The 264,650-nt window shown below is 45.7% G+C and overlaps 6 protein-coding genes, 1 long non-coding RNA gene, 1 other non-coding gene and 2 pseudogenes across 42 annotated transcripts; 3 read left to right on the forward strand and 7 right to left on the reverse strand.

Annotated features, from left to right (window-relative positions):
* Positions 1-9,255: 9,255 nt before the first annotated feature.
* ZDHHC19 (zinc finger DHHC-type palmitoyltransferase 19) lies at positions 9,256-21,701 on the reverse strand. The gene is given in 8 exon segments (XM_054480539.1): positions 9,256-9,328; positions 9,331-9,442; positions 9,780-9,865; positions 17,423-17,528; positions 18,206-18,378; positions 19,194-19,333; positions 20,487-20,608; positions 21,487-21,701. Coding segments are annotated over 8 exon segments (945 nt in total). The 5' UTR covers positions 21,633-21,701; the 3' UTR covers positions 9,256-9,268.
* A 122-nt stretch (positions 21,702-21,823) lies between these two features.
* SLC51A (solute carrier family 51 member A) lies at positions 21,824-45,354 on the forward strand. Its single transcript, XM_054480537.2, has 12 exons — positions 21,824-21,955; positions 24,149-24,236; positions 26,398-26,686; positions 26,974-27,134; positions 28,175-28,269; positions 37,871-38,025; positions 38,562-38,635; positions 39,031-39,189; positions 39,734-39,845; positions 40,857-41,003; positions 43,357-43,462; positions 44,108-45,354. The coding sequence occupies exons 4-12, from the start codon at positions 27,097-27,099 to the stop codon at positions 44,242-44,244; spliced, it is 1,023 nt and encodes a 340-aa protein (XP_054336512.1). The 5' UTR covers positions 21,824-21,955; positions 24,149-24,236; positions 26,398-26,686; positions 26,974-27,096; the 3' UTR covers positions 44,245-45,354.
* Positions 45,355-45,668: 314 nt separating this feature from the next.
* Positions 45,669-98,791, reverse strand: PCYT1A (phosphate cytidylyltransferase 1A, choline). 27 transcript variants are annotated; one of them, XM_063661374.1, is made up of 13 exons: positions 97,811-98,002; positions 97,067-97,407; positions 93,972-94,035; positions 87,604-87,702; positions 86,530-86,743; positions 81,038-81,164; positions 67,878-67,977; positions 57,710-57,826; positions 56,853-57,004; positions 53,860-53,938; positions 53,247-53,389; positions 50,842-51,030; positions 45,669-50,192 (listed from the first exon to the last, which is right to left on the reverse strand). In XM_063661374.1, exons 6-13 carry the CDS (start codon positions 81,152-81,154, stop codon positions 49,986-49,988), a joined length of 1,104 nt encoding a protein of 367 aa, XP_063517444.1. In that variant the 5' UTR covers positions 81,155-81,164; positions 86,530-86,743; positions 87,604-87,702; positions 93,972-94,035; positions 97,067-97,407; positions 97,811-98,002; the 3' UTR covers positions 45,669-49,985. The 27 variants fall into 27 exon arrangements, with proteins under 27 accessions (XP_063517444.1, XP_063517439.1, XP_054336481.1 ...); XM_063661369.1 differs by lacking the exons at positions 97,067-97,407; positions 97,811-98,002 and adding an exon at positions 98,119-98,745 and having other exon boundaries at positions 86,530-86,580; XM_054480506.2 differs by lacking the exon at positions 86,530-86,743 and having other exon boundaries at positions 97,709-98,012.
* Positions 98,792-101,687: 2,896 nt separating this feature from the next.
* DYNLT2B (dynein light chain Tctex-type 2B) lies at positions 101,688-127,052 on the reverse strand. 6 transcript variants are annotated; one of them, XM_063661383.1, is made up of 6 exons: positions 126,886-127,016; positions 125,584-125,717; positions 117,775-117,844; positions 111,896-111,952; positions 106,647-106,710; positions 101,688-101,843 (listed from the first exon to the last, which is right to left on the reverse strand). In XM_063661383.1, exons 1-6 carry the CDS (start codon positions 126,996-126,998, stop codon positions 101,796-101,798), a joined length of 486 nt encoding a protein of 161 aa, XP_063517453.1. In that variant the 5' UTR covers positions 126,999-127,016; the 3' UTR covers positions 101,688-101,795. The 6 variants fall into 6 exon arrangements, with proteins under 6 accessions (XP_063517453.1, XP_063517454.1, XP_054336532.1 ...); XM_063661384.1 differs by lacking the exon at positions 126,886-127,016 and adding an exon at positions 126,454-126,771; XM_054480557.2 differs by lacking the exon at positions 111,896-111,952 and having other exon boundaries at positions 126,886-127,052.
* Positions 127,053-127,134: 82 nt separating this feature from the next.
* Positions 127,135-137,854, forward strand: LOC129032764 (uncharacterized). Of its 3 annotated transcripts, none has more exons than XR_010125611.1 (5): positions 127,135-127,284; positions 133,351-133,927; positions 134,169-134,319; positions 135,430-135,788; positions 136,722-137,854. It is a non-coding gene; the product is annotated as an uncharacterized LOC129032764 (long non-coding RNA). The 3 variants fall into 3 exon arrangements; XR_008501454.2 differs by having other exon boundaries at positions 133,599-133,927; XR_010125610.1 differs by having other exon boundaries at positions 133,599-133,927; positions 135,443-135,788.
* TM4SF19 (transmembrane 4 L six family member 19) lies at positions 133,708-148,803 on the reverse strand. Its single transcript, XM_063661388.1, has 5 exons — positions 148,565-148,803; positions 137,338-137,539; positions 136,900-136,977; positions 134,158-134,327; positions 133,708-133,888 (listed from the first exon to the last, which is right to left on the reverse strand). Exons 2-5 carry the CDS (start codon positions 137,536-137,538, stop codon positions 133,708-133,710), a joined length of 630 nt encoding a protein of 209 aa, XP_063517458.1. The 5' UTR covers position 137,539; positions 148,565-148,803.
* A 3,020-nt stretch (positions 148,804-151,823) lies between these two features.
* LOC129034340 (U6 spliceosomal RNA) lies at positions 151,824-151,930 on the reverse strand. The gene has a single exon (XR_008501843.1). It is a non-coding gene; the product is annotated as a U6 spliceosomal RNA (small nuclear RNA).
* Positions 151,931-157,799: 5,869 nt separating this feature from the next.
* On the reverse strand, positions 157,800-240,928 carry UBXN7 (UBX domain protein 7). The gene is made up of 11 exons (XM_054480498.1): positions 240,756-240,928; positions 215,011-215,158; positions 210,702-210,769; positions 201,352-201,417; positions 199,595-199,707; positions 181,942-182,088; positions 179,449-179,539; positions 178,135-178,262; positions 172,437-172,830; positions 171,975-172,054; positions 157,800-166,972 (listed from the first exon to the last, which is right to left on the reverse strand). The coding sequence occupies exons 1-11, from the start codon at positions 240,913-240,915 to the stop codon at positions 166,811-166,813; spliced, it is 1,557 nt and encodes a 518-aa protein (XP_054336473.1). The 5' UTR covers positions 240,916-240,928; the 3' UTR covers positions 157,800-166,810.
* On the reverse strand, positions 201,510-201,629 carry LOC129034356 (U6 spliceosomal RNA; annotated as a pseudogene).
* Positions 237,893-241,462, forward strand: LOC129032750 (collagen alpha-1(I) chain-like; annotated as a pseudogene). Its single transcript, XR_008501453.2, has one exon. The product of XR_008501453.2 is annotated as a collagen alpha-1(I) chain-like (transcript).
* Positions 241,463-264,650: the final 23,188 nt, after the last annotated feature.

Below are 264,650 nucleotides of genomic sequence, written 5' to 3' on the forward strand. Positions count from 1 at the left end.
CTGAAGCCAAGGGAATGAGTGACTTCTCCAAAAGCAGCTTGAGTCATGCTGAACCTCACTGGTTCCCTAGTAGCAGGAGCTTGAGGACCAAGGACCGGACCTAGAAGATTCACGGTAGGGGGTGAGGGGAAAAGCAGCCAAGAGTCAGGAGGGTCAGAAGTGTGTCTGATCCCTTGGCAGAGTGCAGTGGCTCACGCCTGTAATCCCAGCACTTTGGAAGGCCAAGGCAGGCGGATCACCTGAGGTCGGGAGTTCAAGAGCAGCCTAGCCAACATGGCGAAAACCCGTCTCTACTAAAAATACAAAAATTAGCCGGGTGTGGTGGCAGGCACCTGTAATCCCAGCAACTCAGGAGGCTGAGGTAGGAGAATCACTTGAACCCAGGAGGCGGAGGCTGCAGTGAGCCGAGATCGCACCATTGCACTCCAGCCTGGGTGACAGAGTGAGACTGTCTCAAAAACAGCAACAACAACAACAAAAGAAGTATGTCTGATTCCTGAGGCCAAGAGTAAAAGAGGTTTCAAGAAAGAGGGTGTGGTCAACAGTGCCAGGTGCAGCTGATGTAAAGGAAAAGTGGCCTCCTTTTTCCCTTGACGTGGATGTGTACAAACCCTCCCCTGGGACCAAGCTCAGGGCTGGGCCGCAACCAGGGGCCCTCAGGCTAGATCTGGTGCCAAGGAGACCTGCTGCCAAGGCTGGACGGGTGAGCCTGGAAGGGCGTGGACCCTCCACCCAACCTCAGGGACAAGTGCCCGACACCCCACTGAGCAGAAACAGGGTGGGACGGAAACCAAACAAATTGCTCCTGAAATCCATGTTTTAGGAATGTTTGGTTTTCAGCTTCTCTTTCCTGCAGCAGGATATTTAAAGAAAACAAAACTTTAAAGTCTTCTACTCCAAAGCAAAGAGCACTGTGTGTGCCTACTTCTGGTCTCCACTTCAGGAACAAACCCCCTTCACTTTCTGGCCTGGATTGGGCCCAAGGCAGCCGGAGCCTCCTGGCCAAGCTGGGCCAGCAGCCCAGGCCCCCACCAAACGCTCAGAATGAGCTGGGCACCACCAGGCCTTGAGGCCTTCCAGAGGCTTCTACTCCAGGGCACTCTGAGGCCAGGGGCTGTGGGTGGCTAACAGACTATGCTGCCAGCTGGGAGAAGAGGGGGCCCCATCTCTGCCCCAAATCCAAGTCTGGACAGCTCTTTCCCTTAGGGGTAGATAGTTGGTGGGGAAGAGAGGGAGCTGAGAAGGTCACCCAAGAAAGGTTAGCCGGGCCGTCTGCCTGGGAGTCAGAATGAGGTGGCCCATCCTCAGACTTGACCATTTCCCAATGCCCTATTTTATTTAATTTTTTATTTTATTATATAGTGACAGGGTCTCAATATATTGCCCAGGCTAGTCTCGAGCTCCTGGACTCACATGATCCACTTGCCTCGGCCTCCCAAAGTGCTGGGATTACAGGCATGAGCCACCACACCCAGCCCCCAGATAATCTAAATTCAGAGCCTGCAAAAGGGTCAGGGCCCAAGGAGAGCAAATGGAGACAGAAGAGAAAGTGAATTTCTCCCTCCAGGTTCCCACGCCTGAGTCAGACCCTCTCACCATTTCCTTTACAACCATCGCACACTCGGCTGGCCCTGCCTAAGAAAAGGAATACAAGAGTCCATGAAGGGTCTCCCTTCTTTTTCTTCTTTTTCTTCTTCTTTTTCGTCTTTTCTTCTTCTTCTTTTTCCTCCTCCTCCTCCTCTTCTTCTTCTTCTTCTTTCTTCTTCTGATGCCCAGGCTGGAGTGCAATGACACGATCTCGGCTCACTGCAACCTCTGCTTCCGTATCTCAAGGAATTCTCCTGCCTCAGCCTCTGGGACTACAGGTGTGCGCCACCACACCCGGCTAATTTTTGTATTTTTTGTAGAGACATGGTTTCGCCATGTTGGCCAGGCTGGTCTTGAACTCTTGACCTCAGGTGATCCGCCCACCTCGGCCTCCCAAAGCGCTGGGATTACAGGTGTGAGCCACCATGCCCGGCCCATCATGTACCCTTCTGATCCTACAAGCGCACTGTGAGGTGGGCCGGGCATGGAGTTTAGTTTCAGCTTTGCATTGAGATCAGAGCAGCCGGGTATGGAGTTTAGTTTCAGCTTCGCATTGAGATCAGAGCGGCTCTGAGAGGTCGGGGCCTCATCCAGGGCCACACGTCCAGCTGGCGGCACAGCCACCTGTCCACCCAGCTCTCCGGATGCCCGGCCTGTGCTCCCTACGCAGCCGCTTACTGCCCTGCTAGGAAAAGGCAGGCAGGAGGGATCTTTCCACTCCCATCAGGGGCTGAGGAACAGGCATCTAGGAGCTAAATCTGGCTGGGGGAATCTCCCAGCCCAGACAGCCCAGGGCCCTGCCCAGGGGTCGGCGCTTTCACTTGCTGACCTCATGCCTCCACCACGACTTGGGAAAGATGAGGTTCAGAATGACTCAGCTTCAGCCAAAGGATACTAATGGGTGATGGAATAAATCCTGCCTGGAGCCCTGTTCACCTCAGGACTTGTCCTCAGACCATGGACCTTCCTCCCTGGGCACTCAGTCAAGGAATCGCAGGAGATCAGTGCAAGAGTAGCTCTGAATGGGCCAGGCGCGGTGGCTCACGCCTGTAATCCCAGAACTTTGGAAGGCCAAGGCGGGCGGATCACGAGGTCAGGAGATCGAGACCATCCTGGCTAACACAGTGAAACCCTGTCTCTACTAAAAATACAAAAAATTATCCGGGCGTGGTGGCGGGCACCTGTAGTCCCAGCTACTTGGGAGGCTGAGGCAGGAGAATGGCGTGAACCCGGGAGGCAGAGGCTGCAGTGAGCCGAGATCGCGCCACTGCACTCCAGCCTGGGTGACAGAGTGAGACTCCGTCTCAAAAAAAAAAAAAAAAAAAAAACAGTAGCCCTGAAGCCCCCCAACCCAGCACACTTGGTTTTGGCAGGCCCGAGACACCCACAAGAGTAACAGCCTCATTCAGGAGGCTGAGGACTAAGTGAGCAAACGCAGGCCAAGCGCTTCCCCAGGCCTGGACCTCCGTTAGCATTCAACGGTGTTGTCATTGCCGTCATTGCTGCACTGGAGCCAGATCACTAGGCCTTTAGGAGGAGGACATGCCCTTCCTGTTGACAGGCCGGGCCTCTGACCCAGCCGTCTCCTCTCCGTGGGGTGGCAGGAAGAGCCCAGGGCTCAGGTGGCAGATCAGGGACCCCCTGGCCCGGCCTCTGCTCAGCTGTGTGATCCCTGGGAAGCCCCGCCTTGTGTCCCCCACCGCCTTGGTTTTCTTCTCACTGAGAAGTAAGGGAGGTGGCTGGCTGTTCAGTAGGGCCCCTTCCACTTTGGGAATCCCCAGTTTCAGCAGCAGAACTTCCCCAAGCAGAAAGCCGCTGGGAAAGTGGGTGCCCGGCTGGGAGACGGAAGCCCCAGGGAAAGGCAGATGAAGGTGCCCTGTGCAGGCCCCGCCTCCAGCCTGGCGGACAGTGCCCTGGATTTCCATACCCAGACCAGGGCCTTCCCAGAACCGCAGCCAGGACATGAAAAGCTGTCAGACAGTTGCCTCTGTGTTCCTGGAAGCTGTGGTTCAGGAAAAGTGGGAGGGAGAGAAGGAGGGAGAGAGCAATCGAGGGAGAGCAGAAGAGAGTGTGAAGAGAAAGACAGGAGCAGCAGGAGCGGGGGAAGGGAGGACGCAAGCGTGGAAAGGTGAGAAGAGGTGAGGCAGAGGCCCACGTGGAGAGGCAGAGCCTGGGACACTGCCTGCGGGGAAGTTCAGGTGAGAGCAGGGAGGGCGGAGGCTGTGAGCAGCCACCCTGGAACAGAGCTTGGAACCACCATTGCTTTTGACTTCCTTCAGCCTGAAACACTGCCTGGCCACAGAGCAGAAGAAGCAGTTGCTTTCTTAACAGGCGGCAGAGCCATTGTTGGGTGATCCTCTCCTCATTCCCTCGAAGCATCTCAGCCCATGCCCCCATCCCCTTTGGCCTGGAGACACCAGTGTTGGTGGGTTTTCTGTAAAACAGTAACAAAGACCTCATGTCCGAAGCAGCACCCTTCACCTCTGTTGTCAGGGCCACAGGGGAACCCGCACCCAGCCGGGCAGGAGTCGGAGGCTGTTGTCATGGTAACTGGCATCCCAAGGCCTCGCCTGCCTCCTGCCTCCTTTATCGGGCTATGATGATCACTGCTCCCTCCGAGAAGTACCTGTCATGTGTGGGGGTTTGTGGCGAGCTCTTTTCATGCACTAGGTAAGCCATGTCATAACCACACAATGAGATACGACTTGTGTGTGTGTGTGTGTTTTCTTCTAGAGATACAATTATTAATCTTACATTACAGAGGGAGAAACCAGGCAGCCCACCTTCAGAGCCCTCGTCTTAACTGTGACCCTACGTTGAAATAAAATGTGGAAACCGCCCACAGACACACCTCGTGGTGGCTGCAGGTCATAGGAGCTGTACTTCTGCCTCTTGGAGAGTTGCTTGTTTGCTCCATGCTGGTTTCCTCACCTCAGAAACTAGAATAACAACTCCATAGAGCAATTGTGAGGATTAAAGGAAGTGGCCTGGACACTGAGCACAGGCCCTGGCCCAGGCAGGGCTGATCGAGGGTTTGTTAGTACAGGAGTTCTGGCGAGCCCTCAGCCCCTGGGCTGCTTCCCTCCAGCCATTCCTCTGCATGCTAAGAACTAAAGAGAAGGGATTCAGACTCAGATGGAGCATGGGTGTCAGGCACTGTGCCTGCTGCCCATGAGAGCCAGCAAGGTGCCTGTGTCCTTTGAGGTACTAGGATTCTGGGCCCTGGATCCTGCAGTGTGATGACCGCCCCTTCCCCCATCTGTCCCTGCCCTGCTCCACCCTCAGCCACCTGCAGGATCCCCACCCAAGGGTCAGGGCAGAGCAGGGCAGGGCTGAGCAGGAGGCAGGCGGAGGGGGTCATTATCGCCCGCAACACAGGGCTGAAGAGAGTTAAAGCTTCTTATCAGTTCCCTGGGCCTGTGCTGCCCAGCCCAGCCCAGCCCAGCTCTGAGGCACAGGGGCTGGAGAGCAGAGCCCTGGGGTTGCCAGCCAAGCCTGTCTCCTCTGGAATGGCCCAGGACCAGGGATGGGGCAGCGGCCTGGGAACCCAAGAGTCACCAGACTGGCTGCACCGTGTGATCTGATGCAACCACTTCCCTCTCTGGTCCCCAGAGTCCCTGCTTATGAAACTGGGCGGCTGGGGGAGGGGGGGTCAGCGGGCAGCTGGATGAGGCAGCCTGGGTCCCTTCCTCTCCCAGAGAGTTAGGATCCTGTGATCCCTGGGAGGTGGCTATGACTGTCAGTCCTACAGACCAGGAAGCTGAGGCTGCGCACAGGACAGTGACCTCTTCACAGCACACTAGTTGGGCACAGAGAGGAATGACGGGGCTGAGCCCCACCCCACATGCCCATGAAGCTTGTGAGCCTTCCAGAAGGCCCATGGAGGAAAGGCGTGGAGATGGGAGGGCGCTGCTCTGGGCACCCCATCCCAGGGTCTAACCCCTTTCTTCAGGTCCTAGGGGCAAGCTGGGGACCTCTCAGAGGAGCCCTAGACAGGCAGGCACCTGGCGGCTTTGCAGGCCTGGGGTCACTCCTTGGCTCCAGCCCACAGAAGGCAGAGACGGCAGGGTTTTCTGGGCGTGTGGACAGTAGGCCCCGTAACTGGGCTCTGATAACACCCCTTCCCTTATCAGTGGGTCAAGGACTGGGTGGGGTGCATCTGAGAATCAAGGGTACATTCCGCAGAAACAAGGAAGGGGCAGAAAGGAAAAGTGGGTGCAGCTGAACCGAGGCCTCCCAGCCCGGCTGCAAAGAATCCCGGAGGGGTCCCCTGGCTTAGAGGGGAGAGTGTGGAGTGGTGGGGAGTCAAAGGAAGGGACAATCTAAGTCTCACTTAACCCTCCAGGAGCCAAGGTGCCTGATCCAAGCAACTTTCCTGAAGAAACCTTAGAAATCCTAGGCTGGGACCGGGCGCCATGGCTGACGCCTGTATTCCCAGCCCTTTGGGAGGCTGAGGTGGGCTGATCACTTGAACCCAGGAGTTTGAGACCAGCTTGGCTAACATGGTGAAACTCTGTCTCTACTAAAAATACAAAAATTAGCTGGATATGGTGGTGCACACCTGTAATTCCAGCTACTCAGGAGGCTGAGGCACGAGAATCAATTGAATCCGGGTGGAAGAGGTTGCAGTGAGCCGAGATCGCACCACTGCACTCCAGCCTGGGCGACAGAGCAAGACTCCGTCTCAAAAAACAAACAAAAAAAAGAAATCCCAGGCTGGAAGGGACAGAGAGACCTAGAATCTACATTTAGAGCAGGAGGCCATTGCCCTCAGAGGGGTCATGGCTGTCCTTTGACACTATGAGGAAAATTATGTCTGCCCAGTGGGGAAACTGAGGCCCAGCCTGTGAGGGGAGATGACTCACAGCTGGCTTAGGGCTTGAAAGGCCCTTGCCTGAGGCCAATTGGGTCCCCTGCATACCTGGAGGCGAGGACCAGTAGGTGCCATCCTGAACCAAGGGACAGGGCGGCAGAGGAAGGGCAGGGCCTCCCCAGATACTGGGCCTGGGCTTCTTTGCCCTGTGGGCTGGGACTCCAGGCAGGCACCACTTCTTCAACCAGCCAGTTCCATAATTCACATCCCAGCCTGGGCCCAGGCTCCTGGACCCCCTCCTCCGTAGCCCAGGCAGGTGGCCGAGGCTGGGCCTGCACAGGGAAGGGTCTGAAGCCTCCAGGGTCGGTTGTGGCAGGACCCAGTGGGCTGCAGATCTGGAGGGACGTCCTGCATCACCAGCAGTAGAGAGGACAGGGGCTGGGCCAGCATCCCCCTGAGAATGCGCTCACACCCCAGCACGCAGACACACACACCTCCACGGCACCTAGGGGTGGCTCATCTGAACCCTTGGGTGACAGACATCCTTCCGTCCCCACCTTCCTCCACACCCTGGTTTTACCCAGAAACAAAGGTGGCAGGAAGCAAACAGTGTGGCTTGTGCCCATTTTGACACTCCAGGTGGCAGAATCACTGGGACACTTGATAAAAATTCCCACCCTCCCCTGACATGGAGAGGCTGAGCCAGAGGAGCCTAGCAGAAGGGACTTCCCTGAAGAAAAGGGCCCGGTTCAGTCTCGAAGGTGGTCCTTGGAGAAGCTCTGGGCGGTGTGTCAGCTGTGTGGTGGAGAAAATAATCATGATGATAGCGGCTGCACTCATTGTGTGCCTACTGTGTCCCTGTGTCCCTGGAGAAAATAATCATGATGATACTGGCTGCACTCATTGTGTGCCTACTGTGTCCCTGTGTCCCGATGTTTTGCATGAAACACCTCATTCCAGCCTCTGACAACCTTCCAGAAAGATGACATTATTCCCAGCTCCACGGTCACATTCTGGCCGCTAGCAGAGCCACAGTTAGATGTGCCCCTCTGACCCCAGGGGCCTGAAGACTTGTGGGGCCTGGGACCACCCCAGGGGCAAGACCAGAACCAGCTCCTGACTTCCCACCAGGAAAGAGGGACCAGGGTGAGACACAGCTGCAGGAAAGATGCAAGGCTGGGCTGTGGTGGAGAACGCCCCCGCCCCTCCACTTCCCCAGGACAGGCAGGCAGGAGCGGGCCACTCCCAGCCTCAGGGCCCCAGAAACGATAGGGCCAGGCCTAACCCCACCCCGGAGGCTCCAGCAAGGCAGGGCTGGACCAGGCCAGGCCTGGTGAATCCCTGGGCTGCGAGCACCCCCTGCAGCCAGACAAAGGTGCGGCTGGGCAGAGGCCAGGTCCTCCCCAACCTCGGACACCCCGACATTGGTGAATTTTCCTCTTCCATCATCTCCAGCCCTAGCTGGGAGCTAGGCCAGTCAACTGCTGCAATTATTATTATTATCGTTGCCCTTTTTTTTTTGAGACAGAGTCTCACTCTGTCACCCAGGCTGGAGTGCAATGGTGTGGTCTTGGCTCACTGCATCCTCCATCTGCCGGGTTCAAGAGATTCTCCTGCCTCAGCCTCCCTAGTAGCTGGGACTACAGGTGCGTACCACCAAGCCCAGCTAGTTTCTGTATTTTTTACTAGAGACAGGGTTTCACTATGTTGGCCAGGCTGGTCTCGAACTCCTGACCTCAGGTGGCCTCAGCCTCCCGAAGTGCTGGGATCACAGGCGTGAGCCACCGCGCCCGGCCTATTGTTGCCCAATTTTAAGGAGGAGAGAAATGTTAGGTGTCTTGTCTAAGGTCACAGAGCCAGGTGGTGTCGGGTCCTGAACTCAGGCCTCCACAGATCCTGACTCCTCCATCCCGGAAGGTCTTTGTCCCAGCCCATTAGAGCCTCCTCCAAGTCCTCACCCAGGACGGACATGCGCAGCGTGACAGTTGTAAGAGGCAGGCAAGGGTATTTAATGGGCATTGAGGGTCTTGGCAGTCCCACCAGGGGAGTGGGTAAAGGCAGGGCACAGAAAGGGTTCCACTGAGGGCTCAGGAAGTGGGAGGTAAGGAGGCGGGTTCAGGAGGCGGGTTCAGGAGGCGGGTTCAGGAGGCGGAATCAGGACGCGGGTTCAGGAGGTGGATTCAGGAGGTGAGCTCAGGTGCTGGTGCTGCGGGCATCTCCGGGTGCACAGGGGCGAGAGGAAGGCCGAACCTCGCCTGGGGGCTCCTGCAGCAGCAGGGGCAGCACTGGGCCCGTGTGGAACTAAACACAGAACAGGGGCGTGAGTGCTCTAACAAGACCCCACCCCGCAGCTCGAGCCAGGTCTCCTGCTCCCGGAGGCAAAGGGAGCGGGCTGGCCCCACAGAATGTGCTGCAGAGGCCCCGGGGCACAGGGGTTGCCCAGCCCCACAGCGGCCTCCTGATGCTCCACCTCCATGTCTCATGGGGCTTCAAGTCAATGTTTCTTTTAAATAAAAGAATCTCCCACCACCCCCACCCCCTGGCCAAATTATAAACCACGAGACTCATCTCGGTCCTGCGAGAAGGTGACTGGCCCGAGGCCCATCAGCACATGTAGTGAGGGAGTCATCCTTCATTTGTCTTTGTAACTCCAGGGACTCCTGCGTATATTCTAGAAGCCTGGGTCCTCCTTTCAACTCCCCTCCAGTGTAGAACCCTCCTCCCCCAAGCTCAGAGCGCTCCAGCTTCAGGGTCAGCCAAACCTCAGGGGCCTTCCCCCACACCCTCACAACCTGCAGACACCCCTCTCCCGACACGCACAGACACCCACGCGCACACACACTTCTTACCTCCTGGAGAACTGCAGCCTCACCACGCCCTGGGGGACCCTTCCCTGGTTTGGAGGGACCCAGAGGTTGGGGCTGGGGGCCAGGGCGGGCTGGGGGGTTGAGAGCAGAGGGGGACATTGGAGGGTGCAGGTTCGGCATGGATGTCCAGTCAGGCCCCACCACTCTCTGCAGCTGGACAGCTTCAGCCATGTACCTGGGGAGCAACAGGCCAGATGCAGGGGCCACTGTCCTCCCTGGTCTGGCTCCCCTGCCCCCCTCAGCTCGGGAAGCATGCAGCCCAGGGCTTGGCTCTGCAGGAAGCTGAGGCCAGCCTCATCCAGGATGCAGCACCCCTCTATGCCATAATGGGGCAAGAACACACAGAGCCAACGATGTAGGGAGGCCCCAGAGCTCCCAGTGCCCTGGAGAAAACCCCAGAGGAGCAGGAACGGTGAGTGTAAGGGCCTGGAGCTGTGGTAAGGAGCCAGGGGGAACCCACCTCTGCCCCACCCCCAGGGTTCACCAGTTGGGCCTCTGGTTTGCCAACTCACTTGGGTCCCAGTGGTGCACAAATTGTTAAATACCAGTTGCTGGCACAGCCCTGGTCGAAGGGGTTGTATCCCTGAAGGTGCCTGCACTGGTGGGGGATGGAAACCGGAAGAGGAGCTCAGAACCAGCAGGAATCACTGGGCCATCGCCCAGTGGCCCTCCCTGAGCTGGTCAGCTAGCCAGGGCTCAGCCCAGGGCAGCAGCAAGCTGGAGGCCAGGAGACTGAGAGGACCTCCCCACCACTGCCCCATCTTCCTCCTCTTGGTCTCCACTGGCCACACACATCCTCCTGCTACCTCCTTCCAGATACTGAATGTCACTGTCTGGAAGATCAGCTGAGCGAGGCCCAGTCATATTTCCCTAACCATGATCACATGGCCCAGGAAAATCTGGGCTAAAAGCCTTGAACACACAATGAGGTAAAGGCCAAGTCCTCCCCTGGGCACTCTTGACCTTGATCAGGTTCTCTCCCTCCTCTCTCCCCTTCGCCCACTCACTCTACCCATCCACCTCACCCCCTCCCGAACTCCCCTTCCTCCCCCGGGCCGGCTGGGCCTCACCTGACTTCAAGAGCCTTCGCTGTCACGTTTTGTCACTGAAAGTGGCCCAGCAGCATCTCTGCCCACCACCAACTCCCTGTGTCCCATGCCCCCGCTCCCCGCCGCAAAGGCTGAGATTTTCAACACCATCCTCCACCAAAGGAACCAGGACTCCATGCAAGGACAGCTGGCACTCACTCGAGGCAGGAAAAGTCTGGACAGCTCTATAACAGCTCACTGTCGCCACTCACTGTCGCCATAGGGCAACACGCATCCTTGCACTATTTGAGATTCTGCCTACTTTAAGGTATTTAAAGCATGTAAAAGAAACGTATTGGCCGGGTGAGATGGCTCATGCCTGTAATCCCTGCACTTTGGGAGGCCGAGGCGGGTGGATCGCTTGAGGTCAAGAGTTTGAGACCACCCTGGCCAACATGGTGAAACCCCATCTCTACTAAAAATACAAAAAATTAGCCTGGCGTGGTGGCGGGCGCCTGTAATCCCAGCTACTGGGGAGGCTGAGGCAGGAGAATTGCTTGAACCCAGGAGGCGGAGTTTGCAGTGAGCCAAGATCTTGCTACTGCACTCCAGCCTGGGCGACAGAGCGACACTCCAGCTCAAAAAAAAGAAACTGGTATTGTATTAGTCATTTAGAAGATTTTGATTAAAATTTATGGAATTTGGGCCAGGCATGGTGATTGGCACCTGTAATCCAAGCGTTTTGGGAGGTGGAGAATGGAGGATCTCTTGAGCCCAGGAGTTCAAGACCAGCCTGAGCAACACAGTGAGACTTTCATCTCTAAAAAAAATAAAAATAGTTAGGTGGCTGTGGCATTATGCACCTGTAGTCTCAGCTTCTTGGGAGGCTGGGATGAGAGGATCCCTTGAGCCTAGGAGTTCGAGGTTGCAGTGAGCTGTGATTACACCACTGCACTCCAGCCTGAATGCAGAGTGGGACCCTGTCTCTAGGAAAACTAAAAATATATTGACAGAATTTTAAAATTTAGGGACATATATATATATATATATTTTTTTTTTTTTTTTTTTTGAGACAGAGTCTTGCTCTGTCACCCAGGCTGGAGTGCAGTGGCGCGATCTCGACTCACTGCAAGCTCCGCCTCCCGGGTTCACGCGATTCTCCTGCCTCAGCCTCCCAAATAGCTGGGATTACAGGTGCTCGCCACCATGCCCGGCTAATTTTTTGTATTTTTAGTAGAGACGGGGTTTCACCGTGTTAGCCAGGATGGTCTTGATCTCCCGACCTCGTGATCCACCCACCTCGGCCTCCCAAAGTGCTGGGATTGCATTGCAGGCATGAGCCACCGCGCCCGGCCTTTTTTTTTTTTTGAGACGCAGTTTTGCTCTTGTTGCCCAGGCTGGAGTGCAGTGATCATAGGTCCTCACAAACTCAAACTCCTGGGCTCAGGGATCCTCCCACCTCTGTCTCCCAAGTAGCTGAGACTACAGGCATGCACCATTATGCCCAGCCAATTTTTAATTTTTTTGCAGGAATGGGGTCTGGCTACGTTGCCCAGGCTGGTCTTGAACTCCTGGCCTCAAGCGATCTTCCCACCTCAGCCTTTCAAAGGGCTGGGATTACAGGTGTGAGTCACTGTACCCAGCATTAGAGAAATAAATTTTGATTTATTAGATGTATATAAGGTATAGAAAAATGTTGATTGCATATGAGGCATAGAAAAATGCTTAAAGGAATGATGATCTTTAATAAATTCATAAGACTGACCAATACATTTTTCTTTTTTTTGAGACGGAGTCTCACTGTGTCGCCCAGGCTGGAGTGCAGTGGCACAATCTTGGCTCACTGCAACCTCCGCCTCCCGGGTTCAAGCAATTCTCCTGCCTCAGCCTCCCAAGTAGCTGGGATTACAGGCGCCCACCATCACGCCCAGCTAATTTTTGTATTTTTAGTAGAGACAGGGTATCACTGTGTTGGCCAAGCTTGTCTCGAACTCCTGACCTCGTGATCCGCCCGCCTTGGCCTCCCAAAGTGCTGGGATTACAGGCGTGAGCCACCGCACCCGGCCAAAACTGACCAATACATTTGTACCTGCCTCTCCCACACAAGATGCTTTCAGATATGAATGAAACCAACAGCTCTTGGCCAGTCACCATGGCTCACACCTGTAATCCCAGCACTTTGGGAGGCCAAGGCGGGTGGATCACCTGAGGCCAGGAGTTTGAGACCAGCCTGGCCAACATGGAAGAACCCCGTCTACTAAAAATGCAAAAATTAGTCGGGCATGGTGGCATGTGCCTAAAGTCCCAACTACTCAGGAGGCTGAGGCAGGAGAATCACTTGAACCTAGGAGGTGGAGGTTGCAGTGAGCCGAGATAGCACCACTGCACTCCAGCCTGGATGACAGAGTGAGACTCTGTCTCAAAAAATAAAAAAAGAAAAAGAAACCAACAGCTCTGAAGCACTCAGACTGTCCGCCTCACTGTCTCCAGACCTGGGGCTCCTGCTCGGATTCTGTGTCTGAAACTGCCTGACACTCCACAGGACCAAAGCCAGGGTGGGCTGCTTCTTGCTCCGTCTCCCACCCAACCCCCCTCTCCATTCCCCGCCAGGGATGGGGCAACAGGCTACTCTCTCGTTCTGTCTTTCTGTCCCTCCCAAAGTGTTATGGATTCCTTTGTTGGTTGGTTCACTCACTGTTTCAGAAATATTTTGGGGCCTTAAAAATGTTTCAGAGGCCGGGCATGGTGGCTCATGCCTGTAATCCCAGCACTTTGGGAGGCCAAGATGGGTGGATCATTTGAGGTCACAAGTTCAAGACCAGCCTGGCCAACATAGTGAAATCCCGTCTCTACTAAAAATACAAAAATTTTTAGTAGGGTGTGGTGGTGCACGCCTGTAGTTCCAGCTGCTTGGGAGGCTGAGGCAGGAGAATCACTTGAACCCAGGAGGCGGAGGTTGCGGTCAGCCGAGATGACGCCATTGCACTCCAGCCGGGACAACAGTGTAAGAGACTCCGTCTCAAAAAAGAAAAAAAAAAGTTCCAAGGGCTGGTCTGAAAGCAGTGGTTTATCTCGCCTTTTCAGTAAGTTACAGACCCAATTCCTTGTTCTACTCTTTCCTCGCTGCTCACCACTGTCCTTGTCGTCAAGAAAGAAAAAAATAGGAAAGTTCCAGTCACTGTGCTGGGGGTTGAGGACGCACTGCACATGACATATCCTGGGCCAGCCTCAACCTTCAGGGTGGCGAGCGTAGCACCGAGGGAAGGAGCAGGAACCCAGGCAGAGGCGCCCAGGCACACGCACAGGAGCCGCCCAGGAGGGAGAGGCTGAGCCCTGAGGGGCGGGGACAGGCCGCTTCCCTGCGTGCAGTTTCAGAAGCTGCTGTGTGCGGTCCGGGAAGAGTAGTCTGAGGCCTGACCACTGGCTTTGGCCTCCGGGGAAGGGGGAGAGTGGAGCACGTGAGCACTGCCGGCTCTGTCAGGAGACTTGGCTGCTGGAGAGCTGAGTAGAGCAGGGGGAGTGGAGGCTGGTGATGTTAAGGGAGGGTTTTGCTTTGTTTTTAAGATGAGAGACACAGGAGCATGTGTAAGTGGTGATGAAAATGAATGGTGCCAGGTGCGGTGGCTCACGCCTGTAATCCCAGCACTTTGGGAGGCCGAGGCGAGTGGATCACCTGAGGTCAGGAGTTCGAGACCAGCCTGGCCAACATGGTGAAACCCCGTCTCTACTAAAAATACAAAAAATCAGGCGGGCATGGTGACGTGCACCTGTAATTCCAGCTACTCGGGAGGCTGAGGCAGGAGAATCGCTTGAACCCGGGAGGCCAAGATCACGCCACTGCACTCCAGCCTGAGTGACAGAGAGATACTCTGTCTCAAAAAAGAAGAAAGAAAGAAAGAAAGAAAGAAAGAAAGAAAGAAAGAAAGAAAGAAAGAAAGAGAATGGTAGTAATAGTAGCAACATCTAGAGCACTCACTTGTACCAGCTGCTACTCTATGTCTTAAACTCACCCATGCTGCCCATTTTGCAGATGGGGAAAGTGGACACCTAGGTGGCTAAGTAGTATACCCAGGATCTCTCTGCTGGTATGCTGTGGAGCTGTGATGTGAACATGTGTGAACCGGATCCAGAGACCTTGCTATCAACCACAGGCAGAGTTGCAGCCCGGGGATGGAGGAGGAAGGGAATGAGATTTGGGGCATGTGAAGAAGGCCTGAGGCGGGTGCTGCGGGCCACGGGAAGGAGCCCTGCCTGGTGAATCGCAGGCCACGTTAAGGTCCCTGGAGGCTGGAGATCCTGGATCAGGAGGGCAGCATTCTGGGCAGGGGAGGGAAGGCAGGAAGAACCGCAGGATGTGAGAAGGGCGAAGGCTGCCCAGAAGAGGCTGAAACGATGCACTGAGGCTGGGGAGGGACCACATGCAGACCAGAGCGGGCTGATGAGGAAGGGCGGAGCTGGGGAGTCACAGGTCGGGGAGCCAGATATGGGTGTGGTGGAGTGATTGCAGGGTGACTGGGATGGGAGGTGGTGGGCAGAGAGGGCGCCTCTGTCCTTCCAGCTGTCTGATACCTGCAGCTCCTCCCTCATCAATGCTGCCCATCAGTTTTCCAAGAACAGCCAGTGTCCTGCTGAAGGAGTCTCATGGCGAGGATATCCACCCTCACCACTCCTGCTCCACGTTGCGCTAGAGGTCCAAGACAGTGCAATAAGAAGAGAAAAAAACAAAGCCATACAGATTGGAAAAGAAGAAGTGAAACTGTCCTTTTTCACAGACGACAGGATTTCCTATGTAGAATCAGCAAAAAAGCTATTGGAACTAATAAATGAGTCTAGCAAAATAGCAGGATTCAACACCAATTCACAAAAATCCATTGTATTCCCTTATAATAATGAACAAATGGAAATTGAAATTTTAAAAAACATGCTTACAATAGCACAAAAAAATTAAATACATATAAATCTAACAAAATGGATACAAAATCTATATGCTGAAAAACACAAAATAAGGATGAAAGACATCGAAGAAGATGTAAATAAATGGAGAGGTGTGGCATGTTCATGAATTCACTCAATCTTGTTAGAATGTCAATTCTCCCCAAACTGATCTATAGGCTCAATGAAATTCCATGAAAATCCTAGCAGATTTTTTTGTAACAAATAATAAGGAAACAATACAATTTTTTAAATGGACAAAAGATTGGAACAGATACTTCACCACAGTTACACAGATGGCAAAGAAGAACATGAAAATATGCTTAAACCATTAGTCATTAGGAAAATACAAACTGAAGCCACACTGAGGTGCCACTACACATGTCTTACACCGGCTAAAACAAAAAACAACAAAAACAACTGACAACATCAAACGTTGGTAAGGATGCAGAGCAACTGGAATTCTTATATATTACGGGTAGGAATACAAAATAGTACCACTATTTTGGAAGACAATTTGGCAATTTATTATGAAGTTAAACATTCAGGCCGGACACAGTGGCTCACGCCTATAATCCCAGCCTTTGGGAGGCTGAGGCAGGCAGATCACTTGAGGTCAGGAGTTCCAGACCAGCCTGGCCAACATGGTGAAACCCCATCTCTACTAAAAATGCAAAAATTAGCCCAGTGTGGTGGCTCACACCTGTAGTCTTACCTACTTGGGAGGCTGAGGTGGGAGGATCACTTGAATCTGGGAGGTGGAGGTTGCAGTGGGCCAAGATTGAGCCACTGCAAAATTCTAGGCTGGCTCTCGTACCATGATTTCATCATCAAGCCCAAATTCTCCACCTGACTTTCTGGGGTTGTTTTGTTTTGTTTTGTTTTTGAGACAGAGTCTCGATCTGTCACCCGGGCTGGAGTGCAATGACACAATCTTGGCTCACTGCAACTTCTGCTTCCCAGGTTCAAGCGATTCTTGTGCCTCAGCCTCCCGAGTAGCTGGGAATACAGGCGTGCCCCACCACACCTGGCTAATTTTTGTATTTTTGCTAGAAACAGGGTTTCACCTTGTTGGCCAGGCTGGTCTCGAACTCCCAGTCTCAGGTCATCTGCCCACCTCGGCCTCCCAAAGTGCTGGGATTACAGGTGTGAGCCACTGCACCCAGCCTGGGCATTTTTTTTTAAGACAGGGTCTTGCTCTATTGCCCAGGCTAGAGTGCAGTGGTGCAATCACAGCTCACTGACTGCAGCCTCCATCTCCTGAGCTCAAACAATCCTCCCACCTCAGCCTCTGGAGTAGCTGGGACTAAAGGCACGTGCCACCGTGCCTTGCTAATTTTTTAATTTTTTGTAGAGATGAAGTCTCGTTCTGTTGCCCAGGCTAGTCTCAAACTCCGGGGCTCAAGTGATCCTCCTGCCTCAGCCTCCCAAAGCGCTAGAATTACAGGCATAAGCCACGGGGCCCAGCCTGGACCTTTTTCTTTTCTTTTTTTTTTGGAGGCAGAGTCTCGCTCTGTTGCCCAGGCTGGAGTGCAGTGGCACGATCTGGGCTCACTGCAAGCTCCGCCTCTCCGGTTCACGCCATTCTCCAGCCTGGACCTTTTTAATGTGGCCAACGGAAGCAGTCGACTTGGTTGCCCACACCACCTTCTGCCCCAGTTAGAATTGTTTCCTCTCCATCCTATCAACATTCCACAGACTTTCAGGCTTCCCTGAGTTTTTGCAAAGGTGTCCCCTCACCCCCAATGCCCTCCTCTCTGTCTTCTGTCTCTCCCGAACCCCTAAGCTGCACGTCCTACCCTACCATGTGGTCCTCCCTGAACCCTCAATGCCTGAGTCTGCGCCACACAGCTCAGGACCGGCCCCCTCTCTGAGTGTTCGTGGGTATCTGGTGGGTGTTACTCTGATTTCAGGTTCCTCATCAACACGAGTGTGGAATGTAGCCTTACTCACGTCTATTCCCATGGCTCAAAGAATCCAAATCGCCTAGCACACAGTAGGCCCCCAGGAGGGACAGGGACCACCGAGCTCCCGGAGGAGGCGAGATTGGAGCCTCTTAAGAGCTGGGTCTGGAGGGACCTAACGAGGCACCATCGCGGGTGGGGGTCAGGCTATCAGGGCCAAGGGCAGTGGAGAAAGCGCGGCAAGCGCGGAGGTCCCCGAGGTGCAAGCTGACTACCCACGGCCCCGCGTACCTTGCCCTTGTAGGTGCGGTCGGCGGAGCTCACGGACACGGCCTGGATCAGCAGCAGGAGGGACAGCGGCACCAGGAAGCCCGCGGCGGACACAGCTACCACGATGCTGCGCGGGTTAAGGAACGGGGCTGCGGGACCCCCACGCCTGGCCCCGCCCCTCAGGCCCGACTCCGCCCCCGGACGCCCACCCACCCAGCCCCCCCCCCCCGAGTCCCCTGGCTCCACCGTCATCCCGCCCACCCCCGCGAAAGCCTGACTCCACCCCGCTGTCCCCGCCCGTCCAGATCTGCGGTCCACCTTTAGCACCCGCTCCATGACCCCGCCAGATTCCTTTCTTTTCTTTTCTTTTCTTTTGAGGCACAATCACCGCTCACTGCAGCCTCGACCTCCCTCCCCAGTTCAAGCGATCCTCCCACCTCAGCCTCCCAGGTAGCTGGGACTATAGGCGCGTGCCACCACGCCCGGCTAATTTTTCTATTTTTCTGTAGAGACGGGGTCTATGTTGCCCAGGCTGGTCTGGGAATCGGGCTGAAGCGATCCTCCCGCCTCGGCCTCCCAAAGTGCTGGAATTACAGGCGTGAGCCACCGCGCTGGCCCGCTGGAGGCTTAACGCTCCGCCCCTTCTCCTAGCCCCGCCCATCCCCCGACCCCACCCACCTCACCTCGTCCCAGACTGGTCCTCCCAGGAGGCTTCTCCCTCTAGCCCCGCCCCCATAGCCCCGCCCTCTGCAGCCCCCTCCTCGGCTGTCCCCGCCTCCTCTCCTTCCCCACGTGGGCGGATACGCGATGGCCTTGTCGGTGGAGAAGGGCAGGCGGGTTGTGCGCACCAGGAAGATGAGACAGGTGACCAGCATGGCGCCTGAGTAGAGGCACAGGGACAGGACGAGCAGCATGAAGCAGCGGAAGTTGCGGTGACCGATGCAGTTATTGACCCACTTGCAGTGGTGGTCAAAGTCCTGGGCGACAGGGAGAGGAGCCAGGCTTGAGGACTTCTCCTCTGGCCCAAATTCCATCACCCCAAATCCTGAGACCCTCCCCCTGCCCTCTAGGCCACCTGCCCTTGGCCATGCACTGGCTTCCACCCCCAGGGAGAAACTGAATCCCAGCATGCCTCATGCTGGCATTTCCCTTGTTAGAGCACAGTTAGGACTCTGGTATATACGGTCACCTGTCAGAAGACCTTTAGCGAGAAGGCTGGCCTGGCCTTCTGTGAGACACATCCTACTGTAACTTTGGGCAGAACGTAAACCATCTCTGGGCCTCCACTTTCTCATCCATTCGATGAAGATGACAGTAACAGTAACACCCTTGCCCAGCCAGCCTCCTGCACTTGTAAACCTATGCAAGCCGTGCTCTCGAGAGAGATGGTCACTCAGAGCCAGGAGACCCTCCAACTTGGACACCCAGGCAAGGACAGGCAAGGCCTCCCAGACCAGGCGGGCAGCCAGCCTGAGGGGCTTGGGTGTCTCATGTTAGCAAGCCCAGGGGTGGGACAGAGGACTGCCTCTCCTCCCCTGGCCTGACCCAGCCCAGGACAGATGTGGATGCCCTGTGCATGTCAGCACCCCTGCAGGCAATGGCCAGCCTCCCAGGACAGGTGCAGGTGGAGAACACATGAGTGACCAAGGATGGCTGGGAGTTACTGCCACCCTTGGCCTTTAGCAGTCCTGAAAGACAGCTTCACACCCAGCCCTGGCCCCTGTATGAGGGAGGCTCCTGGTCCCAGCCAGATGTGGGGCGATGGCTGGTGGACAGGTAAAGGGGCACTCACCTCCACACAGATGTTGCACCAGGGGCAGTGGTAGGTCCGGGGTGGGCGGTGGAAGCAGCACTTTGGACACCACTGCAGGCGGAAGGCCCTGTGGTTCACCCACACCACGTGCACCGTCAAGGGGCCCTGCTCAGCGGAGCCTGGCGTGGGAAGAGGATTAGGCACAGCAGAAGGCCCTGCAGTCACCCCGCGGCGGAGGCAGCTCCACAGCATCACAGGGCACGAGGAAGGGTGGGAACAAGGTGAGCAGGGGAACCCCTGTCCCCACTGAGCAAGCTGTCCAAGCTCAGAGAGGATGGCAGTCAGAGGGAAGACGGGTTTCCAGCCAGGAGAGTTTTGTATGAAACTCAGGTGTTTGGAACAGTGAGTGCTGCTTTGAGTGTCATTGTGTAGTGAAGGGAGGAAGTGCATACAGTGGTTTGGAAGAGCCCACTGGCTTCTGGCCCTGGCCTGCCCGGTCCTCCCATCAAGGGAACTGGGAAACCTCAACAATTCTGCTTTTCCACACCTTGGTGGCTTAAGAAATGGGGTAGGGCCAGGCACGGTGGCTCACACCTGTAATCCCAGCCCTTTGGGAGGCTGAGGTGGGCTGATCATGAGGTCAGGAGTTCGAGACCAGTCTGGCCAATATAGTGAAACCCCATCTCTACTAAAAATACAAAAAATTAGCTGGGCGTGGTAGCATGCTCCTGTAGTCCCAGCTACTCAGGCGGCTGAGGCAGAAGAATCGCTTGAACCCAGGAGGCGGAGCTTGCAGTGAGCCGAGATTGCGCCACTGCGCTCCAGCCTGGGCAGCAAAACGAGACTCTGTCTCAGCAAAAAGAAAAGGAAAGAGAGAAAGAAAGAAGAAAGGAAAGAAGGAAAGAAAGAAAGAAAGAAAGAAGGAAAGAAAGAAAGAAAAAGAAAGAAAGAAAGAAAGAGAGAAGGAAGGAAGGAAAGAAAGAGAAAGGAAGGAAGAAAGAGAGAAGAAGGAAGGAAAGAAAGAGGGAGAGAGGAAGGAAGGAAGGAAAGAAAGAAAGAGAAAGGAAGAAAGAAAGAAAGAGAAAGAAAGGAAGAAAGAAAGAAAGAAAGAAAGAAAGAAAGAAAGAAAGAAAGAAAGAAAGAAAGAAAGAGAAAGAAAGAAAAGAAAGAAAGGAAGGAGAAAGAAAGAGCTAGGGCCACAGCAATGAAGACGTGGGGTGAAGGGGTCCAGAGGCTGGAGGAGGGTCAGTAGGAAGAGCACTTTAGGAATCCCCCCTGCAGGTTCCCAGCCCTTGAGTGCTACCTCCTTTTCCCAGGGGGCTGACGCCTCACCTTGATGTAAGATGCCAGGGTCTGAGAAGTTGAGTGAAATGAGACTGAAGAAGGTAAGGACAAAGAGGGAGCCTGTGATGACAGGAAAGGCCCACTCCCCGTTCTGAGCCAGCCACCTGCAACTGAGACCAGAGGCAGGCTCGGTCCTGAGCAGGGGCAGCTCAAAGCCCCCAGCCCAAGGCCTGTGGCTTACTCAGGTCAGGACCCACAGACCTTAAAGCCAGATCTAAAAATACAGGCTCCAAATACCCAGGCAGACTCATAATGGCTCCACCAAATGTCACCAGCATGACCAGCCACCCAAAGCTCCCAAAATGCACAGGCACCCTTGACCTCTGCACCTTTGCACATCGGTTCCCTCGACCAGAATATCCCCCTTTCCCTGACCGCAGCCTTGACCTCTGAGCGTTTTTCGGTTCCCTCAACCAGAATATCCCCTTTCCCTGCCCGCACCCTTGACCTCTGAGCCTTTGCACATCAGTTCCCTTGACCAGAATATCCCCTTTCCCTGCCCGCACCCTTGACCTCTGCGCCTTTGCACGTCAGTTCCCTCAGCCAGAATATCCCCTTTCCCTGACCACACCCTTGACCTCTGAGCCTTTGCACATCAGTTCCCTCAACCAGAATATCCCCTTTCCCTGCCCGCACCCTTGACCTCTGAGCCTTTGCACATCAGTTCCCTCGACCAGAATATCCCCTTTCCCTGCCCGCACCCTTGACCTCTGCGCCTTTGCACGTCTGTTCCCTCGAACAGAATATCCCCTTTCCCTGCCCGCACCCTTGACCTCTGCGCCTTTGCACGTCGGTTCCCTCGACCAGAATATCCCCTTTCCCTGACCGCACCCTTGACCTCTGAGCCTTTTTCGGTTCCCTCGACCAGAATATCCCCTTTCCCTGACCTCTCCCCCAGCCTTCTGCACCCCCTGCCTCCATCCTATCATCTTCCATTTCCCTGGCTGTCTCTTTGTAGGCACCCTAACGGCTTGCCTGGAAAACTCACGGGAATGCGAAGAACAGGCCACTGAAAAAGACCAGCAGCACTACATTGAAGGCAGCAAACAGGCTGGGGAGGACCCAGGGACGTGGGGCCACAGGCAGGGGGTGGGGCTCCTTCACCAGGGGCATGGCATCCACTAAGAGTGTCATGGCTGGGCCTCCTGCGCCTCCAGGGGAGGTCAGAGCCACCAGGCTTCCTCCCCCAACCCAGCTTCCAGAGCAACATGGCCACAGCGGCCTCAGAGCCACAGCCCAGGATGAAAGGAAAGAAGGCCCAGTGTGACATCACAGAGGCTGAGAGTCCTCAGCAGAACTGTCTGCAGCCTGCTCTGGCTGCCTCCAGTGACAGGCACTTCCAAGGGCAAACCCCACCCCCATCCCCACACGTGCTGGGGAACCGAGAGGTCCTGCCCCCAAAAGGCTGATGTTGTTGGAGAAAATATAACCTGGAGAAACACATGGGAAGAAAGTTGGTAATTTTCAGTCGGGCGCTGTAATCCCTGTAATCCCAGCACTGTGGGAGACTGAGGCAGGCGGATCACTCGAGATCAGGAGTTCGAGACCAGCCTGGCCAACATGGTGAAACCCCATCTCTACTAAAAATACAAAACTAGCCAGGAGTGGTGGTGCACGCCTGTAATCCCAGCTACTCAGAAGGCTGAGGCAGGAGAATCACTTGAACCTGGAAGGTGGACGTTGCAGTGAGCCGAGATCACACCATTGCACTCCAACCTGGGTGGCAGAGTAAACTCCACCTCAAAAAAAAAAAAAGAAAGAAAGTTGCTGGGTTTTTTTATTTGTTTGTTTGTTTTGTTTGTTTGTTTGTTTTAAGACAGAGTTTCGCTCTTGTTGCCCAGGCTGGAGTGTAATGACGCAATCTCAGCTCACCGCAACCTCTACCTCCTGGGTTCAAGCCATTCTCCTGCCTCAGCCTCCTGATTAGCTGGGATTACAGGCATGCATAACCATGCCCGGCTCATTTTGTATTTTGTAGTAGAGACGGGGTTTTGTCATGTTGGCCAGGCTGGTCTCGAACTCTTGACCACAGGTGATCCACCCACCTCAGCCTCCTAAAGTGCTGGGATTACAAGCATGAGCCATATTAAACTTCCTTTATAAAAGGCCTCAAAAAGAAGAAACTGAGGCAGAAATTTAAAAATAAATATGTATTCATTCACTCCAAGAAAAGTAACAAGCAAGGCAAAAGTTAAAAAGAAAAGAACAAGTATTCCTCTGCCCAGCAAGCTCACTTCAAGGACATTTTTATAAGATAACGCTGTTTAAGAAGCCAAGGTCAAAAGACTAAGCTCCAGACACCCCTCGCCTCCAGAGCAAAGTTGAAGAAAAAAAAGAAAGACAAATTCTTTTACTGTTACTCCTTTCCCAGGTTTCTTAAGCATGATTATGTTTTACAAATGTCTGTATTTAGCCAGTTCTTGTTTTTCTTTCAATGCAGCTACAAAGTCACCAGCTATGCAAGGTCACAAGTTATGCTATAGATTATGTGACCTGTCATATGATTAACTACTTTTATTTTATTTATTGTAAGTCTGCTTATAAAAACCCCACTCTGTCTTTGTTCAATGCTCAGCTTTTTAGATGCGAATCCACTAAGCCAGCGCGTACCTGAAATAAACAATCCTCTTGTTCTCCGTCTCAGTCTTGCCAGTCCTCAGTTTCCTGCAACATCTCTACTAAAAATACAAAAATTAGCCAGGCGTGGTGGTGCACACCTGTAATCCCAGCTACTCGGGAGGCTGAGGCACGAGAATCGCTTGAACCTGGGAGGCAGAGGTTGCAGTGAGCCGAGATCTCACCATTGCACTCCAGCCTGGGAAACAAGAGTGAAACTATGTCTCAAAAACACAAAAAAAAAAGAAAAGAAAAGATTATGCAAAATGGAAGAAACTAGGCACAAAAAGCCACATATTGTATGGTTCCACTTACATGAAATATCCAGAGTAGCCAAATCCAGAGATCAAAAGCAGATTCATAGTTGCCAGGGTGTGCGAGGAGGGGGAACTGGAAGAGATGAGGTTTGTTGTTGTTGTTGTTGTTTTGAGACTGACTCTCACTCTGTCACCTGGGCTGGAGTGCAATGGCACCATCTCAGCTCACTGCAATCTCTGCCTCCCGGGTTCAAGCAATTCTCTTGCCTCAGCCTCCCAAGTAGCTGGGATTATAGGCACCTGCCACCACGCCCAGCTAATTTTTTTTTTTTTTTTTTTTTTTTGTATTTTTAGTAGAGACGGAGTTTCACCATGTTGGCCAGCCTGGTCTCGAACTCCTGACCTCAGGTGATCCACCCACCTCAGCCTCCCAAAGTACTGGGATTACAGGTGTGAGCCACTGCACTCGGCCTAATTTTTGTATTTTTAAGAGATGGGGTTTCACCATGTTGGTCAGGCTGGTCTCGAATTCCTGACCTCAAGTGAGCCACCTGCCTCGGCCTCACAAAGTGCTGGGATTACAGGTGTGAGCCACCGCGCCCAGCCTCTTTTTTGATTTTTCAAAACTGACCCTCATATTAAGGAAGCCAATACTTAAGTGATAACTGAAGTGATCGTGTTACTGACCACAGGTTCTTTAGGCTCTGATAAAAATTGACACGAGGTCAAGCAAATTTCCCAGACAAGGCTTTATTAGGGGTTTCTGTTCCACCACAGGGAGACAGCACTGCAGGGAGAGTTCTCCGGCTGGCTCCCCATTGTACATTGTGGTGTCTCAAGGAGGGCGACACACATAATTCATGAGGTAGGTGAGCGTTCCTGCAGGAGTGACAGAACGCACAGGGATAGTTAGGAATCATGGTAACACATACATCGCAGGATCAGAACACGACGAGAAAGCCCCTCCCTGGCAGAGGCTTTTATTTTGTTTCTGTCTGTCACCGAGGCTGGAGTGCAGTGACGAGATCTCGGCTCCCTGCAACCTCCGCCTCCCAGGTTCAAGCAATTCTCGTGCCTCAGCCTCCCGAGTAGCTGGGATTACACCACCACACCTGGCTAATTTTTGTATTTTTAGTAGAGACGGGGTTTCACCTTGTTGGCCAGGCTGGTCTCAAACTCCTGACCTCAGGTGATCCGTCCGCTTCGGCCTCCCAAAGTGCTGGGATTACAGGTGAGAGCTCCCGCGCCGAGGCAGAGATTTTGGTCTTGTAATGAGGCCAAGGGTAAAGGGTGGTCGTGCTTCCGGCTTTGTGCACACAGAGGCAATGGAGTTCATTCCCTGAAGTACAAGATTGAAAGTGCGACGCTATCTTCATTTTTTCAAGGTCCTGTGATCAGTGGATATGGCATTTTGTGTAAGATTTATAGTGGAATGCTGCTTATCTTAATTCTTTCACTGTCCTTCAATGAGCAGATAAGAAAAAAAAAGAAAAAGGGTTGGAGGGGAATGCATTAGCGGGGTTGGGAGCTGAGTCCCATCCCTCCTCTGTCTCAATAAGTGTCAGATGATGCTATCATATAATTTTGTGGGAAAAAATAGGCCAAAGAAATGAAATTCAGAAGGACTTATTCTTTTTGGTTCTAAAAATCAGTTTCTGACAGCTGGCAGGCCTCAACTGCCAAGAGAAGACCCTGGCGGCCACAGCTCATCCCCTCTGACGAAGCCTTAGCTGGGGATGGGCCAGCCTCCAGGCAGGGCCTCCCGCTGGCTGGATCCCAGGCCACACTATACAGAAGACAACCCCCTAGAGACCCTGGGTGGGGCAGAAGCCCCCTTCCCTCACTGACACCCTGCTGGTTTCTCCTGGGGTCTCCCAGTCTGTGCTGCCCAGTGGGGAAGCATCAGTCTCAGCCCAACCACAGCCAGCTCCGGCTCCCTCCTGCCCTTCCCCCTTTCCTGCCATTCCCCCTTTCCTGCCATTCCCCACTGTGTCCTGAAGTTTCTAAGAACATCCCCAGGGCCCTGTTGTCAGCTCTGGGAAGTCTAAAGTTCAGGGCTTTGGGTAATTAAACCCAAGGCCTCTCAGTGGGCTGGGGGTGAATGACCTGGCGAACGTGCCTGCGGAGATGCTGGGAGGAAGCTGAGTCAGTCTGCGTCTTTGTCAGGGTGGGGCTGAGGCCAGTGACCCTCTGGGGGTCAGGGCCCTTGCCAGCCTCTTCCTTACCTGACCTCCACCTTAGGAGGCAGCTGGCCCGAGACGCCCGCCTCATGACATTGTCCTGTCCCAGGAACTGGACTTCAGGAGGAGGGGAAACTGGAGGGGGATCCAGCTTGACTCTTGGGAGAGACTTTGAGGTGTCTGGGCACAGGAGTGGGGAGTCCTCCGGGTACCCCATCAGGGACTGCTTCCACTGCTTGTATGGCCTCACCAGCCCAGCGCAGGGAGCCCCCTCTCCCTTCCCAGAATTGACCCTCTGCACCCTTTCCTGGGCCCTCTTCTCACTACCTCCAATCTCCACCATACCCTGACAGAGCCCCTCCCCCAGGCCCCTTTGGCCGCTCTCCACACCCCACACCCCATGGCTTTCTGTCTGACCTGGTTTCTTAACCTCCCCGGACCTCAGCCTCCTTATCTGTAAAATGGGAATAAGGATACTACTTCCCTTGTAACGCGGTGGTAAAGTTTAAATAAGCTAAGGAACACACTGCATGTCCTGCGGCCCCTGGCACACCAGACATGCTGACAGACGCTGGCTGCTGCTGCTCTGAGTTCATGCTTTCATCAACTATGCAACCAAACTCTAAGGGGCCCTTCGTATGTGTCAGGTTGCATGCCAGGAACCTAGAGGTACCACCGTACCACAATACAAGATGCTGTGTCTGGCTTCGAAGAGATTTCAATCTATTTGGAGAGAGAGAAAAGGGAAGCTATCAGCCAATAAAATCGTTTGCAAGCCTATAATTCAGCAGGTTTTCAAGACCTGCCAAATGCCCAGCAATCTCACACTGCAACTCTGACTCTTAGATACAGCATCTTCTGGCCCAGCGTGGGGCTGGCTAAGCCCATCATCCAGATGTGATGAACTGGGGTCTGGGAAACCCACACCGGCCTCATCTGGCTTTTCCAGCCTGTCCTCCCTTCCACACATCAGGCCCACAGCGCCCAACACAGCCGAGGCCTCAGCCCTCAGTCTCCCCGCTGCGGAGTGCCCCAGCCTGAGTTCCAGCAGGTTCTTCAGGGGCTGGGGACCAGGGAGCACTGTGGTGAGGAGCAAGGACTTCGTCCCCACCCCGGCCCAGACAGGGGCTTCGTGGTGAGCCCACCCCACCCCAGAAGGCTCCTGGAAGGGCAGGGTGGACTCGCCACAAAATCCTATAGGATGAGCCGGGCCAGAGGCAAGGGGTGGCCAAAGGCGCCTGTCCAAGAGATGGGAGGGACCACACCTGGGGGCAGGGACGAGTCAGGCACAGGGAACTCTGCCAGCCTAGAGGATCAAATTCCTCCAGGGTGAACTCTGAGATAGAAAGTTGGCCCAGGAAGCTCAAGGAGGGAGAGCGGCGGAGGGGAAGACTCTGCAATTCCGCCTGTCCCCCACCCCAGCCCAGGCAAGGCCAGCAGCACAGCGGTGCAGCAGGAGCCGCCCCCCACCCCGGCCCCACCTGCCCGCCCCGCCTGCCCTTCCTCACCCCGGGTGCCTGCGGGATTGTTGGAGAGAACGTGGTGATGGAGCCGGGCAGGACCCAGATAAAGCTTGACCCCAGGTAAGTGAGGGTGGCGGGCCCTGAGCCAGTTGCTAAGCAGCGGTGGCCCCTATCCCGCGGCCTGTCCTCTCTCCCTCCCAGAGCCCTTTGGCTGCCGCACTCAGAATGAGACAGGACTGAAAATGCTCTGGCTGTTCCTAGGTCCTCAGGGACAACGTGGGTTTGGGCCAGGGTGTGACACTTCAGGGCCTCGGCCTTGCCCCCCAGCGTGAGGAAAGAAAGATCCCAGAGCGGGGCGGTGGAAGGCATTCGCAGAGGAAATGGCAGCATCCCTCAGCAGCAGGGGCCCGTCTGTCTGTAAGGACTCACCCTTCCTCTGGGATCCTGCTCTTCCTCTCTGGTGGGTCCCTGGGCTGCTGCCCGACGAGCATGGAGAGAACTAGAATCCACGGTGGGCTCTTCAGGCACGGCAGCCAGGCACGCCCTGGCTAGGTGGCAGCTTGTCTTAACTCCCCCACCTGGGCCAGTTCTCCACTCCCTCTAAAAAAAGGGCCCTGAGGCCGGGCGCCTGTAATCCCAGCACTTTGGGAGCCTGAGGGGGAGTCCAGGAGTTTGAGCCCAGTTCCAGTTTGAGTCCAGGAGTTCGAGACCAGTGTCTGAGCAACATGGAGAAATCCTGTCTCTACCAAAAATATAAAAAATTAGCCGGGCGTGGTGGCGTGCACCTGTAGTCCCAGCTTACTCGTGGGGATGGGGGTTGAGTAGATCACTTGAGCCCAGAAGGTCAAGGCTGCTTGTGTGAGCCAAGACAGACCACTGCACTCCAGCCTGGACAACAGAGCAAGACCCTGTCTCAAAAAGAAAAAAAAAAGAAAGGAAAAGGAAGGAAGGAAGGAAGGAAGGAGAAGGGGAAGGGGAAGGGAGAGAGAAAGAGAAAGAGAGAGAGTGAAAGGAAGGAAGGAAAGAAAGAAAGAGAGAGAGAGAGGCCCTGAGGGGAAAAGGACAAAGTCCTGCACTCAGGAGTGGTTAAGGGTCCAGTGTGCAACCCTCCCCCTTCCCCCAGCCCCCATGGTTCTGAGCACAGGCTGGTGTCTCTCCAGGTACACAGCAGATCTTCTGGAGTTGCTAAAGACCAATTACGGCATCCCCTCCGCCTGCTTCTCTCAGCCTCCCACAGCAGCCCAACTCCTGAGAGGTGAGTGGGGACCCTCCCCAGAGGGAACTGAGAGGCGGGAGACCAGGATAGCTGAGTGGAGCTGGGGAGAGGCGGCCCTGAGCTGGTGCACCTGGGCAACCGGGGAGAATAACTGGCCCGATGTCTGTCATCGTGGTTAAGGCCTTGGAGAAGGGCAATGCCTCAAGGAGTCAGTAGGTCAAAAGGGTAGCATGAGAGCCTGGCTCCGGAGAGCAACCCTCATGTTGGGCCTCCACAAAACTGGCCTCAAAGCTCATTCAAACTGCAAACACTGCGACCTGGGGCACTTTTTCAGACCCCAGAGCCATCTGGGGACTCAAGATGGTGCTCAAGTGGTCCAAGCCCCACTGGGTCTCCTGGAGGGCTGCAGGGCATCCGCCCTGGATCCATGTCACTCTAGAGGGTGGTTACAGTGAGTGACGTGCTTCACACAGGTGAACCAGTTGTATTTGTTTTACGATCCAGCCTTTCTGAAAAACCTTTGTCCTCACTGGGGCATTCTGTTGTCGGGTTTTTGTGTGTGTTTTTGTGGGTATTTGCCTCATTCCACCCCTGAGCTCTCAGGTGGACAGATGGGATTCAAAAACTGTTCTACAGTGTTTATTGTAGTGGAGTAATTGGTTTGCAATAATAAGTCATAATTTTCCACTGAAGGGGAGGGTGTGGGGATCCCTGAGGCCAGCTCAAGTTCAGCTGTTGGAAGAATTCTTTGACTGGAAATTTTACCTTTGCGTTTTGTCGCTCTGTTTCCTGAAGATAACTTGGGGTGCTCCTGGTCGTCCATCTACTGCTTTGATTGCTTGGATCCCACCCATTCTTTCACCTTAAGAAAAAACAAGTAATTGTTGCAGAGGTCTCTGTTTTGCAGCTTCCCTTTTGCAAGAAGCACTTTTTCCGAATAAAACAGCAATTTAAAAAAAAAAAAAAAAAAAACATAGGTGAACCTGCAAAAGTCCTCGCAGTGTTGGCCAACAAGATTCTATTACTGAATTACTTTTGAAAGTGAAAGGCATTGGCTGGGTGTGGTGGCTCATGCCTGTAATCCCTGCACTTTGGGAGGCCAAGGCGGGCGGATCACTTGAAGCCAGAAGTTGGAGACCAGCCTGGCCAACATGGTGAAACCCCGTCTCTACTAAAAATACAAAAATTAGCCAGGCGTGGTGGCGGGCACCTGTAATCCCAGCTACTCGGGAGGCTGAGGCAGGAGAATCGCTTGAACTCGGGAGGCAGAGGTTGCAGTGAGCCGAGATCACGCCACTGCACTCCAGCCTGGCAACAGAGTGAGTGAGAGTGAAAGGCATAGGATGGGGCTCAACTTATTCCCCGGACACCAAAAACATTGAGAATCACGGCCCGAGCATGCTTAGGGAAAATGTGGCTCACGCCTGCGTTTTATTTTGTTTTCCTGCTGCATATTGACTACCTGTGAAATGTTGGATACAAGTCTGTGTCTCTGTAGCACATTTAATGCGTTTCCCAGGCAACAGGAAGCTCTCAGTATGCATTCCGTCGCAGACATGGGCGTGTCCTTGGGCTGTGTATGGCTTCATTTCAGATGATCTGAACCAGAGCGGTTGCCAACTGCCAGTGTTCGGAGATGCCTGGTGGCCGCTCTGTGGTTAGTGGCAGTAGGTGCCTGCTACATCCAGTTCCAGGAACCTCCTGTTGAGAGAGTGCAGCTGGTGGTACAAGCCTTTCCTTACACAGCAGCTCTCCTCCCAGGGAACACTGGGCAGTGTCGGGAGACTGTTCCGGTTGCCACACTGGAAGGTGCTGCTGGCATCTCATGGTCAGAGGCCAGGAAACCTGCTAAACTTCCTACAGTGCACAGGAAGAGCCCCCACAAAAAAGATTATTCAGGCCAAAGTGTCAGTAGTGCTCAGGTTAAGAAACCTTGCCTTACACAATGAAAACGGTTCTCACATTGCTTTGCTTCAAAACGTGCAAATAGAAACCCCAAGGCTGTTCAAAATAGGCCATTCTAAGTCTCCTAGTCCAGCAAGCCTCACTGCAGGCAGAGTGGGGAGGATTTGGCCAGCGGGCCCTCTTGGGACAGGGAAGCTGAGAGGATGAGTCAGGGGTGCCCCAGGCGCAGGGGAGCAAGGTCTGGCAGGATTCAAGGATCCTGGTGGAAAAGCAGGGGACAATTGAGAGGGCTGGGCAGGTGAGGTAAGGCCTGATGCGTATTGGGCTGGCTGAGGAGCTGTACTTTATCCCACAGAGAGAAGGAGCTGGTGAAGGCTCTGAGACTGGGAATGGCTGGATGAAAGTAGTGATTCATGGCCATTAATTAGTAATCAGGATGGACTGCAGAGGAAGAGCCTTAAGAAGCAAGGATGTGGCCGGACACAGTGGCTCATGCCTGTAATCCCAGCACTTTGGGAGGCTGAGGCAGGTCGCTCATTTGTGGTCAAGAGTTCAAGATCAGCCTGGCCAATGTGGTGAAACCCTGTCTCTACCGAAAATACAAAAATTAGCCGGGTGTGGTGGCATGTGCCTGTAGTCTCAGCTACTCGGGAGGCTGAGGCAAGAGAATCTCTTGAACCCGGGAGGCAGAGGTTGCAGTGAGCCAAGATCGCACCACTGCACTCCAGCCTGGATGACAGAACAAGACTCTGTCTCAACAACAGCAAAAAATAGGCAGGGATGTAAATGACAGGTTGTTGCCCCAGCCTGCTGTGCGGGAAGAGTGTGAGGCGAGGCAGGGAAACAGGAAGCGTTGGGAAACAGGCAGTTCAAAGAAGGAGCAATCTAGGAAAGACCTAGGCGTGTAAGTGCTGGTTCTGGGCAATGGTGATGGCACAGACAGAAGTAGGAGAAGCAGGAAGAAGTGCCTCTGGGAGGATGTGGCAAAACTCCTTCCTCGCTTCATTTGTAAACTCTGTTGTTCCTTAATTTTTTTTTTTTTTTTTTTTGAGACAGGGTCTCGCTGTGTCACCCAGGCTGGAGCGCAGCGGTGTGATCTTGGCTCACCTGCTGGGTTCAGGTGATCCTCCCACCTCAGCTTCCCAAGTAGCTGGGACCACAGGCACATGCCACCAAGCCCGGCTAATTCTTGTATTTTTTTTTTAGAGATGGAGTTTCTCCATGTTGCCCAGGCTGGTCTCAAACTTAAAATTAAATGCTAAGAAAACTATTTCAGGCCAGTCACGGTGGCCCATGCTGCAACCCCAGGAGGTCGAGGTTGCAGTGAGCTATGATTGCACCACCAGCCTCAGCCTGGGCAACAGACCGAAACCCTGTCTCAATTAAAAAATAAAAAAGAAAAAGGAAAAGTAAAAAAAGAGAGAGAGAAGCTATTATTCTAGAAGAATGATTGAATCAATTTTTTTTCTTTTTTTAAATCACAGCTCACAGCAGCTCGAGCTCTGGGCTCAAGTGATCCTCCCACCTCATCCTCTCGAGTAGCTGGGACTGCAGGCACACAGCATCATGCCTGGGCTAACTTTTAATTTTTGTAGAGACAGGGTCTCACTTTGTTGCCCAGGCTAATCTCAAACTCCCCAGCTAAAGTGATCCTCCTGCCTCGGCCTCCTGAAGTGCTGGGATTAGTGGTGTGAACCACCGTGCCCAGCCTTAAAGCTACTTTTTATTGAACAAATACTACATGCCAGGTGCTTTGCTAAGAAGCTTAAGGAGAGGAGAAGTAACCTGTCTATGGTCACAGAGCTATTAGTAAGTGGCATTTTACTTTGTTTTTTGTTTGTTTGTTTGTTTTGGGTTTTTTGTTTTTTGTTTTTTTTTTTAGAGACGGAGTCTTGCTCTGTCGCCCAGGCTGGAGTGCAGTGGTGCGAAATTGGCTCACTGCAAGCTCCGCCTCTTGAGTTCACGCCATTCTCCTGCCTCAGCCTTCCGAACAGCTGGGACCACAGGCACCCGCCACCACGCCCAGCTAACTTTTTGTGTATTTTTTAATAGAGACGGGGTTTCACCATGTTAGTCAGGATGGTCTCGATCTCCTGACCTCGTGATCCGCCCACCTCGGCCTCCCAAAGTGCTGGGATTACAGGCGTGAGCCACTGCGCCCGGCCTGGCATTTTACTTTGAACTCAAGTGTCTGACTCCAATGCTCTATACTGTTCCAGGAGGTTTCCTGGAAGCAATTATGCAATCATGGAAATAATTTTTGGTTAGAAAGCTGGGATTATGGGTGACTACTCTTTTTTCAAATTCTTATTTAATATTTTAAAAAGTAATCTTTGCTATTCCAGAGACAGTGGGAAATTTAATAGTTGCTATAAGTATGATTATATTCAAAATGGTCAACTAGACAAGCATTTCCCAAAGTCTCAGACTCTTAATCCCAAGGAGTCCTTCATGGAAACAGAGTTCTGTAGGAAGTTAAGTTTTGTGACCAGGCGCGGTGGCTCATGCCTATAATCCCAGCACTTTGGAAGGCCGAGGCAGGTGGATCACTTGAGGCCATGAGTTCGAGACCAGCCTGCCCAATATGGTGAAACCCTATACCCTATATCTACTTTTTTTTTTTTTTTTTTTTTTTTTTTGAGATGGAGTCTCGCTCTGTCACCCAGGCTGGAGTGCAGTGGCGCGATCTCCGCTCAATGCAAGCTCCGCCTCTCGGGTTCACGCCATTCTCCTGCCTCAGTGTCCTGAGTAGCTGGGACTACAGGTGCCTGCCACCACGCCCAGCTAATTTTTTGTATTTTTAGTAGAGACGGGGTTTCACTGTGTTAGCCAGGATGGTCTCGATCTCCTGACCTCGTGATCCGCCCACCTTGGCCTCCGAAAGTGCTGGGATTACAGGCGTGAGCCACCGCACCTGGTCTATCTACTTTAAAAAATACAAAAATTAGCTGGACGTGGTGGTGGGTACCTGTAAGCCCAGCTACTTGAGAGGCGGAGGCAGGAGAATCGCTTGAACCCACGAGGCGGAGGTTGCAATGAGTCGAGATCGCGCCACCACACCCCAACCTGGCATCAGAGTGAGACTGCATCTCAAAAAAGAAAGAAAGTTTCGTAAAAGGTGCATTCTAGACCCTCCTTTTGGAAATTTACAATGTAAATTAGCAGATTAAAAATTTCAGTATGCTCTGCAGGAATCATCATATTTAACTTCTTTAGCCGTGGAATACTTTTGTCCCATGGTATCCATTTAGATGTACTTTTGGGGAAATTGAGTTCAACCAGAAAAGAAGAGGCTATCTCCTAAGAAGATAGTTGGATGGACAGCCCCAATATCAGGCTATGGATGCTAAGGAACTTTTCCTTTCCTAATTAGAGTACCAAAGGCAACAGTTAGAAGACACTGCAAAACCATTTGTGTTGAACAGTCAGAATCTGCCCCACCCTCACCTTCATAAATGGAACGGCCCTCCCAGGGTTGCCTTTGATAATCTCTCCCATATCCACAAGTACACACACCTGGAGTCACTGTGTGTAATGGTTAATAAGAGTGTGGGCTTTGTCACGAATACCTGCATTTAAATCTCCGCTCCTTCACTTCCAGGCTGTGTGACGCTGGAAGACGTGCTTCCTTCTCTGAGCCTCGTTTCCTGAAAAAGTCTATAAAATGCAGATGATGATAGGAATTCTCAGGTTATTTCTTGCGTTCAACAAATAGTTACAGAGCCGTTACTCCTCTGGGCGTTTGAGAACAGAGCACAAGCTTGACAAGCTCCCTGCCTCCGTGGAGTGTGCACCACAAGGTGGAGAGCTGACAATAAGCGAGTAAACAGCTATGTAAATACAAATAGCCCTGATGTGGGCGGAAGGAGGACTTAACATCACCCGGAATGGAGATTTTCATGGAGCAGGGAGCAGTTAGGGAAATGAAGACTGGGAAAGACTGGGTTGGTGGCATGTGAAAGGGCAGTTTTTATGCTCTCCAAGGGCTGATGAGGACACAGGGCTGGGGGTAAGAGAGGCTCTAGCAATAGCCCCTGCTTCCCAACCACAGAACATTGGTTTTGGAAAACCACCTGCATTAATGTTGGCTTTTTCCTATCTGGACTTTGCCTATTGTCTGAATTTTTTTAATTAAACATTTCTATTACAAAAATCATTCAGATTTAGTTAAAAAAAAAAAAAAAGAAAGAAGGAAAATACAGAACAGTAAAAAGAGAAAAAAATCATCTACAGTCCCACCCAGAGACAGGCAGGGCAAATATCTTAGTGTAATTTCCTTTTTTTACGCTTTTTTTTTTTCTTTTGAGACAGAGTCTGGCTCTGTCGCCCAGGCTGGAGTGCAGTGGTGTGATCTCAGCTCACTGCAACCTCCACCTCCCAGTTCAAGCAATTCTCCTGCCTCAGCCTCTCAAGTAGCTGGGACTACAGGCACACACCACCATGCCTGCCTAATTTTTGTATTTTTGGTAGAGATGGGGTTTCACCATGCTGGCCAGGCTGGTCTCAAACTCCTGACCTCAAGTGATCCGCCCGCCTTGGCCTCCCAAAGTGCTGGGATTACAGGCATGAGCCACTGCTCCCGGCCCTTTCTCTATGCTTTTATTTAACATTTGTAGAAATCATACTATTCCTATAATTTTATGTTCTGTTTTTGTAAGCATGACACAAAATAAATTTTTCACATCATTGTATATTTGGAAAAATATGTTCTTTTCTAAAAAAAGGTTTATTTTTGTTATAAAATCCATATTCATTATAGAATAATTGGAAAAGAAAGACACTGGGGATTTCCACACACAGAAAAGGCCATGTGAGGACACAGGAGAAACGTGGTTGTCGGCCGGACCCGGGGGCTCACGCCTGTAATCCCAGCAGTTTGGGAGGCCAAGGTGGGCAGATCAGTTGAGGTCAGGAGTTCAAGACCAGCCTGGCCAACATGGCAAAAACCGTCTCTACTAGCTGGGCGTGGTGGCAGGTGCCTGTAGTCCCAGCTACTTGGGAGGCTGAGGCAGGAGAATCGCTTAAACCTGGGAGGTGGAGGCTGCAGTGAGCTAAGATCAGGCCAGTGCACTCTAGCCTGGGAGACAAGAGTGACACTTCATTGAAAGAAGAGAAGGGGAGGGGAGGGGGGAGGGGAGAAGAGGGGAGGGGAGGTGGGAGGAGGAGAGGGGAGGGGAGGGGAGAGGAGGGGAGGGGTGGGGGGAGGGGAGAAGATGGGAGGGGAGGGGAGGGAAGAGGAGTGGAGGGGAGGGGGGGAGGGGAGAAGATGGGAGGGGAGGGGGGGAGGGGAGAAGATGGGAGGGGAGGGGAGGGGAGAGGGGAGAAGATGGGAGGGGAGGGGAGGGGAGAGGAGTGGAGGGGAGGGGAGAGGAGTGGAGGGGAGGGGAGAAGAGTGGAGGGGAGGTGAGGGGTGAGGGGAGAAGATGGGAGGGGAGGGGAGAGGAGGGGAGGGGAGAGGAGGGAAGGGGAGGGGAGAGGAGGGGAGGGGAGAGGAGGGAAGGGGAGGGGAGAGGAGGGGAGGGGAGAGGAGGGAAGGGGAGGGGAGGGGGGAGGGGAAGGAAGGGGAGTTGTCTGCAAGTGGAGGAGAGAGAGGCCTCGGAAGAAATCAAACCTGCTGACACCTTGATCTCGAACTTCTAGCCTCCAAAACTATGAGAAAATAAATTTAAGTTGTTTAATTAAAAAAAAAATGAATACTCAGAAAAGATAGAAAAAAGTAAGAAGATAGAAAAGAAGACACAAATCATCCATAGTCTCATCACCCAAACATAAGCATTGCTAACTTTTTTCAGTATTATAGGCATTTTCCTTTTTTTTTTTTTTTCACCCAGGCTGGAGTGCAGTGGTGTGATCCTGACTCACTACAGCCTTCACCTCTCCCCGAGTGGCTGGGACCACAGGCAGGGACCACCACACCCGACTAATTTCTGTATTTTTAGTAGAGGTGGGGTTTCGCTATGTTGGCCAGGCTGGTCTTCGACTCCTGGCCTCAAGTGATCTGCTCGCCTCGGCTTCCCAAAGTGCTGGGACTACCGGTCTGAGCCACCATGCCAGGCCGAGGGCCAGTGTACTTTTTGACAGATTCACCCATAGTCCTGGTTGGTCCTGTGGTGCCACCAGGTGCGACTGACCAAGACGACAGCTCCAGCTCAAGTCTGTACCGTGGCCACCTTTCTCCCTGTTTTGGTTTCAGCAGTCATACTGCTCCCACTGAGCTGCCCTCATGTTCGTTAGTCACCAAAATACAGAGCAGACTAGCTAATCCCTTCCTTGTGCTCACCCCGCAAGGCAACAGGACAGTGACTGGAGTGTGGCAGTTTTCTCCCTTTCTTCCTCTTATCTAGCCAGGTAGGAGGTGCAAAGGAGGGTCCAATAACTAGAAAAGACACTTAGATAAATGACCACAGGGTCACTAAGGACCTAGAACCCTTTCTTTAAAACTAACGGCTGCATTAATGAATCACGTTTGTTCGGAAACACATGTTGTGACTATATTCATTTTTTTCTGTTAGCAACGGTGGGGCCAGATGAGGTCTATCAGTATTTGTCAAAGTGTTTGCTATCCTCCGACCACTATCAGGTGAGCTTGTTAAAAATGCAGATGACCAGGCCCATCTCAGATCTACGGATGCACACATCTGAAGGCAGGGCCTGGGCAGCTAGCTGCTTTTTAACAACTCCCAAAATGATTGCAATATCCACAAAAGTTTGAGAACCTTGGACTATAGTTCATGTAAGACCAAGCATGAGGCCAGCGTGGCTCAGGTGTCCTTGGGGTTTTTATTTGATCCGTTTCTCTTTTGTTGAAGATCCCCCTGGTCGAGGGTGGTGGCTCACGTCTGTAATCCCAGCACTTTGGGAGACCAGGGTGGGAGGACTGCTTAAGCCTAGGAGTTTGAGACCAGTCTGGGCAACGTAGTGAGACCCCGTCTCCACAGAAAATTTTAAAAATTAGCCGGCCGTGGTGGTGGTGCACGCCTGTAGCCCCAGGCTACTTGGGAGGCTGAGGTTGGAGGATGGTTTGAACCAGGAAGGTCAGGGTTGCAGTGAGTCATGACCGCACCACTGCCCTCCAGCCTGGACGACAGAGTGAGACCCTGTCCTCCTCCCCACAAAAAAGTTCTCTGCTAATGTCCTAGTTTCACCATATAATTTTGGTGAAATCAAGTTAAACAGATCCAGAATGTCCCATAAATTATATTCTGCTTCAATTATGTTAATTGATCTACATTTGCTAGTGCAGCACCTGGCACTGGAGATAGAAAAGTGAATTGGGGTCGGGCACGGGGGCTGAGGCCTATAATCCCAGCACTTTGCAGGGCCAAGGTGAGTGGATCCCTTGAGGTCAGGAGTTTGAGACCATCCTGGCCAACATGGAGAAAATTATCTCTACTAAAAATACAAAAATTAGCCAGGCATAGTGATGGCGTCTGTAATCCCAGCTACTTGGGGGGCTGAGGCAGGAGAATCACTTAAACCCGGGAGGTGGAGGTTGCAGTGAGCCGAGTTCACGCCACTGCACTCCAGCCTGGGCAACAGAGTGAGGCTCCGTCTTAAAAAAAAAAAAAAGCATGACTATTTCTTAGTCAGGTTGAGTACTCTAGGTCTAAAAAATCCTCATTCCTGTGCACGGGTGGGAGCCTAGATCCAGTGAGGCAATTTTGATCTGAGGAATAAGCCCAGGCCTTCTCCTGCTCAGTCCCGGTCATCAGCTCTCTGCCTTCTCCTCCTCTAGCCCTGGGCCCTGTGGAACTTGCCCTCACCAGCATCCTGACCTTGCTGGCGCTGGGCTCCATTGCCATCTTCCTGGAGGATGCCGTCTACCTGTACAAGAACACCCTTTGCCCCATCAAGAGGCGGACTCTGCTCTGGAATAGCTCGGCACCCACGGTGAGGCCCCTGGGGCTGCCCTGTGGGGGGAACTGAAAAGAAGGCAGAGACCAATGTGAGAATTCCTCTAAACTCAGCACGTCACTTCAGCAGAGTGTCCTGCTAGGACCCGCGGAGGGCGGAGGTTTGCAATCCGATCTCCCCTCAGTTAGGATCCTCTGCTTGGAAGGCTGTGGGGTGCAGTGTTTGAATTCTAAGGGCTGCGGAGACAGCTGGAGACCTGCTCAGCCCAGCAGCCGCCTCACTCACTGCTCCCCGCTACAGTGTTGCCATTAAAAGAGCTTTCTTCCCGTAGAGGCAGCCGTGGTTCCTCAGAGTGTGGGGGAAAGTCTCATTCCACAGGGTCACACTCAGCTCCACCCTTACGCTGAGGCTTTTGAAACGCCCTCCCACAGGTCCTTGGTTTGCTTGATTTAATTAGTTCTTTTTCCAGCTGGCAACGTTTAAGGAATGCTGCCTCAAATGTATAGGTTTTGCCTCCTGTGCCCTTGCCACAAAAGGTTTCCGGAGCCTCAGGGTCTCCCTCCCGCCCTCAGGTGGTGTCTGTGCTGTGCTGCTTTGGTCTCTGGATCCCTCGTTCCCTGGTGCTGGTGGAAATGACCATCACCTCGTGAGTGCCCTGCCTCACCCCACCTCCAAGGGGCCCCCTGCTCCCGCTCACCAGGACTCCAGAGTCCGTGTCCTTGATCCCAGCTGACCATGAATCTGGCCCTCCCAGCTTGTGCTAGTTCGGGGCTCCTGGTTCTGCTCAGGGAATGCCTCATTTTGGCATCTGGCACATTCCTCAGCCAGCCCTTTGTTCCCACAGTCTGAAATTCCCCTTCTCCCAGTCCTGTGGGCCTTCTACTGTCCCTCGCTCCTGTTGGGTCACACACCCAGAACGCCCAGCCCTAGCTCTTCCCCTCAGTAAGCCCTGCCTCTCCCTGCCGTCTTTCTCTCTGGCAGCAAAGGTGTGTCCCTGCAGCGTGCCCCGACCTCGTAGGCCCACTTCTCTCCCCATCCCAGGTTTTATGCCGTGTGCTTTTACCTGCTGATGCTGGTCATGGTAGAAGGCTTTGGGGGGAAGGAAGCAGTGCTGAGGACACTGAGGGACACCCCGATGATGGTCCACACAGGCCCCTGCTGCTGCTGCTGCCCCTGCTGTCCGCAGCTGCTGCTCACCAGGTGAGGCGGGGTCAAGGTGCCTCCTCCAGGAGCCGGGGAGCCTCTCCTGGCCCGCAGCCCACTTCAAGGCTCTGGGAATTAGGCGTGAATAGGCCAAAGCCAGTGACGGAAGGGTGGGTGTCCCACAGCCAGGACCCACGGGCACCACCCTCAGGGGACAGGGGAGCAGAGGAAGGAGAGCTCCTAAATTCTCATCACTGAACTTCACTGCACCCTGCAAGCCTTAGCCACACAGAGAAAACTGGACTTGGGGCCATTCGCTTGCCCCTTCTGCCCACTTTGGTGAATGAGGTTGAGGTCACACTCCCAGACCTCGCTCCAAAGACGGAATTCTTGTCTGGAGGTGAGTGGGAGACTAAGAGGGTTCCCGGTACTCCCAACATTCTGGTTTTTTCCTCTGTCCCCAGCCACTTAACCTGGTTGGTGTTTATGACGGCAGCCAAGCCTCAGCCCAGGAGCCCAGTGAGGAGCCGGGTCGGGGCGGGGGGTCTTCCTGGGGCAGGTAGTTTGTGGGCCCATGTTCCTAACCCTCTTCCCCACTCAGGAAGAAGCTTCAGCTGCTGATGTTGGGCCCTTTCCAATACGCCTTCTTGAAGATAACGCTGACCCTGGTGGGCCTGTTTCTCATCCCCGACGGCATCTATGACCCAGCAGACGTAAGCCGGGAGTAAGGGACAGCACAGTCCAAGACTCATTTAGTACCTCTGTGTTCTAAAAGGAATCACCAGAGCCAACACCCCTTGACAGAGGGCCCCAGAACAGGGTGGCTGTGGGAAAACACAGGCTCAGGGACTGCCAGGGAGAGGAAAGAACTGCAATAGGCCCAGGCTCCAGGGCTTTTTCATTACCTTTCCTGCTGTGGGAGAGGAGGGATCAAAGGAAGCACCGGGTGCCATGACGCGTGCCTGTGATCCCCAGTGGCTCACGAGGATGAGGTGGGAGGAGTGCTCAAGAGTGGGAGTTCAATTCCAGCCTGGACAAGATAGCAAGATGCCATTTCTAAAAATGTTTTTAAAATTAGGCTGGGCATGGTGGCTTACACCTGTAATCCCAGCACTTTGGGAGGCTGAGGTGGGAGGATCACTTGAAGCCAGGAGTTTGGGACCAGCTTGGGCAACATAGTGAGATCCCATCTCTTTTTTTTTTTTCGAGACGGGTCTCTCTTTCGTCACCCAGGCTGGAGTGCAATAGCGCGTCTCGGCTCACTGCAACCTCCGCCTCCCAGGTTCAAGTCATTCTCCTACCTCAGCCTCCTGAGTAGCTGGGATTACAGGCATGCGCCACTATGCCCAGCTAATTTTGTATTTTTCATAGAGATGGGGTTTCTCCATGTTGGTCAGGCTGGTTTCGAACTCCTGACCTCAGGTGATCCGCCTGCCTCTGCCTCCCAAAGTGCTGGGATTATAGGCGTGAGCCACCATGCCTGGCCCATCTCTATTATTTCAAAAAAAAAAAAAAAAAGTTAGCTGGGAATGGTGGTGTGCACCTGTAGTCCCAGCTACTCAGGAGCCTGAGGCGAGTAGATCACTGGAGCCAGGAGTATGAGGCTGCAGTGAGCTATGATTGCACCTCTGCACTTTCAGCTGGGTGACAGAGTGACACCATCTCTTAAAAAGAAAGAGAGAGAGAGCTTGCCTGCCTCACTGACTACTTTCTGTTGCCACCAGATTTCTGAGGGGAGCACAGCTCTATGGATCAACACTTTCCTCGGCGTGTCCACACTGTTGGCTCTCTGGACCCTGGGCATCGTTTCCCGTCAAGCCAGGCGACACCTGAGTGAGCAGAGCATGGGAGCCAAATTTGCTCTGTTCCAGGTAACTATACCCTGGGAGAGAAAAGATGTTTCATAACCGAGCTACAAATAGTTGGGGTTAGTAAGTGAGGCCAATAAAGGCTAAAGTGGGCCGGGAATCTTTTTCATAAGCCTCAGGTCTCTCATGAGATTTGGAAAATGATTCCTGTGCTTCCTGCTTTTGTCTTTCTGTGCTGGAATTGTTTCCCAGGGCTGCCATGGCAAAATACTACAAACCAGATGGCTTAAAACAACAGACATGTCTTGTCTCATTGTGCTGGAGGCTAGAAGTCCACAGTGAAGGAGCCAGCAGGGTCATGCTCCCTTTGAGCCCTGCAGGGGGTCCCAGCCTCTCCCTAGTCTCCGGTGGTTGCCAGCAGTCCTGGACCATCCTTGACCAGCATTTGCGTCACTCCAATTTCTGCCTCCATTATCTCATTATATTCTCCCCTTGTGTTTCTGTGTGTCTTCTTTTTTTTTTTTTTTGAGACGGAGTCTTGCTCTGTTGCCCAGGCTGGAGTGCAGTGGTGCCATCTCAGGTTAAGCAATTCTCTTGCCTCAGCCTCCCAAGTAGCTGGGATTACAGGCATGTACCACCACGCCCGGCTAATTTTGCATTTTTAGTAGAGAGGGGGTTTCGCTATGTTGGCCAGGCGGGTCTCAAACTCCTGACCCCAGGTGATCCACCCGCCTCGGCCTCCCAAAGTGTTGGGATTACAGGCATGAGCCACTGTGCCCCTCTGTCTCATCTATTTTTAGGACACCAGTCAAATTGGATTAAGGGCCCACCCTGTTCCATTATGACCTCATCTTAACTAATTACATTTGTAACAAACTGTTCTTAAATAAGGTCATGAGTACTGGGGGGCAGGACTTCAACATAGCTTTTTGGGGACACAATTTAACCTGTAACACGTGTGTTAACAAACCTTACATTTGTCTCCTTGCTTCTTCCTTTCCTTTTCTACCTATGACTTCCTAAAATCCTATAACCCATCAACACCAGCGCAGCATTAGCATTAGCTACAGGACCTACCTACACCATGTACGAGGCACTTTCACACATTACACTTAAATTTTCACAACCCCAGGAGTCATTATTCCCATTTTACAAAGGAAGAAACAGACCCAGAGATGTTCTTGCTCAAAGGCACATAAGGGATGGGGCTAGAATTTATACCCAGGTATGTCTGACTCCTCCACACATCTGTCTTCTCCTTACCCTTCCCTTCATCTTCACAACGCTCCTGAAAATTCTCTCAAAGGCATGTTGGCCCACCTTCTACGGACTGCATTCTCTAACCTCAAAGATGACTTTTCCACCAAATGCAAGGACTTCTAACCCAGTCTTGTTCTCCTTCTCTCTCCATCCTGTGTCCTTGCTGGTCTTCTACTCCCAAAAGGCAGAATGACTGCCCTGCAGTAACAGAGTGAGTGCACGCACATTCTCATCTCATCTACGGACACGCCTCCCAAATGTGAACTTCCAGGCACATAGGAGGTGGAATGGAAGGGGCTATGGGAATAGAGAGAGAAGTCCCTGGAATGAGTCAGGGACTGAAGGGGCAGAAAGGTTCTGGGTCCCAGAAGTACTTGAGACCAGGCCGAAAGATAAAAGCTGTGTGATGGCCGAGCCTGCCCATGGTTAATGTGGGGGAGCCTGGGCGAGCCACGCCAGCCTTGAAGAAGCTGAGGCTTCCACACAGTGTACTCAGGGAGGGCAATACTAAGAAAAATGGTGCTTCCAGGGCTTCTGGACAGTGATCTTCTTCTCCCCTTTCGCCTTCTTTCTTTATTCTGGTGAAATATTGATAAAATTTGCCCTGTTAATAATTTTGAAGTATCAGGTTCTGTGGCATTAAGTACATTCCCATTGTTGCACTACCATCACCACCGTCCATTTCCAAGCACCCATTAAACACATTCCTCGTTGCCCTCTCCCTGTAGTCCCTGGGATGGCAGAGTTTTCAAAGGGCATTTTAATGGTTAATTGTCCATTATTCTAGGAGCAGGGACCTCAGGCACTTGAGCTAGATGGAATGACTCTTCTCTAATCACCTATCTTTTTATCCATTAAGTGCTCATTGGTAGCCATGGCTGAGAAAGGGAATTAAAAATGAACCCTTTAATCAGTTCTTATGTCTTGTCAGAAACTCTAATAAACTATTGGGTAGAAAATGAGAATGTCATTTGCCTAAAGATGAAAATCCCACAGATTTTTAATGAAGTGAGAGCCTCAACCCTCTGTGACTGCACAGATCTGACGGTGGGTGGAATCTGCCCAGCGGAAGGGCAAGGCCCAGCAGTGGGCTGGCTGCACTCTGTGCCGTGAGGGCAGGCCCAGCCCACCCTTGCCTCTCTTTTATGTTCCGCAGGTTCTCCTCATCCTGACTGCCCTACAGCCCTCCATCTTCTCAGTCTTGGCCAACGGCGGGCAGATTGCTTGTTCGCCTCCCTATTCCTCTAAAACCAGGTCTCAAGGTGAGCACGTTAAGCCTGCTGTCCCATCGTGGGATGGATGAGACGGGGAGAGTCAGGAAAGAAGGGGCCCCAGAACAGACATTAGGCCAGCCTGACTTCTGCTCAGAGTGTTCAGAAGGGATCTTTGGGAAATCCCAACAGAGGCTTTAAGGAAACTATGACCTCTCTGATCACACAGAAGAGAAGTGAAACCCCACAGCTTGAGGCCAGCCCTGAGGGCCAACCCAGGAAGCCATGGGTTCAGTCCTCAGCTCCTGGGAGAGGAATGGGAATGGTTAAAAACCAGAAGCCCATGTTGATTGAACACACATAAGAAATGGACTTTAATGCCAGCCTCAGAGCACAGAAGTAGACAGCCAAGTTCCGGTTCTGGCTCTACCATTAACCCGCTGTGTTATTTATGACAATTTTGTATCCCTAAGTCCTGATTTGGGGATAAACTGGAGAAAGTGTTGCTCAACTGCAAGTTCCGGTTCTGGCTCTATCATTAACCCGCTATGTTATTTATGACAATTTTGTATCCCTAAGTCCTAGTTTGGGGATAAGCTGGAGAAAGTGTTGCTCAACTCCTGTGCCAGGGGCTGCTAGTAAAATACCACCTCTGTAACTCAGCATAACCTACGCTGTGTTTCCCCCACACGGCAGTGATGAATTGCCACCTCCTCATACTGGAGACTTTTCTAATGACTGTGCTGACACGAATGTACTACCGAAGGAAAGACCACAAGGTTGGCTATGAAACTTTCTCTTCTCCAGACATGGACTGGAACCTCAAAACCTAAGGTGGATGGCTGGGACAATGAAAGGATGCTGTACTCATTAGAATACAGGATTCCTTTACTGTCCCTCAACGTTGACCAAATGGGAAGCATTCCCCCTTGTCAACACAAGCTGGCAGATACATTTGACTTTACAGATGAAGGTGAACAATGTTAGGATAAAATTGCTTTGGATCTTGCCTGGAAGGTGTTTTAAGTTTTGTAATAAACAAGATGACGTCTGAAAATGTGTAACTGGGCACCTTGCCTCTGTCCATGTCACTATTAACCCTTCAAGGTTGTATATTGCTGGCTGGGTGTGGCAGCTCATGCCTGCTATCCCAGCACCTTGGGAGCCTGAGGCGGGAGGATCACTTGAGCCCAGGAGGTTGAGGCTGCAGTGAGCGATGGTTGTGCCATACACTCCAGCCTGGGTGATACAGCCAGACCCTGTCTCTGGAAAAAAAATAAAAGAAAGCTTACTGAGCTTTCCTAAAGCAGATGAAAAGAAGAGTATATAGTATTGTGTCTGGCATAAGAAAAGGAGAACTTGGTGAAGTGAAATAGCACCAGCCCAGAGTCTTGAAGAAGCCAGGGGCCCTGGAGAACAGATGGAAGGTAATCTTTCCCTGACAGGTGTGCTACTAGGGCACCAACCACACGGGGCCCTGGAGAACAGATGGAAGGTGATCTTTCCCTGACAGGTGTGCTACTAGGACACCAACCACACGGGGCCCTGAAGAACAGACGGAAGGTGATCTTTCCCTGACAGATGTGCTACTAGGACACCAACCACAGGGGGCCCTGGAGAACAGACGGAAGGTGATCTTTCCCTGACAGATGTGCTACTAGGACACCAACCACACGGGGCCCTGGAGAACAGATGGAAGGTGATCTTTCCCTGACAGGTGTGCTACTACGGCACCAACCACATGGGGCCCTGGGGGTCTGGGTCAGCCTCACTTTGTGGGACAATGGCTTTTGCGTCTTCAGTGACAAGCTACAAAAGGAATCTCCTAACGCTGTGGTCATGGAGCTTGATTTCTAAGGAAAGAATCAGCATGTGGAAGCAAAGGCACCGAGAGTCCAAGTAAAAGTCCCAAATCCATAAAATGCACCACACAGGTCAAAACACAGGACACGGCCGGGCGCGGTGGCTCACACCTGTAATCCCAGCACTTTGGGAGGCCGAGGCGGGTGGCTCACCTGAGGTCAGGAATTCGAGACCAGCCTGCTCAACATGGAGAAACCCCATCTCTACTAAAAACACTAATTAGCTGGGCATGGTGGCGCATGCCTGTAATCTCAGCTACTTGGGAGGCTGAGGCAGGAGAATCGCTTGAACCTGGGAGGCAGAGGCTGCAGTGAGCAGAGATCGCGCCTGGGCAAGAAGAGCAAAACTCCGTCTCAAAAAAAATAAAAATAAAAACACCACAGGACACGGAACATCAGGTAAAACCACATTGCCTTTATTTGGCTAAAGAACAAAATCCAAAATAACTCAGAATAAACTAAGGACAGGAAAATTACAGACTGAACCCCACTTGAGGAAGACTTCCCCACAGACTCACACTGGTGATGGGGCGAACATTCACGACGAAGCCAGCAGTCCTTTCCAAGACTCTCTTGTCTTTTAGGGATCCTCAATACAAAACAACCCAACCAATCCAGGATATGTGTTCAAAACAGTCAGTTTTCCCCCTCAAAAGGCGGAAGGCCCACTTCAAACCTCCAGGAACACAACCCAAGTCATCCCAGTGTTAAACCTGGTGCTTCTGTTTTCTGCCTCAATCCGAGCGCTAACATAAAATCTTGGCAGACAACAATCTTTCTTCTTCAAGAAAATTAACATTTAATGGTATAATCCCAAGAACATGTTCTACTTATTTACTTGGAAAAATAGAAGCTAGGGACCACTCTTTATCCCATGGCAGTCTATTCTATGAGAGAAAACAAGAACAATCGTTGTTACGACTTTGAAAAATAGAACCTTTAAAAATACTTATATTGGTAAGCTTAAAAAAATATCATCAGTTAAAAACATTAAGGGGGCTTTCTTTTTCTACCTGTATTGGTTCAACTTCTGGTGAGAATGTGTGCTGATAGAAAATCTAGAAGCTATGGCTTTTAGGGAATTAAAGAAAAGCAGCAAAATATAATTGATTTGGAAAGATTTTGGATAAGTGATCTGGAACAGCATTAAAAAGGCAAAGAGCTCTTGAAAATAAGCTACCCATAGTCAAGATAATCCAGGAAGAGAGAATGACGCCCTGTGAACCACTGTGGAAAGAACATCTAGAGATGGTCTAACCAGCTGTGCAGCCTCCAAAAAAAAATCACTATCGCTCAGGTGCAGCCCCCAGAAAAACCACCATCACTCAGGTGCAGCCCCCCAAAAAACCACCATTACTCAGGTACAGCCTAAGGAGTCATCAGCGATCAGAAAGTGTCTAAGTTTCCTCAGCCTCCCTCATGTTTTTTCTCTTCTTCAGGATTTTCAACCTCCTCACATCCCTAACTTTCTTACCCAAGCCTCAGCAATATAATGGTCTTTGGCTCTAGCTATCAGCAATAGCTGCAACAGCACAAATGATCCCTTCCTAGTCCTCTAAAGTGTCAACCTCCATTCTTCAGTGCTTCTGAATCTAGCATAAGAGCAAGCTTTCTGTCCGGCCCACCGAGAGGCAGTGGCTGCACTGGCGCCTCCCCGGCCCTGGCTGCAGGGCTCTGGCCTTCTGATGTCTCACACACAGAGGCTCTGCTCTAAGGCCAACATTTCTGGCTTTCTCATCTTGGCCACATTTGGCCCATCCATGTTGACTTCCTTCTTGTATGGGATTCAGGGAAATAGCTCCATAGCTTCAAACGTTAATATCTGAAGATTTAGATCCCAGGCATTGTTGTGGTGTGCACACCTCTAACCTCATTTAATTAGGCACAGATGACCACATTATGCAACTTCCCAACAGCTTTCTCCATCTACCCATGCTCTTCCAGCACCTCAGACCACATTTACCCCAAAGTATCTAATAGGCCACACCATAAAAGATTTTAGCTTTCAGTCAAACAAATAGCTTTCAGTCAAAACGATTAGACTGAGGTGGTAGAAGCTCACCAAAAGGGGAAAGGGAGTTTCCCAAGACCATGTACGTTTGCTGGCCCTAGCAGTCTCAGAGGCCTGTCAGCCTGCAGGTCCCGTTCCAAGCACAGGGCATGCCAAGAGCAGCCCACTGAGAGCAGAGGAAGAGGGCTCAAACATTTGGGACCTAGACAATATATTTAGGAGGTGTGGCTCCAATAGGGAAGGAGGAGGAAAACCACGTTCTGGGCATCTCCCTGTCTATCCAAATACACTTGCGTAATATGCACTCGGAGGAACCAAGTAGATGGGCTTCAGCACAGACTTCACTGCCTTTCCACACCAGGGAGAATAAGTCAGACAGAAACAGGCAGAATTCCCAGAGAGAAGGCTGACGCAGAAAAGTTCAAAGATGAGACTATATAACGCTGGGTAACATGGGAAAACACTTCAGCTGTTTCAAAGACAGACAGGATTCCAAGCCAAAGCTTGTATGACTAGATTTGAGTAAGAACTGCGCTTCAGGAGAAGAATTAGAAATGTCATTGTCACAGGCGATTAGGATAGCACGAGGCTTCATTCTCCGTTGCCTCTGTGACGCTCTTTCTGGGTGATCCAAGTTTTGTTTTTCTTTAATTAATTATTTCTCTTTATTTCTGTATGTGTGTGTGGTTTTTGTTTTGTTTTGTTTTGGAGACAGAGTCTCACTCTGTCACCAAGGCTGGAGTGCAGTGGCACTATCTCTGCCCACTGCAACCTCCACCTCCTGGGTTCAAGGGATTCTCCTGCTTCAGCCTCCCAAGTAGCTGGGATTACGGGCGTCCGCCACCAGGCCTGGCTAATTTTTGTATTTTTAGTAGAGACGGGGTTTCACCACATTGGTCAGGCTGGTCTCAAACTCTTGGCCTCAAGTGATCCACCGGCCTCAGCCTCCCAAAGTGCTGAGATGACAGGTGTGAGCCATCACGCCTTGCCTGGGTGATCCAAGTTTTAAGAACCAAGGTAGTCCTGCTGTGCAGGCAATGATTCTAGCCTCTGACCCTCAGGAGGAAAAATAGGTGTTACCAGAAAGTGTTTAGGGAGTGGACTATGAGATGCTCACAGTCCTAGCAGAGAGGCAAGAGAAAATGTGGTTTTCTTAGCTGAAAACACTAAAATTCCACCCCCACAAGGGGTATTTATGAGTGACAGGGGTAGGGCCTGGACATAAGCAATTTTCCCCTGAATCTAGCCACAGGATTACTGATGGCTGATGCTCTGCTAGGCCATGTAGCTAAGTAGCTAAGGAGACAGGAGGCCAGGGCTTTAAAAGTTAGATCATGCTTAACAGCAAGTGTTAAGCATTAGCATTCTTTGATTTGAAATTCAAGTGTTGAATCCCCCTGGGCAAGCTAAGGCGGGAGATGGAACCACAACCACCAGGCGTGTGAGAAGTGGGGAGAAAACCTACCACACCCTTGTCACGTGAGGGTATGCTCTGCGGCTTGCTGGGGGGCGGCGGAGGGAGGTCCCTGCCAGCTGCAGCTCTCAGAGGAAAAGAAAGACATGGAGCACTGGTTCCAGTGAAGAATGTTCTGAAGAGGGACAGAGGTCAACGTGATAAGGCTGTTGCTTTAGAAAGGAAGGTGTTTCCTATGCTTTTGCTTCTATATTCTGTGCAAATCTCTCTAATATGGCTATGACCAAAATGGATTAACATCAAGTTCCAACAGCAGACATTTACAAAGTATCCTTTGTAAAAGGCTAGGTAATATTAATAGCATTCAAATAGGAGTAGCAGGGCCAGGCACTTACTCCCAGTAGGAAACTAATCTCAATTGACTTGGTATAGGATTGAGTATTGTCCTGCTCCTCTCCTCATCATCGTAACCCTAAAAGTGTTCCTTCCTTCAAAGGTAGATGGCAGGAAAGAGACTGACAAAAGCTCCCAAAGAGCTGGGCCACAGAGTTTTCTGGGAAGATGAACAGCAGAAACACTGCAGTTGATGCCATGGGTCTGCTTCCATCCCCATCAGTGTCTTCATGGACCCCATTGGGTCCAACAAGAAACTCCTCAGGGAGTAAGAAAAGTTAGGCTCAGATCTCCTTCCCACAGCCACAATGACACTGGTGACAGCAGTACGTTGAGGGGATTTGTGACTGTAACTCTGCTTTTCGCTTTTCCTTAAGGAAATCAAAATTAAGATATTTCTCCACAAATTACCCATCAGCGTGGCTCATTTCGTGAAGGACTTGGCAAGCCCCTTTGCTTCAGAACGGAAGGCAAATGCTATAGTATACCGGGAAGAAAAGGCCTCTGCGTATTACACTACCTCCTTCCTCTGCCCACTCCTCAGGGGCAAAAAATTAGTTCTCCATTTGAAAGGCTAATTTTTAAAAAAATTAACGAACATGACGATTTCCCTGTTGAGATCACGTGAACATAAACAGTGAAACAAAGCCCTTGGGGGGGTAAATGGATGCAGAGCAGGCTTCTAAGGTGTAGTCCCCCTCCTTCGTGTGGGTGAGTGATGTCACTTGGAGGACAAGCTGTTTGGGTTCCCCCAGTCCTAGGTCCTCTTGCCCCAGTTGTCTTTCCTTTGTAGCTGTCCTTAGGTTTAGTGTTGGGGTCACAATTTGGAATTCAACAGAGAGCTTCTGAAGGTAACGGGACAGAAGGAGAGGACGGGAAAGGAGGGAGGAAACATTAGTCTTCTTCATCCTCACTGATATCATAGGCTGCAGCCTTGTGCCTGGAGAGATTTGCTGGGGAGCAAGGTGGGGAAGTCTTGCCCGAGAAGGGCCATCGGAAAGAGGGGGAGGGGGAGCGCTCGTGAGTAGGGCTGCTGCTGGGGCTTTGCTTCGGGCTGATGGCCTGCAGCATCCGGCCCTTCCCCTCTTTCAGCATATGTTTCTGCAGAAACCAAAAGGAAGAGTCAGAAAAAAACCGTGGATCCTACTAAATCATCACTGAAGCATCTGGGACTGGGATAGTCTATGCTGTACTATTTATTTAAGGGTTCTCACCTGCTGTCATCACCCAGGAAATTCCCCCATTCTTCCTGAATAATCTAGTCTAGGATTATTCTAATCTATCCAAACACCTTCACAGACAGATCCTTCCTGGTGTCTAACCCAGGACTCACTTGCTCAATCTTTTATTTGGTTGAAAAGACTGCTACTCCTCAAAGACAGAATTCCCACCTTACCTGGGGTTCCTGCTGCAGCTACTTGTAGTGGAGGCTGCTTTCTTTTTATTGTTCTTTATTCTTTCCTTTCCTGCTATCTAAAATCATACTACAGATAAAAGCTGGGCAAGGCGACTTGCTTATCTTGTCACCAGATTTCAAGGTTGATAGAGAGCTGGTAAAATTATCTAGGAGAATGTGTAACGTCTTTCTGTAAAGATTTCAAAAACCTTGCTGGGGACAGTTGAAAGATAGTTCTGCCCAGATAAGGGGATAGACTAGATAACTTCTCAATGTCGATGTCCCTGCTCGATGATTCTGTCATTCTTTCCACAACATGGAACTCCCTACATTGTCCAGTGGGAAAGAACATACCAGTGCTCCTTCCGGACCAAACATTTCCAGAAAACTTCCAATGAATTCTCGGGACTTCTCCTCCCACTTCTGAATGAGGTCGATGCTTTTCTCCTCCACCTTCTGAACAAATTCTTTTGACTTTTCCTCCACATCTTTCACTTTCTTCTTTACTTTGTCAACCCTCTCCTGCAAGTGGTATTTCTTCTCCTAGATAAAGAAATAACTCTTCTGAGAAATAATGCTCATCCTAAACTTCTCTACCGTAAGAGAATGAAAAAACATGGCTCAAGCACTCAATTGACACTGTTTTCAGTCTAGAATTTTGCTTTGCTTTAATCTACCCCACTCATCATTAGCATAATAACAGATAAGATATGCTGTGGATGCACACACAAGAAGTGGTAATTCTAATATTGTGGGCATTTGGGAATAAACTAAAAATATAGGCTATACCCAGTAACAGGCATGTAGCCAAATAAAGTCAGAGTTTTAAAGATAAAACACAAACTTGGAACATAAACATGCCCAGCATGACCCAAACCTCATTCTAGACGGAGATACAGAGGCAGCTAAAAGATCACTGCACAATACTGCCAAGAATAAACTAATTACAATAGCTTGAAAGAGAAAATACTAGATCTTTTACTTAATTAATCTGCTTATTGTACTGGATTTTTCCTCTCTACCACTGGCTTATTCTATTATTTTAAATGAGTTGTGTTTTTTGCTTTTTGTTCCTTTAGTATTTTAAGGTCCATTTACTCATTTGCAAAATGATGATACTCGTTGGTCTTACCAACTTTGCTAAAGATAAGGAAAATGGTATAAACCCTCCGGTGGAAGGGAAGGGAGTATTTAGTCAAATGAAAAGTATCCTTGGCCAGGCACAGTGGCTCATGCCTGTAATAACAGCACTTTGGGAAGCCGAGGTGGGAGGACTGCTTGAGGCCAGGAACTCGAGAGCAGCCTAGACAACATAGCAAGACCTCATCTCTACTAAAAATAAAAATATAAAAAATAAGCTGGGTATGGTGGCCTGTGCCTGTAGTCCCAGCTACTCAGGAGGCTGAGATGGGAGGATCACTTGAGCCCGGAGGTCAAGGATGCAGTAAGCCAAGACTGCGCCACTGTACTCTGGCCTGGGTGACTGAGTGTGACTCTATCTCAAAAAAAGAAAAAGAAAAGTACTCTCATAATTTCCAGATCATAAAGAGGAAAGGGATTATGTTTAGAATTTTTAAACACCTGATTTTTATGGGAAAAATAAAGCTATAGTAAGTAAATTAACAAGAGCTAGGGTTTATCTGCCTAGATAAATCATATTTAGATGTAATTATTTTATCCATTCTTATAGCACAATTTACAGAGATGGGAGTAGGTCAGGGAGCATGGTAAACTGGTTATATAGAAGACATTAAAGTTAGCAGCTTTCTTCTTTTTAAATCGATTTTAATTGAGGTCTAATTTACATACAGAATGTATAGTGTTGGCTGGATACGGTGGCTAATGCCTGTAATCCCAGCGCTTTGGGAGGCCAAGTGGGGCCGATCGCTGGAGGCCAGGAGTTTGAGACCAGCCTGGCAAACATGGCAAAACCCCATCTCTGCTAAAAAAAAATACAAAAATTAGCCAGGCCTGGTGGCACATGCCTGTAATCACAGCTATTCAGGAGGCTAAGGCACCAGGAGACAGAGGCCGCAGTGAGCCGAGATCACGCCACTGCACTCCAGCCTGGGCGACAGAGCGAGACCGTGTCTCAAAAAGAAAGAAACACTACATACATATATATATATATATATATATTTGCATGAGTTTTTTTTTGTCTGTTTGTTTAGAGATGGGGTCTCGCTATGTTGCCCCCAGACTGGTCTCAAACTCCTGGCCTCAAGCAGTCCTCCCGCCTCAGCCTCCCAAAGTACCGGGATTACAGGCATGAACCACCATGCCCAGCAAAATATATAGAGTTTCTAAAAGGTAATATTAAGCTAAGATAAACTTAAATTTCATCAATCCAAATTTAAAACTCAGGTCTATGTGGGAAGTGGTGTGTCGGGTGTCACTATCCACACGAGGAGAGGGTTCATAGCCTTTAGCAGGTTTCCAAAAGATCATCCAACCAAAAAAGAAAAAGGAAGTTTAAGAGACACCGTTTTCCATTTATTAACAGAAATACTGTACTATATAAATTACTCATTTATTTAGTTGGCTGTATGGCTTTATACGAATGTGTTGGTACTAGACCGTAACGGCAGAAACTGTCTGTTTCATTCTTTTTGTGAACAGTTAACATAGTGGTAATTCATTCACTGAACTTTTGGGAGTGATCATCAGAGCCAACTGCAAAGCCAGTTCAGCTGAGATGGAGTGGGAGACAATATGTCTCCTACAGAGCCAGGGAACTCTGGGGTGAGGCTGGAACTCACGTTGATAAAGCTGACATTGAGCTCCTTTGCTGTGTAGCCCCTCTGCAGGTTCCGCCTCGCATACACATCATAATCCCGCACAATTCGGGTGATGATGTCTGATGTGGAGATACCTTCTGTCCTCTGTGTTGGAGCAAACATGCCTAACTCAGAAACACATACAAACACTGTGAGGTTCTGGTTAGCTCAGGTATTAAGACTAAATGGAAACTGGGGGCAACATTCCTTTCCTTTCCTCAAAAAGCAGAATCTGTTATTACTAAATGAAACTGAAAGATACTGATATACAGAAGGTAGACTGAATCAAAGATCAGAGGTAAGGCAAAGAAGAGTTACATAGCCCTAATATTAAGAAAAATATGAGAAAGGGTTTCCTGAAATTAAGAGAGATATCCAAAGTAGATGTTTAGACCAAGAATTGATGGATGTCATGAATTGACGACAAAGAATTGGTGGGTGCTATGCTCATCTTTACCTTTTATCCAAAATGTGGCCTGAAAGAGGATGCTGAATTTCTAATGTACACATTTTCCTCTGTAAAGTAGCAACACGGCTGAACATCTGCAGCTGCCCTGAGATCCCCTAAAGTGAGGAAGCACATCAGCTCACTCACCTGCCTCCTTGATGTGCTTATAAACATCATCACTTCCAGCAGATGAATAAGGAATATCATCATGGGCTACAAAATCAATCTGAAAATAAGGAAACATCATTACAACCCATGATAACTGCCATTCAGAAAGACCCAGTCAATGTTCTCAGGCCCAGAAAAAGGACAACAGGCAAAGGCCAGGCCTCAGTGGACTTCATATCTCTCTTTGCTTTGCTCATAAATTCTACAATCTATTCACAAACCACCCAACCTAATGATATATGGAGTATACATATGAAGTTAGCCAGCTGCTTTTGTAGCTATTTCTCCTAGTCTACTAGAACTGTTACCCTCACTCTGTACCAGTCATCTTGCTGTGGTCAATAGGACCAGAGGGTTTGCTGCTGAACCGGTTAGTGGGTGGAGCCTAGGAAAGAAGGAAATCTCCATGTCCTGGGTCTGGAAGGATTTGGTCAAATAAGGGTTTCTAAAAGTATGAGAAAGGCTGGGCGCGGTGGCTCACACCTGTAATCCCAGCACTTTGGGAGGCCAAGGCGGGCGGATCACGAGGTCAGGAGTTCAAGACTAACCTGGCTAACACGGTGAAACCCCATCTCTACTAAAAATACAAAAAAATTAGCCAGGCATGGTGGCGGGCGCCTGTAGTCCCAGCTACTTGGGAGGCTGAGGCAGGAGAATTGCTTGAACCCAGGAGGCAGAGGCTACAGTGAGCCGAAATCGCACCACTGCACTCCAGCCTGGGTGACAAAGCAAGACTCTGCCTCCAAAAAAAAAAAGTATGAGAAAGAGGTTACTTCTTTCTTAACTAGTTTCTCTCAGTCCGTGAGAAAAGAGGGAATATAAAAATAGCAACCACGAGCCCTCTGACTGGAATAGATACATCTATTCTCCTGAGAAATACAAACTCAAGGCCATAAAAGAAGTTTTATCCTCAGGATCTATCATTTTACAATTTTTTTTTTTTTTTTTTTTTGTGAGACCGCGTCTTGCTCTGTCGCCCAGGCTGGAGTGCAGTGGCACAGTCTCGGCTCACTGCAACCTCTGCCTCCTGGATCCAAGCGATTGTCCTGCCTCAGCCTCCCGAGTAGCTGGGACTACAGGCGCATGTCACCCCGCCTGGTTAATCTTTGCATTTTTAGTAAAGACAGGGTTTCACCATGTTGGCCAGGCTGGTCACAAACTCCTGACCTCAAGTGATCCACCTGACTCGGCCTCCCAAAGTGTTGGGATTACAGGCGTGAGCCACAGCCCCCGGCCATTTTACTGCTATGAATATCCTTTGCAAGGGCAAGAAGAGATGAATGATACTGGGGATCAATAATGTTGTTCGGAGACGTGCTAAACTTCACTTACTCCTTCCTGAATGGGCCACCAGCCTTTTGCTGATAATTGCTAAGATCACTATACTATCCCCCAGAGACCACTGTAGTGTGAAGCATGTTCTTTGGGACTATGTCAGAGACTCTCAGCCAGCATCTCAATTACTCATGAACAACTTGTCAGGGATCCATAGGCAGCAAAGTAAAGAACAGTAGGCCGGGCGGATCACCTGAGGTCAGGAGTTCAGGATCAGCCTGGCAAAAATGGCGAAACACTGCCTCTACTAAAAATATAAGAAATTAGCCGGGCATGGTGGTGTGCACCTGTAATCCCAGCTACTCGGGAGGCTGAGGCAGGAGAATCGCTTGAACCCGGGAGGCGGAGGTTGCGGTGATCTGAGATCGCACCATTGCACTCCAGCCTGGGCAACAGAGCGAAACCCTGTCTCAAAAAAAAAAAAAAAAAAAAAAAAGAATGCGACAAGCAAAACTCAAGGTTGAGTATATATTGTTAACAAAGAGAAAAGGGGAGTTAGAAATTCCTCTAACTTCATACTTCTGTCTGGGCCTGTAGGCTGTGATGCTGAGAATAAACTTGCTTACCACCTTTGGTGCCACTGGCTGCTAAGTGTTGATGTAGAAAAGCCAGAGAATTATAAAAGGTCTGTCCTAATCCTCAATAGTTTTAATAAATATCCCCTCTTCAGGCCTACCCATGTATTGCTTCAGAAGCACTTTGGCTGCCTTTATTCTTTCTGCCTCACTGAACAATTTACCTACAACATTCCACGCGCCCCTGCAGAGAACTGACAACATGCTTGCTGTTTCCTTAGGCTTGGGGGCCTCTAACCTGACCTAATCAATCCTTCTCATCTTTTATACCCACCTTTTGCAGGAAACCTGTGGCTTTTTTTTTTTTTTAAAGTAGAGACAGGGTCTCGGTATGTTGCCCAGGCTGGTCTTGAACTCCTGGGCTCAAGCGACCCTCCCACCTTGGCCTCCCAAAGTGCTGGGATTACAGGCGTGAGCCACCGAACCTGGCTGAAATCTGTTACTTTAATGTGGGAAAATTAAAAGGAGGTAAGGGGTTGATAACAACTTACTGAGAAACAGTGAGAAATATCCTTGATTTCTGATTCCACCCAATTTCTAGCCTAAGATCAAAGCCCTGAAATGAAACTTAAGCCAAGAAAAGTCTATGTTAATCCGTCTTATTTCCTGGTAATGTGACCGTCTTCAGAGTTCACCTGGGGCTATGGATATTCTCAGGAGACTGGCACGTTCTAAGGGTAGACGTGCCTATAGTGTGGGGGGAAGGTCTTGTAACTAGTGAGTTCAGTTCCCAGCCCTGCCAATGGTGTAACTTGGAGCAGGTTATTTGGTTTCTCTAGGCCTTGTTACTCATATGTAAAGTGGAAATGACAAACACACCACAGGATTGTTGCAGGCAGAAAATAGAATAGAATGGATGTAAAAGTGCTTGCAAACCATCCAGCCCCATATAAATGTCAGGGATGACTATTATCACTAGTAATATCACTGTCATCTCCTACGAAACTTACATAAGAGGTAGAAGTAAAACAGGGCTAGTGGAAAACCAGCCTACGTGCCAGCAGCCTTGAGAGTTGAGGGGATTCTGGAACAAGGAATGGGAATATGTGTCCGGTTTCTTACCCGGTGTTCGGCCAGGAACTCGGGTGTCAGCGTCCAGGGCGCATTCCTCACCACCTCATCCACGTAGCGGCAGTGCTGGACTGCGTCATAGCGCTCATTCTCGTTCATCACCGTGAAGCCTTTGAAGTTGTGTGTGAGCTCATCACTGCAAACTGAGTTCACCACATCATAAATTGTGGGTCGGAGTCCTCTTTGCTTAGCAACTCCTCAGCCACCGACCTCTCCCATCTTCTCCCACTGCTTAGGACTGCAACCATCTTCCCCAACTGGAGAAAAGTCTTCTAAAGGTAGTTGAACCTGGGTAACAACACTTTTCCTAATGCAGCATATACCTTCAGGAGCAACACTCACTCAATAGTATGTTCATACTTTGGAGAAGGGACGGTACAACAGATGACCAAGATCTTCGACTCTGAAATAAACCTGCTGTGCATGTCTGCATCAGTTAAGTCCTTAAACATGTTTTCCTGTTTTATTCACACTGGACTGGACCACCTAACATTTCCTTGGCAGACTTTTGTACTCCAGTTTATTCAAAATGATAAACTGAAATCTAAAGCAAATGTTTTTAAAGTGGACAACAGAAGTCATTGTTGCTCCTGTGACTGCAGAAACTCAGCTAAAATCAGTGAGATAAATGTCAGACGTCACAGTCAATGAGCTTGAAGCTCCTCTCTCCAGGTTTAGTTTGCTGGTACCCCATATACTTCATGTGTTTTAGAGAGGCTGTACTACATCCTTCATTTAAAAATGGAAACAAGAGCCAGTGTACTCAGGTTATAAAGACAGAAGAGAAAGACAGACTCTACTATCATCTTTTTCTGCATAGCACCTGAAGTCATCGAATGTTTTCTTACCTCCCACAATGAGGTATGTATTAGGGAAAAGGTTCTTTGCTTGCATCAGAGCTCGGGCGTGACCAGAGTGAAATAAGTCAAATATTCCATCAGCATAAACTCTCACAGGTCGCTCACCTAAATCCAAATGAAAGAATTGATCACAAAAATACTTTTTTTTTTTTTTCATTTTTATTTTCATTTTTGAGACCAAGTCTCACTCTGTCGCCCAGGCTGGCGTGCAGTGGCGTGATCTCGGCTCACTGCAACTTCCACCTCCTAGGTTCAAGTGATTCTCCTGCCTCAGCCTCCCAAGCAGCTGGGATTACAGGTGCATGTCATCACGCCTGGCTAATTTTTGTGTTTTTAGTAGAGACGGGGTTTTTCCTTTTTGGCCAGGCTGGTCTCGAATTCCTGGTCTCAAATGATCCGCCAGCCTCAGCCTCCCAAAGTGCTGGGATTACAGCTGTGAGCCACCACGCCAAGCCACAAAAATACATTGATTCGATATCTTGTACTTGGCAAATGGAACTGGCCCTGTGTGACAATTCCATGACTGCATACTCCTTTCTTTAATTTTTTTCTTGAGACGGAGTCTCGCTCCATCACCCAGACTGGAGTGCAGTGGCGCGATCTCAGCTCACTACAACCTCCGCCTCCCAGATTCAAGCGATTCTCCTGCCTCAGCCTCCTGAGTAGCTGGAACTACAGGCGCCCGCCACCAAGCCCAGCTAATTTTTTGTATTTTTTTTTTAGTAGAGATGGGGTTTCACAGTGTTAGACGGGATGGTCTCGATCTCCTGACCTCGTGATCCACCCACCTCAGCCTCCCAAAGTGCTGGGATTACAGGTGTGAGCAACCGCGCCCGGCCCGACTGCATACTCCTTTCTTTAGGTGTTCTCTGGGTATTCACCCTGATTTTAGGGGTAGGTTGGGTTATGAAAAATAACTTGACTATAAAGACCTTTTCATTTTTTTTTTGAGACAGGGTCTCACTCTGTCATCTAGGCTGGAATGCAGTGATGTGATCATAGCTCACGACAGCCTTGATCTCCTGGGCTCAAGTGATCCTCCCATCTCAGCCTCCCAAGCAGATGAGACCACAGATGCACACCACCATGCCCAGCTAATTTTTTTTTAATTTTTTGTAGAGACCATGTTGCCCAGGCTGGTCTCGAACTCCTGGACTCAAGCAATCCCACCTTGGCCTCCTAAAATGCTGGGATTCCAGGTGTGAGCCACCATACTCAGCCTATAAAGAGATTTTTTACATCATCATCTGCACTAACTGCCTCTGTTAGCCTGGTTGTACCAAACCTGTCAGGCACAACAAATAACAAAGAACTGTCAACTCAGAAGCCAGGAAATGATTTCCCGGGGAATAAGACTAATTCCAAAGCCAAATAAACATTAAAAACAAAATCAGCATAATGGTTCACCATGCTTTAAATAACAAATCTAAGGAGTCCATGTAACTTATTCCCTTTATGTGAATAAAGGAAGAGCTATTTTACTGCAGCAGAAAATGACAGGAGCATTTACATCATTTGGGAAAGATAGGTCAAAGTGTCATCAGAGATACTATGCTGAGGCTGAGAACCAGATACACTATGCTGAGGCTGAGGATCAGATACACTATGCTGAGGCTGAGGACCAGATACACTATGCTGAGGCTGAGGATCAGATACACTATGCTGAGGACCAGATACACTATGCTGAGGCTGAGGACCAGATACACTATGCTGAGGACCAGATACACTATGCTGAGGATCAGATACACTATGCTGAGGATCAGATACACTATGCTGAGGACCAGATACACTATGCTGAGGACCAGATACACTATGCTAAGGCTGAGGATCAGACACACTATGCTGAGGCTGAGGATCAGATACACTATGCTGAGGATCAGATACACTATGCTGAGGACCAGATACACTATGCTGAGGCTGAGGATCAGATACACTGTGCTGAGGCTGAGGATCAGATACGCTATGCTGAGGCTGAGGACCAGATACACTATGCTGAGGATCAGATACACTATGCTGAGGACCAGATACACTATGCTGAAGATCAGATACACTATGCTGAGGATCAGATACACTATGCTGAGGACCAGATACACTATGCTGAGGACCAGATACACTATGCTGAGGCTGAGGATCAGATACACTATGCTGAGGCTGAGGATCAGATACGCTATGCTGAGGACCAGATACACTATGCTGAGGCTGAGGACCAGATACACTATGCTGAGGACCAGATACACTATGCTGAGGCTGAGGATCAGATACACTATGCTGAGGACCACATACATTATGCTGAGGACCAGATACACTATGCTGAGGATCAGATACACTATGCTGAGGACCAGATACACTATGCTGAGGCTGAGGATCAGATACACTATGCTGAGGCTGAGGATCAGATACGCTATGCTGAGGACCAGATACACTATGCTGAGGCTGAGGACCAGATACACTATGCTGAGGACCAGATACACTATGCTGAGGCTGAGGATCAGATACACTATGCTGAGGACCAGATACACTATGCTGAGGCTGAGGACCAGATACACTATGCTGAGGACCAGATACACTATGCTGAGGCTGAGGATCAGATACACTATGCTGAGGACCAGATACACTATGCTGAGGATCAGATACACTATGCTGAGGACCAGATACACTATGCTGAGGCTGAGGATCAGATACACTATGCTGAGGACCAGATACACTATGCTGAGGCTGAGGATCAGATACACTATGCTGAGGCTGAGGATCAGATACACTATGCTGAGGACCAGATACACTATGCTGAGGCTGAGGACCAGATACACTATGCTGAGGATCAGATACACTATGCTGAGGCTGAGGATCAGATACACTATGCTGAGGATCAGATACACTATGCTGAGGCTGAGGATCAGATACACTATGCTGAGGCTGAGGACCAGATACACTATGCTGAGGATCAGATACACTATGCTGAGGCTGAGGATCAGATACACTATGCTGAGGCTGAGGATCAGATACACTATGCTGAGGCTGAGGACCAGATACACTATGCTGAGGACCAGATACACTATGCTGAGGCTGAGGATCAGATACACTATGCTGAGGCTGAGGACCAGATACACTATGCTGAGGCTGAGGACCAGATACACTATGCTGAGGATCAGATACACTATGCTGAGGATCAGATACACTATGCTGGGGACCAGATACACTATGCTGAGGATCAGATACACTATGCTGAGGCTGAGGATCAGATACACTATGCTGAGGACCAGATACACTATGCTGAGGCTGAGGACCAGATACACTATGCTGAGGACCAGATACACTATGCTGAGGCTGAGGATCAGATACACTATGCTGAGGCTGAGGATCAGATACACTATGCTGGGGACCAGATACACTATGCTGAGGATCAGATACACTATGCTGAGGCTGAGGATCAGATACACTATGCTGAGGACCAGATACACTATGCTGAGGACCAGATACACTATGCTGAGGCTGAGGATCAGATACACTATGCTGAGGACCAGATACACTATGCTGAGGCTGAGGACCAGATACACTATGCTGAGGATCAGATACACTATGCTGAGGCTGAGGATCAGATACACTATGCTGAGGACCAGATACACTATGCTGAGGCTGAGGACCAGATACACTATGCTGAGGCTGAGGATCAGATACATCTCCTTCCTGTCTTCAGGGCAATGAATCAAGGAGAAGGAAAGTGGTTCTCAGGAGGTTTATGAATTTTTGTTTTCAAAAAGCTTTATTCATAAATAAGTAGATTTTAAACCAAGAAATCATACACTGCTGAAAGGAGTATCAGCAACTTTCAAGAAGGGCAATTAGGTCATATCTATCAAAAGACAAATGACAAATGCTTATAGCTTTGGCCCAGCTATTCTAATTCTGGGAATTAACTCACAGTAAATATAGATGTTATTCATTGCAGTACTGTTGATAATAGCAACAGTCAGGAAATGACCTAAATTTCAATGGAAGATTGAATATAGCATAATACACCCACTAAAAGGTGGGAGGATATATAAACGATTTACTTAGATATTCACAGAAATGGGTAATATTGGTGGCCTGTTATAGGGATACCAGGTGGCTGTGAGACAGGTCTTGAGAGGGAGACATTTTACTTTATGCCCTTTTTGTACTTTATGGATATTAAACTGTGGGAATGTATTGATTTCACTTGATTTGATTTTTTGAGACAGGGTCTGGCTCTGTCGCCCTGGCTGGAGTGCAGTGGCATGGTCTCAGCTCACTGAAACCTCCACCTCCCAGGCTCAAATGATCCTCCCGCCTCAGCCTCCCGAGAAGCTGGGGCTACAGTGCACACCACCACACCGAGCTGATTTTTGTATTTTTTGTACAGATGGGGTTTCACATGTTGCCCAAGCTAGTTGTATTTTTATTTATTTATTTATTTATTTGAGATGGAGTCTTGCTCTGTCACCCAGGCTGGAGTGCGGTGACATGATCTAGGCTCACTGCAACCTCTGCCTCCCGGGTTCAAGTGATTATCCTGCCTCAGCCTCCCAAGTCACTGGGATTACAGGCAAAAGCCACCAAGCCGGGATAATTTTTGTATTTTTATATTCGTATCCCATGTTGGCCAGGCTGGTCTCAATTTCCTGACCTCACGTGATCTGCCTGCCTTGGCCTCCCGAAGTGCTGGGATTACGGGCATGAGCCATCATGCCCGGCCCAGGCTGGTTGCATTGATTTTATAATACAGGAAATAAAAATTTTAAATTAAATATACCAATCCAATGGAAAACTAAGAATTAATTTAATGGATTTAAGAGTCAGAAAGGTCATAGCTCAAGCTTTCCAACCAGCTTTCTTCCTCTGTAACCTTAACTTCCTTATGCCTCAGTTTTCTCATCTATGAGAGGAAGCAGGCCGGGTACAGTATCTCACACCTGTAATTCCAGCACCTTGGGAGACCAGGGCAGGAGGACTGCTTGAGCCCGAGAGTCTGAGACCAGCCTGGGCAACACAGTGAAACCCTATCTCTATTAAAATTATTTTTTACTGCCAGCATGTGTCAACTAAAAAAAAAGAAGAAAAAAAAATTTTTTTTAATAATTTTTAATAAAACAAAGCAAAATAAAACAAAATCTGAGCATATAATCCCCCTTCTGTATCCCAGAAGTCACTGCATTGGCTCTATGCCTATCAAAAAATAATACATTAAAAAGATTTTTGGGCTGGGCACAGTGGCTCACGCCTGTAATCCCAGCACTTTGGGAGGCCAAGGCAGGCGGATCACCTGAGGTCAGCACTTGAGGCCAGCCTGGCCAACATGGTGAAACCCTGGGTCTACTAAAAATACAAAAATTAGCTGGGTGTGGTGGTGGGCGCCTGTAATCCCAGCTACTCAGGAGGCTGAGGCAAGAGAATCTCTTGAACCCAGGAGGCGGAGGTTGCAGTGAGCTGAGATTGCGCCACTGCACTCCAGCCTGGGTGACAAAGCAAGACTCCGTCTCAAAAAAAAAAAAAATCGAAGTATCCCAGAAGTCATGTCCATGAAGTAACTAACATACTTCCATTTTCCCTAAACAAGTCCAGAGGGGCTACGATCTCACACTATTTGATCCTGAAACACAAGGGATAGAATATACAAATGAAGACTATTTTGTTGTTTCTTTGCTACTAGACACCATACAGCAGGGAAATTTTGCTCAAGAAACACATTGCCTGGATGATGGCAATAGCACAGAAGGCTGTTGATCAAGTGGCTGCTTGCAGCACAGCTAATCATCCTATGTTAGGCCAAGTAGATCACCGAACCTTTTCTCAGACCAATCCCAGATGCGCCTCTTGCTCTCTCCAGTGCTTCCCCAGCCTACCAACATCTCAGCTGGCCACCATTCCATCCCAAGTCTTTGGCAAACCCAGGCTGACATATTAACCAAATGGCCAGAAGGGGTCACTGTTGAACTAGTCTGGGACGAAAGCCAGCCTTAGCCATTCTTTTACCAAGTGGCTACTGGCCAGAATAACCTGATTTAATGTATATTATAGTATATATAATGATATTTATATAAACTATATACTTTTAATATAACTTTTAATGTTTCTATTATATAATGTACTATATAATACATATTTAATATCATTTATATATTATGCATATATATGTATATATGTTATATAGTTTTTTTGTTGTTTTTTTTTTTTGAGACGGAATCTCGCTCTGTCGCTCAGGCTAGAGTGCAGTGGCGTGACCTAGGCTCACTGCAACCTCCACCTCCCAGGCTCAAGTGATTCTCCTGTCTCAGCCTCCTGAATAGCTGGGATTACAGGCGTGTGCCACCACGCCTGGCTAATTTTTTGTATTTTTAGTAGAGACGGGGTTTCACCGTGTTAGTGAGGATGGTCTTGATCTCCTGACCTTGTGATCCACCCCCCTTGGCCTCCCAAAGTGCTGGGATTACAGGTGTGAGCCACTGTACCTGGCCCATATATATATACATATATTATATATATATATAAAATATATATATACATATATTATATATATATATAAAATATATATATACATATATTATATATATATAAAATATATACATATATCATATATATACATATATTTTATATATATACACATACATACATATAAAATATATATATTATATATATTATATATATATAATATATATAATATATATATAAAATATATATATATATATAAAATATATTATATATATATATATTTTTTAAGATAGGGTCTCTGCCACCCAGGCTGAAGTGCAGTGGTGCAATCATGGCTTGCCGTGGTCTAGACCTCCTGAGCTCAAACAATCCTCTCACCTCAGCCTCCTGAGTAGCTGGGACTATAGATGCACACCACCACACCTGGCTAATTATTAAAATTATTGTAGAGATGAGATCTCACTGTATTGCCCAGGCTGGTCTTGAATTCCTAGCCTCAAGCAATCCTTCTGCCTTGGCCTCCCAAAGTGCTGGGATTATAGGCATGAGCCACCACACTCAACCTCTGTATATTATTAACAGCAACTCCCTTTCATGCTCAAAACTGTCCTGATTTGGATGATGATATGGTTTATATGGATTATGAATTATACGCTGCACCATTGGTGACCAAGTAACCATATGTCCTCCTTTAGGCAGAAGAAACCTGGGTTTCAATTAATGATCTCTTTTGATATATTTATTCTCCCAAATACCTACCACCGAAACATTCCGTTCCTAACAGATTTCCATTGCCCTTCACACTCTCCCTTTTCCTTCCTTTCTCTGAGTTAAACATATTGCTGATTTTTTTCATCTTCCAGAAGATTCCCAGAGCTGACCTTCTTGTCTCTCAAATCATATTTGTTTGTTTTTCTCTAAGTAGAGAATCTTCTCCTAGATTATACAACCTCCCTCGTAAAAACCTGGGGAGCAGGAGGGAGGTGTTGAAACTTCACTAGAGCATGTGTATTCTTTATTGCTTTATTCCTTGTCCTGCACTGGCATGAATGCAGTTACCTACTTGGTGATTTAACATATAACAGTCAGACAAAATGAGATCTAAGAGAAAAACCAGAGTTCAAATTAAGCTGGCAAATTTATAGGCTAATTTGTGGCTGTTTGTTCCACCAAAAATACAATTATTTTGCTGAAGGCCTTCTATTCTAATGCTTACAATGAGTAGCACCATTCCCGGGTGAGGTCTGAGCTGCAATTCTATCCCACTAATTATCTGTTTTACTATAGGGGAGCCTTCCCTTCTTAGTTACTATGGACCTTAATTGCTTTATGTACATAATGAAGAAACTATAACGTAGATAATCTTGAAAATGACTTATTTGTAAAATCCTATAATTCTAAAATTAAAAACAATTATACCAGTCAGGACTTGTTAATTATAAGCTTTAAAACTTGGAAACAGGCCCGGCACGGTGGCTCACTCCTATAATCCCAGCTACTTGGGAGGCTGAGATTTGAGAACTGCTTGAACCCAGAAGGGAAATGTTGCAGTGAGCTGAGATCACGCCACCGCACTCCAGCCTGGTTGACAAGCGAGACTCTGTCTCAAAAACAAAACAAAACAAAAGACCAACTTGGAAACAGTACACATATTTTCAAATTTTATGTACCACAAATGATATATAGACAAATTAGCAACAAACTGGGTAATGCAACCCATCAGATCAAATCTAAATGAATAGCTGATTGTAAATGTGTATCATTAGAGAGTACATAAAAAGTTCTTGCTTTCAACAGCCTCTACTGTCACATCTGAATGTGAACCCTGAACTATCTTCTGGCGTTTTGAAGTTAGACCTGGCTACCATTACACTGAAACATACAGTCTCTGGTTTTCCTTGTCATTTTACCCTGCCTCCAGGAGCCTACCTATTATCCAAATAAGGGAAACCAAACTCAAAAATCTTATCATGAATCAGAGGGCTGTGATCAATATGAACTATATCTAAACATTTTTCAAAAGGAAAAAGGATTCTCTGGAATTAGCCTCTTTTTTGTTGAGGACCCCAAACCCACAATACATATACCCAAGATAAGGCCAAAGGGTAGGTGTTAAAATTCCCAGTATTGGCCGGGTGCAGTAGCTCACACCTGTAATCCCAGCACTTTGGGAGGCGGAGGTGGGTAGATCACGAGGTCGGGAGTTCGAGACCAGCCTGGCCAACATGATGAAACCCCGTCTCTACTAAAAATACAAAAATTAGCCAGGCATGGTGGTGCACACCCGTAATCCCAGCTACTCAGGAGGCTGAGGCAGAAGAATTGCTTGAACCCGGGAGGAGGAGGTTGCAGTGAGCCAAGATTGTGCCACTGCACGCCAGCCTGGGCAACAGAGTGAGACTCTGCCTCAAAAGAAAAAAACAAAAATTTCCCAGTATGACACTGTACATCACTTCTATTTGTTTTTTGTTTGTTTGTTTTGAGACAGGGTCTCGCTCTGTCACCCAGGCTGGAGTGCAGTGGCATGATCTCAGCTCACTGCAATCTCTGCCTCCAAGGTTCACATAATTCTCGTGCCTTAGCCTCCCAAGTAGCTGGGACTACAGGTGCCTGCCACCACGCCCAGCTAACTTTTGTATTTTTAGTAGAGACAGGGTTTCACCATGTTAACCAGGCTGGTCTTGAACTCCTGACATCAAGTGATGATCTGCCCGCCTTGGTGTCCCAAAGTGCTGGGATTACAGGTGTGAGCCACCGCTCCTGGCCCACTTCTATTTGTATTTCACTGTTCTTCAGTTACTACAGAGAGCAAACATACCAACACAATTAAGAAGTAACCACAAATATACTGTATATGCTGCAAATGCACAGATTTGTGGCTATAACTCCCTCTTATTCCCTGGTGTCTGTCTGAGTCTTAGTTCAGCCCTATATTTACAGGGTAGAGAGAACACTTAGTAATCAGAAGAAGTGAAAAAGGATTGGAAAAAAAGGGAGAATTGGGGAATTTACAGAGAAGAAAGAATATTTGCCTATAGGACTTTGTATTCATAACAAATGCTCTTGGAAGTTTCTTTTTATAGTGATCTCTAAAACCAATTGCCCCAAATAAGAAAAGCATCTCGAATATATATTAGTAATTTACGTGTCAAAAACTGCTAATTAATGATGTAAATTAAGCATACAAATAAAGAGCAAGGGCTTTGAAAATAAAGTATTTTTTAAAACCTGGAAAATTATAATATCAGTAAAAATAAAATTAAGTGACGAGCATCTCCCAACTTGGGATATTTTTGTCCTCTATCAATCGGCAGCATCATAGCCAGCTGACAGAACGTAGAGAGGTGGTGGGGAATTCTGAAGGCTATGAAGAATGTGACACCCTGACATATGATTTGGACTTTATAGAAATAGATAAGATCATAACTCAGCTCAGGCTAATATAATATCGTATTGTTTCTGTTTTACTGTATCTCACAGCTACAACAACATCCCAGGAAACAGGTGCATAATAATAAGAAAATAATGAGTTTATGGAGTGGAGTTACCCTTCTAAATAGAACATCAAGGCAGGCGGGAAGAACCCCTTCGCTGCTGGCCTTTGCAAGTAAACAGAGGGCAGTATATAGAGAGCAGGTGTGTATTTGATAAAGACAATGGAATGCTAAAAACAATAGTCAAACAACAAATTAAGAAGGTATTTACTTACAAGGAGTTCCTCTGCTGGCTTCTTCCATAGTTACCCTGACATAGGGCTTACTAAAGTCAACTTCAATTTCATCAGAAAAAGGAGCTGGTTGCCGTAAGCCCTTAAGAAATGGAAAGTGAAGGAAAAGAAAGTTCAACTCAATGGCATACACTGTAATACTAAAAAAAAAAAGATGAGAGAAAGGAGACTGATCTCTCTATTATAGATGGCTTCATTTAAGAGATTTTGTTATTTCTGCCTGTAATCCCAGCACTTTGGGAGGCCAAGGTGGGTGGATCACGAGGTCAGGAGATTGAGACAATCCTGGCTAACATGGTGAAACCATGTCTCTACTAAAGATACAGAAAATTAGCCGGGTGTGGTGGCGGGCACCTGTAATCCCAGCTACTCAGGAGGCTGAGGCAGGAGAATCGCTTGAACCCGGGAGGCAGAGGTTGCAGTGAGCCAAGATCACGCCATTGCACTCCAGCCTAGCCGACAGGGCAAGACTCCAACTCAAAAAAAAAAAAAAAAATAGAGTTTTTGTTATTCCTAAATATTTTATTCTACTTGATGCTGTTGTGAATGGAATTGTTTTCTTAATTTTATTTTTGGATTGTTCCTTGATATTATGTAACAGTGCAATTGATTTGTATTTGTGTTTGTGTAATTGAAATTTTCTGTATATTGATCTTATGTGCTATAACTTTGCTAAAGTTAATTATCAGTTCTAGTATCAGTTGTTGTTTCATAGATTCCTTAGCATTTTCTACATATAATATCATGTTGTCTGTGCATAAAGATAGTTTTGCTTAGTCTTTTCCAATCTGGACTTTTCTTTTTTTTTTGAGAGGGTCCAGGTCTGTTGCCCAGGCTGGAGTGCACTGGCGCCACTTTGGCTCACTGCAACCTCCAACTCCCCGACTCACGTGATCCTCCCACCTCAGCCTCCCGAGTAGCTGGGACTACAGGCGTGCGCTACCCAACACCCAGCTAATGTTTTATTCTTGTAGAGACAAGGTCTCACTATGTGCCTAGGCTGGTCTCAAACTCCTGGCCTCAAGCAATCATTCCACCTCAGCCTCCCAAAGTGCTGAGGTTACAGGCGTGCGCCACCGCGCCCAGCTAATTTTCTGTATTTTTTTAAACTTCAGTCTCCATAGAGACCGTCAAAAATTGTCAATGCTGACTATACTGCAAGTTGTCATAGGGGGTGATGGGAAAAGTTTTCAAGGAGGAATAACTGCACCTCAGATAAACCTCAGTGGTCCATGCAAAAGCTATTTTATTACTGCCACTGCAAAGCTATTTTTTTTAATTATTATTTTTTTAAAGATGGGGTTTTGCCATGTTGCCCAGGCTGGTCTCAAACTCCTGGACTCAAGTGATCCACCCAGCTCAAGCTCTCAAAGTGCTGGGATTACAGGTGTGAACCATTGTACCTAGCCTGGCATTTTTTTTGAGAGGGAGTTTCACTCGTTGCCCAGGCTGGAGTGCAATGGTGCAATCTCGGCTCACCGCAACCTCTGCCTCTTGGGTTCAAGCAATTCTCCTGACTCAGCCTCCCAAGTAGCTGAGATTACAGGCGCACGCCACCACACCTGGCTAATTTTAACTTTGTATTTTTAGTAGAGACGGGGTTTCTACATGTTGGTCAGGCTGGTCTCGAACTCCCGACCTCAGGTGATCCACCCGCCTCCGCCTCCCAAAGTGCTGGGATTACAGGTGTGAGCAACCGTGCCCAGCCTCTGGCCTGAGATTTTTAACTATAGTTTGTTTCTTGTGATGTTTATGTCTGGCTTTGATATCTCGCCTCACAAAATAAGTTGTGAAGTGTTCTCTTTACCTTATTTTTGTGTAAGATTCATATTATTTATTCCTTAAATGTTTTTGTGGTTTTTGTAAAGACACTCTGTCTCCGATGCTAGAGTGCAGTGGCACGATCATAGCTCTCTGCAGCCTCCAACTCTGGGGCTCAAGCAATTCTCTCATCTCAGCTTCCCTAATAGCTGGGACTACAGGCATGCACCACCACACCCAGCTAATTTTTTAACTTTGGGCCTGGACTTGTCTTTGTGAGAAGATTTTTAATGATTAATTCCTTTTTTCTTCTTTTTTAACTTGATATAGGTCTATTAAGAGTTTCTCCTTTGTCTTGGTTAGTTTTTGCAATTTGTCTCTTTCTAGGAAATTGTCTATTACATTGAAATTGTCAAAATTTTTGGCATGAAATTGTTCCCTTATAATCCTTCTAATTTCTGTATGGCTGTAGTGATGTTCAGTTCTAAAAAGATCATATCATGATTGGGCTGAATCCAGAGACTGGGAAGATACTGTTTGGTTTTCAGGTAAGTGTAGATTTTTAAAATTGTTTTAACATTAAAACATGTTTTTTTTGTTTGTTTGTTTTGTTTTGTTTTGGCCAGGTGCAGCAGCTCATGCCTGTAATCCCAGCACTTTGGGAGGCCCAGGCTGGCAGATTGCTTGAGCCCAGGAGTTCAAGACCAGCCTGGGCAACATGACGAAACCCTGTCTCTACAAAAAAATACAAACATTAGCTGGGCGTGGTGACATATGCCTGTAGTCCCAGTTACTTGATAAACTGAGGTGGGAGGACTGCTTGAGCCAGGCAGGCAGGGGTTACAGTGAGCTGAGATTGCCCCACTGCACTCCAGCCTGGGCAACAGAGAAAGACCCTGTCTCAAAAAAAAAAAAAATCACTTATATAAGTTTAGTTTAAGATATACTTAATGATATAAATGGAAACATTCTTTTTTTTTTTTTTTTTTTGAGGCAAAGTCTTGCTCTGTCGCCCAGACTGGAGTGCAGTGGTGTGAGCTCGGCTCACTGCAACCTCCACCTCTCAGGTTCAAGCGATTCTCATGCCTCAGCCTCCCAACTAGCTGGGATTGCAAGCATGCACCACCATACCTGGCTAATTTTTGTATTTTTAGTAGAGACGGGGTTTCACCATGTCGGCCAGGCTGGTCTTGAACTCCTGGCCTCAAGTGATCCACCTGCTTCAGCCTCCTAAAGTGCTGGAATTACAGGCTGGAGCCACCACGCCCAGCCAAGACATTCATTTTTAGATGTGTGTGTGTTATTCTTCTTTGGAATACTTTTAAAAATAGAACCAAGGACCTAGATGCTAATCAAAAACACAAGGAAATACTACTTCATATCAACCAGGATGGCTATGAGCAAAAAGACAGGCAATAACAGTCTTGGTAAGGACGTGAAGAAGTTAGAACCATCATACATTGCTACTGTGAATATAAAATAATGTGCAGCTTTGGAAAACAGTTCTTCAAAATGTTAAACATAGAATTACCATATGACCCAGAAATTATACTACTAGGTATATACCCAAGATAATTGAAAGCATATATTAAGAAAAAAACAACTATGTCGGGCACGGTAACTCACGCCTGTAATCCCAGCACTTTAGGAGGCCAAGGTGGGTAGATCACCTTAGGTCGGGAGTTCGAGACCAGCCTGGCCAGCATGGTAAAACCCCATCTGTACCAAAAATACAAAACTTAGCCAGGTGGAGTGGTGCATGCCTGCAATCCCAGCTACTTGGGAGGCTGAGGCAGAAGAATCACTTGAACCCGGGAGGTGGAGGTTGCAGTGAGCTGAGACTGTGCCACCGTGCTCATCTGGGAGATAAAGAAAGACTCTGCCTCAAAAAAACAAAACAAAACAAAACAAAAAACTTATACATGAAAAATGTTCACACTTGCATTACTCGTAATAGCCAAAAAGTAGAAACAACCCAAATGTCCATCAGTGAATGGATAAACAAATGGTATGTCCACACAATGGAATATTATTTACCTATAAAAAGGAATAAAGTACTGATACTACCTATAATATTATTTACCTATAAAAAGGAATAAAGTACTGATGCTACCACTTGGATGGATCTTGAAAACATGCCAAACAAAGGAAGTTGGACACAAAAGGCCACAAATTATATGATTTCATTTACATTAGATGTTCAGACTAGGCAAAGCTGTAGAGACAGAAAGCAGATTAGTGGTTGCCAGGAGGTAGCTGGAGGAGCAATAGGGAGTGACTGCTAATGAATACAGGGGGTTTCTTTTTGTGGTGATGAAATGTTCTGGAATTAGATGGTTGTGATGGTTGTACAACAGTATGACTAGACTATCAACTACTGACTTATATACTTTAAAATGGTTAAAATAATGAATTTTATGTTATGTGAATTTTACTCAAATTTTAAAAGATATATTGGCCAGGTGTGGTGGCTCACACCTGTAATCCCAGCACTTTGGGAGGCCGAGGCCGGCACATCACGAGGTCAGGAGTTCGAGACCATCCTGACCAACATGGTGAAACCCCGTCACTACTAAAAATACAAAAATTAGCCAGGTGCAGTGGTGGGCACCTGTAATCCCAGCTACTCAGGAGGCTGAGGCAGGAGAATTGCTTGAACCCGGGACGCGGAGGTTGCAGTGAGCCGCGATCACGCCACTGCACTCCAGCCTGGGCGACAGAGCAAGACTCCATCTCAAAAAAAAAAAAAAAGACATTTTAAGTATCTTATCTCTCACAACTGTTTCTTCAATCTTTCTCACATTCTGTGTACATTCCCAGGTAGAAGACAAATACAGCTGTCCTTCCTGGCTGGGGTTTATGCTGAATCCGTTTCTCCTGAGTATAGGGAGTGAAACCTAACGTTGTGCAGCTATAACAAAGCAGCAAAATCTTTTTTTCTAGAGTTGTTTCCAGCTAGAAAAGGTAGTATTTTTTAAAACACTGTGTTATTCTCAAAGAACGGTGTCTCTAGAAGCTGAGGTTTATAAAAGTAGGACTAAATATGTCTATGTTCTCCTAAAACACATCTCCTTCATTTTAACCTCAAGGGAACCCCACAGTATTGCTTTCAAGTCTTAAGACTATCCGGTAGTGAGGTATAAATGAAAGAACATGGGGTTAGGACTTGGAAAATTTAGATCTAAATCCCAACTCTATCATTTAATAGCTGTGAAATCACAGCAAGTTTCTGAAGCCTTCATTTCATCTTCTACAAAATAGAAAACAATACCTGCCCTACAAGTTTACTATGAGGATTAAACAAAGTAGCATCCGCAAAGTAATTAGCATAATGTTTCACAAAAGTAGGCACTCAACAAATTTGTCGTTAGCTCATTTCCTCTTGTATTCTATAGAACACAGATTTCAGCATGCTAACAAAATTAACCTCTATTAATCTAAGAGGTTAGCTTCTAAAATGCTTATAAACTTTCCAAATGTATGCAGCTAAAAGTTACAATGGCAATCAACAGTCCCCAAATTATGAATTGTCTCCGAATGCAATATTGCTTCCATAACAACTTTTTCCAGACTGTATTCACACACATTATTTCACTATTCTTCAAAATTTCAGTGAAAACGAGAGATTCTGGCATCCATACTAACAGGAAAATGGACATAATTCAAATAATATAGACTAGAACTTTATATTGTCTTCCCAGCACACTTTTTACTTTCTAAGGATTCTTTTTATTTTTTGCTTTTTTTTGTGAGACAGAGTCTCACTCTGTCGCCCAGGCTAGAGTGCAGTGGCGTGATCTCGGCTCACTGCAACCCCTGCTGCCCGGGATCAAGCGATTCTCCTGCCTCAGCCTCCCGAGTAGCTGGGATTACAGGCGCCCGCCACTGCGCCTGCTTAATTTTTGTAGTTTTAGTAGAGACAGGGTTTCGCCATGTTGGCCAGGCTGGTTTTGTACTCCTGACCTCATGATCCACCCGCCTCGGCCTCCCAAAGTGCTGGGATTACAGGCGTGAGTCACCGCATCCAGCTCTAAGGATTCTTAAATATGTTTCAGCAAAAAGTTTCTGAATGCCATAGAAAAACATTTATTTCCCTTTCACCCAAACATTCTGTATTAATGATAACAGGTCCTCCCGAGATCCCAATTGTTTCCATTTTTTTTATTTTTTAAGAGACAGGGTCTCACTCTGTTGCCCAGACTGGAATGCAGTGGTGCGAGCCATACCTCACTGTAACCTTTAACTCCTGGGCTCAAGAGATCCTCCTGCCTCAGCTTCCTGAGCAACTAAGACCACAGGAGCACACCACCATACCCAGTTATTTTTTCAATTTTTTTTGTAGGGACAGTGTCTCTCTATAATGCATTGCCCAGGCTGGTCTCAAATTCCTGGCCTCAAGGGATCCTTCCACCTCCCAAGGTGCTTGGATTTTAGGCATGAGCCACTGTGCTTGGCCCAATTATTTCAATAATGCCAGGGGAAATGCTACAGAGTCAAGAGGAATACCATGTGGTATGAGAAAGAAGGGACAGAGAACAGAGCTGAAAGATTCCACCCCCTGGGGATCTGTTTTTTTGTTTCATTTTGTTTTGTTTTGTTTTGAGACAGAGTCTTGCTCTGTCACCAGGCTGGAGTACAGTGGCGCGACCTCGGCTCACTGCAACCTCCACCTCCAGGGTTCAAGCGATTCTCCTGCCTCGGCCTCCTGAGTAGCTGGGACTATAGGCACCCACCACCACGCCCAGCTAATTTTTGTATTTTTAGTAAAGACGGGGTTTCACCATGTTGGCCAGGATGGTCTCGATCACTTGACCTCGTGATCCACCCTCCTCGGCCTCCCAAAATGTTGGGATTACAGGCATGAGCCACTGCGCCCAGCCAGGATCTGGTTTTAAAAATAAAAGAAAAGCAATCATTCTCCCTGACTCCTATTGCCATTTCAGTGAATGTAAACAATGAGCTCATCTGTCCAATTACTATTTGGATGTTTTATAGGCCCTCTAAATTGAACCTGTACTAAGTTAAACTCCTTGTCTTCCTCCTAAACCTGCTTTTCCTCCTGGTATTTCTTATCTCAATGGGAAGTACCCCATCCATACAACGTACCTAAGACTGAAACCTAGGAGTCACTCTTAACACCTTTTGTCCTCCATATCTCAGTAATCTCCAAGAACTGCCCATTTTACATCTTTTTTTAAAATTACAGTTTTAATTTAAAATAGAGACAGGGTCTCCCTATGTTGCCCCGGCTGGTCTCAAACTCCTGGGCTCAAGGGATCCTCCCAACTTGGCCTCCCGAAGTGCTGGTATTACAGGCGTGAAGCCACCAGGCCCAGCCGATTTTACCTTCTAAAAATGTGTAAGGTTTGTCTCGTACTCTCTGTATCTAATATCATAGTTTAAGCCTATTTCATGATTCTGAACTTGTACCCCATCTCTTGTTCATTTCTTGAATTCCTTGTATCCTTCAAAGTTCAGCTCAGAAATAACCCTTTTGATGACGCTTTTCCCAAACCACTGCCCCTACCTCTTGGTCAAAGTCAGTCTCTTGCTTCTCAAGACTATTTTGGTTGAAATGAGATTGGGAGGCCCATACTTAGCCATAAGCAGAATCATGGCCATCCTGACCCACCAACCCAGGCATCTAATACCTGGTGATCCTTCCTACTCCTTTTTTCTCAAGAGATTGACTTTGTAACTTCCGTCTACTTGGTGCTTTTCATGCGTATCTTAATTTCATACTGTGTCATAATTATTTGTTGCTGTTTCTTTCCCCTTTTTGTCTGTGAGTTTCCGAGAACAAGGTCATCTTTTCATCCTTGCATCTCCCATGCATAGCAACTGGCAAGTAGAAGTTCTCCATACATTTCGGTTGAAATGAGACTGAGAGGCCTGCTTTGCCATAAGCAGAACTATGGCGAATTTTCCCCACAGTTTAGATACTTCATGACTCATTCATACATATGATATTCTTTGTAAATTATTTTATTTTATTTATTATTATTTTTGTTTATTATTATTTTTTTTTTTTGAGACAGAGTCTCGCTTTGTTGCCCAGGCTGGAGTGCAGTGGTGTGATCTCAGCTCACTGCAACCTCTGCCTCCTGGGTTCAAGCCATTCTCCTGCCTCAGTCTCCTGAGTAGCTGGGATTACAGGCGCACACCACCATGCTCAGCTAATTCTTTTTGTATTTTTAGTAGAGACGGGGTTTCGCCGTGTTGGCCAGACTGGTCTCAAACTCCTGTCCTGGTGATCTGCCCTCCTCAGCCTCCCGAAGTGCTAACATTACAGGCATGAGCCACTTGCGCCTAGCCTGATATATATTAAGATAAGCTAAACGTCTTATGTTTTGTAAATACTTTTGTGATCCTTTTGATTGAACCTTTAGAAACATCTGTATCAATAAATGATTTATACTTACCGACAAAATAGCCATAAAGTTTTTCCTTAGTTTTTCCTTCTTAACTCTTTTGTCTCTTTTCTATCCATTTCATCCTGACCCACCAACCCAGTATCTAATACTTGGTGATACTTCCCATTCCTTTCTTTACCTGCAAGGAAAGTACTTTTCTAAAGCTAATGAGCTCCCCCGGGTGAGGTGGCTCACGCCTGTCATCTCAGCACTTAAGGAGGCAGAGGTGGATAGCTTGAGCCCAGGAGTTTAAGACCTGCCTGGGCAACAGAGCAAGTCCCCCCTACCCTTTTATTTCTTTTTTGAGACGGAGTCTCGCTCTGTTGCCCAGGCTGGAGTGCAGTGGCACAATCTCAGCTCACTGCAAACTCCGCCTCCTGGGTTCACGCCATTCTCCTGCTTTAGCCTCCTGAGTAGCTGGGACTACAGGCACCTACCACTGCGCCCAGCTAATTTTTGTATTTTTAGTAGAGACGAGGTTTTGTCATGTTGGCCAGGCTGGTCTCGAACTCCTGACCTCAGGTGATCTGCCCAACTCAGCCTACCAAAGTGCTGGGATTACAGGCGTGAGCCGCCGTGCCTGGCCTGCAAGTCCCCATTAAAAAAATAATAATAATAAGTTAATGAGCTCTAGGCTATAGAATTGTACTCTATGCTCACATCTCATAAAAGGAAGGTCTTGTTTATCTTTACACCTCTACCACCTACTGCCATACTAGCACATTGTAAATATGCAATAAAGGCCAGGTGCAGTGGCTCGCCTGTAATCCCAGCACTTTGGGAGGCCGAGGCGGGCGGATCACGAAGTCAGGAAATCGAGACCCATCCTAGCTAACACGGTGAAACCCTGTCTCTACTAAAAAATACAAAAAATTAGCCAGGCGTGGTGGCGGGTGCCTGTAGTCCCAGCTACCCGGGAGGCTGAGGCAGGAGAATGGCGTGAACCTGGGAGGCGGAGCTTGCAGTGAGCCAAGATCACGCCACTGCACTCCAGCCTGGGCGATAGAGCAAGACTCTATCTCAAAAAAATAAATAAATAAAAATGCAATAAAATCTTGCTTACTCAACCCAAATGTCAACTGGAAAATGAATAACTAAAAAGTAGCATGGGATATATGATGGAATGTTATTTGCCAATAAAAAAAAAATGAAGTACTGGCCGGACGTGGTGGCTCACACCTGTAATCCCAGCACTTTGGGAGGTGAGGTGGGTGGATCACCTGAGGTCAGAAGTTTGAAACCAGCCTGAGCAACATGGTAAAACCCCATCTCTACTAAAAATACAAAAATTAGCCAGGCGTGGTGGCGGTGTATGCCTGTAGTCCCAATTACTCAGGAGGCTAAGGCAGGAGAATCACTTGAACCTGGGAGGCCAAGATCACACCACTGCGTTCCAGCCTGGGCAACAGAGTGAGACTCTGTCTCAAAAAAAAAAATTGCCGGGCGCAGTGGCTCACGCCTGTAATCCCAGCACTTTGGGAAGCCGAGGCAGGCAGACCACGAGGTCAGACTGAGACTATCCTGGCCAACATGGTGAAACCCCGTCTCTACTAAAAATAAAAATAAAAATAAAAATAAATCAGCCGGATGTGGTGGCACACGCCTGTAGTCCCAGCTACTCGGGAGGGCGAGATAGGAGAATCACTTGAACCCAGGAGGTGGAGGTTGCAGTGAGCCGAGATTGCACCACTGCACTCCAGCTTGGGTGACAGAGCGAGACTCAGTCTCACAAAAAAAAAAAAAAAAAAAAAAGAAATTAAGTACTTCTACATGTTGCAGTATGAATGAATCTTCAAAACAAGCTCAGTGAAAGAAGCCAGCCCCAAAGACCACATACTGTATGATGTCATTTGTACGTAATGTCCAGAACAGGCAAATCCACAGAATCAGAAAGCAGATTAGTGGCTTCTAGAGGCTAGAGAGACTGGGGGGGGAAATGGGGAGTGACTGCTAATGAGTACAGGCCTTCTTTCTGGGGTGATAAAAATATCCCAGGCCAGGCATGGTGGCTCACGCCTGTAATCCCACACTGTGGCAGGCTGAGGCAGGAGAATCGCTTGATCCAGGAGACTGAGACCAGCCTGGGTAACATAGTGAGACCCCATCCCTACAAAAACAAATTTAAAAATTAGCCAGGCGTGGTGACGTGCATCTATATTCCCAGCTACTTGGGAGGCTGAGGCGGGAAGACTGTTTGAGCCCAGAAAGTCGAGGCTGCAGTGAACTATGATCACACCACTGCACTCCAACCTGGGTAACAGACCAAGACCCTGTCTCAAAAAAAAAAGAGAAAAAAATTCTAAAATTGGTCATGGTGATGGTTGCACAACTCTGTGAATAAACTAAAAACCACTGAATTGTATACTGTAAATGACATGTCAATTATAACTCAATAAAGCTGTTAAAAAAAAAAAAGTCTTGCTTGCTTTTGTTATAGCGTTCAAAGGAGATTCAGAGCTAGAAAGTACAGGTGTACAGTGAGATGGCAGAAAGCTTACTAGCAGACATTCCTCCTCACTAAGGTTGGTCCAGGCTGTTGGGTGGATCTCTGACCATTCGCCTATGCCAAATAGCCTGTGTGATTCAGGGAGGAATGTGGAATAGGTAGCAAGTCACTGAACTGATTTCACATGAATATATGAAGCAAAGTAATTTAAAGCATTAAGACTCTCCAGAAGAATTTAAAAAAAAAGACTCCCCAGAGTCTAAAGACCAAGAAATTTCAGTTTTCTCAGAGCTCATTCCACTGAAAAGACTGGCTTCCTTTGCTCTATTCCTAGCTACAGTGATTGGCTGATTAGCTGACAGTATCACCTATTTGGTTATAACTTGTTCCTACTCCAAGTGATGCTGCTGAATTGGTACACACCACCATTTCTTTAATCTGAATTCTCTAAGAAATATTCAGAAACTAAAAATGCCCTGTTTTGTTGATTGCTGAGTCACTTTCTGAGCTTATTTGCTGTAGCATGCAGAACAATGCCCCCCTGCAGATGGCCACACCCATTCCCTGGAGCCTGTGACTATTCTACCATACATGGCAAAAGAGACTGCAGACCAGGCACAGTGGCTCATGCCTGGTAACCCTAGCGCTCTGGGAGGCCGAGGTAGGAAGACTGCCTGAGCTCAGGAGTTCAAGACCAGCCTGGGCAACACAGCAAGACCCTTACTCTAAAAATAAAAATAAAAACAGTAAGCCAGGCATGGTGGTGGGCATCTGTAATCCCAGCCACTTGGGAGGCTGAGGCAGGGAAATCACTTGAACCCAAGAGGCAGAAGTTGCAGTAAACCGGGATCGCGCCACTGCACTCCAGCCTGGGTGACAGAGCGAGACTCTGTCTCAAAAATACAAATAAAAATAAATAAAAATAAAAATAGTAAAGAGGCTTTGCAGATATGATTAAATAAAGGAAGATCATTCTGGTTTATCTGGGTATACCGAACTTAATCACAAGAGTCCTTGTAAGTGAAAAGGGGAAGCAGGAGATTCAGAATCAGAGCAGGAGATATGGCAGAAGCAATCGTCAGAGTGATGTGAGCACTGGCTGGTGCCAAGCGCTAAGCAATGTGGGAACCCTCTAGAAGCTGGAAAAGGCAAGAAGATGGACTTTCCCCTGGACCCTCCAGCTCTGCCAACACCCTGATTTTAGCCCTCTGAGACCCATTTCAGATTTCTGATATCCAGAACTGTAAGATAATTCATTTGTATATTTGTATTATGGTAATTTGTTACAAATGCAACAGGAAACAAATACGTATACTTGCCCTTATGATCAATATCAGCCCTGCAGGCACTTGTCTATTTGTAGGGTATTATTTGCTTTTATTGCTCAAGATAGAGCATTCATTTGAAATAACTATTAATTGTTTCAGAATAGATTTTTCCCTTTGGGCTGGGAAGCTCTAGAACTAAGCAGTGGAAACTGAGTTTGATCAATGGCTAATGGTCAATATAGGTAAAGAAACATGCAATTCTGTCACTGGGATTTTGAAACACAGATTTCATAATAATATTAGCAACAGTAGCTTCAATTGTGTGTAAGTGTTCTCTGACATGTTTTTATTATGGAAAGTTTTAGGGAAGGTAGCAAGCTGAGACAGGATAGGCAGTGTGGAGGAAAGCTTTAGGAAGGGTAGCAAGCTGAGATGGGATAGGCAGTGTGGAATGGGGGTCTTTCATCTAAGGTTTGGCAATAATTAGGAAATACAAAGATAATTTTCCAGAGATAAAGGAGCATAAGGTAGGCATAAACAGAAAAAGGTTCTCATCTAAGATACACCTAGTAATAGAATGGAGGAATGATAGAGGGAGAAAAACAGTAGAAAAGATGCACTAGACACCACGAGATGATACGAAGATCAAATCACTGCCTAGAGCCCCAATTTTTCTATTTCATTAGTTTTATTTATTTGTTTATTTACTTTTTATTTTTATTTTTATTTTTGAGATAGGGTCTGTCTCTGTTGCCCAGGCTGGAATGCAATGGCGTGATCTTGGCTCAATGCATCCTCCGCCTCCTGAGTTCAAGCAATTATCATGCCTCAGCCTCCCAAGTAGCTGAGATTACAGGCATGCGCCACCACGCCTGGCTAATTTTGTATTTTTAGTAGAGACGGGGTTTCACCATGTTGGCCAGGCTGGTCTCGAACTCCTGACCTCAGGTGATCTGCCCACCTCAGCCTCCCAAAATGCTGGTATGAGTCACCGCACCTGGCCATATTTCAATAGTTTCAGCCTAATACACACGCAACTTCCATATTTTCTAACATTTCTTTTTCTAAATCCAATGTAAAGCTTCTACAACTGAGCTGTAAGTCATAATCTAGTAAAAAGGCAGAAGATTTCCAGTGACTGTGAAAATACACTTACTATTCCTTCTTTTCATTATTTCAGAAGACGTGTAACACTGATATCATCAATGTCATATCGGTTTCTCCCCTCCCCCTGCCAGGTTAATCTCCACTCACCACTGCACAGCGCTGCACTTTGGAAGGAACCCCATCTTCCTCTGTTGCCCCGTTGGGTCCGGGCGCCTCTTTTCTCCTCTTCCTTGCATTGACCTTGGCTGAACACTGTGCATCCATCTTCTTTTAACTGGTCATAGAAAGTGAAAACAAAAATTTTCTCATTGGGGTGGGAAAAAGTTTGTCACCAGTATTTCAGAGATGTTGACATGGATACACTCAGCAAAATATCAATTCTATAGCTGTACTTCACCAAGATGAGCCAATGGCATCTGGCAAAAACAGCGAAGCTTCAGAAAACACAGGCTCTAGTAGAAATACTGAAATGCCTCTCTGTGGAACAATGGCCACAGTGAATTGCCTGAAGTTGGAAGTCATTCCCCCTCACACTGCAGCCTACATACCAACTGCTAATTTCAAATCCTGATTGCATGCAAAAGATTGGAATTATTTGGCTGAGAAAGATAGTTACACAGACTCTCCCACTACCCTCCATATCATTGATATGACAGATATAAGGCAATGTGAAGGTATGACTGGTACAGATAGAGAAGAGAGCCTTTTGTAAAGGGATGGCTCTCACCAAGTCCTGGATTAACAAAACACAGATTTCTTAACTCTTTTTTTTTTTAAGACAGGGTCTCACTCTGTTGTCCAGGCTGGGATGCAGTGGTATGATCTTGGCTCACTGCAGCTTCAACCTGGTTAGCTCAAGCAATCCTCTTGCCCCAGCCTCCCAAGTAGTTGGGAGTACAGGCACATGCCACCACACCTAGTTATTTTTTTTTTCAGAGACAGGCCTTGCTATGTTGCCTAGGCTGGTCTTGAATTCCTGGCCTCAAGTGATCCTCCCATCTCAAACTCCCAAAGACTTGGGATTACAGGCATGAACCACAGCACTGAGTTAATTTCTTAACTCTAAATGCTCTATAGATTTCAGTGACCACTTCACCAGGGTTACTTGTATGAAAATTGTGGAGTAGCATAATGGTTTTTATTTACTTTTTTATTATTTTAATTTTTTTAGGGGTCTTGCTAGGTTGTCCAGGCTGGAGTGCAGTGGCTATTCACAGCCATAATCATAGCACACTGTAGCCTCAAACTCCTGAGCTTAAGCAATCCTCCCACCTGAGCCTCCAGAATAGCTAGGACCAGCATAATGTATTTTTTAAATGTCCTTCTCCTTCTTTCCTTTTTTTTTTTTTTGAGAAAGAGTCTCACTCTGTCACCCTGGCTGGAGTGCAGTGGCACGAACTCGGCTCACTACAACCTCTACCTCCCATGTTCAAGCAATTCTCCTGCCTCAGCTTCCTGAGTAGGTGGGATTACAGGCACCCACCACCACGCCCGGCTAATTTTTTGTATTTTTAGTAGAGACAGGGTTTCACTATGTTGGCCAGGCTGGTCTCGAACACCTGACCTCGTGATCCACCTGCCTCATCCTCCAAAAGTGCTGAAATTACAGGCATGAGCCATGGCGCCCAGCCAATTTTTGTATTTTTAGTAGAGACAGTGTTTTGTCATGTTGGCCAGCCTGGTCTTGAACTCCTGACCTCAGGTGATCCATCCACCTCGACCTCCCAAAGTGCTGGAATTACAGGTGTGAACCACTGCACCTGGCCCTTCCCCTTCTTTTCTCAGTACTCATTTCCCTCTCCTCTTTCAGGGTCTTAACACCTCAAGCTTGTTCACAGTTTCCAGCTATTAAAATCCCCTCAGGGATTCTCCTTCCCCGAAAGGAAAACTTATTTATTATTGTCGCATTTAGCAGAGAGTTTCTAGCAACTAGCTATTACAGCAAAGTTCTGAATATTCTGTATTTCATGTTTATGTCACAGAACACTTGGGGTGTCACTTCGCTAGCCAGAAACCTCTGTGGCCAGTGGCACCTTTGCCTGAGTTTTGCTCAGGCCCGCTAGGCTCGTTCTGTCCACTGAGCCTGGTAGGCTGTGCTCAGCTTGTGTTACCAGCGCAGATTCCACGCATGCCAAGGACAAGCCAGGCACGGAGCGGCAAGGGGTGCACAGGCGAGCGAGCACAGGGCATGGCCACTGCGCACAGCCAGGCACGGAGCGGCAAGGGGTGCACAGGCGAGCGAGCACAGGGCATGGCCACTGCGCACAGCCAGGCACGGAGCGGCAAGGGGTGCACAGGCGAGCGAGCACAGGGCCCGGCCACTGCACACAGCCAGGCACGCCAGCTGCCAGGGGGTGAGCAGCTCGAGGCGCCAGCCCCCTGAGAGGCTGCAGCTGAACCAGGCGTACTACTAGCAGCTTCCACTGCAGGCACTGGGGAACATGGTGGTGCCCAGAAGCTTGGAGAGGCCAGGAACCACAGAGCTCCAAAGAGGGTGTCACAGCCCTGGCTCAAGGAGCTCCTAGGTCTGGGCTTCCCAAAGGGCTACAGCTCTTCTCTCTCTCTCTCTCTCTCCTCTCTTCTCTCTTTCTCTTGCTCACAGCGTGGCAAGCAGTGGGGGAGGGGAGGACGTGTTTCAGCTCTTCAGTCCCGCCATTTGGTGGATCCCGAGTTCTTGTCCCACGTCCAGGAAGAATGAGGTATATGGACAACTGGAGGATGAGCAAGGTGAAGAGGTGCTTTATTGAGCAACACAACAGCTCTCAGGAGACCCCAAGTGGGTAGCTCCTTTCCGCAGCAGGTCGTCCCAGCATCTGTGCAGCCCTCAGCGGAGAGGAGACCCAGAGTGGATAGCTCCTATCAGCAGGCAGATCATCCTGATGCCTCTGCAGCCCTCAGTGGAGAGGAGACCTGGAGTGGGAAGCTCCTATCCGCAGGCAGGTCATCCCATCAAGTATGGCTGAGTCCAGGGTTTCTACGGGCTTCAGCGGGGAGGAAGTGCATGCTGATTGGTCCATGGGCAGCCACAGGCAGCCCGGAAAAAGCATCATAAGTTCTCATTCCAGTCCACAGAACTGGCAGCCTGGGCCCCAGGCTTCAAGCCATCCCTGGCTTGAAGGTGGGGCTTCACCAGGGACCCGCCCATTTCCGCCTAGGAGGCTGTCTGCCTCCTGCTGCCATCAACCTGCTGTCCACGGCGCCCAGGCTATTCATGCCAAGGGGTGCCTGCAGGCCTGCATGGAGCTGCCCTCAGCTCCGCCTTGGCCTCCCCCTCCTGTGCTCCTGGACACCCAAAATCCGGAGGGGGCCAAGGCAGAAGGGGGCTGGCATGTCAGCACTGCCCCTAGCACACGCACACCCAGCCAGGTCATGACAGTGCCCAGGCTTGGCCTCAACTTTGCTCCAAAATCAGAGCAGGCACCAGAAGCAAGGAGAGGCCAGGCAGTGGGAGCAGGCACTTCAAGCCTGCAGGGGCAGGGGAGGTTCCTGGGCCCCCAAAAGCACAAGGAAGCCCGGGTATGTAGCCACGGCTGCTCCCGCCCTACCAACTTGGAAGCGGGCAGGGCTTCCACCTACTCCCAGCTCCCAGTGGCTCCATGGAGCGTGCAGCACAGACCAAGCCTCTCCAACTGCAGCCGGCAACATGGCAGTAGCCCATCCAGACAGGCCACCGCTGCCATCATTTAGATGTTGGCTTTTCAGCCCCCTGCAGGGATAGTTGCGTTTTTGTTGAGTAACACAATTTGTACAAATAAATTACTTTCTTGATACTGATGAAATTTTAGGAATCAGCCAGAAATTGGGAGTAGGGGAAACTCTGTGAACAACTGTCATCTCTGCACAAGATACGGTTCAGAGAAAAATCTTCAGAACAGGTGGAAAACCAATGCCAGACAGAATGAGGACAGTCTGCTCTGCCCTACAGCCTCTCATAAGCCTGACTGAGATGTTCATCTAAACAACTGCAATTGTGCCTTACTTTCTTTCCTCCGGCTAAATTCCAAGTGGCAATATGACAAGATCTACAAGAAACTGGCCTAATTCTTAGAGACTGAAGGTGACACCCCATGAGTCATGGCCAACATGAAAAAATGTCAGAGTCCAAAGTGAAAGATGAGCACCACCTAGAAACTTCCTTTCATCGCAAATGCAAATTAAAATGGAAGAAGGGTTCTATACATTTAACTCTGAGTTCTTTCAGTGATGATGATCAAAGCTTGTCTTTACTATTGTTATTAATGATTCCTTCATAATATTCAGAGGTCAGTACTCTCATCTCAATGGTCTGAGTGAACTACTCAAAATGCCTAATCCATCCAATTAATGATAGTTTTCTAATTTGCACAGTACTCTTCTGTAAGTATCTGCTCAATTCTTCTAAGTGTAGAGAGACAAAATCCACTATGAGAAATATAATCAGCAATTTGGCATCTGGCAAGTCAATAATATCAGGCAGATAAAAATATAAGTACTTACTGTTTACAAAGTACTGTATCATAATTTTTAAGTACAAACTGAACCTGGAGGACATTATGCTAAGTGAAATAAGCCAGACAAGAAAGACAAATACCACAATGACCTCACTTATTTGTGGAATCTAAAAGAGTGGAACTCACAGACGTACAGAATAGAATGGTGGTTATGAGAGATGGACAGAAGAAGGTGATGTTGAGTACAAAAATTCAGTTTTGAAAGGAGAAATAGGCCGGGCACGGTGGCTCACACCTGTAATCCCAGCACTTTGGGAGGCTGAGGCGGGTGGATCACGAGGTCAAGAGATCGAGACCATCCTGGCCAACATGGTGAAACCTCATCTCTACTAAAAGTACAAAAAATTACCTGGGCGTGGTGGCACATATCTGTAATCCCAGCTACTCAGGAGGCTGAGGCAGGAGAATCGCTTGAACCCAGGAGACAGAGGTTGCAGTGAGCCGAGATCGCACCACTGCACTCCAGCCAGGCAACAGAGCGAGACTCCGTCTCAACAAAAAAAAAAAAAAAAAAAAGAATGGAGAAATAAGCTTTAGTGATCTATTGCACAGAATGGTGACTATAATAAATAATAATGCAGCCGGGCACGGTGGCTCACACCTGTAATCCCAGCACTTTGGAAGGCCAAGGCAGGCGGATCACAGGGTCAGGAGATTGAGACCATCCTCGCTAACACACTGAAACCCTGTCTCTACTAAAAATACAAAAAATTAGCCAGGTGTGGTGGCGGGCACCTGTAGTCCCAGCTGCTGGGGAGGCTGAGGCAGGAGAATGGTGTGAACCCGGGAGGCAGAGCTTGCAGTGAGCCGAGATCGTGCCACTGCACTCCAGTCTGGGCGACAGAGTGAGACTCCGTCTCCAAAAAAAAACAAAACAAAACAAAATAAATAATAATGCATTTTATATTTCAAAATTGCTAAAAGAGTAGATTTTAACTGTTTTCACCACAAAAAAATAAGTATACAAGGCAAGGAATTTGTTAATTAGCTTGATTTAATCATTCCACAATGTAAACATATATCGAAGTATCACATTATATCCCATAAATATAAACAATTATTATTTATCAATTTAAAAAATTAAAGGCCAGGCACAATGGCTCAAGCCTGCAATCCCAGCACTTTGGGAGGCGGAGGTGGGCAGCTCACCTCAGGTCAGGAGTTCGAGACCAGCCTGTGCAACATGGTGAAACTCCATCTCTACAAAAATACAAAAATTAGCCAGACTTGGTGGTGCATTCCTGTAATCCCAGCTACTCAGGAGACTGAGGCGGAAGGATCACTTGAATCCGGGAGGCAAAGGTTGCAGTCAGCCGAGATCGCACCGCTGCACTCCAGCCTGGGCAGCAGAGCGAGACTCCGTCTCAAAAAATGAAAAAAAAAAAAAAAATTAAGTACAAACTATTTTCTCAAGGAGTCTTCAATTAAGGCATGGAAAACACACACAGAGCTCCACCTCAAAAATGTTTATGATATTGGTATCCAAGAAGATGTTAAAAAAATGTTTATGATATAAAAATGCTCTTCAGGATTCTAAAACCATGGGGTGAAAGTTTACTGAGGAATAGGATATTTGCAGTTACAAAAAACTGACCAGGTGTAGTGGCACATGCCTGTAGTCCCAGGTACTCGGGAGGCTGAGGTGGGAGGACTACTTGAGAACAGGAAGTCAAGGCTGCACTGAGCCATGATCGTGCCACTACACTCCAGCCTGGATAGCAAAGTGAGACCCTTTCTCAAAAAAAAAAAAAAAAAAAAAAAAAGGCCATATGCAGTGGCTCATGCCTGTAATCCTGCCACTTTGAGAGGCCAACGCAGGCGAATCACCTGAGATCTGGAGTTCAAGACCAGCCTGACCAACATGGTGAAACCCCGCTTCTACTAAAAATATAAAAATTAGCCAGGTGTGGTGGCGGGCACCTGTAATCCCAGCTACTTGGGAGGCTGAGGCAGGAGAATCGCTTAAACCCAGGAGGCGGAGGTTGCAGTGAGCCGAGATCACGCTGTTGCACTCCAGCCTGGGTGACAAGAGTGAGACTCCATTTCAAAAAAAAAAAAAGTATTTTTCTTTACCTGCTTACACTATTATGTGTTTATACTATTCCTTATCTGCTTACATACAGTTCTTCTATTTTCTGAAGATGACTTTTGGGTTTTACATTATATTCTACACTGTTCTTTAAACTGAAATATTTAGATCCTTCGGATTTAAAATAAACATACCCACTGCTTTTTGGGTTTTAGTTTAAGACACTTCTTTATCTCATCCACTTCTCAGGAGACGGAAAACATCTGGGTCACAGATATTCCATAATGATAACCCTAAAAGAATTTAGAAATTATGGAAAGATTACTCCTCATGACTTTCCTCTAGAACTACTGCTGTTTAAACTTTTACTCTGGGCTGGGCGCGGTGGCTCATGCCTGTAATCCCAGCACTTTGGGAGGCCAAAGTGGGTGGATCACATGAGGTCAGGAGTTCGCAATCAGCCTGGCCAACGTGGTGAAACCCCATCTCTACTAAAAATACAAAAATTAGCTGAGCGTGGTGGCATGCACCTGTAATCCCAGCTACTTGGGAGGCTAAGGCAGGAGGATCACTTGATCCCTGGAGGTGGAGGTTGCAGTGAGCCTAAATCACACGCCACTGCACTCCAGCCTGGGCGACACAGAGAGACTTTGTCTCAAAATAATAACAACAATAATAAACTTTTACTCTGTAGGTCTCACAAGTTTTTTTCATTTTTCACGGGCCTTCCTACGCCATCCCAATGTTCTCTCACATCTACTAACTTATAACCACAGCACCAAAGCATATAGAATAATAACTGATGTTTAAAATCATGGAAAAAGTTACCCCCATCTCCCTCATGTTCCAATAGATGCTTGCCCGGACACATCACCTTTGCTACTGAGAAAGTATAGACAAAAAGGTATGTGGGAGGATGAGGGTGTACTGAAGAGAGTAAATACACCCTAACATCGTGTTGGCTTCTTAATTTGTTACACTGAAACTCAGGTGTACCTAAAGCCACACCACCATTACAACATTGATAACTGCCCAGTAACCATTTTGAATACCTCCAACAATGAGGAACAATATTTCTTGGACTCTCAGTTTATGATAAGTGCACCTCTGTCATCAACCAACACCATTCAAGTAAGGTACAGTGATGGCTCTGGAAAAGGAGGTGGCTTTAAATATCTACAAAGGGGAAAAAATTACACGCACACACACAGGCTGCCTTAATATTCCTGTTTGTCCAGCGGGCAATGGGACTGGGAAATTATCGCGCCTCCTCAGAGCCAATCAGTAGGAGGCGAACATGGGGCAGTACATTACCTAATGCCCTGCAGACTGACCCTTAGGAATGAGACAGAAAGAAAAGTATTTGGAGATAGAATAGAGAACCTCCCTCAAGAGCCCTACTAGGATGAGCCAACACTTCCTGTTTGTTTAGTGGTTCATCCTCCAGAACACTTTCTTTGTCAAAAAGGCTATAACAGCCCGGTACAGTGGCTCATGCCTATAATCCCAGCACTTTGGGAGACCAAGGCAGATGGACTGCTTGAGCCCAGGAGTTCAAGACCAGCCTGGCCAACATGGCAAAACCCCATCTCTACTAAAAAGACAAATAATTAGCCAGGAGTGGTGGCACATGCTTGTAGTCCCAGCTACTTGGGAGTCTGTGGTGGGAGAATCGCTTGAACCTAGGATGCAGAGGTTGCAGTGAGCCAAGATCATGCCACTGTACTCCAGCCTGGGTGACAGAGCACGACCTCATCTCAAAAAAAAAAAAAAAAAAAGCTAGGCCAGGTGTGGTGGCTCACACTTGTAATCCCAACACTTTGAGAGGCTGAGGCGGGAGGATCACCTGAGGTCAGGAGTTCAAGACCAGCCTGGCCAACATGATGAAGCCCAGTCTCTACTAAAACTACAAAAATTAGCTGGGCGTGGTGGCAGGTGCCTGTAATCCCAGCTACTTGGGAGGCTGAGGCAGGAGAATCGTTTGAACCCAGGAGACGGAGGTTGCAGTGAGCCATGATCATACCACTGCACTCCAACCTGGGTGACAAGAGTGAAACTCTATCTCAAAAAAAAAAAAAGGGCTGACAGCCAGAATACAGCATTTGTAAGACCTGATCTTTCCAACTGCTGCCTATTCACTCGCTAGATAAGTCACCTTATCTTAATCACTGAAATTTGAGCATAGACTCTAAATATGGACATAAAAACCCATCCCTCAACACCCTGCCTGCTAAGTACATGAGTGTCTCCAAAGTGCCCTCAAAATACACAATGCAGTATCTGTGCCTGTGATTTTTACTCCGACTCACAAAGATCTGGCTTGGTTTCTGCTGACTCACCTACCAGTACACACTGCTTGCCTTGTTCCTCCACGTTCCAATAGATGCCTGCTGGGACACACCAACTTTGCTAGACAAGTGGAAGATGTGTTTGTGGAGGGTGGGGTGGCACTGAGGAGATACTAAGGATACATCTAGTCGTATTTTTCCAATGTGAATGTCCTGAAGGAGACAGAATCTAGGTGCTGGCATGTCTATGCTTGAGTCTGAAAGATGAAAGGCTCCTACAAGTAGTTTTAGGGACTTCTATCCAGTCCTTTCTTTTTTTTTTTTTTGAGACAGAGTTTCACTCTTGTTGCCCAGGCTGGAGTGCAATGGCACGATCTCAGCTCACCGCAACCTCCACCTCCCGGGTTCAAGCAATTCTCCTGCCTCAGCCTCCCGAGTAGCTGGGATTACAGGCATGCACCACCATGCCTGGCTAATTTTGTATTTTTAGTAGAGACGGGGTTTCTCCACGTTGAGGCTGGTCTTGAACTCCTGACCTCAGGTGATCTGCCCGCCTCCGCCTCCCAAAGTGCTGGGATTACAGGCAGGAGCCACTGCACCCAGCCTATCCAATCCTTTCTATTCAACTTCCTTATTGCAAACAGACCTACCAAGCGAAAGAGGAGCTGGACTTTGCTTCCTGAACTATGTAACAATCTAAATATAGGAGAGTCCTGTCTTATCCACAGGGGAAATGTTTCAAGATGCCAGCAGATGCCTGAACCCCTAGAGAGTATGAACCCTATATGGACAGTTGTCCCTCGGAATCTGCAGGGCATTGGAACCCCTAGACAGTATGGACCCTATACGGGACAGTTGTCCCTCGGAATCTACAGGGCATTGGTTCCAGGATCTCCTGCAGATGCCAAAATCCACAGATGCTCAAAAGTCCCTTATATATATAAAACGGTGTTGAATTTGCATATAATCTATACCCCCTATATACTTTCAATCTTCTCTAGATTACTTACAACACCTAACACAATGTAAATACTATGTAACCAGTTATTATACAATATTGGTTTTTTATTTGTACTATTTTTTATTGTTGTATTGGTATTTTTATTGGTTTTTTTTCTGAATATTTTCAATCCAAGTTTGGCTGAATCTGCGGATGTAGAGCTCGTGGCCACGGAGGGCTGACTCTACTTTGTTTTCTCCCTATATACACACAGCTATGATAAAGTTTTATGTATAAATTAAGCACAGTAAGAGATTAACAGCAATAACTAATAATAAACCAATTGTAACAATATACTGTAATAAATGTTATGTGAATGTGGCTGTTCTCTCTCGCTCTCGAAATATCTTACTACATCATATTCAACTATTTTCTGACCGTGGCTGACTGTGGGTAACTGAAACCACGGAAAGTAAAACTGCGACTAAGGGTGAGCTCTTTTAGTAGCAAGTTGCAATTACATATGCTGTTCCACATTTCAAAAATCTAACTCAAACTTGACCGATTACTGCAAGGAAGTATTTGCAAAAAATGAGGCATAATTTTTCCTTTGCATTCTATTCCTGCCTTCCCCATCTCTAGGCTACACTATCTTCCCACTAAAACCCAGTGCCCAGCATTTTTCTATCAGCACACCAATGCCCAGTTCCAAAGCCGAGTGCGCAAGCAGACTTCACATTTGGGATGTTTATCTGCTTCTACCGTGGTGGTGCTTGATAAGCTGGTGCTCTAAGAGGCAAGCTCTGGAAACTCAAGGGTTAAAGCGCATCTACTATTCCTGGCATTCATTAATCATATCATCTTGCTGTACACTCAGGTCTTTCTGGAGATAACAGTGTAAGGACATTGCCCCCTATGAAAAGGCCTTTGAAGCTTGAGGGAGTATATGGCTAAGCGAAAGTAGGGAAAAGAGCTGGACTCAAGAACCAGAAAATCTAGATCAGGGGTCAGCAAACTACAGCTAGCTGGCCAAAGATGGCCCACTACCTGTTTTTATAATTAAAATTCGATCGGAACACAGCCATGTTCACTCACTGATGTATTTATTGTCCATGGCTGCTTTTGTGCAACAACAGCAGAGCTGAGTAGTCACAGATACTGTGTGACCTGCAAACCTTAAACTATTTACAATCTGGCCCGTTACTGAAAAAGTTTGCTAGCTCTCATCCTAGATGAAATCAGGACCACCTTTATTAATAATTTGGTGGCAAATTCTACCTAAATTTACCCAATCTAAAGTGAAAAACAGTGTTAGAATTATTTCGAGTGCAGTGGTGCAATCATGGCTCACTGCAGCCTCGAACTGCTGGGCTTAAGTGATCCTCCTGCCTCACCCTCCCAAGTAGCTAGGACTACAGGTGCATGCCACCACACCCAGCTAATTTTTTGTAGAGATGGGGGTCTCACTTTGCTGCCCAGGTTGGTCTCAAACTCCTGGCCTCAAGCAATCCTCCTACGTCAGCCTCCCAAAGTGCTGGGATTACAGGTATGAACTATCACACCAGGCTGAGAACTTATCAATGTAAAAGTGAATTTCAAAACATGAGCTTCTCTGACAGATGAGTTCTAAACTAAAGTTCAACGTTACTTGTCATGAGCCCTATAAACTGTCACATTTAAGACCTTAGCTTTGAACTAGATCTCTTCCCTCTAATTTCATCAGAGAAACCCCTTATTCAACAAACACGGAGCGGCGCGCGCCCCGTGCCGGAAACCCTTATTCAACAAACACGGAGCGGCACTTACTCTGTGCCAGACCTGGGGTTAGCCACCGGCACACATAATAAAGCTTATACTTCTTCAGCCTGGGTTAGCCACCGGCACACATAATAAAGCTTATACTTCTTCAGCCTGGGTTAGCCACCGGCACACATAATAAAGCTTATACTTCTTCAGCCTGGGTTAGCCACCGGCACACATAATAAAGCTTATACTTCTTCGGCCTGGGGTTAGCCACCGGCACACATAATAAAGCTTATACTTCTTCAGCCTGGGTTAGCCACCGGCACACATAATAAAGCTTATACTTCTTCGGCCTGGACACGTAGTAGCGTATTTCAGGAAAGAAAAAACCATGAGGGACACATGTAATAGTTCTTACAGTTACAATTTTACTCTGCCACTATTCTACTAGAATATTTGGTGAGTAAACTCTTGTGTTTAGAATGTGATCTTCCTAGAGTGGGTTATGGAACTCATATCTCTAAGGCAGGGTCTATGATAGAATTCAGGAAGTCTGTGAATTTGGATGAAAAAGACTGTATCTTTATTTTCACTTCAGTTATGAACATAAGCTACAGCAGTAATAGCAGACTTATTAGACAAATGGATTTGTTACCAGTAGAAATCATGGATATTTTCATATCATATCATACTTGTTATATTTTGATAACTATATATCAATATAATTCAATATAACTGGTTTTCTTTATAGTTCTATGTATTTTATTTTTGCATATAAAAACATATTCCAAAAAGGAACTCTAAAAGCTTTCACCACACTGCCAAAGGAGTCCATAACACAAAAAAGATTAAGATTCCTGTTCTACGGTCAAAAAATAAAGAAACACAAATCACATTTAGGGTAATTTTCCGTATATAAAAAAACTACCTGTTTTTTATTAAGGGTCATATGCTCATTTTCTATAGAGTAGGGACCATATGTCATTATTTTTGGCAGCCCTCACTTTAGAACTGGTTTGCAAGTAGTTGTGAATGTGATATAACAGCCTAGCAGATTCATGGGTTCCCCTGGCTCATTGGCAGTCATCCTAGTCCAAACATAGAAAGCCTCCAACTAACATAACTTTCAACTTGTGGTACAAGAGAATTCCCAAAAGAAAGCGAGGGGCAAGGCACAGTGGCTCACACCTGTAATCCCAACACTTTGGGAGGCCGAGGTGGATGGATCACTTGAGGTCTGGAGTTTGAGACCAGCCTGGCCAACATGATGAAACCCCATCTCTACTAAAATACAAAAATTAGTTGGGTGTGGTGGTGGGCACCTGTAATCCCAGCTGAGGCAGGAGATCGCTTGAACCCAGGAGGCAGAGTTTGCAGTGAGCTAAGATTGCACCACTGCATTCTAGCCTGAGCAACAAGGCAAGACTTGGTCTCAAAAAAAATAAATAAATAAATAAATAAAAAGAAAGAAAGGAGGGAAAAGACACACACAGAAAGCCTGCTATTAATATATATCTATTAACCTGGTTTACGAATGGTAAAATACAGGTAATTCAATTATTTATATTAATGAATAAGGTAGGTAACAAACCTAAAAGAATGCCAAATATGAGACTCATTTCTTTTTATCTTCTGAGGTGGCGCTTCGGCACATGCTGCAAACGTAAAAAGATACATTCCTTGAATTTACCGGCTAAATTGTAGAAAGGAATTAGGATTTAAATTCTGCCACAAATAATCCACAAAGCAATTAACAAAACAAATCACAGATGAAACACGTGTCTAAGTACTCATTTGACAGGAATACTGTGAAAAGAGAAGTTTAGGACTAAAAACAGAAAGATTTACGCTTAGGAAAGAGGTTCAAGGACTTAGGAAAAAGGAAATGCCAGAAGCTGCCAAGCAGATAAGCAGGAGGCTTGACAAGGCCTAAAGTACTGATCCCCTCACTCTCCTAAGTCACCCCTTTTTCTAATATGCTTGATGTGTGATAATGTCAAAGATGTACAAGCTGCCAGCCACAATCTCGAGCAAAAAAGGGACTCTCACAGTCCTGTGATAATTGGCAAGTACCCTGACTTTAGGGTTTCTCTAACTGGAAAAAAATCCAAGAAAAAAATGACTTTTACAAAAATGTATCTTTCCAATCTATTTCAAGGTAACACAAACTTTGATGTAAGGGAGACCTATTTCTGCTTGATTTGGAAAGGGAAATTTCTATTAGTAGAAAAGTCAGAAGGTCTGCTTCAGATCAGTTATGTAAATACTTAGAAAAGCATGATGCTTGAGTAAGAACTCTACTATTATTAGCAGATATTTTGCTATTATCCATCATTAATAACAATGGAAAATTATGCTTGCTTTTTATTTGAGCATTTCAAAAACTAAATCTCATCAGCACTTATAACATCTCTAGGAGAGGTTATTCAGATCCCTAGGGAAATACTGTTTAACTTAAAGGCTAGACAGCTCTGAATTATAAATGGAGTCAGATGATTTACAAACTCTATGAAATTATATATAAAATTTGGTAAGTTCACATATATTTCAGATTATTAAAGGGCTATTTAATCATAAGAGTTACCTCTGGCCATGGTTAGAAAATCTAAAACAAGAGAAAGCAATAATGCTTTCCATACATAGTCACAGGGCGAGTAAATGTTAACATCAGAGAAAGTCACCAGGGACAGCTAAATCCAGGCTCTATCTAACTAGATCATTCTTCTTAAGGGATCACATATCCAAAAAGCAGGTCCCCAAGGAAAATAAAACCCCACTGCTTATGGGAGGAGAATCATAGACTGAGGGGGAATGAAGCTCATTCTTTATCAACCAGGCCATCATGCTAGTTTTCAAAGGGAATTTGCAAAGCAAATCTTTTGTCCTACAAAACGATTCATTTCATTCAGCAAAGAAAAAAGACCCTAGAGGGAGTACTGCTGAATCCCAAGCCTCTTCCACAGTCTGTTACCTTGAAGCATAGATGCTGTTCTAGAAGAAACCCTTGGGTTCCTTTTAGCTACGCAGAATGTAAGTCAAGTAAACATCTAATGTGCTAGAAAAAGTTGTAACTAGCCAATTTATTTAGCCAAGAAAAGGCTATCTCCCACCATTCTCAACTCATTCCCATTCAAGAACCTATCTGAACTCTATTCCCCTATTACAGAGTGTAGGGGGCAGGAGTGGTTATCAGATTAATACAGTGTACGATAAATTAAATGACCTCATACTTCTCCTATTATAAAAAGCACTGGTGGCACAATCAGTAGCACCTTCTAAAAAGAGCTGTAAGGCCAGGTGTGGTGGTCACGCCTGTAATCCCAGCACTTTGGGAGACTGAGGCTAGTAGATCACCTAAGGTCGGAAGTTTGAGACCAGCCTGGCCAACATGGTGAAACCCTGTCTCTACTAAAAATACAAAAATTAGCCAGGCATGGTGGCACATGCCTGTAGTCCCAGCTATTCAGGAGGCTGAGGTAGGAGAATCGCTTTGAACCAGGAGGCAGAGGTTGCAGCGAGCTGGGATCGTGCCAGCGCACTGCAGCCTGGGCAACAGAGTGAGACTCTGTCTCAAAAATAAATAAATAAATAAATAAATAAATAAATAAATAAATAAAATAAAAAGGGCTGTAAGAGAGAAGGAAGTAGTAACATTCACTTTAATTTCATCTACATCACTCACAGCCCTAAAGAAAGGGAATGTGTAGGAAATAAAGTCAGCAGCTAAAGCTTCATTTACATTACCCATAGTGTGGTATCACTCCTAGTATGCCAGGCTTGGCCTCCAGTGTACAAATCATTGAATTAGAGAGTTAAGGACATTGAAGTCTCTCCCATGTGGCACTCCAATCACCATTATTGACACTGCGAGTGTCATCATTTTGTCCCCCTTTCTTTCTCATCATGGTCATAGTTTACTGCTATTACTGCACCAAATCCCATTCTCAATGTCTTTTTACTAGCAATTCTCTGTGCTTGCCAAATCACTAAATATCAAGATAAACAGGCTCTGGAGGTCATATCTTCCTTCCTACTTCCATTTTATTGTTGGCAGATTATTTTCTGTCCCTATCTTGAGTTTCCTTCCCAACCCTTGTTCCTACGCTCAAAGCTTCCCGTTCCTCATTAGCAGTTTCTCATACCACAAACCCCTAAATCCTCACTGCCTCTATAAATATCACTGTCCCCTTTTTTTTTTTGAGACAGAGTCTCCCTCTGTCACCCAGGCTGGAGGGCAGTCGCGCAATCTCAGCTCACTGCAACCACCGCCTCCTGGGTTCAAGCAATCCTCCCACCTCAGCCTCCCCGGTAGCTGGGATTTCAGGCATGCGCCACCACACCCGCCCAGTGTCCCTATTTCAGTATAATTTCTGGTTCTCCCAACTGAGATGCCGAGTTTCAGCTCTCACAGCTAGTCACCTCAATTACATTCAGGAAGCCTCCTCCAGTTAGGCCAGGCTAATACAGCCTGTTCCCAATTGCATCTTTGTACTTCCAAACAGTTCCCTATTCATAGAATCATTACATTTTAGAACCAAAAGAAAACTCAGAAATCATCCGGTCCAATGTTTTTCAAACTTTTAAAGTACATTTTGCTTCTTACACACTTTGAGATGTACAAAATCTATTTTACATCATAATCTCATACACACGTAACTCAAACAAATCACATGAAACAATACTTACCCTTACTATGTAAACACACTGAAAGTTTCTATTCTATTCCACTTTTTAAAAGAAAGGTACAGGTTCAGGCCAGGCGCGGTTGCTCACACTTGTAATCCTAGCATTTTGGGAGGCCTAGGCGGGTGGATCATCTGAGGTCAGCAGTTCAAGACCAGCCTGGCCAACATGGAGAAACCCCGTCTCTACTAAAAATACCAAAATTAGCCGGGCGTGGTGGTGGATGCCTGTAATCCCAGCTACTAGGGAGGCTGAGACAGGAGAATCGCTTGAACCAGGGAGGCGGAGGTTGCGGTGAGCTGAGATGGCGCCACTGCGCTCCAGCCTGGGCAACAAGAGCGAAACTGTCTCAAAAAAAGAAAAAGAAAAAAAGTACAGGTTCCATCCACTAAACTGGTTTCACAGCTCAATACTAGGAAGAAACCCATAATGTGGGAGGCATTAAACTAGTCCAAACTTCCCATTCACTGATGAAGAAACTGTAACTCAGTGGTGAGGTTTGTCCGTAAAAATTAAACTCAGGCCTGTCTGTTAAGTTCCAGACCAGTGTTCTCTCCACTAAAGACCTTCTCTGCCCAGTCACAGCCAATCACACCCCGTCCCCAAACACAACCCTACAGCACCACCGCCCATCACGGATCCCACCCTCTTCTCCAAGTCAGCCCCTCGAAGTCACTGTTCTGGGTCGGAGTCCCCTCGCGGCCGCTGCTCGTGTTCCCTTAGGTCAGGGTCCCCCACAGTCACTACCAATCGATCAGAGTCTCCTTGGAGTCCTTGCCCCTTGCTCACAGTCCCTTGCGGTCACTGCCTCATACTTCCTGGGTCCGAGTGCCGTCGCAGCCGCGGCCTCGCGCCCTCCGAGGTCACCGTGTTTCCCATTCACTGCTCCTGGGTCACAGTCCCCTCGCTGTCACTGGCCCTCGGTCACAGTAGCCTCGCTGCCCGTCTCCCACTGCCCTCGCTGTCGCTTACCACTCTTCCTCAGTCACAGTCGCCTCGCGGTCCCAGCCCCACAGTTCGTCCTCTCAAACAGAGACCCAAAGATAGGCGCACACCTGCAGCTCACGCTCCCCCGAGCCCGGTCCGGTCGGATTTCTGGCCGGCGCCTCGTCACTGACTAGGGAAGTTGAGGAGGTTGCGGGGAGACGCCCGGGGAAGGCAGCTGATGGAAGAGCCAGCCGGAAGTCCCGCCTACTTCCCCCACCTCTGTCAATCCGACTGCGACTTCTCCTTGAAAACCACGACTCCTGACATAGTAGTTCCGCCTCCTCAGAGGCCCCGTGGTTGAAGTGACCCAGCAGAAATACCAGAGACCGGAGACGGAATGGCCCAGGCTCAGTCTCCACCCGGAACCGGGGGATGCAGCGAAGACGTCTCCTTGAAGTGGGATACGGATGTGAACCGGCCCAAGGGCTCGCCGGTCCGTCAAGACGCGCTGCCCAGCTGCTCCCGTGTCCCAGCTCGGGCAGTGTCCGCGCAGGCGGGCCTGTGCGCGGAGGTCCTCCCGCTGCACCTCCGCGCCTAGCGCAGCCCGCACCCCCGCACCCGGGCAGCCACCGTGCAGGAGGCCCGGGCGCCTTCAGCGGAGACGCCCCGACCGCGGCTGCCTCTCCGCAGCGTCAGCTTTTACCTACGTGGGGATGGAAGGGGAATTTGCGACCGCCAGCCCAGTCCGCTGAAAACCTGTGGCTGACCCACCCTCTTCCTTTTTCTGACCCACGTTGGCTCAAAAAAAAAAAAAAAAATCCCTAGGGATCCACTGGGAGCCAGTTGAGCAGGAGTGGATTAAGACACGTGTCGCAGGGTGTATGGTGGAAAGAAACGTTTTCCTTTGCTAGAATGAACCTTGGAAAGGTTCCCTTTTGATTCCGTAGATGTAAGAGGCTACACAATATTATGGAAGAAGGATGTAAAAAAAAATTTATTATTATTTTTTAGTTACCAACTGGACTGAAGTAAAAGACCTTTTTAACTTATTTACTTATTCTTTTATTTTTTTAAAGACGGAGCCTCGCTCTGTCGCCCGGGCTGGAGTGCAGTGGCGCGATCTCGGCTCACTGCAGCCCCCGCCTCCAGGCTTTAAGGGATTCTCGTGCCTCATCCCGAGTAGCTGGGATTACAGGCAGGCGCCACCACGCCCGGCTAATTTTTGTATTTTTAGTAGAGTCGGAGTTTCACCATGATGGTCAGGCTGGTCTCGAACTCCTGACCTCAAGTGACCTGCCCACCTCGGCTTCCCAAAGTGTTGGGATCACAGGCCACCACACCCAGTCAACTTTTTGTTGTTGTTGTTGTTGCTTTGCTTTTTAAATTTTATTTTGCTTTTTTTGTCTACATCAAGGGTATCCAATCTTTTGGCTTCCCTGGGGCACATTGGTAGAAGGGGAATTGTCTTGGGCCACATATAAAGTACACTAACAGTAACAATAGCTGATGAGCTTAAAAAAAAAATCGCAAAAAAAAAACCCTCATGTGTTTTAGAAGTTTACAAATGTGTGTTGGGCCGCATGCAAAGCTGTTCTGGGCCGCGGCTTGGACAAGCTTGGTCTACATGCTTAACTTGAAAGTGGCTGAGAAGAAAGAGGATGGGTATAACTGTGCATCTGCTGAGGAGCCTCCAGGGGGAAAAAGGATTTAAATCTGAATTTCAAATATGTCTTTGAACATGGCGGATAGACTAAGGTACCCCAAATAAGGACAGTTAGCTGGAGAAGACACCGAGGCCTCTAGAGGGATCATCACTACAAAAATAGAGTTTAGATAGTAACCAACATCAGAATCTCAGAAAGTCTTAAGGGAGGATCAATTTCATACGACCCCGACAGTGTGGACAAAGAAAATGGATGGGTGTTTAGGCCAATAAGCTATGTAAGACATAGGATGGCAAGAGCTGAGCAAAAACAGTGTGTGAGAAAGATGAAGGCAACAATTCAAAATGTAGGAAAAAGCAGCCAGGCATGCTGGTTCATGCCTGTACTCCCAGCATATTGGGAGGCCAAAGCAGGAGGATCACTTGAGGCCAGGAGTTCAAGACTAGCCTGGGCAACATAGCAAGGCCTCATCTCTATAAAAAATAAAATTACTGTTGGGAGGGTGACGTGGGTGGATCACAAGGTCAGGAGTTCGAGACCAGCCTGGCCAACATGGTGAAACCCTGCCTCTACTAAAAATACAAAAATTAGCCAGGCATGGGGGCGCATGCCTGTAATCCCAGCTCCTCGGGAGGCTGAGGCAGGAGAATCTCTTGAACCTGGGAGGCTGAGGTTGCAGTGAGCCAAGATGGCGCCACTGCACTCCAGCCTGGGTGAAAAAGCGAGACTCTGTCTCAAAAAATAAATAAATAAAATTACTGGCCAGGTGTGGTGGCTCACACCTGTAATCCCAGCACTTTGGGAGGCCAAGGCAGGCAGATCACTTGAGGCCACAAGTTTGAGACCAGCCTGGCCAATGTGGCAAAACCCCATCTGTACAAAAAAAAATACAAAAATTAGGTGGGCATGGTGGTGCCTGCCTGTAATCCCAGCTACTCGGGAGGCAGGAGAATCTCTTGAACCCAGAAGGCAGAGGTTCCAGTGAGCCGAGATCGTACCACTGCACTCCAGCCTGGGCAACAGAGCAACACTCTGTCTCAATAAATAAAAAAATAAACATTTTTTAAAAATAGCCACGTGTGTTGGCATGCCTGTAGTCCCAGCTACTCAGGAGGCTGAGGTGGCAGGATCACTTGAGCCTAACGGTTCAAGGCTGCAGCAAGTTACAGTCCCGCCACTGTGCCCCAGCCTGGGCAACAGAACAAGGCCCATTCTCTGAAAATAAAAATAAATAAATTCAAAAGTTATTTTAAAGATGTAGGAAAAAGCTTTATGCACAAATAAAGCCATGTCTTTATTTTTTATAATAGTGAAAAATCAGAAATAAGCAGACCCTCAATAAGGAACTGGCAAAAATAACAATATGGTATAACCTATTGAAATAAATGCCACTATTAAGTCATGCATCTTAAAATCATAATGCAAATAAAATGACATAAAAACTGTTCATAACATCATGAGAAATGAAAAATGAGGGTACAAAATTAAATGTTTTTTAAACCTTGGAAATAAAAAACATTGGTAGAAAATATACCAAAATTTTTACCATTGGTTATGTTTGAACAATTGAAACGGATTTTCTCCTACTTTTTTCTCTGTGTTCCAAGTGTAACAAGAATATAGTAGGGCCGGGCGCAGTAGTTCACACCTGTAATCCCAACACTTTGGGAGACTGAAATGGACGGATCATGAGGTCAGGAGTTTGAGACCAGCCTGGCCAATACGGTGAAACCCCGTCTCTAGTAAAAATACAAAAATTAGCCGAGCATGGTGGCACTTGCCTGTAGTCCCAGTTACTTGGGAGGCTGAGGCAGAAGAATCGCTTGAACCCAAGAGGCGGAGGTTGCAGTGGGCCGAGATCGTGCCACTGCACTCCAGCCTGGGCGACAGAGAGAGACTCTGTCTCAAAAAAAAGAAAGAAAGAAAAGAGAGAGAGAGAGAGACAGAGAGAAAGAGAGAGGAAGAAAGAAAGAAAGAGAACATAGTGTAACAAAATCAAAACATTAAAAATATAAGGCCTAAAACACAACAGATTCAGTTGTCAAACTACTAACATCTTTATTTTGTCAAGATATTTAACAATATTAAAAAGTTCAGATTTCTTCACGGTCATGTCTTTTCCCAGCTTTTCAAAGATTCATTCAGTAGTAGAAACAGCCAAATGCTGCTACAACGCAGAATAAACTGTCCTAAAAAACAAATACAACACACACACACACATCCAGAATGTTAGTACTAAAGAGGGAATGAGAGCAGCACAGGCAATTGAAACTGACAGCATCTCAGATCTTTCCCATTTTTTTTTTCTTTTTTGAGACAGGGTGTCACTCTATCACCCAGGCTGGAGTGCAGTGGTGTGATCTCAGCTCACTGCAGCCTCGACCTCCTGGACTCAGGCAATCCTTCTACCTCAGCCTCCAGAGTAGCTAGGACCACAGGTGCATGCCACCATACCGGGCTAATTTTGTTTATTTTTTGTAAAGATGAGGTCTCACTATGTTGCCCGGGCTGTTCTTGAACTCCTGAGATCAAGCAATCCACCCACGTTGGTCTCCCAAAGTGCTGGGATCACAGGCGTGAGCCACCTCGCCCAGCCACCAATTTTCAATCAGGAAGACTTTTTCCTTCTTCAAGTGAAGGGTTTCCAGAGTATAGCTACACTATTGCTTGCCTGAGGGTGACTACAAAATTGCTTGCTAAAAGGTTAGGATGGGTAAAGAATTAGATTTTCTGAATGTAAAAATAAAATGTGAACTAATGAACTTTAAGTAATACATATTCATAAAATAATCATCACATATTTCCTGATTTATCACAGAAATAATATACGAAATGCTTTGAATTTCTTGGAGTAAACTGCATTACTCATCCCAAGAAACCATATTATAAGTATCACTGATAATAAGAACAACAGGACCTTGTCATAAATTCTGGATAAGACAAATAGTCTCTGGGTGTTTGTTCTGAATTGATAAAATTTACTTGTCCATCGTTTAGTTCAGAATCACAAAATGCTTTCCGGAGCCCAGTCAAATTGCTTAAAACACTTTTTAGGCATTTATTCCAAGATTTCCACCTGCCTCAGCAACTCCTGAACCACTAACCTCACCTCCAGCCTGGTAATGATGGGATTAAAACAATTTCAACTCAAGTACCTGATGATTAACCAAAAGCAAAATTCTTTGGTTTAGCCCAGCTCCCTGGCTCCTTGGGTGGATAACTCTGAACTGTGTTCTACAACAGTGCTGTGATAAAGGACCTGCTTTGTTTTTAACTTCCGGTCCTTCATGGAAGGATGCTTTTGTAAAATGCAATAAAAATAGATAACTCAGAACATGAAATGAAAAAAAGGAACATACAAAATACAGCCCCTATTTTTTTTCTTAGATTCATTGCACAAAAGATTACTTTGTCAAATTGCTGTAAGAGTTTCTAAACCAACACTTATACTCAGTGTATTGCTTACCTCATCATGGACCTGTAACAAACAGGTCACAGAGTGGTGCTTGCTGGTCTGTGCACCCCACTGTGAGTGGCCCTGTTCTACAGCACCACCCAGAGTTCTCCAACAGACTGAGCCCTGTCATCCAGCAGTTTTCCGCTCAATACCACATGATTTTCCCTCCTCTCTTATTTACTCTGCCTCTACTAATGTTTCCTGGAATCTCCCAAATAAAGTGCTTTTTTTTTTTTTTTTGAGACAGAGTCTTGCCCTCTTGCCCAGGCTGGAGTGCAGTGGCGCAATCTTGGCTCACTGCAACCTCCGCCCTCTGGGTTCAAGCAATTCTCCTGCCTCAGCCTCCCAAGTAGCTGGGATTACAGGCGCCCGCCACCTTGCCCGGCTAGTTTTTGTATTTTTAGTAGAGACGGGTTGTCACCATGTTGGCCAGGCTGGTCTTGAACTCCTGACCTCAGGTGATTCGCCTGCCTTGGCCTCCCAGAGTGCTGGGATTACAGGCATGAGCCACCACACCCGGCCTAAAGTTTTTTATTACATATTTGTTCATTTGAGTATTGAGTGGCTCCCACTGGATGTTAATAGGCAGAAACCATGCCTGTCTTATTCATCATTTTGTCCCTAGCCCCTCAAGTGCAGAAGCTGACACATAATAGGAGCTCAGAACTATTTGTTGTATGAATGAACTGTATCATCTAAACATGCATTTTTTGGCCAGGCCCAGTGGCTCATGCCTGTAATCCCAGCACTTTGGGAGGCCAAAGCAGGCAGATCACCTGAGGTCAGGAGTTGGAGACCAGCCTGACCAAATAGTGAAACTTTGTCTCTACTAAAAAATACAAAAACTAGCTGAGCATGGTGGCATGCACCTGTAGTCCCAGCTACTTGGGAGGCTGGGGCAGGAGAATTGCTTGAATCTGGGAGGCAGAGGTTGCAGTGAGCTGTGATGGCACCACCACTCTCCAGCCTAGGTGACAGAGTTAGACTCCGTCTCAAAACAAACAAACAAACAAGATGCTTTTTTTTTTTTTTTTTTGAGACGGAGTCTCGCTCTGTCTCCAGGCTGGAGTACAGTGGCACAATCTCGCCTCACTGCAACCTCTGCCTCCCAGGTTCAAGCAATTCTCCTGCCTCAGCCTCCCCAGTAGCTAGGATTACAGGCACCCACTACCACACCTGGCTAATTTTTGTATTTTTAGTAGAGACGGGGTTTCAGCATGTTGGCCAGGATGGTCTCAATCTCTTGACCTCATGATCCGCCCGCCTCGGCCTCCCAGAGTGCTGGGATTACGGCGTGAGCCACTGCACCCAGCAAAAAAAACCATCTTCTTAGCTTGACTTTTCCCCCAAAGATAGCTGATAAATTAAGATTTACATAGTACTTCCCACTGTCCAGCCCCTGATCCCTAGGGTAGTTAAGCATAAAATAAAACTTTGGTGGGGCTGGGCGCAGTGGCTCACGCCTATAATCCCAGAACTTTGGGAGGCCGAGGCGGGCAGATCACCTGAGGTCGGGAGCTCCAGACCAACCTAACCAACATGGAGAAACCCTGTCTCTACTAAAAATACAAAATTAGCCAGGTGTGGTGGCGCATGCCTGTAATCCCAGCTTCTCGGAAGGCTGAGGCAGGACGCTTCAACCCGGGAGGTGGAGGTTGTGGTGAGCTGAGATTGCGCCACTGCACTCCATCCTGGGCAACAAGAGCAAAACTGTCTCAAAAAATAATAAAAATAAAACCTTGGTGACGCCATAGAATTTTAGAGCTAAAAGCTACCTTAAAATCATCTACATAAGCAGTGTCCATATCTGGCAGTCAGCAGAATCGTGGGGAACTTTTTAAATATTCTGATTCACTGATCTAACCCCTGCCCTATTTGATCAGAATCTATTTGAACAGGGACCCAGCGTCTATATTTTAAACAACTTCCCAAATGATCCTAAGGCAGTCACAGCCAGTCTTTGGGAAAATGTACTTCAGCTTCCTAATGTCACTGATACAATGTGAGAAAAATCCAGTGACTTACCTGAAGTCATTCAATTAGAAAGTGACAGAGCTGGAGATGGAATCCCCCTCTTATTTCTTTTTCTTTTTTCTTTTTTTTTAATTTTTGAGACAGAGTCTTGCTCTGCTGCCCAGGCTGGAATGCAGTGGTGCGATCTCGGCTCACTGGAACCTCCGCCACCAGGTTCAAGCAATTCTCCTGCCTCAGCCTCCCAAGTAGCTGGGATTACAGGCGTGCACCACCACACCTGGCTAATTTTGTGTGTGTGTGTTTTTAGCAGAGAAGAGGTTTCACCATGTTGGCCAGGCTGCTCTCAAACTCTTGATCTCAAGTGATCCACATGCCTCGGCCTCCCAAAGTGCTGGGATTACAAGCGTGAGCCACCCTGCCTGGCCTCACTCTCTTAATTTACTCAATCTAGTTTCTGTTCCACTCTAACTCTGACTCTATGTATTCACAACCTGGGAGTAGATGAATAGAGGATGCGATCATTTCTGGAGTAAATATAAAATAATAACTTTAATGAAACCGTGTATGTGTGTGTGTGTGTGTGTGTGTGTGTGTGTGTGTGTGTCACCCAGGCTGGAATACAGTGACACAATCTCAGCTCACTGCAACCTCCGCCTCCGGGGTTCAAGCGATTCTTCTACAGTGTGTGTGTGTGTGTGTGTGTGATTCTTCTAGTGTGTGTGTGTGTGTGTGTGTGTGTGTGTGTGTGTGTCACCCAGGCTGCAATACAGTGGCACAATCTCAGCTCACTGCAACCTCCGCCTCTGGGGTTCAAGCGATTCTTCTACCTCAGCCTCCTGAGTAGCTGGGATTACAGGTGCCCGCTACCATGCTTGGCTAATTTTTATATTTTTAGTAGAGACAGGCTTTCACCATGTTGGCCAGGCTGGTCTTGAACTCCTGACTTCAGGTGATCCGCCCTCCTTGGCCTCCCAAAGTGCTGGGATTATAGGCATGAGCCACCACGCCTGGCCTGAAACCTCTTTTTAAAGATTCCTCTTTATTTTTGCTTAATTTTAATAAATGGCTTTAAGATAAAGTAATAAGTTTTATTACTAAAAGAAAAATGACCTTTGCTCATGGAATCCCTGCCATCCACATTTGTTTGCAACTTAGCAAAGTGTGATTGGTTCAAATGAACAAATAAGTGATTTTAAAATTTTAGTTATAAATTATTACTTTAATAAGGATTATCAGGATTGAGTTTTAGAACACAGTGATTTATGGAGGAAGTGGCTAAAAATAATGTTTAAATAATATGCTAACTAAATAATATGCTATTCGGAAATTCAAACCCATGAAAAATTATGTCATATGTAAACATGTAAGTTTCCTTGCCTATAAGCAGCACTCTAGGTTTCTGCTTTAGTAACACAAAAACTAACAGTAAAATCATTTCATTCACAAGTCAAAGATGAATGACTAAGACAGCAGTGTCTTTCCATCCCAATCAATAGTAAGTAGTTTGATTTGCAGTGCCCACGTCCTTAGAAAGGGAAAAGAGGTTTCCAAATACACTTACATTCATGAAAACATCATGAGTATAGCTGTCAGTGTCAGCATCCCAGAAACAGCGAGAAGCCATGCTAAAAAATCCAAGAATGAAGAATTATCAACAATATAACAAGGACCTAAACGACACACACCTGCCATGAGAAAAAGTGTTCCTTAATACATTCTCATAGATCTGTACTTGCAAACCTTTCACAGGTACGTACCCACAGAGTATTGCATTTGTACCAGAGAGTATACTGGGTAAACCGGAGAAACTAGAGTCAGATGAAGCTGCTTGCAACTAGAGGTAACCAGCCAGGGACTCTGACAGCCTCAGAACCTACCTGATGGCTACAGGGATCAATACTAGAGATTTGTGTGTGACTTTGAATGAGCTCAGCTCCTGCACAATAACAGGACAAGGAAGGCACAGAAAGAGCCCAACAGATTTAGTCCAACCTGATCATTTTATAGTCCCAGAAAAAGGAGCAAACTCTGAACTAGAATTCAGTCTTCTAACTAATTATAACTCCAGAAATATCTCTACAGAATGCTAAACTACCTTGAAATTGGCTATTCTCCTCTCTGCAATTCTTGGATAAGAAAAAAATATTAGTCAAAATAAAGGCCAATTAAAAATGGAAACAACTTAAATGCCCAATAAGACTGGATTGGTAAATGAAATTATGGTATTTCTCAGCTGGGAGAATTTTTTTAAAAAAGAAAAAAGAAATAATGATGTTTTCTGGCAATTAAATTCTATGTAGACCTTAAAGAAAAGTTTTGCAAGACACAGTGACGTGTCCCTGTAGTCCCAGCAACTCAGGAGGCTGAGACAGGGAGTATCATTTGAGTCCAGGAGTTCAGGGCTGTAGTATGTGATGATCACACCTGTGAACAGCCACTGCACTCCAGCCTGGGAGACACAGCAGGACCCTGGCTCTTAAAAAAAAAAATTCTGCACTTTGGGAGGCCAAGGTGGGCAGATCACGAGGTTGGGAGATCGAGACCATCTTGGCTAACACGGTGAAACCCCATCTCTACTAAAAATACAAAAAATTAGCCAGGCGTGGTGGCAGGCGCCAGTAGTCCCAGCTACTCAGGAGGCTGAAGCAGGAGAATGGCATGAACCTGGGAGGCAGAGCTTGCAGTGACCTGAGATCGCACCACTGCACTCCAGCCTGGGAGACACAGCAAGACCCTGGCTCTTAAAAAAAAAATTCCAAGAACATGAAAAGCTATTCACAATATAATGTTGAGTAAAAAAAATAGGCCGGGCATGGTGGCTCACACCTGTAATCCCAGCACTTTGGGAGGCTGAGGCGGGCGAATCACCTGAGGTCAGGAGTTTGAGACCAGCCTGCCCAACATGGTGAAACCCCATCCCTACTAAAAATACAAAAATTGGCTGGGCATCGTGGCACACGCCTGTAATCCCAGCTACTCGGGAGGCTGAGGCAGGAGAATCACTTGAACCCAGGAGGTGGAGGCTGCAGTGAGCCAAGATTGTGCCACTGCACTCCAGCCTTGGCGACAGAGTGAGACTCTGTCTCACAAAATAATACTAAATGATAATAATAACTGAAAAAAATAATTACAAATGTTTTACATTTGTGTTAAACATATGTGTATGATTTATCATGCAAACACTTATTGAGCACTTACTTTGTGCCATTCACTAGTCTAAGTGTTTTATGTGTATTAACTCACTGAATCCTATGAGGTACTATAATTATACCCATTTAGTGAATGTGACAACTGAGGATTAGAGAAATTAAGTGTACAAGGTCATACAACTAGGTAACAAAGCTTGGCTTTGAACCCAGGCAGTTCACAACCCATACCCACAGAGAAACATATACATATACCTTATATTATATTGGTTCTTTTTTTCCTGAAACAAAAGGTCTCACATATTTATTACTGAATCCAGCCTACTATCGCAGGGCATATAAACAAAGAGAAAAAATATATTCCCAATAAAACACATCCAACTGTTCAGACAGTGGTGACGTTTTCAGCTTGCTATGGTAAGATGGCCGGGACCTTGATACAGAGTGAATATGTGCGCCAGCTCATGTGCAGTTCCTTATAGACCCAGCTTGGCTGTTCTGCAGTGTCTCCTTTCCAGTTGTGCCTGATTTTATTACCAGTTTTCAACCAGATCCACTGGAGAATGGGACGATTTGGCTTTTGTTTCTTGGCCAGGAATCGCTTACTCTTAAAAGACTTGTGAGAAGACATGACAAGAAGCAGAATCAAGCACACACCACAAGAGAAAGAGAGTTGTTTTTTTGTTTTTTGAGACAAAAATACAAAATAGTGAGACCCCAATTCTTTTATTTATTTATATTTTATTTTATTTTTTGAGAGGGAGTCTCACTCTGTCAACCAGGCTGGAGTGCAGTGGCACAATCTCAGCTCACTACAACCTCCACCTCCCGGGTTCAAGTGATTCTCCTGCCTCAGCCTTCCGAGTAGCTGGGACTACACACGTGTACTACCACGCCTGGCTAATTTTTGTATTTTCTGTAGAGACAGGGTTTCACCATGTGGGCCAGGCTGGTCTCAAACTCCTGAACTCAAGCAATCGGCCCACCTTAGCCTCCCAAAGTGCTGGGATTACAGGTGTGACTTGGAAGAGGTGTAATGGTACAGTTTGTAGCAGGCTAATAATGTTCCCACCAAGAACAGTAAGAAAAGCTGGATAAAATGAATCAGGGAGCTGCCAAAGCAAACAGGCCTAGAGGAGCCAAAATTCCAGAAAGAGGTGAACTCTAGGAGGTAAGCTGATATTCTGCAGCAGATTTTTTTTCCTGGAGGATTTGCCAATTCAGGGCACAGGACTAGATGCTGAGAATCTGGGCCTTGCCCAGGTAAAGAACAAATTACTGAGGGAAAATTTAACTAGTAAGAGAGTTGGCAGTCTTTACTTTTTAAAAATTTTTTATTTATTAATTTTATTTTGAGAAAGAGTCTTGCTCTGTCACCCAGGCTGGAGTGCAGTGGCACAATCTCAGCTCACTGCAACCTCTGCCTCTCCAGTCCAAGCACTTCTCATGTCTCAGTCTCCCAAGTAGCTGGGATGACAGGCATGCACCACCATGCCTGGCTAATTTTTTTTTTCTTTTTTTTTTTTGAGATGGAGTTTCACTCTGTTGCCCAGGCTGGAGTGCAGTGGCACAATCTTGGCTCACTGCAACCACAACCTCCCGGGTTGAAGCGATTATCCTACCTCAGCCTCCCAAGTAGCTGGAATTACAGGTGCCCGCCACCACACCTGGCTAATTTTTGTATTTTTAGTAGAGACGGGGTTTCACCATGTTGGGCAGGCTGGTCTCAAATTCTTGACCTCAAGTGATCCGCCCGCCTCGGCCTCCCAAAGTGCTGGGATTACAGGCATGAGCCACCATGCCTGGCCCTAATTTTTTGTATTTTTGGTAGAGATGGGGTTTCATCATATTGCCCAGGTTGGTCTCGAACTCAGCTCAGGCAATCTGCCCACCTTGGCCTTCGAAAGTGGTAGGATTACAGGAGTGAGCCACTGTGCCCAGCAGAGTCGGCAGTCTTAACACAGCTAAGGAGGTAAAATCAGATTCTGGAGGGAAGAAGATCCCATAAAAAAGGAGAAAGTAGAACTGAGCATATCACATGGTAGGTTTTCTTTTCAAGATATGCTGAATTCAGGCTGGAGGCGGTGGCTCACGCCTGTAATCCCAGCACTTTGGGAGGCTGAGGCAGGCGGATCACGAGGTCAGGAGATCGAGACCATCCTGGCTAACATGGTGAAACTCCGTCTCTACTAAAAATACAAAAAATTAGCCGGGCGTGGTGGTGGGCGCCTGTAGTCCCAGCTATTCGGGAGGCTGAGGCAGGAGAATGGTGTGAACCCGGGAGGTGGAGCTTGCAGTGAGCCGAGATCACACCACTGCGCTCCAGCCTGGGCAACAGAGTGAGACTCTGTCTCAAAAACAGAATAAAATAAAATAAAATAACTAGTATGACTAAATCACAAGGGTGCTTACAAAAGAAAGAGGGAGTAGGTGGGTCAGAGTCAGAGAGTTGAAGATGCTGTGCTGCTGGCTTTGAAATTGGAGGAAACGGCTTACGGGCTATGGAGTTCAGGGGCCTCTAACTGGAACAGACAAGGAAACGGCTTATGGGCTATAAGGAGTTTAGGGGTCTCTAACTGGAACAGACGAGGAAACAGATTCTCTCTTAGAGCCTCCAGAAGGAATGCAGCCCTGCTGACATCTTCATTTTAGTTCAATGAAACCCATTTTGGATTTCTGATCTCCAGAACTGTGAAGTAATATATTTGTGCCATTTTAAGCACTGGGTTTGTGATAATTTGTTACAGCAGCAACAGGAAACTAGTACACTAAGGAAAAAGCCTCTGACATGAAGAGCAAAGTTTTATGCTGAGGAGACAAGATCTGAAAGTCAGTACCTGTTGGAGGTAGAGGCCTGTAGAGGCCTAATGAACACTCGAGGTTCTTGGTTGAAAGACTTGGAGGGTTACAATTCAGAAACAAGGGGGCCAGGCACAGTGGCTCACGCCTGTAATCCCAGCACTTTGGGAGGCCGAAGCGGGTGGATTACCTGAGGTCAGGAGTTCGAAACCAGCCTGGCCAACATGGTGAAACCCCATCTCTACTGAAATACAGAAATTAGCCCGGCGTGGTGGCGTGCGTCTGTAATCCCAGTTACTCGGGAGGCTGAGGCAGGAGAATCACTTGAACCCGGGAGGCTGAGGTTGTGGTGAGCCAAAATCATGCCATTGCACTCCAGCCTGGGCAACAAGAACGAAACTGTCTCCAAAAAAAAAAAAAAAAAAGATAGAAAGAAACAAGGGTGAGGCTGGGTGCAATGGCTCACACCTATAATCCTAGCACTTGGGGAGGCCGAGGCAGGAGAATCACTTGAGCCAAGGACTTCAAGACCAGCCTGGGCAACATGGTGAAACCCCATCTCAACAAAAACATACAAAAATTAGTTGGGCATGGTGGCTCATGCCTACAGTCCCACCTACTTGGGAGGCTGAAGCAGGAGGATCACTTGAGCCCAGGAGCCAGAGGTTGCAGTGAGCTGAGATCGCACCACTGCACTCCAGCCTGGGCAACAGAGTTGAGACTCTGTCTCAAAAAAGAAAAAAAAAAAAGAGATGAATTGAAGATACGGCCTTTTTAAAACTGCAACTCTCAGATGAGTTGGCACAAGAAAAGAAAATTTTTTAAAAAGATAAAACTGTAACCCAACCTCAGTTCAGCTCAGTACCTGAAGGTAAGCAGCCAATACTCTTCCTGCACAGCAGAAGAGAGTGTTAAGTCCTTTCTGGAAGAAAATAATATCATCTGGAGGTCTACAATTCTTTTAAACAATATCTAAGATTCAAACTAGGCATGCCAAGAGACAAAGCCATATACATGATTATCAAGAAAAATACAATGGAAACAAACTCACACATGACCCAGATACCAGAGTAAGCATATAATGACATGAAAATAACTACTGTGGCTGGGCGCAGTGGCTCACGCCTGTAATCCCAACACTCTGGGAGGCTGAGGGGGGCGGATCACTTGAGATCAGGAGTTCCAGATAAACCTGGTCAGCATGGTGATATCCTGTCACTACTAAAAATACAAAAATTAGGCGGGTGTGGTGGTGGGCACCAGTAATCCCAATTACTCAGGAGGCTGAGGCAGGAGAATTGCTTGAACCCGGAAGGTGGAGGTTGCAGTGAGCCAAGATGGCACCACTGCACTCCAGCCTGGGCGACAGAGTGAGACTCTGTCTCAAAAATAGAACAAAATAAAATAAAATAACTAGTATGACTAAAATGTAAAAATAGAGTGGGGAGGGCTAAAAAAGATTGAAGGATAAAGCCTTTTACTAGATAACTGAAATCTATAAAAACTAAATGTAAATTCCAAAACTGAAAAATACAATAACTGAAATTAAGAACTCAGTTTATGGGTTTAACTGCAGATCAGATGCAACAGAAAAGAGGATTATTGACCTAAAAGGTCAATAGAAAAATACACAAATTAGCCGGGCACAGTGGCTCACGCCTGTAATTCCAACACTTTGGGAGGCCAAGCCTGGCCAACACGGTGAAACCCCATCTCTACTAAAAGTACAAAAATTAGCTGGGCATGGTGTCACACGCCTGTAGTCTCTGCTACTTGGGAGGCTGAAGCACGAGAATAGCTTAAACCCAGGAGGTGGAGGTTGCGATGAGTCGAGCTCATGCCACTGCACTCCAGCCTGGGCGACAGAGCGAGACTCCGTCTGAAAAAAGAAAAATATATAAACTGAAGCACAGAGAGGAAATAGAAAAATCAGAAAAAAGCATAAGAGACATGTAGAATACTGAGAAAAGACCAAACATACATGTAACCTAGGTCCTATAAAGAGAGCAGAGTGGATGGAGCAGCAGCAGTGTTTTAAAAGAGAACGGCCACCTCTAGGGCCCCGAGCTTAGTTTCTAATGCCATTCTCCAACACATTGAACAGGGGCTCTTTGGAGAAATGGCTGAATTCTAGGGCTGGGGCAGGGAATGAACACAATGGAGCTTCTGATAGTGCCAGAAAGTAAGGAAGTGCTCAAAGAAACCCACAATAGTAGAGTCAGTGGGACACAGGATCAACTGAAAGCTCTCAGTGGCCAAGCTGGAACAATTAGAACTACAAAATAAATAAAGTAGTATTGAATAATCATCCAAAGTATAAAATATCCATGAGTCCACATTGAAATAAATGACAGAATACAAAAATAAATGGGAGAGGAGAGACAAATTTCCTGTGCTGAAAATTCCAAAGAATTTATGCAGATACGATGCCCTCGAGGAGGTGAGTCCTAACTCTCTGCTCTTTCAGTGTGGGCTGCACACAATGATTTCCTCCTAATGAGTACAGGATGAACACGGAGGAAATGAAACCGCCTTTGCAAAATGATGACTGAGACAGTGAAAGATACAACTTAACCGACTCCATCTTGCGTCTAACCTCCAAGCTGTCCTTGTTCATTCCTGGGCGTAGGCTGAACTAACTTGGGGGGAAACTTAGTTTATAGTTTAAAACAAAGACGGTAACAGCCCTTTCCCAAAGCAGACCTCCTTCTTGTCTGAGGACTAGACTACCTTTGTAGGACAAACAAATTAGCCACAGGATTAGAAATTATGGTTTAGGAGCCATGCAGCTGGAGGCTACGAGATTCTGACCTTCCCTACACTGCTCCTAAGATCAGCGCTTGGGATATTTTGTAGACTCCGCACTTGATGGATCAGCTGGCACCACTCTGATCGATAAACTGGCTCATCTGATCTTGCGGCCCCAACCCAGGAACTGACTCAGCGCAAGAAGACAGCTCCGAGTCCCTGTGATTTCAGCCCTGACCAATCAGCACTCCCGGCTCACTGGCTCCCCACACCCACCAAGCTGTCCTTAAAAACTCTGCTCCTCGAATGCTCAGGGAGGCTGATTTGAATGATAATAAAACTCCGGTCTCCCGCACAGCCTCCTCTGCGTGAATTACTCTTTCTCTACGGCAATTCCCCTGTCACGATGAATCCGCTCTGTCTAGGCAGGCGGCAAGGTGAACCCACTGAGCAGTTATAGAAAGAGTAACTTTATAGCGGAGAAACCTGAGAAGCATTAGCTCAGGCAGGGAGTCAAAGTTCACACGAACAGTAACATGTCATGTTGATGGTATGTACCATTGATGAGATATGGCGAGAATGGCGTCTCACCTCTGTGATCTTCCTTCCAAAAACCTGTAACCCCAGACTAATTATTAGCAGAAAAGTCCCAGTGAAGGGACATTCTACAGAACACCTAACCAGTACTCCTCAAAAACGTCAAGGTGATGAAAAACAAGGAAGTCTGAGAAACTGTTACCGCCAAGAAGAGCCTAAAGAGACATTTAATGTGGCATCCTAGATAGAATCCTAAAGCAGAAAAAGGACATTAGGAACAAACTAAAGAAATCAGAACAAAGCTTTATTTGATAACACTGTATCAATATTGGTTCATTAATTATAATAAATGTTCCATACTATGTAGATGTTAACAACAGGGAGTCCAGGTGCGGTAGATCATGCCTGTAACCCCAGTGTTTTGGGAAGCCGAGGCAGGAGGACTGGTTAAGCCCAAGAGGTCAAAGCTGCAGTGAGCCACGGTTGCACCACTGCACTCCAGCGTGGGCAACAGAGCAAGAACTGTCTCAATAGCATAATTACTGTTCTTATAGTAACAGGGAAACTGGGTGTGGAGTATATGCTAACTCTGCAACTTTTCTATAAATCTAAAACTATTTTAAAATAAAAACTTTATTTTTTTATTTTTTTATTTTTTCAGATAGAGTTTCACTCTGTTCCCCAGGCTGGAGTGCAGTGGCATGATCTCAGCTCACTGCAACCTCCACCTCCCAGGTTCAAGCAATTCTCCTGCCTCAGCCTCCCAAGTGGCTGGGGTTACAGGTGTGCACCACCATGCCCGGCTAATTTTTTGTAATTTTAGTAGAGACAGGGTTTCGCCAGGTTGGCCAGGCTGGTCTCGAACTCCTGACCTCAAGTGATCCACCCACCTCAGTCTCCCAAAGGGCTGGGATTACAGGTGTGAGCCACTGCGCCTGGCCAAAAACTATTTTTTTTAAACAGGTAATGGCTAAGAATTTTCCCAAACTGATAAAAAAAATCAACCTGGCTGGGTGCAGTGGCTCACACTTGTAATCCCACGACTTTAGAAGGCCGAGCATGGTGTTGGGCACCTATACTCCCAGCTACTCGGGAGGCTGAGGCAGGAGAATCTCTTGAACCTGGGAGGCAGAGCTTGCAGTGAGCCAAGATCGCACCATTGCACTACAGCCTGGGCGACAAGAGCGAAACTCCATCTCAAAAAAAAAACAACAAAAAAATCAACCCATAGATTCAAGAGACTCTGAGTGCTCTGAGCAGAATAAATATAAAGAAAGTAACAGTGGCTAGAGAGGACATATCATCTTAAATTGAATAATAAAACTTACAGCTGACTTCTCAACAGAAACAATGGAAACTAGAAGACAATGTAATCACTTATCTACCTACCTACCTACCTACCTATCTGAGGCAGGGTCTCACTCTGTCACCCAGGCTGGAGTACAGTGGCACAATCACGGCTCACTGCAGTCTCAACCTTCCTGGGCTCAAGAGGTCCTCCCACCTCAGCCTCTCAAGTAGCTGGGACCACAGGCATGTGCCACCATGCCTGGCTAATTTTTGTATTTTTTTGTAGAGACAAAGTTTTGCTGTGTTGCCCAGGCTGGTCTGGAACTCCTGGGCTCAAGTGATCCTCCTGCCTCAGCTTCCCAAAGTGCTGGGATTACAGGTGTAAGCCACCACGCCCGGCCCTGATGGGAAAGTTTATAATAGATGGATCCATCTGACAATATCTGAACTCCATGATCAACCTTAACAAAGCAAAAAGAGATGACCAGCTATTTTGTACCTTCTGAGAAGATGCAATAGGATGTACAGAAAACAGTCTTTCCCCAACCTCAAACCTATGGCTAATTAAGACTAGATCTAACTACTTATTTTCAAGAAGTACAGGAAATAGAAGACATATTAAACAATACCATAGGTATATAATCAGCAACTGCCAGAATATAGGAAACTCTACAGGACAAACAAACCAATTTCTTCAACAAACAAATGGCAGGAAAAAATAAATAAATACATAACTGACTGGGCACAGTGGCTCACACCTGCAATCCCAGCACTTTGGGAGGCCAAGGTAGGTGGATTACCTGAGGTCAGGAGTTCGAGACCAACCTGGCCAACATGGTGAAACCCCATCTCTACTAAAAATACAAAATTACCTGGGCGTGGTGGTGAGCACCTGTAATCCCAGCTACTCAGGAGGCTGAGGCAGGAGAATCACTTGAACCCGGCAGGCAGAGGTTGCAGTGAGCCGAGATCATGCCACTGCACTCCAGCCTGGGTGAGGAAGCAAGACTGTCATAAAAATAAAATCAAATGGCAGGATTAAAAGAGGAAAGAGAGAAATAAGGCAGCAAAAATGACAGATTAAAATAAATTTAAAGCCAGATGCCATGGTGTGCACCTATAGTCCCAGCTACCTGGCAGGCTGAGGTGGGAGGATCACTTGAGCCAAGGAGTTCTAGTCTGTAGTGTGTTATGATCACATCTGTGAATAGCCACTGCACTCCAGCCTGGGCAATATAGCAAGATCCTATGTCTTAAAAAAAGAAATCCTAATTTACATATTAACCAAATGCAATGTGTGGACCTTGTTTGAATCTGAATTTGAAAAAATCGTAAAAAAGAAAATAATAGGTCTGGCATGGTGGTTCAAATCTGTAAGTCCACCACTTCAGGAGGCCAAGGCTGGTGGATTGCCTGAGCCCAGGAGTTTAAGACCAGACTGGCCAACAGAGTGTCACCCATCTCCGCAAAAAAAAAAAAAAAAAGAAAGAAAAAAAAGAAAATTAGCCAGGTGTGGTGGTGCACACCTGCAGTCCCAGCTACTCAGGAGGCTGAGTCAGGAGGATCACCTGAGCACAGGAGGCCAAGGCTGCAGTGAGTTGTGATAGTGCCATTGCACACCAGCCTGGGTGACAAAATGAGACCCTGTCCCTTTAAACAAAAAACAGAAAAGAAAGAAAACACATACATACATATATGAGGCAATCTAGGATATCTGAACAATAACAGCATATTTTATGATATTAAGGACTGACAATATTTTAGAGATAATAAAGATATTTTATTTATTTATTTTTGAGACAGAGTCTTGCTCTGTCACCCAGTCTGGAGTGCAATGGCATGATCTCGGCTCACTGCAACCTCCGCCTCCTGGGTTCAAGCGATTCTCCTGCCTCAGCCTCCTGAGTAGCTGGGACTACAGGCATGCGCCACCATGCTCAGCTAATTTTTGTATTTTTAGTAGAGACATTTTGGCCAGGCTGGTCTTGAACTCCTGACCTCAGGTGATCTGCCAGCCTCAGCCTCCCAAAGTGCTGGGATTACAGGTGTGACCCATCCCACCCGGCCCCCCTCACTCTTGTAAAGACACTCTTACTGAATTGTCCAAAGGACAGATACCTCATAAGAAATATAGATGAATAAAACAAGAAGGAAAATCCAGCTACTCACAATACTCCTTCACCTCTTTGTTCTCCAATCACTACTTGCACCACCATTTTGTATCGGTCAAATCCCATTTCTAGAAAGAAAAAATAAGAAGGTTATTTATCAGCAAATGTGTAGTTAAATTACTTACTGAAGACAAATTTGCCCAGAAATGGACATAAACATTCAATCCACAAGTACTTAACGAATATGATGGTAAGCCTGGGGGTCACGAAGACGTGAAGACAGATCCTAACAACTCACCAAGTGTATAACCTTAGAAAGTAATTTAACTTTTCAGTTTAAGTCTCCCTTATTAAACAGCAATATCAGTACCTACCTCCCAAAGTTGTTATAAGGTTAGATAAGATACAGTAGTATCTTTTTTTTGTTCTGTTTTTGAGATGGATTCTCACTCTGTTGCCCAGGCTGGAGTGCAGTGGCACTATCTCAGCTCACCGCAACCTCTGCCTCCAGGGTTCAAGTGATTCTCCTACCTCAGCCTCCTCAGTAGCTGGGACTACAGGTATGCACCACCACACCCGGCTAATTTTTGTATTTTTAGTAGAAAAAGTGTTTCACCATGTTGCCCAGGCTGGTCTCGAACTCCTGACCTCAGGTGATCCACTTACCTTGGCCTCCCAAAGTGCTGGGATTACAGGCATGAGCCACCGTGCCTGGTCAGATATAGTAATATCTAAAGCATCTAAACAGTGCTGTTAAATACTAGTCCTTCAATAAACCTTAGCTTCCTTCCTTTTTCCCCTACTGTAAGTCAGCTACTGAGCTGAACCTTCAAGACAGAGAGATAAATAAGACATTTTTCTTGCCTTAAAGAACTCACAGTAATAAAGAACTCAAAGGAAAATAGAAAAATAGGCCGGGCACGGTGGCTCACACCTGTAATCCCAGCACTCTCGGAGGCTGAGGCCGGTGGATCACCTGAGGTCAGGAGTTTGAGACAAGCCTGGCCAACATGGTTAAGCCCCGTCTCTACTAAAAAACATAAAAATTAGCCAGGCATGGTGGCAGGTCCCTGTAACCCCAGCTACTCGGGAGGCTGAGGCAGGAGAATTGCTTGAACCTGGGAGGCAGAGGTTGCAGTGAGCTGAGATCGCACCATTGCACACTAGCCTGGGTGACAAGAGCAAAACTCCATTTCAAAAAAAAAGAAAATAGAAAAATAAATTGAGTATGCTTATAATTCAAGGAGTGGCATGTATGATGTACATCAGGAACACAGAGCCAGCGGGGGCAGTTCCTCTGTTTGTCTGGGCAGTGGCAAGAAATCACTGGAAAAGACTTCTTGGAAGATGTGGCCGGCCAATAAGCTGAGTCTTGAGGGCTGAGTGAGAGGGGAGGGACCAGGTCAGCCCCATCTCCCCTACGCCCGAGACGGAGGGGCATGTGCACAGCCGGAGAGCATGGGATCTCCAAGAAACTGTAAGCTGTTCAGTAAGACAGACAAGAAAAAAAATGAAGATTCCAGAGCAAAACGAGGTGATCCAGCACCATTTAGCTGTTTACCCCAGAAACTACGTTGCTAAAGCAGCAAAATCCTGAAAATTCTCACTAACACCAAGTCTGAAGAGAAAAAAATGGAATGGGCATTTTAAAATCTTTCTACTTTTTTGACCAAGGAATAGTGGAAAGAGTTTAAAAAAAAAAAAAAAGAAGTGAAATAAGCGAAGCTGAAACAGAGCCAGCTCTCTCTGATGAACGTGCAGTTTCCAAGATTACATTGTAAACTGGACAATCTGAAGACTACAGGTAATCTCCCATGTGGGGCATGAACCTGATTCAGAGTGTGTAAAGACAGAGTCCAAGTTATTTTTAAAAAACACTGCACACAACTCAGCTGAGCTTCCTCCTTTCTCTAACCAATCCCGAATCCTACAGAAATGTGTCCAGAATAATAAATACTCAGCCCTTAAATCACAGTTCTGAGGGGAAAATAAAATAGTCTCAGATATGGTGGGGAGGGGACCTTAAAAAAAAAACCCACACCATATCAGAGCAATTAAAAATCCCCCACATCATATCAGAGCAATTAAAAATCCCCCACATATCACAGCAATTAAAAATCCCCCACATCATATCAGAGCAATTAAAAATCCCCCACGTCATATCAGAGCAATTAAAAATCCCCCACATCATATCAGAGCAATTAAAAATCCCCCACATCATATCAGAGCAATTATGATGTATGGACACAACAAAATGAAATGTAGCCAAATGGCAATAAACAAAGATGCAATAGCAAAAACAAAAGAGTAACAAAGAAGAACAAAGCTACTGCTGGGTGCCGTGGCTCATGCCTGTAATCCCAGCACTTTTAGAGGCTGAGGCGGGAGGATCTCTTAAGGCCAGGAGTTCAAGACCAGCCTAGGCAGCATGACAAGACCACCATCTCCACAAAACAATTTTTCTTTTTTTTTTTTTTTTTTTTTTTGAGATGGAGTTACACTCTTGTTGCCCAGGCTGAAGTGCAATCAAGACCACCATCTCCACAAAACAATTTTTCTTTTTTTTCTTTTTTTTTTTTTGAGATGGAGTTTCACTCGTTGCCCAGGCTGAAGTGCAATGGCGTGATCTCAGCTCACCACAAACTCCGCCTCCTGGGTTCACGCAATTTTCCTGCCTCAGACTCCCGAGTAGCTGGGATTACAGGCATGAACCACCACACTTGGCTACTTTTGTATTTTTACTAGAGATGGGGTTTCTCCATGTTGGTCAGGTTGGTCTTAACTCCCGACCTCAGGTGATCCATCTGCCTCGGCCTCCCAAAGTGCTGGAATTACAGGCGTGAGCCATTGCACCTGGTCCACAAAACAATTTTTCAAAAAATATCGAAGAAAAGAAAGAAACTTCAAGTGGAAAGAAGGAAGAAAGAAAGGAAGAAAGGAAGGAAGGAGCTGTGTAAGAGAAAAAATTTGGCTGGGCACGGTGGCCCACATCTGTAATCCCACCACTTTGGGAGGCTGAGGCGGGTGGATCACTTGAGGTCAGGAGTTTGAGACCAGCCTGACCAACGTGGAGAAACCCCATCTCTACTAAAAACACAACATTAGCGGGGCGTGGTGGTGCACGCCTGTAATCCCAGCTACTTGGGAGGCTTAGGCAGGAGAATCACTTGAACCTGGGAGGTGGAGGTTAAGGTGAGCCAAGATCGCGCCATTGCACTCCAGCTTGTACAACAAGACCGAAACTCCGTCAAAAAAAAAAGAAAAGAAAAGAAAGAAAAAAATCAACCTAGGAAGTAATACAAATCAAGGAACGAAGAGTTATTCCTCACAATCAATTCACAATACTAGAACAATGTAAGCTTACAAACTCAATGAAATAAGTACTCAATCAGGTTATGAAACTTTTTAATTTTTTTTTTGGAGATAGAGTTTCACTCTTGCTGCCTAGGCTGGAGTGCAATGGCAAGATCTAGGCTCACTGCAACCTCCACCTCCCAGATTCAAGCGATTCTCATGCCTCCCAAGTAGTTGGGATTATAGGCATGCGCCATCACGCTCGGCTAATTTTTTTTTTTTTTTGCATTTTTAGTAGAGATGGGATTTCACCATCTTGGTCAGGCTGGTCTCGAACTCCTGACGTCAGGTGATCCACCTACCTCGGCCTCCCAAAGTGCTGGGATTACAGGCGTGAGCCACCACACCTGGCCAGGTTTTGATTTTGTTTGGTTTTTTGAGAGGGAATCTCGCTCTGTCGCTCAGGCTGGAGTGCAGTGGCATGATCTCAGCTCACTGCAACATCCGCCTCCTGGGTTCAAGTGATTCTCCCACCTGAGCCTTCCGAGTAGCTGGGATTACAGGCGCGCACCACCATGCCTGGCTAAATTTTATATTTTAGTAGAGACACGGTTTCACCATGTTGCCCAGGCTGGTCTGGAACTCCTGACCTCAAGTGATCCACCTGCCTCTGCCTCCCAAAGTGCTGGGATTACAGGCGTGAGCCACCACTCCCAGCCAAAGGTGAGGATTCCTTAAGCAGAGAACATCAAGCTGGGCTCAGATTTCTTGACAGACAAGTTACCATTGAATGTCAGAGGGCAATGAAGCACAAGAGTCAAGAAAATAAATTATTACCTCAAAAAATGTATATTCTACTTTTTTGGGGGGAGAGGCGGGGGATGGAGTCTCGTTCTGTCGCCCAGGCTGGAGTGCAGTGGCACTATCTTGGCTCACTGCAGACTCTGCCTCCCGGGTTCAAGTGATTCTCCTGCCTCAGCCTCCCAAGTAGCTGGGATTACAGATGCCCACTACCACGCCCGGCTAATTTTTGTATTTTTCGTAGAGATGGGGTTTCGCCATGTTGGCAAGGCTGGTCTCAAACTCCTGACCTCAGGTGATCCACCTGGCTCCGCCTCCCAAATTGCTGGGATTACAGGCATGAGCCACCGCGCCTGGCCCATAGTATACTCTACTTTAAAGGCAAAAGGCAGGCATTCTCAAACACAAAAGAACCCAGGGAATATGGCATTTCTGAGTCCTTTCTGAAAACAACTTACAACAAAATCTCATCATCTAAGAGTTGAAATAAAGAACTCTTCCCAGCTAATTGAGAGGCTGAGGCAGGAGAATCGCTTGAGCCCGGGAGGTTGAGGCTGCAGTGATCTGAAATCACACCACTGCACTCCAGCCTGGGTGACAGAGAAAGACCCTGTCTCAAAAAAAGAAAAGAAATAAAGAACTCAACAATGAAAATGACATGGTCAAGGAACTAAACAGGAGGCAACTGATCCAGTTACAGAATGAATATGACATGACTATGGGAAACAGGTCTACAATATCCCATTGTCATTTGTTCATGTATATATATATATATATATATACACACACACACACACATATATGTATATATATATACGATACATATATATGTATATATACACACATATATGTGTATATATATGTAGAAAAGAAGTCTGTTGTAATGTTTGGCTAGTATTAATGATTTTTTTTTTTTTTTTTTGAGACAGAGTCTCACTCTGTTGCCCAGGTTGCAGCACAGTGGCATAATCTTGGCTCACTGCAATCTCCGTCCCTGGGCTCAGGTGATCCTCCCGCCTCAGCCACCCGAGTAGCTGGGACTACAGATGCACACCACCAGCCCGGCTAATTTTTGTATTTTTTTAAGAGACAGGGTTTTGCCATGTTGGCCAGGATGGTCTCAAACTCCTGGGCTCAAGAGATCTGCCCGCCTCGGCCTCCAAAAGTGCTGGAATTACAGGCGTGAGCCACTGTGCCCGGCCAATATTAATGATTGTTTATTGGTGGTGGCATTCAGGTGATTTTTCTCATTTTATTTTTCTAGTGTTTAAATTTTGTATAATGAATGCGTACCATTTTTTACAAAAAATCTTAACAATGAAACTTCATTAAAAAGTCTAAAAACAAAAATGCTAATATACTAATGATGGAAATACACAGGATTGCTATTCTTTGTACTTTTCTGTATTTTTTAATTTCTAAAACTAAAATTCAGAAAAAAACAATAAACACAAATATTAAATAGTAACTGCCTTTGGTTAATATTTTAAAACTTTAACGGGCCAGGCACAGTGGCTCACGCCTGTAATCCCACAACTTTGGGAGGCTGAGGCGGACGGATCACCTGAGGTCAGGAGTTCGAGATCAGCCTGACCAACATGGAGAAACCCCGTCTCTACTAAAAACACAAAAATTAGCCGGGCATGGTGGCACATGCCTGTAATCCCAGCTACTCGGGAGGCTGAGGCAGGAGAATCGCTTGAACCCAGAAGGCAGAGGTTGCCGTGAGCCAAGATCATGCCATTGCACTCCAGCCTGGGCAACAAGAGCAAAACTCCATCTCAAAAAAAAACCTTATGGATACTTTTTTGTATTGTCTAGGTTTATTACAATGAGCATGTATTACTTTTATGAAGATATTCCTTCTCTTCAAAAAATGGTGTCTTCTAAGGAGAGCAGATGGAAATAGGCCAGGCGCGGTGGCTCATGCCTGTAATCCCAGCACGTTGGGAGGCCAAGGCGTGCAGATCTCTTGACGGTCAGGAGTTCAAGACAAAATTAGTCACGTGCGGTGGCGCATGCTTGAAATTCCAGCTGCTTGGGAGGCTGAGGTGGGAGGATCACTTGAGCCCAGGAGGAGGAGGTTGCAGTGAGCTGAGATCACACCACTGCACTCCAGCCTGGGCAACAGAGCGAGACTCTGTCTCAAAAAGAAAAAAAAAAAAAAGAACTTTTCAGATCAGATGGTATAACATTATTAACAAAAGAGAGAGACCAGGCGCAGTGGCTCACACCTACAATCCCAGCACTTTGGGAGGCCTAGGTGGGAAAATCACTTGAGGCCAGGAGCTCAAGATCAGCCAGGGCAACATGGCAAGACACCATCTTTACAGAAAAATTTAAAAATTAAAAAATTAGCCAAGCACGGTAGCACAAGCCTGTAGACCCAGCTACTTGGGAGGCTGAGATGGGAGGATCGCTTGAGCCAGGAGGTCAAGGCTGCAGTGAGCCATGTTTACACCACTGCATTCCACCCTGGACAAAAGAGCAAGACCCTATTTCAAAAAAAAAACAAAACAGACAGAGAGACAAAGAGAACAGGGTAGGAAAAGCACAAAATATGCTCTACAGATGTAGTTTGGTAGGGGTCGAGGGTTGAGTAAGGGAAGTAGCTAAGGATTAGGGAGGAGAGATGGACTGCAGGTACTAAATGCCAGGCTGAGGAATTGACAGCTTGGGGGAAGAAACAACCAAGAAATACAGGGGAAAGGAGTCCCTGTACTTTCTGGCCTTTCTGAATACTAAGACTTTTTGGACAGTGTTTTATTTCACATCTTCACTCTTTCCCACCATCTGCAAAAACTTACATGAGTAAAAGTCACCAAATAATTAGAGAAGACAAGACACTGAAGAAAAAGTTATCTTTAATAGAATCCACAGCTAACATTCTATTTACGTTTTTATCTTTTAATAGAGATGTTTTATTTTTTTATATTGCTTTTTTTTTTTTTTTTTTGAGACAGAGTCTCGCTCTGTCACCCAGGCTGGAATCCAGTGGCGCGACCTCAGCTCACTGCAACCTCCACCTCCTGGGTTCAAGTGATTCTCCTGCCTCAGCCTCCCAAGTACCTGGAATTACAGGCGCCCGCCACCATACCCAGCTATTTTTTGTATTTTTAGTAGAGACGGGGTTTCATTGTGTTAGCCAGGATGGTCTCGATCTCCTGACCTCGTGATCCACCCGCCTCAGCCTCCCAAAGTGCTGGGATTACAGAAGTGAGCCACCGCGCCCGGCCTTTATTTTGTTTTTTAATAGACATGAGGTCGGCCGGGCACGGTGGCTCACGTCTGTAATCTCAGCACCTTGGGAGGCCGAGGCGGGTGGATCACCTGAGGTCGGGAGTTTGAGACCAGCCTGACCAACATGGAGATACCCCGTCTCTACTAAAAATACAAAATTAGTCAGGCGTGGTGGTGCATGCCTGTAATTCCAGCTACTCAGGAGGCTGAGGCAGAAGAATCACTTGAACCCGGGAGGTGGAGGTTGCAGTGAGCCAAGATCATGCCATTGCACTCCAGCCTGGGCAACAAGAGTGAAACTCCATCTCAAAAAAAAAAAAATAGACATGAGGCCTCACCATGTTGCCCAGGCTGGTACTGAACTCGAGAGCTCAAGCAATCTTCCTGCCTTGGCATGCTAAAGTGTTGGGATTATAGGCGTGAGCCACCATACCTGGCCCCAATGTCCTTTGTTTAAAGATGGAGAGGGGGCAAATGGGTAATACTGAGTCTCTGAAGAGAATGAGTCATTTCCAGTTATCACCATGATTACCTTTTAATTTATCTTTAATGTTTTCTGATAAATGTTTTGTAAGCTGAGGCATTTCTTCTGGAGAATATTCAGCATTTGCCAGTTCCTCCTTGAGCACAGCATGGATACAGTCTTTAACCACGGAGGGCCTGAACCTGAATGGAACAATTTGTGAACATCTAGTCGGTGACTCCACAACCCCAGCTTACCTTCATACTGCAGCTTCTCCCATCTTTTTGTCATTAGTACCACTTAATCCTTCTTTTCATATTTTTTATTATAAAATATAAACAGATTAAGAAAAATCATAGGCCACATGTATATCTTCAACCTGGACCTGCACTGAACTTCAACACATTCCAACTCATGCTCCATATGGATGCTTATTAGGCAACTCAATACATCCAATAATGAGCTTCTCATACTCCCTCTCCCCCAAAACAAAATATATATTTGTTGTTAATTTTGTTCTGCACGCTTTCACAAAATAAAATAAAATCAATAAAAATACAGCTGAATGGCATTCTGGGCATTCAGAACCTTTTACCAAGATAACTGAGGGTATCTTTCTCTGCGTTCATTCTACCCAAGGGAAAAATCCTGTATGAAATTTGTATCACTTTTTCTGTGAGTTACCAAGAGAATAAAAATAAACAAAGACATTTGTATCACATTATAATCAAAATTCTTGTTTTCCATATTTGCCAAGCATCAGATTCAGCAATCCGGTTTCAAACAACAGAGGAGACTAGGACATCTTTTTCAATCTGTGTGTGTGTGTAGATAAAGTTAGTGATCTTACAAACCTAGCGGAGTACCCTCTGCTCTAGCCCGTCAGCCTTAATCCTGGCAAGGGCTCGGTGCGGGGGTCTAAGGGCCTCCGGATCCTACCTGGGTAGGACTTTGCACACACGCAGCTCCCGCGCCGGGAGTGAGCCCATCCTGGCACCCGTGTGCACACGGTCACCCTCGAATCACGGCTGAACGGCATCCGACGCGAGTGGCTTCCGGCCTCTATTCTACCTCTCCTCACTCAGGACGCCATCGCGGGCTTCCCAGGGCCAACACTCCCGCGGCGCCCGCCTAAGACGCGCCCGGCGCCCAAACACGGAGGAAGCGGGTGGGGTCCCCCGCGGCCCCCGCGGCGGGAGCGGCGTCCGGATGTCAGAGCAGGGCCGCCCTCGCGCCTCCCGCCTCGCGGCCTCCCGCCCCGCGGACCCCGCGCGTCCCCCGCGCCCCTTCCGTGGCCCAAGTCCCAGGCGAGCTCCGCCCCTCAGCCCAGCGCGCTTGAGGTCGCCCCGCCACACCCCGTCCTCTACCCGCCTCTGCTGGAAAACGGGCCGCAGAATATAGGTGTTCTCGGGCTCCCCTGAGTTCTTCTCAGACTCAGGCACCCCGTCGCCCACCGAGAAGGACACTCCGAGGGACGTGGCCATGGCCGGGGCTTCTCGGTCCGGGCGTAGCTCGCGATGAAGGCCTGGCGGGTCGCGGTCGCGGCCGGCAGCTGGGAAAGCGTCTCCAGGGCAACAGGGCCGCCCTCCCGCCTCGCTGAAGCCCGCGAGCGCCCCGCCCAGCCGCCCTCCCTGCCCGCGCCTGCGCACCGGCTGCTGGGCGGGAACTGGTCGCGTCCGGACCCGCGACGGCTCCCACCCGCCTTAGGCGGAATCAGCCGCGCCGCAGTCGGAGGAAATAGACGCGGGGCCTGAGGCTCATGGACTTGAGGTATTAGGCTGGTGCAGAAGTAATTGCGGCGGCCGGGCGCGGGGGCTCACGCCTGGAATCCCAGCACTTTGGGAGGCCGAGGCGGGCGGATCACCTGAGTCAGGAGGAGTTCAAGACCATCCTGGCCAACATGGTGAAACCCCATCTCTACTGAAAATACAAAAATTAGACGGGCGTGGTGGCGCGTGCCTGTAACCCCAGCTGCTCTGGAGGCTGAGGCAGAATAATCTATTGAACCCGGGAGGCGGAGGTTGCAGTGAGCCGAGATGGCGCCACTGCACTCCAGCCTGGCGACAGGGCGAGACTGCGTCTCAAAACAATAAAAAAAAAAAAAAGGAAGGAAGGAAAGAGACTTAGGGTGCACTCCCTGCTTTTAAAAATATATATTTTTTTATTTTTATTTTTTTAAACGAAGTCTCGCTGTATCACTCAGGCTGGAGTGCAGTGGCGCGATCTCGGCTCACTGCAACCTCCACCTCCCAGGTTCAAGCAATTCTCCTGCCTCAGCCTCCCGAGCAGCTGGGATTACAGGCGCGCCCCACCACAACCGGCTAATTTTTTTGTATTTTTATTAGAGACAGGGTTTCACCATATTGGCCAGGCTGGTCTCCAACTCCTGACCTCAGCTGATCCGCCCACCTTGGTCTCCCGAAGTGCTGGGATGACAGGCATGAGCCATCGCACTCTGCCGCATTCCCTGCTTATAAGCACCAGTCCCTGGTTCTGTTTTAGAAGCCTGTTGTATCTTGGCCTCTGCTAGCTTCAAAAACTAAGGCCCGATGAGGTAGCTCGTGCCTGTAATCCCTGTTTACTGGAGAGGCTGAAAGGGCAAGGATTCCTTTTTTTTTTTTCTTACTTGAGACAGGGTCTTGCTCTGTTGCTCAGGCTGGAGTGCAGTGGCACACTCACCGCTCACTTCAGCCTCGACCTCTTGGACTCAAGCAGTCCTCCCACCTCAGCCTCTGGAGTACCTGGGACTACAGGCGAATGCCACCGCGCGTGGCTAATCGTTTTAATTTTTGCAGAGACGGGATCTCGCTATGCTGCCCAGACTGGCATTGAACTGTTGGTCTTGGGCTCAAGCGATTATCCCACCTCAGCCTTCCAAAGTGCTGGGATTACAGGCATGAGCCATCATGGCCAGCTGAGATATTGTTTTTCGAATCGCTGTCATGTTCTGTAATATAACTATGCAGTTCCTGAAAGAATGGAGGCAAGAAGGAGTCAGCTAACCACTGTGAACTGTCTTAGTGCCAAGGACCGACCTTTCTCTCCTTGGGGTTCTGCTGACCCATCAGAATAGGGCTGAGCCAGTTTGGGGCTTGTGGAGATGATGTGTATGAGTGTGCATGCACTTGTGTGCGCATGCCTAGCATCCAAAACTAGATATAAATTATCTTTAAACTCTTCATTAGTTGGCGGGGCAAGGTGACTCGCACCTGTGATCTCAGCACTTTGGGAGGCCGAGGCGGGCGGATCATGAGGTCAGGAGATCAAGACCATCCTGGCTAACATTGTGAAACCTGGTCTCTACTAAAAATACAAAAATTAGCAGGGTGTGGTGGCATGTGCCTGTAATCCCAGCCACTTGGGAGGCTGAGGCAGGAGAATTGCTTGAACCAGGCAGTCGGAGCTTGCAGTGAGCCGAGATCACACCACTGCACTCCAGCATGAGACTCTATCAAAAAAAAAAAAAAATTCTCTGTGAGTTGTGTGGAGGTGTCAGTACCTTTCCCCAGCAAGAGAAGCTTCTCCATATCAGGCATATCCTAGCCATGACCCTGAAACTAACCAGCCAAGAGGGAAATGTGAGACAAGCCCAGGCAAGCTTCCTGGATGTTGCATGCAGGAATAGGATGTGCTGTCTGGACTTGGAGACTTCCTGCCTGTTCAAGAGGCTGTGCCTCCTTGTGTCTCCCACAGGCCTGTGTGTCCACCTTCCCCATCCTGGCAGGCCTGCTAGGCCAGCAGCCCTGGAGAGGAAAGGGTGAGGTGGTGTTTGAAGGGACCTGCCTCCTATGAGCTCTGCTGGTTGGACTGTCGGATGACAGAACCGTGCCTCTGAGCCTGGGAGAGGGAGGCACCCCTCTGTTCTGGAAGCCCCCAGTGCTTCAGCAACTCCTCACTGAAGCAGACTAGTGGAGGAATCAAGCTGGGATCCAGGGGACTCAGGAGGGGATAGAGCAGCACCTGGGCCCCACATTCCCTTCCAACAGAGCCTGGGGTGCTCTGTTTCCGGGAGGTTGTTTTTTGTTTTTTGTTTTCTCGAGACAGAATCTCGCTCTGACCCCCAGCCTGGAGTGCAGTGGCATGATCTCGGCTCACTGCAACCTCCGCCTCTTGGGTTCAAGCAATTCTGCCTCAGCCTCCCGAGTAGCTGGGATTACAGGTGCACACCACCACACCTGGCTAATTTTTGTATTTTTTATAGAGACAGGGTTTCACCATGTTGGCCAGGCTGGTCTTGAACTTCTGACCTCACAATCTGCCTGCCTCGTGTGGGGAAAAGAAAGAGAGATCAGATTGTTACTGTGTCTGTGTAGAAAGAAGTAGACATAGGAGACTCCATTTTGTTCTGTTAATCTATAACCTTACCCCCAACCCCGTGCTCTCTGAAACATGTGCTGTGTCAACTCAGGGTTAAATGGATTAAGGGCTGTGCAAGATGTGCTTTGTTAAACAGATGCTTGAAGGCAGCATGCTCGTTAAGAGTCATCACCACTCCTTAATCTCAAGTACCCAGGGACACAAACACTGCGGAAGGCCCGCAGGGACCTCTGCCTAGGAAGGCCAGGTATTGTCCAAGGTTTCTCCCCATATGATAGTCTGAAATATGGCCTCGTGGGAAGGGAAAGACCTGACCATCCCGCAGCCCGACACCCGTAAAGGGTCTGTGCTGAGGAGGATTAGTATAAGAGGAAGGCATGCCTCTTTGCAGTTGAGACAAGAGGAAGGCATCTGTCTCCTGCCCGTCCCTGGGCAATGGAATGTCTCTGTGTAAAACCCGATTGTACGTTCCATCTACTGAGATAGGGAAAAACCACCTTAGGGCTGGAGGTGGGACATGTGGGCAACAATACTGCTCTGTAAGGCACTGAGATGTTTATGTGTATACATATCTAAAGCACAGCACTTAATTCTTTACCTTGTCTATGATGCAGAGAGACCTTTGTTCACGTGTTTATCTGCTGACCTTCTCTCCACTATTATCCTATGACCCTGCCACGTCCCCCTCTCTGAGAAACACCCAAGAATGATCAATAAATACTAAGGGAACTCAGAGGCTGGCGGGATCCTCCGTATGCTGAACGCTGGTCCCCTGGGTCCCCTTATTTCTTTCTCTATACTTTGTCTCTGTGTCTTTTTCTTTTCCAAGTCTCTCGTTCCACCTAATGAGAAACACCCACAGGTGTGGAGGGGCAACCCACCCCTTCACCTTGGACTCCTAAAGTGCTGGGATTACAGGCGTGAGCCACCGCACCCGGCCTTTTTTTTTTTTTTTTTTTGTGAGACAGAGTCTCTGTCCCCCAGGCTGGAGTGCAGTGGTGCAATCTCGGCTCACTGCAACCTCTGTCTCCTGGTTTCAAGCAATTCTCCTGCTTCAGCCTCCGAATAGCTGGGATTACCGACATGCTCCACTACGCCCATATAATTTTTGTATTTTTTGTGGAGCTGAAGTTTCACTATGTTGGCCAGGCTAGTCTCAAACTCCTGACCTCTGGTGATCCACCCACCGTGGCCTCCCAAAGTGCTGGGATTACAGGTGTGAGCCACCGCGCCTGGCCAGAGCCTGGGGTTCTCAAACTCGTTTCTGGGGCCCGCCCACCACTTTTCTTGCCAGTGCCCATCTTCCAGGTTCCTCCCAGGCTGCTTCTGCCTGCCTTGTTCTCTTCCTATCCGTCATACCACACTCTCCCACCAGCATCTTCTTCATTCCGCTCTGACTCTTCTTACCACCCAGCCCGACCTGACTGAAAACCCCGCAGTGGGAGAGCAGGAGGCCCCTGCTTCTAGGTGCCATGTGAGAAGCGGCTGTGAGGTCGGGTTGGATGGCTCACGCCTGTAATCCCAGCCCTTTGGGAGGCCGAGGTGGGCGGATCACAAGGTCAGGAGTTCGAGACCAGCCTGGCCAATATGGTGAAACCCCGTCTCTACTAAAAGTACAAAAAAAAAAAAGCCAGGTGTGGTGGCAGGTGCCTGTAATCCCAGCCACTCAGGAGGCTGAGGCAGGAGAATCGAACTCGGGAGGCAGAGGTTGCAGTGAGCCAAGATCGTGCCACTGCACTCCAGCCTGGGCAACAGAGCGAGACTCCATAAAAAAGAAAAAGATTTAATTGGCTCACAGTTCTGCAGGTGTTACAGGAAGCATAGCACCCACATCACTCAGCTTCTGGGGAGGCCTCAGAGAGCTTTTACTCATGGCAGCAGGTGAAGAGGGGGCAGGCGAGAGAGGCCAGGGGTGCCACACGCTTCTAAATGACCAGATCTCGCGGGAACCCACTATCACAAAGACAGCTCTGAGCCGTGAGGGATCCGCCTCATGATCCACACACCTTCTGCCAGGCCCCACTTCTAGCACTGGGGATCACAATTCAACATGAGATTCGGGTGGGGACAGATATCCAAACTGTGTGGACAGAGGTGATGCTCCTCTGCTTGTTGAACTCTTGAACACTAGTGAAGAGAACGCTGGTGTATTAGTCTGCCAGGCTGCTCCTCAGGCTCTAGTTGTTGAACTCTTGAACACTAGCGAAGAGAACGCTGGTGTATTAGTCTGCCAGGCTGCTCCTCAGGCTCTAGTTGTTGAACTCTTGAACACTAGCGAAGAGAACGCTGGTGTATTAGTCTGCCAGGCTGCTGTTACAGAATACCATGAACTGGGCCACTTAAGCAACAGAAATAGATTTTCTCACAGTGCTGGAGGCTAGAAGTCCAAGATCCAGGTGCCAGCAGATTTGGTGTCTCCTGAGGCCTCGCCCCTGCGCTTGCAGACAGCCGCCTTCTCACTGGGTCCTCACAGGGCCTTTTTCTTTGAGCCAGTGTAGAGAGCTCTGTTCTTTCTTCCTCTTTTTATAAGCACACCAGTCCTATTTAATTAGGGTCCCACCCTATGGCCTCATTTAATCGTTTGTTGTTTTTATTTTTTTTTTAAGACGAGGTCTCACTGTGTTGCCCAGGTTAGTCTCAAACCCCTGATCACAAGTGATCTTCCCACATTGGCCTCCCAAAGTGCTCAGATTACAGGTGTGAGCCATTGCGCTCAGTCTCATTTAACCTTAATTACTAATTTAAAGGTGCCATCATGGCCAGGCATGGTGGCTCACACCTGTAATCTCAGCACTTTCGGATGCCGAGGTGGATGGATCACTTGCAGCCAGGGGTTCAAAACCAGCCTGGCCCACATGGTGAAACCCCCGTCTCTACTAAAAATACAAAAATTAGCTGGGTGTGGTGGCACATGCCTGTAATCCCAGCTACTCAGGAGGCTGAGGCAGGAGAATCACTTGAACCTGGGAGGTGGAGGTTGCAGTGAGCCGAGATCGCGCCACTGCACTCCAGCCTGGGTGACAGAGCGAGACTGTCTCAAAAAAAAAAAAAAGTGCCACCACCAAAGACTCACATTGGGGGTTAGGGCTTCAACCTACAGATTTGAAGGAAACATTATTTAGTCCACAATAACTGGAGAAGTTGAATTTAGAAGATGGGGGTTGGGGCCAGGCACATTGACTCATGCCTGTAATCCAGCGCTTTGGGAGACCAAGGTGGGAGGATCACTTGAGGTCAGGAGTTCAAGACCAGACTGGGCAATGTAGCGAGACTCCATCTCTACAGAAAATTAAAAAATTAGCCAGGTGTAGTGGTGTGTGCCTGTAGTCCCAGCTACTTGGAGGCTGAGGCAGGAGGATCGCTTAAGTGCATGGGTTGTAGGTTACAGTAAGCTATGATTGTGCCGCTGTACTCCAGACAGGGGACCAGAGCAAGACCCTGTCTCAGCAACAACAAAAAAACAGGAAGATAGGGGGTCAGGTGCTGACTTCACCTTAACTTCACTGTGTGCTTTTACAGCAAGCCTGTTACCCTCTGCGAGCCTCAACTTCCCTATGTGTAACAAATGGCCAATTTTATGGGATTGTCAAGAAGCTGAAATGAGACCCTGGCTGGAGGATATTTTATGGACTATAAGTTCCTACACAATTATAATGACTTAGTTATTTATCCTATCCATGGATCACCTGGAAGTTTACAGTGTGATTTAAAATGCATTCTGTCATTCCACCGACCTGCAGTGAATTTTGTTGTCGTTATTACTCCAGGGATACCTAAAGGGGAAGTTTGCTCATAATTCGTACCCACTCCGTGTAGAAAGGATTCAAGGCAGCCGATGATGAAAACCCCCATGCTTGCAAGTGAAGGTTCTGCCTGTCACTCCTCGCAGAGGCTGCAGAAAAGGCCCAGGAGGCTGTTGATGACATGAACGACCACCAGGAGAAGCTGGAGCAGGCTGATGCACAGAAGGGCGGAGAAGAGGGACACGTGCCAGACAACAGCTGCAGAGGGCTCCAGGCAGATGGAGTTCCAGAGCCAACGGTCATACAGATAATTCCTATCCCAAAAAATAAGGAGACCACGAATCAGGCGATAAGTAAGGAAAGCCAAACAGGCAACCCCAGTAGAAAACTGGGGTCTCCCCTGACCGGGTCATGGGACTGGGCTCGTGAGGGTGACCATTACTGCTCCATTTGCAATTTTCTGAGTATCAGAGGAGCAAGATGCTAGGATGTGTGACCCAAAGGAGTTTGTAGTTCATCTGTGTGTCTTTTTGTCTCTCTCTCTCTGTCTGAAAAGACCAAGCCCAAGCCTCCACCCATTTACCTATTATGCAGGTCTTTGAATGGGTAACCATATTTCCAAGCCTGTGTCTGATTGAAGGACGAAACATCAAACATGCAAAAAGGACCATCTTTCAGAGCAACTCCAGAAGTGACAAAGCAAATCAGGGCTCCAAGTAAAGCCAGGCCACTTGACAACAGAGCAGTAAGCACCTGCGGAGGGAGGGAGAAACGCTGAGCTAAGACGGGGTCGCGGCTGGGGAGCCTGTGGGGCGGTCTGCACAGGTCTGACTTCTCTGGTCTCAGGTGTTCTTCCGTCCTGTCACAGGGGAGAATTCTGTCCATGGCACGCCCTTTGAAGCATAATCCAAGGTGGGGAGGCCAGTGAGGGGTTTCCAGGAGAGAAAGGACCAAGAAGCAGAATCGCAGGCCCTGGATCTCCCTAACTCCATGAGTTCGCCTGAGCTGCTTAGCAGCTTGGCATCACAAACCTTTTGCAGATTATGGCCATTCAGCCTCTGAGCTAAAGAGGCAGGTTATCACAGGCCCACCTCTGACTCTTATAGGAAAAGCTGCATTTTCAAAAGTTCCAGGTTCCCAACTCTGATTCTTCTCTATTTCAAATCAAGGATAAAAAAAAAGGAAGGGAGGGAAGGAAGGAAAGAAAGAAAGGAGGAAAGAAGGGAAGGAGAGAAGTGGAAAGAAAGGAGGGAAAGAAGGGAGAGAAACAGCGAGAGAGAAGCTGCAGCCAAACTCTGAAATGACCCCACTTGTGTCGCTGCGTTTCTCCAGCCAAGAGCTTTCTTGGCCATCAGTCTGTGCTCTCACTGCCCTCCCAGAAAATAACTGGGTTTCCTTCCTTGACAGGTTTCTAGCCTGCTTTTGTATTGGCTTCTTTCTCGTTCCTTCCTTCCCTTCCTTCCTTCCTTCTCTCTCTTTCTTTCTTTTTGAGACAGAGTCTCGCTCTGTCACCCAGGCTGGAGTGCAGTGGCACGATCTCAGCTCACTGCAACCTCCGCCTCTGAGTTCAAGCGATTCTCCTGCCTCGGCCTCCCAAGTAGCTGGGACTACAAGCGTGCGCCACCACACCTAGCTAATTTTTGTATTTTTAGTAGAAATGGGGTTCCACTGTGTTGGTCAGACTGGTCTCAATCTCCTGACCTTGTGATCCACCTGCTTCATTCTCCCAAAGTGCTAGGATTACAGGCGTGAGCCACCGTGCCCGGCCCATATTGGATTCTTTCTTAGGGTTCTAGATTTTTTTCTCCCTCCCCCAAAAATGCCGATTTTAAAAATGCGAATAACACCTACATAGTGTTTTTCTGCAGAGTCATGGAGTCAGTCTCCCACTGAGGTCAAGCTGGTTTGGAGTTGGGAAGGGATCGGAGAAAGCTGCATAAGTTTTGACTCTGAGTTAAAAGATTCAAGATGAATCAGTAAGCCTAGAGCAGTGGTTCCCAAAACGGGGCCCCTGCCCAGCTGCATCACATCACCTGAGAACCTGTTAGAAATGCAAAACTTCCCCCCAATCCTGAATCAGAAACTCTGGGGAGGGAGCCCAGCAATCTGTGTTCCGGCAAAAGCCCTCCAGGTGATTCTGATGCACATTCAAGCGTCAGAACTACGTGCCTCGGGGAAAACCAGATGGGACTGAGAACAGACAGTGAATGAAATGTAAGTGTTTATTTATTTATCTATTTACTTATTTATTTATTTATTTTGAAACAGACTCTCGCTCTGTCACCCAAGCTGTAGTGCAGTGGCGCCATCTCGGCTCACTACAACCTCTGCCTCCCGGGTTCAAGAGATTTTCCTGCCTCAGCCTCCTGAGTTGCTGGGATTACAGGCGCCCGCCACCACGCCCAGCTAATTTTTGTATTTTTGGTAGAGATGGGGTTTCACCATGTTGGCCAGGCTGGTCTCAAACTCCTGACTTCAGGTGATCTACCCATCTCGGCCTCCCAAAGTGCTGGGATTACAGGTGTGAGCCACCGCGCCCAGCCTATATTTAATTTTTTAACATGTAACTGAGTCAGTGGGCTTCCCAACATGTGGGCTGCAGATATCAGAGCAGGCTGTGGAGTTACCGTAAGGCCACAGATTCATGTCTGAGAACAAGTGTGTGTGTGTGTGTGTGTGTGTTTGTTACACACACATATACTAAGATCTTTTAAGTTTATACAGTTGCTGCTGTAATTAATAAGGTAGAAATTTATTCTGGGCCTCAGTTTATCTGTAACATGGAGGGGTTAGATTAGAATCTAGTGATTAGATGATATCTGGAAAACTTTCCTGTTCTAAGAAAATATTAGTTAAAATAACTAGGAAAATTTCCATCAATGACACATGATTACAGCGTCATAACTCATGTCCATATTGTCCAACACACTAAGAGAATAACAGTTCCTCACACTGGTACAGATGCCTGGGTCCTCACACTGGTACAGATGTCTGGGTCCTCACACTGGTACAGACGCCTGGGTCCTCACACTGGTACAGACGCCTGGGTCCTCACACTAGTACAGACGTCTGGGTCCTCACACTGGTACAGACGTCTGGGCTTCACTAAGCACTACTCCCTTGACTTGATCAGCTCCCATTTTACAGATGAAAGCCTGAAACTGGAAAGATGAAGCAACTTGCCCAAGAACTTAGCGTTATTGAGGGTCACAGTGAGGACCTGACTTCAGGCCCCAAGACCAAAATTGCCTCTTTACCACCCTGCATCTAGAGTAATAGAGGTGGAGACATTCTCGGTGTTAGAAGAGTGGAATCTGGTGCTTACGCTTCGACAGAGCCCACTCGTACTGAAGCAGCCGTATCTCCAGCCCATCAAGGAGATGAGGATAGCTGCAGTGAGTACCTGCAGGGGAGAGAAGAATGTTGAGATGGGGAAATTGACTTTGCCAGCTGTTTCCAGGTGCTGCCCACAGCTGTTAGAGTGGCTGGCACCTCACATGAACTCGATCGTCCCGTTGACTCTGACTCTGGGGACCCACATTGGTATGACTAGCCTGATCTAACGCTGTGGATGTTAACTTTCACATCCGACCTGCATGGTCCCAAGCCAGTCTTCCTGTCTCTTAGAGCTTCTGCAGACCCAAGACCAGCTTGTTAGAATAAACTTTTCTGCAAGGAATCAAAACACTCTTCCCATGCCACCTTCCTGCTCCCTGCCAGGGTCTCTTTGAGCGTTCACATTCAGGGAACCCCAGACACTTACCATGAGGCCTCCTCCCCAGAGCCCAGTTCCCAGCATGGCATGCCTGCCAATGAGGCCCCTCAACAGGTAGGTCACATCCCAGTTAGGAAAGAGGAGTGCCATGTTGGCCCCAGCAGCAAACAGGGCTGCAGTCCCAAGGCTCAGTCCCAGGATACGGGAGCAAGTCCGTGAGCTTGCCGGCGTGCAGGGAGAGGACACCATCCTGGAACAGATAGAAAGGGAGTTGCAGCAGCTCTGCTGTGGGGGGATGGGGAAGGGAACTCCAGCAGCATATGATGGGTGGGGGAAACAGACTACAGAAACCACCACCTTCCAGGGTCAGACCAATGAGAGCCAAGCAACCTGCTTAAAAACTTTGCTCGTTATGAATCTTCCCCAGTGACTAGGATTTAATTGTTTCCTTTTCTGCTAACCCCTGTTCACACATACATAGTTTGCATTCCATCATATTTTGTCTATGCCTCTATTACAGCCAGTGATTATTTCTGACAAAAAGAAATGTTGAAAGGTGTCTTCATGATGTCCATTGTCTCCACTTCTGTTCAACGTTGTCCTGGTCCTAGCCAGTGCAATACGAAAATAAAAGGAAGCAAAAGCCATACAGATAGGAAAGAAAGAAGTAATATTATCGGCCGGACATGGTGGCTCACGCCTGTAATCCCAGCACTTTGGGAGGCTGAGGCGGGCGGATCACAAAGTCAGGAGTTCAAGACCAGCCTGGCCAACATGGTGAAACCCCGTCTCTACTAAAAATACAAAAATTAGCTGGGCACAGTGGTGGGCGCCTGTAATCCCAGCTACTGGGGAGACTGAGGCAGAAGAATTGCTTGAACCCGGGAGGCAGAGGTTGCAGTGAGCTGAGATCATGCCACTGCACTCCAGCCTGGGTGACACAGCAAGACTCCATCTTAAAAAAAAAAATAACATTGTTATTATTCACAAATAATGTGATCACATTATGTAGAAAATCCTAGATTATTAGAATTAACAGCTGAGTGTAGCAAGGTCATAGAATAAAAGATTAATATACAAAAATTCTATTGTATTTCTATATACAAGCAATGACAAATTGAGGATTGAAATTAAAATATATCATTTACAATAGCATAAAAATATAATATGTATGGATGAATTTAACAAAATATTTGCAAGACCTATATAGTAAGAATTGCAAAGCATTGCTGAGAAAATTAATGGAGACCTAAATAAATGGAGACAGATACCATGTTCCTGAACCAGAAGACTCAAAATAGTTAACATGTTCTCCCTAAATTAATGCAAAGATTTAAAGCAATATCAGTCAAAATCCTAGGAGAGTTTTGTTATAGAAATTGACAAACTGAATCTAAATTTATATGGAAATGCAAAGCAATTGTGAAGATTAGCCAAAGCAATTCTGAAAAACAAACAAAGCTGGAGAACTTAGGCCATGTGATTTCAAGACTTACAAAGCTATAGTAATTGAAGACACTGAAGCCACGTGTAAGGAAACACATGGACTACTGGAACAGGCTGGAGCTCAGAAACAGACCCGGTCCAGGAAAAATGATTTTTTTTTTTTCTTGAGACTGGGTCTCGCTCTGTCGCTCAGGCTGGAGTGTAGTGGCACGATCTCAGCTCACTGCAACCTCTGCCTCCCAGGTTCAAGCGATTCTCCTGCCTCAGCCTCCCAAGTAGCTGGGATTACAGGTGCCCGCCACCATGCCCGGCTAATTTTTTTTGTATTTTTAGTAGAGACGGGGTTTCACCGTGTTAGCCAGGACGGTCTTGATCTCCTGACCTCGTGATCCGCCTGCCTCGGGCTCCCAAAGTGCTGGGATTACAGGCATGAGCCACCGCGCCCTGGCCGATAAACGATTTTTTAAGAAGATGACAATTCAGCGGGAAAAAGTCTCTTCCACAAATGGTGCCGGAACAATGCATATGCAAAACACAACTGCCTTCACTATTACTTCACAACATATTCAAAAATTCACTTGAAATGGAGCATGAGTCTAAAAGATTTATAAAATTTCTAGAATAAAACAAAGGAGAAAAACACTGGGACCTTGGGTTAGATAAAGGTTTCTTACTAAAATGCAAAAAGTGCAATCCACAAAACATGATTAATCAGACGGCTTAAAAATTTAAATGTCAGCTGAGTGCTTGCCTATAATCCCAGCTACTCGGAGGCTGAGGCAGGAAAATCGCTTGAACCCAGGAGGCAGAGGCTGCAGTGAGCTGAGATCATGCCACTGCACTCCAGCCTGGGCGACAAGAGCAAGCGACTCCATCAAAAAAAAAAAAAATCATGCTAAAAGAAATAAGCCAGACACTAAAGGACAAATATTGTATGATTCCATTTATATGAAATATTCAAAATAACAACTTTATAGAGAAAGAAAGTAGACTGGAGGTTATCAGGGACTGTGGGGAAGAGAGAATGGGGAGTTATTATTTAATGGTTACAGAGATTTTCGGGTTTTGTTTTGTTTTGTTTTGTTTGAGACAGTCTTGCTCTGTCAGCCAGGCTGGAGTGCAGTGGCGCAATCTCAGCTCACTGCAACCTCTGCCTCCTGGGCTCAAGCAATTCTCCTGCCTCAGCCTCCCAAGTAGCTGGGACTACAGGCATGTGCCACCACGCCTGGCTAATTTTTGTATTTTTAGTAGAGACGGGGTTTCACCATGTTGGCCAGGCTGGTCTTGAACTCCTGACCTCAGGTGATCTGCCCGCCTCGGCCTCCCGAAGTGCTGGGATGACAGGCGTGAGCCCCCGCGCACGGCGGTTTTGGGGGTTTTTTAGAGATGCACTCTCACTATGTTACCCCAGCTGGTCTTCAGCTCCTGGACTCAAATGATCCTCCAGCCTGAGCCTCCAGAGTAGCTATGACCAGATCTGGGCCACTGCCCACAGTTTAAGGGTTACAGACTTTCTGTCTGGGGTGAAGAAAAGTTTTGGAAATAGATAATGGTAATGGTTACACATCATTGCAAATGTAATTAATGTCACTGAATTGTACACTTTAAAATGGTTAAAATGACAAATCTGATGTTACATACTTTACCACAATAAAAAATCAGTTAAAAAATTTGTAATTACCCAAATACTTATCAGTAATCAATAGGTGAATCAAGACAAATTGTGTTACCCATACAAATGAGTTCTATTAGGTAATAAAATGAGTAAATTTCTGCTACATATAACATGGATGAATCTCAAAAGCATTGTGTTAAGTGAAAGAAGTCAGAAACAAAAGACTACTCACATGTTTCTATATATACGAAATTCTAGAAAAGGCGAAACTTTTAACAGAGAGCAGATGAGTGGTTGCCACGGGCTGAGAATGGGAAAGAGGATTAGTATGGGGCATGGGAAGCTTTCTGAAGGGGTGGAAGCGTTCTGTGTCTAGATTCTGGTGGTGAATACATAACTGTACGTATTGACAAAACTCATTAAACTTTGCACTTAAAATAGGTGAATTTTATTGAATTTTAACTATATATCAATAAAGCTGATTACAATTAAAATGTCATATCTAGATAAATTATCAAATGCCTCTTCCACTCCTTTTCTTATATTCCTCTGTCCCTTTCTCTCTTTTATATTTTCATTGATATGTGAACTTCTTGTTTTTTAGAAAAATATGAATTAAGGCCGAGCACGGTGACTTACACCTGTAATCCCAGCACTTTGGGAGGCCAAGGCAGGTGGATCGCCTGATGTCAGGAGTTTGAGATGAGCCTGGTCAACATGGTGAAACCGTGTCTCTATTAAAAAATACAAAAAATTTGCTGAACGTGGTGGCAGGCACCTGTAATCCCAGCTACTCGGGAGGCTGAGGCAGGAGAATCGCTTGAGCCCAGGAGGCAGAGGTTGCAGTGAGCTGAGATTGTGCCATTGCACTCCAGCCCAGGAAACGACTGAAGCTCTATCTCAAAAAAAAAAAAAATATATATATATATATATGAATATATGAATTAAAATAGGACTAGTAATATTTGGGCAGACTCCTGTCAGTGTGGATGTGAAAAACGTCGGCATCATGACACCCCCAGGAAGTAGCCTGTCCCCACCGTGCAGTTCAGTTACATGTCTGTCTCCCCTTAAGGCTCTTTATTTATTTTTTATTGAAAAAAAATTATTTTTAGCCAGGTGCAGTGGCTCACGCCTGTAATCCCAGCACTTTGGGAGGCCAAGGCGGGCAGATCACCTGAGGTCAGGAGTTCAAGACCAGCCTGGCCATCGTGGCGAAACCCCATCTCTACTAAAAATACAAAACTAGCCGGGCGTGGTGGCGCATGCCTGTAATCCCAGCTACTCGGAAGGCTGAGGCGGGAGAATCACTTGAACCCAGGAGGTGGAGGTTGCAGTGAGCCGAGATCACGCCACTGCACTCCAGCCTGGACAACAAGAGTGAAACTCCGTCTCAGAAGAAAAAAAAAAGTAATACAGGTGAGGTCTCCTTACGTGGCCCAGGCTGGTCTCAAACTCCTTGGCTCAAGGGCCCTCCCACCTCAGCCTCCCAAAGTGCTGGGATGACAGGCGTGAGCCACTGCACTTGGCCCCTTGAGGCTCTTGACACTCCTATAACACATTGCTTTGCACCTAATCAGAAAATATGTGTATAGAGGCCGGGCACGGTGGCTCATGCCTGTAACCCCAGCACTTTGGGAGGCTGAGGTGGGTGGATCACGAGGTCAGGAGTTTCTGACCAGCCTGGCCAACATGGTGAAACCCTGTCTCTACTAAAAATACAAAAAAGTTAGCTGCACATGGTGGCGGGTGCCTGTGGTCCCAGCTACTTGGGAGGCTGAGGCAGTAGAATGGCGTGAACCTGGGGGGGCCGAGATCACGCCAGTGCACTCCAGCCTGGGCAAGAGAGTGAGACTCGGTCTCAAAAAAAAAAAAAAAAAAAAAAATTAACGGCGTGGTGGTGTGCGCCTGTAATCCAAGCTACTCAGGAGCTTGAGGCAAGAGAATCACTTGAGCCCGAGAGGCAGAGGTGGCAGTGAGCCCAGATCACGCCACTGCACTCCAGCCTGGTTGACAGAGCAAAAGAGAGACAGAGAGAGAGAGAGAGGAGGAGAGAGGGAGGGAGGAAGGAAGGAAGGAAGGAAAGGAAAGGAAGGAAAGGAAGGAAGGAAAGAGGAAGGGGAAGGGAAGAAAAAAATATATATATATAAAGATATGGATCAGAGGCTCAATATATATATGCACACACACATATATATCATACACATATAATGTATAATGTGTGTATATATGTGTGTACATACACACACAGTAGTCCCCCATATCTGCAGGGGATATGTTCCAAGAGCTTCAGCGGATATCTGAAACCACAGATCATACCAAACTCTATATTCAGATGCTTCTCCACTTATGATGGGGTTGTACTCCTATAAACCCATTGTAAGTCAAAATATCCTAAGTCCAAAAGGCATTTAATGCTGGCAACACAGTAGACAGTCCCTGACTCAACAATGGTTCAACTTACAATTTTTTTTTTTTTTTTTGAGACAGGGTCTTGCTCTGTCACCCAGGCTGGAGTGCAGTAGCACAATCATGGTTCACTGCAGCCCTGATCTGGGCTCAAGTGATCCTCCCACCTCAGTCTCTCGGATAGCTGAGACCGCACGCATGTGCCACCATACCTGGCTAATGTTTTAGTTCTATAGAGACAGGGTCTCACTATGTTGCCCAAGCTGATCTCAAACTCCTGGCCTCAAGTGATCCTCTCACCTCCACCTCCCAAAATGTTGGGATTACAGGCGTGAGCCACCACGCCCGGCCCCAACTTACTTTTGACTTTGTGATGGTGCAAAAGCAATGAGTATTCAGTAGAAACCGTAATCCCATCACAAAGTGTAAGGAGTTAACTTATGATGGAGTTAGGTCCCTAGAAACCTGTCGTAAAGTTGGAAACTTAGAAGTCAAACCACCATAAGTAGACGACTGTCTGTACTATGCTTTTTCCTATACATACATATCCGTAATAAAGTTTAATTTATAAATCAGGCATAGTAAGAAGTTCACAACAATAATAATAAAATAGAACAGTTATAACAACATACTGTAATGCAAGTTATGTGAATGTGGCCTTTCTCACTGAAAATATTTTATGTAAGTTCTTTGAACTGCAGTTGACCACAGATAGCTAAAACTTCGGAAAGCAAAGCTTCAGTTAAGGGGGGATTACTTTACATCACACATAAATAATGAAATATTTCACAGCATAAAGAATTAAACATTGGGAGAGGGCCAGGACTGAAAAACTATCTGTAGGTACTGTGCTCACTACCTGAGTGACGGGAATCACTCATACCCTAACCTCAACATCACACAATAGACACCTGGAACAAACCTGCATATGTATCCCCGGATCTAAAATAAAAGTTGAAATTACATTTTTAAAATTTGCATTAAAGGCCAGGCACGGTGGCTCACGCCTGTAATCCCAGCACTGTGGGAGGCCGAGGCGGGCGGATCACTTGAGGTCAGGAGTTCAAAACAGCCTGGCCAACACGGCGAAACTCCATCTCTACTAAAAATACAAAACTTAGCTGGGAATGGTGGTGTGTTGCCTGTAATCCCAGCTACTCAGGAGGCTGAGGCAGGAGAATCACCTGAACCCAGGAGGCAGAGGTTGCAGTGAGCCAAGATCACGCCACTGCACTCCAGCCTGGACCACAGATCGAGACTCCGTCTCAAAAAAAAAAAAAAAATTGCATTAAAAAAGAATTAAACATAATGTGTAAAATATATTTGTAACTTGTGTGGGATAATTAACACCCATGTAAACACAACCAATGTAAAACATATGTCGTTACCCATCACATCATTGACACTCCAGGTGTGCCCTCTCCAATCCTGCCTTCTTTCTGGATTCCTTCCTAGGAACTACTATCCTATATTTCATCTTCATCATATTCTTTTAAAAACAGTTTTACAACTTAGGAACTCAAAATTTTTTTAGAAACTTGGTTAGTCGGGTGTTTTCTATTTTTTAAGACTGTAGCTTTTCTTTTCTTTTCTTTTTCTTTTTTTTTTTTTGAGACGGAGTCTTGCTCTGTCTCCCAGGCTGGAGCTCAGAAACAGACCCGGTCCAGGATAAATGATTTTTTTTTTTTTTGAGACGGAGTCTCGCTCTGTCGCTCAGGCTGGAGTGCAGTGGCACGATCTCAGCTCACTGCAACCTCCGCCTCCCGGGTTCAAGCAATTGTTCTGCCTCAGCCTCCCCAGTAGCTGGGATTACAGCTGCCCACCACCACACCCGGCTAATTTTTGTATTTTTAGTAGAGACGGGGTTTCACCATGTTGGCCAGGCTGGTCTTGAACTCCTGGTCTCAAGTGATCCTCCTGCCTCGGTTTCCCAAAGTGCTGGAATTACAGGCATGAGCCACCGAGCCCGGCCAGACTGTAGCTTATGGTAAAGAAGACAAGGGGAGGGGTGCACTGGGAGGGTAGGGTTAGGAGAGGGGAAGGGTGCCCTGGGAGGGTGGGTGTAGGAGAGGGGAGGGATGCCCTGAGAAGGTGGGGGTTAGAGAGGGGAGGGGTGCTCTGGGAGGGTGGGGGTAGGAGGAGAGGTGCCCTGGGAGGGTGGCCGGAGGAGAGGGGAGGGGTGCAAGGGGAGGGTTGGGGCAAGAGAGGGCAGGGGTGCTTGGGGAGGGGTTGTAGGAAAAAGGAGGGGTGCACTGGGAGGGTGGGGGTAGGAGAGAGGAGAAGTGCCCTGGGAGGTTGGGGGTAGGAGAGGGGAGGGGTACACTAGGAGGGTGGGGTTAGGAGAAGGGAGGGGTGCACTAGGAGGGTGGGGGTAGGAGGGGGGGTGCCCTGGTAGGGTGGGGGTAGGAGAGGGGAGGGGTACACTAGGAGGGTGGGGGTAGGAGAGGGGAGGGGTGCACTAGGAGGGTGGGGTTAGGAGAAGGGACGGATGCACTGGGAGGGTGGGGGTAGGAGAGGGGAGGGGTGCACTAGGAGGGTGGGGTTAGGAGAGGGGAGGGGTGCCCTGGGAGGGTGGGGTTAGGAGAAGGGAGGGGTGCCCTGGGAGGGTGGGGTTAGGAGAGGGGAGGGGTGCACTAGGAGGGTGGGGTTAGGAGAGGGGAGGGGTGCACTAGGAGGGTGGGGTTAGGAGAGGGGAGGGGTGCCCTGGGAGGGTGGGGTTAGGAGAAGGGAGGGGTGCCCTGGGAGGGTGGGGGTAGGAGAGGGGAGGGGTGCACGGGGAGGGTGTGGGTAGGAGAGGGGAGGTGGGCACTGGGAAGGTGTGTGTGGGTAGGAGAGGGGAGGGGTGCACTAGGAGGGTGGGGTTAGGAGAGGGGAGGGGTGCACTAGGAGGGTGGGGTTAGGAGAGGGGAGGGGTGCCCTGGGAGGGTGGGGTTAGGAGAAGGGAGGGGTGCCCTGGGAGGGTGGGGGTAGGAGAGGGGAGGGGTGAACTAGGAGGGTGGGGGTAGGAGAGGGGAGCGGTGCACGGGGAGGGTGGGGGCAGGATATGAAGCAACAGTGTCCCTTACCCCGGGGGCCCAAGGGTCCTGGGGCAGGGTGGGGTCAGGAATCGGGAGGGATGGGGTGTCTCTTCCCCCATCAGCCCTCTGGCTGACAGGCCACTGGACTCCTCAGTCACAGCCTCCTGGGAGCAGGCGCCTGTGGAGAACGGCCCCTCACAGCCTGCCCACACTGCTGCGATGCCCCCGCATGTCTGCACATCCTCCCTCCGAGACGGTCCCATCGTGCAGTGCGGGGCTTGCAGTGTGTAATTCTGTGTTGAGGCAAATTAACCACTCAGGGTGTTAACAACTCACAACTTTAATCCACTGCCCACCCAGATGTCTGACGGGGGCCCAAGGAAAGATGGGTGTGTGGTTGGCCTTTCAAGCGGGTGCTCTAGATCATGGGGCCAGGAGACGCCCTTGTGCAGGAATGCATTTAGTGCCTTCAAATCACACCACCTCGGAGAAAGCACTGTCTACACACTTCAACAACATCAACCCCCCTGACAATCTCTTCTACAGAAAATGTTCCCATCAGAAAAGTCTTTTTTTTTTTTTTTTTTTTTTTTTTTTTTTGAGACAGAATTTCACTCTTGTTGCCCAGGCTGGAATGCAATGGCACGGCCTCAGCTCACTGCAACCTCCGCCTCCTGGGTTCAAGTGATTCTCCTGCCTCAGACTCCTGAGTAGCTGGGATTACAGGTGCACACCACTACGCCCGGCTAATTTTGTATTTTTAGTAGAGACGGGGTTTCTCCAGGTTAGCCACGCTGGTCTTGAACTCCTGACTTCAGGTGATTCACCTGCCTCAGCCTCCCAAAGTGCTGGGATTATAGGCGTGAGCCACCGCGCCCAGCCCAGAAAACTCTTAAAGGGGAAACTAAAAATGATGGACAGTGAGGGAAAACTACCAGCTGGAGCATGGCTTTTGGATGAGTGGAATTCAGAGCCCTGGCTGTCCGCCAATCAAACACTAAAAGCAATTGCCGCACTGCGGCTTCGTGTGAATTTCACCTCCTCCTCCTGACTTTATTCCCCTAGAAATTATAACATTTGGAGAAACGCTTCCAAAAATGTGAACCAGGAGGTTAGCAAAGAGGTGGGCTAATTTGATATCTGAAGAGACAAGCAAGATCAGAAGGTAAAACCTTAAAACCAGGCTGTTGGGGAGTTCCTTGTTCTGTCCTGAGGTCCTGGCTAGGTGAGCACATCATCGGCTAGATGTCCGGGCAACAACAGAAGTGATCGGCTCAATTCCATGGAGGAAGAGACCGCACATTCTCTAAATCTGTCTCTCCCTCGCCACCCAGCAAGCCTTTTCTTTCATTCTTTCTTCAGTCGGATATTTATTAAGTGATCATTACCTGACAGGCACTTGCGGGGGCTAGGGATATAATGATGAAAAAGATGTAATCTCTTTCCTTGAGGAGCTTAAAGTCTAGTGGGGACACTGCTGACGCAAAAAGCAATTTTTTTTTTTTTTTTTTTTTTGAGACACAGTTTCGCTCTTGTTGCCCAGGCTGGAGTGCAGTGGCATGCTCTTGGCTCACTGCAACCTCCGCCTCTGCGGTTCAAGTTATTCTCCTGCCTCAGCCTCCCAAGTAGCTGGAATTACAGGCATGCACCACGCCAGGCTAATTTTGTATTTTTAGTAGTGACGGGTTTTTGCCATGTGGGTCAGGCTGGCCAAAAAGCAATTCTAATGAAGTGTGGTAAGAAATAGAGCAGACATGAGCAGGGCGGGAGAGGGCCCCTATCCCAGTAATGTCAGGTGACTATCAGGTGATGGTCAGGCGGTTGTTACACTGTCTTTCTAAAATAATACTGGTCACAGCCAGCGTTGGGAAAGACAGTCTCCCAATAGATAGAAAATACCTGAACCTGGTGATCAGCAGCTTCCTGATAAAAAAGCTCAGGAACTGGGCGAGTGGGCTCAAGCATATACACTAAGAAGCAAAACGGCAGAGTTTAGCTGGTGTGTGACCTTCCTCTGGTGCTGCTCCGCTGGTAAGGGAAAAACGCCTCAAGTGAGCATGCGCACGACTTCAGTAAACACACTGCGCATGCGGCCCCTCCCAAGTGCCTGTGCGGCAGGCAGGCACCCGGCCTTGCAACCACGTGCAGACAGCCCATCCCAAGGGAAGATCGGGGGGAAGAGACGGAGACCCCGGAACTATCCCAATGTTGAAAACCCAAGTCAGGGGCCGAACAGCACACTTGGGTGTCCCAAGTCACGCACTTGGCCCTTTTCCAAGTGTACTTTACTTCCTTTCATTCCTGCTCAAAAACTTTTTAATAAACCTTCACTCCTGCTCTAAAACTTGCTTCGGCCTCTCCCTCTGCCTTAAACCCCCTTCTGCCCCTCAGCTGAATCTCTCCCCCGAGAAGGCAAGGATTGAGTCTGCTGCAGACTCGCTGGCTTCACAGCTAGTAACAGTAAGTACCAGGCAGGGGCATCCAACTTAAGGTGTCACGGAAGCACATGGAGGAACCTAATCCTATCTGGCAGAAGCAAAACGAAGCCTCCCGGAGGAAGGGCTGCCCATGCCCAAACTTGATGGACAATGAGATACTAGGCAGGAAGAGTATCCTAGGTGCAAAGGCCAGAAGTTGAAGACTGAGGCAACAGGAGAAGGTAAGGGAATTGCGCAGTCACACAGCCGCCAAGCTGCAGAGCCGGGGTCGCTGGAGTGGAAGCGTGCACTCTCATCTGTGAGGCTGGGCTGTTCCCTGGCCGTCACCTCACCCGCTCATCTCTGCTTACCTGCATCTGGTGTCAAGAATCAGAATGGGAGAGACAGAACCTGGAGAAAGGCTGCGTCTTCAGAGTGGGGCTCCACTCCTGCAGCCCCAGGGCTGGACCTGAAGGTTGTCTTTCCAGGACTCTTTCCAGGAGGGCCAGGGAGGCTCCGTATATACGTAGAGGTCACCCAGGCGTGTGTCTGTGTGCGCCCCCACGCCCCTGCCCACAGGCCTGCATTGAAGGCGCTTCCGCTCCCCGGAGAGCCCTGTCCTGATGACCCACCCTCTGCTCATTTTCATGTGATTCTAAGGCAGGAAACGGGAGGCATGGCCTCATGAGCTCCGCTGTCCTGATGAGTCACTGGATGCACCCGTGAGAAACACCTCACCCTTCGCTCTCCCCAGGCAGCAACACTTGCCACACCCCAGCTGTTGCTGTCCTCATCTGCCACCCCGCGAAGAATTTCGGCTGTTTGGCAGAACAGCACCGAGCAGGGCAGCCACCCCTTTTTCCTCATCACTCTCCTTACCTTGCCGTTGGCTGACTCGATGTGTTGCATGGTTCCTGTACTAGACCTCTAACTTTTTTTTTTTTTTTTTGAGACAGGGTCTCACTCTGTCACCCAGGCTGGAGTGCAGTGGCGTGATCTCGGCTCACTGCAACCTCCGCCTCCCACACTCAAGCAATCCTCCCACCTCAGCCTCCTGAGTAGCTGGGATTACAGGCACCTGCCACCACGCCCGGCTAATCTTTGTATTTTTAATAGAGACGGGGTTTTGCCATTTTGGCCAGGCTGGTCTTGAACTCCTGACCTCAGGTGTTCGCCTCAGCCTCCCAAAGTGCTGAGATTACAGGTGTGAGCCACCGCACTCAGCCTCCTGTTTTGTTCAAGCCCCAGGCCACCATCATCTTGTACCATACTCTCACCAAATTGCTGAGGATTTTGTGGTGCTCTCTGCCTGGGAGATCCATGACCCTCTATGGACGAGCTCCTATTCAAGATTCAGTTCAAACATTCCCAGTGAAGTCTGCCAGGATTTCTTTACTCCAAGTTAGGTACTTCTTTCTCTATGCTCCCATTGCATTTTAAACATCTAGATATTATATACAGTAAAGTGCACAAATCTTTTCCTTTTTTTTGAGACAGTTTCACTCTTGTTCCCAGGCTGGAGTGCAGTGTCACAATCTCAGCTTACTGCAACCTCTGCCTCCCGGGTTCAAGCAATTCTCCTGCCTCAGCCTCCCGAGTAGCTGGGATTACAGGCACGCGCCACCATGCCTGGCTAATTTTGTATTTTTAGTAGAGACAGGGTTTCTCCATGTTGGTCAGGCTGGTCTCGAACTCCTGACCTCAGGCGATCCACCCGCCTCGGCCTCCCAAAGTGCTGGGATTACAGGTGTGAGCCAGCGTGCCCAGCCTAAAGTGCACAAATCTTAATGATAAAATCTGATGAATTTTTACATGTGTACCCTGGTGAACCAGCACAGAAATCAAGATACAGGACATTCCAAATCCCCAGAGGTTTCATTGTGTCTCCTGTCATTCGTATCCCTTGTCCCCAGTGTTAACTTTCATTTTGGCTCTTCTAATAATTGATTAGGTTTTAGTTCTTGAATTTCACATAAACGGAATTAAACAGTTTTGTTTTTTTTTTTTTTTTTTTAAAAAAAAAAAAAGGGTTTTGCTGTGTCATCCAGGCGGGAGTGCAGTGGCACAATCATGGCTCACTGCAGCCTTTTGCCTTCACAGGCTCAAGTGATCCTCACACTTCAGCCTCCTGAGTAGCTGGGACCACAGGCAAACGCTGATTTTTTTGTTTCGTGTAGAGATGGGGCCTCGCCATGTAGCTCAGTCTGGTCTCGAACTCCTAGGCTCAAGTGATCCTTCTGCCTCAGCCTCCCAAAGTGCTGGATTACAGGCGTGCGCCACCGCGCCCAGCCCAGCATGGCTTTTGTGTGTGGCTTTCTTCACTCAATATTCTATATGTAAGATTCATCCATCATGTAATTTATTCTTCTTTTATTGCTGAGTATTATTACATTGGATATTACAACTTTTTCTACTCTTAATGGACATTTATATTTTCAACTTTTGCTTGTTATAAATAATGCTGCTATGAATATTCTTCTGCATGTCTTTTGAAGGAACTATGTACTAATTTTTCCAGGGAATATTCTTAGGAGTAGGATTGCTATCATAGGGCAGGTGAATATTTAATTTTGGCAGATATTGCCAAACAGATTCCCAAAGTACTCCTACTAATTTACACACCCACTAGCAGTGTGTGACAGTTCCAGTTTCTACACATTCTCACAAACATTTTTAATTTTAGGCATTGTGGTAGGTGTTTAGTGTAATCTCCTTGTGTTTGAATTTGCATCTCCTTGATGAGTAAGCACCTTTTCATATACGTATTAGCCTTTCGAAGATCCTCTTTGAGAAGTTCCCGTCCATGGTTTTTGCCCATTTGTTATGCGTTATCTTTTTTTCTTACTGTTTTCTGGATCATTATAATTCCAGGTATGAGACCTTTATCAGGTAAATTTATTGTGAATGTTTTCCCCCAGTTTGTGGTTTGAATTTTTACTCTCTGTATTATGTCTTATTTTATTTTATTTTATTTTTTGAGACAGATTCTAGCTCTGTTGCCAGGCTAGAGTGCAGTGCCATGACGATCTTGGCTCACTGCAACCGCCATCTCCCGAGTAGCTGGGATTACAGGCATGAGCTGCCATGCCCAGCTAATTTTTGTATTTTTCGTAGAGACGGAGTTTCACCATGTTGGCCAGGATGGTCTCAATTTCCTGACCTCGTGATCCACCTGCCTCGGCTTCCCAAAGTGCTGGGATTACAGGCATGAGCCACCGCGCCCGGCCTTACTTACGTCTTTTCATGAAGGGAAAGTACTGATTTTAAGCTCCATTTATCTATCTTCTTTTACGGTCAATATTTTTGTGTCTGTTTAGGAAATCTTTGCCCACTTCCCACTGGAGTGTGACTCACTTCTTACTCCACAGCTGTGAGGTCCTTGCAGGCAGGGACTAACTCTTATGCTGCTCTGTATATTCTGAGCCTCACACAGAGCTTGAAACATGGTAGAAGCTCAAGAATGACTTGATGAATGAATTAATTCATGCAATGCATAATTCGTGCAACACAGTCTCTGCACGGAGATTTTACTTCCAATGACGAAAACAAACAATTACTGAGGAAACCCCTGATGCACATACATAAGACGCTATCGTTATGACTCTGGCTATCACAGTTCAATTTTTTAAAATAAAATTGGAACACTTCATTAATTTTCGTGTCATCCTTGCACAGGAACCACGTTAAACTTATCTGTATGGTCCCAATTTTAGTATATGTGTTGCCAAAGCAAGCACAGTTTAAGTCTTCTAAACTGTTTATGAGCTGCTTTCTATATAAGAATTTCTTTTTTTTTTTTGAGACGGAATCTTGCTCTGTTGCCCAGGCTGGAGTGCGGTGGTGCAATCTTGGCTCACTGCAACCTCCACCTCCCAGGTTCTAAGCAATTCTCCTGCCTCAGCCTCCTGAGTAGCTGGGATTACAGGTGCCCACCACCATGCCTGGCTAATTTTTGTATTTTTAGTAGAGACAGGGTTTTGCCATGTTGGCCAGGCTGGTCTTGAACTCCTGACCTCAAGTGATCCACCCGCCTCGGCCTCCCAAAGTGCTGGGATTACAGGCGTGAGCCACTGCACCTGGCCAGCAAAAGAGATTTCACATGCAGTGTCTGTTAGAACATCTCATATTTAGGCAATCAGAATAACTGAATGGCCGATTGCTGTATATCACTCAGATTTGTTTTTTTTTCTCTTGATACGGAGTCTTGTACTGTCACCCGAGCTGGAGTGCAATGGCACAGTCTTGGCTCACTGAAACCTCTGCCTCCTGGGTTCACTCGATTCTCCTGCCTCAGCCTCCCCAGTAGCTGGGATTACAGGCACACTGCCACACCCATCTAATTTAATTTTTTAATTTTTAAATTTTTAGTAGAGACAGGGTTTCACTATGTTGGTCAGGCTGCTCTCGAACTCCTGACCTTGTGTTCTGCCTACCTCGGCCTCCCAAAGTGCTAGGATTACAGGCGTGAGCCACCGCGCCTGGCCTAGCACTCAGATTTTTAGATGGTATCTCCGTGTCCAACCCAATGGCTTATGTAGATGTCATTAAAATGTTGCTTGTGGGACAAAGGAAAGTGCTGGAATTTGTTTTTAATCCCTTAAAGTGTCAAACTTAGTGTGGGGCTGGTGATGGCAGCTGTGGGTTTTTGCTCCTTAGGGTAAACTTGTGATGATTAATTCAATGATTATCTTATGAACAAGACACTTTTTTTTTTTTTTTTTTTGACACGGAGTCTCGCTCTGTCGCCCAGGCTGGAGTGCAGTGGCGCGATCTCGGCTCACTGCAAGCTCCGCCTCCCGGGTTCACACCATTCTCCTCCCTCAGCCTTTGGAGCAGCTGGGATTACAGGCACGTGCCACCATGACTGGCTAATTTTGGATTTTTAGTAGAGACAGGGTTTCTCCATGTTGGTCAGGCTGGTCTCGAACTCCTGACCTCAGGCGATCCACCCGCCTCGGCCTCCCAAAGTGCTGGGATTACAGGCGTGAGCCACCGCGCCCGGCTGAACGAGACACTTCTTTAAGAAATCATGTACTTGAGATAAACAGGTCTACTAAGGCTAGCGTTAGGACTATTTCTTCATTTCTCTGTGGTGAGCCTCCTAGGGCAACAGAGGCATGGTCGCTGCCATGAAAGAACTAAAGCATCACCTTTTTGCAGACGTGTTAATAATCGTGGATTGTGGCTCTGCTGGAGATGCAGCTACCTGCTGTTACTTTGTCGGTGATACTCCTAGGGAGGAGCAAATGGGAGTCTGAGGACATAAAAGACAAACAGGGCCTGGGCTGAGAAAATCAGTCATGCCACAAAAGGCTTCCTGAGGCTGAAAGATTTGGGAGACGGCCAGGTGCCGGTGACCCGCACCTGTAATCCCAGCACTTCGGGAGGCAGAGGCCGGTGGATCACTCTCACCGCCCAAGGGGTTCACTTGCCGGCTGCCTAGACAGAGCCGATTCATCATGACAGGGGAACTGCAGTAGAGAAAGAGTAATTCACGCAGAGCTGGCTGTGTGGGAGACTGGAGTTTTATTATTACTCAAGTCAGTCTCTCCCAGCATTGGGGGAGCAGAGTTTTTAAGGAGAACTTGGTGGGTGTGGGGAGCCAGTGAGCCGGGAGTGCTGATTGGTCAGGGCTGAAATCACAGGGACTCGGAGCTGTCTTCTTGCGCTGAGTCAGTTCCTGGGTCGGGGCCACAAGATCAGACCAGCCAGTTTATCGATCCGAGTGGTGCCAGCTGATCCATCAAGTGCGGAGTCTACAAAATATCCCAAGCGCTGATCTTAGGAGCAGTGTACGGAAGGTCAAAATCTTGTAGCCTCCAGCTGCATGGCTCCTAAACCATAATTTCTAATCCTGTGGCTAATGTTAGTCTAGTCCCCAGGCAAGAAGGAGGTCTGCTTTGGGAAAGGGCTGTTACTGTCTTTGCTTAAACTATAAATTATAAACAAAGTTTCTCCCCAAGTTAGTTCAGCCTACGCCCAGGAATGAACAGCTTGGAGGTTAGACGCAAGATGGAGTCGGTTAAGTTGTATCTTTCACTGTCTCAGTCATCATTTTGCAAAGCCGGTTTCAAAGCCAGGAATTTGAGACCAGCATGACCAATATGGTGAAACCGTCTTTTCTAAAGATACAAAAATTAACTGGGCCTGGTGTGCACACCTGTAGTCCCAGCTAGTGGGGAGGCTGGGGAGGTGGCAGTACGAGAGGCGGAGGTTGCAGTGAGCCGAGATCGCGCCACCGCACTCCAGTCTCGGCAACAGAGCGAGACTCTCTTTAAAAAAAAAAAAAAAAAAGTCCTGGCACGGTGGCTCACGCCTGTAATCCCAGCACTTGGGGAGGCCGAGGCAGGCGGATCACGAGGTCAGGAGATCGAGACCATCCTGGCTAACACGGTGAAACCCCGTCTCTACTAAAAATACAAAGAATTAGCCGGGCGTGGTGGTGGGCGCCTGTAGTCGCAGCTACTGGGGAGGCTGAGGCAGGAGAATCACTTGAACCCGGGAGGTGGAGCTTGTAGTGAGCCGAGATCGCGCCACTGCACTCCAGCCTGGGCGACAGAGTGAGACTCCGTCTCAAAAAAAAAAAAAAAAAAAAGAGACTTGGGAGAACAGGCTAGACAGATGTTCCATTCTGGGGTATATGGTGGGATCTGGAGGTGGGATTTGAGCAAGAAATAGAGGAAGTTGATAAAATAGAATTCACTGGCAGAAGAAAAAGAGAGAAGATGATACAGCTAGACAACCAGGCCAGCTGTTTTCTAGTGTTCCCCGGGTAAGAGCGATAGGACTAATCAGCCTCCTGTGGGTGGGCTCCAAACTCAACTGAAAGCTGACGAGAGCACATTCCCTTAATTGGAGAGAGGAAAAAGGAGAAGATATGTTGAAAGAGCTGCCTTTTATACCAGACCACTGAAGAGGAAGTTAGGGTTTTCTCATTAGTATATAAATATCGTAAACGTCTACCCCCCCCAAACTAGATTTCTGCCTCCAACATTGCACTGACACTGTCCTTGGTCTGCAGTGGTTTCGCGTCTCTGATGATCGCTACACTGTCCTCTTGACTTGACTCTAGACATAGCTGGCCACAGGATCCTTCTTGAACATTCTTACTCTTGGCTCCCTTGACACCCCACTCTGGTGTTTTTTTTTTTTTTTTTTTTTTGAGACAGAGTTTTGCTCTTGTCCCTCAGGCTGGCATGTGGAGTGCAGTGGTGCGATCTCAGCTCACTGCAAGCTCCACCTCCCGGGTTCAAGCAATTCTCCTGCCTCAGCCTCCCGAGTAGCTGGAATTACAGACACCCGCCACCACACCCAGCTAATTTTTGTGTTTTTAGTAGAGACGGGGTTTCACCATGTTGGCCGGGCTGGTCTAGAACTCCTGAGCTCAAGTGATCTGCCCACCTTGGCCTCCCAAAGTGTTGGGATTACAGGCGTGAGCCACTGCGCCCGGCTGAGAATTCTCCTTTAAATAGAATGTTGGGGAATTTACTTTTAGGCTGAGACCTAAAAGATAAAAGAAAGCGATCCATGCTAAGACGAGGAGAACTCAAGCAGAAGAAACGCCTCGGCTATGGAGCAGGAAGGTGTTTGATGTTGGGGTTTGAGAGAAGGCCAGTGAGCTGGCAGGCAGGGGGCAAAGGGGGTGGCATGAAGCAAGGAGCTTGGACATTCTGAGTGGCAGAAGCCAGTATGCGGAGAATGGGTAGGAAGAGAGTAAGGGCAGAGACTACTGCAGTGGCCAAGATTAAAAGCAGGTCACTTGGACCAGAGTAATGGCAATAGACTGAAAAGGAGGGTTATATTTTATGCATTTTGGAATCAGAAGTTAAAGGACTTGCTGTTGGATTGGAGATGGGGGAATAAGCAAAATAAAATGACTTAAGTTTCTGGCAGGTTCGTACATAGTGGTGTCACTGCAGGTCTGGGTGGGGAGGCGTCATTTTAGATGTTAAGTGGGATACTTACAACTGTAGGCGTAGTGTAAGAAGTCGGACATGTGAGTCTGAAGCTTGGAGGAGAGACAGGCTGGAGTTGCAGATCTGAGAAATCATTGGCATTATACATGGCAGTTCGTACTATCAGAATGAGATCACGGAGGGAGAATCAGAGGGCCAGGTCCTGGGGATCACCACCATAAAGACCCAATCAAGGAGCTGCGGGCAGTGAGAAGAACACCAAGCCGGGCGCAGTGGCTCACACCTGTAATCCCAGCACTTTGGGAGGCCGAGGCAGGTGAATCACTTGAGGTAAGGAGTTCGAGACCAGAAACCCCGTCTCTACTAAAGACACAAAAATTAGCTGGGCGTGGTGGCGGGCACCTGTAGTCCCAGCTACTCGGGAGGCTGAGTCAGGAGAATTGCTTGAACCTGGGAGGCGGAGCTTCCAGTGAGCTGGGATCAAACCACTGCACTCCAGCCTGGGTGACAGAGCAAGACTCCGTCTCAAAATTAAAAAAATAAAGAATTCTCTACTGGCTCCTTTTCTATTTTTTTTTTCATTCTATTAGAATCAAATCTGTTTTTCCATGTATGTTTATCGTCTGTGTTCCCAACTAGAAAATAAGTTCCTTGAGGGCAGAGGCTGTATCTGTTTTGCTCCCCATCACATACATTCCTATTATTTGGCACATGAGGCTGCAGCATGGGGATGAGAAATGGTTCCACAAGAAAAGGGGGGGCACAAACCCATCACTGTAGAACTGTGAGCTAAGCAGCAATCCCTTTTTTTTTTTTTTTTTGAGATGGAGTCACTCTGTCACCCAGGCTGGATGCTATCTCGGCTCACTGCAACCTCCACTTCCCAGGTTCAAGCAAGTCTCCTGCCTCCCGAGTAGATGGGATTATAGGCACCACCACCACGCCCCGCTTTTTTTTTTTTTTTTTTTTTGAGACAGAGTTTCGCTCTTGTCGCCCAGGCTGGACTGCAGTGGCATGATCTTGGCTCACTGAAACCTCTGCCTCCTGGGTTCAAGTGATTCTCCTGTCTCAGCCTCCCAAGTAGCTGGGATTACAGGCGGCCACCACCACACCCAGCTAATATTTGTATTTTTAGTAGAGACGGCCATGTTGGCCAGGCTGGTCTCGAACTCCTGACCTCAGGTGATCCACCCGTCTCAGCCTCCCAAAGGGCTGGGATTACATGCATGAGCCACTGCATCCAGCAGCAATACCAGTTTCTATCATACCATATAATCGTATCTGCTTTTTGCCCATTAATTTAGTAATTATCTTTCCTTCACTTAAGCTAAGTCCTTAATTCACCATTAGTAATTACTGCTGGTCTGAAAGATGAGACACTTGAATATTCGCCCAAGTATGTCAAACACAGAATCATACTTACCTAACAAGCCTAGCTTACCCAATGTTTCTGTAACAACTGGACTAATATTTACAAGCGTTTACCAGAAATGTATGACATATCACGAAGAGCAGAAAAAAGGCTAGCAAACGTTACACGTGACAATGGGACTACAAAGTAACCTTTGTCAATCAATTGTAACTGACCTACATGAGAACGTGAGGGGGCAAGCTTTTGGAATCTAAACTGTATTACTTAAAATAATATCCAGAGTCTTATCTTGCAAAAACAGCAACACAAAAAAACTAATACTGAAAAGTTTTTGTTTTTATTTCCAAGATCAAATATTACAACAGGACATTTACATGTATTTATAAAAAAATGCAGCAGTTGAATGTATAGATCAGAGGTTTCCTTGAGTTTGGTCCCTCTCTCAGCACAGTGAGCTGATGTCTTCAAAAGACTTATCGTCCCACTCCCTCCCCCACCCCGTTGTCCCCCCCACCCTCCCCATTTCAAGTTGCAGTATTAATATAAAGCAACTGGGTACAACACAGCAAGAGTATTCACAATTTGGTACAGCCCAAACCAGAGGATCCCCAACTGACAGCAAGATCCTCCTTCTAGAAATTATCACCTATAGACTATGTAGATCTATAGGTAGATCCCACCCAGTTATCTAAGATTTCCTGGTTTTAGAGCAAGTGGAGGTTCCATTGAGTCTTAGCCAGCAGTTACAGCTCTGCATTACCTAATAGCATGTTTTTCTCCTCTTAGAAGTTTAATTTCCTACCGCCTCCATGTGTCTTCAAATTTAAGGCTTTCCCAAGCACCTTTATTATGACTTAACTAGATATACAGGAGGGTCTCTAATGTGTCTTGAACAAAAAAATTTAGTTGATGGTCCAGCTGCCCCTTGCTCAACAATCCCAAAGACTTCTTCCCACCACTGAGAAGAGCTGCAGAAATCAACGGTATCTCCTAGCACCATGGGAGAAAAGGCCCAGAAAACAGAATTTGATGTGCATTTTAGGGAGCACTTGCCAGAAACATTATAGTAGGAGCACTGTCTGTTATCTTCTTGGATTCAATCACAAATTTAGAGTACAGATGAAATTTAGAGCCTGTCCTGCATTAAGAATGCAAATCTCAGTAAGACCACCCCCACACACATTTTGTCCAGAATAAGCTGAGCACACAAACATCCCAGGGAATCTCTAAATACTGTTAGGAACTGCTTTAGAAAACACTTTAAAGCAAATACCCCGAGTTGACTTCACTCAAGCCCCCAACCCACCCTCATCATCCCTATCCCCCTAGAAATTTCATTCCTTGATTAACTTCTCTGAGTAAGATGTAAAGTGAGGTTTGGAAAATGACATGAAACATGTTTAAAAACACAATCAATGAACATGCCAGAATTGGACATCCCAGGTGATTTCAAATGCATCGTTCAAACTGAACTCATACAAAGCATGCACAGAGCCCACACAGACACTGCTGGGAGTTTCCATGGAACAACCAATACCTACTCGAAAAAGGACTTTCCTGAAGGGCAAACAAAACAAAATAACACTGGATGTTTAGAATTTGTTAACAACAACAACAACAAAAAACCATTCTGGAAAAAAAGATTATCAGAGGAGTAAAGAAAACTGTGTCTAACAGATTCATGCCAAAGCTTGGATGGAAGCCCCTCAAAGTCTAAGTATCGTGTTAGCATCAACTGGTACTGATTTCTCTATATCTAAGACTAGAAGATTCTCTCACAGCTTTACTGTTCCCTGGCAAGTGTTTTCAACAGCTTTCCAGCTGAAGGGACAAACCCAGGAAAGTAACAAGGCCCAAGACCCCAAATGGGTCAGATAAGCAGCCCCTACTAGAAGCTTGCTACTCGTTAACTGAAAAGTGGAGGCCACGTACTACTTTCACTCTCACTAGCAGGTGAAAGGGGATTTTCTGATGGCAACAGTCACTCTGTGTAAGGTTTAACTTACAGGGCAATAAGTTATCAAAAAGTTATTGTTAAAAGCAATGATTAGTGTCATAAACATATTTATATTTGGAATTACACCATTTGATATCTCCATTAAGAATGCAAAGCTTTGAGAAAAGCATACTGTAAAATCATGTTGCTGCAAACAGCAAGGTATCCAACTGAGTGTAAACGGTCTAATGTCATCAACCTGAAATGGACCCTGGTGACAGGCACTATGGAACCAGCTAACCTGATAGAGAGAAAAAAGCAGAATGGCAGGGAATAGTTCCAGATCAAGAATCTCTCTCTTATCAGTAAAGAGTTCCATACTGAGTCTATGAGAAAAGGAAATTAAAAAGATTTTAAGAAAGGGAGAATTCAATTCCAGGTCAGAATTTATCTGATGATTTGAAATGTTTCCCACTTATCATGTCTAAAAAATGAATGACTCATGCTAACCCAGTTAGATTAATAACTACTTCTGATGAGATAAAATATTACTTAGGTTTAGTCCAGCTTAGCTTGACTATTCTTCCCATTTGGAAACCCAAATGACCTTTAGAAGGGATATAAAATACCCAGAGTACTGTGATCTCTAGAGAGGAAATACAATTAAACAATAAAAACTTGCTGTTTGTTGCCAAAGAATTAAGTACAATAATGCGACTTCTCATATTTATAGATTAATACGTGATTGCTCTTGGGAAAAATATTACCATTGGTATTTGCCATCTCTAATCCTAGAAGTCAATCTGGTTATCTTTTGAAAATACTTTCTCATTACAGAAATGCTAAATTATGTTTATTAAAGTAGTTCAAATTGGACTGCCCAACTTTATTTTGAAATCAATATGGCAAAGAAAGGCCTGTGCCAAGAATCATCATGTTTATGAGAATATCTGCAATTTTAAGCAACACAACAGCAACTGGTAGGCCACAAAGAGGGTGCGGTATCACAGAGCTAGCCATTCTCTATTTGAAACCAGAGAATTCTCCTTAACTAGAGAGAAAAAGAGCTATAAAAGTAAGTTTGCCTTAAAAATGTCCTTCAATTTTATAAAAAATGAAGATTGTTACGTATTAAGACTTTGAAATGGAATTTCTTAAACATAGCCAATTACATTAAAAATCATAACTATTTTCAGAGAATGAATGTTAAAAATAAATGGTGGAGAAGTAAAATAGAAAGCAGGATTAAAAGATTTTCTAATTAAGGGTCTGTCACATTCAATAATCCAGCCATGTAAGTTCACTTCACAGGAAAACTAGCAAGGCCATCATAATCTCTATTTTTAAAAAGACATCAAGAAATTATTCATTCTATACTGTCTCTCTAGCAGGACTGACACATAGGTGAGTCAAAAACCATAATAACCAACACTGAAATACCAAATCTCTATGTAACAGGAGAAACTGATATATTGGTATGGTATTCTCTGTTGGGTTATCTGCAGTTCTAAAGAACATTCTTGCCACTATTCTAAAATGTGTACAGTGCAACACCATGTTTCACGGCAAGACAATAACTGAAACGCTAAGCCAGGCAATCCAGTGAAGTTGAATGTCCATAGTACACAGCTGTCTTTAGCCTATTCATCAAGGCTGGTATTACTGGAAAACTGCCATGTTCACCAGAAGAGCTGCTTCTTCCTATGCTCATTACATTTTAGTTTTACAAAGACTACTAATTCATCAGCCTGCACCCCATGATTTACTACTGAGTAGTTACATGATGGTCAAAAAAGGCAGAGAGATGGTAAGAATGACATAATAAAGATACATTCTGTGGGATAAAAAACATTTTTAAAAGTCAGCCTAATTGTATCTTTAAAAAGTTGTTTCTGCCAAAACCAGGTGTGAATCTTACAACTTATACAAATCAATTTCCCAACAGGCCAGTAAAATACTTTAAGTACACAAGTAAAAATAAAATTTAGTGCCAGCATTAGTGTCATATTTGGTTCTCATTTACATTTGAGTCATACTCAGCACTGATTAGGCACACAGTATTAAGTTTTAAAAAATAATGGTTTAAAAGATTATTATTACTAGACCTATAACTATTATACTCTCCTCTTTGGAGATTTCAGTCATCACAGTAAGATTAAGAGCAAGTTATTGGTCAAATGATACCTGAACACAGAAAAAAAAAGAAAAGAAACTGATTAACCAGCACACTTTTAATTAGCCTAGGGATAATATGCAATAAAGGGGAGAGACTGGAAGCATAAAATTTTGGAGTGGAAAAGGACTTCAGAGATAATCTAATTTGTTGTTCTAGAAAAGGCTGAGAACTATTAATCTAGTCCAATTATCTCATTTTTCAGATGAGAAACCAGAGATTAAGAAGAAAGAGAAGTGTGGCGGTAACAACTAGCAGAGCGGTTACCCAAAGGGCTCTCACACCTCCAGTGCCCTTTCTGCATATAACATATACTATACTATGCACTGGATTTGTACCTGGGTAGAGACACTTACACCTCCAGTGCCCTTTCTGCATATAATAGATACTATACTATGCATTAGATTTGTACCTGGGTAGAGAAATCTTTCCTTCATTTTTCAGTTGCTAGTGGCTCCCTCTGGTATTTTCCCTAAGTGTGCAAGTGAGATTCCTGTGAGCTAGGAATCTTTACTCCGGGGGATCAACAGTGAGATCCCCGCGAGCTAGGAATCTTTACTCCGGGGATCAATAATCCTTTCATACTTGGGTACTGGTTATGCCTTACGGGCAGAACTTCATGCCCCAAATCTAGAAGTTACAAAAGGTGGAGCTAAAGAAAAAGATGAGTCAAAAGAAAATGTGAGCTACAGTGCCTGCCACTTTTCAGTCTTGTTTAAGACTTTGCTAACTAAAACATATTCTTCCCTTTTTCTAAGCTTGATCTAATAGGTAAACATTTATATGCTCTCCAATTATTTCATGTGTAGTGTGTCTAACTGGATAAAACAGGCAGGAATCATATCTTATTTATTATTTTTTGAGACAGAGTCTCGCTCCATTGCCCAGGATGGAGTGCAGTGGTGTGATCTCGGCTCACTGCAACCTCCGCCTCCCAGGTTCAAGAGATTCTTGTGCCTCAGCCTCCCCAGCAGCTGGGATTACAGACATGAGCCACCACGCCTGGCTACTGTTTGTATTTTTTTAGTAGAGACAGGGTTTCACCATGTTGGCCAGGCTGATCTCGAACTCCCAACCTCAGGTGATCCACCCACCTCGGCCTCCCAAAATATTGGGATTACAGGCATGAGCCACCATACCTCGCCCGGAATTAGATCTCAGATTTCAACATATTTCCAACTCCTATAAAGAACTCAATAGCTAGTCAAGGAAGTGGAATTATATACAAGATTTAAAAACATACACACAGAGGGTTCAATAATCTGGTATGGACAGGACACAGAAAACAGAATTGTAGATCGGGCGCGGTGGCTCACACCTGTAATCCCAGCACTTTAGGAGGCCGAGGCAGGCGGAACACGAGATCAAGAGATCGAGACCATCCTGGCTAACATGGTGAAACCCTGTCTCCACTAAAAATACAAAAATTAGCCGGGCGTGGTGGCGCTCGCCTATTAAAAAAGATAATTGTATCTTTTCTGAAAAATGTTTAAAAAAAGAAAAAAATTGTTTTTTTACCCTTTTCATTTATTCTTGGCAAATAATGCCACATGGCAATTTTACTTTCATATCTTCACCAGTGCATCATTTTAAAAAAGCAATAATCTCAAAATAATGGCATAAGTAAAAATTTATAGGCATAGTGCAAATCCCACAACTTTAACCCAACTACTTCCTCTATATTTATGGGAACAAAACTAAGTGACACTTTACAAAGCCAAACAACAAGAAGAGAATCATCTGGGTAGCTTGATTCTCTTGCTGAAGGAGAACACAGCATGGACTCTGGATTCCAATTCTGATTTGCCACTCACTAGCTATGACATCCTGAATAAGTTCTCTATACCTGTCTTCTTAACATGGGAAGAAAATACACATTTTGTACGACTCTTAGGGAGACCGAAGAGGAAAATGTACACAAAAGTACCTGGCGCGTGCCAGTTAGTATTAAGTTTCCTGTTCTTTCTCTTCTCCAGTTCCTTCCGATACCAATTTCCAAAAAGTATTCCTCTCACTTTTTTCCCACTAGTTTTCTTTTTTTTTTTTTTTTAATTTGAGATGGAGTGTCGCTTTGTTGCCCAGGCTGGAGTGTAATGGCGCGATCTCGGCTCACTGCAACCTCTGCCTCCCAGGTTCAAGCCATTCCCCTGCCTCAGCCTCTGAGTAGCTGGGACTACAGGTGCACGCCACCACACCCAGGTAATTTTTGTATTTTTAGTAGAGACGGGGTTTCACCATGTTGCTCAGGCTGGTCTCGATCTCCTGACCTCAGGTGATCTGCCCACCTCGGCCTCCCAAAGTATTGGGATTACAGGTGTGAGCCACTGTGCCCGGCCTTCCCGGTAGTTTCCATTCCATCTTCCTGTATTTTTCTCTTACCACTCTCGAAGTCTATCTTTCTTGTTCTTTTCCTCCCTAGCTTTTTTTTTTTAACACTCCTTTCAAGCTGTGTCCAACACCCACAAGGAATGACTATTTTTAACTAACCTTACTGACCTCATTTAATCTATTCAATAAAACCTATGCCCTAAGGAGCAAAGAAACTTGCAAAGGAAGTCAGGCAAACTGGAAGAAGCATAGTGTCAGTGGATTAAATTCTTGAGCAAGGCAATACTCCTTATGGACTCTTCTCATGTACAATCTATAACTCTTCCCATGGGCTTCTATATCAACCCTACGATAATTACACTCCTGCCTCAAAATAAAATAAAATAAAACCCACCACATCTTGTATTGTAGACATCCCAGCTGCATGTTAAGCTGGGTGAAAGTACCATGCTGTCTTTTAAATCACTTTATATCTACTTAATCATCCCACAGTAACCCAAGTTGAAGAAGTTACTTTGGTTTCTCATAAATGAATATGCACGTGCTGAACATATCGGAAAGAACTGCACCCTCTCACTGATGAACATATTGGCAGTTCTCCCAACTGTTTTATCAAGAGAAGCTAAAGGTAAAGAGAATGAAACAGAGCCCTATAGGAAAAATGGTTGACTTCACATGTTTGAGCGATTTGGGCTTCAGCTATGACTTTGCTGGAGTACAGATGGGTGCCATCGGAGCACAAAGCTGAGCAAACCTCTTCTTACCCTGTGCCCTCCCTGAATTTTTGGATTTCTGACCTTGTCTACTACCAACAAATGTTTTACCCTCCAGTGCACCTTTGATAGTATACAGCTCCATTCTTCAAATGGCAAGTATGTTATCCAAGTTCAGAGATACAACTGAGGAATTAACATGAAAACCATCTTTCACTCAAATCAGAAGCTGCTAGTTAAGCCTCAAGAGCCTAAGAAAAACACCAAAGTGTAAGTATTACTCAGTCACCAATCTAAAGAGAGAACTTTCACTCAAGGTAGAAATGAAACCGTAATTATATAAATATATTTATAAATATTTATACAATTATATACTTATACATAAGCACTTACACAGACTTAGAGAAAAATGTAAGAACATTAATTCAAAAGGACTCACTGAAGAATAAACAGAATTTTCCATGATTTCCTTGAGGAGATACACAACTCATTCTTTAGGGAGAGTTCCTCAAAATTCAACCATTAGAAACCATATCCTATAACTGTGTACTAGCAACACATAGCATCTTTTTTTCTTCTTTTCCCAAATCTCCTAATTGCCAAGAGAGCGATCTTAAAGTAGATGAAAATCTAAAGGTCTCTACGCAACATCTGAGGAACATACGTTCCTCAGATAAAAGAATCAATCTAAATCCTCAACTGACAAAAAGGTCCATTTAATATTTTTCATTTTACAAGTTAAAAGTTCTAGTTTTGCCACCAGAATCACAACTACCCCTTCAGAGGACTCCATTTAAGCTCAAAATACGAAATGAGCGTAGGGTGAAGTTGATGTGTAAATGGTACTCTACAGATTCAAGATGGCCTCTTCTAAAAATACTGAAGAAAGCTTTCACCAACTCTAATTTGATTTTGGGTTTTGTTGGCAGAAAAAACCCACGACATCTGAAAATTACTAGTAACCTCCGCCATCCTCCTTACTAAATGTTGTCTTCTGAATGGAGTTTAAAGGTCTTCCCCTTAGAGAGGCTTTCCGTTTTGATACCTTTTGAAAGAAAACAGCATGCGGACTCGTGTTCAATTCAGTCACCAGAGCCTTTTAGAGACTATTCCAACCAGGGGCAAAAAATGAACCATTATTTCTAACCAAAAGAACATGGTTAGCAACTCTCAGCTGAATGGTTTTCTTTTTCCCCAGGGACATACCTAAGTATGCCTGAAACAACACAGGACAATCAATAACCATAGTGGTTACAATTCCAAGCCATTGTACTACATGATTATTGACCAGCTGCCTTCCTACAGATCACTGCAGACTCAGACAATGGAGGGCTCCAAAGGAACTAATATGCTGTGCTGGCAAAAATAGCAAGCACCTTCCTATCCCAGTCACCACGACAGGTTCACTTAATGTCCATTCTTGGACTAGCAGGATCAATACAGAGTAATAAAGAAAACTGTCTCAGGCTAGGACAATGAAAGTCACCCCACGGTATATGCTCCATATTTAACACTCATTCCGCCAATAACACATGTCATGGAAATAGTCCTTATAGCTGGGAACATGAAAATCCTTTGAAAAAGGTTTTTAAGTATGATGAGCAATCATTACACGGGATGCTTTTTCCACGTAAACAAAAGCCTGGATATTTTGTTAAGTGATATTTCCACATGAAGAACACAACAAAACCAAACCCATGTTAGAGAATTTCTTCTCCCTACTAAACATGGGGGCTTACAAAAAAGGGAGAGTTGTTCTTACTCTGAATCTAGCCATTCCTTTGCCCGAACAGTCTGGGGAGTAACGTTAACATTTGATCCCAAAAAAGTGCCGTGCAAGAGACCACTTACTGGAACACACAATTCCTGCTGCTAGTACTAGGAGAGGTCTTATCCTTACACTTCAGTTTGGTCACCAGATTAGGTAAGAAAGAAAAGTGTGGGGGGAGGGGGAGGAGGAAGGCTACGGAGTGGGGAGAGAGAAAACAGAAGAGGAGAAAGAAACAAAGGGGGAGAAAGAGACTGATTACAGGAGAGACCAAGAAATAAGAGAAGGAAGGTGACTTGCTTGCCCAACTTTGGCTCTGTGGTCCTAGGAGCCAAAATGCATACTTAGTGACATGGTATCTCACAGGAAAAGGGAAAAAAGGGGTAAGCTGAGAGAGGTCAAGCCATGGTGTTAATTTCTTTCCTGTACAAAGACAGTCTCTTGAGGACAAAGGCCTGCCTCTTGCAATGTAATATCATAGTCCAGATGAGATAATTTCCTTCGAGGAAAGTTGGTGAGAAGTTCAAAACGTTCATTTGGGTATCCTTTAGACTGGACGTGCTTCACCAAAGCCTATAAAAACAAGAGAAAGACAAAGCCATTAGACGGAAAAAAAAGGAAAGAGCATATTAGTGAATTAAATATAAAACTTTTTTTAATCATATTAGATCAGCTATTAAGTGTAAGTTCTTCTTTCATATAACCAAAGCTTGCCCTTGGGGAAGGGCCAATATAAACCTGTGGACAGGGAGATAAATCTGAACCCAATTACTTACAGCCATTAAGTGATACTGAAATACACAGTTATTATTTGTCTCCCCAATAAATATACCCAGTCACTATTTATAAAATTAAATTATTGTTCTCATTTTAAAACATTTTATCCATTTTCCTTTCTTCCTTTTATCAAGGAAGATATGTTCTTCATTCTACCTACACCCCATCTTGCCACCTGTGCACTGAATCTCTTCTTGCCTTCTCAGAAACTGGACCATTCCCATCTTTTGCAGGTTTCTTCAACATCTCCCTCTCTGCTTCCCATCAAACTTCAACACTGCTTTGCATTTCGATAACACAGTCTTCAAGAATCAGCCTAATTATCTCCAGCCACAGCAAACGGCCAGCAATGCCTGACCCAAGGGATTCATTCACAGGCTAAGCTAAGCTAAGCTAGTCAGACTCAAGATTCTGTTTCCGGCAGTTAAAAACAGAGGGTGTCGGGGCACAGTTGCTCACACCTGTAATCCCCACACTTTGGGAGGCCAAGGAGGGGGACAGCTTGAGCACAGGAGTTGGAGACCAGCTGGGGCAACATGGCAAAATCCCATCTCATCAAAAAATATGGGCCAGGCATGGTGGCTCACCTGAGGTCAGAAGTTCGAGACCAGTTTGGCCAACATGGTGAAATCCCGTCTCTACTAAAAATACAAAAAAATTAGCTGGGCATGGTGGTGCGCACCTGTAATCCCAACTACTTGGGAGGCTGAGGCAGAATTGCTTGAACTCGGGAGGCCGAGGTTGCAGTGAGCCAAGATCATGCCACTGCACTCCAGCCTGAGTAACACAGCCAGACTTTGTCTCAAAAAAAGTAAAAAGAAAAAGAAAAACTAGCCGGGCGTGGTGGTGGCGCTGGAGTCCCAGCTACTGGGAAGGCCAAGGAGGGAGGAGTACGGCTTAAGCCTGGGAGGCAGAGGTTGCAGTGAGCCGAGGTCGTGCCCCACAGCACTCCAGCCTGGGCAGAGTCAGATCCTGTCTCCAACAAAAGGAAGAAAAAAACAAAAACAAAACAAAACAAAACAAAAACCACAGAAAGCTCATCAGCTGTGTTAGATGGAAATGCCCGCAGCATCACCATGATGAAACATGTGCGAGCTGAGGAATAAACAAAAGGCCACCAGTATGCAGAGAATGGTGTGAGGCAGAGAATCCCAAGAGAAAACCTACGGGACCCAGAAGAGAAACACAGAGAAAAACAGACACGGTTCTTAAACACTTTGCAGTTCCAGCTGCTGGAAAACCACTATCCTCTTCAAATAACCCCAGTCGTCCTTTTCCAGAAGTAATCATTTCAGTTGGGTTTCTATTCCATGCAGGCATGAAACAGAAAAATCTTCACTGGAACATACCTTATGTGGCTTACCTAATTTAATCTGGGAAGGAAATAAACTAATTAGAATTAACATTCACGATCGGGTGCTCCCACCTGTAATCCCTGCACTTTGGGAGGCTGGGGCAGGAGGATGACTTGAGCTCAGGAGTTCAAGACCAGCCTGGGTAACATAGTGAGAACCCTTCTCTACAAAAAAGAATTTTAAAAAATTAGCTGGGTGTGGTGGCACACACCTGTAGTCCCAGCTACCTGGGAGGTTGAGGTGGGAGGCTCGCTTGAGCCCAGGAGGCAGAGGTTGCAGTGAGCTGAGATTGGGCCACTGCACTCCAGCCTGAGCGACAGAGCGACCCTGTCTCAAAACAACCAACCAACCAACAACAACAAGATAACTCACCACAGTTTGCAGTTAGTGATCAGACTAAACATCTAACACCTTTTTCTTTCTTTTTTTTTTTTTTGAAATAGAGACAGGGTCTCACTTTGTTGCCCAGGCTAGTCTCAAACTCCTGGACTCAAGTGATCCTCCCATCTTGGCCTCCCAAAGTGCTGGGATTACAGGAGTGAGCCACTGCACCTGGCCTCCCACACCTATTTCAAACAATTATCAAGCAAAGCTCACTGAACTTACTCCAATTAATTAGCTTCTCTGCTTCGAGAAAATGCTTCCAACGCCCCGTTTCATTGTGCTTCAAGTTACTGAAGGTCTGCGGCAACCTTGTGTCAAGTGCCTCTGTTGGCTCCATTTTTCAAACAGCATGTGCTCACTGCATGTCTCTGTGTCACCTTTTGGTGATGCTTGCAGTATTTCTCTTTTTCATTATTTTATCTATTATAATGATCGGTGAGCAGCTATCTTTGATGTTACTATTCTGCTTTTGGGCACCACAAACCACGCCCACACAAGACTGCAAACTTAATAAAGAAGTATGTTCTGACTGCTCCACCTACTGGGAGTTTTCCCATCTTTCTCCCTCTATTCAGGCCTCCTTATTCCCTGAGACATGACAGTATTGAAATTAGGCCAATTAATAACCTACCATTGTAGGCCTCTAAGTACCCAAGTGAAAGGAAGTGTTGTCCATCCTCAAAATCAATCAATTGCTAAAAACAATTAAGCTTAGTGAGAAAGGCATGTGGAAAGCTGAGAAAGACACAAAGGTAGGCCTCTCGCACCAAACAGCCAAGCTGTGAATGCAAGGAAAAGTTCCTGAAGGAAATTAGAAGTGCTACTCCAGTGAACACACAAATGATAACAAAGCAAAACAGGACGGGAGAACTGGCTCACACCAGCACTTTCGGAGGCTGAGGCGGGCAGATCACCTGAGGTCGGGAGTTCGAGACCAGCCCGGCCAACATGGTGAAACCCCATCTCTACTAAAAATATAAAAATTAGCTGGGCGTGGTGGTAGGCACCTGTAATCCCCGCTACTCGGGAGGCTGAGGCAAGGAGAACTGCTTGAACCCGGGAGGCGGAGGTTGCAGTGAGCTGAGATCGCACCATTATAGAGCGAGATTCTGTCTCCAAAAAAAAAAAAAAAAAAAAAAAAAAAGGAAAGAAAGCAAAACAGCCTTACTGGCTGTGCTGCTGAAAAGGAGAAAGTTTTAGTGGTCTGTATAGAAAAATCAAACCAGTCACAACATTCCCTTAAGCCAAAGCCTAATCCAAAGCAAGGTTCTAACTCTCTTCAATCCTATGAAAGCTAAGTGAGTTAAGGAGGCTACAGAAGAAAAGCTGGAAGCTAGCAGAGGTTGGTTCATGAGGTTGAAGGAAAGAAGCCATCTCCATAACATCAAAGTGCAAGGTGAAGTAGCAAGTGCTGATGCAGAAGGTGCAGAAACTTATCTAAAAGATATAGTGAAGATAATTCATGAAGGTAACGACACTAAATAACAGATTTGTTTGACATAACAGCCTTCTATTGGAAGAAGATGCCATTAAGGACTTTCACAGCTAGAGAGAAGTCACTGCCTGCACTCAAAGGTTCAAACAGGCTGACTTTCTTGTTAGGGGGTAATGCAGCTGGTGACTTCCAGTTGAAGCCAATGCTCATTTAACATTCCAAAATCCCAGGTCCCCTAAAAATTATGTTAAATCTACTCTGTCTGTGTTCTGTAACTGCAATAACAAAACCTGGAAAGACAGCACATCAATTTACAGCATAGCTTACTAAATATTTTAAGCTCACTGTTCAGACCTACTGCTCAGAAAAAAGATTCAACATATTACTGCTCATTGACAATGCACCTAGTCATGTAAGAGCTCTGATGAAAATGTAAATAAAAATGAATGTTGTTTCCAGTCTGCTAACCCAACATCCATTCTGCAGCCCATGGATCAAGGAGTCATCTTATTTAAGAAATACATTTTGGCCAGGCATGGAGCCAAATCTCAACACTTTGGGAGGCTGAGGTTGAGAGGATTACTTGAGTCCAAGAGTTTGAGACGAGCCCTGGCAACACAGCAAGAAACCACCTCTACAAAAAAGAAAATTAATTGGGTGTGGTAATCTACTCTGGAGGGTGAGGCAGGAGGATCACTTGAGCCTGGGCGGGGAGTCAAGGTTACAGTGAGCTATGACCACTGCACACTAGCCTGGGCATAAATACAGATTCCTTTGATGAATCTGGGCAAAGTAAACTGAAAACCTTCTGGAAAGGATTCACCAGTCTGAACACCATTAAGAACATTCACGACTCATAGGAAGTCAAAATATCAACATGAACAGGGGGCTTTGGAAGAGGTTGATTCCAACCCTCATGAATGACTTTGAGGGGTTTAAGAATTCACTGGAGGAAGTCACTGCAAGTGGGGTAAAAACTGCAAGAGAACTAGAATTAGAAGTGGAGGATGGCGATATGACTGAATTGCTGCAATCTCATGATCAAACATTAAAGGGAGGGAGGTTGCTTCTTATGGATGAGCAAAGAAAGTGATTTCTTGAGACGGAATCTACTTCTGCTGAAGATGCTTTTAACACTGTTGAAATGACAACAAAGGATTTAGAATACTGCATAAACTTGGTGGATAAAGCTGCAGCAAATTCTGAGAAGACTGACTCCAGTTTTGAAAGAAGTTCTACTGTGGGTAGAATACTATCAAACGGCAACACATGCTACAGAGAAATTTTCTGTCGAAGGAAGCAATTGATGCAGCAACTTCATTGCTGTCACATTTTCAGAAATTGCCACAGTACCCATCACCCTGATTAGTCAGTAGCCATCAATATCAAGACCCTCCACCAACAAAAAGATGACTCACTGAAGATTCAGGGGATCATTAGTACTTTTTAGCAAAAGCTTTTTTTAATTAAGTTATGTGCTTTTTTTTAAGATATAAAGCTACTGCACACTTAATAGACTATGGAATAATGTAAACGTAACTTTTATATGCACCAGGAAACCAAACAATTTGGGACTCGTCTTATTGCAGTGGTCGGAACGGAACCAAAGCAAGCCTGTACTTACTAGCAGTTTAGCTTGCTCTGGAAGAGTGATCTGTTCCCTTTTTCCATCTGGATACCGCAACATCAGCTGTGCTTTTGGTCCTAAAGGAAGGGTTTTAAAAAAAAAAAAAAAAAAAAAAAAAAAAAAAAAAAAAAACAGGATACAGGAGTTTAAGACAGAATATTAGTTTAAATAAATACAGCCATTCAGCAAGTATTCAAGTGTTTTGCTGGAGTGCAGTGGCGTGATCTCAGCTCACTGCAACCTCTGCCTCCCTGGTTCAAGCCACTCTCCTGCCTCAGCCTCCCAAGTAGCTGGGACTATAGGCACGTGCCACCATACCTGGCTAAGTTTTGTATTTTTAGTAGAGACAGGGTTTTGCCATGTTGGCAAGGCTGGTCTTGGAACTCCTAACCTCAGTGATCCACCACGCCCGGCCCCAATATCTAAGTTTGAAGTAAAGTATGTCTAAATGTAACTTACCATTTACATCTATCCCCTCCACTACTCCATCTGCTTTTTCAGGTGGCATCTCCAGTATCTCTGAATCCACGGCTGGCAATCCTTGGTGGTTTGTGGCTGTTCCAGGATCAGTTCTGACTGGTGGCTCAGTCAGCGGCCTTCTATTCTCCTCTTTTCTATGCCCCAAATCTTTGTGGGGAGACTTTCTGGACTTGGCAAGATTCTCTACCTCTTCTTCTTCATCAGAGCCACAAACGGATATGAACTCCTCACTGCCAGAAAAAAGTTCAGATTCAGATTCTTCATCTGAGCGGCTATCCTGTTTTGTCTGTGTTGAATCAAAATGTGTTTCTTGTAAGGAGGCTCTGATGGCAGCTTCTAGCTGGCTGTCTTCACTTGCATCTATAAGGCTCTCCTGTGAGATGGAGTCATAAAACACAGGAAAAAGAACAAGTTAAACCAAAAAACAAGTCAAACAGTGTAAGAAATATAATAGCTTGCCATTCACGATTATGTTCTGCTGACTATATCCCTTCTACTTTAAGAGCAAGGACTGTGTCTTACACAGCCAAATTGGAATGGAGATATATATATGTGTGTGTATACACACACACACACACACATTTTTGTTGTTTTGTTTTGTTTTTGAGATGGAGTCTCACTCTTGTTGCCAGGCTGGAGTGCAGTGGCGCGATCTCAGCTCACTGCAACCTCAGCCTTCCCAGGTTCAAGCGATTCTCCTGCCTCAGCCTCCTGAGTAGCTGGGATTACAAGCGCCCGCCACCACACCCAGCTAATTTTTATTTATTTATTTTTTTGTATTTTTAATAGAGATGGGGTTTCACCACGTTGGCCAGGCTGGTCTCAAACTCCTGACCTCGGCCTCCCAAAGTGCTGGGATTACAGGCGTGAGCCACCGCACCTGGCATATATATATATATATATATATATATATATATATATATATATATTTTTTTTTTTTTTTTTTTTTTTTAAGAGACAGGGTCTCACTACGTTCCCCAGGCTGGTCTTGCACTTCTGGATTCAAGTGAGCATAGGCATTTTTTTAAATATCAAAATGAAGGCCAGGCGCGGTGGCTCACGCCTGTAATCCCAGCACTTTGGGAGGCCAAGGTGGGTGGATCAAGAGGTCAAAAGATCGAGACCATCCTGGCCAACATGGTGAAACCCTGTCTCTACTAAAAATGATTAAGCTTAGTGAGAAAGGCATGTGGAAAGCTGAGACAGACACAAAGCTAGGCCTCTTGCACCAAACAGCCAAGCTATGAATGCAAGGAAAAGTTCTTGAAGGAAATTCAAAGTGCTACTCCAGTGAACACACAAATGATAACAAAGCAAAACAGGCCAGGCACAGTGGCTCACACCTGCACTTTGGGAGGCTTGAGGCGGGCAGATCACCTGAGATCAGGAGTTCGAGACCAGCCTGGCCAACATGGCGAAACCCCATCTCCACTAAAAATGCAAACATTAGCTGGGCATGGTGGTGTGCGCCTGTAGTCCCAGCTACTCAGGAGGCTGATGCAGGAAAATCACTTGAACCCGGGAGGCAGAAGTTGCCATGAGATTGCGCCATTGCACCCCAGTCTGGTGACAGAGCGAGACTCCATCTCAAAAAAAAAAAAAAAAAATCAAAATGAACAAAATCAAGAAAAGTTTATCTATTACCTGCCTAGAGAAAGACAAGAATTAAAAGTTTTAACTATAAAGTCAAAACACCATTCTTTAAAATGACTAAAACATAGAGACAAATGTTTACTTTGTTCACCACTGCATTCTTCAACTAGTAATTCCATTAATTACAATGAAGGTTTTCATTATGATAACGAGAAATGCAAACTTCTACAGTTTTTCCCTTGGTAAAGTTCTAATGCCACAGATTTTACTAAACTTAATGAATCACAAAATACGTTGTTTGAGTGGAACTTACTTAGCTCCTGACTCAAACATACTATAGAGGAAAAAAATTGTAAGATAATCTAAAATTGAACACTGGATATTTCATGATATTACAGAATTACTGCTCATTTTTAAGGGTATAATAACGACATTGTGATAGTATTTTTAAAAATAAAAAAAGCCTTTATCTTTTAAATATATATGCCAGAGTATTAATTAATGAAACAATCAATTCTGAGATTTGCTTCAAAATAATTCAGATGTGATGGGATACAGAGGAAAGAAGACTGGCCATCTGTTGATAATTACCGAAATTAGCTAACAAAGAGGCTCAATAAACTACTTCAACTTTTGAATATGCTTAAAATTTTCCACAATAAATAGGTAAAAAAAAAAATGTGGGTTGCTAATAAAAAACTAAAGAAACCACATTTTGGCTTTTACTATCAGGCAATCATGTAGCAAAAAATTAAAGGGAAAAACATTTTTTTGCTGGTTGTTGGTTTTTTTTTTTTTAGACAGGTTCTACTCTGTCACCCAGGCTGAAGTGCAGTTGCACAATCTCGGCTCACTACTACCTCCGCCTGCCAGGCTCGAGCAATCCTCCCACCTCAGCCTCCCAAGTAGCTGGGACTACAGGCTTACACCACCACACCCGGCCAAAGGAAAATTTCAAAGTAAACTCCAGGCTAACTTACCACCCCTAAAAAGCAAGTAGAGGTGTCTACATGACATGCAATGGCTTAGGTGAATTGTAAATTTATAGCAATGACATTGCACATATAGCATGTAGCTTGATTTTAAAAATTGTGGCCATGGCAGACACTGTCAGGCTCCTATTGAATTTCATTCTCCTCTGATTTCCTTACTTATATAACCCTAATTAAGTTTATAAAACATGTTCAACTAAAAAATTCATTTTACTAATTTCTCTTGTAGCTAGAAAATAGTACTGAGCAATAGCAGTACTTATCGAAAAATCATAGAATTAAATGCTTATATTAGAAGAGAGAAAGGTATCAAATTAATGACCTAAGCTTCCGCACCTTAAAAAAAAAAAAAGAGTATACATTCAGGAAAAGAAAATAAAATTAAGCCCAAAGAAAACATAAATTAATAAATGACCTAGAAAGCAAATACAATAGAGAAAAACAAACAACAACAACAACAACAAACACCAAAATCCCAAAAGCAGTTTTTTGCTTTTTGTTTTGTTTTGTTTTTTGTTTTTTAAGAGACAGAGTCTTACTGTTGCCCAAAGACTGGAGTGCAGTGGCTACTCACAGGCATGAACATAGCACACTACATTCCTGAACTCCTGGGCTCAAGCAATATTCCTGCCAAACAGATGGGACTACAGGCACATGCCACACCCCAGCTGGTTCCGTAAGATCAATAAAACGACTAAGCCTCTAGCCAGACTGTCAGGGGGAAAAAAGGGAAGCCACAAATTACCAAAAACAGAATTAAGAGAGGGAACAACTACAATCTCTACAGTCATTAATGGCATCACAAGGGACTATAATGAACTCTGTCAATATAGTAAAATGAACAAATCCCTAGAGAGGTACAACTTGCTAAAGCTTATCTAAGAAGAAACAGATAACCAAGTAGTCATGTATCTACCGATAAGACTGAATTTGTAGTTTAAAATTTTCCACCAAAAAAACCTCTAGGCCCATGTAGCTTCACTGGTAAATGTCATCAAACATTAAGGAAGAAATAATAACAATTCTACAGACACTACTGCAGAAAACAGAAAAGGAAGAAATACTTCTCAATTCATTGTGAGGTCAGCATTAAACATGCTACCAAAAGCAGAAAACGACATTATAAAGCATTACATAGAAGAAAGGAAACAACAACAACAAAAAGCTCTCAAAGAAACTATAAAACAAGCAGGAGAACTGCTTGAGGCCAGGAGTTCGAGACCATCCTGGCCAACAAGATTTCTATTACTATCCCTTAGGGCTTTTCCTTAAATAGGCACTTTACTATAGGTGATAACTGAAGGAAGTGTTCCTCACAGCTTCTAAAACTTATAATCCCAGCACTTTGGGAGGCCAAGGGAGGAGAACTGCTTGAGCTTAGGAGTTTGAGATCAGGCTGAGTAACATATTGAGACCCTGCCTCCACAAAAAATAAAAAATTAGCCAGGCATGATGGTGCACACCTGTAGTCCTAGCTACTCAGGAAGCTGAGGCAAGAAGACTGACTGAACCCAGAAGTTCAAGGCTAGCAAGTTTTCTTTTTTTTTTTTTTTCATGTTCTCTCAAGACTGCAAGGACTACAGTGAGTTAATATCATGCCACTGTAGTCCAGCCTGGGCAACAGTGTGAGACCACATCTCAAAAAATACAATACAATACAATAAATACAATACAATACAATAAAAATTTTGCTGGGTGTGGTGCTCACACCCAGAATCCCAACATTTTGGGAGGCTGAGGTGGGAGGATTGCTTGAGGCCAGTTTGAGACCAGCCTAGACAACATATGGAGACCTCTGTCTCTACAAAACTTTAACAACTTAGCTGGCATGGTGATGCACATCTGTGGTCCCAGCTACTTAGGAGGCTGAGGTGGAAGGATCGCTTGAGGCCAAGAGGTGGAGGCTGTAGCGAGCCATGATCACACCACTGCACTGCAGCCTGAGAAATGGAACAAGATCCTGTCTAAAGAAAAAAACCAGGATGGGCGCGTTAGCTCACGCCTGTAATCCCAGCACTTTGGGAGGCCGAGGAGGGCGGATCACTTGAAGTCAGGAGTTTGAGACCAGCCTGCCCAACAAGGCGAAACCCCATCTCTACTAAAACTACAAAAATTAGCCAGATGCGGTGGTGCACGTCTGTAATCCCAGCTACTTGGGAGGCCAAGGCAGGAGAATCACTTGAACTTGGGAGGCGAAGGTTGCAGTGAGCCAAGATCACACCACTGCCCTCTAGCCCTAGCGACAGAACAAGACTCTGGCTCAAAAAAAGGAAAAAAAAAAAAAAAAAAAACCAACAAAACAAAACTATTTTTATCCCTACTGCTATCAAAGCCAAACAGCCATGAAAACCAATGTGAGACTGCTGTATCTTTGCAAGTTCAGTCTCTTATTTGCAACCAATCTTAATACCAATTATCAAACATGTCTATCTAGTAATAGTATATTCTAGAAATTAAGTATAGAAGTAAATTCTAGGAGGGCCAGAGAGCCAGGCCCTATGGCTATATTAACCAATAAAAATGCTCAACTATACCACGACAGTTGTTCCAGCAAAAACAAAAAACACCACTTCCAGCCGGCTGTGGTGGCATGTACCTGTAGTCCTACCTACTCGGGCAGTTGAGGTGAGAAGACTGCTTCAGCCCAGGAGTTCTAGGACAGCCTGGGCAAAACAGCAAGATCCCACTCCAAAACAAAAAACAAAACACACAAAAAACCCGATCACTTTCACTGCTATTTAGACCTGGATATCAGAAGCCCTCCCAGAGCTGTCCCTAAGGAAGTAGACACCTCTGTCACTAGGCTTGCCAGGTCAGTCCTCCTGCCCAACCTATTCACATTGCTTCCTTCTAAATCCAGATCCTGGGGCCTCTGCCTGCACTCAAGCTGCAAGGCAGACTGGGAGGAGTATGAGTATCATGATTTCACCAAGAAGATGGAACTCTCATGTGGGAAATTATCAAAATATAAGATGCTATAGCCACAAGTGATAGTTGTCCACTAGTTACCATCTTAACATCAAACATTTTATATAAGATGCTTATGACCAATTACATTTATTTTCCCATCACCACCTCCTAATTATACTTACTGAACGGGCACATTTTTTGGGGGGACTGCTAGAAAGTCCATCCAGTTGTCCATGTTCACCCAGAAATCCCGTCACTTGGTCCAAGAAAGAAGATACATCTAACTGGTGCCATTCTACTAGCTTCTGACCTAAGGATTAAAAACCAAGATCTATAAATATAATATCTAGAATCCTTCTGAACATTCTCCAGGATCTATAAATACAATATCTAGAGTCCTTCTGAACATTCTCCAGGATCTATAAATATAAAATCTAGAATCCTTCTGAACATTCTCCAGGATTTATAAATATAATACCTAGAATCCTTCTGAACATTCTCATTAAGTATCTCTTTCAGCATATGCACAGATTAAAAACCAGGATCTATAAAGGTAATATCTAGAATCTTTCTGAACATTCTCATTATCTCTTTCAGCATATGCATAATTAAAGTGTACTGTAAAGACACATCCTCTCCACCAGCTTATGCTATATAGTGTCTTCATAACCTAGAAGTCACATCAGTTATACTCACCTAACAGATTCCCACCCATAATGATAGGGCAACTATCTTATCTGCTGCTATCACTTACTGCCATTTAGGAAGAAGAGATTCAGACAAAGCAATATCTATATAAAACACAATCAATTAATAAAACCAGCTCCACCCTCTGCTTCTCGGGTGGGATCACAACTAGTATCTGGGCAATCTTAATATTTTAATGATAAAAAAAACTTTTGTTTTGTTTTTTTTGAGACGGAGTCTCACTCTGTTGCCCAGGCTGGAGTGCAGTGACGCGATCTCGGCTCACTGCAACCTCCACCTCCCAGGTTCAGGCCATTCTCCTGCCTCAGCCTCCCAAGCAGCTGGGACTACAGGCGCCTGCCACCACGCCCGGCTAATTTTTTTTGTATTTTTAGTAGAGATGGGGTTTCACCATGTTAGCCAGGATGGTCTGGATCGCCTGACCTCGTGATCTGCCCACCTCGGCCTCCCAAAGTGCTGGGATTACAGGCATGAGCCACCACGCCCAGCTGATAAAAAAACTTTTAAAAATCCCTTAAAAAAGGTAAGATGAACATATCAGTTATTCTCCAAAACAACAGAACTGCACAAACATAAAACACTACCATCTCCCAATGTTGCCAGAAAAAGATGTTCTAAATACATACATCAATAGATGTTTAAATAATTATAAAGGGAAAAAAACAGGAAACCTTCACCTAAATTACTACAATTCTGAAAACAGATCCAGTCAAATATTAAAGATCAATCATTTAGGTAACTGAAAGACAAGTAATAGGTTAAAAGCTGTGTGCTGATATAAATCTTACCTGTCCGTGGGTCCAATATGGAAACATAGGGGAAATCCCCTAACTTATAAAACTGTATGTATCTCTGACCTTCCTCACTGTCATGATAAACCTGTTAAATCATTGATATAAAAAAAAAAGTCAGCCTCTAAGAAAAGAACCAACTATAACCTTGTTATATACCAACATCAATTAGCTCTCCAAATGTACCTCTGCCATATGTACCTCTGCCATATGTATTAAGATCTCACTCCTACACTAAAAAGAAAATGAAGGTCATCTGGTTTGAACTCCTTCAACTTCCCACTTTCAGCACTCTCTGGAAATTTACCATAAACATATTGACCCATTCCTCCTCCTTTCCCAGTTCAGATGAGGTATTATTCTTCCTGCTCAAGTTATCTGTCAACCTATGTCATTTGTAACTCTCAACCATATACATCTTAATAAATTACAATATATTAAGATTATGGGCCGGGCATGGTGACTCACGCCTGTAATCCCAGTACTTTGGGAGGCCGAGGCGAGTGGATCACAAGGTCAGGAGATTGAGACCATCCTGGCCAACATGGTGAAACCCTGTCTCTACTAAAATACAAAAAATTAGCTGGGCATGGTGGTGCGCACCTGTAGTCCCAGCTACTCGGGAGACTGAGGCAAGGGAATCGCTTGAACCCAGGAGGCAGAGACTGCAGTGAGCTGATGAGATCGTGCCACTGCACTCCTGCCCAGCAACAATGCAAGACTTGTCTCCAACCAAAAAAAAAAAAAAAAAAAAAGATTATGGCTCCGCATGGTGGCTCGCACCTATAACCCTAGCACTTTGTGGGGCAGAGGCAGAGGACAGCGGACAGCTTGAGGCCAGGAGTTTGAGACCAGCCTGGGCATCTCTACGAGAAGTTTTTTTTGTTTGTTTGCTTTTAAATTAGCCAGGTTTAATGGTGTGCACCTATAGTCCCAGCAACTCAGGAGACTGAGGCGGGAAGATCCCTTGAGCCTATAGGGGTTAGAGCCTGCACTGAGCTATGACTGCACCACTGTGTTCCAGCCTGGGTGACAGAGCAAGATCCTGTCTATTTATTAAAAAAAAAAAAAAAAAAAGAAAAAAAGAAAAGAAAGAAAGAAAAAAAGATTATAAGCTCAAGAGTCCAGCACAGTGCTAAGCAAAGAGCTGCTCGATCAATATTTGTTGAATAAAATACGAGGAATTTTACCATTAAAGTTACATTAAATTTAGGGGCCTGTAACATATAAACAGGCAAATTAATAACATTAATAGCATATCTTACAGTAGGGGAAAAATTAAGCTCCTTCATAAGTTTTTATTTTCTATAACTTTCCACAAAATAAAAAATAAAAAAATCGAGCCGGCATGGTGATTCATGCCTGTAATCCCAGCACTTTGGGAAGCCAAGGGAAGCAGATGGCTTGGGCCCAGGAGTTCGAGACGAGCCTGGGCAATATGGCAGGACCCCATCTCTACAAAAAATAAAAAATAAAAATTATATGGGCATGGTGGTGCATGTTTGTGGTCCCAACTACTCAAGAAACTGAGGTGGAAGGATCATTTGAGCCCAGGAGGTCAAGGCTGAGCCATGTTCATGCCACTGCACTGCAGCCTGGGTGACAGAGCAAAACCCTGTCTCACAGTGGGGGAAAAATGATACAACGTCTGTAACCTTATCTTATTAGCTAGGAAGACTGAAGTTACATGTCTAAGAACACAGAGTTAAAAAGTATCAAACTCAAGCTAAAACCTAAGTCTTAGCCAAATGCTTCCAATTACCTCAAGATCTTCTATACCTGCACTGTCTAATACAGCAACCACTACCCACAAGTGGCTACTGAAGCACCTGAAATCTGGCTACTCCAGATGGAGAAGGGTCAGTATAAAATACAAATCATATCTTGAAGACTCAACACCAAATAAATGCAGATCATCTCATTATTTTTGTATTAGTTATACAGATATATTGATTTAACCAAATACGTTATTAAAGTTAATTTCATCTATTTTGATTAATCTTTTTTAATGTGGCTACTGGAAAAATTTAAATTATGTGTATAGCTTACAATATATTTCTACTGAACAGTACAGTTTGTTTGTTTTGTTTTGTTTGAGACGGAGTCTCGCTCTGTTGCTCAGGGTGGAGTGTAATGGTGCAATCTTGGCTCACTGCAATCTCCGCTACCCGGGTTCAAGTGATTCTCCTGCCTCAGCCTCCCGAGTAGCTGGGATTACAGATGCCCACTGCCACACCTGGCTAATTTTTTGTATTTTTAGGAGAGACAGGGTTTCACCATGTTGGCCAGGCTGGTCTCAAACTCCTGACCTCAGGTGATCCGCCGGCCTCAGCCTCCCAAAGTGCTGGGCCATAGGCGTGAGCTACTGCCCCCAGCCGGTTTTACCTTTTTTTAAATGTCTTAATTCATTATAACCCAATTCCTTTCCCTCAACATCTCACACTACAAAAGTAAAATTCTACAAAACTTCTGATTAACTCTCCTTCTCACCTGCCAGAAAATGAAATGTTCCCGGATAATATTCTTCACAGCTTCGTTGCTCCACACATCGCGGTTGAGGCACTGACATGCAAAGTCTTGAACATTTTGAATGTTTATCATCAGCCACTTATTTTGCATCTGGCCACACTCTTTGGCCTGCAAGAGTAAAGTTACACATTTGTTAGAAATAATTTCTACTTGGGGACAGATGTTTCTGTAGTTGTTCAGAGGTTGTTGTCTTTCACTAAAAATACTAAGTTTTTGCCAGATATGACATCTAGAGTTTTCAGCATTTATACCTTCTATGTGCATGTATAGCTATACTGTCCATTTCAAGCACTTCTCAAATTTAAATGAACTCATTTCTCTTTTATCCAGTTATTTGTTATAATGGCTGATTTTTTCTTTCTTTCTTTCTTTTTTTTTTTTTTTTTTGAGACAGAGTCTAACTCTATTGCCCAGGCTAGAGTGCAGTGGGGCAGTCTTGGCTCACTGCAACCTCCACCTCCTGAGTTCAAGTGATTCTCCTGCCGCAGCCTCCCAAGTAGTTGGGATTAAAGGCGCGCCCCAACACACCTGGCTAATTTTTGTATTTTTAGTAGAGATGGGGTATCAACATGTTGGCCAGGCTGGTCTCGAACTTCTGACCTCAAATGACCCGTCCACCTTGGCCTCCCAAAGTGCTGGAATTAGAGGTGTGACTCATCATGACCGGTAATGGCTGAATTTTTAATGTATGTTTAAACATCTTTACCTGAAAAGGATTCAACAAACTTAAGATCAACAAGTCACATAATTTTATTCTCTTGCAACCTCCATCAACAATTTTTTTTTTGAGACGAGTTTCGCTCTTGTTGCCTAAGTTGGAGCACAATGGCACAATGGCACGATCTCGGCTCACTACAACCTCCACCTACTAAGTTCAAGTGATTCTTCTGCCTTAGCCTACCGAGTAGCTGGGATTACAGGTATGTGCCACCATGCCTGACTAATTTTTTATACATTTTTAGTAGACAGACGGGGTTTCACCATGTTGGCCAGGCTGGTCTCGAACTCCTGACCTCAGGTGAGGCACCCATCTCAGCCTTCCAAAGTGCTGGGATTATAGGCATACGGCACCGCACCCAGCCAATTATACTTCTTTTTAATGAATGCAATTGGTGTGTATATTTTACTTTGTTTTCTTCAACATCATTTCTGGAACATTTGTAAACATCATATTAATCTCAGTTATTAGGCATATATACTATTTTGGAGAATCACCCTAAACATTTTAGTAAAAACTGCTGAGTTTTTTCTCTTAAGAGTTGTCTTCCTAGGAGTAGATTTCAAAAATTGGGATTACAAGGTCAAAGTATGTTTGAGAATGATCCCCAAACAACTCTACGATTCATACAACAGATACCAATATATCAGTCGTTAGTGCGTACTTTTTGCCTGTCAGTCCCTTGTCAGCATAAAGACCCATGAAATGCTGCTGAGTGGAAAATAATGGCAGAAAAGCAAATGAGCAAATGCTGCCTCAAATCTTTGCCTAGGAAAGAACAGTGACACAAAACCATAGTTTTGGAATAAATTTATCCGAGAACAATATTCTTTTCCAAATCAGTGTGACATAGGAAAATCTTAAGAATCAATGAATTTGGTGTAATAACAATCCAAGAACATACTGGACATCATTTTGTGGGTACTGAAAAATGTGAGACTGAGAATCTCTTCTGTTTTAAGAAGGTTTACATCATCTCACAAATAGCTTTTTTTGTATGAATCCCCCAGAATAAATTATTTTCTTTTTTTGTTGTTTATATTTTTTGTAGAGACAGGGGTTTCACTATGTTGGCCAGGCTGGTTTGGAACACCTAGCCTCAAATGATCCTCCTGCCCTGGCCTCCAAAAGTCCTGGATTACAGGTGTCAGTCACCCCACTCAGCCCCAGAATAAATTATCTTCTAATATTTGCTTACTGATTCCATGGGTGAAAACCCAAGGTCTAAAAAGAAATATCCTTATATTGAGCCAGGAAGCTGCATTTAACTGGTCAAAGGCTTATTTTAAAATATACAAATATAATAATTCCTTGCTTATAGGAAGTAATATTTCCATTTACTTCCTTACAGGACAAAGATTTAAAAAATGAATGATAAATGAATAATTAAGCTGCTTTAACTACAGAAACAGTATTTGAAAACAAACGGAAAAATGACTATACATTCTAGAGATAGACTAGAGAGCACATATTCCCACAACAGGGTAAATTTACATAAGTCTGCCCCAAAAACAATGACAAGAAAAAAATGTACAAAACTGATAATGAATAAAAGTCCAGAGTTTAAAATGGAAGAGTCACTTTTTTTTTTTGCTTTTAAAAATTTGTTTACTCACATTCATTATCTCAGATTTATTCATTCAACAAATACTGAGAACCCATCATGTTTCACGTACAGTTATAGATATTAAAGTTATAGCAGTTCTAAAATATAAAAATCCTTGCCTTCATGAAGCTTCCAATGGAGGAGAAACCTGATACTAGCAAAAGAAACTTGGAAATGATACTAACCACATTGAAGATACTGTTAAAAAATTGTTACTGCTAAAAGGAAGGGTCCAAAGACAAAATTTTCAAACAAAACAACAATATTGGGAGGGAATAAGAAAGTCTTGAATAGGCCGGGTGCGGTGGCTCACACCTGTAATCCCAGCACTTTGGGAGGCCGAGGTGGGTGGATCACCTGAGGTCAGGAGTTCAAGACCAGCCTGGTCAACATGGTGAAACGCCATCTCTACTAAAAACACAAAATTAGCCAGGCATGGTGGTGGACGCCTGTAATCCCAGCTACTCAGGAGGCTGAGGCAGGAGAATTGCTTGAACCTGGGCGGCAGAGGTTGCAGTGAGCCAAGATCGTGCCATTGCACTCCAGCCTGTGCAACAGAGTGAGACTCTGCCAGAAAGAAAGAAAGAAGAAAAGAAAGAAAGGAAGGAAAGAAGGGAGGGAAGAAGGAAAGAAGGAAGGAAAGGAAGAAAAGGAAAGGAAAGGAAGAAAGAAGAGTCTTGAATAAGTCTAGAGATCTCATGTACAACATGAGGACTATACTTAATAATATCATATTATACATTGAAAATGTGCTGAGAGCAGATTATTAGGTGCTCTTACCACACACACACATACACACACACACATACATAAAAAGACAATCATGGAAGGTAAGGACAGGTTAATTTGCTTGACTGTAGTAATCATTTTACTATGTATATCCAATCTTCATTTTATACATCTTAAATATGTACTAGTCTGGAGCAGTGGCTCACACCTATAATCCCACTGCCTTGGGAGGCCAAGACAGGAGGATTGCTTAAGGCAAGGAGTTCAAGACCACCCTGGGCAACACAGCAAGACCCCATCTCTAAAAAGATTTAAAATAATTAAATCTGTGCAATTTAAAAAGAGAGAGTCTTAAAAATAATCTAAGTATACCAATTATGTGAGTCAAAGACTGGAGGTGAGAGTGGGCCATGAGAAAAATAATCTCCTCATGAAAGAAGATTATCATGGAAGAAGATTATTGGAATCCTTGGAACCTATTAGGTTGTTCTGAATCAACATTTCAAAGCCATTATAATGGAGACCCCAGAGTAAAACAGCGGGAGACTCACGTCTCTCCCAGTACCAGCCAGATCAGGAAGGCATGATAAAAAAGGATTTAGGCCTGGCATTGTGGCTCATGCCTGTAATCCCAGCACTTTGGGAAGCCGAGGTGGGCTGATCATTTGAGCTCAAGAGTTCAAGACCAGCCTGGCCAACACGGCGAAACCCCATCTCTACTGACAATACTAAAATTAGACGAGCGTGGTGGCGCATGCCTGTAATCCCATCTACTTGCGTAGCTGAGGTACAAGTATTGCTTGAATCTAGGAGGCAGAGGTTGCAGTGAGCTGGGATCATGCCACTGCACTCCAGCCTGGGCAACAGGGCAAGACTGCCTCAAAAAGAGAAAGAAAAAGAAAATGAAGGATTTGAACAAATTTAATATGTTTCAGTAAGTATATATGCATAAAGTCAAGAAGAAAATATATTAAAATACACACAGTACTTTTTTATGGAAATGGAAATTACAATTTTATTTTTCCTTGTTCGTTTTCTAAATTTCAATGATTTGTCTAATTTGAATAAAAGTAAATGTAAACAATATACAGTTTAATCAGAAAAATATTATATATTGCCAGGGGCAGTGGCTCTCGCCTGTAATCACAGCACTTTGGGAGGCCGAGGTGGGTGGATCACCTGAGGTCAGAAGTTCGAGACCAGCTTGACCAATATGGTGAAACCTCGTCTCTACTAAAATTAAAAAAATTAGCCAGGCGTGGTGGTGTGTGCCTATAGTCCCAGCTACTCCGGAGGGTGAGACAGGAGAATCACTTGAACCCAGGAGGCGGAGGTTGCAGTGAGCCGAGATCGTGCCACTGCACTCTGGCCTGGGCGACAGAGTGAGACTCTTGTCTCAAAAAAAAAAAAAAAAAAGAAAAGAAAAGGAGAAAAAATTAGTTACTAAGTAGGCTCTTCTTCACATTTTCGGCTACATATTTTCACTTGCATGTATACTAAATACTTTTGAAATTAACAAAATATTCTTAGTAATTAGAGCTAGGTGCATGTGTAATGGGATACCAATTTAAAATGTGGGTTTTTTTCCCCATGAAATAAGAAATATTGGCCGGGTCCAGTGGCTCACACTGGTAATCTCAGAACTCTGGGAGGCCAAGGCTGGTTGATCACTGGAGCTCAGGAGTTCAAGACCAACCTGGGCAACGTGGCAAAACCTCATCTCTACAAAAAATACAAAATTTAGCCAGGCATGGTGGCACATGCCCGTAATTCCAGCTACCTGGGGGACTAAGGTGGGCAGATCACTTGAACCCAGGAAGTTGGGGCTGCAGTGAGCCGAGATCGTGCCACTGCACTCCAGCCTGGGTAACAGAGTGAGACTGTCTCAAAAAAAAAGAAAGAAATATTACTGAAATTGTTCTGATTCTTCCTGCATAATATTCCTTCTGGCATAATCATGATTTCATGAAGGCTAATTAAACTGTTTTAGGCCCTGTGGACACACAACAGTCAAGAAAACGAAGTCCCTGTGTTCATACAGCTTACAGGATGGTGGGGAAAGAAGAAAACGTAGGAAACATTCCCTTGCCCAGGTCAGACCATTTGGCCTAAGTGCTTTGCTCACTCAGCTGGTTTTCTTGATTGTACCAGCTCTTTCCAACATCAGTATGCTCACACTGTATTTTCCCTCAGACCTCCCCATCGTTCGCATTCCCTCGCTTCACTAAGGTTTCTATTCATATCTCGTCCTTTCAGCAATCTTCCCTAATCTTCCTAATACAGTCCCTTCTCCTCACAATTATAAACATATGTGGAACCTACGAAATCAACCTGGCTTTCAATTTGGCTGTAAGAAGACACTGAATTTGGCAACATGGACACATCTACTTGCAAAGGACACTAGAAATTGCCAGATGCTTAACTCAATTCAGACCACACACATCAAATGGCCCTGAACAAAAAACAGCCCCCCTCTCTCCTTCCCTTATTGTATTTTATTCTCCCTTTTTTTTTCTTTTGAGACAGGGTCTCACTGTGTTGCTCAGGGTGGAGGGCAATGGCACCACCACAGCTCACTGCAGCCTCAACCTCCTGGGCTCAAGGAGCCCAGCCTCCTGAGTAGCTGGGACCACAGGTGTGCACCACCACGTCCAGCTAATGTTTTCGACTTTTTGTAGAGACAGGGTTCCACCATATTGCCCAGGCTGATCTCGAACTCCTGGGCTCAAGTGATCTACTCCCTTCAGCCTCCCACCAAAGTGCTGGGATTACAGGCATGAGCCACTGCGTCCAGCCACATTTTATTCTTTCTCCAAGCAACTACTGTAACTTGAAATGAATGTCACACTCTCTCTCCATCAAAGACAAATATATATATTATATTCACTGTTATTATATATATGTGTTTGTGGGTGTTTGTTTTACGTTATTTGTTTACAGTCTGTTTCTCCTACTAGATTATAAACGCTACAACGGCAAGGATTTTATAAAATTTACCACTATCTCCCTGTGGCAGAAACTGCTTATAGGTACCAAATAACCCATTCTCCCCTTGTCCCTCTTACTTATAGAACCTCCAATTTTTAACTAAGCATCTGGATTTCCTAGTGTCCCTTGCAAATGGATGTAGCCATGCTGCCAAGTTTTAGTAGATGGAATGTAGACACAAGTGCTGTATACAACTTCTAGGTTGTTCCTTTAATGGGAAATGTGTACCCTTATCAGCTCTTCCCTCTTCCATGCTGTTTATTTATTTTTTTTAAGTGAAAGCAAGTTTATTAAGAAAGTAAAGGAATAAAGTATGGCTATTCCATAGGCAGAGCAGCCCAAGGGCTGCTGGTTGCCAATTTTTATGTTTATTTCTTGCTTATATGCTAATCAAGGAGTGGATTACTTATGAGTTTTCCAGGAAAAGGTTGGGCAGTTCTGGGAACTGAGGGCTCCTCCTCCTTTTTAGACGATACAGGGCAACTTCCTGATGTTGCCATGGCATTTGTCAACTGCCATAGCGCTGGTGGGAGTGGAGCAGTGAGGACGACCCGGTCACTCTCATTGCCATGTTGGTTTTGGTGGATTTTAGCTGGCTGCTTTACTGCAACATGTTTCATCAGCAAGGTCTTCCTGACCAGCTTCTTGTGCTGACCTCCTATCTCATCCATGACTTAGAACGTCTAACCTTCTGGGAACGCAGCCCACTAGGTCTCAGCCTTATTTTACCGAGCCCCTATTCAAAATGGAGTTGCTCTGTTTTAAATGCTTCTGACATTTCCTCCCTCCCTTAATCCTAAGGGTCGTAGAGGAAGAAAGATTCAACTTCCGTAACTTCTTCATGCTTAATGGGGACGATGATATTCCTGCCTATTAGATCTCTTGCATTCAGAATAGACAGGACCTCAGTCTGAAAGCATCTGTATGGCAAGCGCCATTCCGAACTCTTGAGTCCCAACAGAAGGTGGTACCCTTCAGCCAACTGGTGCTCACAGATGATTTTCCTTTCGGTCGGGGGTATCTTCAGTATCATCCCTTCCGTGATTCGCCAGAAAGATGTTACTGGGCCCCACCACTTAACCAAAGTTAGCCTTTGGGTTGGGGGTTTCCTCAGTATTGTCCCTTCTGTGGTCGCCAGAATGTTACCAGAAAGGGTCCGGATCCAGATCCCAAGAGAGGGTTCTTGGATCTAGTGCAGGAAAGAATTCAGGGCGAGTCTATAGAGTAAAGTGAAAGCAGGTTTATTAAGAATGTGAAGGTCACGCCTGTAATCCCAGCACCTTGGGAGGCCAAGGCGGGCGGATCACGAGGTCAGGAGATCGAGACCATCCCGGCTAACACGGTGAAACCACGTCTATATTAAAAAATACAAAAAATCAGCCAGGCGTGGTGGTGGGCACCTGTGGTCCCAGCTACTCAGGAGGCTGAGGCAGGAGAATGGAGTGAACCTGGGAGGTGAAGCATGCAGTGAGCCTAGATAGCGCCACTGCAGTCCAGCCTGGGCGAAAGAGCGAGATTCCATCTCAAAAAAAAAGAATGTGAAGGAATGAAGAACAGCCACTCCATAGGCAGAGGAGCCTTCCATGCTGTTTAGTAAGCAAACATGGTGGTAAGCCAAGTTGACTCATGTAGACAAGGGCAAGCAAGACCTAGGGGATGGCAGAACAAGACAGAAAAAAATTCTCCAACTCTAATAACTTTACAGAGGTAATCATTCTAACAGCCTGGACTTCCATCTTGCTTAAGCTACTGTTTGTTTGTGGTGGGGTGTTCCAAGATGGCCAAATAGGAGCAGCTCCAGTCTGCAGCTCCCAGCATGATCAACGCAGAAGACGGATGATTTCTGCATTTGCAACTGAGGTACCTGGTTCATCTCACTGGGACTGGTTGGACAGCGGGTGCAGCCCACAGAGGGCGAGCTGAAGCAGGGCAGCGCGCCGCCTCACCTGGGAAGCGCAAGGGGTCAGGGAAATCATTTCCCTTTCCTAGCCAAGGGAAGCCGTGACAGACTACCTGGAAAAACGGGGCACTCCCACCCAAATACTGCACTTTTCCCAAGGTCTTAGCAACTGGCAGGCAAGGTGATTCTCTCTCGTGCCTGGCTTGGCAGGTCCCACACCCGTGGAGCCCTGCTCACTGCTAGCGCAGCACTCAGAGATTGATCTGTGAGGCGGCAGCCTGGCTGGGGGAGGAGCATCCACCATTGCTGAGGCTTGAATAGGTAAACAAAGCGACTGGGAAGCTTGAACTGGGCAGAGCCCACCACAGCTCAACAAGGCCTACTGCCCCTAAACTCCATCTCTGTGGGCAGGACATAGCTGAACAAAAGGCAGCAGACAACTTCTGCAGACTTAAACGTCCCTGTCTAACAGCTCTGAAGAGAGCAGTGGTTCTCCCAGCATGGTGTTTGAGCTCTGAGAACGGACAGATGGCCTCCTCAAGTGTGTCTCTGACTCCCATGTAGCCTAACTGGGAGACACCTCCCAGTAGTGGCCAACAGACACCTCATACAGGCGGCTGCCCCTCTGGGACGAAGCTTCCAGAGGAAGGCTCAGGCAGCAATATTTGCTGTTCTGCAGCTTCTGCTGGTGACACCCAAGCAAACAGGGTCTGGAGTGGAACTCCTGCAAACTCCAACAGACCTACAGCTGAGGGACCTGACTGTTAGAAGGAAAACTAACAAACAAAAAGGAATAGCATCTACATCAACAAAAAGGTCATCTACACCAAAATCCCAACTGTAGGTCACCAACATCAAAGACCAAAGGTAGATAAAACCACAAAGATGAGAAGCCAGAGCAGAAAAGATGAAAATTCTAAAAATCAGAGCGCCTATCTCCTCCAAAGGATCGCAGCTCCTTGCCAGCAATGGAACAAAGCTGGATGGAGAATGACTTTGAGAAGCTGACAGAAGTAGGCTTCAGAAGGTTGGTTATAAGTTCTCCGAGCTAAAGGAGGATGTTCGAACCCATCGCAAGGAAGCTAAACACCTTGAAAAAAGATTAGACGAATGGCTAACTAGAATAAACAGTGTAGAGAAGAACTTAAATGACCTGATGGAGTTGAAAACCATAGCACAAGAACTTCATGATGCTTGCATAAGCTTCAATAGCTGATTTGATCAAGTGGAAGAAAGGGTATCAGTGATTGAAGACCAAATTAATGAAATAAAGTGAGAAGACAAGGTTAGAGAAAAAAGAGTAAAAAGAAACAAACAAAGCCTCCAAGAAATATGAGACTATGTGAAAAGACCAAATCTACGTTTGATTGGTGTACCTGAAAGTGATAGGGAGAATGGAACAAAGTTGGAAAACACTCTTCAGGCCATTATCCAGGAGAACTTCCCCAACCTAGCAAGGCAGGCCAACATTCAAATTCAGGAAATACAGAGAACACCACAAAGATACGCCTCAAGAAAAGCAACCCCAAGACACATAACTGTCAGATTCACCAAGGTTAAAATGAAGGGAAAAGTGTTAAGGGCAGCCAGAGAGAAAGGTCGAGTTACCCACAAAGGGAAGCCCATCGGACTAACAGCAGATATCTCTGCAGAAACCCTACAAGCCAGAAGACTGGGGGCCAATATTCAACATTCTTAAAGAAAAGAATTTTCAACCCAGAATTTCATATCCAGCCAAACTAAGCTTCATAAGTGAAGGAGAAATAAAATCCTTTATAGACAAACAAATGCTGAGACATTTTGTCACCACCAGGCCTGCCTTACAAGAGCTCCTGAAGGAAGCACTAAACATGGAAAAAAACAAGTGGTGCCAGCTGCTGCAAAAACATGCCAAACTGTAAAGACTATCGATGCTAGGAAGAAACTGCATCAACTAACGGGCAAAATAACTAGCTAACATCATAATGACAGGATCAAATTCACACACAATATTAACCTTAAATGTAAATGGGCTAAATGCCCCAATTAAAAGACACAGACTGGCAAATTGGATAAAGAGTTAAGACCCATCGGTGTGCTGTATTCAGGAGACCCATCTCACATGCAAAGACGCACATAGGCTCAAAATAAAGGGATGGAGGAAGATCTACCAAGCAAATGGAAAGCAAAAAAAAAACGCAGGGGTTGGCCGGGCGCGGTGGCTCACGCCTGTAATCCCAGCACTTTGGGAGGCCAAGGCAGGTGGATCATGAGGTCAGGAGATGGAGACCATCCTGGCTAACACGGTGAAACCCCGTCTCTACTAAAAATACAAAAAATTAGCCGGGTGTGGTGGCTGGCACCTATAGTCCCAGCTACTCGGGAGGCTGAGGAGGGAGAATGGCATGAACCCAGGAGGCAGAGCTTGCAGTGAGTCCAGATCGCGCCACTGCACTCCAGCCTAGGCCATAAAGCGAGACTCCATCTCCAAAAAGAAAAAAACACAGGGGTTGCAATCCTAGTCTCTGATAAAACAGACTTTAAACCAACAAAAATCAAAAGAGACAAAGAAGGCCATTACATATTGGTAAAGGAGTCAATTCAACAAGAGGAGCTAACTATCCTAAATATATATGCACCCAATACAGGAGCACCCAGATTCAGAAAGCAAGTCCTTAGAGACCTACAAAGAAAAGACTTAGACTCCCACACAATAATAATGGGAGAATTTAACACCCCACTGTCAATATTAGACAGACCAATGAGACAGAAGGTTAACAAGGATATTCAGGACCTGAACTCAGCTCTGCAACAAGCAGACCTAATAGACATCTACAGAACTCTCCACCCCAGATCAACAGAATATACATTTCTTCTCAGCACCACATCACACTTATTCCAAAATTGACCACATAGTTGGAAGTAAAGCACTCCTCAGCAAATGTAAAAGAACAGAAATTATAACAAACTGTCTCTCAGACCACAGTGCAATCAAATTAGAACTCAGGATTAAGAAACTCATTCAAAACTGCACAACTACATGGAAACTGAACAACCTGCTCCTGAATGACTACTGGGCACATAACGAAATGAAGGCAGAACAATGATGTTCTTTGAAACCAGTGAGAACAAAGACACAACGTAACAGAATCTCTGGGACACACTTAAAGCAGTGTGTACAGGGAAATTCATAGCACTAAATGCCCACAAGATAAAGCAGGAAAGATCTAAAATTGACACCCTAACATTACAATTAAAAGAACTAGAGAAGCAAGAGCAAACACATTCAAAAGCTAGCAGAAGGCAAGAAATAACTAAGATCAGAGCAGAACTGAAGGAGATAGAGACATAAAAAACCCTTCAAAAAATCAATGAATCCAAGAGCTGGTTTTTTGAAAAGATCAACAAAATGGATAGACCACTACCAAGACTTAATAAAGAAGAAAAGAGAGAAGAATCAAATAGACGCAATAAAAAATGATCAAGGTGATATCACCACTGATCCCACAGAAATACAAACTACCATCAGAGAATACTATAAACACCTCTATGCAAATAAACTAGAAAATCTAGAAGAAATGGGTAAATTCCTGGACACTTACACCCTCCCAAGACTAAACCAGGAAGAAGGTGAATCTCTGAATAGACCAATAACAGGCTCTGAAATTGAGGCAATAATTAACAGCCTACAAACCAAAAAAAGTCCAGGACCAGACGGATTCACAGCCAAATTCTACCAGAGGTACAAAGAGGAGCTGGTACCATTCCTTCTGAAACTATTCCAATCAATAGAAAAAAAGGGAATCCTCCCTAACTCATTTTATGAGGCCAACATCATCCTGATACCAAAGCCTGGCAGAGACACAACAAAAAAGAAGAATTTTAGACCAATATCCCTGATGAACATCAATGCGAAAATCCTCAATAAAATACTGGCAAACCGAATCCAGCAGCACATCAAAAAGCTTATCCACCATGATCAAGTCGGCTTCATCCCTGGGATGCAAGGCTGGTTCAACATATGCAAATCAATAAACATAATCCATCATATAAACAGAACCAAAGACAAAAACCACATGATTATCTCAATAGATGCAGAAAAGACCTTCGACAAAATTGAACAGCCCTTCACGCTAAAAATTCTCAATAAACTAGGTATTGATGGAGCATATCTCAAAATAATGAGATTTTTATGGCAAACCCACAGCCAATATCATACTGAATGGGCAAAAACTGGAAGCACTCCCTTTGAAAACCGGCACAAGACAAGGATGCCCTCTCTCACCATTCCTATTCAACATAGTGTTGGAAGTTCTGGCCAGGGCAATCAGGCAAGAGAAATAAATAAAGGGTATTCAATTAGGAAATGAGGAAGTCAAATTGTCCCTGTTTGCAGATGACATGATTGTATATTTAGAAAACCCCATCATCTTAGCACAAAATCTCCTTAAGCTGATAAGCAACTTCAGCAAAGTCTTAGGATACAAAATCAATGTGCAAAAATCACAAGCATTCCTATACACCATTAACAGACAAAGAGCCAAATCATGAGTGAATTCCCATTCACAATTGCTACAAAGAGAATAAAATACCTAGAAATCCAACTTACAAGGGATATGAAGGACCTCTTTAAGGAGAACTACAAACCGCTGCTCAACGAAATAAAAGAGGACACAAACAAATGAAAGAATATTCCATGCTCATGGATAGGAAGAATCAATACCTGAAAATGGCCATATTGCCCAAAGTAATTTATAGATTCAATGCCAACCCCATCAAGCTACCAACGACTTTCTTCACAGAATTGGAAAAAACTACTTTAAAGTTCAAATGGAACCTAAAAAGAGCCCACGTCGCCAAGACAATCCTAAGCAAAAAGAACAAAGCTGGAGGCATCACGCTACCTGACTTCAAACTATACTACAAGGCTACAGTAACCAAAACAGCATTGTACTGGTACCAAAACAGATATACAGACCAATGGAACAGAACAGAGGCCTCAGAAATAACACCACACATCTACAACCATCTGATCTTTGACAAACCTGACAAAAACAAGAAATGGGGAAAGGATTCCCTATTTAATAAACGGTGCTGGGAAAACTGGCTAGCCATAGGTAGAAAGCTGAAACTGGATCCCTACCTTACACCTTATACAAAAATTAATTCAAGATGGATTAAAGACTTAAATGTTAGACCTAAAACCATAAAAACCCTAGAAGAAAACCTAGGCAATACCATTCAGGACACAGGCATGGGCAAAGACTTCCCAACTAAAACACCAATAGCAATGGCAACAAAAGCCAAAATTGACAAATGGGATCTAATTAAACTAAAGAGCTTCTGCATGGCAAAAGAAACTACCATCAGAGTGAACAGGCAACCTATAGAATGGGAAGAAATTTTTGCAATCTACCCATCTGACAAGAGGCTAATATCCAGAATCTACAAAGAACTCAAACAAATTTACAAGGAAAAAACAAACAACTCCATCACAAAGTGGGCAAAGGATATGAACAGACACTTCTCAAAAGAAGACATCTATGCAGCCAACAGACACATGAAAAAATGCTCATCATCACTGGTCATCAGAGAAATGCAAATCAAAACCACAATGAGATACCATCTCATGCCAGTTAGAATGGCAATCATTAAAAAGTCAGGAAACAACAGATGCTGGAGAGGATGTAGAGAAATAGGAACGCTTTTACACTGTTGGTGGGAGTGTAAATTAGTTCAACCATTGTGGAAGACAGTGTGGCGATTCCTCAAGGATCTAGAACTAGAATTACCATTTGACCCAGCAATCCTATTACTGGGTATATACCCAAAGGATTATAAATCATGCTACTATAAAGATACATGCACACGTATGTTTATTGCAGCACTATTCACAATAGCAAAGACTTGGAACCAACCCAAATGTCCATCAATGATAGACTGCATTAAGAAAATGTGGCACATATACACCATGGAATACTATGCAGCCATAAAAAAGGATGAGTTCATGTCCTTTGCAGGGACACGGATGAAGCTGGAAACCATCATTCTCAGCAAACTATCACAAGGACAGAAAATCAAACACCGCATGATCTCACTCATAGGTGGGTATTGAACAATGAGATCACTTGGATACAGGGCAGGGAACATCACACACTGGGGCCTGTCGGGGGCTGGGGGGCTAGAGGAGGGATAGCATTAGGAGAAATACCTAATGTAAATGAGTTGATGGGTGCAGCAAACCAACATGGCACATGTATACCTATGTATCAAACCTGCACGTTGTGCACATGTACCCTAGAACTTAAAGTATAATAAAATAAATAAATAAATAAATAAATAAGCTACTGTTTGTTTTTTTCCCAGTCTCTCTCACATGCAGTCTTGATCACCTAGAACTACGTCCTGCAACACAAGGCCTCAATGAATACGTACTGAGTGAACAAGTGAATTAATCAGTCTCTCTCATCTGGTTAGCGTGAGCCAGAAGGAATCCTTGAACATGACCTACCTCTAGCCTCTAACCTGCAAAACTGCGGCTCACATCTACATCTAACACGAGGAACAAACCTATGGGCCCTCCTTGGCCAGCCAAAGAGTATCCCTCTAAGTTTTAACATTTATCTTTCTAAACTTCAATGACTTAATTTTGCATGTTATCTCCCTTATTTTTATAAAACTAATACATGTATCATTAACCATAATGAAATACCTGCTTTTGGAAGGGAATGTTTATTTCATTTAAAGTCTTGCAGATGGTTAAGTATAATATTATCCGTGAAAAAAAAAATGGACTGCTGTAAACACAGGCCATGAAATACAAGGCAAAAAAGGTGCTATAACTTTAAATTTCAGGGGACAACATCAAAAGAGATTCGTATTTTCCCTTAATGAGCAAGCAGAAGAGTAACTGCTTTTTCACTCCAAAGTGACCAAACTAAATCAAGCTTAGTTACTGCATTACGTCCTAGAGCAACTCATAAGCTAATAAAAATAGAAAACACACCAAAACAAACTAAGATCCTTTTCTGCCTTTCATATTGCTGCTATTCTCTCTCTCAATGGCTGTAGTATCACCAGAATACTAGAAAGGATAGGCAGCTGCCATGTTGAGACCATGAGGGAAAGATGAAGAAAACTGAGGAGACATCTAACCTGACATCTTTGAGCTTATGAATGAACACTAATAATCTCTTCAACTCTAGGCTTATTACCGACAAAAATAAAGCATTGTTTGGTCAACTTATCATCATTTGGGTTTTCTGTTACATGCAGCCAAACCATTTTCAAGGTTTTCTGATTCAGAAAATTGAAACCGGAGAGCACGCTGATATGGTTTGGAAATTTGTCCCCTCCAAATCTCACACTGAAATGCAATCCCCAGTGTTGAGGGTGGGGCCTTGTAGGTGGTGTTTGGGTCATGGGGGCAGACCCCTGGTGAATGGCTTGACCCCTTGCTCCTCGCACCATGTGCTACACCGGCTTCCCCTTTGCCTTCTGCCATGACTGCAAGCTTCCTGAGGCCTCACCAGAAGCAGATGTCAGCATCATGCTTTCTATACAGCCTGTAGAAACAAGTCAAAACATATCTTTTTCTTTATAAATTGCCCAGTCTCGGGGATTCCTTTCTAGCAATGCAAGCAAACTAACACACAAGCTTACATTGAAATTCCTTCTCCTAAATATTTCATGTATGACAGTGTAAAAGTATATCAAAGGACACATTTTAAAAAAAATAATCATAACACGTTCAAATATGCAGCTGATATACATTGGTTGTTTATTTTAAGAAATGGGGTCTCAGCTCATGACTGTAATCCTAGCACTTTGGGAACCAAGGCAGAAGGATCACTTGACACCAGGAATTTGAGACCAGCCTGGGGAACACAGCAAGACCCCCTCTCCACAAAATATTTTTAAAATTGGCCAGGTGTGGTAGTGGGTGTCTGTAGCCCTACTTATTTGGGAGGTTGAGACCAGGGGATCAATTGAGACCATGAGTTGGAGGCTGCAGTGAGCCATGATTTTGCCACTGCACTCCATCCCAGGTGACAGAATGAGAACCTGTCTCAAAAAAAAAGAGAAAGAAAATGGAAAGATAGGGTCTCACTATGTTGCCCAGGCTGGAGTGCAGTGGTTTTCATAGGCATGATCATCACACACTACAGCCTCAAACTCCTGAACTCAAGGGATCCTCCCACCTCAGCCTCCCAAGTAGTAGTTAGTTTGGGGCACCTGTCGGGTTTGATACACATCATTCTTGCAGTTATTCTTTGGCCTACAGGGTCCTAACAGGTAAGACTTAACTGAAGGCCAGGTGCGGTGGTTCACGCCTGTAATCCCAGCACTGTGGGAGGCTGAGATGGGCGGATCACGAGGTCAGGAGCTTGAGACCAGCCTGGCCAATATGGTGAAACCCCGTCTCTACTAAAAATACAAAAAATTAGCCAGGCGTGCTGGTGTGCACCTGTTTTCCCAGCTACTCAGGAGGCTGAGGCAGGAGAATTACTTGAACCTGGGAGGCGGAGGTTGCAGTGAGCTGAGATTGTGCCACTGCACTCCAGCGAGACTCCATCTCAAGGAAAAAAAAAAAAGACTCAACTGAAATGTAACTGATTTACATCTATGGAAATGCTATTGTAATTCAAAAGAGCATTAACATGTTAATCAACACGAAAAGGCAAGCTGTTTGAACACCTCAACAGAAGAGTATCTAAAATCTTTACTAAACTCCTTCATTTAACATATAATGTGTTCCTCCTAATGCAAGAGAATGGGTCCCAAGGATTATTAAAAAGAATGATCTTTCCTCTGCCCTAAGTAAGTCTACAAGTTAGCAGACAACCAAGTAAACATACTCTGCAAAGTTTTTGTTTGGGTTTAGTCATGATAAAACCAAGAAGAACTGAGGGTGAATGTGTTCTCCAATTAGAGATATTCTTTTCAAACACACTAGGATCCGCACAGAAATATAGACAAAAGACACCTATCAACAATTTACAAATGGCTAACAAACCACACACACTATTCTCAGTAGTAGTCAAAGATATATGAACAAGTGAGATATTTTAAAAAGCTATCAAAATGGCAAAGATTCTAAAATGACACCGCACAAGGCTAATAAAAGGATTTCATCAAACAATCTCATATACTGCTGGTAGAAATATATTTCATATATTGCTGGTAGGAATGTATTTCATATATTGCTGGTAGAAATATAAATCAATGTAACCTTTAAGCATATCATGTAGATATACTTATTATAATGCCAATTCCCTATACACTGACAATGGTTTTTTGTTCTTATAAAAATAAAAAATGTCACTGAAGGCCAGGTGCAGTGGCTCACACCTATAATCCAAGCAGTATGGGAGGCCGAGGCAAGAGGATTGCTTGAAGCTAGGCATTCGAGACCAGCCTGGGCAACACAGTGAGACCCTGTCTCTACCAAAAAAAAATGTTTAATTAGCTGAGTCTGGTGGCACATGCCTGTAGCCCTAGCTACTCAGGAGGCTGAGGTGGGAGGATCCCTTGAGCCCAAGAGTTCAAGGCTGCAGTGAGCTATGATTGTGTCACTGCAGTCCAGCCTGGATGACAGAGTGAGACCCTGCCTCTAAAACAAGTAATTTTTTTAAAAAGGCATTGAAAATGCAAAAGCATTCATAGTTAAGGCACTGACTCTCCAACAACTTACTGTTTCAAAGCTGCCTTTATGCATCAAATCAATGGGTGGCCGGAATAGATCTGCAAGGGTAGTTAATTTCTTATCGATAGCTCCTCCATTTCTTAATTCTTGTTCTTGCCGAACTATAATACAGAAGGATGAAAAAGTTTCAGTTAGCCATAATTGTGAATCACACTAAAAAAAAAAAAAAAAAAAAAACAACTTCTGTCAATTGAAGGAATTGCTGTCAATATGCTTGACCTCAAATACAAAGATCTAATGTTGACTCTGAAAAAAAAAATGCAAAGGGAGATAACAGGAATCTTAAGACTTGGTGGTATTCCCTATCCCAAGGATACAAAGAAAATTAACTGAAAATATTCACATAATCAAAGTAACTTCTTCACATATTCAGAAACTAACTGTAACATGGGAGAGGTTGAGTGTGGTGGCTCATGTCTGTAATTCTAGCACTTTGGATGGCCGAGGTCAGCAGATCACCTGAGGTCAGGAGTTTGAGATCAGCCTGGCCAAGATGGTGAAACCCCGTTTCAACTAAAAATACAAAAAAAAAAAAAAAAAAAGCCGGGCATGGGCATGGTGGAGCATGCCTGTAATCCCAGCTACTCAGGAGGCTGAGGCAGGAGAATAGCCTGAACCCTGAAGGCAGAGGTTGCAGTGAGCAGAGATCGCACCACTGCACTCCAGCCTGGGCAACAGAGTGAGACTCCATCTCAAAAAAAAAAAAAAAATTAGCCAGGTGTAGTGGCGCATGCCTGTAGTCCCAGCACTATGGGAGGCTGAGATGTGCGGATCACCTGAGGTCAGGAGTTCAACGCCAGCCTGGGCAACATGGTGAAACCTCATCTCTACTAAAAATACAAAAATTAGCCGGGTGTGGTGGCACAAGCCTGTAGTCCCAGCGATACTCGGGAGGCTGAGGCAGGAGAATCGTTTGAACCTGGGAGGTGAAGGTTGCAGTAAGCTGAGATCACGCCACTGCACTCCAGCCTGGGTGACAGAGCAAGACTCCATCTCAAAAATAAATAGTAATAATAAAAAAAGATTATGACAGTAGAGATGATGACCCTGTTGTCACCTTCCACTGGAAGGACACAAGATTCCCTAGATGACTTGAGTCAGTTTAGGTTCCCCATCAATTCTCTCCAAAGTTACAAGACCTATCTGTGCCTCAATGAACTCATTATAAATAAACTACAAAATCAAGCATGGTCCAAAGGTTTCTCATATATCCTCTTAACATAACTGTCCTTTCTTTAGGATTCCATTGCTACATCAATACTAAATCCTCTAAAAGTATAAGACCAAGATTCTCATTCTAACTTATTACACAAAAATATTTCAAATAACTGTAGCCAAACTATTAATAGTGGCTGCTTTGGGTGGCGTGGTTTTTCCTATTTTTCAATCTCTTACAATAACCATTTTCATTATGTATTCCTTTCATTGACAGAAATCAGGATCCTGAGGGACATCAGTTTATTTTATTATAGTAAGCATTTTAAGTGTGTATTCACAAGCGAATTAAGTTTATCAATTACCATATTTCCTACATTATCTCCATCTCCTTTACTATTTTTCTATAACCAAATAGGTTAGAATTTGGAACAATTTAGCTCAGGGGAGAATTAATCACATTCTGGATCCATAATTTCACTTTTTAAAGAAGGTGAAAACTTAAAAGTAATTGGGCCTAATAGTAATCATCTTTGTCTTTTTAATAGGAAGAGAAGAGGGAGATGATAAACTGGTCCATAGATACCTACTAGTTTCAGTCTGAAAATCCCGGAAACCATCAAAAATTGAACGTGCAGGCCGTCGTCTTTTAGGAGCTTTGGGGAGAAAAAACAGAATTGAAAAATTTTTAAATTAATTTTGAAACTTAATTCTAAAAATGTCCTTATCTAAAAGTATTTTTTTAATAAAACATATGAAACCCTTCACGAACTACACGTCACCCTTGCGCAGGGGCTGTGCTAATCTCTGTATCATGCTAATCTCTGTCTCGTTCCAATTTTAGTAAATGTGCTGCCGAAGCGAGCACAGTATTTCTTGTTTTAAAACACTCAAGATTCATAATGGTGCCTTCCCTCAAAAAATAAAAAAGTTTAAAAACTTTCAAATCATTCATGTATAATTAATCCAAACATCTTCCATCCAGTCATCTTGTATTACAAATGAGAAAATTCAGGCCCAGTTAAAACAGACTTAATCAAACTTGTGTAAAAAGTTTACTATCGGCTGGGCATGGTGGCTCATGCCTGTAATCCCAGCACTTTGGGAGGCCGAGGCAGGTGGATCACCTGAGGTCAGGAGTTTGAGACCAGCCTGACCAACATGGTGAGCCCGTCTCTACTAAATACAAAAAATTAGCCAGGTGTGGTGGTGCATGCCTGTAATCCCAGCGACTTGGGAGGCTGAGGCAGGAGAATCACTTGAACCTGGGACACAGAGGTTGCAGTAAGCCAAGACTGCCATTGCGCTCCAGCCTGGGCAACAAGAGCGAAACTCCATCTCAAAAAAAAAAAAGTTTACTATCCTGGCCAGGCGCTGTAGCTCATGCCTCCTGTAATCCCAGCACTTTGGGAAGCCAAGGCAGGTGGATCACCTGAAGTCGAGTTCGAGACCAGCCTGATTAACATGATGAAACCCTGTCTCTAATAAAAATACAAAAAAACTAGCCAGGTGTGGTGGCATGCACCTGTAATCCTAACTACTTGGGAGGCTGAGGCAGGAGAATCACTTGAACCTGGGAGGCGGAGGTTGCAGTGAGCCAAGATCACGCCACTGCACTCCAGCCTGGGCAAGAAGAGTGAAACTCCGTCTCAAAAAAAAAAAAAAAAGTTACTATCTTAATATCCAAGTGGTGATTATCAGGAAGAAAGATTTTGAGGATGATGCCACGTAGAGATGAAGCCACACACATGCTGCAGATATCCAATTCAGGTTAGTCTTCGGGATCTGACTGCCCTGTTGTATAGAGTAACTCTACATTCTAAACCGTAAGACTTAACGACTATTTCTTAGGGATTGGATTGGACCCACGTGCACAACCATAAAGACAAAAAACATCTTTAATTTTGGAAATTTTTTTCACAGTTACACAATGGTTTAATGACAGAAAAGTAAACAGATCCACCTAAGGTATTCCACTACCCCTGTAGAGTGTCTATTACCCTGTCTTTAAGTATTTTACAGATAAGGTGTAGAATGCTAGAATCAAAATGTTATCTTCCTATATCTATGTGTTCTTAAACCTAAACAAATTACCAGATCATTTATGTACATTACAATAAATAAAGGCTTTTCATGATTCCCTCAACATGGGTAAGTTACTAAGTTGGCTTATGGCAAGGCTGGCCAGCATGTAACCAGAATAATTATCTGTTAATAAATGATTAGTATCAAGATTAGACAGAGACTACAGAATCTCCTTAACCCGTGTCAAAACATCTTTCCCAATAACTCGTGTTTGTGATTACACAGGATAATTATTTGTATCCAGAACTACCGAGTAAAAGGCAAAACAAAGCAACAAAAAAAATGCAGAACATATTAAAAACTTCATTTTTGTTTAAAACATATTCATATGCATATCATTCCTGTGTATATGTATGTGTTTTTATGTTAAACAATCACATTATCATCTCTGGGAAAAGGGATTTTGTAATACACTGTCATGTTTTTATTTTTTGAGACAGCGTCTCACCCTGTTGCCCAGCTGGAGTGCAGTGGTGTGGTCATGGCTCACTGCAGACTCCATCCTCCTAGGCTCAAGCCATCCTCCTGCCTTAGCCTCCCAAGCAGCTGGGACTACACGTGTGCAGCACCACGTTCAGTTTTTTGTTTGTCTGTTTGTTTTTAAGAGACAGGCATGTCACTATATTGCCCTCCTGGGCTCAAGGAACCCTCCCACCTCATCCTGCCAAAGTGCTGGGATTACAGGCACCAGCCACCACGCGCAGCCTGAATTAATTCACTTATTTATTTACTGCGACAGAGTCTCACTCTGTTGCCCAGGCTGGAGTGCAGTGGCATGATCTCAGCTCACTGGGACCTCTGCCTCCCAGGTTCAAGGCATTCCCCTGCCTCAGCCTCCCTAGTACCTGGGACAACAGGCGTGTGCCACCACGCCCAGCTAATTATTGTATTTTTAGTAGGGAGGGGGTTTCACCATGTTGGCCAGGCTGGTCTCAAACTCCTGACCTCAAGTGATCCACCCGCCTCGGCTACCAAAAGTGCTGGAATTACAGGATTGAGCCACTGAGCCTGGCATGAATTTTATTTTTAATTTAAATATTGCACCCTGTGTCCCTCTCTACCTTCCTCCCTCCCTCCTTTCTTCATTTCTATTCAAGAAAAAGCAAGAAATGTCACACTTTTCAATCTTGGAACTATTTTTGATCAAGAGCTCCTATTTCAAATGTACATGGCTTCTAGCAGGAATAACACAGCCTGCCAAAGAACGCCTCTAAAACTAGTTATCTGGCCCTGGTGCAGTGACATGCGCCTATAGTCCCAGCTGCCCAGGTGGCTGATGTGAGAGGATCGCTTGAGCCAAGGAGTTCGAGCACAATCTATGCAACATACTGAGACCCTGTCTCTTAAAAAAAAATAAATAAATAAATTTTTAAAAATAACTAGATATCTGATACTTTTTAACTGTAACAATTAAGAAACTGGCTGGAGGCTGGGCATGGTGGCTCACGCCTGTAATCCCAGCACTTTGGGAGACTGAGGCAGGCGGATCACGAGGTCGGGAGATTGAGACCATCCTGGCTAACACGGTGAAATCCCATCTCTACTAAAAAATAGAAAAAATTAGCCAGCCGTGGTGGCGGGCGCCTGTAGTCCCGGCTACTCGGGAGGCTGAGGCAGGAGAATGGCGTGAACCCAGGAGGCGGAGCTTGCAGTGAGCCAAGATCGCACCACTGCACTGCAGCCTGGGCCACAGAGCGAGACTCCATCTCAAAAAAAAAAAAAGAAACCAAGAATGTCTTAGAATAAGAATAGCTGCCTAAAAAGTATATTAGGAAGGTAGCACATAAAAGGTAATTTTCTTCTACTTTTAAACTGCCAAAGGTAGGTTAGTCAATATTCCACATCACCTTTCCAACCTCCCCCTTCTCTATAAGGCACCGATCTGGATATACTCACTAGTTCCTCTTATTACTATCCTTCTACCCAATTCCTTTTACTTCTTGGGCTAATAACCCTCTTCCCATTTGTCTTCCCTTCATTTACCCTATTTCTAAGCAAAAACCTCTCCTCAAACCACACCACCTCTAGCCCTAGGACTATTACTGCTACCTGCCTTTTCAATGTGGTCTCCTGGCTCTTCCAAGCCATCTGCTACAAGCAAACATCAGTCCTCTGTCCTCACTCTACTGCCCACATAATAGAAGTACTGGTCACTGAAGCCAAAGAGACTAAGCTATAAAGAGCTAAAAGAGATTCAGGAGCTTCAAAGTCAGCATAGGGGAGGGACAGGTGGAGAAAAAATATAGTGAGAAGAGTGGCACTGTTTTACATGTCCACATATCTGTTTGTATTTGGCTTCAGAGAAGACATCTGGATCTTCAGATCTGCTTCTGCATTGCTTTAGATCTGCTGCTATTCTTTTAGTTCACGTATAGAAAGACAATTAAAATTTACTCTCACGCAGACACACAGTTGTAAAAGGGAGGAGTGGGCTTTTTGTTTTAAAAGATGGGGGTCTCACCATGTTGCCCAGGCTGAAGGGCAGTGGCTATTCACAGGCACAATCCCACCACTGATCTGCACCTGCTCCGTTTCCTCTTCCTTAGGTCATCTGGTGGTCCTCCACTGCTGGCAGGTCACCATATTGATTCCGAACTTAGTGCAGACACCCAATCAGCATAGGGCCCTACAGCCAAGAACTCCTGGGGCTCAAGCCATACTCCCGCCTCAGCCTCCAGAGTAGCTAAGACGACATGCCTGTGCCACCATACCCATCAGGGAGGAGTGTTTTAAAGTCTTAGATGATTGTGGATATTCTTCTTTAATAAGTACACCAATACTTAATCAATGGTAGTTTCTTAGAGGACAGCTGCAAAGTGGAATCTGAAATCTTATCAATGAGTTTTTCATACTGTTTCATTAAAACCCACTGTACTATGTGGTAGGCAGTGTCTAAGACAGCCCCCAATTTTCCCTGTCTCCCAGTATTGATAACCTGTGTGTGAATACCTTGAGTACAGGCAGGATTGAACAGACTGTGGTAGACGTGATGGGATTTCACTTCCAGATTAAATTACAAAAAGACAGCGTCTTCCATTTTGGGCTGCCCTCTCTGGTTCTCTCATTTGCTCTGTGTTAAGAATGGATGCCCCCAGGCAATAGCCACATGAATGAGTTTAGGAGATCCTCCTCCATTCAGGCTTTGAGATGAATGGTAGCCTACCTGACATGTTGACCACATCCTTGTAGGAGATCCTAACCAAAGGCCACACCCAGATTGCTGACCCAAAGAAACTGAGATAACAAACATTTGTTTTTTTCAGGCAGTTTAATTTTGGAACAATTTTTCACTCAGCAATAAATATCTAATACAATTCATCTCGCAGTCTGAATGGATCTTTTACCTATGCACATTTTTGTAGTATCATGCATTGGTTATTCAAAAATATTTGTTTACTGAGTAATGCAAACATTTCAAATATTAATGGTTTCATTACACAGTATTTTAAAAATCATCTGTTTCATGTCACCACTGATCTTATCAGAAAGCCTTCAAGTACTGGGAAAGTATCAAGCTCACAAAGGTGGGTACAAAAAATTTTCTAAAATCCTGTTTTTTGCCTGAAAGCTCTTTTTTAATTTATCATTTTTTTTGAGATGAGGTCTGTCATCAGCAGGCTGGAGTGCAGTGGTGCAATCACGGCTCCTGCCTTGACCTCCCAGGCTCAATCCATCTTCTCACCCCTCGGCCTCCTCAGTAGCTGGGACTACAGGCATGTGCCACCACACCCAGCTCATTTTTTTCTTAATTTTTTTGTAGAGATGGGGGTCTCCCTATGTAGCCCAGGCTGGTGTGGAACTCCCAGGCTCCAGCAATCCTCCCGCCTCAGCCTCCCAAAGTAATCCCAAAGTGTTGGGATTACAGGTGTGAGTCACCACGTTCGGCCAAACCTCTTTTTAAAAATCACTGATAACAAACACTCTCAGTTGTATTGAAGTAACAAGCTCACATTTTCAAGAAAATGCCAACTGTCAAAGTGTAAACTGATTGTCAGTAATTTTTCAAGTAAAAAGAATGTTCCATGAAAAAAGCTACCTAGTTCAGCTCGCTACTCTAACAATCACACAAGTGCTTTTCCTTAAGGTAATCATAGTACTTCATTATGCCAAAGTGCTTTGTGCATACATCCTATTTCAAACAATATTTTAAAACTGTGTACTCAAGGGTCAAGATTTAATGAAATTAATCATTTTTATTGCTTCATCAAGAACATTATTAAAGAAAACTGCTTTTAAATTAATTAATTTTTTTTTTTGAGTTGGGGTCTCAATATGTTGCCCAGGCTGGTCTCAAACTCCTGGGCTCAAGCAATCCTCCCGCCTCAGCCTCCCAAAGTGTTGAGATTATAGGTGTAAGCCACTGCAACTGTCCTATTTATTTTTCTTTTATAGACAGGGCCTCACTCTGTTACACAGGCTGCAGTGCAGTGGCATGATCATAGTTCACTGCAGCCTAGAACTTCTAAGCTCAAGCAACCCTCCCACCTCAGACTCCCAAGTAACTAGGACTACAGGCACGTGCCACCACGCCTAACGAATTTATTTTTATTTTTTGTAGAGATAAGAGTCTTCCTATGTTGTCTGGGCTACTCTCCAACTCCTGGTTTCAAGTGATCTTTTCAACTGTGGCCTCCCAAAGGACTGGGATTACAGGAATGAGCCACTGCACCTGGCCCTGCCTTTTAAATTTTTTTGTAAACTTCAAGTACGCAGCAGTGAAGAATTCACTATCTAGTGATACAGTCTGAAGCCACTGCATGAATTCAACCAAGATGCCAGCAGTCTGACTCATCATTGTTTCTGAACTATCAGTCTAAATGTCACCACAATGAAAATAATTTGATGTCCAGTATAATGGTGCATGCCTATAATCCCAGCTACTCAGGAGGCTGAGATAAGATCACCTGAGCCTAAGAGTTCTGGCCTGTAGTGTGCTATGCCAGTCAGGTGTCTACACCAAGTTTGGCATCAATATAATTACCTCCCGGGAGTAGGGGGACCACCAGGTTGCCTAAGGAGGGGTGAACTGGCCCAGGTTGGAAACAAGAGGTCAAAACTCCCATGCTGATCACTAGTGGGATCACGCCTGTGAGCAACCACTGCACTCCATCCTGGGGCAACACAGCAAGACCCCATCTCGGGAAAAAAAAACAAACCCTTAGTATTATTACGTAAGTTGTTTTAACTTTACAGACAACCTGAAAGGGACTATTAGGGACCTGAGCCCACACCTGAACTGTGATTTAAATCAATACTGTCTTAAGAAAATAGTATCTAAAGACCCATTTCAAGTTATAACGTCTAATAATGAAAAGTAAGAATGAATGACTTCCTAACTGTAAAAAGTCATTCTCCGTGTTCTCCTTACTGTACATCAATTCAGAGATAAGATAAGCGGCCAGGTGTGGTGGCTCATGCCCATAACTCCACGCCCATAACTCCACGCCCATAACTCCAATACTCTGGGAGGCCAAGGCCAAGGGCCAAGGCGGGAGGATTGCTTGAATCAGTTCCATAGCACCCAGGGCAACATAGCAATGCCCTGTCTCCACAAAACAAAACAAAACAATTAGCCAGGCGTGGTGGCATGCACCTATAGAAGGCTGAGGTGGGAGGAATCCTTGAGCCCAGGAGTTTGAGACTGCAGTAAGCAAGGATTGTGTCACTGCACTCCAGCCTGGGCAACAGACTCCATCTCTGTAAAACAAAAGAAAAAAAAAAAAAGAGTAAAGTGGGGCTTTCAAATGGAATTCTTTTGCCTCTGTTCAAAAGCAATACAGCACAGAATTTACTTCCTATAGTCCTACGAAGACCCTGTATTATTCCTTGCAATAAAGAGAAGATAAAGCTTCCAAGGGCATTACTCTTTTGCTCCAAATCTATTCCTAGCATTTATATTTTTAAAATCATGAGCAATATGGTATATTAACAGCATAATGACTATCTGCAGTGAGCAGTCCAGAAAGCACTTCATTACACTACAGTATTCAGACTTTACAGCTTTCCTCTCGCCTTTTAATTCTGAATCTAGACAGTATATTCTTTTGTTTCTTGCTATAATAAACACCAAAGCTGCCAAATTAAAAACGTTTATCTCGGCCGGGCACGGTGGCTCATGCCTGTAATCCCAGCACTTTGGGAGGCCGAGGCGGGCGGATCACCTGAGGTCGGGAGTTCAAGACCAGTCTGACCAAATGGAGAAACCCCGTCTCTACTATATATATATATATATATATATATATATAAAAATAAATAAAAATATATATATAAACTAAAAATTTAAAAAATGAATAAATGAATAAAAACATTTATCTCATAAAAACTCTCAACTAAAGTACTTTATCAAATCAAAAGACATACATATAATTTTATTCATCCTTTTGTTACAACGTATATTTCCTCCTCTTAGTTTACCGATGAAGGCTATATATGTATTATCCTGAATTAATGCAGGAACAGAAAGCCAAATACCGCACGTTCTCATAAGAGAGAGCTAAACACTCAGTACAAACCGACACAAAGAAGGGAACAGACACCAGGGCCTGCTTGAGGGTGGAGGGCGAGGATTGGAAAAAATACCTATAAGCCAGGCGTGGTGGCTCACTCCCATAATCCCAGCACTTTGGGAGGTTGAGGCCAGAGGATCGCTTGAGCCCAGGAGTTTGGGACCAGCCTAGGCAACATAGCAAGACTCCATCTCTATTTAAAAAAAAAAAAAAAAAAGGTAAAGAAAGGAAAGAAAGAAGAGAGAAGAGAAGAAGAAAAACTACCTACTGGGTACTATGCTCATTACCTGGGTGATAATATGTACACCAAACCCACGCAACATACAATTTACCCATGTAACAAAACTGCACATGTACCCCAAACCTAAAATAAAAGTTTGAGGGAAAAAAATTTGTATGTCTCTTGTACTCAACTGTATTTATTTATTTATTTTGAGACAGAGTCTTACTCTGCTGCCCAGACTGGAGTGCAGTGGCACGATCTCAACTCACTGCAACCTCAGCCTCCCGGTTTAAGTGATTCTCACGCCTCAGCCTCCTAAGTAGCTGGGATTACAGGCATGTGCTGCCATGCCTAGCTAATTTTTGTACTTTTAGTAGAGATGGAATTTTGACACGTTGGCTAGGCTGGTCTTGAACTCCTGGCCTCGAGTGATCTGCCCACCTCAGCCTCCCAAAGTGCTGGGACTACAGGTGTGAGCCACCTCAACACAAAGTATTTCTCTGCATTAACTGTTCTCAATATATACTATATACAGTTTTCTGTCTTGGTCTGCCCAAGCAGATTATAATTCCATCTTGTATTTTTTCTATATAAACTCATGATTAACACAAACTCTTTGGCTTACAAAAGGGAAATAAATGCTTATTTAACAATAAATTAATCTGATTAAATGTCCCATTCTCTATCACCAGTCTCTATCCAGATTCATATCACAATTTTTCACGTGAATGAGAGGTTACTGGGCCCTTCCTTCACATGAGGAACAGCACTTCTAGAAATTAAGAGAGAAGGTAAGGCATATCTAGAGAGTAAGGATATGGCAGTCAAGTAGGTATCCAGAAAATAAAAATAATCAGAATCTTTTCATTATTCATTCCCATTACAAGGCAGCAATTCTTTTTGCTAACGTCCCTCCTTTTGGCATTTTCCAACAAATATCAATTTTTAACATCTGCTTCACTCTTTGTGAGTCAACCGTGCAACTTTCTTGACAGGACTACAGAAAAAATAAGAAATGACACTACACTTCTAACAGTCTCCTAGCAAGCCTTCACATCTTTTGATGGTTTCATTAAAACCCTAAAGAACAAAATCAAATAAGGCTAAGGGAAAAAAGTCAACTTACCACCAAATAATGGTTCTGGTTCCACCAGTATTTCCTGCTTTTGAGGAATTGGGGCACGAACTTCTTCTCTATTAAAAAAAATGGGAAAATAAAAAATGAAAACTGTTTTCTGCCAGCTGTTTGCTTTCTGTAAATACTATGAATATATTCAAATTAACTTAGTGACTTTTAGAAGCACAGTAATAATAAGTTCTTTTGTTGCTATTTTTTTTTGGGGGGGGTGGAGACAGTGTCTCACTCTGTCGCCCAGGCTGGAGTGGACCGACACGATCTTGGCTCACTGCAACCTCCACCTCCCGAGTTAAAGTGAATCTCGTGCCTCAGCCTCCCTAGCAGCTGGGCCTACAGGCATACACCATCACACCTGGCTAATTTTTTTTCATATTTTTAGTAGTGACAGGGTCGCGCCATGTTGGCCAGGCTGGTCTTGAACTCTTGAGCTCAAGCAATCCACCCACCTCAGCCTCCCAAAGTGCTAGGATTACAGGCGTGAGCTACTGCATCCAGCTGATAAATGAGTTTTAGATAGTTTCCACATAAAGCTCAAGTGGAAAAGAGTACCTGGCATATATAGCTCAAATGGTTTGGAAAAAAAACAATTTCCCCTTCCCTTTCAAGTTTCCTACCTTAAATTCTGTCAGAAAAAAAGAAAAAAATTTTCCCCCAAAAAATCAGGCAGAAATGAACAGAAAAATATAGGCTTAATAGAAGCAACATCACATTACTACTACATCAAAGAATAATTAAATCACAAGGACATATTAAAATAAACTTAAAAAGGCAGTGAATTTCATGCTAATTATGAAAGAGGCTAACCCGTATGATCTTGGATTATTTACTAAAAAGATCCTAATATACAGAACAAAAAAAGTAATTACTCATCTTTTAAAAGCCTATTTTATTCAAAGTTTACATTCATAGGGTTTATTGATAATCCATCTCTTCCAGTAAGAAAAAACTTATTTAGATATACTGTAAAAATGGTGTGTGCCTTTAAAGATTAGTTTATTTTAGGTTGGGCATGGTGGCTCATGCCTGTAATCCCAGTACTTTGGGAGAGGAGGCGGGAGGCTCACTTGAGACCAGGAGTTGGAAACCAACCTTGGCAACATAGTAAGACTCCATCTCTAAAAAAAAAGGAAAAGAAAAAGAAAAAAAAAATTACTTTGTTTTACAGTTGTAACTCAACTATTGAACTTTGCTGATTAATGTTCACAGCAAATAGTAACTTCCTAATTCATTATCTTCCTGCTTGTAAGTATTATTATATAAGCACGTAAATTCCGTATAAATTTATGTTAGCCCTAATGGTTTTTTTTTTTTTTGAGACGGAGTCTCACTCTGTCGCCCAGGCTGGAGTGCAGTGGCGTGATCTCGGCTCACTGCAAGCTCCGCCTCCCAGGTTCATGCCATTCTCCTGCCTCAGCCTCCCAAGGAGCTGGGACTACATGCACCCACCACCACGCCCGGCTAATTTTTTGTATTTTTAGTGGAGACGGGGTTTCACCGTGTTAGCCAGGATGGTCTCCATCTCCTGACCTCGTGATCCGCCCGCCTCGGCCTCCCAAAGTGCTGGGATTACAGGCGTGAGCCACCGCGTCCGGCCAATGGTTTTCATTCAGGTGTTCTGAATAGTATTAACTAAAGATCTTGTTTTTAAGTGTTGGAACTCCAAAACATTCTTTATGAAATGAAGTAGGAATACTCATTTGTCAGCAATTACATCCTGTAATCAAAGAACAACCAACTAAAGAAATTTCCAATAAACCAAGAGACAAAAGGATAATTCAAAACTATGTTAAGTACTCTTTCCTACTGCTCACACACAAAATTTCGATAATCTGAAGAAACAGATGATACATCTATAAGAGGAAGCTCTGTCAATCCTTTCATCAAAAGGAAATAGGCCAGCCAGGCATGGTGGCTCACACTTGCAATCCTAGCATTTTGAGAGGCCAAGGCAGGTGGATCACTTGAGCTCAGGAGTTCAAGACCAGCCTGGGCAACAAGGCAAAACCCTATCTTTACAAAAAATACAAAAATTAGTCAACTGTGGTGGCATGCGCCTATAGTCCCAGCTATTTGAGGCACTGAGGTTGCTTGAAGCCGAGAGGCGGAGGTTGCAGTGAGTTGAAAGCAGTAAGCAGAGATCACACCCCTACATTCCAGTCTGAGTTACAGAGCAAGACTGTGTTTTAAAAAAAAGAGTTAATTATCTTAAGAAAACTGGCCGCACACAGTGGCTCACGCCTGTAATCCCAGCACTTTGGGAGGCCGAGGCGGGCGGATCACGAGGTCAGGAGATCGGGACCATCCTGGTCAACGTGGTGCAACCCCGTGTCTACTAAAAAAATTAAAAAATTAGCTGGGCGTGGTGGCGTGTGCTGACAGTCCCAGCTACTTAGGAGGCTGAGGCAGGAGAATCCGCTTGAACCCAGGAGGCGGAGGTTGCAGCAAGCCGAGATCACGCCTCTGCACTCCAGTCTGGGGACACAGAGAGACTCCGTCTCAAAAAAAAAAAAAACAAAGAAAAAAAAAGAAAGAAAGAAAACTTTTACCTCAACAAAACTTTCCATTATTGTTATACCTCGCTTTACAGTGTGTGTGTGTGTGTGTGTGTGTGTGTGTGTGTGTGTGTGTGTATATATATAATTGTCTCAATCTCAGACAACTCAGTTGTTCTATAAACAAACTTTAATCTGATGAAATGCATCAATTAGAGGGGTGGATTAAGCAGTACAGTTGTCCTTACATGAAAAGACTTGATTACTACATTATCTGAGGGTATCTGTACCAAGACTGTCAGCTACCAAGAATGGAAGGATGGAACAGAAAAAAGTGAATAAAGAAAACCATACTTTAGGAATTAGGAGCCATTATCAAATGTTAATCAATTAGCAATACAAACTATCTAAGCCAAGTTATATATAGGGGAATTCATTAGGAAAAGATATTCATTTATCAAAACTATTTCTCAACACAATTGAGAAAACATGTTTTATACAATGAGGATAAATATGCTCTCCCAAAACAACTATGAATATTTGCTATTCAAGTTTCTGTATTAGGTGGTTTTTTGTTTTTCTTTTTTTTTGTTTTTCTTTTTTTTTTTTTGAGACAGGAGGCCTCACTCTGTGTCATCCAGGTTGGAGTGCAGTGGCACAATTATGGCTCACTGCAACCTCAACCTCCCAGGCTCATGTGATCCTCCCATCTCAGCCTCCCAAGTAGCTGGGACTACAGTCGCGTACCACCACACCCGGCTAATTTTTGTATTTTTTGTAGAGACAGGGTTTTGCTATATTGCCCAAGCTGGTCTCAAACTCTTGGGCTCAAGCCATCCTCCTGCCTTGGCCTCCCAAAGTACTAGAATTACAGGCATGAGCCACCATGCCTGGACTTTTTAAAAAAATATTAGGTTTTCATACTGATTTCTGTTAAAAGTTTGAGCTATATTGGGAGCGAAATACATGGCCAACATTGACAGAAAAAAAAACTCTACACAATATTATTTTTATTATTTTTTTTGAGACAGTCTTGCTCTGTCACCCAGGCTGGAGTGTAGTGGCACAATCTCTGGTCACTGCAACCTCTGCCTCCTGGGCTCAAGCAATTCTTGTGCCTCAGCCTCCCAAGTAGCTGGGATTACAGGCGCATGCCACCATGCCTGGCTAATATTTGTATTTTTTAGTAGAGACAGGGTTTCACCATGTTGGTCAAGCTGGTCTCGACCTCCTGACGTCATGATCAGCCCACTTCGGCCTCCCAAAATGCCGGGATTACAGGCATGAGCCACCGCGCCCAGCCTAGCTTCAAGCATTTTTCATAGCAACTCAAAACATTTCTGTGACAATGTAGAAAAATCTAAAATTGGGAAATCTGAGCTTTAGTGGGCTCTACTGCTACTTAATTGCTGTGTAGCTTGGGGAAATGGCTATGCCTCTGCTTCCTTATTGGTAAAATGTTGATAATGCCATCCAATAAGGTTTTTGTTTGTTTGTTGCTGCCATGAGGCACACAGGCCCTGCTGGCCACGGGCCAATCGTAGCAGAGCAGCACCACACACTCCAACCAACCCCATCTCCCCGACTTCACAGAGCCTACATGGTTCCTTTGAGGATTAAATAAGTAAGACAGTACTCTAAAGAATTTAAAGTATGTAACTACAAAAATTTCCACTTCATACTTTTTCAGAGGCTTTCAGCCTTTCATTTATTTCAAAACCAGAGAATCGACCTAGCTTTGATAAAAATGCAACTACTTAATTTAGGCAATGGATAGCTCCTGACAACACATAATAAATTCATACTCTGTGTGTGGTCTGACAGTAGAGACACTTGCTGAACTGGTACTGGGCTCTTCAGCGATTCCTCCACCATCCAAAAACATAGTGACTGCCATTTCCAGATTATTGTTGCACGCTTCAAGCATATGTTTTCCTACACTTTCACTTGCACCTGAAACAGTAAAAAGACAGGAAAAACGTTAAAAAAAAAAAAAAAGACAGCCTCTTTTTTCAGCTCATATTAGAATTCCCAAGTAAATTAACAGTATTTTTCCCTTTTAGAATGAATGACTTTCTTGTGAAATACACAGAGCTAGAAAAAAATGTACACATTCTTGAAGTGAAATACACAGAGCTAGAAAAGAATTTAGCAGCATTAAAGAGTAATCATCCTTCATAACAAAACAAAAACTAAATAAACCATTTTTTGGCCATTTCTTTGGCCATTTATTTAAATGGCCAAAGTATATATTTGGGAATAAGCTGAAAAAAGATAAAGAAAAATGAAAGACTACATTCTAGAAAGTTAGAAATGCTTTGTTAGAAAGAATACATTTCAGTTAGCATTTCTGTTTCTGTTAAAAAGAAAGCATCAGGCTGGGCACAGTGGCTCACACCTGTAATCCCAACACCCTGGGAGGCTGAGGCGGGCAGATCACGAGGTCAGGAGTTGGAGACCAGCCTAACCAACACAGTGAAACCCCATCTCTACTAAAAACACAAAAATTTGCCAGGCATAGTGGTACACACCTGTAATACCAGCTACTCGGGAGGCTGAGGTAGGAGAATCGCTTGAACCCAGGAGGCAGAGGTTGCAATGAGCCGAGGTCACGCCACTGCACTCCAGCCTGGGCAACAGAGCGAGACTCTGTCTCAAAAAAAAAAAAAGCATCTTTAATACCAACGGCAAAGAAGTGAGATGGAACATTTTTTGTCTAAGACATAACTAAGTCAAAAATCTGGTAAGAAATGTCAATCTTCATCATTTAAAAATGTCCCTATTACAAATGTACTCATTTGTAAATAAAGAAAAGCTAACGGAGTCTGCTAAATGAAATGTAAATTGGTAAGGTCCTTTAAGAAAACAATTTTACAACATGTATTCCAGAAACAAAAATACTCATTCCTTTTTTGACTCAGTAATTTGGGCTTCTAGTCAAAAGAAAATAAAATCTACATAAAATACTATATGCATAAACATGTTCATACACATGTCCAGCATAGCTTCAGTTTATATTGAAAAGTTGGAAACAACATAAATGTCTAGTGACAGAATGTAAATTGAACATTTTCTGGCCACTAAAAAGCACCTCAAGCTTTCCATTTGGGATGATTTTTCTTCTATCTGAATTATGTCCCTTAGAATCTCCTTCTCTTGGTGGTAAATGCTCTTAAGTTTTTGTCTGCAAATGTCTTTATTTCGCTGTCATTCCTGACAGTTTTACTGGGTATTCCATTTCAAAGCTGACAGCTATTTTCTCTCAGAATACTGAAGACAGCATTCCAATGTCCTCTGGCTTCTGTTGTTGCTGCTGGGAAATCAGTTGCCAGACTAAAGAAAAATGTTTTTATAGCTATCTGTTGTTTCTAGTTGCTTTTAAGACCCTCTGTCTTTAGCCTTCTGCAATTTCACTCTGATTTGTCAGGGCTGATTTCATTTATCCTCTTTGGGATTCAATGGACTTCTACCACTTGAAGATTATCTTTTATCAATTCTGAAAAATTCCCAGTGATTTATATTTGATCATTGTCTCGCCCCTCCATTCACACTTATTTCCTCTGTCACTCCAATTAGATGTATGTTACAACTCTTCACTCTAACCTTTATGTCTCAAAACCTTTCTTTCATATGCATATTGTCTCTTTGAGCTCTCTATGGTGTATTGTAGGTAATCTCTTCAATGCTATCTTCCAGTTCACACATTCTCCCTTTAGCTGTGCCAATGTTTCTTCACTTGCTCATTGAGCTTTTGATTTCAGCTAATTTTTTATAACTAGAAGTTCTGTTTTTGTTTACTTCCTCATCTGCTTGATCATGTTTTGGAGATCCTTAATTCCTACTATTTCAATCTTTCATTTCTTCAAACATATTAACCCAACTTATTGGAATCACTAAGGGAAAAAATAAATTTTCTACAGTTTCTACAGATCACTGTCTCTTGTTTCTGCTGGATCTTGCTCACTGTGCCACAGTTTTTGTGTGATTTGTGATTTTTTTTTACTGTGATGTCATGTGCCTTGAAATTTTAATCTACAGAATTCTGAAGCCTGGGTTGAAGGTACATTTCCTCCTAAGAGGATGTGATTTGACAGACTTTGCAAGGCACCCACAGGCACTACCAAACGGAGACCACTTTAAATACATTTCTGACTTGGAAGTTTTTCAAGACCACATGGGAAATGTGACTGTAACAATCTTTGTTATAAATTCTCTGTGAAGATGTTCATCTCCATACATCCCCTCCCCACTGCCAAGGTAGAAGCGTCCTACTCTCTGCTTCATGAAGGGGAGGAGCCTTCTTTCAGGCCCCTTTCCTTGCCAAGGCCCCAAGCTTTCTTTCCTGTGACCCATGAGTCTACCAAAAGGGAAGTTCAAAGCCATCCAGTGTGGACAGATTCCACCAGACCTGCTTTAAAGGTAGCTAACTTCTGCATTCTTCATTTTTAGCATGGTGCTAACCAATAATGTATTTTAAAAGAAACTTTTTTTTTTTTTTTTTTTTTGAGATGGAGTTTCACTCTCATCACCCAGGCTGGAGTGCAATGGTGCGATCTTGGCTCACTACAACCTCCACTTCAGGGTTCAAGCGATTCTCCTGTCTCAGCCTCCCAAGTGGCTGGGATTACAGGTGCCTGCCAGCACACCAGGCTAATTTTTGTATTTTTAGTAAAGACAGGGTTTCACCATGTTGGCCAGGCTGGTCTTGACCTCCTGACCTCAGGTAATCCACCCGCCTCGGCCTCCCAAAGTGCAGGGATTACAGAAGTGAGCCACCACACTAGGCCTAAAAAAAGTTTTTTAAATACATACATTCTTCAGCACTTTTTTTCTCAGCAGTAGGGTTATTCATGGTATCACTCTACATTATCCTTACTGCAAGAAATGGAAGTGCTAACTCTACTCTTAATGTCTCTCATTTGTCTTCTCTTCTGCATTACTGCCTCTAAGGCAGATCCTTAATACTTACCTCAATTACTTCAACAGGCTTCTAACTGATCACTATTCCATTTTCCACCTTGCTGCAGAGGGTATGTTTCAAAATGTAAGTCTCATTATATCATCCCTCTGTTTAAAATCCCTTCATGGCAGCCGGGCACGGAGGCTCACACCTGTAATCCCAGCACTTTGAGAGGCCAAGGTGGGCGGATCACGAGGTTAGGAGTTCAAGACCAGCCTGGCCAAGATGGTGAAACCCCATCTCTACTAAAAATACAAAAATTAGCCAGGCCTGTTGGCACACACCCGTAATCCCAGCTACTCAGGAGGCTGAAGCAGGAGAATCGCTTGAACCTAGGAGACACAGGTTGCAGTGAGCTGAGATTGCACCACTGCACTCCAGCCTGGGCAATGGAGCAAGACTCCGTCTCAAAAAAAAAAAAAATCCCTTAATGGCTTTCTTCTGATGCCTGCAGTATAAATTCAAGTCTCTCAGCTTATTTCTCTGGCTTTGCCTTTCTTCTTCCTCATCCTACACAGTTTACTATAGTCAAACTAAATTACATGCTTAGAATGCCCTTATCCTCCCCATCCTCCCCTCATCTAGTTCATGCATGCTGAAATCAACAGAAATGTTACTTCGTTGATTTGTGCACTAGCCTACCTGCCCATTCCCATCCCTGTGATAATGTTCTATTATATCCACGGATATACTACTAGTAAATGCTAGTTCATTTTCTGGCTCCCCCAAAAGAATAGAAGGTTCTTGAACAGAGGAACTGATTTCCTTGCCTTGGTATCTCCCAGCACCTGGCATCAGGCTTGCTTGCATGTGGTCAATGTCTGATAAACTTAGTGATATCTCATAGTACTTTAGCTCATTAGCTATATACTAGAGAGAGAGGGAGTAGGCCTTAGTCAAAAACACTGGCAACCCTTTTATAACAATTTAATTTTGTACTTTGTGCATATACTTATGTTTTAAAATTAATAAAGCAGTACGGTTATGCTGTGGAAATAAATAGCAAATGGATACGCTGGATTCATGGATTTAAGATAAATTTAAAGAGAAGTGAAAATAACAGGCTTCAAAAAACTAGCAGATGGCCGAGCACGGTGGCTTCACATCTGTAATCCCAGCACTTTGAGAGACCGAGGCAGGCAGATCACCTGAGGTCAGGAGTTCGAGACCACCTGACCAACATGGTGAAACCCCTTCTCTACTAAAAATACAAAAATTAGCCGGACGTGGTGGCAGGCGCCTGTAATCCCAGCTACTCGGGAGGCTGAGACAGGAGAATCGCTTAACCTGGGAGGTGGAGGTTGCAGTGAGCCAAGATCGTGCCATTGCACTCCAGCCTGGGGCACAAGAGCGAGACTTCGTCTCAAAAAACAAACAAACAAACTAGCAGATGACATGGAGTAGCTATAGCCTTTTCTGATAAAGATATATATTTAAGGTACAAATGAAAACAACTGAATAAACTCATTTCATAAAATATGACTGAAAAAAGGCGGCCGGCCAGGTGCGGTGGCTCATGCCTGTAAACCTGGCACTTTGGGAGGCTGAGGTAGGTGGATCATTTGAGCTCAGGAGTTCGAGACCAGCCTGGCCAACAGGGTGAAACCCTGTCTTCTACTAAAAATACAAAATCAGCCAGGCATGGTGGCGGGTGCCTAATAGCTCCCAGCTATTAGGGACGCTGAGGCAGGAAAATTGCTTGAATCCAGGAGGCGGAGGTTACAGGGAGCTGAGATCACACCGCTGCACTCCAGTTTGGGTGACAGAGCGAGACTTTGTCTCAAAAGAAAAAAAGCATGAATATACAATGTGTGTAATAATGTTAAATCAATAAATATTACCAAACAAAGCACCTGATCATTTCACTTAAATCTCTAGAAACGCACATAGTTGACAGTCAACTGTTTTTTTTAGTACCAGCTTATATCCATTAAAAAGGCTACTATTAAAAAACAAAATATAATAAGTGTGGGTGAGGATGTGGAGATACTGGAACCACTATGCACTCCTGATGGGAATATAAAATGGTACAACTAGGGTGGAAAACTATGGCGATTCCTCAAAAAGCTAACAACAGAATTACCATATGATCCAGTAATTTCTCTTCTGGAGATATACCCAGAGAACTGAAAGCAGGGTCTCAAAAAGATATTTATATGCCCACTTTCATAATAGCATTATTCACAGTAGGTAAAACATGGAAGCCACCCAAGTATACATCAACACATGAATGGATAAACAAAAGCAGTATATTCATACAATGGAATCTCATGGAGCCTTAAAAAAGAAAGAAATTCTGACATGAATGAACCTTGTGGACATTATGCTAAGTGAAATAAGCCAGTCACAAAATTACAAATGCCATATGATTCCACTTATGTGAGACATTTGGATCACTAAAAATCAGAGTCAGAAAGTAGAATGATGGTTGCCAGGGGCTGAAGGAAGGTAGAATGAGGAACAGGGAGTTCTTGTTTAATGGGTATAGAGTTTCAGTTTTACAAAACAAAGAGTTATAGAGAGGGATGGTGGTCATGGTTATGCATTATTAATGTATTTAATACCACTGAACTGTACCCTTAAAAATGGTTAAAATGGGCCAAGCACGGTGGCTCACGGCTGTAATTGAGCACTTTGGGAGGCCGATGTGGGCGGATCACTTGAGGTCAGGAGTTTGAGACCAGCCTGGTCAAACATGGTGAAACCCTGTCTCTACTAAAAATACAAAAATTAGCCAGGTGTGGTGGTGGGCACCCGTAATCCCAGCTACTGGGGAGGCTGAGGGAGGAGAACCGCTTGAACCCAGGAGGCAGAGGTTGCAGTGAGCCGAGGTGGCTCCATTGCACTTCAGCCTGGGCAACAAGAGCGAAACTCTGTCTCAAAAAAAAGGTTAAAATGATAAATTTTGTTATATACATGTTAATACAATTTAAAAAATTGAAAAAGCAAACACCCTTTTTGGGAAATTTAGAGAAAATCGCCTTTGATTTGGGGTCTGCCTTTTATCTAGGTATATATGGTAATTTAAGTTACACAGGACCAGGGAGGTTTTTCCTTTAAAAGAGCTTCATACATTACTCAAATGTGAGAAACATTCTTAGACCCTTCGTTCTCCCCAGAGTGAACATCCCATCAGTTAACCAAAGAGAGCTATAGTTCCTTCTAGTTAATACCACTCCTATCCAACCTTTTCTATGTCCACTGCTACAGTCTTAGTTCAAGCCCTCAACATCTCTTCCATGAATTACTGTATCTCACATCTCATGGCCCCCTTTGATATAGTCATCCCTCCGGTATCCATGGGGCACTGGTTCCATGACTGTCCAAGGACACCAAAATTTGAGAATGCTCAAGTTCTTCATATAAAATGGTACAGTATTTGCAAACAATCTATACTTTAAATCATCTCTAGATTACTTATAGCACCTAATACAATGTAAATGCTATTACACTGTACCTAATACAATGTAAATGCTATTACATTGTACCTAATACAATGTAAACAGTTGTTATACTGTACAGAATAATGACAAACAGAAAAGTCTCTACGTGTTCAGTAGAGATGCAACAATGTTTTCTTTTTCCCTGAATATTTTGTTTCTTTGTTGCTGGAGTGCAGTGGTACGATCTCTGCTCACTGCAACCTCTGCCTCCCAGGTAGCTGTTCTGTTGCTGCCACCACACCTGGCTAATTTTTGTATGTTTAGTAGAGACAGGGTTTCGCCATGTTGGCCAGGCTGGTCTTGAACTCCTGACCTCAGGTGATCCGCCTGCCTTGGCCTCCCAAAGTGCTGAGATTACTTACAGGCATACGCCACTGCACCCGGCCTTTTCCCTGAATATTTTCAATACGCAGGCTAAATTCACCAATACGGAACCCACAGATATGGAGGGCCGGGTGTACCTTCAACACAGCAAAATAATGTAAGTTCAATTGTCTGTCTTCCTATTTCAACAGTTCTGTATTTCTGATTGAAAAAGTTTTAATCCCTCTCAAGCTGCATACAAGATTTGTTCCTTACCCCTCCCATTTTATATCCCTCTACTCTCATCTCACCTCTGTACCATCCCCTTCAACCACATGGACCTACCGGCATCATCTAGGCAGTTCCCTTGGTAGGACTTTATAAAGCCCTATCTTTGCATGATTTGGATAGTGGTTGGGACAACAAACCAAACACCCAACTTTCTGTTACGTTCTGAACATTTCCCCTCCCTCCTCACTCTGAAGCAGGAACAAATATATACTTTTCCATTGAGTCATAATCTTTACCCTTGTCTCTGCTAGCTGCTCTGTCTCTCAGACTTTAAAAGCTCACTCAACTAGCGCAAATCTCACTTTCCTCATCCCAGTTATTTCTTCCTAAGTTCTCAGTGGAGCTGAACCAAAAGTTAAGTTGTAGTATATACAAATTTAACATTCTAACCATCAGAAAACACTTTTAAAAAATGAAATATCAAAACAAAAACACAAATGCAACTTTTTGAAGGAAAGGAAAAGTTCTAATATCCCCACAGCCAACCTTATGTAACTAAATACAAATTCTTGGGGCAAAAACAGCACAAATTTGATAAACAATTTCAAGACACATATGCTACCATATTCTTACTCATAAAACCTGAGGCTTTGTTTCAGTGTTTCCCTAATATTTGTACACTGCCTTCCAGTTACACTCTGTTGTATTATCATACTTTTTTTTTTTGAGACAGAGTCTCGTTCTGTTGCCAGGCTGAAAAGCAGTGATGCGAATCTTGGCTCCCTGCAAACTCCACCTCCTGGGTTCAAGTGATTCTCCTGCCTCAGCCTCCCGAGTAGCTGGGACTATAGGCGCACGCCACCACTCCCAGCTAATTTTTGTATTTTTAGTAGAGACGGGGTTTCACCATGTTGGCCAGGATGGTCTCGATCTCCTGACCTTGTGATCCGCCTGCCTCAGCCTCTCAAAATGCTGGGATTACAGGTGTGAGCCACCGCACCCAGCCATATTATCATACTTCCTAAATGCTAGTCTATACAAGTTCAGCAGGCTGGGCGCGGTGGCTCACACCTGTAATTCCAGCACTCTGGGAGGCCGAGACGGGTGGATCACGAGGTCAGGAGCTCAAGACCATCCTGGCCAATATGGTGAAATTCCATCTCTACTAAAAAAATAAAAAATAAAAAAATTAGCTGGGCATGGTGGCACGTGCCTGTAATCCCAGCTACTCGGGAGGCTGAGGCAGGAAAATCGCTTGAACCAGGGAGTCGAAGGTTGCAGGGAGCCAAGATTGTGCCACTGCACTCCAGCCTGGTGACAGAGCGAGACTTCATCTCCAAAAAAAAAAAAAAAAAAGTTCGGGAACTACTGTGCTCTACCATTTTAATTTAGACAGCAGCTGAAAATTAAAGGTTTCTTACAGGAAGACTACTTTCGGCTGTTTGTCCTAGCAGAGATGCACAATCTGTTAACATTTGCCTCCCAATGAACCCTAAAACTAGCTTCTCAATGTATGGAGCAAACTTTCTTTTCAGAGAATTAAGTGGTCAAGTTCACATTATTTTGGCTCTTCTCTAAGTGCTCACACCACATCACAGTACCACAAAAAAGCAGAAAGAACATGTTGATGGTGAAGTGAAGCTCACTTCTGCCATAACAGCAACCAAGGCTGGCTACTTTCATTCACAAACTTATCTGGTCATAGGAAATTCAACTTACACCGGGCACGGTGGCTCACGCCTGTAATCCCAGCACTTTGGGAGGCTGAGCGGGGGGCGGATCACCTGAGGTCAGGAGTTGAAGACCAGCCTGGCCAACATGGTGGAAATCCATCTCTACAAAAATTACCCGGGCACGATGGCGGATGTGTGTAATCCCAGCTACTCGGGAGGCTGAGGCGGGAGAATTACTTGAACCCAGGAGGCAGAGGTTGCAGTGAGCTGAAATCGCGCCACTGCACCCCAGACTAGGCAACTGAGCAAGACTCTGTCTCAAAAAAAAAAGAAAAGAAAAAGGAAATTCAACTTAAAAATGCCACTGCATACAAATATTGTTGCCACCCTTTCTACCACCCTTCATCTACCAGAACTCCAATGCCACTGCCAGGGGAACCATTTAGAGAATCTGTGGGTTCTGATGAGAATCAGAACTTGTGAAGTCAATCCTCAAGCAAGCAGGCCTGTCAACATTTTAGTCTGCCTAGCCCAAAAGTCTTTTCCTAAGTGCATATTTTTTTTCCACGTTATTATGCTACCTAAAATACTTCCAATTCAGAGATTAATTTGGGTAAACAAACATTCTATTTAAAAATATGAAGACTTACTAGAGTTAAGGATGTATCAATCATTTCATAACATAAATTAATTCAATCATATTGCCTTCTCTTAAAAGCTATTAACAATACAATTAGAGTTGATATACAGAGGAAAAGGGTGTTGATTTAGAAGAAGAGGGATGTAAGTAGCCTTAGTGTCACAAGTGCCTTTTGGGGGAGAGGTAAGAAAGGCCTGCAGTACCACGTAAGGGCAACTTAGGGCATGAAAAGACACTGAACACCTGGAGCCATAGACACAGCAGGAAGTTAAAATAAATGTACAGACAGGTGCGGCGGCTCACGCCTGTAATCCCAGAACTTTGGGGGGCCGAGGCGGGCGGATCACAAGGTCAGGAGATCGAGACCATCTTTGCTAACACGGTGAAACCCCGTCTCTACTAAAAATACAAAAAATTAGCTGGGCGTGGTGGCGGGCACCTGTAGTCCCAGCTGCTGGAGAGGCTGAGGCAGGAGAATGGCGGGAACCCGGCAGCGGAGCTTTGTGAGCCGAGAACGCGCCACTGCACTCCGGCCTGGGTGACAGAGCGAGACTCCATCTCAAAAACTAACTAACTAACTAACTAACTAACTAACTAACTAAATAAATGAATGTATAAAAACCTTTGCCTCTGCCCTGTCTTATGCCCAGTAACAAAGAGAAAATATTCTTCAAATTCCCTTCTGTACTCATGCTAAGGAGTACAGAAGATATGATTTAATAAGAGCCTGGAAACTACTCAGCTAAACCTGGGTTTGACTTCTACTTCTATCATTCACTAGTGTGACTCTGAGTAAGATACTAATTTCTCTAGGCATCAGTTTCCTCAGTTATAAAATGGGGATTTATCAACTTCATGAAGTGCTACCGTGAATTAAGAGAATTCAGCTGGGCGTGGTGGCTCACACTGTAATCCCAACGCTATGGAAGGCCGAGGCAGACAGATTGCTTGAGCTCACAAGTTTGAGACCAGTCTGGGCAAAATGGTAAAAAAAAAAAAAAAAAAAACCATCTCTACAAAAAAGATTAGCCAGGCATGGTGGCACACGCCTGTAGTCCCAGCTACTTGGGAGGCTGAGGTGGAAGGATTGCTTAAGTCCAGGAGTTTTGAGGCTGCTGTGAGCTATGATCATACCACTCCAACCTGGGTGACAGAGCAAAATCCTGTCTCTAAAAAAAAAAAAAGAAAAGAAAATTCACATTAAAGAACTTGGGATACCTCTTAATTAGCAGTCTGCTATTAATAAAGACTGGCTAGGCACAGTGGTTCACTTGAAGTCAGGAGTTCAAGACCAGCCTGACCAACATGTGAAACCCTGTCTCTGCTGAAAATACAAAATTAGCTGGGGGTGATGGTGGGAGCCTGTAATCCCAGCTACTCGGGAGGCTGGGGTGGAAGAATCGCTGGAACCCAGGAGGCAGAGGTTGCTGTGGGCCGAGATCACGCCACTGCACTCCATCCAGCCTGGGCAACAGCAAGACTCCGTTGAAAGAAGGAAAGGAAGAAAAGAAGGAAGGAGGGAGGGAGGGAAGGAGGGAGGGAGGGAAGGAGGGAGGGAGGGAAGGAGGGAGGGAGGGAAGGAGGGAGGGAGGGAAGGAGGGAAGGAGAGAAGGAAAGAATGACGGAAGGACGGACAGACAGTCCCAAGTTTACAGTACTCTATACATAAATGACATGGAAGTATAAAGTGTGAATATATACAGCTTATGGAGAAATACATTTTTGACAGTAAACAGGCGGAGAAAGACATCTCAGTTTTCTTTATCTCATTCATCTGATGCTATGAACATGTGTCTCACTCAAGTTAAACACTCATTTTTTTAAAAGCAGTACAATGAAGACAGCAAAAAACTATTACACTAGAAAAAAGTGAATGGTATGCATAGAGAACAAAATGATACATGAAAGGGATCTGCTTCAAAGAAATCTGTAACAGCACTCCAGTGTGACTGAGAAGCATTGAGAGCTGATATAGAGGCAGTAGAAAACTAAATAGAAGTACAGTACGTATTCTAGAATTTCTAAAGATTCATAGGTCTATAGAGCTAAACATTAAAACAGAAAGGATTCTACGGAGAATGACATTACGACACAACAAATAAAACTATAGTAAAGGAAATAACAACTGTAATATTTTGGGGCAGATGATGTCAACATTCAGGGTCCAGAGTTAGAGGACAGGGAAAGACTATTTTGCCATCCTATCTACAATCTTCACACAATCATTTAATGCGAGAACCTAACCTTTAGGGAGCATATTCCTGAGATGGTGCTACCATACCACATCTGAGGTCAAGCGCGGTGGCTCACGCCTGTAATCCCAGCACTTTGGGAGGCCAATGTGGGTGGATCACTTGAGGCCAGGAGTTGGAGACCAGCCTGGCCCACATGGCGAAATCCCATCTCTACTAAAAATAACCAAAATTAGCTAGGCCCGGTGGCGGGCGTCCACCTACTAGGGACGTCCCAGCTACTAGGGAGGCCGAGGTGGAAGAATCACTTGAACCCAGAAGGCGTAGGTTGCAGTGAGCCAAGATCACGCCACTGCACTTCACTCTGTTGCCTGGCAACAGAGCAAGACCCTGTCTCTAAATAAATTAAATAAATAAATAAACAATGTGACAGGATGACTTCCATCTTTGGAGTCTGTCAGGATAGTGACCTGCAAGAGCTTTCCAAAGAAAGTACCACTACACATGCAGATTTTTTAAAAGGAAGCACATGCTAAATCTTGGTTAAGTCTGAACAAAGGCAGTGCTAGAAAGAAGCCCATGAAGCAAAGTATACCATCCACTTTCTTAAACAAAGCCAAACTGAGCCATCTGTTCCCGTATCATCAGTTGTTCTTAGCGTATCACTTAGTGAATCATTTTAGAAACAGGAGCTAACTGAAAGATAATTAAAGGTTCCAGTGGTTCTTAGTGTCAAAGCACTGGAGGCATTCAGTAACATGAGAGACCATTTCTGGGGTTTCATGCCTGGGGAGTCGGGGACACTCTACCGGCATTTCGTGGAGAGAGGCCAGGGGTGATGTGGTGGACTGAAAAATGTCCCCCAAAAGACTACTCGAACCTTCATTTCAGACTTCCAGCCTCCAGAACCATGACAGAATGAATGTGTGTTAAACCACTCAATTTGCGGTAATTTGTCAGCAGTCAAAGCAACTAAAAGTGTTAAACTTCTGGAACAGATAGAACAGTCCTACTGTAATTGCCAATAACACTACCACTGAGCTACACAGAGGAATATGAAGAAGTGAAGGTTAACTGAAAGGGAAGAGGAAAAGTAAGGAGGGCTAAATGATGTAAGCAAAGGAACACTGATAAACAAGTTTAGTGAAGTTACACATTTTACCCACATTTTACCTATACACCCAAGAGGTACTTAACAATTTCTGATGATCAGCTGTAAAGAATTTGGACTTCTGTCTTACTACAGTTAGAAGAATATACCTATTTTTTTAAGGGGGGGGCTAATAAAACAAGTTTGACAAGTTTACGATTTAAACTATTTGCAAACTTGTTTAAAATGGGCTTTTTGGGACTGGGTGTGGTGTCTCACATCTGTAATCCCAGCACTTTGGGAGGCCAAGGTGGGTGGATCACCTGAAGTAAGAAGTTCGAGACCAGCTAACACTGCGAAACCCCGTCTCTACTGTAAGTACAAAAAAAATTAGCCAGGCGTGGTGATGTGTGCCTGTAATCCCAGCTACTCAGGAGTCTGAGGCAGGAGAATCATTTGACCCCAGGAGGTGGAGGTTGCAGTGAGCCAAGATTGCGCCATTGCACTCCAGCCTGGATGACAGAGCAAGACTCCGTCTCAAAAAAAAATTAAATTAAAAAACGGGCTTATTTTGAGGGTCCAATATTGTAGGCAGCAGCAGGGTGGCTTAATCTAATCCAGTCATCTATACTCCACAACAGGAGTCCTACTTTGTTTCTCACCACATGAACCCCCTTCTAAAACATCCTTTATCTGTCCTTCTCTCCATCTGTTTTACACTTGCTACTGAATGGCACCAAAGGGCCTTACTTAACCCAGCTGTGGCACACAACTTATGATGGCCATTCTCATGCTGCTATCTCCTAGTTTATACTCTTATGCATATTGTCTACACTACTCGCAGTGCCAAAAGACGGACAGAGATCATCTCTTCACTACCATCCAGAAACCAAAGTATAGCAGTCACAGAGACTTTTAAAAACAATCATCATCATCCCTCCACAGAAGTGACAGGGACAAGAGGTTACTTTTCGGTTCCACATTTTCCCCAGCAATGATACCAAAGTAAGCTAAACTATTTGCCAAGGGTATGGGAGTGGATGACAGTTGTGAGAAATAAGCTGAAATTTTAACCTCAGTCTCTAATCCTGGAGTTTTTAAGCTTCAAATATTGAAAACATTTTTAAATGCACACCAGAAAAAAACTGAGTACAGAGAAATCAAATTACTAAGTTAGGGGATAGATAAGGCAAACATTCATTAGTTCACAAAAGGAGCCAATGGTGCCAGAAGTAGTGCTAATGGTGGGAAATGCATGCACCCAGGAGCCAAGATGCCAGAGTTCCAGGCCCTGTTCTGCCATCACCTAGGCCAGTACTACCCAAATGGTAGTCCTTAGACCAGCTATCTCTTACTAGTCTGTGACAAGATAAAAATACAAATTCCAGTGGAAGCATTCAGAAACGTTTACAGCAATTTGAGAGAGTAATTTTATGTCTGTTGAATCTCATAATTAAAAGTTGGGGCTTGAAAGATTTATGGATGGTGGCCGGGTGCGGTGGTTCATGCCCATAATCCCAGCTGAGGCAGGGGGATTACAAGGTCAGGAGATTGAGACCATCCTGGCCAACATGGTGAAACCCCTGTCTCTACTAAAAATACAAAAAATTAGCTGGGCGTGGTGGCAGGTGCCTGTAGTCCCAGCTACTTGGGAGGCTGAGGCAAGAGAACAGCTTGAACCTGGGAGTGGAGGTTGCAGTGAGCCGAGATAGCACCACTGCACTCCAGTCTGGCAACAGAGCGAGACTCCATCTCAAACAAACAAACAAAAAAAGATTTATAGATGGTAAGTTACTACATGAAAAATGCCCCAAATCATTAGTCACCTGAGAAATGCAAATTAAGACCACAATGACATACCATTACACACTTATTGAAATTGCTTTAAAAAAAAAAAAAAATGGCCAGGTGCGGTAGCTCACGCCTGTAATCCCAACACTTTGAGAGGTTGAGGCAGGCAGATCACTTGAGGCCAGGAGTTGAAGACCAGACTGGCCAACGTGGTGAAACCCTAGTCTCTAGTAAAAATACAAAAATTATCCAGGCATGGTGGTGCACGCCTGTAGTCCCAGCTACTTGGGAGGGTGAGGCAGGAGAATCGCTTGAACCCAGGAGACAGAGGTTGCAATAAATCAAGATCACACCACTGCACTCCAGCCTGGGTGACAGGGTGAGACTCCATCTCAAAAACAAAAGACAAACAAAAAAGCCCAGGTGTGGAGGCTCACACCTGTAATCCCAGCACTGTGGGAGACCAAGGCAGGAGTTTGAGACCAGCATGGGCAACACATGGTGGTGTGTGCCTGTAGTCCCAGCTACTCAGGAGGATCACTGACCCCAGAAGCTTGAGGCTGCAGTGAGCTATGATAACACGGCTGAACTCCACCAGGGGCAAGAGAATGAGATCTTGTCTCAAAAGAAAAAAAAAAGACAACTAAAAATACCAAATGATGGCAAGAATGCAGAACAACTGGAACTCTCTTTTATTACTATTTTTTAATAGAGATGGGGGGGTCTCTCTTTGTTGTCCAGGTTGGCGTCAAATTCCTGGCCTAGAGCAATCCTCCCGCATCAGCCTCTCAAAGCCACTAAACTTTCCAAAGTGACTTTGGAAAGTCACTAGACCAGAAAGTCACAAATTATTTGTCAGCTTCTTAGAAAGTTAACATAACTATTATTACATGATCCAATAAACACACTCCTAGGTATTTATCAAAAGATATTCACACACTTGTACAATACTGTTTTTGGCAGCTTTATTTATAATGTCCCCAAACTGGAAAGTGTCCTTCATTTGATAAATGCATAAACAAACCACAGTATAACCATACAATGGTATACTATTCCCCAATAAATAGGAAGGAACTACTAACCACGACAACATGAATGAATCTCAAACACAATAGTTTAAGAGCAAGAAGCCAGACTCAAAAGGCTACATATTGTGATTACACTTACATGACATTCTGGAAAACAGGAGACTAAAAACAGATTAGGCTATGGGCAGCCCAGCCCGCCAAGTCCTCGCCTGGCTGCACGCCAGCCTGATCAAGCCATAGCCAGAGGACACACAACAGCCCAACGTAGCGGGGCCAGTCACCACCTGGTCTGGGGATCATCTCTACCACAAGGGGCTAAGGTACAGCTGCCCTGGGGAGCACGGAAGGCCAGGCATGTGGGCTAAACTGGCAGGCCACCGCAACACGTAAACGTTTCCACGCCAGCAAACATTTACTGAGTATCTACCATGTATAAGAACATTGGCAACAAGCCCTCCAACAGGCCGGTCCCTGAGAGGAGCATGTGGACAGTGCCTGTGTGGGCCAATGGACCCTCTCTGGAGCTGCAGGGCCAGCCATCCCACTGGGATGGGTGGAGCTGGCCCCCTCATCCGCTCCAGATTGTGGCCGGGCCACTGTGCCTCCTTTCTTGGCTGTGATGGGCCTTGGGGTACTTGTTCCCCTCCTGCCTGACCATCAGGTGCCAGCTGGTTTCACTGTATCCTTGGGAAACTGTGGAGCTGGGGCATGGAAGAGTGGGGACATGGCAGAGGCCTGAAACTCAGCTCAGAGCCTCAAGGAGCACAAGGTGGGGCACAGCAGGACAATACCAGTCTTGGAGACCAGCTGCTTACCTGCCTGGCCTCCAACCCCCATCTGACTTATCCACCTGACAGGGTGAGTGGATAAACCCAAAGTACCTTGGAGCACTTAAAGTCCTGCATGGATGTGAATTTTATCAACTCTAAGATTCTGAAGCACCACGGGGACAGAAGAGAGCCATCTTGAAGCTAATTGTGTTAGCTAAACAAAGGACTAATTAGAGACTAATTATTCCATTTACAAAATAATTTTTCACCTTTTTTTTTTTTTTTTTTGAGACAGAGTCACACTCTATTGCCCAGGCTGGAGTGCAGTGGCACGATCTTGGCTTACTGCAACCTCTGACCCCCAGGTTCCAGCAATTCTCCTGCCTCAGCCTCCCGAGTATCTGGGATTACAGGTGCCCACCACCATGCCCGGCTCATTTTTTGTGTTTTTAGTGGAGACGGGGTTTCACCATATTGGCCAGGCTGGTCTCAAACTCCTGATCTCGTGTGATCCACCTGCCTCAGCCTCCCAAAGTGCTGGGATTACAGGCGTGAGCCGCCGCACGTGGCCACTCCTGACTTAAGTGCCATGGTGCTCTCCTGGTTTTCCCCCTACATCTTTGGTTTCTCCTGAGTCTTCTCTGCACTTTCTTCTTTGCAGTCCCCCGGATGCTGGTGTTCCTTCAGCACTGTGTCCTGGAGTCTACGATTTCCCACACTACACTCTCTCCTGCAAGATGCCAGCCTTTCTCTTTTCCTAATTTTTTTTTTTTTTTAGAGACAAGGTCTCTCTCTGTCACCCAAGCTGGAGTATAGCAGCAGGAGCATAGCTCACTGCAGCCTCAAAGTTCTGGGCTCAAGCAATCTTCCCAAGTCAACCAGGATTACAGGCACATACCACCAGGCCCAGTTAATTTTTTTTTACTTTTTGTAGAGACAGGCTCTTTGCTATGTTGCCCAAGCTGGTCTTGAATTTCTGGCCTCAAGCAATCCTTCCACCTTGGCATTCCAAAGTGCTGGGATTACCGGTGTGAGCCACTAGGCCTCGCCTCATCCATTTTTATAATCTTTTTTTTTTTTTTGAGACAGAATCTCGCTGTCACCCAGGCTGGAGGGCAATGGCGCGATCTCAGCTCACTGTAACCTCCGCCTTCCAGGTTCAAGCAATTCTCCTGCCTCAGCCTCCTGAGTAGCTGGGATTACAGGCACGCGCCACCATGCCTGGCTAGTTTTGTATTTTTAGTAGAGACAGGGTTTCACCATGTTGGTCAGGCTGGTCTCAAACTCCTGACTTCAGGTGATCCACCCGCCTCGGCCTCCCAAAGTGCTCGGATTCCAGGTGTGAGCCACCGCACCTAGCCCCATTTTTATAACTTTAACTGCCATGAATATGACAGATTTCTCACTCTTCTTTCTAGACCCAAATATTCATCTGCTTGAACAGCTCCATCTGGAAGTCCTATTAGCAGCACCTTAACTTATCCAAAACTGAGCTAACCATCTTCTCCCCACACCTTTCCGCTATTCCATACCTTCATAAATAGCACTGTTACATACCTAGGTGTCCAAAACAGAATCCTAAACTTCATTTTGACTCTGATTTCTTCCCATACCTTTCAGAGTCCACTTCTCCGCCACTAACTTTTTTCAGGACTATCTTTCTTGGGTTAATATAACAGCCTTCTACTGATCTCTGTGCCTATCTCATCTCCATTATAGCCAAGTAACTCTTTCTTTAAAAAAAAAAAAAAAAAGCCAAATCAGATGTGACTCCTTTTTTAATAAATAAAATTTTAATACATTTTGTAGAGTTGGGGTCTCACTATGTTGCCTAGGCTGATCTCAAGCTCCAGGCCTCCCACCTCAGCCTCCCAAAGTGCAGGAATTATAGGTGTGAGCCACAGTGCCCAGTCTCCCTCCTCTAATTAAAACTCTTGACTCCCCACTATTCTCAGAATAAAGCCAAGATTTTTTTTAACATGCCTTACAAGGCCCAACCCAATCTCCCATTTATCTCTTGAGGCCCATGTATTGCACTAGCTGTGCTTTACTCATTTGGAATTATCAATTCCCTAAACCGATTGTCTCCCCTCTCTCATCTCTGTCTGTATACATGTCTGCCCAATTCTCCTCCAAGTCTCTGCATGTTTCTCCTGCGAGAACATCTTCCAGATTTTAGATAAAGAATTATTTATTCTGGGAAGGCTTTCTTGATCTCCCTCTTTTGTGCTCCAGCATTAGCTCCTTACCATTCTCTCACTGTATTCTAATACCTATTCATGTGTCTCTATTCCTGTTAACCTTTAAGCTTTCTGAGGACAGACACCATGCCTTGCTCACAGTTGTATCCTTAAGATGTGAACCACACCTGGCACGTAGCAGTCTATCAATAAATGAATCTACTAGTAAGATTCCATTCACAACTCAAAATTACCTCCCTTAAATTTCTGAAACTTCAGCCAGGCATGGTGGCTCAAGCCTGTAATCCCAGCGCTTTGGGAGGCCAAGGTGGGTGGATCACCTGAGGTCAAGAGTTTGAGACCAGCCTCGCCAACAAGATGAAACCCCATCTCCATTAAAAATACAAAAAATTTAGTTGAGTGTGGTGACGTGCATCTGTGGTCCCAGCTGCTTGGGAGGCTGAGGCAGGAGAATCACTTGAGCCGGGGAGGCAGAGGTTGCAATGAGCCAAGATCGCACCACTGCACTCCAGCCTGGGTGACAGGGTAAGACTTCGTCTCAAAAAAAAAAAAGAAACTCTGAAACGTATCCCTTATTGAAACTATTCTTAAAATTCCTGAAGTTTTCTCTTAACATCTATAATACTGTGACCACCTTTCCAGAGAACTTAATCATATTTTAATATTAACCCAAGAGAAAGGAAATGTTCTCTTGGGCCTCTGCCCGGCCGCCCCATCTGGGAAGTGAGGAGCGCCTCTGCCCGGCGGCCCCATCTGGGATGTGAGGAGCGCCTCTGCCCGGCCGCCCCGTCTGGGAAGTGAGGAGCACCTCTGCCCGGCCGCCCCACCTGGGAAGTGAGGAGCGCCTCTGCCCGGCCGCCCTGTCTGGGAGGTGTACCCAACAGCTCCAAAGAGACAGCGACCATCGGGAGCGGGCCATGAGGACGATGACGGTTTTGTTGAAAAGAAGAGGGGGAAGTGTGGGGAAAGGAAGGAGAGATCAGATTGTTGCTGTGTCTGTGTAGAAAGAGGTGGGCATAGGAGACTCCATTTTGTTCTGTACTAGGAGAAATTCTTCTGCCTTGGGATGCTGTTGATCTATGGCCTTTCCCCCAGCCCCGTGCTCTCTGAAACATGTGCTGTGTCAACTCAGGGTTAAATGGACTAAGGGCGGTGCAAGATGTGCTTTGTTAAACAGATGCTTGAAGGCAGCATCCTCTTTAAGAGTCATCACCACTCCCTAATCTCAAGTACCCAGGGGCACAAACACTGCAGAAGGCCGCAGGGTCCTCTGCCTAGGAAACCCAGAGACCTTTGTTCATGTGTTTATCTGCTGACCTTCTCTCCACTATTATCCTATGACCCTGCCATATCCCCCTCTCCGAGAAACACCCAAGAATGATCAATAAATACTTAAAAAAAAAAAAAAAAAAAAAAAAGAATTTGAATGAGGCCAGGCGTGGTGGTTCACACCGGTAATCCCAGCACTTTGGGAGGTCGAGGCAGGAGGATCACCTGAGGTCGGGAGTTTGAGACCAGCCCGACCAAAATGGACAAACCCCGTCTCTACTAAAAATACAAAATGAGCTGGGTGTGGTGGCACATGCCTGTAACCCGGGAGGCGGAGGCTGCAGTGAGCCGAGATCATGCCTTGCACTCCAGCCTGGGCCACAGAGTGAGACTCCATCTCAAAAAAAAAAAAAAAAAAAAAAGAATATGAATGGAAATTGGCCATAAAGCTAAATACTACAAACGTGACAGTTCCTAATTTTTATAATAAATATGCACTCATTCGACAATTTGAAAGATTAAGGTCTCTTCTACAACTGAGGTTCTATAATTTTCTGAAGTATGTGATTGCCACTATGCACAAAGCTCTATGAATTTCTGTACCAGTAACCTCTTGTACTCTTCTTAGCCTCCACTTTCTATGCCCTCACATTTGTCCTTAGACTGCTAGTTTTTCACCTGTTCTATAGTGTCTATGTATCCCTCACCTTCACTCCATGAATTATTCTGATTACACATGTGCACTAGTGTGTATGTGTGGTGGATGTCAGCCCAAAGTTGGTGCTAATGGAATACTGCCATGGCTCAAAACATTTTTACTTTTATTTACTTTTTTTTTTTTTTTTTTTTTTGAGACAGGGTCTCGCTCTGTGCTCGCTTCAGCAGCACATACACTAAAACTGGAGACAGAGTCTCACTCTGTCGCCCAGGATGGAGTGCAGTGGCTTGATCTCGGCTCACTGCAACCTCCATCTCCTGGGTTCACGAGATTCTCCTGCCTCAGCCTCCTGAGTAGCTGGGACTACAGGCGTGCGCCACCACGCCCAGCTAATTTTTGTATTTTTAGTAGAGACAGGGTTTCACCATGTTGGCCAGACTGGTCTCAAGCTCCCGACCTCCGGTGATCCACCCGCCTTGGCCTCCCAAAGTGCCTGGGACTACAGGCGTGAGCCACCGCACCCGGCTTCAAAACATTTTTAAAAATTGCTCTTTCAGAATAGATCCAGCTGCATATTTTTCCTTCATGTTTTGAGAACTGATATGACTTCTGAAAGTTTTCAACAGTAATTCAAAGCCATGTATGATAAATATCAGAGGAGATCAAACAGTAGTATTGTAAAATGTGGAATGACTATAAAAGCAACAAGATTGGTTTTCTTATGCAGCTTTAAATGACACTGAAAGCATCAGTGGGGCCGGCTGCAGTGGCTCACACCCATAATACCAGCACTCTGGGAGGCTGAGGTGGGCAGATCACTCGACGTCAGTTTGAGACCAGCTTGCCCAACATGGTGAAACTCCATCTCTACTAAAAACACAAAAATCAGGCGGGCATGGTGGCTTGAGCCTGTAATCCCAGCTACTGGGGAGGCTGAAGCAGGAGAACTGCTTGAACCCAGGAGGCGGAGACAGCAGTGAGCCGAAATCACGCCACTGCACTCCAGCCTGGGTGACGAAGTGAAATTCTGTTGAAAAACAAAAAAAAAAAAACAAAAACAAAAAACCCAAAAAGCAAGCATCAATGGTAAACCATACTGTATACAGCTTCTCAGTGTGGTTACTTCAAAAGTCATCACCTCTCTTGGCCACCTGCTAATCGGTGTGACCATGCAAAAAAGGTTTGTGGCATAATGTTAAGTGAAAATTTCAGAACTGTGTATTTTAGCTGGGCATGGTGGCACACGCCTGTAGTCCTAACTGCTCTGGAGGCTGAGGCAGGAGAATCACTTGAGCCCAGGCGGTAAAGGATGCAGCAAGCAATAATTGTGCCACTGTACTCCAGCCTGGGTGACAGAACAAGACCATCTTTAAAAAAAAAAAAGGAAAAAAAAGAAAAAGAAATCTCAGAAATTGTATATACTATGATCCACAATGTAAAAATAAGTATACAAACAAGAAGTGGAAGATAATATGTAAAATAAATATTGCTGTTGTGAGAAGGAGAATTAGTTCTTTTCCCTTTTATCAAAATTATTTCGGCCAGGTGCAGTGTCCCACGCCTGTAATCCCAGCACTTTGGGAGGCCAAGGTGGGTGGATTGCTTGAGCCCAGGAGCTCAAGACCAGCCTGCGCAACAAAGTGAGACCCCATCTCTACAAAAAATATAGAAAGTTACCCTGGAGGCTGCAGTGAGCCGTGATCACACCACTGCACTCTAGTCTGGGTGGCAGTGTGAGACCCAGTCCGTCTCAAAAAAAAAAAAAAAAAAAAAAAAGTTGTTATGATATTGTCTTTTTTAATCAGCCATTACTGAACCAGGCACAGTGATGTGCAGCTGTAGCCCCAGTTACTGGGAGGGCTGAGGCAAGAGGATGGCTGAGCCCAGAAACTGGAGAACAGCCTGGGCAACAAAGAGAGGAGACCTCCATCTCTTAAAAATAAAATAAAATAAAATAAAAAATCAGTCATTAGGCCGGGTGCGGTGGCTCACGCCTGTAATCCCAGCACTTTGGGAGACTGAGGCAGGCAGATCCCAAGGTCAGGAGATCGAGACCATCCTGGGTAACACGGTGAAGCCCCGTCTCTACTAAAAATACAAAAAATTAGCCAGGCGTGGTGGCGGGCACCTGTAGTCCCAGCTACTCGGGAGACTGAGGCAAGAGAATAGTGTGAACCTAGGAGGCAGAGCTTGCAGTGAGCCAACATCACGCCACTGCGCTCCAGCCTGGGTGACAGCGAGACTCCATCTCAAAAAAAAAAAAGAAAAAAAAAAAGTCATTATTTCATACTCACTGAATCAGAGAGAGATCTGTTCTATTCAGTAAGAATTAAGACTTTTCTAAAATCTTTCAATTTTCCGTTCTATTTCTAAATGCCAAAGAAAAGATAAGACTCACATTTATTTTTATTTTTTTCTTTTTCATTTTTTTTGCTCCTGCCTAAGGACTCACATTTTTGATGATGCATTTGTTTTTACAAGAATATTGAGCTTCCAAGTAAAATCTTTGTGAAATCAGAGCATAAGCTATTAAGGTCACTAAAATAAATATAAAATACCTTTTAATTATAAACACTACGATTAAAACGTATGTGGAGAGAACCCCAAAAAATTTTTTAAAACATGTAAAAAAGGCAAAAAGAAATCAATCATGTGTTTCTAATGGTTAATCACTATTTTGTAAAAAGAATCCCAAAAATTATCAATAGAAATTCACAATATTTCAAGAACACTCAAAGGTATTTTCCCTCTGTAGATTTTCAGATACCACTGTCTACTGATTGAGGGACTCCAACTTGATCCAGCAATCAAGCTATGTAGACTAACAGAAACAGAATTAAAGCAATTAAGTGAGTCAATTCATCTCATCACACTTTGGTTTTTGTGTGTACCTAATAAAAATGTTGCAACAGAAGAAGTAATGCGGCGTTAAACCAATCAGAGTTTGGGAAGAGTAGTAATTAGCATAAGAAACTGAAAATTAATTAAGTGGCTTTTAGGGCCAGGCGCGGTGGCTCACGCCTGTAATCCTAGCACTTTAGGAGGCTGAGGTGAGTGGATCATTTGAGGACAGGAGTTCAAGACCAGCCAGGCCAACATGATGAAACACCGCCTCTACTAAAAATACAAAAATTAGCCGGGCCTGGTGGCAGGCGCCTGTAGTCCCAGCTACTCGGGAGGCTGAGACAGGAGAATCGCTTGAACCCGGGAGGTGGAGGTTGCAGTGAGCCAAGATCGTGCCTAGGCGATCTGCACTCCAACCTGGGCGACAGAGCGAGACTCTGTCTCAAAATAATAATAATAATAAGAAGAAGAAGAAGAAGAAGAAGAAGAAGTGGCTTTTTTTTCTTTTTTTTTCTTTTTTTTTTTTTTTGAGAAATGGTCTTGCTCTGTTGCCAGGGATGGAGTGCAGTCGTATGATCTATTCACTGCAGCCTTGAACTCCTAGGCTCAAGCAATCCTCCCACCTCAGCCTCCCCAGTAGCTGGGACTACATGCCGGTGCCACTACATCCAGCTCATTTTCTTTTTTCTGTAGAGATGGGGCCTCACTATGTTTTGCCCAGGCTGGTCTCCAACTCCTCGCCCCATGTTAATCTCCAGCCTCCGTCTCCCAAACTGCTAGGATTACAGGCGTGAGACACCACGCCAGGCCCAAGTGGCATCATAAACCACCTCTAGGAAATCTAAAGTATTAATAATGATATTCACTTCTCTATCAGATTGACTGCAAAGATTTTTCTATATAAGCATAATGCAGCAACACTAACTTATATACACAATAATCTTCTCCATAGCAATGATTTGTTAGACATTAGGAAATCCTTTACATATTTAATATAATAATCCAATCCTTTATATCTTCAATAATCCAATCACAAAGTTTAAAAATATTAAGAGAAGCTATCATGCAACTCCTCACCCCAATTTTATTACAAATTTTACTTTACTTAACTTTGACCTGATGTTCCATGCCCACAAGCTAGATAACAATGCGTCAAATATCTCGTTATCATTGCAAAGCAAAAAAATAAAACTAGCTTTAATATAAAACGGTAACTAGTATACAACCTGTAGTAGTTAAAACAATATAAAATTTTACTTAACCAGATATTACACGTTAAACTCTAGGAACATTAACAGTGGAAACATTCTCCGCATCTAACAAATTACGAGATAAAGTATAGATCCGTTGAGAGAGGGAACTAACATTCTGACCTCCTTCCAAAATGACAAACTAGAACGGCAAAATTACACTCAGGCACATTGGAGTACTCTTCTCTCAAATCACTCCACAGAGAACTTCATCATTTGCTCCGCCCTCTAATAACTCATGCAAGAAAAGTTCAGCACCATCAGAGAGAAACAAGACAGAGAGAATTCATAGAATAGCTTTAGGGCCTTTCCTCCAGGCGGTAAGAGGATCTGCGTGTGCCCTTCGCAGGGGTCCAAAGGGAGAGAACAACCTAGGCCTAGGGTTTCGGGGATACTGACACCCAGAAACAGATTTTCTCTCAAAGAAGTTTCTGCCGCCATCCCTATCTTATCAGCAGGAGGCCTCGGCGCCATCGTCTCCGTCTTTATGATTTTATTATGGGGAGGTGGGAAACGCCACCCTGGATTCCTCCAGGCCTCCCCTATTCAGCTTGGGGGTTCCCCCTCATTCTTCCCTCAAAGCGTCAGTCCCTGAGGTCCTCCTCAGCACCCCCCGCTGCTGGCGGCCTGTCCCCCGTGAAGTGTAAAGGCACTGCCGAACCCACCGGCCTCGCCGTGAAGGCGGGAGGGCCCGAACCCGCCAGGGCCACGGCAATGGCTCCGAGGGGCCCAGAAAGGGGAAGGGCAGGCCGGGGACCGGGGCAGAATGACCTGGCCGGGGAAGAAAGGAAAAAAGGAGGTGAGGAGATGCACCGCACCGCAGGGCTGCACAGAGAAGGGAAGATGATGAAGGAGGAGGAGGAGGGCGGTGGCCCGGGTGCGGCCCCCCACTCCTCCCGCCCCCGGGTCCCCGGGCCGGCGGGGGCGGACGGACTCGGCCCATTCCCAGGTCTGGGCTGGCGGGGGGTTGGGGGATCTCCCTCCACACTACTAGGAGACAGAGAACGAGGGTATCGGGAGCGGCGGGGGCTGTCTCCCGCCTGAACCCGGAGACCCCGACGCCGTCGTCGCCTCTTCCTCAGGAGGGAGGACGGGAGCTGTGGGTAAAGCCCGAAGGAGGAATGCCTGAAGGTAAGGGGAAGCCCGGAGCAGACCCGCCGCCCGCTCCGGACCCCACTCTCCACCTTCCGGTAACCGCGTCTCTTACCGGTGATGGTGGTGAACTGTTGAATTAACCCCTTCAGCGCCGAAGACGCCGCGGAGCCCCCGTGGGCAGCCATCTTACCGCCGCCGCCGCCGCCGAACAACAACACAGACACACACGGACTGCCCTCCCCCACCTCGCCGTGCGGTGTGCGCAGGCGCATTGACCGCCCCTCAAGCCCCGCCCCTCCCGCCCCCAGCGGTCTGCGCAGGCGCATTTTCCCACCGGGCCGGCGCGCTCCCCGCTCTCCGGTTGGCTGCTCGGTTGCTGCCTGCTCAGTGCATCCTTTTTGCCATTGCTGGTGCCTTCCTCCCCGGGCTCCCAGGCTAGCCTTGCAGGCGCGGTGTCGATTCCTAGATTCCGAAAGAAGCTTCGGTCTCGGCAGATAGTTCTTCGCATTTCAGCTTCGCAAGCTTTATTGACAGAGCCAGCTGCCGATGACAGCATTTTTTCTGTTTTGCGGTTCCACCGCACTCTTAGGTTTCCTGCAGGTCACATCAAAATGCAAACCCTACCTCCTCGCTTTGAAGCGACTCTCCCCGTACTCGCCCCCCAGCCTCTAAACTAATGGCTTAGCTAACCGATTGTGGCGAGTGAAATACCAGAACCGTTCATGCCAAAGAAAGCACTTAGCGCGGGGTTGCCACCCAGTAGGTTTTCATAAACGATTGTTTAGTCTGCTTTTCTTAAATAAATTGGCCATCACGTCTCCCGTTAGGGTCTTAATGAGACCCCAAGAGGTGTCATTTGTATAAAAAGAAACTCTGTATATGCAGTAGAGGAAAGAAAACATATAGAAAGGAGACTGGAAAAGTGTGCTCAAAACGCTGGTAATGGTCACCTCCAGAGAAGAGAACGATCGGGACGATGGTCAAAGCGGACTTTACTTCGAGTTTCTTATTTATCTTTTTATTTTTAAACAGACATTATTGGCCGGGTGCGGTGTCTCATGACTGTAATCCCAGCACTTTGGAAGGCCGAGGTGGGAGAATCGCTTGAGGCAAGGAGTTCGAGACCAGACTCGGAAATATATCAAGAATCCATCTCAAAAAAAAAAAAAAAAAAAGATATTCATGTGTTACTTGAATAATTTTAAGTATTTTGTTAAACAGTTACATGAGCGGGGTGCGCTCAAATCTAATAATCCCCCACCTTGCCCATAAAGTTAAAAGAGATTCTGTGTGATTCCGTTTGTTTTAGCCTCCCACCTTCCAACCTCCACCCACATATTTTGCATCTTCATAGGAAAATGGCCCAATAAAAGATGGGATGAGCTGTCTGAAGAATTGACACATCCTAAGAGTAAACATGCTATTGGGGAGAATTAAGAAAGAGCCATGTCAAATCAAGGGGTATAGTTTTTTGTTTTGTTTTGTTTTGTTTTGTTTGACAGGGAGTCTCGCTCTGCCGCCCAGGCTGGAGTGCGGTGGTGCAATCTCAGCTTACTGAAAGCTCCGCCTCCCGGGTTCAAGCGATTCTCCTGCCTCAGCCTCCCAAGTAGCTGGGATTACAGGCACGCGCCACCACGCCCGGCTAATTTTTGCATTTTTAGTAGAGACGAGGTTTCACCATGTTGAGCAGGCTAGTCTCAAACTACTGACCAAGTGATCCGCCCGCCTCGGCCTCCCAAAGTGTTGGGATTACAGGCGTGAGCCACCACGCCCAGTCGGGCTGTAGTTTCAAGAAGATATGATTGATGTAAAAGAAAGCAGACTCCAGTAATCCCAGCACTTTGGGAGGCCGAGGCGGGCGGATCACCTGAGGTCAGGAGTTCCAGACCAGCCTGGTCAACGTGGCGAAACCCCATCTCTACTAAAAATACAAAAATTAGCCGCCGCTGTGGTGGGGCGGGCACCTGTAATCCCAGCTACTTGGGAAGCTGAGGTAGGAGAATCACTTGAACCCAGGAGGCAGAGGTTGCAGTGAGCTGAGATCATGCCACTGCACTCCAGCCTGGGTGACAGAGCAAGACTCCGTCTCAAAAAAAAAAAAAAAAAAAAGTATTTTAAGTTTAATGACAGATTTGTCCTGGTGGCACTGCCTTCCAGGTTGCTGCAGTTCTCTAGATGGGCCGAGGAAGGGCGGGGATCAGTCATAAATTTCGGAAGCTGATTCCTTCACATTTGATGCAGAGGTGCAAAAACAGGCAAGGGAAGAAAGCCAAATCAAGAAAGTGTTACCTCTGTCTCCCTAACCCTTCATCCTAAAGGCTGAGTCACTAGCCAGCCATGCAAAATCAAGCTCCACGTAAAATGGTATAACACCATTAACTACAAAAACTAAACACAGTGATTACTGTACCTCCATCAGATGGAGAGGCCAGCAATGAGCTCTGCAGGTTTATCAGGTTTATTTCCAAAATCTTATAATTCAGATTTAATGATATGATTTAGATTAACAGTGCAGGAAAAGGTGATAAAGTCTGTGGCATCCACAACTCCAGAAGGCATTTTCTTAGAAATTAAAAAATAAGATAAAAGCAAATTAGACAGGTGGCCAAAAAGATTCCATGGGGGGGTGGGAGAGAGGAGGGAAAGAAGGGAAGAAAATGAGACAGTTTCCATGGATAACCAGGGAACTGGGAAAAATAAATAAAGAATTAATGAATAATACAACCTTGAAAAGCTTTTTTGGATTATTAAAGAGTATGAAGGACTGACCGGGTGCGGTGGCTCATACCTGTAATCCCAGCACTTTGGGAGGCCGAGGCTGGGGATCACCTGAGGTCAGGAGCTCCAAAGCGGCCTGACCAACATGGTGAAACACCGTCTTTACCAAAAATACAAAATTAGCTGGGCGTGATGGTGCGCGCCTATAATCCCAGCTACTTGTGTGGCTGAAGCGGGAGAATCGCTTGAGCCCAGGAGGTGAAGGTTGCAGTGAGCCAAGACTGAGCTACTGCACTCTAGCCTGGGCAACAGAATGAGACTCCACCTCAAAAAAAAAAAAAAAAGAATATGAATATGAAGGATGGGTGTCATGGCTCATGCCTGTAATCCCAGCACTTTGGGAGGCCAAGGCAGGAGGATCACTTGAGCCCAGGAGCTTGAGACCAGCCTAGGCAACATAGGGAGACCCTATCTCTGAAAAAAGAAAAAAAAAAGTTTAATTAGCCAGGTGTGGTGGTGCAAGCTTGGAGTCCCACCTACTCTGGAGGCTGAGGCGGGAGGTTCACTTGGGCCCAGGTGGTTGAGGCTGCAGTGAGCCGTGATGATACCACTGCACTCCAGCCTGGGTAAGATACGTGGAAATCACAAGGAACAGTGGAGGATCTCATACTAGTAACAGTAGAACTGTCACAACCCATACGTCCAAAGAGATGAGAACAGAGAGAAGTTAGAGAAATCCCAAGTGAGATTTTTTTGTAAAGCAAACCACCATGCAAGAAGCAATGACCTTCTGTCAAGGGACATAAGCAGCTTGAGGCAATCTCAGAGAGGAGCTCAGGGACATAGATACCCTGACCTCGATCTCCTCTTCCGTCTCCTGCGAGGAATCCCCAATGGCTGAACTCAAATGGAAGACAGAGGGCACAGCAAGCAGCTCCTTGTAATTCCCACAGGCAGCCCTGGGGCAGAGAGCAGGATGGAAAAGAGGAAATTGATGGACACAAATGTAAAATGGAATGGTCATGGAAATACATTCCAAAACTTGAGGAGCTTTTTGGTTGGTTTGGGTCTTTTTTGTTTCGTCTTGTTTTGTTTTTTGAGACAGAGTCTCTCTCTGTCGCCCAGGCTGGAGTGCAGTGGCACGATCTTGGCTCACTGCAGCCTCTGCCTCCTGGGTTCAAGTGATTCTCCTGCCTCAGCCTCCCAAGTAGCTGGGATTACAGGAGCAGGCCACCATGCCCAGCTAATTTTTGTATTTTTAGTAGAGACAAGGTTTCACCATGTTGGCCAGGCTGGTCTTGAACTCCTGACATCAAGTGATCCACCTGTCTCGGCCTCCCAAAGTGCTGGGATTACAGGGATGAGCCACAGAGCCTGGACCAAAACTTGTGGAGTTTTAACAGAAGCTAAAGGAGAATATATAAGCTTAACTGGTTATATTAGAGAAGAAGACTGGAAAATAAGTAGCTCAGCATTTAATCAAGAAGTTAATAAAGCAACAACAACTCAGAAAACAAGGAAATATGACAGGAAAAATATGAAGAAAAAATGATAAAGAGCAGAAATTGATAAAATAGAATACAAAATACAGAAGAGAGGATTCATAAAACCAAAAGCTGGTTCTCTGAAATAACAATATTTAAAACCTTTGACAGGCCAGGTGTGGTAGCTCACACCTGTAGGCCCAGCACTTTGGGAGGCCGAAGTGGGCGGATCACCTGAGGTCAGGAGTTCCAGACCAGCCTGGCCAACATGGTGAAACCCCATCTCTACTAAAAATACAAAAATTAGCTGGGCGTGGTGGCAGGCGCCTGTAATCCCAGATACTTGGGAGGCTGAGGCAGTAGAATCACTTGAACCCAGGAGGCAGAGGTTGCAGTGAGCCGAGATTGCGCCATTGCACTCCAGCCTGGGTGACAGAGTGAGACTCCATCTCAAAAAATAAAAAAAAAATAATAATAAAACCTTTGACAGATTAAGAACAAAGAGAAAGACACAAACAATATTATGAAAAAAAGACATAGCAGACACAGCCATGGCTTGAAAAAGAAGAGAATATTATGAATAATTTTATGCTGATGAATTAGAAAATGGATAAATGACAGTTTCCTAGAAGAAATAATTAACAAAATGGGACTCAACTATGCATAGACTTATGACCATTAACAAAATGAAATCTGCCACACAAATAACCACACCCCAGTGATTTTACAGGAGATTGCTACCAAAAAAGTTAAGAAACAGATTATCCCAAACTTATACAAATGTTCCAGATAAAGAACAATGGGAACAAAAAGCTTATTCTATAAGGGTAGGATAACCTTGATATCAAATCAAACAAAATAATAAATGAGAACTCATCCTCACTCATGGCTACTGAAACAGATATCTTAAATTAAACCAGAATTTAGAAATCCACATATTCACACATACATGTACATATTTTTTTATTGGGTTTACTTCAGGAATGCAAGCATAATTTTACAGTAAAAATCTCTTACAAACGGCACAATTGCTCACCCCTGTAATCCCAGCTACCCAGGAGGCTGAGGTAGGAGGACCACTGGAGCCCAATTGTCTAGGAGTTTGAAGCTGAATGAGCTATAATTGCACCCTGCACACTCCAGCCTGGACACCAGAAACTCCAGAAAAAAAAAAAAAAAAAACACCTCTGTCAATGTAATTCACCATAGTAAAACAAATTAAATAAGAGAAATTATTTGATTCATTTGATCAGACACAGGAAAACCATTGATATAAATGCATATCCATTCACAAAATGTTTTAAAAACGTTAACAAACTAGATAAAGAAACTTCTTTAATCTAATAAAATGTATCTACCAAAAATGCAGAGTAAACAGCATCATAGTTAATAATTAGACATTTAAAGTCAGTAACAATAATGTGTTCTATCATTACGTCTACTCAATATTATTCTAGAGGTTCTAACCATGGCAGTGAGACAAGAATAGGCAGTAAATTAAAAACCTATATTCAGGGGCCAGGCGCCTTGGTTCACACCTATAATCCCAACACTTTGGGAGGCCTAAGTGGAAGCATCCCCTGGAGCCAGGCGTTTGAGACCAGCCCGGACAACATAGGAGACCTCATTGCTACAAAAAAAAAATTTTTTTTTTAATTATTCAGGCATGGTGGCACATGCCTGTGGTCCCAGCTACCTGGGAGGCTAAGATGGGAGGATCACTTGAGCCCAGGAGGTTGAAGCTGCAGTGAGCCATGACTGCACTACTGCACTCCAGCCTGGGAGATGGAGTGGGACTCTATCTCAAAAAAAAAAAAAAAAAACTATATTAATGTATGGAAAGACTCCATATTATAAAGATGCCAGTTTTCCGTATATTAGTCAGCAAATTCAATGTAATTTTTTTTTTTTTTTTGAGCCGGAGTCTCGCTCTGTCGCCCAGGCTGGAGCGCAATGGTGCGATCTCGGCTCACTGCAAGCTGCGCCTCCTGGGTTCACACCATTCTCCTGCCTCCCGAGTAGCTGGGACTACAGGTGCCCACCAGCACGCCCGGCTAATTTTTTGTACTTTTAGTAGAGACAGGGTTTCACCGTGTTAGCCAGGATGGTCTCGATCTCCTGACCTCGTGATCTGCCTGCCTCGGCCTCCCAAAGTTCTGGGGTCACTGGCGTGACCCACCGCGCCCAGCCAATTCAATGTAATTTCAATCAAAATCCCACAGAGTTTCTAAGCATTTTTGTAAGGCTATTTTTAAATTCACGAGTAAAGAGTCAACAGTAATCAAAACACTTTTGAAGTAAAAGGACTTGTGGAAGTCTTGCCCTATCTCATATCAAGAATTTTTAGGCCGGGCACAGTGGCTCACGCCTATAATCCCAGCACTTTGGGAGGCCGAGGCGGGCGGATCACAAGGTCAGGAGATCGAGACCATCCTGGGTAACACGGTGAAACCCCGTCTGTACTAAAAATACAAAAAATTAGCCGGGCATGGTGGCAGGCGCCTGTAGTCCCAGCTACTGGGGAGGCTGAGGCAGGAGAATGTCGTGAACCCGGGAGGTGGAGCTTGCAGTGAGCCCAGATCGTGCCACTGCACTGCAGCCTGGGCGACAGAGCGAGACTCCGTCTCAAGGAAAAAAAGAAAAAGAATTTTTATAGGCCGGGCACAGTGGCTCACGCCTGTAATCCCAGCACTTTGGGAGGCCAAGGCAGGCGGATTACTTGAGGTCAGGAACTCAAGACCAGCCTGGCCAACATGGTGAAACCCTGTCTCTACTAAAAATACAAAAGGTAGCTGGGGGTGGTGGCACGTGCCTGTAATGCCAGCTCCTTGGGAGGCGGAGGCAGGAGAATCGCTTGAGCCCAGGGGCCACAAGTTATAATGAGCCAAGATTCGCTACTGTACTCTAGCCTAGGTGACAGGAACAAGACTCTGTCTCAAAAAAAAATTATTATAAAGGTGTGGTAACTAAGACTGCTCACACTGTGTGGTACTGATAGGGAGTGAACAAATCGAGTACAGAATAGAGAGTCCAAAAACAGACACAAATACATACAGACAGTGTGGCAGGAGTGGCATTACTAACCAGAGGACGAAAGGATGCACTGTGACCCTGGGACCAGGTAAAATAGGGTTCCAATCCCAAATCAGATACAAAAATACATTATATGTTTCTGAAAGATTTAAATGAGAATAACAAAACTTGACAACTTTCTTTTTTTTGGTGGGGGGATTGGGGGGACGGAATTTCGCTCTCATCGCCGAGGCTGGCGTGCAGCGGCGCAATCTTGGCTCACCACAACCTCCGCCTACTGGGTTCAAGTGATTCTCCCGCCTCAGCCTCCTGAGTAGCTGGGATTACAGACACACACCACTATGCCTGGCTAATTTTGTATTTTTAGTAGAGACAGGTTTCTCCATGTTGGCCAGGCTGGTCTTGAACTCCCAACCTCAGGTGATCCGCCCATCTTGACCTCCCAAAGTGCTGGGATTACAGGCGTGAGCCACTGCACCTGGCCGAAACTTGACAACTTTCACAAGAAAATATAGGGGCTTATTCTAGTGATTTCAAATAGAACTGCTTTGCACAACTTAAAGGGGATGCCGTCCACTCTGCATCCCAGGAAATGCCATCCACATAACACGACATAACTGGACAGCCTTGAAGTTGTGGATCATGAAAGTCCAGCTTGAGGAAGGGGAAGATTTTATAAAGAAGACACAAAATCAGAAACCATAATGGCCATGACTAATAAAGTTGACTTCATTAAAATTAGAAACATCTGTTGGCCAGGCACAGTGGTTCACTCCTGTTATCACAGCACTTTGGAAGGCTGAGGCAGGTGGGTCCCTTGAGGCCCAGAGTTTGAGACCAGCCTGGCCAACATGGTGAAACCCCGTCTCTACTAAAAATACAAAAACTAGCTGGGCATGGTAGCACACACCTGTAATCCCAGCTACTCAGGAGGCTGAGGCATGAGAATCACTAGAATCTGGGAGGCAGAGGTTGCAGTGAACTGAGATCTCGCCGCTGCACTCCAGCCTGGGCAATAGAGTGAGACTGTCTCAAAAAAAAAAAAAAAATTTAAAAAAGAAACATCTGTAATGTAAGAAGTGAAACTGGGATTTGCACCCAGACAAAATGAATTGACAGAAAGTTTGGGGAGGTGATGTGCATAGTAATTAGTATATAAAAAGAAAGTTCAAAGAATAAAAATATTTCAGTTATTTTTTCAGCACCTCTCAGGTGGGCCAATATCACTACCATCAAAAAGACATATTATATTGTGGGACAGGCATTAAGTTGTTTAGGGTATTGGGTATTATGTTGGGAAAACGCAATTTAGCTAGCTTAAATAGCGAGGTAAGCTAGGGTAGGTCCTGTGTCCGGTACCACAGGGCTCCAGCTCTGCCTCTGATTCTCTTGACTTTCCCAGGTCTGTGTGAGCTTTGTTCTAGGCTGGTAGCAAGACAGCTGCAGTAGTTTGACGCATCACATTCAGGTACAGAAATATGCAAAGGAAGAAGCATCATCTCATCTCTTCTGTGAGAAGGGACACATTTCCTAGAAGTCTCTTGGGAGAGACATTCCTTCAAAATTCGTCTGAATGGAGTCACAATTCTGTTCCTAAACCAGTCTCTGCCAAGGGATGTGAGATAAACATAACTGGTGTAGTAAAGCATATGGCTTTGTGGAGGAAGGTGGATACCTCCCCAAAGTTGGTGCTTTTAAGGAGAAAGAAGGAGGGGAATGAATGTTAATTAGGCAATTAACAAAATCTGCTCCATTCATGAAGCTTCACTCTGAGCACCGTGAAACATTCCTACACTTCCCTTCGTTCTGATTCCACCTTTACCTAGAATCTTTCTGATTGACACTTCACTTTTCCAGATTTCTTGATACTAGGAAAGTACTGAATGAGTATGTCAGTCACTGAAAACATCTATCTCTCACTATTAAATTTAAAAATTGATATTTTGGCTTAGGATTAGGGTTTTCTGTTCCTATGATTTTTGCTATTTCTAGAATGTTACGTAAGTGGAGTCAAACAGAATGCAGTAGACTTTTGAGTCTGGCTTCTTACACTTAGCCTAATGCATCTGAAGCTCATCATGGTGCTGTCTGCGTCTGTATCTTTTTCCTTTTCATTGCTGAGTATCATTCCATCATAAGGATGCATCCCAGTCTGTTTATCCATTCCCCAGTTGAAGGGCATTTGGGTTATCTCCAGTTAGGGGCAATTATGAATAAAGCTACTATAAACTCATGTACAAGTTTCTGTATGAACATAAGTTTTCATTTCTCTTCTAAAAACACCTACATGAGGAATTGCTGGCTCATATAGTGAGTGTATTTTTTTTTTGTTTTTTTGAGACGGAGTCTTGCTCTGTCGCCCAGGCTGCAGTGGTGTGGTGCAATTTCAACTCACACAACCTCCGCTTCCCGGGTTCGAGCGATTCTCCTGCCTCAGCCTCCCGAGTAGCTGGGATTGGAGTCAGCCACCACCATGCCTGGCTAATTTTTGTATTTTTAGTAGAGACAGGGTTTTACCATGTTGGCCAGGCTGGTCTTGAAGTCCTGACCTCAGGTGATCTGCCCACTTCAGCTTCCCAAAGTGCTGGGATTACAGGCGTGAGCCATCCCACCAGGCTGTGAGTGTATATTTGATATTATAAGAAGCTGAAAAACTGTCCTGTGATTCCTTATTTTTTATTTAATTTTTTTTTTTTTAGATGGAGTCTCGCTGTGTTGCCCAGGCTTGAGTGCAATGGCACAATCTCGGCTCATTGCAACCTCCATCTCCCAGGTTCAAGCATATTCTTCTGCCTCAGCCTCCCAAGTAGCTGAGATTACAGGCATGTGCCACCACTCCTGGCTAATTTTTGTATTTTTAGTACAGATGGGGTTTCTCCATGTTAATCAGGCTGGTCTCGAACTTCTGACCTCAAGTGATCCACCCACCTCGGCCTCCCAAAGTGCTGAGATTACAGGCATGAACCACCATGCCGGGCCTGGCCTGTGATTCTTAAATGTCAATTTGGGGAAGATATCTGGCAACCATCACTTTAACCAAGTGATCCAACTTAACATTAATGAGTGGGACAACCTGATAATTTTGATGTGATGTGTTAGGAAATGTTCAGTATTACCTATGACATATTCTTGGCAAAACTGTACCAATCAAGCTTGTAGGACTAATTTCCAGACTACAAAAAGTATAGGAAGATCAAGATACAAGTTAAAGGAGGCCATGAGGAAGCACTCAGGCAAATCTAGACTATGGGCATTCATAAGATAACTGTCCTGGTCTCTTCAAAAAGTGAACGTCAGCCGGGCTCGGTGGCTTACGCCTGTCCATCCAGCACTTTGGGAGGCCAAGGCAAGAGGATCACCTGAGGTCAGGAGTTCGAGACCAGCCTGACCAACATGGCGAAACCCCATCATTACCAAAAATACAAAAATTAGCCTGGCATGGAGGGGGGGGCGCCTGTAATCCCAACCACTGGGGAGGCTGAGGCAGGAGAATCGCTTGAACCCAGGAGGCAGAGGTTGCAGTGAGCCAAGATCATGCCACTGCACTCCAGCCTAGGCCACAGACCAAGACTCCGTCTCAAAAAAAAAAAATTAATTTAATTTAATTTAAAAGGCCAGGCACAGTGGCTCACGCCTGTAATCCCAGCACCTTGGGAGGCCAACGTGGGAGGATCACTGGAGGTCAGGAGTTGGAGACCAGCCTGGCCAAGAGAGGGAAACGGGAACTGTTATGAATGAAAAGAGAGTAAAGACATTACAAGCAGATGCAAAGCTTTGATTGATTCCTGGTCATTAAAAGCAATCTTCCTGCCTCGGCCTCCCAAAGTGCTGGAATTATGGGCATGAGCCACAGCTCAACTGAATTTCCCCCAAGGGCCAGGCGCCGTGGCTCATACTTGTAATAGCGCTTTGGGAGGCTGAGGTGGAAGGATCGCTTAAACCCAGGAGTTTGAGAGCAGCAACATAACAAGACTCTATCTCTACAAAATTATTTAATTAATTAATTAAAAATTAGCTGGGCATGGTGGCACAGGCAGCTTGCTCGGAGGGCTTAGATGGGAGGACTGTAACCACCCAGCAGGTTCACCTTGCCCACTGCCTAGATAGAGCTGATTTACCAAGACACGAAAATTTAAATAAAGAAACAGCGATTCACAGCCGGCTGCATGGGAGACCAGAGTGTTGTGTTGTGTTTTGTTTTGTTTTGCTTTGTTTTGTTTGAGACAGAGTCTTACTCTGTTGCCCAGGCTGGAGTGCAGGGATGCAATCTCGGCTCACTGCAACCTCCGCCTCCAGAGTTCAAGCGATCATCCTGCCTCAGCCGCCCGCGTAGCTGGAATTACAGGCAAGCGCCACCATGCCCAGGTAATTTTTTATATTTTTGGTAGAGACGGGGTTTCACCGTATTAGCCAGGATGGTCTGAATCTCCTGACCTCATGATCCGCCCACCTTGGCCTCCCAAAGTGCTGGGATTACAGGCGTGAGCCACCATGCCCAGCCTGGGACCGGAGATTTATTACTACTCAAATCAGTTTGCCCTAGCATTTAGAGATTTTAAGGATTTAAGGATAATTTGGTTGGGGGTTGGGGGTTGGGGGGCAGTGAGTCAGGAGTGCTGATTGATTGGTTCGGAGATGAAGATATAAGAAGTGGGAGCTGTCTTCTTGCGCTGAGTCAGTTCCTGGGTCGGGGTCACAAGATCAGATGAGCCAGTTTATCCATCTGGGTGGTGCCAGCTGATCCATCAAGTGCAGGGTCTGCAAAATATCTCAAGCGCTGATCTTAGGTTTTACAATAGTAATGTTATCTCCAGGAGAAATTTAGAGAGGGTCAGAATCTTACAGCCTCCTCGGAGGTTGCAGTGAACCAAGATCAAACTACTGCACTCCAGCCTGGGTGACAGAGCAAGACTCCGTCTCAGGAAACAAAAAAAAAAAAGAAAGAAAAAGAAAAAAAAAAACCCAGAATCTTAAAGCTTCCAGCTTCATGGCTCCTAAACTATAATTTCTATCTTTTGGCTAATTTGTTGGTCCTACAAAGGCAGTCTATTCCCCAGGCAAGAAGAGGGTTTGTGGCCAGGCGTAGTGGCCTCATGCCTGTAATCCCAGCACTTTGGGAGGCCAAGGCGGGCAGATCACAAGGTCAGGAGATCGAGACTATCCTGGGTAACATGGTGAAACCCCGTCTCTACTAAACAAAAAATTAGCCAGGCGAGGTGGCGGGCGCCTGTAGTCCCAGCTACTCGGGAGGCTGAGGCAGGAGAATCGCGTGAACCCGGGAGGCGGAGCGTGCAGTGAGCCGAGATTGTGCCACTGCACTCCAGCCTGGGGGACAGAGCGAGACTCCGTCTCAAAAAAAAAAAAAGAGGGTTTGTTTTGGGAAAGGGCTGCTATTGTTTTGGTTTCAAACTATAAACTAAGTTTCTCCCAAAGTTAGTTTGGCCCAGGAATGAACAAGGACAGCTTGCAAAAGTTTTGACAAAGGAAGGAAGGAAAAAAGGGAGGGAGGGAGGGAAGGAGGAAGGAAGGAAAGAAGGGAGCGAGGGAGGGAGGGAAGGAAGGAAGGAAGGAAGATGGAGTTGGTTAGGTCAGATCTCTTTTACTGTCTCAGTTATAATTTTGCAATGGTAGTTTCATGATTACTTGAGCCCAGAAGGTCCAGCCTGCAGTGAGCTGTGATTGAGCCACTACACTCAGCCTGGGCTGTACAGAGTGAGACCCTGTGTCACTAGTAATAATAATGATAATAATAACTTTTAAAAGTTTAAAAAGAAATAAATTTAGTTTACCCTTAAACTTGAAAGCAAGGATGATAACAGTCCCTCCCTAAAACTAATCCCCTCCTTGCTTGAGGACCAAAAACCGCCTTCGTAGAACTCATAAAAGGCCACAAGATTAGGACTATGGGACGGGCCTGAACTCTGTGAAAATGTAAGCATAGTTTATTTTTCTTTTCTTTCTTCTTTTTTGAGACTGAGTTTTGCTCTTGTTGCCCAGGCTGGAGTGCAGTGGTGCAATCTCAACTTACCGCAACCTCCGCCTCCCGGGTTCAAGCAATTCTCCTGCCTCAGCCTCCGAAGTAGATGGGATTACAGACGCCTGCCACCACGCCCAGATAATTTTTGTATTTTTAGTAGAGACAGGGTTTCACTGTATTGGCCAGGCTGTTCTCAAACTCCTGAACTCAGGTAATCTACCTGCCTCAGCCTCCCAAAGTGCTAGGATTACAGGCATGAGCCACCACGCCCAGCCTGTAAATTTAGTTTCTATAATCCCTTACTACTCAGGAATCATGTGGCCAGAAGCCACAAAACAGGTGTAGTTTCTCCATCCCCAGTTGCTTCTATAGATATTGTCACTATTGCAGAACCTACGATTACTTTTTTGAGATTTTTCTTTGGACTGCCCACCTGGGCTTGGGACTCATCACTGTGGCCCCACCTAGAGGTGAACTCAGCACACATGGACTGTTTTCCACACCCCTTTTTTTTTTTTTTTTTTTTGAGATGGAGTTTTGTTCTTGTTGCCCAGGCTAGAGTGCAATGACGTGATCTCGGCTTATTGCAACCTCTGCCTCCCGGGTTCAAGCAATTCTCCTGCCTCAGCCTCCCAAGCAGCTGAGATTACAGGCATGTGCCACCACGCTCGGCTAATTTTGTATTTGTAGTAGAGACGGTGTTTCACCAAGTTGGCCAGGCTGGTCTCAAACTCCTGACCTCAGGTGATCCGCCCGCCGCGGCCTCCCAAAGTGCTGGGATTACAGGCGGGAGCCACCATGCCCTGCCACACCCCTATAATTTTATATCCAACCAATCAGCAGCACTCATTTTCTAGCCCCTTGCCCACCAAATTGTCCACAAAAACCCTAACCTTCAAGCCTTGGGAGAGACTAATTTGAGTAGTAACTCCATCTCAAATGTGGTTGGCGTCATATTAATTAAACACTTTTTTTATGGCAATACCACGGTCTCAGTGAACTAGTTTCGTCTGTGCCGTGGGCAGGGAGAATCCATCAGGCAATTACAATTTCTACTTTTTTTTTTTTTTTGAGACAGAGTCTTGCTCCATCACCCAGACTGGAATGCAATGGCGAGATCTCAGCTCACTGCAACCTCCGCCTCCCGGGGTCAAGCAATTCTCTTGCCTCAGCCTCCTGAGTAGCTGGGATTACAGGCACGCACCACTACGCCCAGCTAATTTTTGTATTTTTAGTAGAGACGGGGCTTCACCATGTTGGGCAGGCTGGTCTCAAACTCCTGACCTCAGGTGATCGCCCGCCTCCGCCTCCCAAAGTACTAGGATTACAGGCTGAGCCACCACACCTGGCCCACATAATTTTGTAAAAAAAATATAATAATAATAAGCAGCTCACGGTAAAAAAGAAAATGCCTAAGTATACACACACAAAAACCAAGTACCATGTATTAGAAGCAGTATGAACAACAGATAGAGCTAACAGACTTGCAAATAGTTCAATACTGGAATTTCAGACATGGATTTATATAATAAGTATGTGGCCAGGTGAGGTAGCTCATGCCTGTAATCCCAGCGCTTTGGGAGGCCGAGGCGGGAAAATCACCTGACGTCGGGAGATGGAGACCAGCCTGGCCAACATGGTGAAACCCCGGCTCTACTAAAAACACAAAAATTAACCGGGTATGGTGGTGCATACCTGTAATCCCAGCTACTTGGGAGGCTGAGGCAGGAGAATTGCTTGAACCCGGGAGGCAGAGGTTGCAGTGAGCCAAGATCATGCCACTGCACTCCAGCCTGGGCGACAGAGTGAGACTCCATCTCAATAAAATAAAATAAAATAATAAAATAAAATAAAATATGTCTTTTTTTTTTTTTTTTTTTTTTAAGACAAGAGTCTCGCTCTGTCACCCAGACTGGAGTGCAGTGGCGTGATCTTGGCTCACTGCAAGCTCCATCTCCCAGGTTCACGCCATTCTCCTGCCTCAGCCTCCCAAGTAGCTGGGACTACAGGTGCCCGCCACCATGCCTGGCTAATTTTTTGTATTTTTGTAGTAAAGACGGGGTTTCACCGTGTTACCCAGGATGGTCTCGATCTCCCGACCTCATGATCCACCCACCTCGGCCTCCCAAAGTGCTGGGATTACAGGGGTGAGCCACCGCGCCCAGCCATATGTTTATTATGGGTAAAGAAATTGTAATCCCAGCCTGGACAATATAGCAAAATCCTGTCTGTACAAAAAAATAAAATAAAATCAGCTGGGTGTGGTAGCATATGTCTGTAGTCCCAACTACTAGACAGGCTGAGATGGGAGGATTGCTTGAGGCCAGTTTGAGGCTGCAGTGAACTCTGATCGCATCACTGCACTCCAGCCTGGGTGGCAGTGAGACCCTAGGAAAAGAAAAAAAAAAGCACTATTGCATTCCAGTCTGGGTGACAGAGCGAGATGCGAGACTCAAAAAAAAAAAAAAGTGTAGGAATTTGTTGTTGAGGTCTAAGATGGGACATTTCTCCAGAGGGAATTTACATTTGCTCCTGCCTGGCATTGATGGGCACTACCACACCAGTACCAACCTAACTCAACTCATCATTTGAAGCTTTCTGAACCACACACACAATATGAATTTGGGCTGCAAATCAACATGTAAGAACTGGCTTCTCAGGGCAGCCCCCTCTTCTCACCTCCATCACCAAGGTAACCTTCCTTGCAGCCTCACGATGCGAGGAGTAGAAGGGCTGTTTTTTTCTGGTTCTCGTTACCAGAGAGGTCCTAGTGTTTTGTGGAGCATTTCCTATTAGATCTCTTTTGGCAGATAAACTGTGTGCCCCCTTCCTCCCAACAGATTCCTATGTTGAAGCTCTCACTCCCCAGTACCTCAGAATGGTACTGTATCCCTTTAAGGAGGGGATTAAGTTAAAATGAAGCCTTAGGGTGGGCCATGATCCAATCTGACTGTGTCCTTATATGAAGGGAAATGGGCCAGGCACGGTGGTTCACGCCTGTAATCCCAGCACCTTGGAAGGCCAAGGTGGGTGGATCACCCAAGGTCAGGAGATCGAGACCATCCTGACCAACATGGTGAAAACCCGTCTCTACTAAAAATACAAAAATTAGCTGGGCGTGGTAGTCGGTGCCTGGTAATCCCAGCTACTTGGGAGCCTGAGGCAGGAGAATCGCATGAACCCAGGAGGCAGAGGTTGCAGTGAGCCGAGATCATGCCATTGCACTCTAGCCTGGGCAACAGGAGGGAAACTCCGTCTCAAAAAAAAAAAAAGAGGAAATTAGGAAACACAGACAGACACCATGGGCGAGGGAGCACGCACAGAGGAGACAGCACAGGAACACATAGCAAGAAGTCATCCCTCTGCAAGCCAAGCACAGGCTCCTTCAGATGAAACCAAACCTGCCAGCCTTGATCTTGGACTTCCAGCCTCTAGGACTGTGGGAAAATAAATTTCTGTTATTTGAGCCCCCAGTCTGTGGTATTTTATTATGGCAGCCCTAGCAAACTAATGCGATTCCCCACCTTTGGTGGTCTTGGCCTTTGACTTTTTTATTTCACAGCCCCTTGGGGTTTCACTCTTGTCGCCCAGGCTGGAGTGCAATGGCGCATTCTCGGCTCACTGAAACCTCCACCTGTCAAGTTCAAGCAATTCTTCTGCCTCAGCCTCCAGAGTAGCTGGGATTACAGGCACCCATCACCATGCCCAGCTAATTTTTTTGTATTTTTAGTAGAGATGGGGTTTCACCATGTTGGCCGGCTGATCTCGAACTCCTGACCTCATGTGATCCACCTGCCTCGGCCTCCCAAAGTGCTGGGATTACAGGCATGAGCCACCGCACCCGGCCACCACTTCCTTTTCTTTTCTTACATATATATATATATTTTTTTGAGATGGAGTCTTGCTCAGCTGCCCAGGCTGGAGTGCAATGGCATGATCTCAGCTCACTGCAACCTCCACCTCCCGAGTTCAAGCGATTCTCCCACCTCAGCCTCCCGAGTAGCTGGGATTTGAGACGTAAGCCAGCACGCCCAGCTAATTTTTGTAGAGACAGGGTTTCACCATGTTGGCCAGGCTGGTCTCAAACTCCTGACCTCAGGTGATCCACCCGCCTTGGCCTCCCAAAGTGCTGGGATGACAGGTGTGAGCCACCATGCCCAGACTTCCTTTTCTTTTCTAAGATTTGACTTGTCCCACTAATTCCTTACTATCTTGCCACCTCTGTTATGACTTTAAGAGGGATATTTGTTTGTTTTAAAACAATATCCAGCTTTTCAGTTATTCTCATTGTCTATCCAAATACCTTCCCTCACAGATCAGCTAAAAGGTAGAGAAGTCAAGAAACGACAGCAGAGGGACCGAGGAGCTGAGGAAGAGGAAAAAGTGAAGGGTAACTTCAAGGTTTTCAGCCTGGGAGGAGATTTAAAAAAAGGTTTCAAAAAAATAAATAAATAAATAAAACAAACAAACAGAAACAAAACAAAAACATGATAAAAAGTTGGTTTCTAGCAAGAAAAGAAAGAAAAGCAAAGGTCACAAAGAAAAGCAAATTTTCAGAGAACAACCAATTTTGGTTTGTATCTGTACTGGACATGTATAAGGTTTTTTTTTTTTTTTTTTGGTCATTATTCACTAAACAATACAGTATAACAACTATTGCATAGCATATGTGTTTTTTGTTTTGTTTTGTTTTGTTTTTTTGAGACGGAGTCTCATTCTGTTGCCCAGGCTGGAGTGCAGTGGTGTGATCTTGGCTCCCTGCAACCTCCAGCTGGGTTCACGCCATTCTCCTGCCTCAGCCTCCTGAGTAGCTGGGACTACAGGCATGAGCCACCACACTCAGTTAATTTTTGTATTTTTAGTAGAGACGGGGTTTCACCATGTTGCCCAGGCTGGTCTCGAACTCCTGACCTCAGGTGATCTGCCCACCTTGGCCTCCCACAGTGTTGGGATTACAGGCGTGAGCCACTGCGCCTGGTCTAATTTTTGTATTTTTTGTAGAGACAGGGTTTTGCCAGGTTGCCCAGGCTGGTCTCGAATTTCTAACCTCAAGTGATCCGCCTACCTCAGCCTCCGAAAGTGCTGGGATTACAGGTGTGAGCCACCACACCTGGCCACCATTTATGTTGTTATTAGGTATCCTAAGTAACCTAGACATGATTTAAAGTATACAGGAAGATGTATGTAGGTTATATGCAAATACTACACATTTTATATCAGGGGTTTGAGCATCGTCAGATTTTGGTGTGTGTGTGTGTGTGTGTGTGTGTGTGTGTGTGTGTGTGTGTGTGTGTGTGTGTGTGTGTGTGTGTGTGTGTGTGTGTGTGTGTGTGTGTGTGTGTGTGTGTGTGTGTGTTTTGTAAGATGCATTCTCACTCTGTCTCCCAGGCTTGAATATCCTCAGATTTTGGGCGGGGGGGTTGTGTGTGTGTGTGTGTGTGTGTGTGTGTGTGTGTGTTTTGTAAGATGGATTCTCACTCTATCTCCCAGGCTGGAGTGCCGTGGCGCAATCTCTGTTCACTGCAACCTCTGCCTCCCGGGTTCAAGCGATTCTCCTGCCTCAGCCTCCTGAGTAGCTGGGATTATAGGTGACTGCCACCAAGCCTGGCTTTTTTTTTTTTTTCAGATGGAGTCTTGCCCTGTTTCCCAGGCTGGAGTGCAGTGCCACGATCTCAGCTCACTGCAACCTCCACCTCCAGGTTCAAGCGATTCTTCTGCCTCAGCCTCCCGAGTAGCTGGGATTACAGGCACCCGCCACCACACCCGGCTAATTTTTGTATTTTTAGTAGAGATTGAGTTTCACCATGTTGGCCAGGCTGGTGGCCTCAAACTCCTGACCTCAGGTAATCCGCCCACCTCAGCCTCCCAAAGTGCTGGGATTACAGACGTGAGCCACCGCACCCAGCCCCAGATATTTTTTTTTTTATTTTTAGTAGAGATGGGTTTTCACCATGTTGATCAGGCTGGTCTTGAACTCCTGACGTCAAGTGATCCACCCCCCTCAGCTTCCCAAAGTGCTGGGATTACAAGCGTGAGCCACCATGCCTGGCTAATCCTCAAATTTTGATATCCAAGGGACGTCCTGGAACCAATTCCCCATGGACATGCAGGGAAAATTGTAATAGTAAGACATCAAAAGGTAAGAAAGGAATAACATTTTCAGTCAAATGAGAATTGCTATATTGTAAGTGTGTATCTTCATACACAAACTCATGTAACAGGAAATATAATTTTATTTTTCTATAACTCAGTTTAGCAATTTAACTTTTATTATTCCCATCAGCACCATAGGAAAAGTAACAACGAAAAAAAACTGTTATTATTCCCAGACCAGGGAATCTTTACATAGTCTAAGGATGTGGTGGCCTGTTTACTTGTCATCAGTTCTACCAAATCTATTGGCCATAGCCTTTTTTTTTTTTTTTTTTTGAGACGAGGGTCTCACTCTGTCGCCTGGACTGGAGTGCGGTAGCATGATCATAGCTCACTGCAGCCTCAAGCTCCTGGCCTCAAGAGATTCTCCCACCTCAGCCTCCCAAAGCACTGGGATACACATGAGACATGAGGCCTGGCTATAGCTCGAGTTTTGTTTGACCCATCTGCAGGTTTTAAAATTCAAAAGCTGGCCAGGCATGGTGGCTCAAGCCAGTAATCCCTGCACCTGGGAGGCTGAGGTGAGTGGACTGCCTGAACTCAGGAGTCTGAGACCAGCCTGGCCAACATGGCAAAACCCCGTTTCTACTAAAAATACAAAAATTAGCTCAGTATGGTGGTGCGCGCCTGTTGTCCCAGCTACTCAGGGGGCTGAGGCAGGAGGATCACTTGAGCCTGGGAGGTTGAGGTTGCAGTGAGCCATGATCTCCAGCCTCAGTAACAGAGGGAGACCCTGTTTCCAAAAAAAAAAAAAAAAAAAAAAAGCAAAGGCTGTGGCTGCAGCTCACACCTCTAATCTCACCACTCTGGGAGGCCAAGGCAGGAGGATGCCTTGAGGCCAAGAGTTCAAGACTAGCCTGGACAACATAGGAGACCTTGTCTCTCCAAAAAGTTTAAAAAATGACCAGGTGGGGTGGTACACACATGTAGTCCTAGCTACTCAGGAGGCTGAGGTGGAAGGATCACTTGAGCTCAGGAGTTGGAGGTTACAGCGAACTATGATCACGCCACCAGACTCCAGCCTGGACAAGACAGCAAGACTTTGTCTCTCTCTCTCTTTTTTTTTTTTTTTTTAACATTTTCATTTATTTATTTATTTATTTCAGAAGAGAACTAGAGTGAAGACCTTGTCTCTTAAAAAAAAAATCAAAAGCTGACAATTGATTCCTTTCTTCCTCCTTCCCCTAACCTGCTACCATGTCAACGGCATTAGTTAGGAGTGGTTTTGGCTGCAAATAACAGAACATTTGAATACCAGAGGCTTTAGTAATTGAAGATTGTTTTTCTGTTTTGTTTTGTTTTGTTTTGTTTTTTGTTTTTGAGATGGAGCCTCACTCTGTCGCCAGGCTGGAGTGCAGTGGCGCATCTTGGCTCACTGTAACCTCTGCCTCCTCCCAGGTTCAAGCGATTCTCCTGTCTCAGCCTCCCAAGTAGCTGGGACTACAGGTGCCCGCCACCACACCCAGCTAATTTTGTATTTTTAGTAGAGACCATCTTGGCCAGGCTGGTCTTCATCTCTTGACCTAGTGATCCACCCACCTCGGCCTCCCAAAGTGCTGGGATTATAGGTGTGAGCCACCGCGTCCGGCCTGTTTCTCTTACGTTAACAAGAAGGCAAGGGGTAGGCAGGCTGGTACTGGTTCAGTGACATCAGAGCGGATAACTCCTGGCCTTTTGCTCGTGTCTGTGGGAAAGCTTTTGCAGCTCCAGCCATCGTACCAGTGCTTAAGTCACGAACGTGGAAGGACAAAGCAAGAGCTTTCCCAGAGCCCCCAGCGGATTCCTGCATTTTTCTCTTTGGCCCTGATTGTGTTATAGGGCATATTTACAAAGGAAATTACTTCTTATCCAAGTCCCTCACCTTATGATAACGGGATCCAGGTATTTGTCTAGATTTAATTCCACGGAAAAGGAACTCCCTCTCTTTTTTTTTTTTTTTTTTTTGAGACGGAGTCTCGCTCTGTCGCCCAGGCTGGAGTGCAGTGGCAGGATCTCGGCTCACTGCAAGCTCCGCCTCCCGGGTTCACGCCATTCTCCTGCCTCAGCCTCTGGAGTAGCTGGGACTACAGGCGCCCGCCACCACGCCCCGCTAATTTTTTTGTATTTTTAGTAGAGATGGGGTTTCACCATGTTAGCCAGGATGGTCTCGATCTCCTGACCTCGTGATCTGCCTGCCTCGGCCTCCCAAAGTGCTGGGATTACAGGCGTGAGCCACCGCGCCCGGTCCCAGGAACTCCCTCTTACAAAGCAGTTCAGGGCTATGGTGGTTTAAAAATATTATCGACCAGGCATGGTGGCTCACGCCTAGGAGGCTGAGGTGAGAGGATTACTTGAGGCCAAGAGTTCAAGACCAGCCTGGGCATATATAGTGACACCTCATCTCTACTGAAAAAAAACAGCTGGGCATGGTGGCAAGCGCCTGTAGTCCCAGCTCCTGGGGAGGTGGAGGAGGGAGTGTTGCAGGGTCCTTGGGGTGTTGGTTTTCTGGTCAGAAAACTCTGTGGCTGGTGGCACCTTTGCCCGAGTTTTACTCAGGGCCTCTGGGGTCATTTTGCCCACTCAGCCTGGCAGGCTGTGCTCAGCTCATGCTACCAGCCTGGATCTCATGCTTGCCAAGGGCGAGCCAGGCGTGGAGCAGCGAGGGATGTGTGAGCAAGCGAGCTGGGCTCTGGCATATCTTCTATTTCTGTGTCTTGCCCTGTTGGGCTTTTCCTATCACTACTGTCAAAGTCCTGTAGAAAACAAAAAAAGACTGAGTGAACCAAGGGAAAATATCAAATCATAAGATCTAAGTCTAATTACACTGATACTATAGCTGAACTGTCACTATACATTATTATTACTAATAAGGTATATTTCTTTCTTTCTTTTCTTTTTTTTCCAGACAGAGTCTTTCTCTGTCGCCCAGGCTGGACTGCAGTGGCGTGATCTCAGCTCACTGCAACCTTCACCTCTCGGGTTCAAGTGATTCTCCTGCCTCAGCCTCCCAAGTAGGTGTATATTTATTCTTAATAGTATTTTTATTTCATGGGCAAATTTAGATTAAGCTATTACTTCATTTTCACTCCCTTTTAATGATTGTGTTACAATGGAAATTGTTCCTTTTGTAAAGCTACTATATATCTTAATTTTTCAGTTAAAAACATTCTCAGGAAATGTTGGGGCAAGGAAAACTCGGAGTTTGTCTAAGGCTGTCACCCTTGCTATGTTGTTTTGGAGCTTGCAGGGGTGTGGGGCTCAAGGCCTCATTCTCTAGGAGCTCACACTGCACGTGAACTTGTAATGCTGCTGCCTTTTTTTTTTTTTTTTTTTTTGAGACAGAGTCTTGTTCTGTCACCTAGGCTGGAATGCAGTGGTGCGATCTCGGCTCACTGCAACGTCCGCCTCCCGGATTCAAGAGATTCTCTTGCCTCAGCCTCCCAAGTAGCTGGGATAACAGACGCGCGCCACCATGCCCAGCTAATTTTTGTATTTTTTAGTAGAGATGGGGTTTCACCATGTTGGCCAGGCTGGTCTTGACCTCCTGACCTCGTGATGCACCTGCTTCGGCCTCCCAGAGTGCTGGGATTACAGGCGTGAGCCACCGCGCCCAGCCAATGCTTCTTTTTTTTTGAGATGGAGTCTCATTCTGTCACCCAGGCTGGAGTGCAGTGGTGCAATCTCAGCTTACTGCAACCTCTGCCTCCCGGGTTTCAGTGATCCTTTTGCCTCAGCTTCCTGAGTAGCTGGGATTACAGGTGCCTGCTACCACGCCCGGCTAATTTTTATATTTTTAGTCGAGACAGGGTTTCACCATATTGGTCAGACTGGTCTTGAACTCCTGACCTCAGGTGATCCACCCGCCTTGGCCTCCCACAGTGCTGGGATTACAGGTGTGAGCCACCACGCCCAGCCAACATCAGGTATACTTACAAATCTATTTTCTTGTGTTGAGTTCGTTCTGTTTCTCTCTGAAAGGTAGATTTTTGAAATGCAAAAGCATGAAACTAACTTCTTTTTCTCCCAGGTGAACCCTTTCCTGAAGGAAGAAATGGAGAACGGCCCAGATGACTAAATGGGAGAAGGACCACATAATCCAAGGATAGGGTAAAACATTCGTTAATATTTTAAAAACTTATCCTATCACATATATGCGATGTCACTGAATCTTTTCAACAATTTTGTGAGAAATAAATTCTATTTTACAGTTTAGGAAACATTCAGAGAGGTTAGGGCTACACAGCTAGAAGCAGAATTTGGCCAGGCACAGTGGCTCACACCTGTAATCCCAGATACTCAGGAGGCTGAGGCAGGAGAATTGCTCGAACCTGGGAGGTGGAGGTCGCAGTGAGCTGAGATTGTGCCACTGCACTCCAGCCTGGTGACACAGCGAGACTGCATCTCAAAAAACAAAGAAAACAAAACAAAAAATAGAAGCAGAATTTGAATCCATGTCTGATTCTAGGATCCTGTCCTTGCCATCTCATCGTACAATACCTACAGGCATTTTAGAAGTGTAACTTGACTGTTCCAGTTCTTATCAGCCTAGGGGTGCAAATAAGGTCACATTAGCACTTACCCACAATTTTGCTGGCAGGTCACCCCTCATTTGCTCACACAGAACCTCAGCTTCCTTCAAAATGCCTCCCCAAAAGATTCTTGT

Source organism: Pongo pygmaeus, chromosome 2, assembly GCF_028885625.2.
Source record: "Pongo pygmaeus isolate AG05252 chromosome 2, NHGRI_mPonPyg2-v2.0_pri, whole genome shotgun sequence".
In the NCBI taxonomy this organism is placed as follows: Eukaryota; Metazoa; Chordata; class Mammalia; order Primates; family Hominidae; genus Pongo; species Pongo pygmaeus.

What these genes read in the sequence shown, in the direction of transcription:
- TM4SF19 (XM_063661388.1), bottom strand. Translation starts at nt 137,538, where the DNA reads ATGGTGTCCTCTCCCTGCACGCCGGCAAGCTCACGGACTTGCTCCCGT. An exon ending in TCTGGGGAGGAGGCCTCATG is followed by an intron (nt 136,978 to 137,337) that starts GTAAGTGTCTGG and finishes TCTCCCCTGCAG; the next exon opens with GTACTCACTGCAGCTATCCT. An exon ending in CGAGTGGGCTCTGTCGAAGC is followed by an intron (nt 134,328 to 136,899) that starts GTAAGCACCAGA and finishes CTCCCTCCGCAG; the next exon opens with GTGCTTACTGCTCTGTTGTC.
- DYNLT2B (XM_063661383.1), bottom strand. Translation starts at nt 126,998, where the DNA reads ATGGCCACGTCCCTCGGAGTGTCCTTCTCGGTGGGCGACGGGGTGCCT. An exon ending in TATTGGCTGCTTACCTTCAG is followed by an intron (nt 106,711 to 111,895) that starts GTACTGAGCTGA and finishes TGGATTTTTTAG; the next exon opens with CATGGCTTCTCGCTGTTTCT. An exon ending in CTCATGATGTTTTCATGAAT is followed by an intron (nt 101,844 to 106,646) that starts GTAAGTGTATTT and finishes TTTGTTTTTTAG; the next exon opens with GACAGTTTATTCTGCGTTGT.
- UBXN7 (XM_054480498.1), bottom strand. Translation starts at nt 240,915, where the DNA reads ATGCGCCTGCGCACACCGCACGGCGAGGTGGGGGAGGGCAGTCCGTGT. An exon ending in AACATTTCATTTTCTGGCAG is followed by an intron (nt 179,540 to 181,941) that starts GTGAGAAGGAGA and finishes ATGATTTAACAG; the next exon opens with GTTTATCATGACAGTGAGGA. An exon ending in CCAAAAAATGTGCCCGTTCA is followed by an intron (nt 172,831 to 178,134) that starts GTAAGTATAATT and finishes TCCATCTCACAG; the next exon opens with GAGAGCCTTATAGATGCAAG.
- SLC51A (XM_054480537.2), top strand. Translation starts at nt 27,097, where the DNA reads ATGGAGCCGGGCAGGACCCAGATAAAGCTTGACCCCAG. An exon ending in CAGATAAAGCTTGACCCCAG is followed by an intron (nt 27,135 to 28,174) that starts GTAAGTGAGGGT and finishes GTGTCTCTCCAG; the next exon opens with GTACACAGCAGATCTTCTGG. An exon ending in CTCTAAAACCAGGTCTCAAG is followed by an intron (nt 43,463 to 44,107) that starts GTGAGCACGTTA and finishes CCCACACGGCAG; the next exon opens with TGATGAATTGCCACCTCCTC.
- PCYT1A (XM_054480526.2), bottom strand. Translation starts at nt 81,154, where the DNA reads ATGGATGCACAGTGTTCAGCCAAGGTCAATGCAAGGAAGAGGAGAAAA. An exon ending in TACATACCTCATTGTGGGAG is followed by an intron (nt 57,005 to 57,709) that starts GTAAGAAAACAT and finishes TGGTGAACTCAG; the next exon opens with TTTGCAGTGATGAGCTCACA. An exon ending in TAAGCACATCAAGGAGGCAG is followed by an intron (nt 53,390 to 53,859) that starts GTGAGTGAGCTG and finishes TTTCTGAGTTAG; the next exon opens with GCATGTTTGCTCCAACACAG.